The sequence below is a fragment of the Cebidichthys violaceus genome, unplaced genomic scaffold (assembly GCF_023349555.1).
Source record: "Cebidichthys violaceus isolate CVI_PGR_0920_01 unplaced genomic scaffold, fCebVio1.0.p SCAF_21, whole genome shotgun sequence".
NCBI lineage: Eukaryota > Metazoa > Chordata > Actinopteri > Perciformes > Stichaeidae > Cebidichthys > Cebidichthys violaceus.
The window spans coordinates 3,265,449-3,548,915 of NW_027176384.1; the positions used below are offsets into that span (position 1 = coordinate 3,265,449).

At 42.6% G+C, this 283,467-nt stretch overlaps 17 protein-coding genes and 1 long non-coding RNA gene across 31 annotated transcripts; 10 read left to right on the forward strand and 8 right to left on the reverse strand.

The window, feature by feature from the left end:
• Positions 1–36,081: 36,081 nt before the first annotated feature.
• bcat1 (branched chain amino-acid transaminase 1, cytosolic) lies at positions 36,082–43,314 on the reverse strand. Of its 2 annotated transcripts, XM_068716759.1 has the most exons (10): positions 43,285–43,314; positions 41,471–41,665; positions 40,696–40,806; positions 40,470–40,589; positions 40,206–40,366; positions 39,959–40,101; positions 39,591–39,676; positions 39,360–39,500; positions 38,460–38,534; positions 36,082–36,142 (listed from the first exon to the last, which is right to left on the reverse strand). In XM_068716759.1, exons 1-10 carry the CDS (start codon positions 43,312–43,314, stop codon positions 36,104–36,106), a joined length of 1,101 nt encoding a protein of 366 aa, XP_068572860.1. In that variant the 3' UTR covers positions 36,082–36,103. The 2 variants fall into 2 exon arrangements, with proteins under 2 accessions (XP_068572860.1, XP_068572861.1); XM_068716760.1 differs by lacking the exon at positions 43,285–43,314 and having other exon boundaries at positions 40,206–40,406; positions 40,468–40,589; positions 41,471–41,581.
• A 1,197-nt stretch (positions 43,315–44,511) lies between these two features.
• On the forward strand, positions 44,512–74,834 carry lrmp (lymphoid-restricted membrane protein). Of its 5 annotated transcripts, none has more exons than XM_068716925.1 (39): positions 44,512–44,585; positions 45,447–46,171; positions 47,225–47,335; positions 48,227–48,407; positions 49,889–49,947; positions 50,166–50,241; positions 50,734–50,892; positions 50,983–51,100; positions 51,550–51,600; positions 51,782–51,859; positions 52,592–52,648; positions 52,898–52,957; positions 53,553–53,617; positions 53,890–53,983; positions 54,547–54,693; positions 55,047–55,148; positions 55,806–55,957; positions 57,500–57,611; positions 58,556–58,790; positions 60,125–60,177; positions 62,391–62,490; positions 63,050–63,227; positions 63,812–63,899; positions 66,012–66,058; positions 66,272–66,360; positions 66,497–66,690; positions 67,461–67,551; positions 67,696–67,750; positions 67,847–67,874; positions 68,436–68,576; positions 68,940–69,074; positions 69,173–69,320; positions 69,654–69,694; positions 69,777–69,848; positions 70,336–70,394; positions 70,683–70,781; positions 71,843–71,971; positions 73,556–73,704; positions 73,879–74,834. In XM_068716925.1, exons 2-39 carry the CDS (start codon positions 45,502–45,504, stop codon positions 74,019–74,021), a joined length of 4,566 nt encoding a protein of 1,521 aa, XP_068573026.1. In that variant the 5' UTR covers positions 44,512–44,585; positions 45,447–45,501; the 3' UTR covers positions 74,022–74,834. The 5 variants fall into 5 exon arrangements, with proteins under 5 accessions (XP_068573026.1, XP_068573029.1, XP_068573028.1 ...); XM_068716928.1 differs by lacking the exon at positions 71,843–71,971 and adding an exon at positions 72,921–72,947; XM_068716927.1 differs by having other exon boundaries at positions 69,780–69,848.
• On the reverse strand, positions 74,737–80,587 carry dnai7 (dynein axonemal intermediate chain 7). Of its 3 annotated transcripts, none has more exons than XM_068716931.1 (16): positions 80,550–80,587; positions 79,917–79,989; positions 79,414–79,502; positions 79,235–79,339; positions 78,903–79,040; positions 78,131–78,265; positions 77,889–77,992; positions 77,645–77,803; positions 77,373–77,526; positions 77,210–77,300; positions 76,846–77,015; positions 76,597–76,756; positions 76,273–76,487; positions 76,019–76,177; positions 75,304–75,417; positions 74,737–75,220 (listed from the first exon to the last, which is right to left on the reverse strand). In XM_068716931.1, the coding sequence occupies exons 1-16, from the start codon at positions 80,550–80,552 to the stop codon at positions 74,945–74,947; spliced, it is 2,145 nt and encodes a 714-aa protein (XP_068573032.1). In that variant the 5' UTR covers positions 80,553–80,587; the 3' UTR covers positions 74,737–74,944. The 3 variants fall into 3 exon arrangements, with proteins under 3 accessions (XP_068573032.1, XP_068573031.1, XP_068573033.1); XM_068716930.1 differs by having other exon boundaries at positions 76,846–77,036; XM_068716932.1 differs by lacking the exons at positions 79,917–79,989; positions 80,550–80,587 and adding an exon at positions 79,601–79,656 and having other exon boundaries at positions 76,846–77,036.
• Positions 80,588–80,647: 60 nt separating this feature from the next.
• On the forward strand, positions 80,648–81,865 carry lyrm5a (LYR motif containing 5a). The gene is made up of 3 exons (XM_068716936.1): positions 80,648–80,764; positions 81,041–81,113; positions 81,209–81,865. Exons 2-3 carry the CDS (start codon positions 81,069–81,071, stop codon positions 81,419–81,421), a joined length of 258 nt encoding a protein of 85 aa, XP_068573037.1. The 5' UTR covers positions 80,648–80,764; positions 81,041–81,068; the 3' UTR covers positions 81,422–81,865.
• A 1,301-nt stretch (positions 81,866–83,166) lies between these two features.
• On the reverse strand, positions 83,167–89,202 carry slc5a8 (solute carrier family 5 member 8). Of its 2 annotated transcripts, none has more exons than XM_068716935.1 (17): positions 88,824–89,202; positions 88,425–88,544; positions 87,901–87,966; positions 87,739–87,790; positions 87,557–87,624; positions 87,404–87,442; positions 86,958–87,073; positions 86,616–86,756; positions 86,301–86,430; positions 86,019–86,107; positions 85,685–85,779; positions 85,511–85,578; positions 85,335–85,421; positions 84,679–84,896; positions 84,383–84,486; positions 84,207–84,295; positions 83,167–84,113 (listed from the first exon to the last, which is right to left on the reverse strand). In XM_068716935.1, exons 1-17 carry the CDS (start codon positions 89,055–89,057, stop codon positions 83,994–83,996), a joined length of 1,836 nt encoding a protein of 611 aa, XP_068573036.1. In that variant the 5' UTR covers positions 89,058–89,202; the 3' UTR covers positions 83,167–83,993. The 2 variants fall into 2 exon arrangements, with proteins under 2 accessions (XP_068573036.1, XP_068573035.1); XM_068716934.1 differs by having other exon boundaries at positions 85,685–85,794; positions 88,824–89,201.
• Positions 89,203–91,802: 2,600 nt separating this feature from the next.
• Positions 91,803–93,022, reverse strand: LOC137877261 (uncharacterized). Its single transcript, XR_011103518.1, has 4 exons — positions 92,776–93,022; positions 92,441–92,547; positions 92,273–92,321; positions 91,803–92,090 (listed from the first exon to the last, which is right to left on the reverse strand). It is a non-coding gene; the product is annotated as an uncharacterized lncRNA (long non-coding RNA).
• Positions 93,023–102,857: 9,835 nt separating this feature from the next.
• Positions 102,858–123,574, forward strand: utp20 (UTP20 small subunit processome component). Its single transcript, XM_068716937.1, has 61 exons — positions 102,858–103,024; positions 103,315–103,395; positions 103,488–103,554; positions 103,665–103,797; positions 103,891–104,079; positions 104,183–104,264; positions 104,372–104,509; positions 104,646–104,801; positions 104,913–105,065; positions 105,169–105,303; positions 105,387–105,464; positions 105,571–105,749; positions 105,874–106,038; positions 106,283–106,371; positions 106,465–106,570; positions 106,803–106,953; positions 107,041–107,103; positions 107,202–107,369; positions 107,507–107,583; positions 107,761–107,840; positions 108,018–108,273; positions 108,387–108,572; positions 108,802–108,892; positions 109,025–109,110; positions 109,645–109,770; positions 110,579–110,745; positions 112,529–112,737; positions 112,951–113,094; positions 113,178–113,257; positions 113,380–113,615; positions 113,734–113,878; positions 114,005–114,092; positions 114,373–114,516; positions 115,114–115,167; positions 115,255–115,407; positions 115,505–115,660; positions 115,793–115,933; positions 116,035–116,172; positions 116,269–116,408; positions 116,552–116,634; positions 116,747–117,078; positions 117,172–117,311; positions 117,458–117,614; positions 117,711–117,809; positions 117,906–118,073; positions 118,196–118,362; positions 118,574–118,721; positions 118,824–118,940; positions 119,091–119,261; positions 119,500–119,631; positions 119,738–119,848; positions 119,950–120,099; positions 120,242–120,424; positions 120,599–120,730; positions 120,818–120,950; positions 121,217–121,398; positions 121,502–121,573; positions 121,672–121,998; positions 122,594–122,720; positions 122,846–122,991; positions 123,079–123,574. Exons 1-61 carry the CDS (start codon positions 102,974–102,976, stop codon positions 123,223–123,225), a joined length of 8,505 nt encoding a protein of 2,834 aa, XP_068573038.1. The 5' UTR covers positions 102,858–102,973; the 3' UTR covers positions 123,226–123,574.
• A 1,906-nt stretch (positions 123,575–125,480) lies between these two features.
• On the reverse strand, positions 125,481–129,950 carry arl1 (ADP-ribosylation factor-like 1). Its single transcript, XM_068716943.1, has 6 exons — positions 129,847–129,950; positions 128,918–129,055; positions 128,252–128,333; positions 127,918–128,029; positions 127,076–127,254; positions 125,481–126,678 (listed from the first exon to the last, which is right to left on the reverse strand). Exons 1-6 carry the CDS (start codon positions 129,848–129,850, stop codon positions 126,648–126,650), a joined length of 546 nt encoding a protein of 181 aa, XP_068573044.1. The 5' UTR covers positions 129,851–129,950; the 3' UTR covers positions 125,481–126,647.
• A 357-nt stretch (positions 129,951–130,307) lies between these two features.
• On the forward strand, positions 130,308–139,751 carry LOC137877195 (DENN domain-containing protein 11-like). Its single transcript, XM_068716942.1, has 9 exons — positions 130,308–130,951; positions 132,855–132,954; positions 133,208–133,366; positions 135,033–135,189; positions 135,293–135,431; positions 135,734–135,865; positions 136,002–136,152; positions 136,715–136,783; positions 137,204–139,751. Exons 1-9 carry the CDS (start codon positions 130,549–130,551, stop codon positions 137,397–137,399), a joined length of 1,506 nt encoding a protein of 501 aa, XP_068573043.1. The 5' UTR covers positions 130,308–130,548; the 3' UTR covers positions 137,400–139,751.
• A 128-nt stretch (positions 139,752–139,879) lies between these two features.
• Positions 139,880–148,455, reverse strand: LOC137877194 (FYVE, RhoGEF and PH domain-containing protein 4-like). 3 transcript variants are annotated; one of them, XM_068716939.1, is made up of 16 exons: positions 148,244–148,455; positions 147,170–147,298; positions 145,710–146,241; positions 144,962–145,439; positions 144,676–144,821; positions 144,013–144,169; positions 143,786–143,924; positions 143,550–143,608; positions 143,075–143,218; positions 142,680–142,852; positions 142,335–142,365; positions 142,152–142,235; positions 141,840–141,965; positions 141,593–141,736; positions 141,373–141,507; positions 139,880–140,268 (listed from the first exon to the last, which is right to left on the reverse strand). In XM_068716939.1, the coding sequence occupies exons 1-16, from the start codon at positions 148,368–148,370 to the stop codon at positions 139,966–139,968; spliced, it is 2,907 nt and encodes a 968-aa protein (XP_068573040.1). In that variant the 5' UTR covers positions 148,371–148,455; the 3' UTR covers positions 139,880–139,965. The 3 variants fall into 3 exon arrangements, with proteins under 3 accessions (XP_068573040.1, XP_068573042.1, XP_068573041.1); XM_068716941.1 differs by lacking the exon at positions 148,244–148,455 and having other exon boundaries at positions 146,143–146,241; positions 147,170–147,249; XM_068716940.1 differs by lacking the exons at positions 139,880–140,268; positions 141,373–141,507 and having other exon boundaries at positions 141,610–141,736; positions 142,178–142,235.
• A 2,922-nt stretch (positions 148,456–151,377) lies between these two features.
• On the forward strand, positions 151,378–165,168 carry mapk11 (mitogen-activated protein kinase 11). Its single transcript, XM_068716944.1, has 12 exons — positions 151,378–151,622; positions 157,274–157,403; positions 157,500–157,558; positions 157,795–157,906; positions 159,164–159,193; positions 159,994–160,041; positions 160,128–160,242; positions 160,330–160,401; positions 160,804–160,883; positions 161,099–161,177; positions 161,340–161,513; positions 162,696–165,168. The coding sequence occupies exons 1-12, from the start codon at positions 151,510–151,512 to the stop codon at positions 162,767–162,769; spliced, it is 1,086 nt and encodes a 361-aa protein (XP_068573045.1). The 5' UTR covers positions 151,378–151,509; the 3' UTR covers positions 162,770–165,168.
• A 2,273-nt stretch (positions 165,169–167,441) lies between these two features.
• mapk12b (mitogen-activated protein kinase 12b) lies at positions 167,442–171,782 on the forward strand. Of its 2 annotated transcripts, none has more exons than XM_068716716.1 (12): positions 167,442–168,136; positions 168,985–169,114; positions 169,300–169,358; positions 169,442–169,553; positions 169,701–169,730; positions 170,036–170,083; positions 170,185–170,299; positions 170,398–170,469; positions 170,655–170,734; positions 171,031–171,109; positions 171,201–171,374; positions 171,599–171,782. In XM_068716716.1, the coding sequence occupies exons 1-12, from the start codon at positions 168,018–168,020 to the stop codon at positions 171,661–171,663; spliced, it is 1,083 nt and encodes a 360-aa protein (XP_068572817.1). In that variant the 5' UTR covers positions 167,442–168,017; the 3' UTR covers positions 171,664–171,782. The 2 variants fall into 2 exon arrangements, with proteins under 2 accessions (XP_068572817.1, XP_068572818.1); XM_068716717.1 differs by having other exon boundaries at positions 168,040–168,136; positions 168,990–169,114.
• A 549-nt stretch (positions 171,783–172,331) lies between these two features.
• Positions 172,332–175,555, forward strand: LOC137877083 (protogenin A-like). Of its 2 annotated transcripts, none has more exons than XM_068716767.1 (7): positions 172,332–172,704; positions 173,731–173,790; positions 173,927–174,181; positions 174,329–174,586; positions 174,726–174,974; positions 175,054–175,145; positions 175,273–175,555. In XM_068716767.1, the coding sequence occupies exons 1-6, from the start codon at positions 172,626–172,628 to the stop codon at positions 175,140–175,142; spliced, it is 990 nt and encodes a 329-aa protein (XP_068572868.1). In that variant the 5' UTR covers positions 172,332–172,625; the 3' UTR covers positions 175,143–175,145; positions 175,273–175,555. The 2 variants fall into 2 exon arrangements, with proteins under 2 accessions (XP_068572868.1, XP_068572867.1); XM_068716766.1 differs by having other exon boundaries at positions 175,385–175,555.
• Positions 175,556–177,842: 2,287 nt separating this feature from the next.
• LOC137877199 (carcinoembryonic antigen-related cell adhesion molecule 5-like) lies at positions 177,843–183,332 on the forward strand. Its single transcript, XM_068716945.1, has 13 exons — positions 177,843–177,924; positions 178,075–178,125; positions 178,281–178,529; positions 178,616–178,882; positions 179,123–179,419; positions 179,511–179,780; positions 180,124–180,372; positions 180,456–180,725; positions 181,001–181,246; positions 181,471–181,788; positions 182,193–182,468; positions 182,583–182,831; positions 182,920–183,332. Exons 1-13 carry the CDS (start codon positions 177,873–177,875, stop codon positions 182,940–182,942), a joined length of 2,817 nt encoding a protein of 938 aa, XP_068573046.1. The 5' UTR covers positions 177,843–177,872; the 3' UTR covers positions 182,943–183,332.
• A 637-nt stretch (positions 183,333–183,969) lies between these two features.
• Positions 183,970–188,709, reverse strand: rpap3 (RNA polymerase II associated protein 3). The gene is made up of 17 exons (XM_068716947.1): positions 188,583–188,709; positions 188,208–188,368; positions 187,954–188,121; positions 187,754–187,864; positions 187,535–187,662; positions 187,274–187,395; positions 187,123–187,193; positions 186,902–187,036; positions 186,583–186,710; positions 186,353–186,474; positions 186,046–186,116; positions 185,781–185,873; positions 185,208–185,407; positions 184,896–185,085; positions 184,464–184,561; positions 184,257–184,357; positions 183,970–184,158 (listed from the first exon to the last, which is right to left on the reverse strand). Exons 2-17 carry the CDS (start codon positions 188,358–188,360, stop codon positions 184,073–184,075), a joined length of 1,977 nt encoding a protein of 658 aa, XP_068573048.1. The 5' UTR covers positions 188,361–188,368; positions 188,583–188,709; the 3' UTR covers positions 183,970–184,072.
• A 347-nt stretch (positions 188,710–189,056) lies between these two features.
• On the forward strand, positions 189,057–192,047 carry atp23 (ATP23 metallopeptidase and ATP synthase assembly factor homolog). Its single transcript, XM_068716732.1, has 6 exons — positions 189,057–189,426; positions 189,680–189,725; positions 190,159–190,240; positions 190,340–190,477; positions 191,142–191,225; positions 191,317–192,047. The coding sequence occupies exons 1-6, from the start codon at positions 189,261–189,263 to the stop codon at positions 191,518–191,520; spliced, it is 720 nt and encodes a 239-aa protein (XP_068572833.1). The 5' UTR covers positions 189,057–189,260; the 3' UTR covers positions 191,521–192,047.
• Positions 192,048–212,946: 20,899 nt separating this feature from the next.
• Positions 212,947–234,601, reverse strand: lrig3 (leucine-rich repeats and immunoglobulin-like domains 3). Its single transcript, XM_068716948.1, has 19 exons — positions 234,143–234,601; positions 229,854–229,925; positions 229,662–229,736; positions 222,015–222,149; positions 221,723–221,866; positions 221,193–221,336; positions 220,931–221,074; positions 219,907–220,050; positions 217,633–217,713; positions 217,455–217,526; positions 216,791–216,862; positions 216,286–216,449; positions 215,545–215,880; positions 215,182–215,463; positions 214,566–215,042; positions 214,275–214,433; positions 214,039–214,179; positions 213,662–213,916; positions 212,947–213,574 (listed from the first exon to the last, which is right to left on the reverse strand). Exons 1-19 carry the CDS (start codon positions 234,349–234,351, stop codon positions 213,330–213,332), a joined length of 3,351 nt encoding a protein of 1,116 aa, XP_068573049.1. The 5' UTR covers positions 234,352–234,601; the 3' UTR covers positions 212,947–213,329.
• A 23,621-nt stretch (positions 234,602–258,222) lies between these two features.
• On the forward strand, positions 258,223–282,866 carry LOC137877203 (monocarboxylate transporter 2-like). 2 transcript variants are annotated; one of them, XR_011103514.1, is made up of 6 exons: positions 258,223–258,319; positions 268,223–268,468; positions 275,194–275,337; positions 276,456–277,259; positions 277,567–278,067; positions 279,927–282,866. XR_011103514.1 is itself a non-coding variant. In XM_068716951.1 (5 exons), the coding sequence occupies exons 2-5, from the start codon at positions 268,252–268,254 to the stop codon at positions 277,845–277,847; spliced, it is 1,446 nt and encodes a 481-aa protein (XP_068573052.1). In that variant the 5' UTR covers positions 258,223–258,319; positions 268,223–268,251; the 3' UTR covers positions 277,848–282,866. The 2 variants fall into 2 exon arrangements, 1 of the variants encoding a protein (XP_068573052.1); XM_068716951.1 differs by having other exon boundaries at positions 277,567–282,866.
• The last annotated feature ends 601 nt before the right edge of the window (positions 282,867–283,467 follow it).

The following is a 283,467-nucleotide window of genomic DNA, read 5'->3' on the forward strand; positions in this document are numbered from 1 at the left end:
GCGACAGAAAACACACACGTCTTTTGCGTAAACACGAGGTGGCGAGATGTTTGGACGGGCCGACTGCGCCCTCCTCCCTCCTTCCCTCCCTCCGCCCGCACGGAACTCGCAGTGCCGCCTAATCATCGTCATTACAGCTGTTTGAAAAACTGTTTCCAAACAGGCAATCAAAGCCTGTCTCGATAATTAGCGGAGGGGAAGACGTCTTTGTGAGCGAGCGGCTCCTCTCCGTCCTCCCATTGCCACCAATCTGAGGAACACAAAATCAGATCTGTCTCTTACGAGAACACAACAAAAAAAACCTGCACATGTGTTTTTGCATGTGTGATTCTTATTACTCTGTGTGTGTGTGTGTGTGTGTGTGTGTGTGTGTGTGTGTGTGTGTGTGTGTGTGTGTGTGTGTGTGCGCGCACACACCGGTTGCACTTATTGTGCTGCTGAGACAGCTTGACTGAAAACAAACTGACAAAAAACATTTGAAGCAGAAAAAAGAAAAGAAAAAAAAGAAGAAAAAACGCGCACACACACACACAACAACCTGTCAAGAGCGAAATGCCTCTAATTTTTCTGTCATCTGCCAGCCGTTTAACAAGACGAGAGCGCTCTGCCCCCACACTCCTTCTTCAAGCCACGAGAGGCAGAGATGGAGGGAGAAAGAGGGGAGAAGGAGAGGGTGGGAAAGAGACAGACAGAGCATCAGATACGTTGTTTTTTTTGTTTTTTTACCGTCTGATATCAGTCGACTCAGTTAACCTTTTCTTTCTCTCCAGGTTGTGGTCCTTTTTCTCTCTTTCTCCGAAATCGCCCCCTCTCTTCCCTACGTCAGACGGCGGAAGAACAAAGTGTATATTTGTAACTATCAGGGGAGGCAGGGTAATAAGCACTTAGCCATTGGCCCCGTCTCTCCCAGACCAAACCTCCAGCTCTCTACCTAAAGCGCCCTCTCTAAGGGGGGGAATGGTGTTTATAAGGTCCTGTTCACTTTAATATGGCACATTATGCTGATGCTGCTGTCAGCTTAGATGAGGGTGCAGGCGGTGTGTGTGTGTGTGTGTGTGTGTGTGTGTGTGGGTGTGTGTGTGTGTGTGTCTCAGCACGTCTATTTCTGTGTATGCTGGCTTGTACATTCATTTGTGTGCATGCATGTGTTCATTTTGTGTGTGTGTGTGTGTGTGTGTGTGTGTGTGTGTGTGTGTGTGTGTGTGTGTGTGTGTGTGTGTGTGTGTGTGTGTGTGTGTGTGTGTGTGCTGTCAGCTCGCCTCCTCTTGCTCCTCCAGCGGAGCCGAGGATTGGTGGAGACAGGTGGATAGATGAAATATTTAACTGTCGTGTGCGTAAAAGAACAACAGATGCTTTGTTCTGTTAATTAGCACTTTAGCACAGAGAGCAGCTCCAGTACAGGTGTCCCTGCGGATGGGATTGTTATCCGAACTCAGCCGGGGCTTTAAGCAGCCCCGTTTGACGTGCCAAGTCCAATCCTGTTCGCTCTCCACCAAAACCAGGTGTAACGAGCGGGTATCCAGCACCACAAAAAGGTGATGGAGAGACCAGCATGACGTAAACAACCGCGAACATAAAGCAAAGTCCATTTGGAGTCTATAAACAGATGCTGACAGTGGAGATTTTAGGTGGTCGTGATCATTTCTGGCAAGATTGTATTTACATTTTTGATATGGATACTCATTGTTACACTCTGGTAACTTATGAAGAGAGCATTAATGCAATAACTTGACATTCCTGAGTCACCAAAGGTCTGAGGAGAGCCACCAAATCGGTTTTACTCAACCTGAAATGATCACGCAAGAAATAAATGCCTGAAAAAGAGATATATGACCAAGTTAAAGGTGTAGGAAGGATTCTCTCTGGAATGCAGTTTTGCTTGAGGTAAATTGGACGGGCAGTTGTGGAAAGACTGCAATCCATTAGCCCGGCACAGCTCGGCCCAGTCCGGTAGTTTTGTCCTTATATAGGGCAGGCTAGCGGACGGTCGTATAACACCCAAGTCAGACGGAGCCACAGCAAAACATAAATTAAGACGGAGACAGCGGGGGTTAGTCCGAGGAAAAAACGCACGACTAAAACTGTCTGCTCCGATTCTGTCACGCAAAACAAAAAGAGAAAGAGAGCACGCAGGGGCAATGTCATACTGTACACAATGTGGGTCATTATTACAGACACACACTCGTATCCTTTTGTTGGTGCCTTTTTTTTTTTTAGGAGCCCAGACGTCGCACTCTATAACAGTGACAGGAGAGGAGGAGGCTTGTGTGTGTGTGTGTGTGTGTGTGTGTGTGTGTGTGTGTGTGTGTGTGTGTGTGTGTGTGTGTGTGTGTGTGTGTGTGTGTGTGCGTGTGAGAGACAGGTTGTTGTAGTGCCGTGCCCCCTCCTGTCCCCGTTCTGCCCAGAGATGCTCGTCTCCTCTCCTCTCCTCTCATCTGACACTTAATCAATGCACTGGAAGTAGCCTTTCACACACAATCTAATTATATGGAAATGAAGGGAAACCAGGGGGCTCAATGCTAAGTGCGCACACACAAACACATACACACACACACACACACACACACACACACACACACACACACACACACACGCGCGCGCGCGCGCACAACGGCAAGTACTCACTGTGACACGGAGAGACGGAGAGCTGTAGGAAAGTAAAGAGAGGAAAGGTTACAGGCAAATGGGGTCTACGTTAAGTGCTACTCGTATCAACAATACAGCCGTAACTGTAGTAGGTAAAGAGAGAGCACAGCTAGCTCTCACACACACACACACACTGCTATGTCTCTCACATAAGCCTACACATCATCTGTATCGTCTTGTTATTGGTCCCTATTGGGCTTTGTTTCTGTCCATTTATCAGGCTATGACACGTGCGTGGAGTTGCAATCTTGTGCTCGAATGTGTGCCTTGATGAAGGTGATGCTGTGAGGTAGAGTAGGGTCAGGGTTAACTCTTATAATAAATCAGGCTTGTGCAGCCATTAAAGGCGGGCCACTGCTCAGGCGACCGTCCAGGGAATCGTCCATAAACCGTGACTGCTCAGCTCTGACCGCCGACTCACACCGCACCGTCACAACTCCCCTCCTCTCCTCTCGCTGCTGGCTGCGGGAGTGACCGCATGAGGATGCACACAATGATGCTGGAAAGGTATCACGCCGCAGTGCCGGGCAACATTTGGTAGTAACATGAACATCTTGATCGGCAGAAATGGGGCTTTTTCTGGCAAACATGCTTTAAGTTGTTTTCATGCTTGTAGAGACCATTCTTGAATTCAGCATACAGTGGACTGATGCAATTCTAAATTATAGGCACTAGGTGTAGTTTTTATGTCACTTTTTTTTGTTGTTCAAACGTTATTTCTCTGTTTAACGGATGCGGTGCTTGTGGCATACAACGTTGCCATGATTTGCATGCTGTGCATCTACCGTGTCAGTCCGATTGGGAGCTATGTTTGTAACCGGCAGCAAAGTCGGTGTCTCAGTGAACACAGTTCACAGAGAGCAACGGATGACTGATATAATGAACTTTCTACTGAGAGGCATGTTATAATATTAAATTGTAATCCATTATATAATGAGTATGAATGTTTCGCCAAAAGGTCTCCACACAACTGGATGCTGTATCTTGGTCATTTCGGTGTGTGTGTGTGCGTGCGTGCGTGTCAGAATATGTGAAAGAAAGCGAGATGGAGAAGATCATGATTGAGTCAAGCAACCTGACAGCTGTCAGTTGAACCTATTTCAGCTTACACTCACACACACACACACACACACACACACACACACACACACACACACACACACACTCACACACGTCAATTAGGAGCCATGTTGAGCTGAGCAGTAGTGAGCTGATTGGGTCACATGTTTACTCCCTGCAGTCACTGTCAGCAACAGACCAACAAGACAGAGGACATCACCTGACACACAGACAAAGAAACAGGCACACACACAGTGATTTGCACACCACACACACACACACACACACACACACACACACACAAACAGTACGTGCAGCACACAGTCAGGAGTGTCAGAGCATCTGGCAATACAAACAACGCATATATAACTACAGGTGCAAAGCCTACAAACACACACAGACAGACGGATGCAAACACACTTGCACTCAGACATCCACCCCTGTCACCCTACAGCTCCAGCTGTGTGTCAGGCAATTGGGAGTGTCGGCAGCAGGCGGCAAGACAAGCCTGCAAGTTTGAGGCGTGGAGCAAAAAGAGACTTTTGAAAGAACATCGCTTCGATTATTAAAGAGTATTTTGGGTGCTTTTCATATGAAATAGGAGGTGGCATTTCGGAAAAGTATACTTGACATTAATGCATGATCCCTGGGCTGCATTTTAGTACAGGCGATATGAAGTGTTAAACAAACCGATCAGAGATTTGAAAAGTAGTGGAGCCAAAGAGGAAGCCAGAGGACACTGGTTGTAGTCCAGCAGTGAGTCACGCTGGGCCACGTCATTAAAAAAAAAACACAGATCAGAGACAGAGCAGACAAAAGAGAAGAAAGGAGCGACACAGGAAGAATCAAGAGGATGTGGGCAGAAGAAAGGACTGGCCATGCTAACAATACAAAAAAAAGATTTTTAAGAGAGGCCAAGCGATAGACGGAGACAAAGTGGTGAAGTGCGTCATTCATTAGAAAAGTGCTCTGATTGTCTTGGCGTCCTATCAGGTGGCATCAAACCTGCTTGCGATCTGGAGGGGGAACTACAAAGTGGATCCTGGGGCCCGCAGAAAGAAGTCTTTTTGATCGCGCTAATTAAAAGCCATTTTGTTTAAAACAAACAGACACAAGTCTAATTGGCTCTTTTCCATAAGAAAGGGGTGGATGTTGAAAGTGGAAGGAAAACGCGTGGCGGGGAGAGGAAGTGTGTGAGTGTGTGTGTGTGTGTGTGTGTCTGTGTGTGTGTGTGTGTGTGTGTGTGTGTGTGTGTGTGTGTGTGTGTGTCTGTGTGTGGATCAGACGGAAGCTGTGCTCAGCCTGGCACATGCACCGCATCAGACACACACACACACACACACACACACACACACACACACACACACACACACACACACACGGATTGTATTACTGTGTGACCCACTATCAATGGTACCTATTAACAATGTGAGCATAAAGTTAAAAAAAAAGTCAGTGCACATATGTGAGGAGATAACAGGTGGAAAAGACAAACTGGAAAACAAACACACATAAACATTACAAAGATAACTGCTGTTATGTTATGTTGAACATATGGTGGAGTTAAACGGCCCCTGAAGTTATGTCAACTTTCATTCTTCAAGTCTTTTTTCTTATTCTTACAAAACACCCTCTAGAAATAAAAAAAAAGCCAGACACAGCTTACATGAATCTCATTGATAAAACACAAAATAAATCATAACCTTTGTTTAAGTTTTAGTTTTGTTAATCACAGTGCTTCAAATCCACACACACACTGCACGTGTGTCATCTGTACACGCACGCACGCACGCACGCACGCACGCACGCACGCACGCACGCACGCGCACACACACACACACACACACACACACACACCTGGGGCTGAACAGGGAACAGATTGTCTCCCTCCATCTCTGAGTCATCACATGGCGGCCTGCATCTCCTCCGGCTGAGTTCACACTGTTCTGCTAAAACTGACTGAAGTAAACTGAGCCGAGCTGGATCGGAGTGGGGGGACAGGTCTGAACTACACTGGACTGGACTGAGGTTAACTAGCCCAGCAAAGAGATATAAGCCAATCTAACCAAGGCATTTACGTTGTGAGGGCTGTGTATTTCAGTGATGCTATAGTCAACATTAGACTTTCAGAGTGTGTGTGTGTGTGTGTGTGTGTGTGTGTGTGTGTGTGTGTGTGTGTGTGTGTGTGTGTGTGTGTGTAAGTGGGAGCCCGGGAGGAGAGAGGATTTGAGAGTTAAGTGGCTCTCTCTCTCTATCTCTATCTCTCTCTCTCACACACACACACACACACACACACACACACACACACACACACACACACACACTCCAGGAGTGGCACCCAAAGGCTATTTGAGCCATGAGCACTGTAGGGGATTTTTCCTCCTGCCTAATCTCCCTCTATCATTGTCAAAGAAATCCTCCTGTAGATGTGAACCCACTTTGTGCACTGAGCATGCAATGACACACGGTGTGTAAATGTGCCAACTCTTGCGGAAAATGTTGAGCATGTCGTGCGCACCGTGCAACGTAAACCACCACCGAGCGCTTTTGCCTTCGTCTTAACCTTAGCAAATAACATCCGGAATGCAGCACCGCCACCTGTGGCTCATGTAAAGACAAAACCAAGTCACAGAGAAAACGCACAAACGAGCGTCGTCTTTTCTTTCCACACAAGGCCCAAAAAAAGCAACCATAACAGCAGAGCGGGCGTCTTTCAATGCCGGAGGAGACAGGGGGCAATTTTCACGACATACACAACAATGCAGTACATTAGAGCCGCGCTTCCCTGTCTCGCCGCAGCTAAACATTCACTTATCTATATGATAATAGGAGGCCGCGGAACTCAACGTGACAACAAGAGAGAGAGAGAGAGAGAGAGAGAGAGAGAGAGAGAGAGAGAGAGAGAGACGCGAACACAATGCCGAGCGGCGCCCGCAGATCCGAGATGTAATCTGCTCCGGAGAGAACGAGAAGAGACGGGGAAGGAAGAGGGCGATGCGTGTCTTTATGTGCGACGCCATTTGTATGGAAGTTGGGTTGGATTGACAATGAAGCTGTCAACAACAAAACATATCTTCGCAAGGAGATATTGATGCAGAAAAAAGGGCATGATATACGGGGAAACGGCGTGGTACAGGAAGTACTGACAGCCATTACAATCGCAGCTGGTGAGCGTAAGTGGAGTGTGATTATAGACTTGCCGCACTTTGGATGAATTACAGTGTTTCTCGCTAATGTATAATGTATGTTTGAACAAACGCGACCCGCTCTACGTGGAGCGAATGCAGCAAAATGGTGTAAAAGTGGATGTTTGCACCTGCTGTCGTCGGGTTTTCCGTGTCCGTTGTATGAAAGCTTGGATGCGTGTGTATGACGAGCCTGTTGAACTCCAATGTAACAGTTTGGGAAATGTGCTTATTTGCTTTCTTTTTGAGGGTGAGATGGAAAGATCAATATCAAACTTGTGTCTGTGCACGATGAGAGGAGCCGGATTGGAACTATTTTCTGCTGAACAGCAGCCAGGCACAGAGACTGTAGACTGTTGGCGGAGAGACACGGCAGACTAAACACTGGTCTGGACCTTCTTGGGTGATGATCGATAAGGAGTTGCAAGGGATCCACTTTAGAGTTACACCTAACTGCCCCAACAACAAATGTTTACTTATAATCACTTAAGATGCACAGATTGCAGTTTCCCAGGCCTTTCCCCAATTTGTTAAAAGTCCGACCTGCAAAGTTGAATGAAATCATCTCGCTATAAACTGCTCTTGTAGAACATTTCCATCTCTCTGAGTCACAGAAAGCGGAGCGGCGGCATTCGTGGCGGTATTGAAAATCGCACCGTCTGGGATTTCTAAAAAACCCACCCGAGCCTAATTCACGTTCAGCATATTCCCCAAAATATTGACCTGGTCCTTTGACGCTGGCATGCCGCCACAGGACAATGAGACGCAACAATCAGCGAAACAAAGAAGAGAAAGAGCGAGCGAAGTCGAGGAGAAATCACAAAGGAATTGCACTTTCTCTTGGCTCGTATGATCTATTATTAATCCAGTTTTGCACGGACCCTGCACGGATTTCCTCAATGTGATTTCACCCCCCCCAAAAACATTTTGGGGGGGGTGAAATCACATTGAGCAAATTAATGAGGTAAACGTAATGATCTGAGATGATCAAAGGATATCAGTGTTGGGCAAAGTATAGCCACCAATTAGTAAAACAAGCGCAGGAAAGGGACTAAAATATGCACCGCCGCGCCTGATGAAAAGACAGGGTCAGAGAGAATGGACTAATTTCACAAATGAAACGACGTGCACCGAGACAGGCCCACGTGTGTGTGTGTGTGTGTGTGTGTGTGTGTGTGTGTGTGTGTGTGTGTGTGTGTGTGTGTGTGTGTGTGTGTGTGTGTGTGTGTGTGTGTGTGCGCGCGTGTGTTCCAGGAGGGGGGGGGGGGGGTTGTATGCGGGTCATGTTTAGATTCCCCCTGGGCCTATGAGCAGAGAGAGTCAGGGAGGTCCCATAAGAGCAGCAGGAGAGGAGCTGGCTTTACTTTGATAACAATAATAAGGTATTTCTCTCTCTCTCTCTCTCTCTCTCTCTCTCTACTTTTTTTCATCCCGCTTTGGCACAATGAGCACCGCCGCTCTCGTTTGATCCATGAAAGGAGCTTGTTATGTTTTTTTGTTTTTTTTTGAAGAGTTTGATGCACAAAGGAACAGGAGAAAAAAAAAAAAAAGTTTGGAAATAGGCTGCATCTGTCCAACTTGGACTTTGGTTCATTAGGAAGGCCTCAAGGGGCGTACTACTTTCTGTCAGTTCTTGTTTTGTTATTACTTTTTTTCTAGATCTTTTTTGTTTGTTTTAAGGGGAGGGCACTGCTTGACCCGCTGATCAAGAACGACGTCCTAACACGTGTGAAGTTGTGTACACAAAAAAAACGATCTGATTCTGGTCAAATCACTCTCATTTAGACACAAGTATGTGAAAGTAATGAGATCTCTGAGACGATGAGTCAGCAGTTAACCAAAATCTGTGAGACTCTCTGAAGCCCGGGGCTGCGTTTCATTGGTGCGAAAGTCGGTCTGAACACATCAACAGCTCCTCTGGTGTATTTTGGATCGTTACGTCTGTCCGACTTTTGCATTGTACTAAATTCTATGAAACGTCAGAAGCTGCTGGTTTGCTATTTGGACTGGGTGATGGAGTTGAATGCTCAACCCCACAGCCTCTCATACTGCAGACAGGATAAGCCTGTAAATAGTTAACAATTCATTCATTCGACAATGGTTGTATTTATAGGACCGTCACCAACCAATTAGGTTGCTTTCACCAGGCCGGCTAAATGCAAACCATGTTCATGTGAGATCAACTCATGTGAGCACAACTTCAAAAAAATAATCTGAAAGGTTCTTTAAATTTGTTAGGTTTGAACAAAGATTAAATCCAAATCTCTACTTCTGTAATGGTGGGACACCTACACACACACACCTACACACACACCATCACTCCCTTCAGCCCTCAGCATCTCAGCGAGCAAAACCCAAACCAGCGCTGAGCTCATGGAGACCTCAGTGTTATGTCACACTTTACACACCAAGTCTCCAGACTCTTCTCTCCGTCTCTCCTTTTCTCCTTCAACTGTTCATCCCGAAACATGCGCTGCAGCTCATCTGTCACAGTTTTCCCTCTCTCTCTCTCTCCTTCTATCTTTAAGGAGATTTGCCATCTTTTAAAGTCAAATACTGTAACAGCTCACTTACTAAAAGCCTCCTCGGGGAATGAAAGCGTGCAGCACATCTATCAATTTAATAACAATGGATCACTTTGCGTTTACAAAACAGAGAAGACACAGGAAGTGGTGTGGGAGAGGAGAAGAAGAGAGAGAGAGGGGAGGGCGGGAGGGGTTAACGGTTCCTTCTGATGAATTTTAATCCTGACCTCGAAAAAAAAAAAAAAAAAAAAGAAACAACTGAGAGGAGGGGGGTTGGTATTTTGGTTTCATTAAAAAAAAAAAATTTTGTTCTTGCTTTGTGTATTCTCATAAGCCTCTGTGTCACTATGTGCTGAGGGAGAGACAATGTTAGGACAAGCCACTTAAGCCCATTAGTCTAATAATTCATACTTGGCAGCGCACTCCTCAGCCTCGTCCAAAGTCTGCAGAGAGATGCAAGGAAGGAGAAAAAGATAGACAGATCATTAGATAGATAGATAGATGGGGAGGAAGAACAAAACGGGGGATACAGACTACAAAGGAGAGAGAGAGAGACAAGGAGACTCACAAAGTGTGTACTTACATAGAACAGCACAAAAGCTTTTATGTGGTATAATGGTGAGGTGAATCCAGGTACAACGCTGAGTTTATGACTTAACAAATGAGAGGTGAAAGGACTTAAAGACAGACGACTGTCTCTGTTCACAATGTGAAGTGTTTCCATCAAATGGATTGTTATCGAATGTCGAAAAAATGACAGTTAAAAAAGCAAGTGGTCAAAGTCTTTCAAAGCCTGAACGTTTCAAGGAACGGATGGGCGATATGTTCAAAAATGTATCAAATAATGTGTCGTATTTTTGTGTGGGAACTGTAGGCAAAAGAGAATCCCAGACATGTATACACCACAAAAAAAAGTGAAAAAGTAATTGAATTGGGAGCTTTCTGTGTGCAGACTTTATTGTTTGGATTTTGGTTAAAACATTATATGAATTGATCACACTCATGCAACAAATCATTGAATTGCACAGCAGAATTTTGTATAAAATTATACAATTATTACAGTTAATTTCAGAGAGGTCAGTTGTTGGATTAAATATGATTTCACAATTAACAAAATTCTCAATTATTTAAGAGGCTGATTTTATGACCCTGCAATACCATTCAACAAATGTGTTTTTGATTGTTGTTTATTGCATTTCTTAATCAAACTTAAACTTAATCTCAAGTGTACCAACATCTCTGTAGAACTGTGCCAGTTTATCCTCAGCTGTTACATTTCAATCAGGCCATAAGTCACACAAACTGCGATAGATATACTGCGATGAGGACAGAGGAGAAGGATGTGCTCCAGCAAGCCGCCACATTTTGGGGGATTTGTTTACCGCTTCCTGTCGAGATCAACACCCCGTTAAAGCACCAACACTCAATCTCACACACACACACACACACACACACACACACACACACACACACACACACACACACACACACACACACACACACACACACACACAGCTTTCTCACCTGGGCCCTCTTCTAGGGTGTGTGTGTGTGTGTGTGTGTGTGTGTGTGTGTGTGTGTGTGTGTGTGTGTGTGAGACGAGAAAGAGAGAAGGTATCTCATCAGTCGCATTGGGAAAATTCCATTCAGAGACTGACAGCTGTCTGTCTCTGTCTGACTCTAACCTGCATCTAACAATGTGCCTCGCTCTGTGGGCCTCAGGACGTGTGCACACACACACAAACACACACACACACACACACACACACACAAACAAACAAAAGAGTGTATGTGTGTATTTCGGTGTACAGTGCATGTTTTCCATCCGTCTAAAACGGAGCGGAAACCAATCCCTGATGCTACGGCCCGATAACAATACCCACCGCTGCTTGGCAACCGATACTGTACGACTGTAAATCACAGGCACACTTCACATTTAATGCGGTTACAGTGCGACTCGGCAATGGCTACAATTGGCTCTTCAAATGAATTGAGCGGGTCAATTCTAGGAAACTGAATATAGAACGGCACAGAGAAGAATAGGCCTGATGATAAAATCCATAGCCATGAGGGCAATATGTCAGAAATCAAAGCGGAGTCGCTTGATCTTTCCCGTTTGTCATGCGCCGCATAAATCAAAGTTAGATCTCTCTAATGGACAAATCACTTCACCTCATTAATGTTCTGTAGGTCAGCTCAGCCCCGGCTAATGATCTAAGACAACACTGCTCGATAACACAACTGACTCGGTAGTTTGTTTGAGCGGGGGGGAGGGGGAGTAGATCACACAGGAGCAGAGTTTCTGCACCAACAGGACACAGTTTTACGGTGAAGCCTCTTCAGACTAGCAGCTAACAGCTTTGATTTCTTCTTCTGAGATTCCTCAAATTGTTAATGAACAGGGAGAGCAAAGTTTGTCTCCGAACTCCTAATGAACAAGGCACACTGCTCAAGGAACTTCCCTCCGGCCAAAGTCACAGAGTCGCGCACACACACACACACACACACACACACACACACACACACACACACACACACACACACACACAGAACGCTCAAGCCGTAAAGGCAGGCATTAGCTGGCGGGATGCCGAGACATGTAAGGCTTGTTAGGAGGGGAAACGAGGGGAGAGTTTGACCCATACACAAACACTAAAGGGTGTGAGCTGGATGATTGGCTCATTATGAGGTCATGTACTATTTACACAGCGTTTTAGGAGGCCAGCGTGAGGCTAGCACGACAACTACTTGATAGGGCTTCAGTGCCTTTGACTTTTCAATAGAAAAAATTATGTGGACCATTTGCCCACACTGTCTGCACCACCTACAGCAAATCATCATGGCTCGGACTAAATAAGGGCCACAATTGGCACGGCGCAATTCTAAAAACTGGCCTCAAAGCGCATGAACGATCCCACTGCACTTGACGCCAGTCACTCTGTTAGATCCGAGGATTCTGCGTATCCCGTTTTGCCCCAGCTTAACAAAATGTTGATCGGCGTGATGGCGCCATAAAAACCGGATTCAAGGATCGACGAGGAATCCGTTTTGTGCTGGATGCACGATTTAGACCGACGTGACGGGAAAAGACAAACTACTAAATTCATTGATTTTCATGGTGCAAAAGAACGGAAAGCCGTGGTTGGCTAAAAGATGAAAAATCAATCTAAAAGCAATCACTTGGAGTAACGTAAAGTGCACAATCCCGCTTAACTAAAAGACCTGTGTGTGTGTGTGTGTGTGTGTGTGTGTGTGTGTGTGTGTGTGTGTGTGTGTGTGTGTGTGTGTGTTTCATTCTTCACGAACGCAAGCTGCATTTGAATAAATCCTCTTCCAATTTCAGAACTTCATATTAAATTCTAGTCAAGACATCAACGTTTTACAAAGATTATAAATGTGATAAAGTGTTGAGACAGTAAACAGTAACTACTTAACGATCACGAACACCTGCAAAAGACACTATTATAATCCTTTTAAATAAATCCATAAAGTTTCTTATAAACTCGCTAGTGGATACAAAAGAGACAGTTAAATCCACATAGGGAGACTGTAGCAACATTAATGATCTAAGTTCCCACACACCTATTAAAGCAACATTCATGTCATGTCTCACAGAGAACTACCTCTCTATCCATCCCTCTCTCTCTCTCTCTCTCTCTCTCTCCTCTACTCATCCACCAGCTCTCTCTTGCCTTTCGAGAGGCAGGGCGGTGATTGGCCAAAAAAAGCCTCCCTCAATCCAATCCCTAATCCTCAGCAGGCTTTGAAACATATGAATGGAGGAGGACCGGCGGCGGCTCTCTCGCCGTCCCGTTTCGAGCATAATTTTTTTCTTTCCTGCAGCGGCGGCTGTGCCAGAGGCAGCGAAGAGAGGAAAAGAGGAGGAAAAAAAAGGCGCTCAGCCATGACTGTCTGCCCTGCTCTGTGCGCTCTGCGCCTCGGAGAGCCGAGTCCCGCTGCCAAACGTACTCTTGCTGCCATCGCTTCTGCAACTTGTGCACAGTATGGTCCGTCTCTTTTTTTGTTTTTTGCTCGACTTACCGGATGCTGCGTTGCTGAGGAGGAACGTCTTTCCTGTGCCTCCGTCTGTAGCCGTCTCTCTCTCTCTCTCTCTCTCTCTCTCTCTCTCTCTCTCTGGGAAAGGTGGAGAGGTGATGGAGGTCGGGGAGGAGGCTGCTGCTGCTGCTGCTGCTGCTGCTGCTGGTGATGGTGGCTTTGGTGCTCACATTGATTTGTGTCACTTCTCCGTCTCTCTCTCGCCACTCCACCTCTTTCCTGCTCCCTCTCTTCACTTCACTTCACATTACACACACATGCACGCACACGTATAGACACACACATATATACACACACACACACACACACACACACACACACACACACACACACACACACACACACACACACACACACACGCACACCAAGGTTTGGGCAAATTACACAAGGCACCAAGAGGAGGATTTGTTTCCTCTCTAGAACAGGCACACCCAGAGCAGCCACAGACAGTACTGCAGGCCAGAGCAGCCACAGACAGTACTGCAGGCCAGCCAGCATCTCTAAACTCCCCCAAAACAGCTGTCAACTTCCACCACATAATGTGTCAAAGGCTCCACCAACATACATGTTTTCTCTATGATAAACCCTGATGCTGAGAATTCATTAGCATTCCCCAAAAAATGTATGATTACAGTCTTAAGTGGTCCCACAAGCTTCCGTGGCCATTAGAATGCAGTTCTGCATGCAGCCATGTTGGTCGGAGCTAATTTTTGCAAAACAGGATTGAAAGCGTAGTGGGCGAAATGTGCCCCGAAGCGAGATGCGGCAGTAGCCTGTCAAGATGAATAACTTTCTAATGTGTCGGTATCAGGAGCCGCTATGCATGTCAGCTCCACACAAAGCTTCTATTATTGGTTAGAACATAGCTGCTGGAGTAAGCCAAGTTTCTGCTGGCCACAGTGATGGGCTCGATTCAGTGAGTAGCAGCTTAGCAGAAGAGCCAGCTGTGGCACCTGTTAGCTTGTACTTGAGGCACTTATCAATATTCTTGTATTTAAAATAAAGAATGAAATTAGCAATGTGAAAGGGGTCACTTAAATTGACAACCCCACAGAGAAATATCACTTCTGCAGGAGTAAATATTACTCTTACATTTACCTGGAGACAAGAAACTCGACTTCAAGCTAATGCTAATGTTGCTCGTGTCTGCTGGAGTTTTGTAAGAGGTCAGCTTTTACATTCAACTTACATAAAATGTGAAACTATGAATGTGTTTACAGCGTGTTCAACTTCCACTACGTGACCAAAAATACACTCATGTTACTCTAAGTAGACACTATGTAGCAGTATTGCCATCTTGCACATGGCATAGCTAGCATAAATATGTGTGCTAACTTCTCATTTATTTCCATGACAAAGTTGAAACTTCCTCTAGCTATTGGTGGACGATACAATTAGTCAACCTGCTTTGGATGCAACTTGTAACATTAATATTAGTTTGAGTAATATAACTAGTAAATGACTGGTGTAAATGGAAAAAAATTAGCTTGCTAAATGTGCAGCCATGATATGTTGCTCAAGCTTATGCCCACTTATCACATAACGTTAGCAGATATGATGTTTTTAATTGAGGGGGGGGGGGGGGGCGTCAATATGGCGTTTGGTACTAGAATTGTCCTTCTACATCGAGCAGAGTTAATTAAAGCAACTTTGTGGTGGACTAGTTTTCACTCACACCTACCGCCATGTTAAAAAGGTTGATTTTATCTTTACAGTATGAAACACTCACCACGCTGTAGGCATGACTGTGAACACTTTGTAGCGCTGACGTTACTTCTTTCTCCTTCTGTCAAGCTCGCGAAGACTTCTTATTTTTTGCGCACACTACAGTGCCCGCCTCCTGCTCCTCCATTGGTCTGTACCGCTCTCCTCTAGCTCACTCATTGGCTAGCGTTGAGGGTCAAAACATAAACAGCAAAACCCGCCTGCGTAGACATTTGACATGAATTTAACTCCTATCTATTTAATTTATCCTATCTAAGTGGTGATAATTGGGTTTAGGGTTTTGTTTATACAGGAATAATCTTGTTTTTGTCACTTGTGCTTAAAAGTCGTTCTGTAAACTACAGCCCTTCTTATATACAGTCTGGTTGTTTCCTATGCTGTTCCAACAACTCTTATCTTAAACATATACAGATAATTGACTAATTAAAAACCTGAATAAACAAAGGTGTCTCTGCACAAGCCACAATAATTCACTCATGGGCTGAAATCTAATCCTGCAGCTTTTTTAATGAACTAGATCCCATGAATTTGTACCTCAGCTATAAGAACACTGTGAGCACCTACACTCAGTAGAAAAAGAATACTTGAACGGTATAATAAGTCACAGTACTCAGTTGAACGGAAATCCAACTACCACCGTGGCTCAGCTCAAACACTGGCTGGATGCATTTATGAATATGGCCTTAACAATCACCAGATCTCAACCAGACTGAATAGCCATGGGAGATATTCTTTTTGCAAGAATGATGTCCATCCCTTCAGGGGCATAATGAAGCAGGGAACAAGCGCTACTCATTGCCCTTTCTATGAAGTCTCTTGAAGTCTTTAAGAGTACTGCCGGCCAGCAGCAAAGATCCACTCACAAAGTCCTCCTTTCATTTTTGTTAAATCAATAGCAACAGTCCACTGGAAAAAGAAAACAGGGATGTTTTTGGTCTGCCCTCCACAGTGTGTGTTCACACACCCGAGACAAACATTTGTGTCGGCAGACTGTTGCTATTGATTCAATTAAAAGAAAAATCCTCACGCGACTTCTTTGTGAGTTCCAGAGACTTAGAGCACTGAAGCTGTTGCAGATGCCGTGATGGCCAACACCGTACACTTTTATTTATCTGCCATCTCATATTGAGGAATAGACGGTCAACAATATATATATATATATATATATATATACAGTATAAATACATCTTTATTAGTGATTGATTAGTTGTGTACATTGGTGTTTTGCCTCATGATGTTTACCAGCTACAGATCATTGTTTACCAAGCTCATTATTTACTGCCTCGCTCACTGTACCTCACTCTGTCTCTCTCTGTTTACTTGCTTCTTATGTGCGCTTTGCTGCCCACTGTACCTTGTAAATGCCACAGTATGGCTGTGCAGAGGAGAAATAGGGCTCTGGGGCAATCAGCAAAAGCGTGGGGGCAGAGCGGATGCGCTTCAAAGGCTGTCAAAACTATATTATATGGTTGATCCCTGTCCAATTCACTTTCACAGTTCAATAGTTACTGTATGTTAAAGCTGGAGAAAACAAAGGCACGCACTGGCGTCTCCTCACTCTGAAGTTAGCTCACACAAGGCTTTGTAGTTGTGTGTGTGTGTGTGTGTGTGTGTGTGTGTGTGTGTGTGTGTGTGTGTGTGTGAGCGACAGAGGGGAGGTTGGTGGTCGAACAAGGGGACGTCTAAGTAGAGTGACCGCATAGGTCAGGTTTGACACACTTTATTATTCATTCGCTGTCTGTCCTCAGCTGGGCTTAGCTCATCAGCGCACACAGACACACACACACACACACACACACACGCTCAACCTCCCCTAGGTGCGGCTTTTACTGCGCATATGCGCCTGGACGATGCACAAATGTCATGAGCAATAACTGGGATGTCACTCCAAATTCTCTTTCCTCTCTTCAGCGTTTAGCAGCTAGGCAGCTCAGGGAACAGGCTCCGTCCCCCCGTCCCCCCTCTCTCTCTACTGTTGCGTGAGTGTGTCTGTGTATGAGTCCTAAATTCTGAAGCTGTTCTACCCCAAAGTTTATTACTATTCAAGAACCTGGAGTATTATGACCAGAGGTGCTCTGGAAGGAGAAGGCTGGTGAAATGAAGAAAGTGGCCCACTCGTACAATCTGGTTGATTTAGGCCTCAATTATATAATTCTTCCCCTGTAATTGTCATTTTCCTTCTCCCTGCTCTCCATATCTTGTTATTAGGGTGCATTGGGATGTCTCGGGCCTCTGACATTTCAGTCAGAATGTGAATCATTTTATAAATTTTAAAAGTTTATCAGGGAATGCTGAATGCCTATTGACGTATTTTCATCCATCATATGTTTTTTTGTCATGTCTTCCTCACCTTAAGGTATACATGAATCCATGGGACTACATTTTAATAATGATAAACATACATGCATTTTTAATGCCTGAGAATTGATATCCAAGCAAAGTTAAAAAAAATCGCTTACCATTTAGATGAACCAGCTATCAGAAGAAGAGCTGAGTAATCGGTCTCTTCGCAGGTCAACAGCTCCCACTCAAGACACTGAGGTCATGTCCGCTGTATTTTTTCTGGAATTCACATTCTACAGTTAAAAACTTGCACATGGCATTTTGTTTAGGCTGATTCCAGTATTTTTTTGCATTCAAACAGCACTTATATCAAGTTTGGAAATAGAACGTTGAATTAAGCGTTATTTCACGAGTCTGTAATTTCCTAATAAACTCCTACGTAATCTGATGCTAATCACAGGGGAAATAGAGACAGTTATCTTAATTAGAGTTCAGTTAGCTGTGTTGAGTTCGAACAAACTTAACTCCATTAAAAAAACTATATATTTGAACAGCTAGATGAATTAATACAACCTGAGATACTTTGTCACTTTGTTTTTAGGGTCTAGCAGGAGGAGAGGAACTTCAACTCATGGCTCCAGTGTTTCTAAAATCCTGACTACGGCCCTGTCTCTTTGTCTTATTCTAAAAACAAAGACCTACATCTTTTCATGCTAACATGACACACTAATCTGTTTTTTTCACCAAGCAATTTAGTTGTAAGAGGCTCCGTGTTTGGGTTTGTTTGGGAATGTTTCCAAAATCAGTGTTGGTCTTTTTACTTCAAAACTGGGCACCAGAAATGCCCTAATTTGTTTAAAGCTGCTCCAAATCAAGATCATGTAAAGCCCTTTCTCCGTCTCTCCCTTTCCTCTTAAAATTTCATGGATGTTGCGGTGTGTGCGTGTGTGCGTGTGTTTGTGTGTGTGTATGTGGGAGAGTTGGGATGGGAATCAGGAAGCCTCAGCCATAATATGAGCATAACATTTAGTGCTCCATCTGAGAAAAGTCTCATTGTCAATTCCCCCATCTATTCCTCACACAGCACAAAGCTGTCTCTGACCTCTCAGTCATTTTCACGGATTCTATTCTTTAGTGTGTGTTTTTTTTTTTTTTAAGATGCCATACAACTTTTACATTCCGTTCAAAATTCCAATCATGAATGATATGTTTGATCACGTTACAGACAACCTTGAATTGTACTCCCATGATAGAGCAAAATGCGTTGAATTTAGTTGGGCTGTGTCACAATTTTCTTTGGGAAATATAGTATATGGGCTTAGTCTTTTATTTCATTAACTAGAACAAAAGGCAACACAACACAAACACACACACACACACACACACACACACACACACACACACACACACACACAGACACACACATTGAGCATCATTCATTACTTTTTCTTAGCTTGTTGTACAGCTACTTTCCCAGGATTTAGCTGCCTGTGCCAGACCCACAGGCCACGGAGCTTAAAGGCCTGGCCAAACGACACCCTACTGGGCCGACAAGGCAGCCCCCATCCCCAACCCACCTGGAACAGAAGCCCCAATAAACCAGCACTTTTTTCTTTTTCAAGACGGGGGCGCCCATGATCAAACTGACGACACTAGGTGGCACAAATCAGCCTTGTGTGTTGGCTAATAGCTACAGCTGCTGAAGCCAAGCAGTTCCCTGCAAAAGCATGCGTCCCATAATAAATTTCCCTTCAAGATAAAAAATGCTTTTGTCAACGCTGACGTTCCACTTGTGCTGCAAATGTCTGTGTCGGTATATTAAGACGTCGTTAAGCAGCTGCAGAGATTCTGTTCTTTCTCTGGTTTCAGTGATGATGTCAAAACAGAATGTCTATTAATGAACTTATTAGGATATTTATTATTATAGGCTGTGCATCATACTCTCTGCTGTGACAGGAAGGCAGGATTTTAAGAAGGGAAGTGGCACATGTACACACACATGAATACAAATCACATTCATATTGTAGGCTGTTTAATTGATACTGTCTACAGTTTTTGATGATTTAGATAAGCAAACTTTAGTAGTAGTCGAGAGAACTGAAAATGCTGTTAAATGTTTCAATCTAAATAGAATATAGCTTTGGAGAAATAATTTAGTGAAACATGTCAGCAGTCTTACCTCCTGTCATGTCCTGTATCTCCACCGACTCACCACCCTCACATAGCTCAGGCTTAGCCACCCTCTAGTGACCGGAAACTAACATTACAATCACACCACAGCAGTCTCCGGTTATTAGGAAGCAGCTTTGGCTTCAGCTCACGCTGCTATTTCTACACGTATGCGCTCTGCTAGACAAATATATCATGATATATCCATCCGCCGGGGCCGGGCTATTCCAAGCCTGAGAAATGACAGAGAAATGCAGGAAGTCGTTGGAACATAAACAAGGCGCAATGGAGGAAGCGAGGGTCAAGGCGGTGCTTCCTGTTCCAGAAAACCACCTCTGTGTGCCTGAAAGCAGACACTAGGCAGCAGTGACACAGTGGAACTAAACTCCAATTACTATTATTATTACCAAGCTTTTTGTTCTGCATATTTCCTTCATCCTAATTCTACACACCTAATTCACCCAAAAAGTTGCATTTTGTATACTCTCAAATAAAGCTCAATTTCACAGTTGAACTTCTTATATCCTATTATATTATATCCTGTTTTATGTTTTATATAAGATGCACAATGAAGCATTGTTTTGATTACATTTAGTCAATAAAATGGCCTTCCCAGTTTCCCAGTGTGTAATCTTATGTTAAGTGACCAAAATGATAATTAATGATGCTTATGATGATTATTGTAATCTAAAACAAGTGAATATTTGAAGCTGTAACTTCAGTGTTATTCACATCATACTGTATACTGTACTTTACTCTAAAGAGATAAATGATGAACCTCTCGTGGAATACCAGTGAATGTGTGAGATGTGATTATAAAAGCATATTTTAAAAAACAGACTTTTTGGGAGATTTGGGATTTGTGTCCACCTGCAATCATCATGCTGCAGCCAGCTTTGATTTCCTGTTGGGATTTTTTTCAGTGTTTATTTTTGCAAATGAATGCAACCTCTAAACCTGTTCAAAGTCATTTTGGGGGGGTATGAAAACCTCCATTGTCAGATGTCCAGTCTGGATTAGATTCATTTTTCCGGCCAGACAAAACGGCAGCATCTGGCCAACATTATTGCAGCATATCATAATGAATTCATAATCTGGTATTATTGAAGCATTTGGTATTATTCTCAAACTCAATCACAGTAATAGGGGTATAATGATTTCAAAGGGTTTACATTTACAGGATGTAACCTGTCTCATTCCCGTTCTCACACACTGACAGATTACCTCCAAAACTAAAAAACTGTTTCCTTTTGGATTGTATCGTGCCACTCTGAATAACCTCTTTCAAAATGTGCTCACTCAGTTTGTCTCTTTCACTCTGCTTTTCCTTTGCAGGCGGTCCAGCACTGCAGCCCACACGACGCTTTGGACCACAATGCTCGCAAGATTCCACTCAAATGTCTTATCAGCACTTCAGAGAAGACGCAGTGTATCGTGATTTAAGGGAAGACATATGGTATCCATGAGAATTATCTCAACCGACTGAGTGTGTACAGCAAGAGCATCTGTATTTTAATAGTCTATGAGCAGTGGTGAAGGGAGAATGTGAAAGCTCTGAGGGATTTGGGAGAAAGGATACGATTGCATTTATGTCCCATCAAGCAGCTTGCTGGATCCAGGGGAATGCCTAATATATATCTGTATTTGGTCGCCAGCTTACATCTGTCTGCTTATGGATTTATGACTTCAAAACTATTTGGAGAGAGAAAAAAAAAAAGGCGCCTCTCGACAGAGTCAGTGACTAATAACTAAAGCCGACAGGGATGGCAGGCAAACACACACACACACACACACGGACAGACGTAACGACAAGGCTCGGCGACAAGGAACAAAGGAGTCGAAATCTGACACATTCTCTCTGACAGTAGGATAAAACTCACTCACCCCTCGAGCCATGTTCACACACACACACACACACACACACACACACACACACACACACACACACACACACACACACACATGAACAAGATTTACTTTTATTTTTTTGTCACGTAGAGTTTCCCTCACAAACATCATGTTTTCACACGTAAAAAAACAAGTCATGTCCACACGCTAAACCTTTCAAATCTTCACATTAAGTGTGTTTATTCTCGTTTTATTTAATCGCCGTATACGAGGAGGCTCGGATGACAAACATTTGTAGAGCCGCTGTTGGATCCAGAGACTGCGAGGGATATTTAAAAGGGTGAAGACAGTGAGAGCATTTTGGCTGCAGTTACTGAGCCCAGAAAAATATAACACTTGCTATATTTCTGTTGGGTTTGTAAAATAGCTTTTTTTGAAAGAGCTATATAGCTAAATAGCAAATATGTAATGCAGTATATTTAAAAACAACGTCAATGTATTGACATTGTACATTGTACACAAATTTTTAGTTTTAGTTGCCAATTACTTATGTAGCATTTTGTTGTACTCATAGGATTCAAATGATTCTTTGAAAAGCAGATTTGATTCTGGATCCAGATTTGATAAAGTGCTCACTACACGTCTATTCAGACATAATGGGATGAAATTCTCTGAACGATCGTGCAAAACTAAAGTAGACATGGAAGGTTTCAACTTTAAAGCAGCATTGATCTATTTTTGTCCACTTGGGGGCAGCAGAACAAGCTGCTACCACAACATTGACATATCACCGTATCAAGCCAACACCAAGTGGACATGGAGAATTATACAAGCATTCATTTTGGTTCCAACCAACAATGTAAGCCACGATACTCAATCTTTCTAGAGCTGTTTTGCTCTCCACCAGCTCCCGTGGGATGTATCCTGCTCTTTAGCAGCTAAATGCTAGCTAGCCGCTAACTTCATTTGTTTGCCATTTGGTGTGAGGCAGGTAGTGTACACCAAGTTTATCAGAGCCTTCTTAATGCCTGCTGCTGAGTCTGGAAAAAGTGTTGATGAGGGCTGTGAATAACAAACAGCAAAGCTCCATCTTTCACATGACACATCAGTCATTTAACCCGTTGTTGATACAGAAATATGGATTAGTGCAAATTCAGTCAGCATCACAGTCCATATGGTCCACAGTAACCCATGTAGCAGAGTCCAGTTGGACTGACTTGGTCTGCATTCAAACACATACCTTGTGCACACTACACGGCTTGCGGGCGACATGGATTCCGACATTTGGGCGATTGTGGTGGCGCACAACAATTGTGAATTTGCGACTTTGAAAATATGTAAAAAGATGGAGACAGATGAGAGAGCCGTTGCGATGAAATAATGAGAGACAGAGAGAGAATGAGAGGGAGAAATGGAAGGAGGTGGAAAGGTGAAGAAGATGTGGATGGGTGGTGGGGGAGGCAGATTGTGTGTGAGAGAGGCGTTTAATCCCCAGAAGCATCCTGACGGCATCTGCTCTGTACAGATGGGGACGGAGAGATGCTGAAACACACACACACACACATGTCCACACACGCTCACTATGTCACAGTGAAAAAAAAAGCACTGTCGAATGTTGGAACCCTTTTTCTAACACCCTCGAGGATCCTGCTAACCATAAGGTAAGGGAGCTTGGTAGAGTTCCATTATTTCCCACTGCTACGAAGGCCACTGGAGCTCTATCATCAGCTGATTGATGAACACAATGCTCTTTCTTTATCTCTGTCTCTCTCTCATGTAATCGAGATATTAAAAAAAAAAATGTTGCTTTCTATTTCATGCTGCAGCACAGGAGCTCTCCAGTTCTTCATTGAGACATGGGCATGACTCAAAAATTTGACCCCTGACCCCCATTTTTAGGCCAACAATGCCATCCTGACTACTTTTGCTTTTCACGCTTAACATTCTCACCTCCTACTATACAGCTTGGGCTGAAATGTTGACTGAGCAAGGCATCCCAGCTGTGAGAAAATTCACTTTGGCAAAACAGGCTCCATGTGCATGCTGGTGTTCTTGAAGAAACAAACTTTATCCGAGACCTAAGGGGAGAGTAAAGCATCCAAAACACACACATAGGAAGTCTCCCTTTGTGTACTGTACGTGACATTATCCAAGCCAAACCCAGGTTCACCCCAAAATCAAAAACACATGTTTTTCTATTTGCACACCCGCAGTAGAGATGTCTGACTTCTTTCCAGTATATTGGGACTATATGGCACTCGGCTTTTCCAAGCCCCAAATTTGAAAAACTCAACAGCCACGTCTCTTTCCAGAAATCATGACCAAGTTGCTCAAGATGATCCACAGACCTCTTTGTGAGCACTTTCATGTAGGAACTATTTTATGTCAAGTTTGTTTGTTAGATGCTCCACACAGTACAGTCAGAGCCTCGCTGTCACGGCCCATAATCCCATCAACCAGCAATCAGCAGCATCATATCTGTCAGCTAAAAGTCTGCTTAAATAAACTGGTCAATTGCACAGTAGCATGGTGTCTGCAACCAGTGTGAAAGACTGTCTGTGACTTTTCCCTCTTGGAGGCGGCGATGTGGAGCAGCAGGAGAAGATACTTCTGAAGCTCCTGCTAGACTTATTTGAAACATCTCAGCTCAGCGTTTGCAAGCTCCACTGACTCCATTGTCTGTCTGCCTTGTCTGTGCAGGAGTTTGGCGCCGGGCGTTTGCAGCCAAGTTGGAAACAACATGACCAATTGTAACATTTTAGAAAAAACAAAAAACATCACAAAATAGAATGTGAGAAGAATTCATGCAATTCATCCTGTTTGCAGTTTATGCCTCGATCTTACGTATTTCACCATTTTTAACCCCATTAAGCTGTTTTTGTTGCTTTTGGCGCCGTCACCTTGTTAATCTATCGTCGCTTGTTCCGTTTATAGGTGGAGGATTTATTGTCAGCTGAGACGCAGAGGTGAGGTCAATGGCCATTGTTCCTGGGGACCAACGGGAAGTGGCTGCATGGGACTTCCTGCTGCAGATATTGTACCTCTGGAGGGCAGAGAGGTGCGTGTTTGTACGCGGGCTCATGCGTTTGTCATTTGTTTTTTTGGTTGATTTTCACTCTGCCATGTCTCCTTCTGACTCCCTTCTTTGCGAGATGGAGAACCTTCAGGTTTTATTTACAACCATGGTCTGAACAGCATTGCGAAGACTACGTTTCAATGTGAAGGAGGTCAACATGCATGTATGTAAACTTGTCTTCTGACCGAATCACAGGCAAGTGCAACATACATACACAAAAGAAGGGTTATGTGATTGTGATCAGGTCCATGAGTCCCCTTCGCCAGCTAAAGTCACACACAAAAAAACAGCAGAATGGCATCGCTCTACAGTAAAAAAGAAGAAGAAAAAAAGCCACTTAACTGCAACAATATCACAGTGTTTGATATGTGTACCTATTTATTTCCCAGTATCTACCCCCTGTTAAATTATAGGCACGATCAATTTTGATAATGCAAGGGAGCAGCGGCATCTGGCAGAAAAATAACCATCTTGATTATTCCTTCTCATGGAGAATTTTCTTTTTCTTCTATTCTGTACTTTCTTTGCCTTTCCAAGGTAATGGTAACAATTTTCTCTTTTCAGTCTCACTCGAGGCCTCTTTCTCTCACATACCGGTGAAATGTGGCGCCGTTGTTGTTTTGTTTTTTCCCCCCCGTCTTTTGCTGCGACGCTGAAAGCCTTTTGACCTACAAAGTAGGGTTTTGTTGATAGATTGATGCTTTCACACAGTGACATTAGCTGAATCGCCGGTGTTCGGAGGCCCGCGGTGCCACTCTGGAACAAATGCCCTGGAATTTTCCCAAATAATCCCCCTGTGTGCCTGCCTGTGTGTGGTAAAGCGTTGATCTCCGGGGGGAAATGGAAAGCATCCATCTATATATTTGTCTGTTTGTCAGTCGGTCTGCCTACCTTTTTACTAATCGTTGTCTTTCTCAAAGGGGGAGGGATGGAGGTGCAGTAACCTTTGATGTGAAAGGAGATATAGATGAATAAAGGGTTTGGAGAGGGGCCGAGGCAGGAGACGCGGGGATTTTGTGATGACAGCTATGGTATTAACACTTGGTGACACTGGTGCAACATGGCATTATACCTTGACAGCGAGGTGAGGGAGGCAGAGAGAGAGAAAGGATGAAAGAAGAGAGGAGAGAAAGAACACTTCCGTGTGTCTCATGAGAATGAGATGTCATCCATGCAATGTTTAAGCCTGCATTAGTCTAGATTGTGATGTAGAAATATGCCCGTTACTGTAATTGCCACGGTGGTGTCTCAGCGAAGAGGAGGATGACATCTCCAACAAATGAGACAACAGATTTAAGTTGTTTGACAAAGCACAAAGCACCCAGTGAAGAAGAGCTGCACTATTTCTGACACCTGGTGAACAGGCCTGCCAGATTGTCAATATAGTTTGGAGTGAGACAGTAGCATTACTATCATTTTTACATCATCATTTTTTTTTCATGGTCATGGTCAGGGTCATCTTGAAAAGGGATTACATTGACAACTTCTGTGAACCTCTGAAGGAAAATTGGGAGTGAAATCGGTCTTGAAATGGTCACAAATGATCTGTAAACCAAAAATACGCATTTACGCATGTGTACATCGATCCGTGTGTGTTTTTGGATAGTCATGAAGGTGTGTTCCAACCTGCACACAAACACAAAGCAATTTGGACACATGTAAAACTGTTTTACAAGTGAACACATCACAGTTTTGAGATTTTTTCCATGGTCTCCAGCTCCACAAATGCATGCTGGGATAATCTGTGCCTTCGATGAAATCGTGTGCGATTTCAAAGTGGGAAAACTTTTTTTTCTAAATAGACAGAATAGCTCGTCACCCCTTGATTAGAACACATACATTTACCAACTATATACACTATACAGTAGCCTTATATGGTAAAAAAGAAGTTATGGCATGTGAGTCATGTTCTGCCTTTCTTTCAAGTGATTTATCATCATTGTTATTGGCTTCTCAAACCACGGGGAGAAACTCACAGCTGAAATTCAAACAAGTTCTGAACTTTCCTAGTGTGTTCTTTGTTATTTTACAGGGGATTCTGGGAAATTTAGGAAGAAGCAGACTGAGAGAATGCGTGCACAACAGTGGGGTCAACTGGAACGCACCAAAAAACAGTGAATGGAATCAAAACAACACAGACGCACTGAACTTGCAAACGGCAATTAAACGTCATTAAAATGCACGCCGGTGTGAGAATAGAGCTGCGCCTTGCCCGAGTAATCTTGTCTTTGCGTACACATACGAGTCATTGTCAAGCCTCGCAAGCAGTGGGTCACAGCTGAGGGGAGTTCAGAGGGTCCAAGACCAGCACCGCCAACCTCCCCCCCACTCTGCTCGAACACACACACACACACACACACACACACACACACACACACACACACACACACACACACACACACACACAGCCTTGTCAAAGGACCCTTTGTGCGCCGTTGTTTTTTCAGGGGAAATACTCTCTTTATTCCTCTGTGGGGAATATAAAGCAGCGATCACCTAATCACACACACTGAGAAACCCAGTCAGGCCCACCACACACACACACACACACACACACACACACACACACACACACACGCTTTATAAAAACACATGCTCAAACACATGCAGAAACACATACACCCTGCGCACACACGTTTGTATTGACACATGTAAATGACCACAGGTTAACAGGCTAACACACACACACACACACACACGCACACAATCACACACACATACACACACACACACACACACACAATGGGTCATTTATGTCCCTCTCTGCACCTCACATTCATACTTGGCAGGCGGGTGAAGGCTCTGTTGTTTCAGTGACCTGGTGGAGAAGTTATGTGCTCTTAATTTATACATCAGGAAACACCTTTCTCTCTCTCACTCTCTCTCGCTCTCTCTCTCACTCTCTCTCACTCTCTCTCTCTCTCACTCTCTCTCTCTCTCTCTCTCTCTTTCACTCTCTCTCACTCTCCCTCTCTCACTCTCTCTCTGTCTCTCTCTCTCTCTCTCTCTCTCTCTCTCTCTCTCTCTCATATACACACACACATAAACACAGGAATGTTCTAAGTCAGAGCAGTCTTTAATATGCAGCAAAAGTCAACAAACAGGCTTGATATTAAAATAGAAAAAAACCCTGATTTTTGGAAAAACGACTGAGAATAAACCTCCACCCTTATTTGGAGGAGGGAAAGGGAGAAAAGAGAGCGAGGAGTAAAGCAAACCAGAAACCTTCAGCTGCCCTCGGGGCAGAGTGTAATATTGATGATGGTTGCGAGACTCAACTGTGGACACAGATGGACACACACGCAGTGGTGTGGCAGCGGCATATACACGTTCAGGACAAACCCTTACAGAACCAGGACAGAAGACATGCTGCTGAAAATGAAATCCTCTAATATAAGAGTGTGTGTTTATGTGCATGTGTGTGTGTGTGTGTGTGTGGTACCCACTGAGCGCTGTGCTCTCCCATGGGAACGCGAGCCCAGCTGAGAGTAAAAGGCAATTACTGTGTTTAACTACTTTTATCTGCGCTCAGAGGCAACCATACATCGCCGATTCCACAGAACATCATTAAAGGACACTTACACACACACACACACACACACACACACACACACACACACACACACACACACACAGAGAGCCACACAAACACACATACACACACACAGGGCCACGTCTGGTGGGTTATCCATGCCTGTCACATCGTCACTTACTCAATTTGGAGTGATACAAATACCGGCAGACATATTTCAATAATCTGTTGGAGCAAATTATGATATCTGATTAGCAAATGATGGAGAAGGGTGGCACACACATTCAGCAGTCTCTCCAACACACACACACACACACACACACACACACACACACACACACACACACACACATTTGCACAGTTCTTTGTTAATGCAGGACTTGCAGTTGATGTGGATGATTTGTGAGGCCTGTACAGTTAAAGAGGAAGTCAGTACGGGACAAACACACAGTGTTACAGTCAACCTGCAAAGGCTTCGGTTTTAACCAATTTCCTGAAGGACATTTGGACTACATCCAGACATAAGGCCACATAGGTCAACAAAAACCTACAATGCACAGACAAAAGCATTTCATAAAATATGACATTATATAGTAATAGGAGAAAACTAAATAATGGAGAGAGAAAGAGCAACAAGGGGACATTATGAAGTCACTGATGTCAAGAGTAATATGTAAAATGCATTAATGGATTTTGCAGCCAGGTCTCTATGTTCCTATGAATAACCCATATTCAGTGCATTGACAAATCATTCTAATGAAAGCAATACCCCTTTACAATGAGAAGAGGAATAACAGTAATCTACTTCAAGCAATAGGACTCAATAATCAATTAAGAATTCTAAAAGTATTTAGTTTGTGACTGCAGAAGCCACAACGGGATATGTATGTTGTTGTTTTTTGCAATAATGCCTTGATTTAATGCCATTTACATTTTAAAACTTGTACAGTAGAGCAGCTTGGATTTGACTTTCGAGAAGAAACGAATATAAAGAAGGGGGGACCGAATAAACACAGTAGAGAAAGCTACCTTCTCTCCACCTTAATGTGAGTTGGCATTTGACAGGGATGTGTCAGACTTGTGTGAGTAATGAGAGAGAATGACTATGTGTGTGTGTGTGTGTGTGTGTGTGTGTGTGTGTGTGTGTGTGTGTGTGTGTGTGTGTATTAGAGAGAGAGAGAGAAACGGAATCAGAGAGAGAGAACCTCACTCTAGCTGCTGTGGTGGTATGTGCTGTTGCCCTGCAGACAGACAGACAGACAGACAGACAGACAGTTGTTCATTGGCCAGTTGGCCGCCATGGTCGCTGGGCTGGCACACCGAGGTGGTCAGCATGAAACGGGTGGCACTGCTTGTGCGTGTTAGAGTGTGTGTGTGTGTGTGTGTGTGTGTGTGTGTGTGTGTGTGTGTGACTCACTCCCACCTGCAGGGAGACAGAGCATTGCCAGCCGCCAGGCCTGGAGAACATTACTCACCGTCAGGACCGACGTCTCCTTTTGATACACACACATACACACACACACACACACACACACACACACTGGAATATTCAGCACACCACTGAATAATAAGTAGGTGTCCTGCATTCCGAGACAAAATGTGCCCACCTGCGAATAAAGTACATGCTTCACCCACAGGGACTGAATGCGAAAGCACGGAGAGGTTTTAATATTAACCAAGCTTTGTTTATCTAAAAATAAAATCATTTCCATTTCAATTTTCCAACATTGTTAGAATGATCGTGAACAAACAGCGTTGGCAAGAAGATTGGCAGCCTCCGCTCGGCATCTTATGTTGTGAGTCATCTCGTCTAATTTTATTTGAAAAATCTGCTCGGTTACTTTATGGCACAAAAAAAAGAAGGCATTAATCTTGAGCAAGTATGAGACTGTATGAAAACGATCAGGGCGGGGAAGAGGGGTGGAAAATTATGTTACACTTTTTAAAGACCCTTTACATTGGATCCTTGACTAAGAAAAAAATTGCATCACCATTCCCACAAAGGTGCACAAAGTAAAATAGATGCTGTGATTTAATTTAAATCGTAATATGTTAAGTATAATTTTCACATATAGACATAGACATCAGCAATTTCCCCAAATAATGTCAAACAGAACAAAAGGATGCATCATATCTGTATATTTTAGCCATTCTTTATTGTACTTTTCCCTTCAGCAAAAAAATGTAATAAAAAATCTCTCTGTTTCCTACACCCTCTAATAATTTACATACAGTCCCTAAAATGTACCAACTGACCTTCTAGGGTTTTGAAGAGGCAATAGGTTAAGAAAACCAACACTTTTTTGACTATCATCCTTTAATTACAAAGACAAAACCATGATCCAAATATATATAATAAATGCGCATGTCCCATCTTTAACTCCTTTGCTTTACTGCAATCAACCACAAAAACCTGACCATCAGAAAAATGATGTCAAATAAAATCAGATGCAATTAGCACAGGCTGAGGTGAACACCGAAGCAGCAAAATGGCAGATTTTTCTCGCCCTTGGTACAAAATGAGACTTCAAGTGTTGTGTGACAGCGGAGCGTCTCCATTACAACACTAACGAGAAATAAAACAGCTTTTACCACAAAGCAAATCAGGCTTTGGCTCTGAAGCCGTGTGAGTGACACTGATCTCTCTGTGCATGTGTGTACGCCTGATCTTCTTCCGTCCATCTATCCATCCATCCATCCATTTACTCTAAGCTCTTAAGCAGTGCTGCTGTTAAAAAGTCCCCTAAAACTCTAAGCCAAGAGCGATAACATGAGCGGCAGGGGGATAACGTTGATGCAGTGTCAGACACACACAACTGACACCCAGTGTTACTCTTGTGTTAACAAAACCCATCACGATCTGTCTGTCCGTCTGAAGGCTGCGCTAATCTGCTCTTAATCACAAGCTCTTATTTACAAAAAAAAAAAAAAATTTTTATTAATGCAGCTGAGGGGGGGAGAGGATGATGGTGATGGTGGTGATGATTTTGTGATTAAATGATGCCACCGTTGTGTTGGTGGATTAGGACGGGCGTGGAAATAGATTAGTTCTGCAGTGGTTTTTCATCATGATTGGCAGGCCTCCAAAAACTCCCTCTCCCCTTTTTCTCTCTTTGTATCTGTCCCCCCACCCACACACCCTATTCCTAAAGCAGAGCTTTGTTGAGCTCTATGGTTTGTAGGCTGCTAGCACCACCTGCTGATGAAGAAAGACGTGACTTTGATTTCAGTTGAACGGGGGTTGTGCAGTGTAGGAGACGGCTTGACCCCCAAAAAGGTTCCTCTGGCAAAGTAAAGGAACAAGGAAGGAGGGGGAACACATCACATGCGTCCACGCAGCCTGCGAGGGAGTCGATGAATTGTGTGACGAGAATTAAAATGATGCCATCATAACACTAAATGAGGGAAATGTCTTTTGTAAGATTCATCTTGTTGAGTTCCTTGGAGCTGATCAGGCAACCCTGTCTCCTAAACACTACATTAATGTACAACTAATTTGCTCCTCCATTGCTCCAGTTGCTGCCTGGATGTTCACCCACAGTTCTTTGTGGTACCATGCAGAAGTCGATGGGACGTGGTTGGGTTCGATAGGTCGGTGTTCAAACTGCAGGAAAACACTTCAAGTCACTGTTGGCTATTTCAGTTTTTAAGTGCCAAAGTATAATCTTAAAAAAATGTGAATCAAGTTTGCTGCAAGTGGATATTATATTGCAAAAGTGGATATAATATGGCGAACAATTGTGCAATCATGTCAGTGAATGTTTTGCAGAGGATGCTTATTAAAAAGCATATCCGCATTCATTTCGAGGACACAGGGTTGGGTTTTGGAGGCAAGTGGTGACCCAACATCTTACTGTGACACTTTTTCTTTTGATTTGTCACCCTTTGTATGTACATACATGGTACCATGGATCCCTGGGTTTTCCTGGTCTTATGTCTGCATCTTTCTTGTGAGGTTTTTTTCAGACTTGACTTGAGTTTCTGAGTGACAAACTTTCTGGACACGTGTTGATTTCTTGCCCTCAAATGCAGCGTGCGTATGCGTGAGTGTATTCAGTAAACGTGTGAAGTTCTGGAAAGAGAGACTGACCACTCCTCTGCCCTTCAGCATCAGCGGCTATCGCTCCCCTCTCTGCCTCCTCATTAGGGATTCTGATAGAAACAGAACATGTAGACACACGCACACACACACACACACACGTATAAATGCACTACACTCACAGAACACACAAAACACAGTTTGATTCTAATTGGGTGACCCAGAGCCACTGATATCATCTGTTATGGTGTGAGACCACAATCTCACCCAGAGCAGCCTCTGCAGTCACACCGCTTCCGAAGAAGACTTGAAGACCGAGGGAAGGGTAAAGAAAAGACAAATAGAAGACAAACTGGCCTGGGAAGGAAGGAGGAGAGGAGGGAGAGCACAACAACAACGACAAAAACACAAAGTGGCGCCGAGTTCATTAATTAGAATTTCAAATTGGACAAACTCAAGATGACAGCGTTGCGCTTGTCAAATCAGATCATGCCCCGGCGGGGTGAGAGAGAGGGAAGAGAGGGAAGGAGGCACACTGCTCAGAGCCAAACACCACTCTTAGTAGCTGAACGGGTGCCATCTCTCTCTCCCTCTCTCCCTCTCTCTCTCCTCCCCTCTCTCTCTTTCTCTCCATTTCCTCTGATTATGCCGACCGCCTCCCCTCTGTCCCCGCGTGAATGTCAAGGCCGCCTTAACAAGAAGTGACAATTAAAACATCATCGGCGTCCTCCGGCTGAATGGGAGCGGCCTGCCGGGGTCCCTGTGAGGGAGAGAAAAGAATAAAAGAGATGGAGGAGCTGGAAGGAAGAACACCACGAGCTGAGAGAAATTGAAGGGAGAGATATACTTTGGCAATCTATACTGGACTATTAGGCCAATAAAGCTTAATGAATTAAACTGATATACATTTATATATGATTGGATGTGTATGTATGAGAGATGGAACAAAGAAAACATCCATGAGACATACAGTGCACATCATAAAGGCTTTAAATCACCATGTTAAGACAGATTCGGTAACACTGGGCCCATGAGACCATCCATGTGATACAGGACCATCAGGATTAAGGGGGGAAGACAATAAATGTGTTTCTTTTGATACATTGTGTGAATTTACTGTCCCGTAATCAGATGAAAAAGCAATTTTATGTTGGTACAAAGGTTGTCTGTTCTCCATAGCCCTATTAAAATGAGTTACCAGTTTATTAGGTAAATCTGGTGAGTTGAATGTAAGCCAATATCTTGTACTTATGGGGGTGAACAACAGACACATTTTCTGTTAGTAAGGACAGTGACGTAATTTTGTGGGCAGCACGAATCAGGAGGCAGTATAATTCCCTTAGCACGCTAGCTAATGCCGGCTAGAAAGTGTTGGCTTGTTGTTTAACAAAGGCTGAAGAACATACAAGTTTCTCTGAATATGTACAGTTACTCACTCTGCGTGAGTGTTATTTGAGAAAGTACTTTAACCAACTTTAATCAATGTAACCAGATCTGCTGACCCCTACTTTCTGATGCAATGGCCAGACAATTACACACCTGATAGAGAACCCAAGGGTGCACAGTGAGTGTGTTGATGCCCAAAACTATCCTGTGGAAAAAGTTGCTCTTCCAACATTGGCAACAGCTACCGACACCGCAAAGTAACCCCCCTCCAAAAAAAACAGCCCACTACTGGTGATCTGTGTTTGCCTCCAGCCAACATCGTAATGGACAAATCATGATGATGGCAGGAAAAGGGTCTATACCCAAGAATTTAATACAATATGATATCACTACTATATGACAAATGTGCCAAAGATGGATCAGAGTGTAACCTCTGACTGTGTTAAATCAGCTCAATGCCAGTGTTTCCATTACTTCACCCCATCAGAGTTACTTTAACTTTTACATGGTTATGAATTATTGCCTCGGAGCCTCATGAGCAACTTGCCCAATCGACATTTGTCGAAAGTGCATGTCAATGAAATAGCAAGTCAAATTTGCTGTTTAGTGCTCCTGGAATGGTTTTAGTAGAACGTTCAACAAGCCCTTAAACAATCGTGCAACGTGTCCTCGCCTGTCTAGATGTCATTTACATTAGATTAGATGTAATTGTAATGATCCCTGTGGGCGAATGATGGCGCGCAGAGATTGATTTATAGCAGATGATCATTAAACAAACCGTTGTGGGCATTTCATTGCAAGGAAACGCAAACAGAAGAAAGGAAAGGAAAGGAATCCAGACGTTATGATACATGCTGTGGTACTTTTACCAGTGGCCTAGATTAAGCGGGCTAGATGGTGTTTGGCATTTTGAAGTAGGCCTATGTGTTTTGCGCGTGTACTATATGTGTGTGTATGTGTGTGTGTGTGTGTGCGTGCTTTACACCAGCTGTGCCACTGCACACAAGGAAAGAGCTCGTGCCAAAATGAGCTGTCTTCACAAAGAGCCAAAAATCATCCAGCACAAAACCGGGCAACCCCTTGCACACATACACACACACACACACACACACACACACACACACACACACACACACACACACATACAAACACACACACATATGGACATTCACTGAACGCACAGAGGCAGAAACACAGACAGGACCTCAGTTAATGAGGCATGAATTTAGGAGTGGACACAGCATCCTGAGTTTTTATTTTCAAACTAGTACAGTGTATTTTGAATTATGTTGCATGTGTGTGTGCACGTGTGTGTGTGTGTGTGTGTGTGTGGGTGTGTGTGTGTGTGTGTGTGCAGAGCAAAACAGCCAAGGGCTCTCCGGTTTGATGGCTTTCTGTTATGACTCCATTATGCTGATGGCTTTGGTTCTGTTCCAGGTTCTCTAGTGTGTGTGTGTGTGTGTGTGTGTGTGTGTGTGTGTGTGTGTGTGTGTGCGTGTGTGTAGGGTGGCAGGAAAACACTTGCACTCCTCAGCATCATTAAGGATTGTGGAGATGCTCTGCAGAGCCTGGCTCACCCCTAAAGGTCCCTGAACTTTGGAAAGTACGCCTCTTTGAGTGGGGACTTTTATTGCACCTGGAACTATCATACAGGAGCTAAAGGTAGCCCCTGGTTCCTCTGGTCCAAATGCAAGTTTATTTCCTAAAAAAAGTTCTAGGTCCTCTGGGAAAGTTCTTGAGTTGGAAATGCCCTATTTTAGCTAAAATGATTATTCTATTTACAATCTTTGACATAGTTTTTTTGTTATCAATTGTTTTATTTTGTGAAAGCAGTAAGAGACACCGCTGATCTGTGATCCATCACCTGCATTCACACAAACTTTGGGCCATTTCACACACTATTTCTTTTATGAATGACTGATGAATACTATTTGTCCAGTACTATCACTGACTGAATAACAACTTTTGTATGTTACTTACAGTTTTCCGTTACATTTTTCTGATCCTCTTGCCAAAAAGTGATGTTTGCAATGCCCTGGCAGCAGATTCTTTCTAAACTGAAGCTCATTGTAAAACTTTGAGACAGCACAATGTTTTCACTCCATACCCATAAGAAGATTAGTCAATTTAAAGTCCTCTTGTAGATGCTTTGTAACTCTTGCACAAGTGATGTGAAATCCTCTGTAACTATAACATCTCACATATGTTTTCTCTTTTTTGTGTTGAGTCCCAGCCACAGCTGTATCCTGAATGTTGGTTGGAAAGCAGCAGAAAAAAGCTACTGTAAGCTATTGTGCACTATTGCATGAGACATTAGCCTACTTTTGTTAATTATGTTGGACAGTTGTGTGCTTGTCATCAATTTAAGCTTAAAAGGGGGCAAAGTGGTATGACACACTTGCCGCAGAGCCAGCATATTGCAGTATAACTACAAATATTGCACATACATTGTTATATATTGTTTTCTTAGTAATGCGAGTGCACAGTAGCCTTTCGTTGTTGCATAATGGTATGACCTTCTCGTACACATGCTAATCATTGAGAATGTGTGTGTTTCAGGCCTCCTCTTCACCGCTACACCAGGAAAGTCCAGTCGCTGGGCGTGCGTCCATACTGTAAGGGAACAAAGGTGATGAAAAGGTCACAGGAGAGTCCTCCGGGGAGCCCGACAAAAATCTCACGTCGCTGAGCACTAAACTTCTCTCGCCCTGCCCGCCGCTTAATTGCGAGCAAAACACAAATCAAAAAGTGAAATCAAATATCCGTGAGCAAATCTGCAAACTCAGCCACCGACGGAACACAACACAACAGAGCAAAAGGAACTAGAATAAAAAAAAAAAATCAAAACAAAATGTTCCCCAATCCGTGACAGCCGCAGAGGCAAATCCAATTATTTGTGTCTCATGTTGCAAATTTGTTCTAATGGTCGAAGTGAGAAAGTAAATAAGCGCCTGCGAAGGGGAAACAAAAGAATGTGATTTCTAATTAACTTGAAAGAGGAACAGCAGGGCGACTTAGTAAACCCATCTTTCATCTGCTGCCTCAGACCACTCGTTTGTTTGTGGCACAATGTTGTCTTCAAGAGGGGCGGGAGGAGGAGCGCGCGTGCGTTGGGGGGGAGCGGATAACACCGCACTGCTTCACTCCAAATGAAATGTCAACAGATTTACCAGCGCTGCGGAAGGAGCACAGCATTTTCCAGCGTTTTGTCGATTTTATTGTTCATTAAGCTTCACCCCCCCCCCCCCCCCCCCCCCCCGCGCTCCACAACTCTTCCTCCTCCTCCTCCTCCTCTCCCACTTGTTCGAGGCTTCATTTGCAGTATCTTGGCTTTGAAGATCACAAAAGGCTGAGGCAATAATTGGGTTTGTGCAATTACAGCGAGCTTAATGAGAGAATTCAGGAGTTTGTCTTGCCCCTATCTCCAACTCTCCACGCTCCACCATTAGGCCGGCAACCGTCTCTCTCTCTTTGTCTCTCCTCCCTTCTCCCCCTCTCTGAAGCACTGTCGACTTAGGGAAGATGTTATCGGATGTAAAGATGTGGTTAACACATTGAGAACACACATCACGCATGCACACGAGGCCGGGCTGATGGAGAGAGCAGATATGCTAATCGCCTGACCAGAAACACAAAACAACAAAAACACAGATGCAGCACAGAAAGTAAACAGAGCAAGAGAAAGGGAGACAAAAGCAAAAGTCCCGAGTTGAATGAGATAAGACGCGTCAACTGATCAAAGTGTTTAGAGGACATTCAGGAGATTAGGAAGATTCAAAAAATGAAACCCAAAGGGCACTATCTGCTCGTGTCATTTGGACGTGTGAGTCTGCAGCGCCACTAGTGTAAATCCAGTCAAAGTGATTCATAATCAGTTTGTCAATCGAAACAACTAGGCAAGGGTACACTGGCTTTTAATTCTGAAAGATTTATGAAAACGTTGGTAAATCAGAAATTCCAAATCTTTTTGCAGATTCAAATCATATAGTCCAGCTTAGTTTAAAATGCAAAAGTCTAACTAGTTCATTCAGCTTGACTGTGTTCAGTTCAGTCGTTGATTCTAAGCGCTGGCAGAAGAAGCAAGTAAAAGTTCTGCAGTTCTGACCCCTAACTGGAAAGGGGGAACGATTTGGTGTACGCTGTACCGAGACCTCAACCATATGTGGGCCTTTCCAAGTACAAGTGAGAAAATAAGGATCACATTCAAGCTCATCACGCCCCTACTAATAATAGGCTAATTACACAGCACAATAACAGAAAGTCAGCGATACATAACATGCTCATTAACACAAATTGAGCCTTCAGCAAGGAACATTATGAATCTCTTTAAACCTGTAGCGCTGCTAACCACTGTAGAGGTGTCGTGTTTGTCGGCTATGTACAATATTACCAAGTCATTACTCACTACCTAATATGATAATTCACTTATTATGTACTTGCAGGCAGTGGATGTACAATGAGGACCAATGTTTTGACTCAGACAGCAGTCCAGTAATAAAATTATGGAGACGCAAGATAAGTTAATATTTGGAGGAAATATTTGTTTTTGTTGGGTCGTGCCTTTCTTCGACCATATTTTCAATTTAGTGAGTAAACATTTCTATTCATTTGACTTTTTTTTTTATTGGGCAGAGATGTGACAATATAAATGTTCTAGGCATTGTCATATGGCACTAAAACTGCTGTCACTTGCACTTCCATCTCCTACAATCATATCACTGAATACTTAATTCAAGTTACCTATTAATTCATGGAAATAGAGTCCTGAGGGTGACAGGAGTGTAAAGAACACAGATGTTCAACCAGCTGTTTCTGAGAGGGGGAGAAACATCTGTGGGATGTGTATGTGTGTGTGTGTGTGTGTGTGTGTGTGTGTGTGTCTGTATATGTGCATGCAAGCATGCTTCGGTGTGTCTGTGCATCTACCAACCTGTATATCCGTAAGTTCCTTTGCTATCCGTGAAGCCAGCTGTGACTTTTTATCCTGACAGGGGATGTGTAAGTCCTGAGACAAAAAAAAAAAAATGTGATCGTTTAATCGGCTCTGAGAATCGACTTGTTGCAATATAAATCATGAGAACATAGAGAATATAAAGTAAACATATTACAGTATTAAGCAAGAAGCCACAGGGTTCTTACAACTTTCTGAAGATGAAACTGTCCATGTGGTCACAAGAGACCCACAGCCTCAGTCTTCAAAGCACTAAGCTAGTAAAAAGTTTAAAACTATTCACATGCAGTACTTTGTAATACAGCAAAATATCTTTTTAATATGAAAGAAGTCATCCATTAAAGATAGCATAACTTTTTTTAATGGTTTTATGCTTTATTTCGTGGCCAGGAGCAGTCACTTCCTGTAGTCTGGTCGTCACTATGAGATTACTAGAAAACCAGCGGAAATCCTGTAATCCTGTATCCATGTAACAAATGTATTAATTTTACATTTGAACAGTGCTAGGTTAGCTGTTTCCAAGTCTTTTTGCTAAGCTAAGCTAATCAGGCTGTGGTCTGTAGTTTAATATCTATCGGAGAGATACGGCCTACCTCTCTGAGAGTGGTACAAGAAAGCTAATAAAAGCACTTTTGAAAATGTTGAACAATTCCTTCTAAAGCATACATAATAATACACATAAAATATAAACTATATAGAGTACACTCTGCAGTTGATTTCAATTAGTGTCCATAGCTGTGTTCATATTGAGATTAGGCTACATGAAAAAAAAATGAATTGTTTCGGGAAAATGTTTTCCAATTGAATTAAATATGCAATAGTAAACTGGTAGACTGGATTATATACAAGCAATGTGTCTGCTGCTTCTCTCTCTCTTACCTCTCCCTGGTAAACAATGTGTCCAATGGGACAGATCATGCAGGCAGTACCAGAGCCAAATACCTCTTTGACCCGCAGCTGCTTCAGAGCAGAGCACAGCTGGCTCATGGTCAGGTAGCGCTCTGTCACCTTAAACTCCCCCTGGGCACAGAGGGACCAGAGGAAATGTGATGACTATCTTGGAATATTTATCCATGCATGTTGACCTTTATGGTTTTTGGTCTCTCTCACCCATTTCCTGGTCAGTTCCAGGATGCTCTGTCGGGTTACACCTGGGAGTATGATGCCATCCAGAGGTGGAGTTGCAAGTTCCTCCTCTGTAAAATAATAAAGTAATAAATAGAACAAAGTAAAACTACTGCTATTACTGGAGATCCTGTATGCAATTATGTTATAGTGATATTGTTCTGTCAATCTGATCTGTAAAATGTTTTGTATCTGAAGCACATTACTGTTTATAACCTTACATTGACAGTGAATATTATTTGCATCCGTGGTTCACATGGAAGTTGAAACATTAACCCCTTTGACCCCTTTCGCCTACAGCAAAACACAACAGCTTGTGATTGGCCAAGTGCGGTTCTGGTCGTGCAACTGACCTCCATCCTCATTGATCCAGTGCAGGAAGATGTTCATGGTGCCTGCCTCGGTGATCTGGTGGTCCTCCCCGTACAGCCACAGCACCTGCTGGCACCCATGATCCTCTGCTTCATACTGGGCGAACAAAGAACACCCATAGTTTCTGCAGAAAAAACAAAACAAACAGTAGTAATAGCGCAAATAAGTGCAATGATTGATTATCAGTGAATAAAAACTAAAACATGAATGCAGTATGCGCCTACTCACCCTCCCATCTTGTAGTTTCCAGTCCCTCCTTTCCAGGCCCGTGTGTACTTTGGGTCGGCCCACAAGGACAGACTTTCTGCCTCACTGTTGAAGTAAGAGCCCACTCGACACAAGATCACATACAGCAAGGCATTGGCAGCCTTCTTCAGACCCAGAGATTGCTGCCGTGGGCACGTAAACACATGAATATTAAATGTAATTTAATTAAAAAGAACATAACCACCTGCCTCCACATATACTGCAACCCCTCACTATCCTCCTTACCTCAGTGCCAAGAAATGTCGGTCTGATGTACAGACTGGCTGAGTCTGAGTGAGGAACCCAGTCCTGGTCGATCTCTACCAGTCGCCTGATGCACTCCAGAAACTCTGACTGATCAAAGGCCTGGAGGAGGGAGGGAGTTGGAGAGAGAGAGAGAGAGAGAGAGAGAGAGAGATGAGCAGAGAGGAGGTGGAGTGGGAGAACTACTCATTCTTCACATCCATCTTACCGGAAGGCAAGCTCTCTTAGCAGTGTTGGACATGCGGTTCATGTTGAGCATCGGTCTGAAGAGACGCAGTTGGTTGTCGTCCCCACGGAACGCCTTCAACCCTTCAAACAGCTGGCGAGAAGAGAAGAGAAGAGGGTTGAGATCACTGAGGTCATGAGTTCCTCATACATCCACCCCATCCAAGTACATTCCTCCTAAAAGTATTTATAAACTATACTACTTTAGGAAACTAGGAAATGATTAGGAAGTTACGGGCCCATAAAATAAAGCAGGTTTGTTTCCCAAAACCAAGATCTGTTCAAAACCCTCTCCATGCTGCCAGGTATGCAATTCCGATGGAGAAATACAAAATGATTTATTTATTTAGTAAAGGTAGGTTACCAGGTTGCTAAAAAAGTAAAATTCCCAGAAACAATAGGACCTTGTGACCTCAGTGTTCTCAATGCTAGTTACTGCCCTGGTTGAGAATCTAATTGAGTTTGGTTTCTGTGTATTCAAACAACCATTATGCATTTGGTGCAATGTGATACAATGCTTTAAATACATACAATAAATACATATTTTGCCAGTTGTTCCCCTTCATATTTACTTCATGTGTGCTGTAACTAGTTAGATCTTTTTCTGTTTTGAAAATGCTGAAACCGTACTCCTGACTAAACTCCTTATACCGCAGTATGACCAGTCAAGTCAGCCTCCTGACAGAAAGCAGCAGGAGAGGACATATCAAATCCCTTTTAGCTAAAAGGTATAAAAGGCTAGTCTGAATGCTTCCTGCCTGTATGCCATAGTGTAGTGACGAACAGGCCGGGTGGAGTGACAGGTTCCCAAAGGGCTTAATGAGCGGAGCCTGCCAGCCCTCACTCGCACTCCACTCTATGGTCAGCATGTGGTCAGTGAAGACGTTCCCGAAGGCGGCCTCGTCCCGTTTGGTCTTTGGAGTGGAGGACAGCTCTATAACCAGGTCAGCTGCCTGGTCACAGGACAAGAACAGCAGAGAAAATAGTGACATTAAAGGAAAAGGTGGACATGAAACATTGAGGTCCCCGAGTTCTCCATTCTGGACAGACAGACACAGCACCTTTACTTCGGCAGCATCTCCACAGATGGCTATCAATCCAAATAAAAAATCAACCCTTTTTTAATTAATTTAGTGTGCCTGCTATGCAAAAAATAAGGGGGAAAAAATCAACTTGTTGCCCGTTATTCTGATTGTTTTGCAATATGTGTTTGGCCAGCAGGGATCGCTGTCTGACAGGCTACTTCATAGTCTGCTGCCAGCAACATGAGCCACAGTCCACAGTGACCCACCAGACCATCCACACAGTCACATGACTGAGACAAAGACATACAGACAGGAACTGTAAGGAAAAACATAGAGCTACTTTATTTAGATCTGCAGTCAAGCTGTCTTTCTCAACTACCCCTTTTAGAAGTCACAGGTCATGGTTAGATACAGAACAGAATGGCATCGAATTAGCATTGAGGGATTTTACCTTTTACCTTTGAGGCGCTGCAGTAACAGCAGGTCGAGAAATATTATGTGTCATATTTATCAAGAACAAGCGGCGGCCTCTCCTGCTGTTCGGCTCCACAGAATTTTCTGATCCTTCCTCTGAAGAGTTTTCCTGGTCTGCCATTCAGATTCTTTCTCTGTTCCACTTGGTTGGGATTAGACTGGCTCTTTATCCCCTCTCTCCTGGTGCAGATAGTTGTTTGCCCCATAATCCCAGATTACAGTACTGGAAAGTGGCGGGCGACCACAGTACAACACCGTGTGAAAGAGGTCAGAGTAATGCAAAGATGTTTTCCTCTGTAATTTCTTTTGTCGTGTTACATCAAACGCCCACATGCATATTAATATACTTGTTTCATTGTTTAAAGTTCCTTTTTCACAAGTGTGTCTTCTCTGCTAATGCTCGTCTCCAAAATCCAAAATCCTATGCGTCTGAGTGGGTGTGTGTCTGCACATGTCCACCCTAATCTCTACCTGAGCCTGCTGTCTGCTGCATTCAGGGTCAAAAAACAAGCAAAGCTCCAGCTACTTAGCGTGAGCTGGGAAAGTGGATTCTGCTGAGCAGGCTGCACCAGGAGGAACAAGGAGTACAGGAGTGGACGCTGGTTGCATCCTTCCCCTAAAAAATGGCGACAGTACAGACGTTATTCTGTTTAAAAAGAAGTCAAGAGCTAAATGAAATGGTTTAGAAAAGGCTCACACAGATTGACAGCATGTGGACTTTATTTTTTTTTTAAAGCGCTGGAATATCCTTTGGATTAGTTTTTCATGTGTTTACTGTCACAATAAGAACACTGTTGGATGACTGTGCCTCTCGAGGCCTTTCAGTGCTGCTCCTGGCACCATGAGGGTAAGAAGCAGTGCTGGAGTATCTTCTATGTGGAGCGACAGGGAGGTTTTTTAGGTGTCAGGAAGCCAAGGAATCATCAAGATGCTGCAGCTGGAGCAGCTACTGGGGGTATGTGCTCTTAAATCATAACGCCATTCAGACATCAGGCTTCACTAACACCTATTGAAGTTTAGCACACCATGTATTCTACAAACCAAACATCCATTTGAATAACTCATTTCAGTACCTTAAAGCTTGGAACACTGCCGTCAGCCATTGAGATGGTGGAAATGTAGCTGCTTTCCTAAAAAAAAAAAAAAAAATAGACTGTGCACTCTTTTCTTCAATAACAAACTCAAACATGTACTAATCGCTTAATTAATGGCAAGCCTCAAAAAGTTTACATTGCCGAAGGAACGTGTTACCTAAGGGGTATAAAATTGATGAACTGGGCTGTGAGCCAGTTTTTGAGCACTAAACTTCCAATCCTTGCATCACAACAACATATTGCAAACCTATTCCTATTAAAAACACATCTGCTGTAGAGACCCTATGGGCTCTGAGTATTGTACATTTTGGTATTTCTCTAAGGCGACGCAATCAGCAAGTATGAACTGAATGTGGATCTAGGACTTTTTTATTGATAATATTATTACAGCTCTGATTTGTTTTTGCCAAAGTTATTGATTTCGATGATTTTATACTTTGTCAAATATCTTTTTAAATGCAGGTGTCAAGAGAAATAGGTCTTGTGGTGGAATTACTGTATAGCATTGCTCTTCACAAACTACATATGGCATTACATATAGGGTAAGGGGTGACACTGCATGATAATTTATCCACCAACACTCATGCACGCGTAATCTAGGAGTCAATATTTTTGCATAAATTACCTTGGGACTGGGAGAGACGTCTGACACAGAGGTTGCTGGTGAACGTTATACCGTGCACCTTCACGTCTTCCCTGCTAAACCGCTTACAGTTTAGCTCAGGTTGAAACCAGTCCCATTACCGTGTTGTCACGACAACAAACGTGCAAATTACCCCTATTAATATTTCAACACCCCTGGCATGGTGTCACTGAACTGCTACGAAGTACGTCAGCGGCTCAATGGCAGTATCCCTGTCTAATAGGGTGTTTGTTGCTTTATTTTGTCATGTTTTTCATATATTCCACTGCAATATGGAACTTTCTGTGTGTGTGTGTGTGTGTGTGTGTGTGTGTGTGTGTGTGTGTGTGGTAGGAAGTCGGCTAGTTGTAGTTGAGACACTAAAAGGCACAAACGACTTTTAATTGACTGGAGTATGAAAACGTACAGTATGAAGTTCACCCGTAGCCTGTTACATTGGGTGCAGCGTTCCCTTCAAGCCGCAGGGAGGAGGTGTTGGCTTTTATTGTTTAAAGTCGTGAACACCCACCAGGTTTTTTTTTAACTATTTCTGTCTCGAGCGAGTTTCAAACATACCTGTGCGCGTGCTCTCTTGTGTGCGTCTCTACAGTTAGCCAAACATTTCGTCGTGGATATTTGCTCCCACAAGCTTTGCGAGGTAAAACAACCTGCTAAATGCTATTTGTGAAAGTAACACGAAATATGTTTGTTTTAGACTTGGTGTTCAGCTGCATTATGTTTGTACGGGGATACGTTTGCGCTCGAGTTGCTGACCAATTAAATAAAAAAACCTGTATTGTTAAATTAGCTGTCGACACTTTTAGTGTTGGCCTCTAAATCTTTTAATGCTTTCGTTTTGCTTATTTCTTTCTCAATAGGGTAGCTTAACCTGAAAAAATACTGTAATGGAATTAATTGTGATATCGAGTTTACATTTTATTTCTAAAGCTAAAATTAGAAATTTAAATATATTTTCTGAAATACGACTGTTTGAAGTTCTCTTGAAATAATTACCTCGTCTGTGCACCTGGTGCTTTAGGTGACGCTTGAATATTGACCACATTTGCGTAATTTGTTTTACGTTAAGAAAAGGGGATTAAACCCGTTTGCATGAACAGTAACTTCTTTGGACTCCTATCACCATGTTGTGCCTTTATTGAACTGTGTGTGGCTCTGGCAGGTTAAAGTTGGATTCCCCATTCATCCCGCTCATTGTTCATATTGGGCTCCTCCATATTGGTCTCAAATATTCCTAATTATTCTCTGTATGCCTGACATGTATCTTGTTCCACCATTGCAGCTTTACCTGCTGATTTTATTGCCTCTAATCTTGGAGTTAGTCCAAACAGTGAAAGCAGTTTAGTCTGAATGTGCTAGTTATTCACTGCAGGAGAGGTGTTGTTCATCTACCAACAAATAACACTGGGTTTTCTCATTTTATATTTTTATATTTCTATATTCCTTTGTCTCAATTCAACCAGCAGTTAAACAAAACATTTTTTTCTGTTTCTCTCCTCAGACTTCAGCCTCTCCTCCAGCCAGGAAGCCAGCTCTGCAGCCCTGCCGTCAGCAGCATGGACTATTACACGCCCCAGTCCAATCGACGCCACAACCCTGTGGACAGCATCTGTCGCAAACTGCAGACCATTCAGTGGCGCGGTGACCGTGAGCCCAATTCGCCTTTTCAGATTCCAAAGCTCTCGTCCAGCAATTACGACAGCCCGCAGAGTGGCCTCCGGCACAACCTGGAAACCATCCTGAAGAAAGGGGTCCTCCACAGAGACGAGGGGGAGAGGGGGAAGGTGAAGGGGAGAGGGATGGGTACTGCAGCTTCCCAGAGTAGCAGCATGGTTCCCTCTGTCCCTCCGTCCATCCCTTCCACCCCAGCATGCAACCCCTCCACGCCAACTAACGTCACGTACACCATCACTAGCACTCTAGGTGAGAGGAGAAGTGCTGATGGGAGTGATTTAAGCCAAGTCAAGACATGGCAGAGGTATTGCTCGACGCCATCGGGCCTGTCCAAGGACTCCCCTTACTTTACGTTCACACGAGGACCACAGTCGGTGCAACCCGAGAGCGAGAGGCCGAGCAGGAGCCCTCCTCTGAGTCGTACGTTCACCCCAAACCACAGCACCCTCTCCTACAACCTCAACTTCTGCTCAGCAGACACGGGGAACTCGACGGACTGTGAGCTGTCCTACCCAGCTCTGGTCGTGAAAAGACTGTCCATGGGAGATGGAGGTAGGTAGGAGCGGCTGCTGGCCGACTGCGGGCCGGCTGGGATGTGCAGGTTGTTGTAGCCGCGTACTTGCAGCAAACACAAGAAAGATAAAAATGTGAATTCACAAGCTTTTTCCCAGAGTTTACAGCCACATGTAGTGGCCTTCATCAACAGATGGAGATTTTCTGTTTGCTGAGCAAACTCCCTCCACTGATGAGGAAAGTGAGATGAGGTTGAAAAGCTTGTAAGTTAAGTTCAGTCTGCTGTGTATTATTGGCCCCAGCAAGACATGCTTGAAAAGATGATTCCTGGACATACGTTTTAGGTTTGTGTCTTGGGAGGGAAGTAATGTTTTTATTACCCCAAGTTGGATTTTCCAAACAGGGAATCTGGTGATAACTGCTAAATAGTAATAAAAGGCCGAAGAAGTTTGAAAGCAGCTTTATTAAAAGGAAGAATAAACAGGTTTACTAAGAACTAACAATTCAGGACAAAGGCTTACCATGATCATCTCAAAGGCCAGTCGTTTAACCTGGAGAACCAAGTTTGGTGCAGAGGTTTCTCATACAAACAGAAAAGTCATGGACTCCAGTAAGGCTGCATCACCAAGCAGGCAAAGGCAGCAATTTCCAAAGGGCTTCAGGACTCCATCGGCCTCATTAGCGCCATGCATCCTGCTTTGTTTTTTTAGAATTGATGCATTTGGATCTGTCTTTTCTTAAATTCCTTTTTTTTCTGTTAATGGCCAGATCAAAACCTATATTCTTTCAGTTTTGTGCTTACATGTTACATAATCATACATTAAAACATGCGATCAGGTTGTCTCCCAGCTTAAAAAAAACCGAAGTCATTGTGTGTGAAAAAACAAGAGTTAATGATGGCCCAGTGGCTAGTTTCTAGTTGTAGCTCCAAACTAACTTATTTATGTAACTTTGTAACAGAGAGTATCTCTAGTCATCACACTGTTACAGTTGTTAATGTGTCTGTCTGAAAATGCATCATGTGCTTGTCTTGCTACGCAACTCAATGCACTCTTTGTTTGGTTTGTGTTCATGTTGTATATTCATGCTCAGGATCCTCAATGACCTCTGAAAACAGGAAGGAGAATATGGCAGAGATCAGCCTAATCTGTGAGGAGAATCTGCTCGATACCATCTTCCATGCCTGCGACACCCAGCGCCGAGGTACGCGCACACAAACGCACATGGTCATTAATGGTTGGCTCCAGCATTTCAGTCTTCCAGCTAGCTGAATGCTGCAGCCTAATTACTAATTCTAACTTGTCGTTTAGTATGCTATTGTATGTTTTTCTGTGTATAAGGCAGAAGTAATTCCCTCAGCTCCCAACAGTCGCACAGTATCAGCATTGTCTGCGTCTTCCTCTTGTGTCTCCTAGCATTGGCAACACAATCTCTTTTATTTAAGTTTTCTCATTGGTTGAGAGTTCTTTCTATTTGAAAAGCTTGTCTGCAGCAAACCATCTTGTGCAGATAGAACATATGGGATATGTTATAGGACGGGGCATTTTTTTTTTTGTAATATTTTTTATTTAATTTCTTTACCATTTTTGAGATTTGCTGACTCTTCTGAAGATTGTGCTGTTCAGGTGATTTCTTTCTATCTACCGCATTCCTATTTGGGTCTATTTAAGAAATAATAAAATAAAAAATATGGCTTTTTCCATACATGGTATTGAAATTGAAAAATAAAATCAATAGTAGTCAAAAGTCAAAATAGTACCATATGTAAACCTGTGAAAATAATAGAAGATACAGTACATGGAGTATTGCCAGTGAAGGAGTTTTGGTGAGATATTTGATAGATGTGATCATCTAAAGTATTTTTGTCAGAGAAGAGAACACTAGTCCACTGTTAAGACTACTGTTGTGATTACAAAAGAAAAACAATGCTGAAGAGCTTTTTGAAAAATGAAAACGGCATTGAGAAATGTGTGACACAGACTGAAATAAAACAAGTTAATCATAATTTTGACTTTTGGTTATTTCAACTAAACAAAACATTTAGGAGAAGTGTGCTTATACTGTATTTTCTTGAGTGTCTCTGTCATCTTCCAGGTAGAGTGTACGTGTCTCACATTGTGGACTACCTGCGGCACACCACCAGTCGCAGCTCAGAAGACAGCGGACTAGAGGACCTTTGCAACATGCTGGATCCAGAACACAAAGACGTCTCCATTGACCTGGACACGTACCATGCCGTCATGAAGGAGTGGATTGATGACTGCCGCAACAACAGGTACCGAGAAGCCGAAAAATATTGATTCCTTAGGCATATGATCCTTTATTAAGAAACTGGAATTTTCAGAGTGGTTAATTTGGTGAGTGAACATCCTGGAACAAAGTCAAGCTTTTGTTAGTGTACCTATTTTTAAATTGTTGAAGTTGAAGATTTTTTTTTGCAATTATGACCAGATTCCACTTCCAAAAAATAATTTCTTAGGATCTTTTTGTGTTTGCTTATGTTGTAATCAAGATCTGCACTATGACTAAATTAGTCGCTTAATTTTCCCCACACGTTTGTTCTTTTATTCTACACATTTGTAGTTGCAGAGTTGCAAAGATGGCTTGTACCATCTTCATCGGTCCTGTGATTTCTTTTTAGCCTTTCACGAAAGAGCGACTCATATATTCTGTTTGAGTTATGCAAGTAGATTTGTGTAGGCGGATTATGCATCATATGAGCATGTTGTTGAGAATGTGTCAATTATAGTTTCAGCTGTGTGCATCTCCATTTAACCAGGACTCTTTTTTTTCTTTTTTTTTTCTCAGAGGAAATTCTGCGTCACACTCTCTGCGCTCCGTCGGGTATATATGAAAGTGCATTTGACACATCCGAAGTAGTAAGACATGATAGTAAGACGGTGGATTTAAAATTGAAAGTAAAAAAAAAAAATAGAAGTAATGAATGAAATTTATTTATTGTCATATACATTTTTTACACATATACTGTGTGTGTGGGGGTGGATGGGGTGACTGTGGCTAAGTGGAGAGCAGGGCTGTCTTTCAATCAGAGGTTCAATCCTCGGCTCCTGCTCAACTAGGCTCATGTCAATGTATCTTTGAGCAAGACACTTAACCCCAAAAATTGCTCCCGTAGCTGTGCCTATGGTATATAGGTAGATACTGAATTGTAAGTCGCTTTGGATAAAAGCGTCTGCTAAATGACTGTAATGTTATGTGTATATTTATTTATCTCTTATGCAAGTGGTCACTTTTTGACAAACCTGGTGGAGATGATGCTTCTAAGCAGTTCTGGTGTTTAAAATGTGGCCTGATGTGTGGGTTGAACATAAAGCTGGAGACTTCAGTCTTTGAAGGGCTGCAACTGCTGCGATAGACTTCCTCTTGTTACTGACGAGACTAAAGGCTCCCTGTGTCAACTGTGGATGAAGACATGCTTAAAAATAATAGTTGCTGACCACACACTAGTATAACTGTCAAATGAGCAAGGACTGTGCTCCGGCCAGCAAGCTCTTTTTGCAGTACGGCCTGGGTCTGTTTGTACATCACGTAGAGGAAGAGTTTAAGACTGAGCAGAGAGCTCAATGTTTTTTTAGTTCTCAATGTGCCAGGCACCAAAAAAACAGTTCAACAAATCATTTCAAAATGTTTTTAGGAGTCTAAAATAAACAGCATAGTGCATTACTGCCAAATCCTACAAAATATTGTGTAACTAAATACTTGTTGAATTTGATGTTTGATGTCTTTATATCTCAGGGAAGAGTCAACAGATGACATCACTCAGGACTCAGTCAAACTCAGGGACAGCCTGTGTGGTGAGTGTTGTTGATGATTAGAAATATCTTTGATTTTCATTTCCTTGTGTTGCATACGCATCTGATTTTGAAGAGGCCTGGAGTTTGAAGTGTGTGTGTGTGTGTGTGTGTGTGTGTGTGTGTGTGTGTGTGTGTGTGTGTGTGTGTGTGTGTGTGTGTGTGTGTGTGTGTGTGTGTGTGTGTGTGTGTGTGTGTGTGTGTGTGTGTGTGTGTGTTAGCCAAGAGGTCCATCCTGCTCAATATGACCTCAGGAAGCTTGGAGGCCCTTGGAGGGGAGGCATCCAGAGTGGATTTGTAAGTGATGTGTGTGAATGTGTCCATGTAGTCCAACCTCATTGGACAAGGGAGCCCTTGTCCAATGAGGTTGGGGATTGGGTTTGGGTGGGTTTTTTGTCTGTCAATACAGGTGTGAGCCTCCCTTTTGTGTACAGCAAGCAAGAAAATAGTTTTGGCTGCAGTGGGGGAAAAAAAATGCTATGTGGACCCACAACCCAAGTTATTAGTAATAAATTGAATGTGTGAATTTTCCCTGTGGAGATACTGATAGGCTCAATAGCGTAATACACAGTATTGTTTTGGTTTTTATTGTTACAAATTACTTCATCGATCTTGCTTCTGTATGATTCCCAGCTATTTAACAAAGTCATGTAAAAAGTAGTCTTTGTTTAGTTAGAGGAAGACGGTGTCTGAAAGTTTGCTTCAAGCCAAACGTATGAGAGTGTGTGTGTGTGTGTGTGTGTGTGTGTGTGTGTGTGTGTGTGTGTGTGTGTGTGTGTCCGTCCTCAGTGAGACCTCAGAGCTGGTGTATTGTGTCGCTGACCTTCAGATGAGCAACGAAAAGCTCCAGGAGGAGGTTAGGAAGCTGAAGCAGGTGGTGGAGGGCATGGAAGACTGCAACCAGAAGCTGGCGGAGGAGAATGAGGAGCTACGCAATCAGGCCAGGGTGTAAGAAGTACTTGCATGCAAATACACAGCACCGATTCAGTGCAGCACTCTGTGGTTTGCTGACTTCCATCTGTTTGACCTCTCGCTCAGTAACCAGCAGCTGGCCCAGAAGGAGAAGATGCTGAAGGAGGAGGTGGAGGACATGAAGGCCACTCTGAGCTACACGGAGGAAGGCAGAGCTCGTGCCTCGGCACACGGCAAACATGTGGTCAGTCGAACTCAGGCGGCACAAAGAGGATCTATGAAATGCATTCTTCTTACATGCTTCAGTGCATACAGAAAGCTTGAGTCTGTTGTTACAAGGGTTTCTTCCCTCTTTAGATGGTTGCAGCTGAAATGTATTGTACAGCATTGCAAACCAAAAGTAAAAGCAGCAACTGTTTTTGACCCTGTTTGGATGAAAATGAACATTCTTTTCCTTCAACTTAGCCTTTCAAAGCAGGGAAATAGAACCATGTCAGCAATACAGAATGTTTAATATACGTCATACACATACCATTCAATTTAGAAAATGTTTGGCATCATGAGAAAATGATGCACGCTTTGAACAAGGCCTGGTGTCGTAGGCACAATAAGCTGTCGGAATGTAATGGAGCATAACATGTATGACTGAGCATGCATTTCCATAGTTGCTATTGATTTTTTTTTTTCTTGCAGGAGAGAGAGAACCAGAGTCTGATTGCCAAGATCGCTTCTCTTCAGGAAGAGGTACTCCACTGTCCAAAGAGAACTTATGACAGAGGAGTTAACAGTAAAATCAATGAACTGACTTCACAGGGAATCAGTAGTGCTCGTCCATTCATAGATGGATTACAGAGAGTCTATTGTTACAAGTTTGTACATAAAGGAGGTGTCCAGCTGCCCTAACTCCCCTCTGATGGCTCCCCAGAACTTCAAGGTCACCATGGAGACAGACGAGCTTCAGAGGAGGATAACAGAGCTGTGTGACATGAACACTGACCTTCAGGTACCTTTACTAACCCTCCATTATAGTTTGTATGCCCCTGTGCCAGCTATAGCAGAACAAGGCCGACAAAGTCAAATCAGTTATTCTTATATTAAAAATTCAGCTTTACAATCTGTACAGCAAACAAGATCTTTTATCCTCAGACCCTCGACTAAGATGAGGAACAACTCCCAGGCTTTGATCACATCTTTTATCCAATCTGCCACAGCTCTTTGTAGAGAGGGTTATCAAAGATGCCTTTTGATTTTGTCCCTCACCTCCTCTCATATAGTGCCTCCACACTGTCCATTTCTAACAGTATCACCTAACTGGCTTTCCTGAGCAGCTGGTTGAGACTGCAGACCTGAAGACGGCATGTTTCTCACTGGAATCAATGTCAATATAGTGATAACGTTGCCAAAAATATCTTATCAAATTCTGTGAAAGTCTTCACTACATATATTATAGTAGTGTCTGGACAGACATGAATGTAAACTACAACTTGACTGGTTGGCGGAGACATACAACCGCGAGGCAATAATTGTAGTTAGAATTTAATTTGTATTATTACATCTCTACTCTGCCTCTTCATTCTCCTATCGCAGTGTCATTCTCTTATTCTTTCTCGCCCTCTGGCATTTTTGAGTAAATATCTGGTTCCTTCCTCACATTGAGCTGTCTCAGGTACATTAGAATCACTGTGTTGACCATGCTACGGTTGTACAGTGCTTTCTGTAACTTCCCTGTCCTCAGGTGCAAATTCACTCTTTTGATGCTGTCATTGGTGAAAAGGAAGCTGTGATACAAGAGGTCGGTGCCTTATGTTTTAAGTATCCATTTTACTGTTGCTGTAAAACTACTTGTGGCCGTTTCACTATGCATACAATTCCTTGAGTCTGTTCAGCAAAACACTGGCTCAGTGCAAAACCCTGTAAAATCTTATTCGCTTCAGTAGAGGTATGCTGCTGTTAGGTTTTTAAAAAAATTTAATTTCTGGATGATGGGAACTGTTTTCTGTTTCTCTCCAAAACTCAAACTGGTGTTTACTTTCTTTTACAGAAGAGCAGACAGATAAATGAGCTGAAGTCAACAGTGGAGGAATACTCCTCCATCACTGAGGTCAGTGGGTTGAACTTCACATCATATCATTATTTCAGTTTCTACGCATCAACAAACCCCGCTAGTTTCTCTTAGATGCTCTCTTACTGCTTTTCTTTCTGATCTCTTTTTGCCTCATTCCAATGCAGCCATTTTATGTGCTGCTTGTGAACCATGTGGTCAACTTCCAGCACTCATCAGCTGAAATGAGTTTGCAGAAAATCAGGCAGTGATTCTCTGATTTGCTTTGTTCAGCAATGATTAATCCTCATGTTAAATATGATTTTTAAAAAATATAATAGATATTTTAACTTAATTAGAAGAAAAAAAAGCTTAAATAGGATTAGAAATTTTGGGGAAAATATCTGAAAGGTTTAAAGCTAAATGTGATATTTAAATTCAAAACAGGTAAAATGTCAATTTTACCCTTTGACCAAACAGACAATTCTCTCCTGCGTCCAGTGTGTGTGTACCAGTGGTACAATTATCAGCATGTGCGTCATTGGCGTTTTGGTTGTGGAGACCAAGTGTTGTTTTGGAGAAAGGGTAGTGAACTGGGATAACTTCTAAATAACTAATGGGATGGATTTAGTCATGTTGGTTTCTCTGTTTCCAGCTTCTGAGAGCAGACAAGAGCAAGCTGGAGAACCAGATGCAGATGATGCACCCGGACCTGCCTGGGTGAGTGAACCAATAATTACCTTGGAGTGAAGGGGTCGGCAATATTAAAGGCAGGGGGGAGTAGAGATTAGTCACCTTCAATTTTTCAAACTTTGAATTTATGGAAAAAGAGAAACCCTTTATCCTCAAACTGTATCTCTATAAAAAAAACTCTTTGTATGTTTTGGTCGGTAACTTTGGGAAACAATGGTGCATTACCACATTTTCTAATTGTCTTTGTTTATAACATGTTCCCCCCTAACCTCTGCTCCCCGTCCTCCTGTCTCTCACAGGGCTAGTCTGTCCCTGTCGGTGGCTTACAGGTTGAACCAGAGCAGCTCAGGATCCCTACAGACAGAATTGGCTCTGGCACAGTCACCACTGGAGGTCAGCAGCACTCCCTTAATCTGGCTTCACTTGCTCAACTTTTCTTTTATAATCCCTAATTTAATTCTTTCTCCATCTTGCTCTCATTCTCATATCTCTTATAAAACGGATCCATCTTCTTTCATTTTGTCTTAATTCTGACATTAATTATCTTTTCTCTGCATTCTCATTCCTGACATACTTCATGGCTGCTGCATCTCTTTGTCAACTTCCTAGTAGCAGCCAAACTGATGCATTTAAACTCCAATGCACCCTACATGGATACATCATCCACACTGTCCATCCGCTTTAACAGACACGGCTAGTTTTGCAATGTTATGTAATCTCAGTATATATTACCACCTCAGTTCTGAGAAGTTCTATGCCTACAGGCAAGATTTTTCTTCCACTAACTGTGGGGCTTCTTACATATTCCACACAATACAAAGCACTGTCTAAACATTAGTTGCAGTTCTGCACACACTGTGTCCTTTGCACAGTCCAGCCTCTCTGTAATAATTGGGTTGGCATGTGTTTTTAATTCCCTTTTTTTGTTTGTTCGTTCGTGTAAATATCTCTTGCAGGCTTCTCATGTAGTTGACCATTTGTCCACCACTATGAGCTTTGTCTCCCCGTTGGACGAGACGCTGGACAGGGAAGTGTTGCTGATGCTGCAGGGACCCAACCCTGAACACGTGGCTCTGGAGTTCAAGACCCTCATAAATTCACTGGTATGTGTGATTTAAGTTTGGCCTCTATTGGTTCTGTAGTGTAAAATTGTCTTGTACCATAGTGTGGAACTTTTAAGACTTGACTTAACTTAAGAATTGGATTTGGAATGCTATCAAGTGAGAATTAAAAGGTGACTGTCATCTTGAAGTTTTAGCCAAATTTAAATTTCTACCATCTTAAGATTGCCTAGGCTCTCATATGAGTTTAGAACAATTAGAATACTATGATGCCACAGGTTTATGAATGCATGTGAACCTGTTGCTAATGTTGCGCATGAGACATTTCGGATTCTTGACTTTCCATCTTGGAAGTATTTCTTTTACACAACATTCTTCCTCTTTATGTCTCTTAGAAGAAGGATTTCACAGACGAAACCAACTCTGTCTTGTCTACAGCCAAAGGCTTGCTGGAAGACCACGCACAGCCAGCAGGCAACACGGTCACCAGTCTCCAGGTCAGATCCACTTTCACAGACCTACCTGACACTTGATGTAAGCTTAAGAAAAGTTGCAGCTTCAGAGTGCTACAGTTAGGGCCTGTGAGCAATATATTATGTTTGCATACACATATGGGTGAATTTCAGGCTGAAAAGGGCAGTTTGAGCACCATTTTTAAAATGTATGAATCATGAAGTCTTCCCCTACCTTTTGGATTATTTTTCTTTATATCTATCTATCACTGCTCATTCTCTCCTTCCCACTCACCATCCCTTTTCTCTAGAGATAACTCACTTATATAACTCTCCAACAGGCCCTTTCCAAGCAGTGTTGTTTAGTCAGTGTGTTGTACCATGAACACAACCCACTCCCCTCCTCCCTCACTGCAACTTTCTGTATTTCTCGCTCTCTCTCTCGCTCGCTCGCTCTCCTGCATTGTTGCCACTCTGCATTCATTAGCCACGTACAGCCACAGTACGTGCAGAAAACATAGCAAATGAGACTGAAACCATTAGTGGAGCAGAGCTGTACCAGTCGTTCTTCTGTTGTTTCTTTGGTGTGCTGGCTGACATGGAAACATTTTGTTACAGTTAGGTGTCAGAACTTTTCCGAGGTGTGAAACACACCTAGCTATTCAGGCCGTGCGGCTGACCCCCGGCCTTGTCCTCCCACAGACGGTGCACGCCGAGCTGGACGCGAGAAGGGCCGACTGGGCCCTCAGCCTAGACCAGCTGGCCCAGTACACAGACTCCCTGGAGAAGGAGCTGATCAAAATGGCCAGTAACATGAGGAGGTCCCGCACCGAGATCCTGCACCTTTCAGTCAGGTGAGAAAGGCTTTGTCATCTGCACTCTCTGTGGAAGTTAAAATCAGTGGACATTCAGAAATGTGTGAGCTGCTGAAGCGAGTGATGTTTGAAGATTTGGTATGTGAGCAGAGGAAGGTGCAAGAGAGCCGATCGGCAGTGACTTTTCTGGTTAATTAAAGACAACTTGACTATAAGGTAGGAAACTCTTTGTTTGAGGAGGAGTTGCTCTTGTGCAGTAGTGATCTCATTGGTTGAATTAAACCCCAGTGGGCAGAGCTAAAGACTTCATTTTCTGGCTAAGTAAGGTAATACTGACACCACAAAAGAGGACTTCAGAATAAGTAAGAAAGCTAGAAGCTGATTAAATCTAGCAGTGTAATTATGAACTGAATAAAAATGCAGTCTAGGCGTAATGAGCAATCAAGTTTAGCTGATTTAGTCTAGCTGACCTTCCTTGTTCAAACAAGCCAATAGCTGTTTCTGTAAGCTTGTAGGAGTAATTGTGGAGCTTCCAGGATCAGGATTAAAAATAATTTACTTGGCAGAACTAGAAACCATTTTATGCAGCCGATTACGTTTTGTTTTTTTCCTGCTATTAGAGTAGATCTGCCAATCAGAAGTCCATATTCCTAAAATGTACTAAAACTCCACATAAATACCACCACACGCTAATTAATATCAGACCATTGCAAGTGGAGGTGTCTCTGCTCTCCAGTGCTCTGTCTCAGTTGGCCAGTCAGTTGTGCTGAGTGGGGAAAAGACCTGTCAATCATCCTGACCTCAATGACCCCAAAGGGCCCGCCTCACTAGGTCGGAGTCTCTGCCAACTCTGGACGTGTGTGTGTGTGTGTGTGTGTGTGTGTGTGTGTGTGTGTGTGTGTGTGTGTGTGTGTGTGTGTGTGTGTGTGTGTGTGTGTGTGTGTGTGTGTGTGTGTGTGTGTGTGTGTGTGTGTGTGTGTGTGTGTGGACGGCCATCCCCTTCAGATATATAACAGAGCTGGAGTGGTACAGTACATGACCAGAGAAGGAGAACTGGTCAGGCTGTCCATGTTGGATTTACAGGTGTTTAGTTACCAGGGTGAACTCATGAACGTTCATATTGTTTGGTGAAAAGAAAACTGAAGAGTGCTAATTGTAGGTAGAGTTCTACCTCCTGCTTTGGAGTATTGAGGCTAATGTGGACCGTTCAGAGTAAGACTGGACTACAAGACGGTGCTAGGATCAGGGTTTTGTTGTAGGACACATTTGAAATCCGGTGTAGTCTGAGATAAGAGGGTCGGGTTGGGACTGGATCTACAAAACTGTGAAGTGAAGAAACTGTTACTTGGCCAGTCGGAGAACTGGCGCTGGTCACCCTGGGCAACAGAATGGGACACTGCATGGGCCTGCGGATTGGGTACAGTATGTCCACTGTACTGTCTTCTCTAGGATCTCTGTGAATGTGTTTTTCTAGCTCTCTAGAACATTAAGAGGGCTTTGATTTTCCTCTATTTTCTCTTGAAAAATGAACAATCCCTCAGCTGTTTTTAGTTAACAGGATCTTTGTATTGGTGCATGCAGGGTGCAGGAGCAGGAGAACCAGAAGCGGCAGCTGTGTGAGGAGCTGGAGCAGCTGAAAACACCTCAGGACAGCAGAGAGGCCTCATGCCAGACACCTGCACCAGAGGAAGAGGTCAGAGAGGAGGGGTGGGCTTGATCACAGGGCTTCTATCAACCTATATTTAATACACAGCAGCAGCCCCTTGCTTTCACTATTCTCAGAAGTAATGTTTTAATCTTAACCTGAAGTCACTATACATTGTACATACATAGGTAAGCAAGTTTTACCTACACTGTTTGAATATTCACTGGCATGAGGGGTCATAATGGGTTTGGAATTTATTCACATCTAATCATTTACATGTGTTTTTGTATTTATTAACATTGGATATTGGAGTGTATGCTTGGAGAGCAGTGACGCTCATACTGCATTCAGACAGATGGAGTATCTGCTAGAGGAGAGTCGAGTCGGAGTTGGCGGCTGAAGAGGACATGTGTACCCACACACACGCACAATTTAGATGTGACCACACACCTACGCACTGCTCTTCGCACAAAATGCACTGACACGCTTGAACATTTCCATTACAGCACCGGTGTTTTTACTGCAAAACACAATGAGTTTGCTGCTGAGGTAGAGGGATTTCCATACAGTAACCAAGTTGTGCTTTGAAAAATACAATAATACAGCTCTTACTTCGAAGTCATTTACACAGTACAGCCCTGATTCAGGGAAGAACAGATGGAATTCAATTTTCCCTGGATTTGTTAATCAACAAAAACAGTTTTAAGAAGAGAAGATAATACATGAGCTCTGTTTTTTGTTTAATTGTTATTTTCCTAAAATGAAAACACTTAGTGTGGCCAGTACTTTTTCTCAGGGGTGTCTGTTAAATTTAGAATTTTTCTTTTGCAGTAGTTCTCTTTTCAACTGTGACTGCTGACCTTCAGCCTCATCACCTCCAGTTGGATTTCGCCACAGTGGAATTTGTTACAATCAGTTCTTGTGCACCTCACCATTGCACTGTTTTTATTGAGACCTCATCTTTCCCTTTCTTTTCTTTTTTTTTTTTTTAGCCTGGAGATGACTTGGACTGGGATGAGGAGTTTGCCCTTCAAGACTTCCTGAAGAACGAGTTAGCAGAGAGGAATGGCAAAGAACAGGGCGGGCGACCGGAAAGAGGTGAAGACGAGGATGTGGAGGAGAAGTGGACGGTGGTGGACACAGCTGGAGTGGGAGAAGTTAGGGGTACGTCCACTCCTCTGTCTGTCCTCTCTGGGGAGGCCCATAGTGCAACAGGAGGGGGTCAAGGTGAGTGGGAACACGAAGGTGGACATAATGACCACCAGCCAACATCTCAACAGCTTTAAATAAGTGACTATTCTAACTATTATTGAATAATATGAATTGTTCTTTCAACATAAAATCTTCAAAAGCTGTCTCAGGAAAAGTTGGGAACTGAGCAGTCTTCCTTAAGTCTTTTTTTTAAATCCGGTATACACCAGAATTATCCCCTGGAACTTCATAAAGCCCAAGCCAAATGGGCTAAATATAGTTTAATATTTTTGTAACTCCATTCTGACCCTTACTCACCCTGTTCCTACTTCTGGATCCAACTCAGTAGAAATAAGCTAGCCTAATGCAACAAGAATGTGAACTAATACATCCTGCTTCTTCTTAGTGTGACAATATTGAGACCATACTTCTGTGTGAGTAATACAATTTTATCTACATTTATATAGCTCTAGATTAGGTATGTATCAACTCAAACCACAGCGAATGTTGGCCATAAATATACACATTATTGGTATTGATTACTGTAAGCAGCAATATTTTAGTAATTGAAGTCTTTCTTACTCTCTTAGATCCCTATTGTGAAGCCAAACGGCACCGTTTTTAGACCAACTAGTTAAACATTAAGCTGTGACTTGAAGTTTAGCTGGTGCACCAATTTTTGGGTTTCACTGTGACTTACAAAGTACTTCACAGGATAAACTCTATAGGTGCAAACGGTTTACAGACTCAGTTATTGTCTTTGTGTGTGGATTATCCCCCTGTAATCCATGGGAGTCACAAGGCACTCAGCCACCCTTGAAGCACCAGTACAGTACACACACTCATTTACTGTAAGGATACACACACTCTGAGGCCCTTGGCAGCAGACCCCTGCCTTCTATGGTTGTTGTGGCCCTGGTTTTATAAAGGTTGTGGGTGCGTGTGTCTACACAGTATGTGAAAGCCTCTCTTCCTCAAGGCCCTTGTATGGCCAGGTGTACGACCGGTCTGAGGCCACGAAGTGAGCTCAGTAATTCCCCATTCCTCTGCCTGCATGAGCAGCTGGCAGGCAGAGAGAAAGACAAGGAGAATGTGAATGTGGTCATTAATGCCACCTTAGCCATGCATGATGTTTTAACCTCTCTGCCCCTCCCTGAACTCAATGCCTTGCATAATGGACCGTCTGACCGTTTATGGTAAAAGGTGGGGTTGCTTTTGGATGGCTATTAACCCCTTTAGATAATGTGGACAAGCGTTTGGGTTTTTAATGAACAGCTTGTTTGTGTAGTTCTTTTTTTCCAGCTCCTCTGTCCTCCTTTCATTTCCCCTAAATTATATTTAATTTTTCTCTTTCTCTCTATCTGTTACAGAGGCTGCAGCCTGCACAGAGTCGGAGCTAGAGTTGAACTGTCGATCTTTGCAGGTAAATTGAATTGTGACATTTTTCTGTCACTGGGATTATATGTATATATGTGTTATGCAAGATGCTATCCATGTTTGAGATTATGCCTGGATGTGATCTTTTTGTTTATTATCCTAATAACCTTAATATTTTACTAAATATTTTCTTAAAATGGCTGATAAATTTGCTGACAATTGTCTTCATGTAGTTGAGCAATTAATTACTGAAATCTTTTACGTGCATGTTATTTAGTGGAATATTCTACATCCCTTAAAACATTAACTAGAAAACTTCCGAAAACCTAATTTCTTTCAATTGCTGCAAGTGTTATTTCAGAATAAATACAAATTTCATCTTGAACATCAAAGGCCTCATTTCCAGTGGGATGTTGCTAACTGTAGTTGTATACCTTTAAATGTTTCAGTGAAATTATTACTCGTCTTTAGCCTGGTATCAAGATTTTAATAATATAGCTACACTGAATGTAACTTCCAAACATCTTTCAATCTCTGTAAACCACATGCCCAAATTAATTTGTGATGGCTCACATGTGATCATGTACGTGCTCTTGAGCAAGACATTGAATCTCTGCATACTCGGTGGCCAACAATAGATTGCTGCTCTTGTAATTGGCAGCTGCCAGGTGTGTGACAGGTATGTAACTGCGTGTCAGCAGGAAGCATGACCGTACCAAGGCTCAGCTTACATTGGCCTAATAGTTAAAAATTAAAAACAATCGTTGCTGTTTCTGGGAATATAGTGTAAATATACACTTCCTCAATAGTGATTTTGACATAAGTAGGAAGTTATGATTAACAGCGTCAAGGGGGATTAGAGCAATTTTTTTATTCATTTCATTGCTGTATCAAAACTATCTTGAAACTTGCCGGGGGTGGGTCTAGTCTGCCTTGTGTTTTTGTCACACTTATCACATTTTTTGCCACGTATATGGTAATGCATTCAGGGCATTCTGTCAGAAATCAATTCCTTTTTGACCTCGCCTCTTTGGATTTTACATTTTTTTTTATTATGTAATCTAATTGATATTTGAGGCAACATTAAGGTTTCATGTGTTAGACTGACTTTCCAACCATATACTCAGAACCGATAGCGGCCACAACTTCAGAAGTGTCGACTCTATAACATATTAAGACAACAAAAATTTTAAGGACAAAAAAATTCATCATTTGGAATTGTGATAACAGTGTTTGTTAGCTTTCAGATAAGTGTCTTTAGGTGGTGTGGGGGTCCAATATGGGGTCAACTCTGAGGGCCCCTGTCACCTGAGTGGTTGGTTCTGATTCTGGTGAATCAAACAACGTTCTAACGCACTCTCATATAGTTGAACATGTAGGGGGAAAAAGTTCCAGAAAGTGAATGATAGGTATGGAAATGTCTTTGAACGCTCCATCAAAAAGGAGGATTTTAAATGGTCCCCGTCACTGTCATGTGTTAGAAACTAACAAGTATTAAGTTTCTATATGTTTATCACAGTATACAGGTGTTGTTTTCTGTTCCTGTCTCTTATTCCATGATCTAATCTTCTGCACTCTCTATCTCTTTCTTCTCCTCTTTCTGCCATTTGCCTACCAAATGGCTCTTCACATATCATCCTTTACAGCCTCTGCTCACAGGCAGCAGTCTTCTTGCTTTTGCTGAAGCCCTCCCCTTCCTTATATAGAATGACAGTGATGAAACGTTCAGGTCACACTGGGGTAAAAGGGAAATTACTTGCTGTTATTGGCAAAAGAGATTATGCGTCAGCATTTGAAGAAAACTTTATTCCAAATATATTCTGCACCAAATAAGACGTGTTATACACTAAACTACACATTACGAAGCTATGATCTCGATGTCTTTTCACACTTCATGATTTTTGATGTTGTTCATTCTACTCACTTGCAATCCGCAATTAATTTTATCCCTGCAAGGTTTTTAAAACTAATTTCAACACCACCATGCTGCAGTCAGTACAAAAGTGATGGCTTTTGAATTCTTCTGAAGATGACGTTAATTGGGGGTCTTTCCAACAGTCCATCACTGGAGCAGATGCTTTGTGCTGTCTGTCAGCTGTTTAGATTTGTTGGCTCCTTATGCAATGTCTTCTCATCTGACAAAGATTTGTTTCTATTGACTGATTGTTTGCCGGCTGTTTGGTACATGGTTAATGTTTGTTGCTTATTTGATCTTTGCACCCCTTTCCTTTTCTGAATATTTATCGTGTGTGTGTTTAGCGGGAGGCAGCAATGCCATTGAGCACCCACTCACAAGCTGTCAGCATTAGACACCCAGAGGCGGATGCCCTCCCTGATCTGCTCCACTCAGAGAACAACGGTAAGATCTCTCTCTCGCTTTGGCTCTCTCTCTGGCTCACACACTATCTTTCTGTTTTTAACTTTGTCCTCCCCCAACTGTCAGCTAGTCGCTCTACTGCGTGCATTTACAACTTAACCAAAGAGTGAGTCATTTCCTGACTCACTTGGTACGTTTGCTGTTTGTTTAGAGGAAAGAATACTTCACTAATTCTTGCAAGATAAAGGTCAAACTCTAATATGTAAAACAGTATGAGCATCAATTTTATTTGTTTAGTCTTTTTGGTAAAACACCTTGACTGTTGTAAAATCATGTACTTAGTGACTGCATTACTGCAACACACATTTTATGAACTCAATGTCAGTTATTATTGATCCTTTGTGTTTACTTGTTACTGATTATTTTACTTTCCATATGAACTACATAAAGAAAAATGTTCCCAGATGTAAAAAAAAAAAAAAAAGGTTGTAAACTAATTTGAAAAATGAAAATGTGCATGCAGGTCACACTGAGCTGTAATACTGGAGTGCTTTGACCACCGTATTAATACTTTACACTGATTATTCTCTTGTCTCCACAGATGCAGAAGCTCTAGAGACTGCAGAGTCTCCCTCCTGTGGTCAAGCCCAAAATCTGAGTAACTCATCTGAACGGGACCAAACAGTCTCACTTAGTAACACCCCTCCCACAGCAGCCCAGATGGTTCCTCCCAGCAGCACATCACCTGGACGAGATGACACTATTACCCAGACTGAGAGGTGAATGATTGTGTATCAAACACAGTATTTATTTCTTCTTGCCTTTCTTAATATAAAAATTCCAAATTACCATCTCTTCATCATACCTAAACAGAAACTTTATCTACAGACACACCTGTTCAGTTGGTGCTTTTAGGATTGGCTAATCCCGCCTAAGAGGCGCAAAACAGAAGTTTCCATAGTTAGGAAACTAACATTACCACAGAATCTCAACCCACATCCTGACTTACTTTCAAAGTAGTTTAAACTATCCCTCCCTGCTAGATTTGAAGTTTATAGGTGTTAGCCACAATACTTGCAGTTGACTTCACCATTTTCAAGTTTCGTCATTTCCATATGACTTGGTCCACATTTGTTAGTCAAATGGGTGTTTTCTCGCTGTGGGAGGAGTGTGCAGGCTAATTAGTATTTCTGCAGCGATGCTTTGCATAGGCACTCCATCTACAAAGAGACGAAAGCTGTTCCTCAATCTCTCTCACCGTTTCTTACCAGTTGTGTCATCGCAAAGTGCATCTAATTTACAAATCCAGAATGAGAAAAGATAGTGCTTGACAGTTGACCTTTGACCTTTCACCTGTGGTCAGCACCCAACTGACCAGTGAGGACCACTGGGGAGAAGAAGAGAGGGAGCGCAAGGTGGACTCGAGCACAGGAGCCATGAGTCGTACTAAGGTTAGTAGCAGAGCGGAAGTGTTTTGATGCATAAGGGAATACAACTTCCTCTATTATCTTCAGCACTAGCTCCCCCTTCCTCTTTTTCACCCTCTCTCTTTCTTTTTCTCTGTGCCACTTTATATGTGTCTTAGCTGAGTGACAGTAGGTGTGTTTTGAAGTAAGGGGAATTTCAGTAGGCAGGGTGAGGGCTGGTTGAGAGGGAGTCCTCGCCCTGGGAAAGGAAAAGATATGAAATTATGGGAAAATGTAAGGAGAATCAAGTGGCCATCAATCACTGCTCAAGCCTATGACTCAAGGAGGATGGGCTGTCTGGAAACAGAGGAAGCAGGGAAGCAAAGTATGCAAGTACTAAATGCTTAATGTTGAAGTGCTTTGATGAATAATTTTTAGAGTTTATTTTTTAATCAAGTTTTGTTGATTTTAAATCACTTTCAAAAATTGAAAGATGCCATCTGAATTTACCAGCGTGAAAATTTGAAGTTGACATTTGAGAAGCTGAAACAACAAATGTTTGGTGTTTTTGCTCCATAAATGACTTCAATCATTCATTTATTATCAAAATTGCTGGCAGGTAGTTTTTGTTTCCATCGACGGACCAAATGTGATTACAACTAGTTGTATAAAAGCAGAAGAATTCGTCAAAAGATGAGTGATGTTCCAAAGCTCATTTGCAAAGCCTGGACACAGCAGATCATCACTGGATCTTTTGTATGTCTGGACCAATTAGTGTTCACAATGGGTTGCTTTGATGTCTGGGCTATACAATAAGATTTCTTCATGGTAATTATGCCAAACCTAAGATGGGCTTGCAGTGTTTTCATGTTGGAGCCAAGGCTCGCTTGTGTTGTGATGCTGTTTCACCACAGTCTGATTTGTATCCTGCTGAGAGATTGATCAGCTCGGTTTATTCAGTCTCCTATCTGCTGGTGGCATGCTGGACTGCCTCCCTGCTGAGCGAGAGTCTGCAGCCAAGAAAGGCAGGCTTGGACTCTGTGGGGGTGTTCAGTACGTCAATAAAATGCAGTTTCACCCTCAGAGGCATGGTCAAGAAATGTTTTCTGCCAAATCGAGCTGTTGTCTTTATTTAAGAATCTGGTTTTAGTCGACCAAGAGATGGAGTTGAGTTTCTTATTAATGCAATCATTTGGATATATTCAAATATCCATTACCCAATTTCACTTGTAAATGGCAGCTATTTTCATAGGACGTCTCCCCATAGTTATGTTGGTGGTAGGAAGTATAAACATAGTATTATGTTGGATGAAAATGATTCAAAATAAGATAGCATAAGTGAATGGAATTCAATAATTTGTTATGTTGTGCTAATACTCAACAAATCTGACAAATGTACTATTTCTAGAGACAATAAATGATATCAGTAAATCATGACTGATGCCACCTTACATGTTGTCCTAGGACAACAATGTGCAACAATGAAAATACAATTTGTTATGGATTATCACTGTATTATCTAGCAAAGAAAAACGACATTTTGGGGGATTGGATGAGTTCAACTTTTGGAATATAGCTTAGGAAGGACATTAGGCAGTTATGATGCTGCAAAGAGGTAACAGAGTCGGTGTTATTTTTGCTTCAGTTTCTGTGGATGTAAAAGGACATTAAAGTTTCCTTAGATTTTGCAGTGAAATGGTAAGGCAGCTCTCTCCTATTTTGAGCTGTGTCAAGCGGATATTGTGCATACTCATTACACAATATTCCATTGCATTGCTCTCAGTGCTCACCTTGCTCCATTGTGCGTGTGTGTTCACACATGATTGTGTATGCACGCAGTCCGCCTCCACTACTTAGCACTGTGCCAGTGTTAGCGTGCTCTGTGAGCACCCCTCTCAGCCACACACTCGCAGAGCTGCAGGGCTCTCCATGAAGCAACACATTATATAAGGAATCAGTCCAATCCTTCACTTCGACACACTGTAGAGCTTAGATAGCATTTCACTGCCATGGGACAGGTACACTACATGAATGTACGCAAGTCTTTTAATCATTGACCATTTCTTGTAATGTGGGGCAGAAAAAAATGCACTGCAAGGCCACCTGTCTTTTTCTCACCCCCTCCCTCCCTCCTTCTCCTCCTTTTGTCCATCTCAGAGCCTGAGCCGGGACCAGTCGGCAGACAGATCAGCAGCGGAGGACAGGTGAGTGATTCACTCTCAACTGTTGGCTCAGGAAGCCTTTGGAACTCACAGGGTTTTCACACTGCGTCACTATCCAACAGCGGCAATTACTCTTTAGATTTTGTTGATTTCTGCTAAGGGAGAGCTTTGGAGAACTGTTATTTTTACAGTTTAGATTAGTTTTTTTGCAAGTGCTATAGTATTGCGTAAAGGTGCTTTGCATGCGTGTTCCAGCACGTGTCTGCTACCTGTGTTGGTTGAAGAGGAGGAGAGTGTGCAGGACAGTACAGCCGAGGTGCCAACAGTAGCCGCTAGCATGGAAGGTAGGAAGAAAAACTCAAATCTGTGTATATGGAGGAGATGAGGAGAGCACTTGATATTTCTAAGCCGCCTGTGTGTTTACGCCTTCTTACATCTACATGTAACTTTGACCACCCACACACCAACTTTTCCTTCCAGGGACAGACCGGCTCATCAGCAGCGGAGCGACCACCTTCTCTGACAGCAGCCCTATTCAGTCAGGATCGTCCGTCACGCATGCCAGCCAATCGGGGAGCGGCTTGGCTAGCGTGACCTCTGACCCCAGCCAATCAGAGGATAGTGCAGCCAAAAAGCACTCCCTCCCCTTATGTGGCAAAAATAAGAGGGAACTGGTAAGACCTGCTCTTCTCCTACTTTCTTCTCAACTGACTTTTTGCAACATAATACGTTTTTTTATTTCTATATCAGGCAGCAGTTAAATTCTACAGCAAATTTAGCTTTTAGTTTTTATCACTAATCATTCTATCTACTATCGGACCCTAAATGCAGTTCAGAGCAGAGTTTGGAGCAGGTGGTATATAATGCATGCAATAACTTGTAAAAGTAAAGAGTGCCATCCTTTTGCATTAAAAGATGTACACATTAGTTTTGGTTCAGTTTTATATATTTACCTCCATAATGCAACATTACTATTTTTTTGTATATATTCTATATTTTTAGTTTGTAAGTGCTTTTTTCTTATATTCCTATTCTAAGTTTAGCTCAAGACACGCTCAGAGTAGATTGAATGGAGCTGGTATTATTGAGATTCTGTTTCCTTGTCAGTGATGAGGTTGGCAAATGGTGTCTTCATTCAGCGTGACATTTCGACCTGAAGAGAAATGCTGTCTTTCCAGCTATGTGAGTGAGTAAGTGTGTATAAAAGAGAGAGGAAGGGAGAATACATAGTTTCATTTTGGCTCCACTCAGGATCAGATGACTCACAATCAATATCCAACTACGCTGGAATCTTCACATTTCACCTTTATGTAAAACTGTTGAGGGAAAGTAGCGAGGGAGAGAGTAAGTGAGTGAAGGGAGCAGTATGGATGTTGAGGGCAATGTTAGCATGGAGGGATCAGAGTTAAAGAGAGAGGCAGTAAAGTCTGTCTCGACCCTGCAGGAGCTGGCACGCAGCATGGAGGGCATCGAGGAGCCCAAGGTCCAGGAGGACCAAAGTGAGACCAGCATGGCTACAGAGAAGGAATGCAGATGTAATATATTTGTTTTACACTGTTATATGATATATATTATATATATAATATTTACTACCTGTCTTTTGCTACCTAAATGGTGATTGCACCATTTGATCAGGTATTTGTTGTCCCATACGCCTGCTTATCGTTTCCCTTTTGTAGCTGAGACGTCCATGATCTCGGACACCGGCGGCACCTCCAAAGAGGACAAGAAGAGGTAAGAGAGCAAATAATCATAATAACACAACTTAACACTTGAATCCATGTGTTTATGTAATAACACTTGTTTTCATTGTCATCTCTTTATCTGCAGCCTGTCACCTAATGACAAGGAGATTGAGGTATGTATACCATTGGATCATGGAGCTGTATTCTATAATAATGCAAGCAAATGCTGTGTAAAGGACAATTCTTTTTTTATCCTTTTGTACTATAAACGGGGCACTTTTTTGGGAAGTATGTGTTTGAGAGTAGATTTTAGAAACCACATTTAAATCTGTATCAGCTGGTTCTCTGTATTCAAAATGAGAATTCATACATTCAGACAGGAAACAAGTTAAAAAGTTTGGTATTTCTTTTCTTGTGCATCCATCAGAAACATATTGATACACAAAGTTAGTTCATATTTTAGCAATTTTGCACTTCTCTTTGAAACCCATACAATAAAAATACACATAGAAAGTTAATATATCACTTTGTTAATGCGCTGATGGGTTTCTCTTGAAACGTGGGGTTTTCTAGAGAGAAGTGCAGGAGCTTCATGCTTTATCTGGTGTAACTTTTCCGCCAGAACAATGATGCTCTCATTGATAGGGTAAACCTCTTATCGCAATCAAACAAGGAAATGTGTACAGTATGTCCAGCAGTGAGTGCCAAAATTGAACAACAAAAAACTATTTCAGGCGGAGTTCCAGCGTCTGGCATTGGGCTTCAAGTGCGACATGTTCACGTTGGAGAAGAGACTCCGGCTGGAGGAGAGGTCACGTGACCTGGCTGAGGAAAATGTCCGCAGGGAGGTGTCCAGCTGTCAGGGTTTACTGCAGGTCAGTCTGCATATGCACCTAACCATCCTGCTTTCTGTGAACGGAGCACTTGCTTAAGTCTTGCTTCATCACCCGTCAAAATAATTTTATTTACATTCTGTCTTTTTAGTGATTTTATTCTGCAGTAATTTTTGGCTGTTGAATCTTGTAATCTTCATAGTAGAGGGAATGGATGTAATATCTTATTCTGCACCTTTCCTGCTGTATTGATACAAAATGTGGACAATTTCCCTACATCAATAAGAGTAAATGAAAATCCTCTGTAAAGTTATTTCTCCTGATGTTAGTCATGATTTTTTTTCTGTTGGTTCTTCATTTGTGTCTCTCGTCAACTCTCTCTCCTTGTCCTTTCTCTCCTCCCAGGCTCTGACTCCTCTGTGTGAGGACGACAACCAGTCCATGGAGATCATCCAGAGGCTCCAGAAGAACCTGGAAATCCTCATCCAGTCCATGACTAGGGTGTCCAGTCGCTCTGAGATGCTAGGAGCAATTCACCAGGTGTGTTTGTGTTGTCAACAATTTGTTTCCACTGATGTTCTGTCTGGTGATGTTGATTCTGATGGTTTTAATGGAGCCTTTGTGTATGTGAATGTCAGGAGAGTCGTATTGGTAAGGCTGTGGAGGTGATGATCCAGCATGTGGAGAACCTGAGGAGGATGTACACCAAGGAGCACGCTGAGCTGCTGGAGCTGAGAGAGGCACTCATGCAGAACGAGAGGTCGTTTGGATCACAAACTGAAAGAGGTGGAAATGGTTACATAATGGTTCATTACTATCAAGGTGCAATACATTATGCATGTTTTTAAAAAGTTTTGTTTAACCTCCATACAACGCTGGCTCAATATAGTGACATACCCATATCCTCTAACTTTTGTGTGTGTGTGTGTGTGTGTGTGTGTGTGTGTGTGTGTGTGTGTGTGTGTGTGTGTGTGTGTGTGTGTGTGTGTGTGTGTGTGTGTGTGTGTGTGTGTGTGTGTGTGTGTGTACACAATTGAGGCACATGTTAATATGGATGCTCAGGGATGGCCCACACAAACCACATTTATATCTGACAACGAAACCGTTTCTTCTTTCCAGATGACTTCCGTGGCAAGAAGCAGACCACACAGTACTACAAGGTCAGCTGCAGTTAGGTTACATATGATCGCAACAGTAATGTGTTTATGAAGCAATTTGTCTTTTTCCTTTCCTCACCTCCAGCAGTCATCAACCCGCCGGGTCAGCATAGCGGCAATCCCCCGCTCCGGTGGAGCCAACATGCACTTCGACATGGTGAGGACGATGCTGCCATCGCTTTAGTCCAACGGCAGAGTTCAGATCATGTAGCATGCCCTTTAATTTTGCCAGCAAGTGTGCTTTTTGCACTCATAATGCAATAAAGTTTATCCAAAGCATGCTTCACTACGAAGGAAGCATCCTGCTCGCAGGAGTACCGATTGCTCCATAGGTTGATGGAGAGTTTTTAAAAAAAAGATCCCAAAAGCGTCCAAAGAATATTTTTATAAACTCATTGATTGCACCCTTCATAATTAAGTTCTTTCAGTATTTAAGATACAGTTCCCATTTTCTTAAAATAGCTTTCAATGCCCACCTACATGTGGTGCTGGTCAAAGCATGAACATATTCAGATTACAAGAATGTTGTCATACCACAAAAAAAATGGAACCAGGTTTAAATGTTTGTTATACTTCAGACTGTGCGAAGGAGCATTTGTATCTACATAAATCATGACTCGTATTGTTTGATCTACCCACCACAGTCCAAAACACAAGACTGCTCAGAGGCTGAAGCGGAGAGGCTGACCAGGCGATCCCCATGGTAGGTATTTGAATACGTGTTCATGTGTGGATTAAATATGCCGGGATTGTCATATGTGGAACAACGTTAAAAAAATGTAGTCTGTATGTGAAGGGGAGCGTGCACTTGAATTAAAAGGAATAGGACTATTTAAATTACGCTACCTTTTTTAAAAACACACCCTTATTGTTGATGTGCAGGAAGCTACTGGCTGTGGCTCTTTGTCAGGCTCACCGAAGCTCGTTGTACCATGACGTGAGGGTTGTTGTTGTTGTTGTTGTGCCCTTATGTGATAACGATGGTTTCCAGGAATGTAGCGGGGAAGAGCACTGCGCGCCCCCCACTAAAGCGCTTTGTTAGCTCTGCGGCCTGGCTTGACACTGAAGAGCCCTCTCTCATGATGAAGGGGTAAGACATGCCAAGAAGAAGGATACCATGCTGGCTGTGTCGCACACATTTTTCAAAGTGGCCCCAGATGCATAAAGATGGCGGCTTTCTAGTGCGACCATTGCAGCCAGACCGACAGTAAAGAATACTTTAAGGATATTTCAGTCCATTTACTTTTGTTGTGGTCAAGTTTACATTTTTCCAAATCCCTTTGCAGTGGAAAATCATTTTTAAAATGCAAACTTCAGAGGGTCAAACAGGTTGTGATCAACTCATGTCCTTCCTAACAATCAAGAAAAAAGGCATGCAACACTGAAAGCAGTGTAACATAATGCAGCACTAAAACAAAAGAAATTCAAGGCAATTGTATAACAAACCTTAAAATCTGTTAAAGAAAATATTTTAATTGCAAATATGTATTTACAGTGATGGACTTGAGCAGTAATAGTGTTAAGGAAAGGGTGAAGCTTAGACTGCTGGAACAAACATGTTATCTTTTGAGACGAAGAAAATCAGTGATTCTATCAAATCACACGGCAGCCATCTTTCATGCATCTGGTCCCTCCTCGCATGGTGAAGTGTTTCTCAGAAGCAAACAACCTTTTTTGACATTTTCTGAATTAAGCTCATTTTTCCTTTTTTTATGTAAAATGTTAAGTAAGAAACGGTGGACTTTATTTATTTTTTTATTTATTGGCATCATGTAGCTTTCAAATGTTTGGACGAGGAGAGAGGATTTTATTTGATTAGCTAAGCCAAAATTGAAGCTTAGGAGATGCAAAGCACTTTTAAAGCTCTCCAAATATCTGAAAGGTTGTGAAATTGCTTTGTGGGTTTATGATATAATATTGGAGCATGGAAGTTGAATTGCTGGGCATGAGTTCTTTTATTGCAGGGATCTCAAAAATATCTATGTACAGCAGGAGAGTGTTAATCAGTGAATATTTGTTGGCTGCATATGCATGAAATGTGCATGTGTGCATGTGCACATACAGAATCGATGTGGTCGTGCAGCCATGCTTGTATTTGAATGTGCAACTGAACAGTGTGTTTGTGAATGCCTGACCCACGCGTGCCCACAGGACGGCCTACGACAACACCGACTGCCAGTCGGAGGAGGAGCAGAAGGAGGAGCCGGTGGCAGAGAGGAGGAGGTCCAGTCTCAGTGAGCTGGGCAGCAAACTCACCTCCCTCATATTGCCCCTCAAGACGTTAGTCCAACCAAATACCCACCACTAGCCTACTGCAGCACTACTTTCTGCCAGAAAAACTAAGAGGCTAGCTGCATAGTGGAAGAGTTCATCACGGCGCTGTATCGAGGTTCCAGTAGCTGCAAAGTGAATCTGATATCCAAGATCATCTGTGACGTATTAGATATTACTATGATACGTCTAGCTGCGTTGTTAAAAATGATTTCTGTGGTGGGTTTTCCCCTCAGAGATCACACAGCCATCAGCGTGCCCAGTATTATGACATCTTGTAATCAGTGACAGATTCAAAATTTCTGTCAAAGTTGGTCTCTGGTGCCATTGTGGCTATCACCACTCAGTCCCTGTAATAGTTTTTTTTTTAACAAAGTCCCTGTTACATCTGCTGGGGACCTCACCTTAATGGTCCAGAGCATTTTGAAACACCAACATATCAAACAAATATTTTTCTGTAATCGCATGCAGCAAATATTGCATTAGTTAATATGAAATTATTACGTATTTGTTACAAAAACAAAATCAGAAAGTGCGTATATGGAACCTCCTAAGTGATGAGTCTCTTTCATTCTATGGGTCTGTGCTGGACTAGCTTCTTTTCTCTCGAGGCTCAGCGGCGGAATGAATGATTTCCTGCGGTCTTGAGATTGGTGTATGTCAGTGAGACACAGGATTTTAGAAGCTTCATCATTTGTGTTTCGTGCATGGATCTCAAGTTCTGATTTGCAGTGTGCGGCTAACAAGGCATCTAACCGACAATTAATTCCTTTACCCTGCTTCTTCTTCTGTCATTTACTAACATGATCAGCCACCTTAACACTTTTATGTGCAAACTCCTACACTTGGACTGTTATCTCTTTTATTTATTTTTTGTTGGGGCAACCGAGTGTTTTGTGCAAATGGATCATGTGTTCTGAACTGTCCTTTCCTCTTTTCCTCCCTCCACATTGCTCAGGAGTCAGGATGAGCTGTTTGTAATGCTGTAAGTGTGTAGAGAGGAGAGTCCGAAGTGGAAGTGCTTGTGGATTCTGTCTCTGTCTAAAAATCCAATAAATGCACGCAAAAAGGCCTCCATTTGTCAAATATGAGTGCCAATCAAAGGCCACTTACAGCCTTGCAGTGACTCTCTTAATGGCTGTAAAGTGACTTGAAGCAGCACTCTTACTGTTGACGGACCACAGGCCAAACTTGCCAGCTGCCTTTACCATTTGATGCTCAAATCCACCTCCATGCCAACTGCTCTTAATTGCGCTGCTGATGGCTTTCTCATTATGCAGATGATGTGAAGGGTTTTGCATCTTTGACACAGTTTTGAGACTGGTGGTAAAATGCATTTCATTGCAGCCAACTTGCACCAAGCTGCAGCTTATTCACCGCCTGCCATCCATTGGTTACCACAAATGATCCACAGTTTTTTGCTAAAGGGTCTGTGGTGACTTATTCCCTACCTTTGAGTCATTTTTGGTAACTTATTCTGTCTTTTGCTTTATCTTGGACCATTTTTCTTTTCTTTTTTTTTTAATTCTCCCTTGCCTCATTTTCTATCCATCACGTGGTAACATTTTATTCTCTCTCATTGCCCACTTCCAGTCCGAGCCCCTCCTCCAGCCCTACGTACACAGACCCAGGCATGACCCAGTCTCTGTCCCACAGCCTGACCTCTTCCCGGGCGGCTGCAGCAGTAGCCAGAGGTGGCAGGGGTCTCTGGATTTGGTTGGCGATGGTGGTGGTGCTAGCAGGTACACCATTTAAACAATTTAGTCTACGTTCTACATGTTCCAAACATAATGACACAGCTGGTGTTACTCCGTTTTAATGCAGGAGCAGCGGTCTATAGACGTTTTCCCAATACAGCATGAGGGATAGTTGGGTCTCATTCTGTGTCCTGGTAAATATTCATGGTTCACCTGCAGGTCTCCTGGCACTGCTGGCCAGCCTGGTGATGCAGCCAGCGGTCGATGCAGCCCCTGTTGGGACCGGGGACTCCTGGATGACCATCCAGCAGCTTCTGTGGCCCTACACGGGGCTCCGGCATAACGGACAGCCCCCCGTCTAGTCCCCCCAGACCCGGGGTGGATGGTGTTACCGCCCATCAGCCCTCTGCAGAAATGATCCGAGCACTGGGGTGGTGGTGATGAAAGTACGGAGTGCCACTTCTGAGCGGAGGCTGTTGGGATGTTTACTGGTGCCTGAAGATTCCTAAAACAAGACTTGCATTGATGGCACAGGCCAGGCCTCAGGGAATAGTTAACCCTTTGAAGGATTTTATGCATCACATCACGTTTGCTAAATTAGTCTTTATATGCATGTGTATGCGTTTTGTCTGTGTTTTAAGAGAAGAAGCAGTTACGGGTGGTGGAAACCAATATCCTTTTAAAAGCTGCTCAATGCCCTCAACACATTATGATGCAGGCTTGATCAGTCATCAGAACTAGTACAACATTGACCAATCGTGTCACAATGTCATCAGAAGGAAGGCCATCATGGACCCTGGCTCCAATTGTGCCACATGACTTTTTAAATACATTTCATGCACTTGAGGAAATGGGAGGGGACTGCCAGCCTTTTTAATGGAATTTTGCAGAGAATATTTTATAACTTAAGTCTATGAACACTGGTAATACAAATTTCATTCTAAGTGTTTTAAAAATGTTGAAATCTATATTTATGGGGTTGTTAGATTTGAGTGGGGATTTGTGAAATCTTTTTATTTTTGTTAAGACTAACAATGTAGAATTATAACTTAACACCAAAGGTTCTTTTTTCCCCACTTAAGTTCTTGCTGTGGTTGTCACAGTGTTCAACTTAATACTCTTTTTGTATGTTCCAAAGAAGATGCGTGGAACTTTGCACAAATAAAGTAGCCTATTCTACCATAGAAGATGTGTGTTCTTATGTGCATCACAATGTACATTTCAAATTCAGGTGTTTAATGTATCTTTAATTTGTTGATTTAACCCCAAGTTAACTTCACACAGGTTATGAATACATCAGGGGTCTGGTGGCACACAGCAGGCTCTGTACTGTATCCACAAACAGATAATCGGATACTCTGGTCCTGGCTTTGCCTTCGGTGCTCATGTTGTCCTGGAGCATGTGGATGAAGGTGGAATGAAACTCACTTCCCGGATAATGCTCTGGGGAGAAAGCCTCACTCTTCTCTGTGATTTTCAGCTTCTGACTCCTCTGAGCACCGAGCAGGTAGAGACTCCACGAGCCTTTAGGCACCAGGGCAGGACTGTGATGCTCACACACCTGGCAGAGGAGAGGGAAGGAATACAATCAGGCCGTGCCACATAATGGGGCATAAAGTTGTATCTTTATGTGAGCGAGAATACCTGCATGACTAGATGCCCCGCTTCACATTTGGCATTCCACTTGCTCCATGAGAAAGCACAGGCAGAGGCAAAGAGGGCCATCTGTTCGTAGGCAGCATGTTCTGTAAGTGGGTCCTGAGAGAAACCACACGGCCTATTTATAGCACTGTGGAAAATGTCGGACTGTAACCTCATGATATGCAAATGCATATCAGTAAAGATAAATTAAAGTCAGTTACTCATTCGGTAGAATGGTCCCTCTCAGTTTTACATAATTTGTGAAGAGTAGGGTGTTTACAATTACATTATGTGGTTGGCCCAGGCGGACTCATGTTCATCTACTTCATAGTGTTGAGTAGCTTAAGCTTCTCTATTTTTTTTGTTATCTAACCTTAAATGTGTGTAACAGACATGTTACCACCCACATCTGCTAAATATCTTCACAAAAATCTGATTTGTTAAATTATTTTTGAGAGCCACGCTTTCAGCATTTAGACACTTATCATTTGTCCAATAATCGACCTCAGTCTATCAAATGTTAGTATGCTAACAAACTAAAATAAGCTGGTGAACATTACACCCTTTAGCACCGATAACTTGTCATCTCCCACTTCCTATCACTTTGACACTGACTGACTGACTGATGTGGATACATGCCAGATACTGTGCTGCAACCTGGCTCAAATCCAGCATCTTGTTCTTCCATTCTGAAAACAAATGAGTAAAATATGCAGACCTTGCCGCAGGTGCTGGCGTACTTGTCCGTGTACTCATTCACAAAGATGTTGATCCCTGCGTTGAGCATGGCCCTCTGCAGGACGGGGCCGCTCATCCACTTCCCTATGAGGTGAGAGAGACCCCTCTCTCGCTCTGACTGCAGCATACACTGATTACCCTGTTAGTCAAATAAGGCACAAATATACAACAGTCAAATCAGATCTCTTGATTTATTCCCCTGGTATGTACTTGCAGTACTTTCCAGTCTCTTACCTGGATCGTGATGCTGAGGTCGATGAGGGCCCCGTTGATGGTGAAAAGAGCCGAGTCTTGGCCCAGTGGCCTGAGCTCCCAGCTCTGGAAGGGAAAGTTTGCATAAGTATCCTGCATCAGCACAAAGGCGTGGAAGGAGTCCATACTGAGGGAGATCGTGGCCTCTGCCTCCTCATAAGACACGTCTGTGATACCGTCCATCCTCCACTGCTTCCCTGGAAACACCAAGAAAAACCAAGTTACATTACTGGTTTGTTTTAGTTTTGTTACACCTTTCTGTGCTGGAGAGAGCATCAGAAGCATCAGAGCATCAGCATGTCCTACCTGCAGCATCCCAGCGAGCCACTTGGGGAGTTTCCAAGAAGACGACAGAGTCGGGCAGCGTCACAGACACACCGACGGGAGGGCAGGTGAGAGCTTCGTTTTTATCTAAGTTGGACTTCTCCATGGGGTAGGGGAACACCTGTAGCCCTTTGTCCAACAGCTAGAAAATCATGGGTACGGAGAGTGTTGTGTGAGGTTCCCATTGGCTGATCGGGCCTGGTGTAAGCAGCAAACACTGAAAACTTTTACCTGTCTAATTTCCCAGCCATTGACCTGGTGGGCTTGTGGCGGGAGGTGAAACGCATCATAGTAGAAGACCCCACCCAGAGGTGTGTACTGCATTAAGTCCACCACCAGGACACGCTCACTGCGGTCCATCATTGTCAGCTGCACTCGGGGAGAAGCCAATACCCCCTCAGCTGACAGAGTGGAAAAAGGACCTATTTTTACAACAATTATTGATGTAGACACATCTTAATCCTCATTAGAAAACATGAATAACTTGGTTGTTATATGGTGTTAGTCCATGTATCAAAAGACCTGTCAATCATTTTGACTGACGGCTGTTTTTTTACATTTGGAGTGTTATGAAGTGTCAGGCCGGGCGTCTTACCGTCGAGTGCCTCCATCTGTGTCTGTATCTGGCTCCCTCGGCCTTCCGCAGACTGCAGGCTGCTTCTCCTTGACTGTAGACTGGCTGCACTCTGTGAGAAACAAACAAAACTAGAACACAAACATCACATTAAATTGAAAAACCCAGGCCAGGAACTTCTTACCTTATTCCCATCAAACCCTTGGATGGACTGCACCTCCGCGTCCAGGCTCTGCTGCTGGGTCTCGCTGTCTTCCTTCACCTCCCCCTCACCTTCTGTCTCCTGCTGCTCGGGTACATTTATGTCTGCTGGATCCTCCTCGCCGCCTGCAAGAGACCTGGGACCAAAAGGATGAGGAAAGAAAAGAACACAGAGCATGGTTAGTATTACCAGCGTTATTATTCCTAGTAGTATTAGTTGTATTAGCAGTGGGAAGAGCACTACCAGATAAGTACCTGTGGCTGGGTGTGTGTAATGTCAGGTGATCCATCCTGGCCAGCAGGGACAGGTGGTCATAATGCGTGTGGAGGATCCGCACAGCAACGTTGCTCACAGCCAGCTGTTTGGGAAGCTTAAAGCCCAGGCCCACCTCTTCAAAGTTTAAACCTTTAAACCTGAATGAACCCATTAAAAAGAAAGAGATATTGTTGAAATATAGTCACATTTAACACAGATAATCCATTTGTTCCCTCCACAAACCTTGGATTCTTCTTGAGGTTGGCCCAGAGACAGAGTGAAATGTTGACATCTTTGACCGCAGTCTGCATGTTGCCCGTCTCCATGTCGATGTCCGCACCGGCCCCCTGTGACCAGGGAGGCACACGACACAAAAAAACAGGGATGGGTCCAAAAAGCCATCTCACAAAGTGTTTGCAGATCACGCCTTGGCCCTCGCAAAATACTAAAAAGCAATTTCACATGTGAATCTATGATCCGCGTACCTTGAGGATCTCCTCGGTGGTGAGGAGGTGTTTAGAGTGGATTAGCTCCATTAAATGTAGGAGACCCTCCTGGTACTTCTGGCCCTCTTGTGGATCTGTAACATCTCTGAGCAGACCCTCCAGCTCCTCGATCAGCTATAAGGAACAACATTAACTTACGTTAGCTGGTTGTAGGCATGAGGCACAATGGTGGTGGTGTTAATTGCATTGGTCCTGGATACTGTAGCTCAGATCATATCACTAATATTTTTGACGTTTTATAGGCCATTTGTCTTATATAAAAACATAATGTAAGAGTACATCACTTTGGATAAAAATGGTGAGTTGAATAATTTCCAAGGAAGCTGATTATGATTTATTAGTAGAATAAATTTAGCAATGTAGAGAAACATTACAGTGTTAATTAAATTAAAATAGAAGACTTGCATCTTATCTACTACTTGACACTTTGAGGGAAATACACAAAAATCTTATATTTCTCTATTTTGTATTGTGCTAGTAAGGCTTTCATAAGATTCAGATTACAAAATATGTTATTTCCTGCCTTTAATTTGTCTCCCTGTAGTAATAATAATAATAATGTAATATTATTATTATAACTATTATTATAATAAATCTAAATTAAATTGAAGTAAGCTCATTTTGCTTGGGAAGCTGTAAGCAGCAAATATTTAGTGTTTATATTTGATAAATAACTGATTATTAAAACTGGAGTCGATTAACTCTTCTCTGACTAATCAACTAAGTGACATTTACACACCTACATACAGACCTGTAGAGCGAGGTTACATTGCTTGAGCACGGGTGAGATGTTGACCTCTGGGTCATCTCTCCATAAGCTGATATACGTGTTAATATCCTGCTGTACTGCTGGGTCCGGGATCCCGCCACAATGCGTGTATCTCTCCCACTGGATGCAAACAACATAATGTGTATTAATATCAGCCAGAAATGATTTTTCTGAGAAATCAACATTGTGTATTGATCACAAATTGTTACATTGTCTGCTCAAGAAAAACTACGGAAACCCTGAGAGGAAAGATTTGCCACATGAGAACTTTCATGTGGCAAATGTTCTCTCTTCTCACAGACAGGATCACAAACCTGGGCTCTCTCCACAGCATCGGTTTTCCATTTGATTACTGCAGTATGATTGTTCTCCAGTAGATGGCGAAGTTCGTTCAGCTCGTCTTCTCTGCGCTCTAGGTCCTGTCAGCAAAATACACCCATGACAGCAAAGCATTATGCCCTACTGTACTATATATCCCACAGGGACATCTTACCTTTAACTCAAGCCTTTCTAGCTCCTTCTCCTTTCCCTCCCTCTCCAATCTTTCCTGCTCTTCTTTCTCAGCTTGCAGCCGTGCTTCCTCTATAATGCAGAAGCACATATAAAGCGTATGTATACATGTCAACACATCCTTAAACAGGTGCTCACGGAAGTTCAAAACAGGTTCTCAGACAGATTACTTTGCATCAGTGTCCTGCAGAGTTAACCACCTGTACTGCAGAGATGCCGTCACCTCATTTTTGTAATGTAATGGTACTACTTTATCGACATGCAGAGCGGAGTTATCAGGTGTGTGTGTGATGTCAGACGAGGGCGTGTACAGTCTGCAGTCCGCACTTGGAGTTGTACGAATCCAGTCAGTCAACAGTCTCGGTGTTATGCTAATCTTCAGCTAATAAAGTTAGCCAACGATACAACGGTCTCCTAAACTTATTTTACACATAACACCACACTTTTGTCCCAGTTTAGATGGAAATAAACAAATATCTGGATTACCTTCCTCTCGCAGCCTCCTCTCATCCTCCTCCTGCTGACGCTTCGCCTTCTGAGCCTTGGTCAGTTTACGACTCTTTGATGAATTGAAATCAGCAAAACAAACAATTATAAATTTGTGTTTAACGAGAATGTCTCACTACTACGTGTTGGAAAAAGGCAATTTACTGAGGAGAAGGGTATAAACACAGTGACCAAACAAGTGTGCTGGTGGCACTTACTGTAGGATAAGGTGTACTCTATGCCTGGCTGCATACATCTACACTACCTACCTTTGGTAATCAGAATAATCTAAATCTAGAATCCTAAATGTGCTGACTGACATTTGCTCATACCTTTTTTTTGTTGGGCGGCTATCACTCACAGGAGAACACATAGAGAGAAATTAAAGAAGGGTTTTAAACGTGAAGTCAAGACACAGGGGGACACATTGGTGAGAAAATGAAGAGAAAAAAGAGCATCAACATGAAGGGTTCTTCCTGCTAACGCTAACTTCAAAAGTTAATAGGTTGTCTTCAGTCTTACGTTCGAGTTTTTTTTTAACAACACAATATTATTGTTAAACCCTTCGGTTCAAACCATTAGAATATGAGAAGGTTTAATACCATTTATTCGAAAAACATAGTGAAAACTCACCATCCTGATTGCTGAAAATAAAAAGCTCTACAGCGTCCTGGTAACCATAGAAACGACTACGCATGCGTCGTTATCTGTTTCTATTTGCGACAAAACGAAACGACTTACGACTGTATAGCTGAGCTGTCCACTATAGTCACAGGAAGGACAAAGAAAGGAAGACGTCTCTTTACTAACGTACGGGTTGAGTAAATCCACCCAACAGAACAACACAGGTACATATGAATGCACTCTTTAATATGGTTATTCGTATATTAGTGTTTGATTAATGTTGCATGTGTTAAATGCTAACTAACAAGTTAGCTGCACGTTAGTTAGCTAGTTCCAGGGTGGCATGTTTAGGTGTCGCAAATGTAATCTTTAGGATTCAGGGAGATTCTGGTTAATTATATTGTCTGACTTCTGTCTTCTTTCAGCCCAAATGTTTCTGTATCTGCTGTCATTGTCGCGTCAGTTAACGAACAGTTTGTCCTTCATATTCTCGTTTTCAGAGGTGAGGAGGGCCATCTCCTTTCTGGCATGGCCAACAATTTAAGGGGTCAGGTTATGAGGCTGTACAAAACGGTAAGTGAATTAGTCAATGAAACACGTACACACACAGGGTGCGGCTGTACTGTCCCGTTCTATGCGTTTAATGCGCTTCTCTTCCTCCAAAATAGCTGCTGTATCTTGGCCGCGAGTACCCGCAGGGAGCCGCTTACTTCAGAGAGCGCCTGAAGTCCGCGTTCATGAAGAACAAAGACGTGACGGACCCCGAGAAGATCCAGAAGCTGGTGGCCCGTGGCGACTTCGTCATCAAGGAACTGGAGGCTCTATATTTCCTCAGGAAGTATCGAGCCATGAAGAAGCGGTATTACGAACCAGAGAAGTAATAACACGCAGGAAAGTACAGTCAGCAGTTGTTATAACTCAGAAATGAAGGCAGGAACAGTTTCCCTTTATAGAATAAACTAAGCTTGCCTCACAAGGAAAAAGGGACGATCCATCCTCGGAAGTGACAGAAAGTGATGCTAATGAAGCTGTTACAGAATGTGCTTTGTATTTTTTATACCAAACTTGTAACTTAAAGGCCAGTGGTTTAAATCATGAATACTGTATATATGTTAATATATCAGATACCCCTCCAAAACATTTCCAGATGTTGGAAGCCTACGTATCAGACTGACTGAACCATATATGTATTTTCAGTGTATATATTTGTAATTACACGTTCAAACGTCTTGAGTGAATGTACATGACTATGTATCAATGGATAGAAGCTGGGCAGTATTTTAAAACAGTGATGCCATGTGTCAGAAATAAATATTTTAAAGAATGACAGCCGTTTTTCTTCAACAATTTAACTCCTTTACTGTCATGGCTTTTGAGGTTGTGAGGTGCTGAGTCTCTAATCAGGCTCGATGTGGCCCATCAGCTGAGGAGCAACAACCTGAGAGACAGAAAGAGACAGCAGACAGGACACACTCCTAGTGGAAGAGAGGGGCCATCACAAGATCAAGAGGATGGAAAATAACTAGTCACAAAAATTGCTTTTGAACTGTTTTCAAAGGGTAAAGGGAGGTCTGAACATATTATGCGAAATAGGTGAGATTCTATCACAGATGAATTTCATTCATTCGTTTTAATATGTAAGACATTGATATGAAAATGTTAGAAACCTCCCACAATTCCATTCTAATTGTAAGGTTAGAAACCCTGACATATTAGAAAAATGGGGAAAGGAAAATAAGATTCAACTCAGAAAGTTGTTTCAATAGTGTTAGAATAAAAATATCTGAAAATGAGAATTTGTTAACATGCAAACCCCAAATTTCCCATATTGTCATTTAAACTTTTGTCTAAACTGATTTCTTATTTATGGCAAATGTCAAAAAGCAACAACAACCATGACATATCTGATAATAATATAACTAAATTACTGACTGCTTGGAATATTATTTTTACAGTTGAGATGAGGTACCTGTTTAACTGTGATGAAAGACATTTGAAGTGTAATATTAAACCCTGGATGGAAATGGTCACAATGCTGACGTGATGTCACAATAATCTGCTGTTTTGCATCTTAATTTGTATCCTTCCAGGTAGACGAGTTGATCATTCATCACAGACAGTAGTGCCCTTACTTGCTATCACATCTCTGTTCTGGGGCTGTGGTTCGGTTGAGGCTTGCTATAGCGGTTAAGTTATGTGGTCATTTAGATTTGGCTAGAACATTTGCCATACTTTTGTTCCCCAAGGAGCATGGCTCCATCCCCTACTTTTTTCTGGAAGGTAAAACAGTTTAGACACTGTATACTGTATATTTATTGTCATACATCCACCATTGCTCATGTCTCTGAGTTGTCTGATAACGTCTGTTGCTGGGTCACCTATAGATCACGCTAACTTGCTGCCAAATAACAACAATGCATTGCATAAATTGAAAAACTAGTGTTAAACAGAATTAATATTCAGCCAAATCACACTTAATCAGAATAAAAAATAAAACTACTATTCATGATCTGCCTCCTAATTTGGTCAGGGAAACTAAATTTAAGAAAACATACAGGTTTGTTGAGGTTTTCAGACTATGGCTTTGTGAATAATACAGAACAAATAGTCATACTGGAAAAACATCCTAGAATCACACACACTTTAATAACACACACATATCTGAGAACAAAACCAAAATGTTTAACTCTACTTAGTGACAGAAAGCATTCAGCTTCCATTTAGACGCAGCCGAACAGCCAGGCCTGGTGAAAACCCATTTCAGCGCAGGTAAAAAAAAACACCTCACCCCATTGATAAAGATTCTTGTTTTAGGAGGCTCGTCATTCAGCAGACTGGATCAGAAACGAAATCACCTGTCAGGAGGAGATCGTTTTTGCATTGTGCTCCTGCATGAATCCTGTCTGCTTGTAGCTTTAGCTCGGTTTGGGTTGGCCAGCGCTACAGTGTGCTGATAAGTAGCTGGCGGTCAGGGACAGGGGGGACGGGTAGAGCCGTCAACACTGTGGCCCCGTTAGGAAGTCCCCAGAGCTTCCTAGGCCCCTGCCCACCCAGGCATAGTAGACCCCAATGCCAGCAGTCACACCAAAACTTGAAACAAAATGAGTCCTTCCACATCATTCTCTAGTCAGCAATGAAGAGCAATAAAACAGCCTCGACACCTTTCGTTTGGAGTTTGTATGTGTGTGTGTGTGTGTGTCCTTGTTTGACTGCCACACACACACATACAGTAAAATATACTGTATTTCAGCATTAAGAAACACAGGTTGTGATGTGATTATTTATATTTGACATGTGCAGGTGGACAGCTTATAACAGGGCTAGCACACATAGACTCAGACAGACATAGACTCACACTCTAACACACTAACTTCACACACTTTTTTTCTGTATTTCAGCTCCTTCATTTACATTTCTTGTATTATTATTTCCAGTAATCACGTAACAAACATTTCATGTGCGAATGCTGCCTTTTGTTAAGTCCAGCTCAACGTTGCAGAAAGCAGGATTAGTGCTGCCGGTTTTCTCCTCTCTGTCCCTTGTCAGGTCGAGCTTTCCTGTTCGTCTCGTGACCTCAAAAAAGGGAAGAAGCGCAAGGCAGAGTCAGCAGCTAGTTCTGTTATGAGTCGATAGCATTTGATATTGGTTCGCTGCCACAGCGCTTACTCTGTCTTTAAAATACTTGAACAGGTGATAAACAGTTGTGTCTTCCTTCATTAATGTAAGCCTTGATTCCACCTTCAGCTTCCAGCCTCCTGAAACGTACATTGAGAAAACATAAGAGCACATCAGTAATTTATTCATAAGAATGTAAATCACGCAACAAAATATATTTTGTGTACCTGTAAACAAGCTGACTAACAGTCCCACACTGACAGCTGTGATGGTTCCAATAGGACTGAAGTAAAGGTAGGACAGAGAGTACCAGCTATCTGCCAGCAGAGGCCTGGAGGTGGGAGAAAATAGTACATGATCAGATAATCTAATTCCTTAAACTCAATAACACACAACATCTCACTAACTTGATATCGCAATGTTCTTTTGCTCCCACTTTGTATCCTTATAGGCAGGCATTGCCCGTACACTAAAATGGCTGCTTACATCCAACTAATAATCAATCACAGCCGTGCACACTTACCTGCCGTCTATGTGGTGTACTGGTGCTGTGGTGATGGAGGCCGGCTGTGCTGGCAGAGCAGTGGCGGTCCAGTTGAGACTATCCGTGGCGGTGAAGTTACAGCCCTCGGTGGTCAGTGACAGAGGTCGGCTCATCTCAGGAGGGGGAGGGTAAACCTGGGCCCCGATGCCCACCCACAGGGACACCACCAACCCCGACACAAGACCCGACAAAGCCCCCTAGAAGACAATTTAATCACTGAAAATGGTAAAACATCCTTTTTGGAGAAGCAGCTTTAAATGATATACAGAAGTTTCAAAGAGGTGCAGTGAGAAAGTGCCTTGATATATAATTTGTGGAGCTGTGCTGCTCATCTTTACAAATTAAATAAAGGTATTTCAGAGGAAAATAATGTTATAGATTTTTTTTACATTTTTAAAATAATTTTACCCTAATTTACAGGGTATATTAATACCCCAGGATTTTTTTTAAAAGTAGAGTAAAAAAAAATCTGCCATCCTGTAGCAAAAAAAAGGTTAGATTTTATTTTTTAAATACATTTTACAAACAAATGTAACAAACATACATACCCATCATAATGCCCTTTTAAATATTAGCATGGGTTACTGGAATCACAAAGACAACCAAAAACTACAGTTAGATAACAACAGGCTTACTTTGGAGTTGGCAATTGGACAGAGGATACCCAATGTAAACACGCCAAGTAAAGGACCTCCAATGATCCCAAATATACTGGTGACTGCCTGTATAAAGAAGCACATATTCAGTTAATTCCTATAATAAATCATAAACCTCAGCTCCTGCTAAAGCATACAAAACAGATCTACTCTACCTGCAAGATCCCTCCCATGAGCGAAGCCAGTCCGGCCATTCCGATGCACAAAACCCCATATATGAGACCTGCAACACGGACGACATTAGGGAATTATTTGAGGTTTTCAATCCTCAATTACCGCCAAACAGACAACTCGTTCAGCTCAAATACACGTGAGAACCATCCACTCACTCAGTCCTTTTGAGATCCAGAACAGGTGTCTCTCAGACATGTTAGTGTACGGTTTGATCAGGTCCTCTACCGTCACTGCAGCCAGTGCATTGATGCTGGAAGACACCGTGCTGGGGTTGATATGACACCAAAATCACACAATGTAGTCAAAGCAGAACCGTCATACAAATACATCGCATATACGTATGCGAAAAAATACAACTTTTTTCCAGGGCCACTTTGTAGTGTTGAGTATGAGCTGATATGCTGATCAAAGACATTACATATTATAATTTGAAACAGACAAATTCTCAATGTTGGTTGCAATAACTTAAAAGTTAAGTACTGCATTAACCTGAGAGATCCGCTAAATGCAGCTGCAACAAACAGTCCAGGGAGGCCGGGATAGTCTCCCAAGATGTCCATCACCAAATATGGCATCAACTACAGAGGACGGGGGACATGTGCATAATGCATTCATAGACACATATCAACTATACATACATATATTAACCTGGCTGAGGTGTTAAAAATCAATCATCATCATTTCATCTCAGTTGTAACTTCTTGGAATCTCACACACAAGCACACAGTCAAAATAAATCCCTCAATGTTTATGTGTTACTCTCCGTCGTACCTGATCAGGAGCAGAGACCAGTCTGGCGGTCCATGGGTCACACTTCTTATAGACCGAGAAGAGGCACATTCCTGCAAACACTGAGCACAGCAAGATGGACCACAGGCCTACCAGGTTGATGTAGACAGATCTGGAAAAAGGAAGAATCACACATAGAGAACCAGCGCACATGGACAAAAACATGCAAAACCTCCTCCTGCAGCGCACTAATCCCTGTATGACAACAACAGACAATCAAATGAGCCAATATTGCCGAGACTTATACCCCATCATGTGTCTCGGTAAGTGTCTCCCTCCCGGTAAATCAGGACTCACAGTCTGGCATGAGTGATGCTCTTGCAGGAGATGTATCTCTGAACCTGGGCCTGGTTGATCCCATAGATACTGACCCAGACGAATGTCCCTCCGACGGTAATGGTCCAAAATGTGTGTCTCCTCAGAGGGTTTGTGTCAAAGCTGGTGAAACGGAAACAGAAGGTAGTTTGGACTCAAACTTTCAGCACCACGGAGAGAGACAGAAAGGACAAAGGCTTTGAATGTTTCAGCACCATGAAGGCAGCATGTTGTTTCTAATAGTACAATACTTCTGTGGAGTGTTTAATCGCTTCCCGCCATTGAAAAGAGCCATTCAAAGTTAATATTCGGATGCATACTCACTCCTCAAAGTTGAGTCTCCCTCCTTGTTGTGAATCTGAAATGATGGGGAGGACTCCGCCTTGTACGATCACAGACCTGATGATGACAGACAGGAAGCCTGCAAGCATCACACCAAGCTGTAGGGGGAGATTTTGATCATTTAGGTTGCTTCTTCCCTGTTTTTCTGTCCCAGTAGTGGTCCTAATTTCACCGGTTTGTTGCACTTAAAACATTGTAGCATATTAAGTATAATGCATTAATCCAAAACATGGGTCACAGTGTTTGTTTTGGAGGAAATCAGGTTGATTTGTAATGACGTTTCCATTTTTTTGTATAAGAGGAGATCAGTTGTTTGCTGTCGTGGCCTACGTGAAACAGGTATGACGCATGCACTATAATGACAGATTAGTACCAGCGGTACCAAACCAAATACTTGTTATGTGTTTTTTTCTCAACCAGGGACCAACCTGCAACACATCTGTCCACACCACCGCCCTCAGACCACCCTGTAACAATGCAGACCACAAACAGGTGTCAAACACATCAACAAATCCAGGAATTTAAAGAATAAAAAAACCTCAGTAATGTCAGCACTCAGGTGAGCAGATTTAGTCACTTACCATTGTGCAGTAAAAGGTACAGACCACGCCTGTGGAAACAACTGCCCCCCACAGATTCATCCCAGTTACTGCAGAGAGAGGGAGGTTTTCAGACTAACTCAACTGAGCAAAACCAAGCAGCTTTAAGTGCCCTCATGCAGGAATGTTAAACCAAGCTGAGCGTGGAATGAAACCCAACATACCTTGATTCAAAGCAAGAGCTGGGGCATAAATAACTATTCCAGTGTAGAGGATCTGTGAGAGAAATGATACAGACACAAAATTACCCTCAGGTGTCAGATTGGCTGTTTTGCCCTCCATGGTCAAAGCCCTGTTTGTTACGTGTTGACTGGCTTCTTACTCACCGTCTGAACGATGAAGAGCGTGGTTCCCAGCAGACGGGTTGCTCTGTTGAAACGCAGCTCCAGATACTTGGCAGAGACATGACGCAGACAGAAGAGAGCAGGCTTTATAGAAGGTCAGTATCGGGAAAGAGAAGCTATAAGACCTTTCTTATCACACACTGACCACTGACTCATTTGACTCCCCCTCACTTTGGATCAGTGACATTGGATCTGTTCATGTCTACACCTGGGCCTCTTCTAAATTCACTTTAACTTGTTGCACAGAAAATTCCCAAAATGTGTTTAAGAAATAATAAAAAAATCAACTTCCCTTTACTTGGCTCCATTTCACATACTTTATGGAACAGAGCCATATCAACCTCAGACTATAATAAGGACGTGATCTTTAGCATATGAAAATATTTGGGTCAGTTTCTATAGTATTTTATAGGTAAACCAAACATTTGACATATTTCATGACTTTGTTAAGAGAAGAGAAGAGAAAAGCCACCCAAACCTCAATCTAAAAACCAAAGCACACTCACCTCATACGTGCTGGTGATGGCCAGCCTGTAAAAGACTGGGAGGAAGATCTCAGATGTGACCACCATCGTCATCATGTAGGAGAGACCATAATATCCAATATTGGCTCCGTAGCGGTATACCTAAGAACAACATGCAGCAATATGTATGTTTTTTCTGTGATTATCTAAGAAAACTGAAAGTTTATGTCCCATTCATGTCGCCCTGTCTCTGCATTATGTCTCTTATTCACTTGAAACATCAGGGAAACTGCACTAGGGAAAAAGAGCTGCATCTCATCCCACTTTAAAAACTTTACTTGCATTAAAAGTAATACATCCCGTAGACTGAACCAGACACAAAATATTTCCTCAGAGATGGTTTTTGGATTTGCCTCTTGGGAATCGGCTCTTTAACTTTACCTCGGCTGGGTTGGACAGCACTGTGATGGCTGACATGAAGCTGGCGGTCAGGGACAGGGACACGGGCAGGGCCGTCAGGCTTCGGCCCCCCATCAGGAAGTCCCCCAAGTTTCCCTGTCCCCTGTTCGCCCAGGCGTAGTAGACCCCGACGGCAGCGGACACCAGGAGCATGAGAGCAAACACGACGTAGTCTGCTACCACAAAGGAGCCAGCGACCAGAGAGTCCCCTGACATTTTGGTGGAAGTCAGACCAAAACTAGAAGGAAAAAACCTTTTAAGACTGTTGTTCCAATTGTTCAATGTGTTTTGCAGCTCCTCATACGGATGAATGGAAGTCCTGAGGCATCACCTTCTCACTCAACACTGAGCCGAGAGCAGGACCACGGACCGAAGCCTTTTGTATGTGTGTGTGTGTGTGTGTGTGTGTGTGTGTGTGAGAGAGAGAGCGAGAGAGAGGAAGAGAGAGCATTCCAGGCAGGTACATGTGGAGTCAACAGACGAAGAGAATAATTTGTTCACGTGACTTTGAGTCCAAACTCCAGACCTGCAGAGACTAAATACTACCCTCTGTAAATACTGACCCTTTCAACACATTTACTCATTACTAATGAAGTTTGCATATTATTCAAGAAGAACTTTGCAACATGTCTATGTTGTGTATCTCCTTTATTATTTAATTAAAATGTTAAGTTTTAATGTTAAGTTTTAATGTTACTTTTTTAAAAGTTTTTTCGCCTATGGCCTACAAGCACTCCTGTGTCAGTTTCCTCCATATTTGTGACCAGCTCAGATTCCAGACGCTATAAGTAAAGATAGCAGTATTGAAAAAATGAAAATAAAAGTAGAAACAAGCAAAATTCTCAATTGCCTGCACATGTTTCTGCTAACTGACAATCGTTTTGTTTATTTGCTGTAACTCTTTCTGTGCAGGCTGATTGTCTGTACACTCTGTGCTTTTTTTTTATACTCTCCTGTACTAGGTGATATTCACTGCTCCATAATAGTTTTTGTTGGGTCAAACTGACCTGGGACATGCAGTAATCAGCATTTTCTGTAATCCGACAGGAACTAACTAATGTGAACATAGCCTACCTTTTCAGTCAGTGAACATAATAAGTGACACAGTTTTTAATATCTAATTTTATTTTTCTGACATGTAGACAATCACTAAAATGTATAATTTTTTTTTTTAAATAATTAAATGATGGTCCGTGTACGTTTTGATAGTCTGTTTTAAAAAAACAAATCCGGAAATACCATGGTATTCTCGTTTTTCGTTTCAAACCAAAAACGGGAAAACGGAAATGGGCCGTCGTATTTCTCCCCTATGAAGGTTTCTGTCTGGCTTTTATTGAACAGAATGTTCCTCTAACAATTACTATAGTTGCAGTTTCTGAACTTACAACCTGTTTCCTATACTGACTCTGACAATTATCAGAGTAGGTTAAACCCAAAATGAATTAATTTACTTATCTTTTCCATTCAGTCAAAATAGAAGCACATATGATTGGGATTTCAGAGAGAGAGAGGGAGACACAGAGAGGCTCAGCAACAGCAGTAATAGCACAACAGCTTTAATAAAATATATATTGGACTAATAACAAACAATAATAGTAGTGGCGGTGAATATAATATAATGATAATACAAATAATAACAGTAATAGCAGAGATAATAATAGAGATAAGTCTGCTACTGCTACTAATAACAGCATCACTGGATACAATAGAATGATAATAACAGTAATAGCAGTAATGATAATAATGATAGCAGTGGGTGTCAAGCAGGGCCACGACAGCAGGCACAATCACGATCTAGGTGTAACCACGATCCATGGAAACCTGCAAGACCTGAAAGCACAGAGACTCCAGGGGAGAAGCCAAGTTACTAATGTCCATTAATGGGACATTAATGTATACAGAAGGAGAGTGAGAGGAGGAAAGGGGAGCTCAGTATATCACAGGAAGTCCTCCAGCAGCCTAGGCCTATAGCAGCTTATGGGCTGGTCCAAGGCAAACCTGAGCCAGCCCTAACTATAAACCTGAGCCAGCCCTCACTATAAACCTGAACCAGCCCTAACTATAAACATGAGCCAGCCCTAACTATAAACATGAGCCAGCCCTAACTATAAACCTGAGCCAGCCCTCACTATAAACCTGAGCCAGCCCTCACTATAAACCTGAGCCAGCCCTCACTATAAACCTGAACCAGCCCTAACTATAAACATGAGCCAGCCCTAACTATAAACATGAGCCAGCCCTCACTATAAACCTGAGCCAGCCCTCACTATAAACCTGAACCAGCCCTAACTATAAACATGAGCCAGCCCTAACTATAAACATGAGCCAGCCCTAACTATAAACCTGAACCAGCCCTAACTATAAACCTGAGCCAGCCCTAACTATAAACCTGAACCAGCCCTAACTATAAACCTGAGCCAGCCCTAACTATAAACATGAGCCAGCCCTAACTATAAACATGAGCCAGCCCTAACTATAAACCTGAACCGGCCCTAACTATAAACCTGAGCCAGCCCTAACTATAAACCTGAACCAGCCCTAACTATAAACCTGAGCCAGCCCTCACTATAAACCTGAACCAGCCCTAACTATAAACCTGAACCAGCCCTAATATAAAGTTGAACCAGCCCTAATTATAAACCTGAGCCAGCCCTCAATATAAACCTGAGCCAGTCGTAACTATAAACCTGAGCCAGCCCTCAATATAAACCTGAACCGGCCCTCACTATAAACCTGAGCCAGCCCTAATTACAAGAGTTATCAAAAAAAAAAAAAAAAAAAAAAAATCTCAGCTGGACTCTCACGTAATATTGGCTAACATGTTAACAATTTAAAAACAATGTAGATTATAGATCAATTACAAAAGGATAGAATTAGGAGGATGTTTTTATTTTTTTTCACAAATGTACACAATGTGTGTGTTGCGTTAAGCAGACTCTCAGCATGTGAACACATCTGTATGATCCTCCTTTAAGATGTCCATGATAGAAAAGGAATGAGGCTCTGACTCAAGGGGAAGAGGTTCCATCAGCCCCGCTACCAGGGCTTCTAGTTCATTGGCCAAATCCATGTGTTCTGAATCCGCTGGTGCAGCGGGGGACTCCATCCATGGAATCACTGGTATAGATTCCAGCCTGAAGGAGTCTTTGTTATCCAGCAGGTGAGTGAAGCTGGTGTGTGTGGCAGGAGCCTCCACCACGCCTGTGTACACTGAGGTCACCTGCTGGGTGATCTCTCCACATGTAGATGCTGCAGTACAAACAAACAAAGCACTGATCAATCCTCTCAGACTTGGTAACACACGGTAAAAGCTTCTTCTTCTATGTATTTTGACTATCTATGATCTATCATAGTCCAATATGATCCTATCATGGAGTTTTCATCCCATTTCATATGAAAACAAGCTGTGATCCTCAGAAATATTGTCTTACCTGCAGCAATGTTGGTGGCCTGCCTCCTGACCCTCTTTCTCTTTACTCCCTACACAAAAACAAACACGTTAGACTTTCCATCTGACATGAGCTGATAAAATCAAGAGTCTTTCAGTGACTTTGTTTCTTAAGCGCTAGCATTCTGGTGTTAACATGAGTTGTACATACGTAATTGTTGCTGCTTGACCATTCAGGGTGGCGCTGAGCATGTACACGTCTTTCTATGTCTGCCTGTTGGTAGTATTCTCCTGCTCTTTGTTGGACAGAGACTTCCACTGTGGAAAGAGGACAACATTAATTAGTTATTACTATATAGTTATTATAATATGAGACAATAACTGAAAATCATCAAAGGTTGCTGTCCAGATGTGAAGATTTAGAGTTAGAGGAAAGACTTCTCTTGGACACTGCTCAATAAAGAATAAGCACATCTGAAGAATCTTTTACCAAACTGTCATGAAGGTTGTGTAACATAGAGTGTCTCACAGAGCAAACACACTTACCTTCTGTCCCAGGATGGTGTTGACAGCTGCCATCCCGCCGGTGTTCATTTCAGCCACAAAGTTTGGCCTCTGCTCCTTCATGAACAGCATGAAGGCGTTTGGCGGCTTCTTGACGTATGGCTCATCACGCTTTCTCTTTCTGTGGGAGTACAGAACAAAAACAGAAGCATTTCAGGAAGGATCTCTAAAGTGAGCAGAACAATACAAGACATGGGTGAAATGCTGATTATTATAATATTCATGCAGGAATTTTGGTAGACAAATAACAAGACACTTCAATCAAACAACAGCTGCAAAAAGGTGAATGTGGTTTGTTTATGAGTTGGTGTCCACTGCCAAAGATCATTAGCCAGTCAAGACCAAAGCAGCAGAGCTTACTTTGTGTTCACGGTGTCCGGAGGAGGAGCAGCTGGGTGCAAAGCAGAGAAACAATTTTCAGGAAGCTCATACAGAACTTGTCCGTTCCTACACAGATAAAGAGAGACAGAGATACTTTAGTTCATAGAAAGATTGTGTTTGAAGATAGAAACAGAAGCTCACTATCTATGTACACTTGTGTGTGTTTGTTTGCATTCATGTGTGTGTTACTTACAGGACTCCAAATATTGGCAGGCTCTGAATCAGCTCTTGCAACACAGGAACATTGTTATACTGGAGACACAAACACACACAGAGCAGTTGGTTAGAGAAGCAATGGTGTCACCTGTCTATCAGGCGACATCATTACAAGAACATCTGGACAACCTTACTGGTTTACTGATCAAATTAAGCTAACAAGGCGCACTCTTGGGTTAATACTTCTGAATTATGACTAATAGGCAGTTATTGAGCTTATTGATGAGCTGTTGTACAACTCATTACATTCAACTTCATGTGAGATAACAAAGTGTCCTTCTGTTGTCCTAATGCATCCATCATTGATATCAGGGCTGCTACTAATCATTACTTCCATTATTGATTCATTGACTTTTTATCTCTTTATCTATTTATATTGTTTGGGCTTTAAATTTCACTAAATAGTCCAAAAAATGTCCATCACAATATCTTAAACAATCTAAGTCCCCAAAATATTCACAAAGCTAATATTCACATTTGAAAAGCTGCAACCATTTATATATCGTTATTGTTGTTTAAAAAATGAAATTAATTGATTATCAAAATATTTTTTCCCTGCTACTTTCTACTTCTACTGTACTACAGTTCAAAGAGAAATACTTTACATTTGACTTCTGTTGGAGAAAAATAACTTTTAGAATGACCAGTTCTTATTGTTTAACATACAAGGCTCCGTGAAGTCTGTGACTACTGTGTGAAATCTCTTCACACTTGTTATCCTCAGATGTTCCTCATTTAGCAGTCACTGTGACCTTCTGTAAGGGACGATTGTATATCTTACTAAACGTCAAGATGACGTTTGCTTGTGCGGAAGGGGCGAGTTCAAGACATGCCACGTAGCTTTATGCAAATGATTCTGTGCAAACGCACTTGTGTTGTTATCCGAAGTATAAATATCAGAGACTCAGAGACAGACCTCTGAGTAGCCTTGATACATGACTTGTATGTGTTTCAACTCTGTCTCCTTCTTGCAAGAATAAATGTCCTGTGATTATTACTTTTACATCGGCTTCGAGTGAATTTCTCTAACAACTTTGCTACAATATTTGACAGCTACAGTTCCTACTTATTTTGGAGATACAAAATTTACACAACCTATTTTCCATGATACTTTCATAAGATATGACGCATTTTTAAAGAGTGAACAATATATAAAGTGTATAATTGGGTTCACCTGCTCAGCATGCTACATTTAACAATTTACAGCTTAAATGTTGATGAATCAGTATTAATAATCCAATAATATAGAATATGATATAAAACTTTGAAATGAGCCAATCTGCATGATAAGCTCATATTTTGAGTTAGTGATACGCCAGTAATATCGATTCAAACTAAATGTAAATGTTGAAATGTAATTCTACAGCTTTGACGGCAAATGATAAGTGAGATGAGCAGAAATATACAATTTAACACTTTTATGGATCACTTTTATGTTGGTTGAAGCAGTTATTGCATATTGTTAAATATGAAACCACTTTGCTTTTGGGGGATATTTAGATTACCCAATTGCTGCATGGTTTTTCAGAAAAGTTGAATGAAACTGTATGTACACCCCCCCGAGTAAAGTCACACAACCCAAGTAGCCAACACAGAAACTCACAATGGTTCTGTCACAGTTCAGCTCCACACCCTCTTCATTCTACTTGTCAGTCACTCCCTCCTCGTCAGTCTAACTCCCTTCACCTGTTCACTCACCTGCCTCTGTTCATTAATCAAGCCCCCATATAGACTCCTGCCTCCCAGACACACACTGCCAGATTGTTCTTGGGTTTTCATTGCCAGCCTCTCCAGCACTCTCTTACGGACTGATCTCCTGTTACCGACCCTGCCTCCCCCTGTTCTACCCGCCTTGCCTGACTCCCGGTAAACCCACCAGCCTTCTGATCCTGACTCTGATTACTCTGCCTGCTGTACCTAGAAGTTTGTAATAAAAGCCAAAGATCCCTGGAATCTTGTGTGTTGCATTTGGGTCCATATACAACCGGTTACAGGTTCAGGACGTTGAACCTTCTCCTGTGAGGTCACACTGCTGACTAAGGTGACCCTGAGAGCTCAACACTCGAACTCTCTATTGTATTCTTTGGTTTCCCAAACAACCCTCCCCCTCCAATAGCTTTGCCTGCAAAAGATGAATTATTAAGTCATAAGTCCATTCAAAAGATTTAGAACAGTCTTCCTAGCCACACTGGATTAAATCACTGCTTTGGGCTCCAAACATTTGAATGCTGGTGTACATGACACTAGCAGCTCTACGTCTGAACTCTGGAGTGGAGGGCTTGGAGATGTCTTTGCCCACAAGGAGAAGAACCTGTGGACGGTGCTATTCTTCTTTGGTGGTGTCATCAGGTCTTTGAAAGAGGCGATCGAGTCAACTTCTAGTTTTATTGAAAGCAGCGCGGCCTCTACACAGCCCCACTTCTTGCACAGGTCCTTGAAAATGATCTTGTCGAGGCTTTTAAATGTTTTTGGGGTGATTTCATAATCTGCTTCCTTAACTCTAGCCCATATGTTTTAAAACAGGTGCTCAAGGATGGCCTCTAATGTTTCCAGGATCCACGTTGGCCTTTGCTTTGTTGAAGATCCGCGAAAGCAGCCGCTCCACAAGTATCCTGACGGACATTTAGCTTCATGTTTAAAAAGACACATTGTTGAGACAAATGACTTGTGCAAATGATTGAAAAGATGATACAAACATTTATTCGAATATGGATGAGACAAAAATGTGAACAAAACTAAATTACAAATCAGGACACAAATATAATTTAAAATCATCATCTTCATCATCCAGCTCCTCGTCCCAGCCCACACACACGGTGTGATTTCATGTGTTACTGCTGTCACACCGGACCCACCACACCAATCCCTCCAAACGCTCTGGAGGTTCAGGTTCCCCTGAACTGTCCGATCCACCTCTTCAGGAGTGAGACCTATTAACAGAAAAAAACTTTTAATTCAAAAAAAGTGTCAGATTTTCATGGCTTGGCATACAAAGACTGTTCACACAGGTACACCACCAGTGGATGTCATGGGTCCAGCAGAGGAGGATCTGGATGATGAAGGTCTGGTCTCTGCAGGTTGAAAGGCTGTGTAAATAAGAGAAAAGGCATAACCATGTTTTCTTTACTCTTCATGGCTAATGTCACCAACATGTGATATTGTTACTTGTCTTTTTTCAGATTATATGAAGCATTTACAGCGGGAGGGAAAGGAAGGAGTTTGGAACCCATGGAGGCCACATCCTGCTGCCAATGTTAATAATCATATTTTATTATTACAACACTAAAAGACATATGTATAAGATCTGCGTTTGTAATATTACTACTTTTTGGCCTTCATAAGTTCAGAGAAGAGGTTTATAGTATGTTATATTCATTATAATGCATTGGACTAGTCTATGCATTGTGGAGATGAAATGAAAATAAAAATATCTTGACTAATCCTTAAATATTCTGGTGTACAGATGATTGCTGTTTAATTTTAAATTTGCCGACAGGAGGAAAGATTGACTATTCATGGTTTCTCCAGTAACAACTTTTGTCAGACAATGATTTATGGATTTTGTTGTAGACAATGAAGGTCTATTTTTTTTTACTTTTTTATTGTTTATAAGTGTATACACAGCGCTGTGCTTCTGATTAATATGAATTTATGGTGTATTGTCAGGCCACGCAGGCTTGGCATCAGTGACGTGCGGTGAGGTTCGTGGCTGGTGACCTTGGCTAAGTGGAGAGCAGGGCCGCCTTTCAATCACAGGGTCGGCGGTTCAATCCCCTCTACTAGTCTCATGTCAATGTGTCCTTGAGCAAGACGTAGCTGCGTCTACGGTGTGTAGATAGACACTGAATTGTAAGTCGCTTTGGATAAAAGCGTCTGCTAAATGACCGTAATGTAATGTAATGGTGAGGCACTGACGCTACATAAATCAGATTTCCAAATATATGAACCCAATAGAGTAGCTTAAGTCACCATTCAATTGGCAGCTTGCACGTTGACTACTGGTTGTTTTTTATTCATTCATTCATCTTCATCCGCTTATCCGGGATTGGGTCGCGAGGGCAACAGCTCCAGCTGGGGACCCCAAACTTCCCTTTCCCGGGCCACATCAGCCAGCTCTGACTGGGGGATCCCGAGGCGCTCCCAGGCCAGTTTGGAGATATAGTCCCTCCACCTGGTCCTGGGCCTCCCTCGGGGTCTCCTCCCAGCTGGTCGTGCCTGGAACACCTCCCTAGGGAGGCGCCCAGGTGGCATCCTCACCAGATGCCCGAACCACCTCAACTGGCTCCGTTCCACGCAAAGAAGCAGCGGCTCTACTCCGAGTCCCTCACGGATGACCGAACTTCTCACCCTATCTCTAAGGGAGATGCCAGCCACCCTCCTGAGGAAACCCATTTCGGCCGCTTGTACCCGCGATCTAATTCTTTCGGTCATGACCCAGTCCACATGACCATAGGTGAGGGTAGGAACGAAGATTGCCCGGTAGATAGAGAGCTTTGCCTTGCGGCTCAGCTCTCTTTTCGTCACAACGGTGCGGTAAAGCGACTGCAATACCGCCCAGCTGCTCCGATTCTCCGGCCAATCTCATGTTCCATTGTTCCCTCACTCGCGAACAAGACCTCGAGGTACTTGAACTCCTTCACTTGGGGTAAGGACTCATTCCCAACCCGGAGTGGGTAATCCATCGGTTTCCTGCTGAGAACCATGGCCTCAGAGTTAGAGGTGCTGATCCTCATCCCAACCGCTTCACACTCGGCTGCGAACCGATCCAGTGAGTGCTGGAGGTCACAGCCCGATGAAGACATCAGGACCACATCATCTGCAAAAAGCAGCGATGCAATCCTCAGCCCACCGAACTGTAAACACTCCTCCCCACGACTCCGCCTCGATATCCTGTCCATGAATACCACAAACAGGATTGGTGACAAAGCGCAGCCCTGGCGGAGGCCAACCCTCACCGGAAATGAGTCCGACTTACTGCCGAGAACCCGGACACAGCTCTCGCTTTGGGCATACAGGGATTGGATGGCCCCCAGAAGTGGCCCCCTCACCCCATACTCCCGCAGCACCTCCCACAGTATCTCCCGGGGGACCCGGTCATACGCCTTCTCCAGGTCCACAAAACACATGTAGACCAGATGGGCGTATTCCCAAGCCCCCTCCAGGACCACCGTCCCAGACCTCCACACAATGTTGAAGAGACGTGTCATCCAAGACAGTCCCTCCACACCCAGTGCCTTCAGCATTTCTGGACGGATCTCATCAATCCCTGGGGCTTTGCACTGTGGAGTTGTTTGACTACCTCAGTGACTTCCACCAGGGAAATTGATGATGCTCCGCCATCAGCCTCCAGCTCTGCCTCTACAATAGAGGGTGTATTAGTCGGATTCAGGAGTTCCTCAAAGTGCTCCTTCCACCGCCCGATTACCCCCTCAGTTGAAGTCAACAGAGTCCCATCCTTACTGTATACAGCTTGGATGTTTCCCCGTTTTCCCCTCCTGAGGTTCCAGATGGTTTTCCAGAAACACCTTGGTGCCGACCGAAAGTCCTTCTCCATGGCCACTCCGAACTCCTCCCACACCCGCTGCTTTGCCTCCTTCACGGCAGCGGCTGTAGCCCTTCGGGTCTGTCGGTACTTTGCAACTGCCTCAGGAGTCCTCCGGGATAACATATCCCGGAAGGCCTCTTTCTTCAGTCGGACGGCTTCCCTGACCACCGGTGTCCACCACGGTGTTCGAGGGTTACCGCCCCTTGAGGCACCTAAGACCTTGAGACCACAACTCACCGCCGTAGCTTTGGCAATAGAAGCTTTGAACATCGTCCATTCCTGTTCGATGCCCCCAACCTCCACAGGGATGCTAGAAAAGCTCCGCCGGAGGTGTGAGTTGAAGATCTCCCGGACAGGGGCCTCCTCCAGACATTCCCAGTTTGCCCGCACTACTCGTTTGGGCTTACCAGGTCTGTCCAGAGTTTTCCCCCACCCTCTGACCCAACTCACAACCAGATGGTGATCAGTTGACAGCTCCGCCCCTCTCTTCACCTGAGTGTCCAAAACATACGGCCTCAGATCCGATGATACGATAACAAAATCGATCATCGACCTTCGGCCTAGGGTGCTCTGGTACCACGTACACTTATGAACATCCTTATGCTCGAACATGGTGTTCGTTATGGACAATCCATGACTAGCACAGAAGTCCAACAACAAACGACCGCTCGGATTTAGATCAGGGAGGCCGTTCCTCCCAATCACGCCTCTCCAGGTATCCCCATCGTTGCCCACGTGCGCGTTGAAATCCCCCAGCAGAACTATGGAGTCCCCCACTGGAGCCCCATACAGGACTCCAGTCAGGGTCTCTAAGAAGGCCGAATACTTTGAACTGTTGTTCGGTGCATATGCACAGACAACAGTCAGAGTTTTCCCCCCCATAACCCGCAGGCGTAGGGAGGCGACCCTCTCGTCCACCGGGGTAAACTCCGACGCAGCAGCACTCAGCTGGGGATTTGTGAGTATCCCCACACCCGCCTGGCGCCTCACACCCTGGGCAACTCCAGAGAAGAAAAGAGTCCAACCCCTATCCAGGAGTACGGTTCCAGAACTGATGCAGTGCGTAGAGGTAAGCCCCACCAGATCTAACTGGTAGCGCTCCACCTCCCGCACCACCCGCGAGCATCGTGAGATTCCGCAATAATCTGCGTAACAACCACGGATGTACAGTTGTGGTCAAAAGTTTACATACACTTGTAAAGAACATAATGTCATGGCTCTCTTGAGTTTCCAGTTATTTCTACAACTCTGATTTTTCTCTGATAGAGTGATTGGAACAGATACTTCTTTGTCACAAAAAACATTCATGAAGTTTGGTTCTTTCATGACTTTATTATGGGTTAACAGAAAAAGTGACAAAATCTGCTGGGTCAAAAATATACATACAGCAGTGCTAATATTTGGTTACATGTCCCTTGGCCATTTTTACTTCAATTAGGCACTTTTGGTAGCCATCCACAAGCTTCTGGCAAGCTTCTCGTTGAATCTTTGACCACTCCTCTTGACAGAATTGGTGCAGTTCAGTTAAATTTGATGGCTTTCTGACATTTCTCAATGGGATTTTAAGTCAGGACTTTGGGAAGGCCATTCTAAAACCCTAATTCTAGCCTGATTTAGCCATTCCATTACCACTTTTGATGTGTGTTTGGGGTCATTGTCCTGTTGGAACACCCAACTGCGCCCAAGACCCAACCTTCGGGCTGATGATTTTAGGTTATCTTGAAGAATTTGAAGGTAATCCTCCTTCTTCATTATCCCATTTACTCTCTGTAAAGCACCAGTTCCATTGGCAGCAAAACAGCCCCACAGCATAATACTACCACCACCGTGCTTGACGGTAGGCATGGTGTTCTTGGGGTTAAAGGCCTCACCTTTTCTCCTCCAAACATATTGCTGGGCATTGTGGCCAAACAGCTCAATTTTTGTTTCATCTGACCACAGAACTTTCCTCCAGAAGGTCTTATCTTTGTCCATGTGATCAGCAGCAAACTTCAGTCGAGCCTTAAGGTGCTGCTTTTGGAGCAAGGGCTTCCTTCTTGCACGGCAGCCTCTCAGTCCATGGAGATGCAAAACACGCTTGACTGTGGACACTGACACCTGTGTTCCAGCAGCTTCTAATTCTTGGCAGATCTGCTTTTTGGTGGTTCTCGGTTGACTTGATAGCTTGCGTTTTCTTCCTGATCGTGGCAGTGACAAAACAGTGTCATGCACTTCATACTTTCAAACAATTGTTTGCACTGTTGCTCTTGGGACCTGCAGCTGCTTTGAAATGGCTCCAAGTGACTTTCCTGACTTGTTCAAGTCAATGATTCGCTTTTTCAGATCCATGCTGAGCTCCTTTGACTTTCCCATTGTAGCATTTGTGGGCGTTTGTATCCAATGAGCCCTATTTAAATGGCCTCAGAGAAGTCACCAGCTGTAGTCACTCATAATCACTCACAAGAAGTTAAGAGGCCATGCTATGAAGCTCATTTCATTGACACAACTTTCTAAGTCACCAAAATTGCTAATTCATGTTGCTGTATGTATATTTTTGACCCAGCAGATTTTGTCACTTTTTCTGTTAACCCATAATAAAGTCATGAAAGAACCAAACTTCATGAATGTTTTTTGTGACAAAGAAGTATCTGTTCCAATCACTCTATCAGAGAAAAATCAGAGTTGTAGAAATAACTGGAAACTCAAGAGAGCCATGACATTATGTTCTTTACAAGTGTATGTAAACTTTTGACCACAACTGTATAAAGAGAACAACAAACACATAAAATGTAACTTTACCTGTCCGACGTTGAATTGCTGTTGATTTGTTCATATTTTCTTGTTTTTTGAGACTTTTTAAAGCTTGGATATATAATCTTACATTTTTTGTGGTCAAGGCAAAATATAAGAAGAAGAGAAGCGTAGAAGAAGAGCAACGACAGAACAAGCATAAACCCGACCCGTGGGCTCTCGCACGCCCTCTTCATTGAGGCAGAGTACTGTTTGCCTCTCTGTGCTTTTTCACTGCGGTTTAGATCAGCAACACTAAATATGTTCTACACATACGTGAAATGTAAAGCACTATGTATTGCCTTGTTGTTGAAAGGAGCTGTGCAAATACTATTTCCATGCCTTTCCCTTGATATTTTAGACTGTATGGTGTGCATTCAACTTCGTGGCAAGGGTTTTTGAAAGGGCCCTCTTCTGTTTCAACATGACAATGTCCCCAAGCAAAAAGCAAGGTGCATTTATAAATAGTTTTCTGAGAACTTTGCTGGCTTGTTCGGTCCGTGTACATTTTAAATTAAGTTTTGGCCACAGACGCCCTGCTTCATGTCAGACACCACCAAATAAGTGTAAGTGTAAGCTTGTGTGTGTGTGTGTGTGTGTGTGTGTGTGTGTGTTACTTACAGCCTGCTAATCAACATCCAACATTCATTTCAGTGCAGGTGAAAAGGTGATGTGTTCATGGTTTTAACTTCTTATATGATGGATGTATGATAGACATCCCTCACTCAAAGATGATACAAAACAGATCCCTGCAATATAATGACTCAAAAACGATTCATTATTGTACATTAGTGTATGTGAGCTGCCAAAGGTTAATAGGTGATATACCGTGGCTGCTTAATGCCAACAGAATATTGTTGTTTTAGCTTGAGTTTATCAAATTAAATTAAGGGCAACTGAATGACATAGGTGTACAGGAGCTAACTTGAAATGGGACAAAACTTCACTGGTGGTCATAACTGTTATTCCATGATCAGTGGTTCTATTTATCAAATGTAAACGTAGCCGTGTGTAGGTAGGCGCGAAGCCTCAAACGAAGGCGGAAGTGAAGGCAGGATTTCTCTCTTGTCTCTCCGATTTTCTTCAGCCACCACGCGGAGTAAAAATGTACCCACAATGCACTGTTCGTCATGGCGGCGCCCTGGTGTCGGCGTGTGTGTAAACAGTTGTAGCCAAGAGAAGAAACAAGCTGTAGTTTTCATGAATTGTTTAAATCTCACGACGACCTTTTGAATACAAAACAATCACGTATCAAGCGACAAGGCAACGATGAAGATTAAATCCAAGTCTTCGTATCACAAATCTGAGAACACCTACAGGGTGAGAGTCCAGAAACTTCACGTAGCATGATGCTAATAGAGGCGCAGGGGTACAGTGGAGATAAAAACACAACTGTTCCTTTAACAGTTTATTTAACTGATATGTTATATGCAATTTATGACCAAGCACGTAGGGGGATTCGTAGTTGATTTCACTCGGATAGCAGCACCTAATACGTTATGGAAAAGATTGCATTTCACCTGAAACCCCCTAATATAGTCCCATTATTAAAGAATGGTTGTCTCCCTGCTCTAGCAGACATTTAACCCTTCTAATGTGTTTTCTTTCAGTTTCTCACTTTTGCTGAAAGACTTGCCAATGTCAACATTGATGTCATCCATCGTATTGACAGGACTGGATCTTATGTAGAGGTTGGTACCGTCATAATGGTTCCTCTCACTTATAGAGTGAGCTTCTCTGTGTTTATATACTGTTGCTAATGACTTGTTTGCTCCTTACGCAGGAAGTAGAAACATACTTCTCTGAAGGACTGACAAAATGGAGAGACCTCAACTTGACGGAGCATTTCAGTATGTATACAATATAATACATACCACCGGACTTGCTTTATTCGTCACGTGTAGGAACAAAGATGCTTTGTGTTTGTAGCTAATGTAAAATTAATGCTTTTCCTCCACAGCTACATTTTTGAAAGAGGTTTCCAACCAGAGCCAGTCATTCAACATGCTGGTTTTCCATCAGAAGTCGATAGTGGCGAGTCTGAAAACGCACCTGGCTGTCAAGAACAGTTTGGCCTACCAGCCGCTGTTGGAGTAAGTTGTCGTGTGTTCACCAGAGGAAGGGAGTTGTTGTTATATTACAAGCTGATTGTACTAGCTGTGTCTCTCTTTTCTTTCCTCCTCCAGCCTGGTGGTGCAGCTGGCCAGAGACCTGCAGACTGACTTCTACCCCCACTTCCCCGACTTCTTCCTTCTGATCACCTCACTGCTGGACACCAAGGACACAGAGGTCCTGGAGTGGGCTTTCACCTGTCTCTCCTACCTCTACAAGTACCTGTGGAGGCTCATGGTGAAGGACATGACCAACATCTACAGGTGGGGAAATAAGATTGTGTCAGCCTCTGTGGATGCTCCGCAGGTGAATCTTTTTTCCCCCTTTTGTAGCACTCACTTATTATTACTTTATTTCACCCCACAGTTTATACAGCACGTTGTTGGAGCACAAGAAAGAGCACATCCGCAAGTTCGCAGCAGAGAGCTTCTCTTTTTTGATGAGAAAGGTGAGTTATTTGCGTGTGAGCTGATGTCAAACATGAACTTGTATCTTCCTTTCTTGTGCCCTAAAGTGACATTTTTGTTTTTAATGATGTCTCGGTGTGTCACACAGGTTCCAGATCTCGATGCCCTGCTGAGTCATGTGTTCTCAGACCTGCAGCAGCACCCCGACAAGGCGGAGGGAGCAGGTCAGCTGCTGTTCGAAATGTGCAAAGGAGTCCGAAAAATGTTCCACTCCTGCGCTGCAAATGTGAGTTTCATTTTCAAGGAGTGGGAGACATCGGGGGACATTTAAAAGTTGTTTGCTGCTAAGAAATTTGAAACATTGTCATGTATTAATAAACAGTAATCCTGAATGTTGTTTTTCTCTCTACCTATCTCGCCAGGCTCTCCCTGTAGCTTTGCGCAAGCTCGGACCCTCAACCAACACAGGAGTATCTCTGCCGTGGGACACCGTTAAGGAGGTTCTGGATCACATGGCCCAGGCTGCGGCTGATCACGTTGAAAGAGAACACTTCCTGGTTTTGTGGGAGTCCTTACAGGTGGGCGAGATGTCCGATCATCCGCTGTAATCGGTTCTTTCTCCACCCTCCAAGGATTTCTTTGTTGCGCTCCCTGCCTTGTGTCTGATGTTGGTATGTCTCCATGTACAGGTCAGTGTGGTGGAGGTCTTGGGTGTTGTGGAGGCGAAAGGGGAAGAGGCAGAACAGGCAACAGAGCAGCTGGAGAGGCTGCTGTTCATTCTCCACACCCTGGTGTCCTACAAGGACGGAGCCAAGATCACCAAGCCGGAGGCTGTCTGCCAGGTAACAGGAGAACACGAAGTTGTGAGCTTTTTGTTTTAAACACAAACTCCTCAACAAGAACTGTCCCCTTAAAGTCAATCATTTTTCATCATCTTTCCCACAGACGGTGTTGAGGCTGATTCAGAGCTCGTCTCTGTCGGCTTCTTGTTCCCGTCTGCTCCTCCAGATCACCTCCTCCCTGCTCCTCGGGGAGAACATCACGCTGCCAAAAGCACTCAGCCAGGAGACGGTTCAAAAGGTGTGTGTTTGTGCTAAACAGGAAAAAAGACAGCATCTGTACATTGGGCGTGTACTTCTCTGACTCTCTGTCTTCTTCACAAGGTGTTTGGCAGCACAATGGGGCAAGATCTGATACTTGAGTTCACCAAGGAGATGTTCACGATGAAACAATTTGAACAGGTGAGTCGTCACCAGAGTGATGTATCCTCTATTTTCCTCCGTATTTGGTTCTTTTTCTCTCTGTGACTCCCCGACTCTTACTTTTCGCTCCCTCCCCCTCCTCCAGCTCTTCCTCCCAGCCCTGTTGCGTTTCGCAGCAGGGTTGTTTGGCTGCGGCGATCCCCGGTCTCGCCACTGTGGCCTGGACGCGCTGGTCAGTCTGATCCTCGCCAAAGCCCCGCCCCCCACGGAGGGCTCCATGGCATTTGAAACCTACCCTCTGCTGTTCACCGGACAGACCACAGGGTGAGATTATACACAATACATCAAACATTTTATTTTTATCACGTTGATTCAAGTCTTGGTGAATCCTCTTGTGTGTTTGAATTTTGTATTATTTTCCCATAATTGTGTTTTTGTTGTCCAGCAGAGTGTTCAGCACTAAGGAGGACGGTCAGGCCAGCGGTTCAACATCAGTGCAGCCAGCGGTGCCAGAGCTGGTGCTGTCACTGATCCAATTTCCTGAGGAGCAGAACCAGTCCATCACCGACCTGTCACTGCCTTGGGCTGCCCTGGTGCTTCTGCCACACCTCAGGTAACACACACACACACACACACACACACACACACACACACACGTATACACTAAGATTTTGACATGGAAAGTCAGAGCATAATTAACGAATATTTCAGCACGAGCCTTGACCATTACTATGAAAAGGTTACACCTGCTTCCTCACTTCCATCCTCTGTTGCATGCATGCATTCCAGAAAGGTCTGACTGATGTATTCTATTTATTGTTCTGATGTTGTATTCACATTTCTTTTTAATTTTTCAGGTCCATTGCTCCAGCTAGTGTTGTTCCAGCTGTGACTGCTTTCTTAAACCACCTCCTGTGTGAGATTGAGGCAGAGAAACTTGGAAAAGGTTTGTGATTTCTCCTTTTCTTTTGTATGAAAAGTGTCAGAAACGTGAATAGCACAATGTTCATATCAACTACACCACTTCTCCACCCTCCAGCTGGTCTGTTAGTAGCCAGACAGGCCCTGACCTGCCTCCTCACTCTGGATGGCTCTGCCCAGCTTCTCTCACTGGTCACTGTGGACAAGATCAACTCAATCCTACAGTAAGTACGGCGTGTGTGTGTGTGTGTGTGTGTGTGTGTGTGTTAGTAATTCATGTGTCAGAAAAAAGAAAAGCTACAAGTTACTGATATAAAAACATATGGCTCACTTCTAAGGGTAAAAATGTGTTATTGTTGCTGAATGTAAGGAAGGGTCTCCATTTATCACATCAGATAGGAAACTTCTTCCTCACTTCCACGAAAGGGTTTTAACTCTTAACCATTGCGGTTACAGAAAGTTTCCCACAGACCTGTCTGCCCTGCTGCTAGCAGACCTGTACTACACTCGCCTGTCACTCAGCGGCGTTTCAGAGCACCTATCCCACAGTGCACTGCTGGAGCTCCACCAGATGCTGCACGCCAACCTCTCCTCCAACATCTCCAAGGTATGTCTGCAGTCACAGCAACGGGGACTTGTGGTGATGTTGATATATTTACCACAAAGTTCACGACTGAGTTCTTCTCTCTCTCAGATTCGCCTGCTGACTCTGAGGATTCTCTCTCAGTTTGAGGCGGAGCTCCCTCCACAGACCGAGGTACGACCGTCAGTCTGGATTCTCATGAAACTTCACTCAAATATAGGAAGCAAGAAGCTCGTGTCCTTACTTGTCTGAGTGTCTGCCCCTCTGTCCAGGGTGAGGAGTATGTGGAGGTGCAGCCGGTGTTCGCGGTGTGCCTGCAGGCCGAGCTGGTGCCGGCCTCGGTGCAGGACTACAGAGACAAGCTGCTCCACCTCCGGAAGCTGAGACACGACCTGGTGCAGCGCAGTCTGCCTCAGGGGCCACCCGGCACCTTCCAGCAGGTACAGAGGACCCACTCCTGTTGTTTCTTCTTCTTTTTATTAGTTGGGAAAGAGCAACACCGTGTTATTGATCACTTATTCCTATGGCTTCCTGGGAATTCTTTATGCAAATGTAAGAGATGCTCGTTTTTCTTCAGGTGCCTCTGCGTTACCTCATCGCAATGCTGTTCGTCAACTTCAGGCCACTGTGGGACACAGTCATTGAACTTCTTGTGTGAGTATAATGGAATCTGAAACAACACACTTGTGGTGTTTTTGGTACAGTGCCATGGATTATTAGCACTTTACTGCCCCTTTGAACACATTGATTTTTAACTGAGGAATGTTAACTATTCTAACAGGCCTTACTGGTAAAAACGCCTGCTTAAATAAGCCTCATTCCTCCTCACAGGAGCCATGCCAAAGGGATGGACAACAAGGACTTCTGGAGGGTCTACCATGAACATCTGGAAATGGTGGCAGGGATAGCTGGTAAGGCTGCCCGCTGTGACTTCTTCATACGGTCATGAGTTTAATCTTTGTTCAACGTCAGCTTTTACATGCTGGGACCCCACAGCGTTGGTGTATTGAACTGCAAGGGGAAACATGCAAAGGAAATGAGACAAAAAAAAAAAAAAAAAAGTAAATCTTCCCCTCTGCATGTCGCAGAAAAAGAATTGCAGGAGAACGACGAGGACAATGAAGAGGAGGAGTCGGGCCTTGAGGGCGAGCTGGGCTGTGATGTCATTGAAAGCGGGGATGTGGGGGTGCTGTTCCTGGAGCAGCTGAAGTTGACCTCCAACCCCGACGACAGGACGGACTTCCCCAACTTCCGCAGCCTGCTGTGGCGCTGCATGACCCAGTTTCCCGACAGAGTGGAACCGCGCAGCCGGGAACTGAGCCCTCTGCTGCTCCGGTTCATCAGGTTAGTGTTTAATGTATATTTAGGAAATCATTTTCCAATATTCTGCAACAGGTAGATCTGTGTCATCAGTGAGTCCAAGCATCTAGCCCTGATGTTTTTTTTGTTGTTGTCAGGAATGAGTTTTACCATGCCGACCTGCTGGTGGCCCCCACTCAGGATTTGAGGAAGGTGAATGACGCTGCCCTAGAGGAGTCTGGGATGGCCATGGAGGAAGACGAGGAGAGAGTAGACGATGAGCAGGAGGCAGAGGAGGGAGGCAGACAACAGAGGAAGGCTCCTCCTAAGAGAGCTGCTGCCAAGTAAGACATCACGATCACGCTGAACGTTGTGCCTTGTGAAATTAAACAACAACCATGATGCCAGGTTTCCCATTTTCATTAAGGTTATATTATTATTATAAGTATGTCAACAAAAGGTGAACATCATTAGAGCTTCTTTTGTGGTTTCTATATGACCAGTAAACCTGTACTGGTGTTATAGAGTTGGTAAGTTTAACTGAGCCTTGTGTGGTTCTCTTTGTTTTTCCAGACAGCTGATTGTCCATCTGAAGGTATTCGCCAAATTCACCAACCCTCGCTCTCTCTACCTGGAGAGCAGCCTCAGTGACCTGTATAACCAGGTAACCCTGACGCTTCACACATCTTAAAGCTAACCCAACATTACAGCTGCTTGATACTGGGACCTAAATATCACAATTTTGCTATGAATATGATGTTTGGGACATGCATGATATGTTTCTCTCTGTGTTCAGTTGCTGTGCCATCAGGACCAGCAGATCCAGCGAGTGGCACTGGAATGTGTTTTCACATACAAAGACTCCAACATAGTACCATACAAGTAAGAAAACTACCGTAACCGCCTGCAGAGATGGACGGGAGAGCAAATATACAGTAATACGTCTCTTGAAGCAACAATCTCCCTTTCTTTCTTTCCCTCAATGAGGTCATTGTGAGCGTGTTCGATAGGAATCAGAGCTCTCGTCCTCCACCCTCTATGGTTACAGGCGGAGGAATGTTCATTGCTGACTCAGCCTAACACCATGCCCGCTATTGTCTGTTATCAAGCTCTCCGTTTACTGAACCTCCAGGCAGCCCACCTGCAGACAGATGTGTATTTCTGAGGAAGTTTAGCGTTACAGATGATTGTGTGTGACTCGATATTCAGGATGACAGCAGTGAAAAGACCCTGTGATTCCGCTTGTTCGTAATCCATAACTTATTAAGTGGTTATTAAATACACATAGTATTATTATGAGGCTACATTTTGGGCAAGTTCTTTTTTATCCCAAGATCTGAGTGTCTATCTTGCAAATAAGTCGTGTGTGTGTGTGTGTGTGTGTGTGTGTGTGTGTGTGTGTGTGTGTGTGTACAGGGAGAATCTTGACAAGCTACTCGATGACAAACACTTCAAAGAGGAGATTGTCCATTTCAACATTTCTGAGGAGACGGGAGTGATTGATGCTTCACACAGAGCCAGACTCATCCCGTTGCTCATGAGGTGTGTGTGTGTGGGGGGGGGGGGGGGGGGCAAAGTACGCTTTTCTAATTGTTAGCTTCCATAGGAATAATTTGACGTTTTGGGAAGAGGAGAGGATTGATAACACTCTCATGTTTGTACAGCTTAGCATAAAGACTGGAAACAACAAGTCTGGTCCAATGGTAACAGTCCGTTATCCAGCAACTCTAATTGATGAAGACATTATAACTTTAGTTAAATTTGTATAAAAACTGAGGAGATGAGGACCGTTGATTAGCTTAGTGTAGTTTGAAGGATTTTTTTTAACCTTGACAGCCAGGCTATCTGTTTCCAGTCTTTATGCTAAGCTAAGCTAACGTCTCCTGGTTGTAGTCATTTTTAACGGACAGACAGGAGAGTGGTTCTAATTTAGCTTGCAGCAAGAAAGTGAATGAGTTTCTCAAAATGTCAAACCATTCCTTGAACTTAATAAGAACCATTTACTGCTCAAAATATGAGTATTTGTATTGAACTATAAAACCACACTGATGGGTTACATATTCGTTAATAAGATGGGTCATAGTCAAGCTGCTTTTTATCAGCCAGAATGCAGAGAGAGCAGCTTGATGCCAACATTTTCTAGTAATATAACAAGCTGCTGTTTGATCAGTAGACATGTTCATTCATAAATGACTGAAACAATGAATTTCCTCTGGTTTTTAATTACTTAACCCACAAAAACTGTATGAGGCCTTGTTCATTAGTTTTGTATTTTTCACAGTTAATAATGTACCATAGCTTTGATTTGATGTCTCAATAACTAGCCTTCTGTTTGCTGTTTATCACACAGGATCCTGTTTGGCCGTCTGCGCAGCAAAGCAGGCAGTAAGTTTCAGGGGAAGGCGAGCGCCGCCACCCGGTCTTCCATTATCCTGCGTTTCCTGGCAGGTTGCCAACCCGAGGAGCTGGGAATATTCATCGACCTGCTGCTGGAGCCCGTCTGCCATCACAGTGAAGGTAAGACTCGTCTGTGATGGAAAATGAAAGAGTTTCTCAGTCCAAAAACTTAGTTTTTTTTAACCTGATAAATCATCCAGTCTGCATCTAAAAGTTCTGCTGTTTAGATATGCTGAACATGATTCCAGGTTCAGCATATTTAAATAAACTGTTTTCAGTTGTAGATGTTGCAGATGTGCAGGCTCTATATTTTCCCTGATATGACAATATGACAAAGCGCAGCTCTGGCAGAGGCCAACCCTCACCGGAAACGAGTCCGACTTACTGCCGAGAACCCGGACACAGCTCTCGTTTTGGGCATACAGGGATTAGATGGCCCCAAGAAGTGGCCCCCTCATCCCATACTCCCGCAGCACCTCCCACAGTATCTCCCGGGGGACCCGGTCATACGCCTTCTCCAGGTCCACAAAACACATGTAGACCAGATGGGCGTATTCCCAAGCCCCCTCCAGGATCCTTGCGAGAGTGAAGAGCTGGTCTGTTGTTCCGCGGCCAGGACGGAATCCGCATTGTTCCTCTTCAATCTGAGGTTCGACTATCGGCCGAACCCTTCTTTCCAGCACCTTGGGCCAGGGCTGCGCTTTGTCACCAATCCTGTTTGTGGTATTCATGGACAGGATATCGAGGCGTAGTCGTGGGGAGGAGTGTTTACTGTTCGGTGGGCTGAGGATTGCATCGCTGCTGTTTGCAGATGATGTGGTCCTGATGTCTTCATTGGGCTATGACCTCCAGCACTCACTGGATCGGTTCGCAGCCGAGTGTGAAGCGGTTGGGATGAGGATCAGCACCTCTAACTCTGAGGCCATGGTTCTCAGCAGGAAACCGATGGATTACCCACTCCGGGTCGGGAATGAGTCCTTACCCCAAGTGAAGGAGTTCAAGTACCTCGAGGTCTTGTTCGCGAGTGAGGGAACAATGGAACGTGAGAATCTTTGTTCCTACCCTCACCTATGGTCATGTGGACTGGGTCATGACCGAAAGAATTAGATCGCGGGTACAAGCGGCCAAAATGGGTTTCCTCAGGAGGGTGGCTGGCATCTCCCTTAGAGATAGGGTGAGAAGTTCGGTCATCCGTGAGGGAGTAGAGCCGCTGCTTCTTTGCGTGGAAAGAATATCGCCTCGGGATAAAAATTTAAAATTTAAAAAAAAAAGCGTCTGCTAAAAAAAAATGACTGTAATGTAATTTAATGGGATCCCCCAGTCAGAGCTGTCTGATGTGGCCCGGGAAAGGGAAGTTTGGGGTCCCCTGCTGAAGCTGTTGCCCCCGCGACCCAATCCCAGATAAGCGGTTGAAGATGAGATGAGAGATGAGATGACAATATGTCTAAAGTAAAACATTCAGGGGAAACTTCTAAATTTGTTCAGTCCTATTGCTTTGATTGCAGTTTTTGATAACTTTTGTGGCGTGTTTACAATCAATATCAATTTATTAAACGGATTGATGGTCTGAATACTTTCTAAATCTACATGGCAGACTACTTTTTTTTTGAGTTTCAACCTTAATCAACATACATTTTTATTTTGTTTTTTTATGTGGGTTTCTCATTAAGATTAAAAATCCTCCGTGCATAACTAAAATTATATTTGAGAAGCATATTTCCAACTTCTAGTAGAAAACTAGTAGAAATACTCAGCCTGAGCGCTTAAATGTGTAGATGATCCACATAAAAAGATAATTAGCAACAATGTTTTCCATATTACATTTTTTTGCTTGATTTTTACATCATCATTTATTCAATATTTAGCGTTTTATGAATTCCAGAGTCACTCTTTCTGTCCTCAGGTTCCTGCCTGGCAGCAGTGGAGAAAGCAGTAGCTGAGACAAATGTGGGTGCCGTCCTGCCGCTGGGCCGGCAGCACAGCCTGCTGAACATCATCAATGTGGTGATCCAGAAACTGGGCCACCTCATCCACATCTACCTGCCCAAGGTGCTGCAGATCCTACTGTGTGTCACCGGCTCCGTGTCCATCGTCCTGGACAACAGGGACCAGGTAATCTGGATAGGGACTGATGACATCATTTGTTAATAGATTCCTGATATTTCTTTGCAAAGTATGAATTACTAAGACAACTTGGGAGCATCTCAAAAGTAGCAAATTGAATAGGTTGAAGATTACGATATGTAATCCCCTGGATTTAGAGATACAAGGCTTAAAAAAATGTCAGTGTCCTGGTTTCTCAGCATCTTCCTCTATTATCTGCAGCTGCGTGCAGGTTGCATCAGTCCTCTGAAGAACCTGAGGCGACTCGGCATCCTGAGGATCCAAGACTTTTTTGACGGCTTCGACTCCTACAGCTTCAGTGCAGACGAGCTGGATGCTGTCTTTCAGGCTGTGGTCTGGCCTCAGGTACGTGTTGCTAACAAGTTTAGTATTTTTATATTTGTTTTTTTTCGTCCATACATGTCTGGTTTACATTTCTGTTTGCGCAGGTGTGTCGTCTCCCTACAGAGAGCGCTTACTCCCCCACCCCTCTGCTGAAACTCATCCATGTGTGGTGCAAAAATGCCAGGTTCGAATTTTTTTCTCTTCTGTCTCATCTATCCACCAGAACATCTTCATCACTTAATACCAGTTGTCATCCAGAGTGAATTTAAGGAAGTACAAAGATTTTTTTTTTTTTGTCCGTCTCAGGTACTTCCCCCTCTTGGCCAAGTGGAGGCCAAACCAGCCGGAGTGTGATGTCCTCCTTAACGTCTTCGCCCTCCTCTCAGCCAAGAACGCTTCCTCAGTGTCCATCGGAGTGGTGATGGACATTGCTGAGTCTCTAGCAACCACTGAAGACTTTGTTGCCTCAGAGGCTGAGACAGAGCTGAGCGTCAACGGCTGTGTGTTCCCGCAGCCTAAAGAGGGCTCTCTTATCACTGCAGGTTAGCAGAGTTTGCCCCTAATATATATCCTGTATACATATGTCTTCTAATTGCAATGTCTGGCTAGTTGTCACTGCTGGACAAAGTTAACTGTGCTGTGTTTTTGTATGTCCTCCAGACTCCTTGAGTCAGGGCTCCAGAGTGCTGCTGCCTCACGTATCCACCCTGCTGCAGTACCTCAGCGGAGTTGTACGCAACACAGACCGACTCAAGAAGAAGAGGTTCAGGGCACAGGTGGCCAAAGAGCTCAACATCCTCTCCAAGTACGTGTTTTATTTGGATGTGAAACACAAAGTATATTTTTTTTCTGTTTTACTTTATGTAAGATTTATCTCTTAAAAATATACTATATGCAGTCACCTCATCAAACTTGTTTTTTTCTCCATCAGGGTCAGTCGATTTGTGAGCGACAAGGAGCAGAGCTCGGTGCTCATCAGCTTGTTGCTGCCCTACCTCCAGAAAGGCCACAATCCTCAAGTAAGACTTACTACTTGTTTTTGTCTGTTTTATTTTTAAAAGAACTGTTATGGTGCAGAAAGCTTAAAAGAGATTGATTTCATTGTAATCAAATTTCTTATGAAAAATCAATAGATTTCTGCCTCCAAGGCTGTGTACCACCTCCAACTATCGCTACCTATTAACTGATTTAAGTGATGGAGGTGGTCAACTCAAAACAAATAAATGTTTGGAGTTCTTTGTAAAAGATTCTACGTCTTCATGTTGCACATGGATGACCCTGCTTGCGTGTTTGTTTCAGGAGACAGAAATTGACATCCTGACCACGATGCAGAACCTGCTGCGACAGTGTGTGCAGCCCTCCGCCTTCCTGCGGCCGCTCAGCAAACTCTTCTCCGTCATTCACAACAAGCTGCCCAGGCAGGCCCTCACCAATGTCTTCCAGGTAAAGAAAATGTTGTGATTAAAGCTATACAGTGTTTGTAACTTACAACTTAGACCAATAATTTATTAACCTCGACAAGGTGCATAGTATTCAAGACAAAAGAAGCATGGACTGAGCCAATTTAAGGATGCTGTAAAAGACATTTACATATGGTCATTAAAACCATTAAGAGGAGATGACTGAAATGTTGCCGATATAGACTAGAGGTTGACTGATGTTTAAAGATATAATGACGATGGTTGGAGCAGGAAAAAAGCAGATTAATCTGCCTTTACCTATCAAGTGTCATAGTGTTGCGAGAGATAATAAGTTGGGGGAAATAAACTGAAAACAGGTCAGATATTACTTGTCAGTTTATTTTTGCCCACATTTTTCTAACCCCATCGCCAGAATAATGCATTAAATGTTTTTTTCATGAAGTGGAGAATTGCTTTCTGAAAAAAAGGATCTCAACCTATCTAAATAATAAATCCCTAAAACGTTATTTGAAATCTCTATGCATGGATAGATGCACTTCCATGGACGCCGCTATTGTGAATTCACGCCTCTCTATTAATCTTCCTCCCTCTTAATCTGCCTTTGCTGCTCTGCTTTCAGACTCTGTCAGATCTGGATCCCTCACTCTCATACATCACTGATTTAGCAACAAAGGTAAGATTCATTACATTCACACATTGCAACCAGTGAGAAAACCAACCAGGGAGAAAACACTCACTGTTTCCTGCTCGCCGTCTTCAGCTCAACGCATTCGACAGTCGACACTTGGATGAGATCTACTTTGACGTGCGTCTGGCGGCTTTCCAAGACGCCTCCAGGCGGGTCAAAGACATGACGACTCTGGACCTGGACTACATCTACACCGTCATGCACAACTGCTTCCACACCTTTGAGGTAAGCAGATGTACATACACATATACTCATCTAAATGAACACTACTTCACTACTTCAATAGCGTTGATTGTTTTCTCCCCTCCCTTTCACCCTCCAGCTTGGTGACATGTCGCTGGGAGACAATGCCACCTTGTGTCTGTCTGCAGTGATCACCCAGCTGGCGGCGGTCGGTGCTGGAGAGCAGCTCTTCAAGGACATCGTACACCACACCATCCTGGACGCTTTACACAAGGGGCTGCGCAGCAAGACAGACGTAGGACCCCCCCCCCCCCATTTCTGCTGTGATACCAGCTGTATCAAGAGTTAAACTGCTTAACTCACTCAGTATGAACTAAGTTTAAAAATGTGGTCTATTCTCTCTCCTTCACCCCCTTCACTCTACCAGAGTGTGCAGCATGAATACACCACAGTGCTGGCCTGCCTGGTGAAGACCTTTCCCTCCAAGAAAGAGTTCAGAGACCTGGTACAGCTCACCAACTACAATGACCCTGAGTCTGACTTCTTTGAGCACATGAAGCACATCCAGGTAAGAGAGGGAAGCCATGAATACTCATTCCTCTTATCTCCTTGCTTCCTTTTGTATCTGACTGTTAGACACAAACTATGCATTTCATTCTTCCTGTTTAGATCCACCGTCGTGGTCGTGCCCTGAGGAAGCTGGCCAAGCAGCTGACCGAGGGCCAGGTGGTGATGACGCCTCGCTCTCTCCAGAATTACATCATGCCGTACGCCATGACCGCCCTGCTAGATGAGAAGATGCAGAAGGTGACTCGGACATATATTTTAAAACGTTGAAAGAAAAATGCACTCGTTTTGTTTATTAGTTAGTGTGTCTGACTCTCCTCTCCTCACACACTGCAGCATGAGAACATGATATCAGCGTCGGTGGAGATTGTGGGCGCTGTGTGCCGCAGGCTGACCTGGTCTAAGTACCTCTACTACCTCAAACACTTCGTCCACATCCTGCAGACGGGGCAGACCGAGCAGAAACTGGCTGTTAGGTAGATTTGTCTCGTTTGTTTTTCAAACCATTGCATTGCTTTTAAATTACCTTTTGCATTTAACACAAAGTGTTTTGTTCACTCTGTACTAAGATGCTCCCTCCTCTTCTTTTCTCCCTTGTGTTGTACCACTATAACTCCAGTTTGCTGGTCACCGTCCTGGAGGCTTTCCATTTTGACCATCAGACCCTCAGCAGAGAAATGGAAGCAGCCAAGGCCAGAGAGGGTGAGTTCTCAACTCAGACTGCTTTAAAACAAATACGAAGTTGTATAAATGTGATGTCATAATGCGTCTTATTGATTAAACAACCTAAATCAAACGACATATCTTTATCAAGCTGAGAGTGTTGCAGTCGACGCTGAGGATGAGGAGCAAGCTGCGGCCGGCGAATCGGACGCAAGCGATGATGATGAGGAGGCAATGGAGGTAGACGGTAAGACCGCTCCAACCGATGTCCCCATGGAGACGGACACCACCAGCAGAGAAAAGCCTGTCGCTTCTAAAGAAGGAGCCGCCTCTGAAGCCAAGAAGCTGCCGGCTCCTAAACCCTTCGCAGTAGCCAGCGGGCTGCCGCAGAGCACGGAGGAGCTGGTGTCGCTGATCCGCGCCATCCAGCAGACCGTTAGCAACAGCGTGCTGCCTCGCCTGCACAAGTGTCTCACTGCAAAGGTGTGACGCGCACACACACAAATACAATCTTAATCCGTTCTCACAGCTCTAAACAGCAGTACAATAGTGGAAGTGTGTTTGTGTTTCGTTCAGATAAAGCGTGACGATGAGCACAAGACAGTGAAGTCGAAGGATGTGAAGGAAGAGGAGGTGGCGAGGATACCGATAGCCTTCGCCATGGTCAAACTGATGCAGACTCTGCCTCCAAACATCATGGAGGCCAACCTGCCTGGGTATGATGCTGTGTTGAAACTTTTTTGTGATCATATATATGGGACTACTTAATATTGTTGTGGACAGTAGTTTGTTTGAAATGTCAACATTTTAGTGATGCGTGTATTTTGTCTTTTTGTTGGTTAAATATTTGTGTGTTGTCCAGGATCCTGATGAAGGTGTGTGTGGTGCTGAGGAACCGTTTCCAGGAGGTCCGTGACGTGGCGAGGGGAACTCTGGTGAAGATCATCGAGACTTTAGGCTACAGGTACCTGCAGTATCTGCTCAAAGAGATGCAGGGGGTGCTGGCTAAGGGCTACCAGGTAGGAGCGCACACATGGACACAACCATTAAAGCATAGTCAGAAGTGTCTTTGAAAGTGCTAATAAATCTATCTGTATGTGCTCCCCTCTACCCAGGTCCACGTGCTAACATTCACAGTACACCAGCTGCTGTCAGTCCTCAGTCCAACCCTGAAGAGTGGTGACCTGGACCCATGCATGAACATGCTAATCGATGTAAGAACGCTTCACACCTCAAACCCACATAGACTCCATTATGTCAAATGATAAAGATGGCTCAGCTGTATATTTACATTCTTCCCTGTTGGTCAGATCTTTAACAACGAGCTGTTCGGGCCCGTGGCTGAGGAGAAGGAGGTGAAGGGGATCGTCTCCAAGCTGATGGAGGCTCGGCACAGCAAGAGCATGGACTCCTACGAGCTGCTGGCCCACTTTTGCAGCAAGGAGAGCGTCACCAAGTTCCTATTGCCACTGAAGGAGGTGAAGATATAAAAAAAAAGACATGCTTAACTATATAAGAATTACTATGTGTTTAAACTTGCATGATAGTCTTTCTTAAAAGCAAAAGCAACTTGAATTAAAGCATTTAATTTGACTTTCAGCTCCTGGAGAACTCATCCAGTCTGAAGGTGTGTAACCGGGTGGGTGCTGTGCTGAGGCGACTGGTCCTGGGTCTGCTCGTCAATGAGGGCATGACTTCTCAAGATATCCTACTGCTGTGCCACGGCCTGGTCAGCCAAAGCCTGCCACTGCTTACCAAGAGAGACCGGTACACACACACACACACACACACGCACACGCACGCACGCACGCACGCACGCACGCACGCACGCACACACAAGCTCACATCAATGTACAGTAAATCACTTTAATGCTTATATCCACCTGCCATGTATGACACTGTATATATGTGTGTGTGTGTGCGTGTGTGTGCGCGTGTGTGTGTGTGTGTGTGTGTGTGTGTGTGTGTGTGTGTGTAGAGACAAAGCCTCAGCCAAGCCTCCTCCAGACCCCAGACTGCCCCCTCCCAGCTGCCTGCTCCTGCCTCCGACTCCGAAGAGAGGAGGTCAGAAAGCTCCGGTCAGCAGCCGAACCAACATGCACATCCTGGTGGACGCTGGCCTCAAGGTGCACATTGGAAAAACTCCCCAAGCTACGATTCTATCATGCATTAGATTTGTTTTGTTTTTCTGAAGTGTTTGCCATCATGTGTGTCCGCCTGTTTCTCAGCTGCTCCACCTGAGTCTAAAGAAGTCCAAAGTGACGTCGTCCGACGCCTCGGCTCTGGAGATGCTGGATCCTTTCGTACCGCTGCTGCTCGACTGCCTCGACTCCATGCACGTCAAGGTACTAGCGTTTTATGGTTACATGGGTGCTTTTATCAGCCCTAACTTTAAGCATCAGCGGTCAATCGAAACCCATTCCCATATCTGAGATTGTAACTTGTACTATCTCCACTATCCTCCACCCTCTTCCTCTGTCTCTCCTCCCTCCCAGGTGATCACAGAGGCTCTGGTGGCGTTCACTTGGCTGTTGAAGTTCCCTCTGCCAGCAGTGGATCAGAATGCCGACCAGCTGACCAAGCAGCTCTTTGTCCTGCTGAAGGATTACTCCAAGGCCGGAGCCGCCCGCGGGGAGAACTTCCTCCTCGTCCAGAACTGCTTCAAGGTACCACAAATAATAAACACACATGCATGCACACACCTGAAGATAGACAGGTGAGGCCATCTGTCAGTTTGAGGAACATTCCCTTTAGTTTTGTAGCTAAAACATAACAAAGTAGCTGAGGGCATGAAGTATTTAGGTTACATTTTTAGGTTGTGGAACTGTTCCAACTGAATTATGAAAAGTGAAATAAAAAGAAGATAAAACTGCTTCATGTTGATTCTGTCCGTTTGTCTCTCAGGCCATCACCATACTGGTGAAGAATGTCAAAAACAACCAGATTTCAGAGACGCAACTACAAGTGCTGCTGGGATATGCTGAGGAAGACATCTACGACCAGTCTCGCCAGGCCACGGCCTTCGGCCTGCTGAAGGTAGCCGGTCAGATGTTGACCTGAGGGCAAAAAGCTTCAGGCCAAATTTTTCCAGGATGTACGGCCCCCTGAGCTATGTATTTTTATGTGTATCTGTCTCCTTCAGGCAATTCTGTCCAGGAAGCTCATTGTTCCAGAGATGGAGCAGGTGATGAAAAAAGTGGCCAGGCTTTCCGTGACCGGCAGCAATGCTATGATCAGAATCCACTGTCGACAGGTACTCGCACATAAAAGAACATTTCTTCTCGTTGCTTTATACCGAATGACAAAACGGTGCTCAGGAAAATCTTTTGTTCAGCCAGTGTCCATGTTTTGCAGATCTATCTAAAATACCTGCTGGACTACCCCCTGGGGAAGAAGCTGAGAGGGCACCTGGACTTTGTGGTGGCCCAGCTGCACTACGAGCACGACACAGGCAGGGAGTCTGTGCTGGAGATGCTGGCCTACATCTTCCAGACATTCCCTCAGGTGCGCATATTAGGTCTCAAGTCTGCATGTGGTCAAGAAAAACAGAAAGTTTGGTTAACACTGCATTTGTATTTATAATCAATAAATAATCACAATGTTATTAACCCAGAGCACTTTGCGTACTTCATCATTTTCCGCTCAGGAACTGCTGTTGAAGTACAGCGGCTTGTTCTTTGCCCCGCTGGCCCTGGTCGTGGTCAACGATGACTCAGCACGCTGTAAGAAAATGGCCGCCATGGCCATCAAGGCCCTGCTGGCCAAGCTGGATGTGAACCACCAGAACAACCTGTTCTCCCTCGTCAACACCTGGCTGAATGCAGAAAAGGTACTCACACTTGTAGGGCAACAATTTTACACAGAGTGAATTCAAATCAGCTGGGTTTTTTTTGTAATTTCAACTTAAACGTTTTTTGTATTTTGTAATATTAGTTTCTTGGTCTTAAATTATTTTGAATAAGATCTAATTCAAACCTCTAATCGCCCCGTCCTGCCCTCCCAGGCCAGCCTGCGGCGTCTCGGGGCTCAGGTATGTGGTCTGTACGTGGAGCTAGAGGAGGAGAAGTTCGGCCGTCGCATGGTCGACCTGCTGCCTCTGCTGGAGAAAGAGATAAACCCTGACAAATACGAAGATGTGAGGCGACGCATTCACACTGTCTTTTACACCACAAGTTTGAAGCCTGAGGAAAAGGAAGCATCTTAACCCTCTTGTGTCTTTCAGATCGAGGAGGAGCAGGATGAGAGAGGAGCAGACAGGCTGTTGTTCAGTTTTCTGACTCTCATCACCAAACTGAGCAAACACTGCGGCCTGCTGGAGCTCAGCAAGCCTCACGACACACTCTGTAGTATCTGGGGTAAAGGGCCGACACACACACACACACACACACACACACACACAAAACCTCTCCGTCACTTACACATACACATTCCACACACACACTCGCTCAATTTTTGTTATGCCTCCGTGGCGGCAATAGCTGTGTCCGGAGGCAGAACTTCCAATTAGTACTTAGTAATTATGAAGTGATGACATTCTGGACAGACATGTATGCAAACTGCAACTTGACTGTTTGGCGGAGGCATGCGACCACGAGTCGGTAACTGTAGTTTTCTCCCGCAGGTCACATTGAAGCCCACCTGCGCTACCCTCACTGCTGGGTGTGGCTGACCGCCTCGCAGCTTTTTGGTCAGCTGTTCGCAGCCCATCAGGCAGAGCAGCTGGTCGCTGCATGGAGAGGAGAGGGAGATGCTTCACCTCAGTCTCCAGCCACAGCCTTTATCACCAGCGGCCTGGACAAGAAGGTGAGCGCTCGTTTTTTTTTTTCAGCTGTGATCTGATTTCTGCATTTTATTCTCATTATTTGAACTCTCTTTTTTCTGCCTTCTTCATGACATTTGACAACAGATGAGAGAGTTGGCGTTATCGTTCTGCCATCAGCTACAGTCCAAGTTCCTAGACATAGCGTCAGGAGAGCAGGTGCCCAAACTCCACCAAAACACACCTGAAATTTTTGTCAAATATAAATTTGAATCGAATGAGAGTTGATTGACGGTCATTTTATGCTCGGCCCACAGGTGATCAAGAACCTGCTGTTTGTCGGCAAGGTGATCTACCTCCTCTCTCCCGAGTCTCACGTCACTCCCCCTCAGGAAGAAGTGGAAAAGGAGGAGCAGAGCAAGGAGAAAGAAGCAGAGGGGGAAGAAGAAGATGAAGATGACAAGGAGAGAGAAGCAGAGGGGGAAGAAGAAGATGAAGATGACAAGGAGAGAGAAGCGGAAGAGGAGGAGGAAGAGGAAGAAGATGACAAGGATGATCGACCTCCTTCCCTGCTGTGGTTGATAAAGAAACTGTCGCTGATGGCCAAGAGAGAGGCAGCATACACTCCCAAAGTTCCCCTGAAGGTATGCATCGGGTGCTGTTCATTATGCTAACGTGTCTCTTTGCTTCCCTCACTCCTTAACTCCTCCCAGCGAGGATGTGAGAGATGGCTGCCAGGAAGAGACACGACAGGGGAGCCAAAAATGCTGAATGAGAAACCCTTATAGTCATTGCGTCAGTCTTAGATAACTTTATACATCACACCGCTTGATAAAGCCCTTCTGCTTAGGATACACCTGTGTTACTCTCACTCACTAAGCTCCTCCAGAACCCTCCTCTCTCCTTGCTCCTTTTCTCCTGGAGGTGCATATAAGGGATTGGGAGATATGATGGTAGAGGAACACGGGAGGAGAGAGGACATGCTATAAACCAAAGAGTCAAATCCAATCTCATTGCAGGGTACCAAAATGTATTTATCACATTGAAATAATTACACGGGTACATTTTCAGTAGATGTAATAATTAGGATTTTTCAAGTCCACAATTACCATCTGTGACAACATAAACCAGAATTGTCAATTTAATTTATTTAAATTATAACTTTGAAATCAATCTTTCCATTGTCTCGGTTGTAAAGTATTCACATTTTTTTTCCCTCCACTCTCTGCACTGCCGCAGAGGACGTGTGTGTTCAAGTTCCTGGGAGCGATAGCCATGGACCTGGGGAAGGAACGCCTCGGCCCCTATCTGACCACTCTCATCACTCCGCTCTACAGGGAGCTGGACAGCACCTATGCAGACCAAGGTAGGTACCTGCTCCTAACCTGTCTTTAAAACAAAAGTCTAAAAATGTCTTGGACCAGGGGGGGTTCATGAAAAAGGCAGAACAGTGAAATAAACCGTCCTACAAAAATCGCTCTCTATGTCCAGATCCTACCCTGAAGAACCTGGCACAGGAGCTGATAGAGCTGCTGAAGAGACATGTGGGGCTGGAGAGATTCTCTCTGGCCTTCTCTGCTGTCCAGAAGGAGTTTTCACAGAGGCGAGCTGCGCGCAAACGACACAGAGCCATGCAGGTATGATGACCACAAACACATCCACTAACACACAAAGTGCCAACTTCATTCCTACCAATCAATTTATTTGTCTTCTTTTTTTCCCAGGCGGTGGCGAACCCAGAAATCGCAGCCAAGAAGAAACTCAAGAAGCACAGGAACAAAATAGAAGCCAAGAAGAGGAAGATCGAGTTCCTCCGGCCCGGATATAAAGCCAAGAGGCAACGGCTCAAAGACCTGGCCATGGTTCAGTGAGCCAAGTTGAGTTTATCAAGGACTCTAGGTGGGATCGAAAGCTGGGCCAGTTAATCCAGGAAAGTGACTCCTGTGCTTCAGCTGGACACATCCATGCTCTTGTGGGTTAACTGGCTGCAGATTCAGAGACAAGTCTCACTTCGTGATCTTACATAAGATTTTAAAAATGAGATATCATGTAACTGCTGTTTAATGGCAGGATGTTTCTGTATTGCTTTCGATATCAGTTCATATGAACTAAACGTTTTATTTTCCGGCGGTGAACAAAAAGTAGACTTGTCCTCAGATTTATATCCTGTGCAGTTAAGTGTACTTTTTGTAATTAAAAGGATGAGACATTTTTACTGATCATCCGTGTTCTGGTATCACAGTTTTTCTATCACTTCTCTATATATTAAGTATGGTAAAACCTACCATTCCGAGATTTGCCCGCTGGCAGCTAAAATATTTAATAGAAGCAAAATTCAGCAACGAAATACTTTGTGAAAGTTAACCACTCTTAAATATAGTATGTATAGCGATGAAATATTTTACTTTGAAAAGCATCTTTCTGAACTCATTTGGTTTGAATTTTGAGATATTTTACTGTTATCAAGTCAGTGGGATTTCAATTTCAACATTAAGTTACATTAGTGGTTCAATTCCAGTGTCTCATGGGAGTAAAATCATTTTATTTGCTCAGTTTGAGCTGAAATTACAATCCACACCGTCATTTTACGGTGACTTTTCACAATGTCTTGTCAAGAATGGATAATGTGACCTTTTGGTGGCAGTAGAGACAAAGTGTATTTTATAAATAACTGGCAGAGATGCTCTGTGGATGTTAGTGACATGGAAATCTATTACTATGGCATTTGATGTCTGAAACTGTTTGTTTTTTTCTACATACTGTCCGATTTTTTTTATTTTTAAATACTACACTGACATTTTCATGGTATGCTATACTATGACTTTTTTAAAAACTTTTGACAAACTATACAAATTTTTTTTTTTACTACTTTTTTCGACACTATAATTTGACTTTTCTTTTTCAACATACAAGTTTGACCGTTTGGTCATACTTGTATGACTTTTTTGACTTACTATACTATACTTTTGCCAACTATATGATTTTTTTCAACATGCTATATTATGACTTTTTTGACATACTATGAGTTTATCATTTCTTTTTAACAGACTATACTATAACTTTTTTTGTTTTTTGGACATACTATCACTTTTTTACGACATACATCACTTTTTCTTAAAATAAATTCTGCATGTCACTTTTTTGACATACTATCACTATTTAAAAAAAAATACTATTCTATGATTTTTTAGTTTATTAATGTACTATACCATGACTTTTCAACATACTAATAACTTTTTTAGTTTTTTTTGATAAACTATACCATAACTTTTAGAACCCTTTTTTCGAGATATACTACAACCTTTTTTGACATACTATACTATTAAATGTTCTTATCTTTTGGACATATTATACTATGACTATAACATAGTATACTCCGTCTTCCTATGACGATTTTAGACATACTATACAATGACTTTTTTGACATTTTGAATCACAAATTTTTGTGACATTTTTGAAATACTATACTGTGGTATTTTGTATGACAGTATACTATGGTTTGCTATGTCTATTTTTCTTTAAGTACTATACTGACTTTTTTTATGACAAAATGCAACGTTTTTTGTGACATACTATAACAATACGTTTTAGTATGTACAATGACTGTCATTTTTTTTCATGGTAATTATGACCATTTCACACAAATGTCTAATAGGGTAAATGATGTTGGACAGACATGGATGTAAACTACACGACTGTTTGGTGGAGGCATACATCCTGCAGGTCACATTGAAGCTTAAGGACCAACGACTACAGTTTTTCAAATGGCCGCTTCAGGCTAGCTCCAAAAGCAAGTCAGTCCCCATAGAGCCCACAGAGAGGTGGGTGACGTCTCTGGCCGCTAGCTTTCTGCTGTGTCACTCGGGCCCTGACGGACGTACGTACGTGCTTGTAAAAATAATTGGAAATCAGATATCTTGTAATGGATGTTACGCGGCAGGATGTCTCTGTATCGCTAATCACGTCATATAAACTTACATTTTATTTTCCTTCTGTAAACAAAATGTAGAATTATCCTCAGATTTATATCACATGCAGTTGAATGTACAACTTTTTAGCAAAAAGATGTCATTTCATCCCAATTCCGTTACCCGTTTTGAAAATCAAACCGTCTAACACACAATGGTACAATCACTGATAGCAATCTTTACTGAGAATCATTTTCACTGTACAAGCAGATATAAATATGCAACCATAAAACTTTGAGCATACAGTTAGTGTTCAGTAACTAAATGACTAATATACCAAAGATGCATTCAAGAATTTCAATGAGAAAAGGCTCCACCTACTAAATCATTTTTTAAAAAGAGAACACAAATGAACAGAAGAATAGAAATCCATGTATCTGCCTGACTATATAGTACAAAAACAGCCCAGGCTGCAGTAACACTTGGCCAGAGGACATGTAGTGGATGCGTAGTACTTTTTTTTTTTTTTTTTTTCACTGATGGGAGGCCAAATTTTCAAAAATAAATCAGAACATTTTCCACAAGCTGGCCAATTGTACACAGAGGTATGGCAAGTCCAGCATAAGATCACAAATTGTCTAATGAGTTGGCAATCAAGCAGTTGCTTCTCCGTGATGACGTGTCTTCATCTCCGGTTGCTCAGTTCAGGAGCAGGACTGAAATTTGTACTCTGATGTCTGTGCCTTAACGGCCTCCCCGTGGATCGTCATTGCACCTCGCTCGCGTGGGTGCCCATCATCTTCTGACTGCACCTCATGAGAACTATTGAACCTCTCTGGGAGAAGAGGAAGCTAACTGATGCATTGTCCAGCAAAGACACCCAATTTCACGATCGCTACAGAGGATGAGAGTGGACGGGCTGTTCAAGGAGCCGTATTTATAGACTCCTCGTAATCCGTGGTAACGTATTTCAGTGTTGACACTACGTAAAATTAGCAAACATTTAACTCGTCTTTTTTCACAGGTGTTGAGGATTTTCTTTGCATTTCCAAAACACACAAAAATGTAGATACTAACTTGTCCATCACTTGAGTCGTACAGCTCTTTTAAACCCTCACTCATGCCACCAGCATTGGGAGTGTGTGCCCAGTCCAGACGTTACTGCAGCCTTCACTTGTAAGTCCCAGACTTGAAAGGCGTTGGCGTTAGGAATAGGAAGGGCTTGGCCAAGGCTTCAGGCGGGTTGGAGGTGGGGAGGAGTGCAATCGGGGGGGGGGGGGGGGGGGGGGTGTCCAGAGGAAAGTGGGATTAAGGGAAAGGTCAGTCACAAGGCTTCAAACCGAAGGGTCAGAGGTCAGGAGTATGTACAGAAAGGGTGGGAGCCTTTACTGCCGACTCTTCAGGGAATTCACCAGCCTACGAGGACAGAAAGCAAATATAATTCAGCCTAAACACAAAGATAACGTGCAATATCAACCAATACTGAAGAGCATGCGTAGTGTAATAAACTTCTTGACGAGCTCTCCACATTGTCTTTCGCTTTAAAATGGCTGCAATGCAGTAGTCAAGACCAATTCCAAAAGGCAGTTGAGATGTTAGTCAAGTCCCGTTTAAGACCATATGAAACAGTGTCTTTCCTATGCTAATATAGTGATTAAAGGGATAGTTCAGGTGATTTGAGGCGGGGTAGTAGGCGGTAATTATCCATATTCAGTGTGTTATTACCTACGGATGACGGTCGGGTTACCGCACGGGACCAAAGCAAGTCAGTATAATGAATTAAGCAAATTTAAAAGAAAATGGTAAAACCTACCATTCCATTCCCTCATCAAGACCTGTGCCCTTTGTGGCCGAGGTCTTGAAGATCTGCCATTTTCTGTCTTTGAGGGCGGGAAGGCCCAACGAGTTGGCCACCTCAGTGGGCGTCATTGCCTGGTCCATATCCTGTTTGTTTGCAAATACCAACAGGATCGCTTTCTTCAGCTCTTCCTCCTGGGTAAAACACAAGGTCACAAAATGATGTAGAGAGAGACAGACAGAGATTTGTAACTACCACTCATTTTATGTGGTTTTAGTTTTGCTCTGAAATTTCCAGAAAAACTTTAAGAAAACGAAGTGTACCAGATGTTCAAAATTGAAATTGTTCATTTTTAATATTGGCATTTGGATTCGACCAATGCAAAAAAAAAAAAAAAGGAATTATATTTTTTACTATTGTAAAATTGGATTTTGTTAACCTACAAAAAAGGTATGTGAAATATTTTAATGTTCTAAATTCTGTGGTAATCAATTTCCACATTAAGTACTCAGTATATTTCCAGTTTCTTATAAGAGTAAAACTATTTCATTTGCTGAAATTACAATACACCAATTTGTATGGACAATTAACAAATACTTTAACAATATCCTGATATTTTGGACAAATGGATAATGTGACCTTATGGTGGCAGCAGAGGAGAAGTGAGGGTATTCTCACAAGGACGAGAATTGATCCTTTGCAGACATTTGATTTATCTAATAATTCCCATCTGGACAAAGTGTTACACATCCCTACAGCTCTGCCGTTAGCATGATGGTTGGAGCTTGTAGTGAAATATCCTCACATCTGCCATGGTTCAATGTGTTTACGTTCTAATTGAGAATAAGCCCACTCACCTCCAACATGGCCACCAACTCAGACTTTGAGATGCCCATCCTGTCACGGTCGCTGCTGTCAACGACGTAGATGACTGCATCTGTGTTTGAGTAATAACATCGCCAGTAAGGCCTGTGAAGGGGAGAGAAGAGACAGAGAAGTAGACGAGAAGGTCCATCAAAGAGTGAATGAAGGTAGAAGGCAAAATTCAGAAAGTGAGGTAAATAGGTTAAAATATATATATTTTGACGATAAGATGCTGAGAGCTATGTCCGTGGTCGACATACATAGACGTCCACACAATCACTCCCGGGAGCTCCACAGAAGAACCAACACCTGCCACTTACAACCTACCTGATACTCGTCTGTCCGCCCAGATCCCAAACCTGGAACTTCAGATTTTTGTATGTGACTGTCTCAACATTGAAGCCGATTGCTGTGCGGAGAGAAATCCAAATGGATACAGTCAGAGCAGAAAATACAAGCCTGAGTAATACCACCATCTTGTCTGGAGTACTGTGATTAGGATATGAACTAGTAACACAGTAATGTGAGGAGGAGAAAATATGCTGTTTTAGTAGAGACTAAACTTAAAGAAACAATTGGAACGTATGGTGAATAAATGTATTTGTTACGTCTTTAACTCATGATTTTGATCAGGCAAAATAAACTTGCTTTACAGTAGAATAAATATGTCTGTATACAACAAACTGATGGGTACATTGATGGCCTTTTAATCAAACTATTTGTTTATCTCCCGGTATCCCAAATGTCCTCCCTAACAGTGCTGCACATACTCTATCAGATATAATCAATTCAATTCAATCCTGTGAAGCTCGATTTTTTTTTTGTATTAACTTCTCTCCAGTCAAAACTTGTGTGTCAAAGAGAAGAATGTTGACCAGACTGGTTGCCTGTGTTTACAAACAGACTGTTAAGCTGATATGAATCTAAGGATGTTGTGTGAGGAGAACACACAGTAAGTATGGAAATAAAGAAATAGAACAAACCAGTACATACTGGGGATTGTGGTGACCACTTCTCCAACCTGCAGCCGGTACAGAATGGTCGTTTTTCCTGCTCCGTCCAAACCCAGGATCAGGATCCTCATCTCCCTGGTGCCAAACAGGCCAGAGAAGAGATTGGAGAAGAAAATACCTACATAATTGTCAAACGGAAGAAGAAATTAGTGCGGAGAAAAGTAGCTCTCGATTAGCGGATGGTTACAAAATGTACAAATAAAAACAGCAAACTTTGCTTGCTTCACATTCATCACGAATTAAATACTTTGGATTTGTTTGGTGTAATGCATTACTTTGGGCTTTATTTACCAATGGTGGGCATTATTCAACATTTTTGACTTTGCAATAACGTAATAATAACTCAAATAATAAACATAATAGTTAACCGATGGTAAATCACCTGCTAACATAATGGTTACTGTATGTTCTACGAGGATTACAGAAACAGAGAAATGTGAGTCACAAAGGATATGAGGGTGAATTCAACGTAAATGAATTAGATTGTTTGTATCCTGTTTCACGATTTGCATGACAGGGGCCTGATCACTGTCAGTGTTACTCAGGTGGTTAAGCAGGTTAGCTATAGTTAGCTTAGCTACTGACGTTATGGCATGACTGAATTCACTGAAGACTGCAAGTTGACCTGCTTTTCTCTTATGTCTTTGTAGAGATTATAAAACAGTTAGCCTGAATAGCTTGGAGACAAAACGTTAAGGAGCTGTCCACACCAAAACACCATAAAAACACCAGTAAATAGCTATCTAATGTTAGCTAGCTAGCTAGCAGGCGACAGTCGCACTGCGCGTTAAACGAAGCAGGCAGATACAAAACGGCGATAAGCCGGTGTCTAGTTATTCATACGCATGTAGGTCATAGGTACTGAAAGGTTAAATACATACTTTGTTGACTAATAGCTAAAATACTGACCCATTTCGATAAGACTACGGTTCTTCAATCAGCACTTCTGTGGCAGGTTGGAGAGGCACCTTCTTCCGTGTGGTTGACGTGTCGCTGAACTATGTCGCCAACTCTCGCCTCCACTTTGTTTTGTTTCGCAACATTCGACACGTTTAAAAGAGGATGGTTAACTATAAAATGGACAGTTAGCAACTAATAAGATACGTTTTAAAAATAATAATAATATAGTTAACACATTAACAGTCTTTTAGATTCAAACACTTGAATGTGCTTAATAAAAACATAAATATTTGCATCGAAAGTGCTGCTCGTGAAAGAAAGATTAATCTCGACGCTGTGGTACAGGGCACGTTCAAGAACCCAAAACGGTGTCCTGTTTCCAAATGTTCAATAGCTATTCTCTGTTAAAGGGAAGGTGGCAGTAACGGGTGAATTGTTTTGAATGCAACTCACATTAGACGAAGGAGTTGCCCTCTCCCAACAGCATCAAATTTATGATCACCTCAGACAAGAAAGATTATAAAGACAGATGTGAACGCTGCTACGCGCAACATTAATTTGATGCAAAATGCAACCGTTCTGAGCAGTAAAGAATAACTTTACAATGCGGGAATTGCTTTAAGCTATAATTATCAGCGTATGGACCTGGTGCCCGTCGGCTGAGACATCATTTACAATCTGTGAGACTGACGAGGCGGGACCGCCAACAGGATGGTGGAGCGGTCGGATCGAGCCCCTCTGCTGGACTGGGAGGAGGTTCCGTCCACGGAGAAGCTTGGCGGAGCAGCACCGGCGGCGGTACACGCCAAGGACCGACTGGCGAGCCCCTCCAACAGCCGTGCCCCATCAGGATGCTCCGCGCCGGGGCTTGGGTGGAGCAGCGGTCCAGGGGGTCCCACTTCCAGCAGGTCTGTATCCAACGCAGACGGCTGCAGCGCCCCACCCGCGACCTCCAGCGACCCGACGGGCGAAGATGAAGCCCTGCAGTCAGACAACGAGGATCATTTCTCGGATTCAGGATCGATGGAGGTATCGCTGGAAGACAGGATGGTGAAATGGGAGGAAAAGGACCAGATTGTGTCGGTCTTTGTGGTTGCGTTCAATACCAGATCAGGTGGGACATCAACTACACCAGCATGGAATTATCATTGCTATATTAAACTGCCGACAAAATGAAGGGAAGGGATCATGTTCATAGCCAGGATGAGATAAAAAAAAACAAACAGATGAAGCCTGACTCGTCTAATGCAAGCAATATTGTGTCTGACGCCCAAAATGAAGAGCGCGTGGTTTACCAAGTCTGCAGAACCTTCTCCTACAGGTGTGGCCTTTTTTCTGACCCGGCAACACGTTTAGAGACATTATTAACATGATTAAAAGCCATCTCTAGCCTAACAAGACAAGTCAAGATGTTCAGGATGAGTTCTGTGATGGAAATCAATCATCCTGCTGTTTCTGCAGAGCAACTCTATACATTTTTAATGAGGGGTACGTTAAAGACAGGCTGAGCCCCTGTGAAAAAAAGCAGCCAATCAGGTTACTTCCGTAGAGGGCTAATCAATTTAAGAATCCTAAAATGAAATGGTTCAACAGGACAAGGGAAACGTGACTTGATTGCGACAGAGGAGATTCCCTGCAGGGTGGAGCTGCAGGTGCTTTATGATTATGCAGCATGTCAGATTGACATGAGACCAGGAGAAAATGACAGATTATGACAATACTTTTTAAATGTTTGCTTAGTGGAAGGGTCACATACAGCAGTACTCCACCAGACACAGTCTAATTGGGGCTTTGACAAATAGGAAAAATACTGTATATATTTAGAGAATATACAGTAGGAAGATCTGTAATATAACATATATTGATATATTAGGAGAGTTGGCTGTGGTGCATCATTATATGTGTACCTGTAGAGAAAAACATTAAATTCTACAAGATGAAACAAATTGCACAGAGCCATGGCAATTTCAGTGCTCACACCAAAATATCTAGTTTGTGCACTCAAAAAGGCCACTCTTATGTTAATGTTATGTTCATATACCTCTGCTGTAGCATCATAACAATATGTGAACCAACAGTTGTGTCAGAGTCTTGGCAAGATAAAAAAAAAAAACTCTTGAAAAGGTGCAATCCACCCAAAAACACTTCAGGTGTGGTTTATGTGCCTACTTACCTGGTGCAAGTTGTTAATTAAGGGTGTTATTATGGCATATTTAAATTTTTGAATTTTAGCTTAGGTAGTGCAGCAGAGAAGTGACAGGAAATGGGGGAAGAAAAGAGGGTTAAACATGCAACAGTGTCATTAAGACACCCCGGCGGTTCCTTTTTTTAAGTGAACAAATGAAACCTAAAAATGTCCTAGACTGTTTCTGAGTCTACACTGAACCAGAGCAAGTAGAGGATTAGGATTAGGATTAATTTGAATACTTCACCTATAATAATGTGGCATAAGGCTGACAGAGTGAATAATGATTTGAGGAGGATTTCTTACAGAATTTCATCAAGCAACAAGAGCCACATGATACATCATAAAGCAAAGCATTGTCATTTTGTGCTTCAAATGGGATTTAAAATATATCATGAAAGAATAATGTGATGTCTCTCGAGGCCTTTTAATACTGGTCGGTCCGTACAGGAAATAACTCCGATAGGCACTTTGCACTGCAAGATACTTAAAGCTAAATACTTTAAGTCAATAACCGCTGTCAAAGTGGTACTAGAGCATCTTTTTGTGTTCAGCTGCAGGTGGATGATACAGACCTGTAGGCCCAATCTGATGAATGGAACTCACGTTTTTGGCAAAAGACTCTACTGACTGTTAAGTGTAGCTAATGATTACATTGAAAACCACCTCCCATCAGACCGTATTTGCTCAGCTGCCTCTCGAGCGTCAGGAATCCAGTCGGTTCGTGTCACATGAGCATGAAATGAAATGGTGATAGTATATTTACTGTCTGGTGCTTCGTCTTTTCGCCTCTGTGTTTTCATCTTATCCCTCTGTTGTGTGGGTGTGATAGGAAACATGCTGGAGTGGTGTCTGCCCAAAGACATGGACCTGGAAGGAGTGGAGTTCAAGGCCATTGCCAGCGGCTCCCACCGGGTTACCACAGACTTCATGTAAGCGCGATCAGTCTGAGCATTTGCACAGTAGAGGAAGTTGTTCACCTTCTTATTACATCCTGTAGGACATTACCAAGGGGAGGAAGCTAATTTGCAGTATTAGGATGCATCCCCATGTCTTTTTCCTGGCAGGACAGAGCGACACAAAGTGTTGCCTGGCAAAAAAGAAGTCCAGCCATCTGGCAGAGCCTTTGCTTTTCATGACTCATGGCTTCGCCTGTCTCCCTCTCTCCCCTCCATCCATCCACAGCTACTTCCGGAAGGGCTGCTACTTTGGCCTCGCTTGCTTTGCCAACATGGCGGTGGAGAGCGCGGTGGAGAGGGGGGCGAGGATGAAGTCGGTGGGGATCCTGTCTCCTTCCTACACCCTGCTCTACCGCTACATGAGCTTTCTGGAGCACCAGGTTAGGTAAGAGGAGCTGGCTTGTACAACAGAGCGATCTGCTTGTGCACAAGGCAGAAGCTGTTACCTTCACTGAAGTAAAGACTTCAGAAAAACTTCAGTGTCACAAAATAGTGAAAAATGCACACAATCATAAAGTGACAACTTCAAATAGCTTGGTTCATCGAGTCTCTTACACGTTATACATTTTTTCCCTCCAAGAGTTTGTCCCAAGACACTACTACCACTACTATTACTATGATTACTAGCAAACGGTTTAAAGCATGGCAATATGAGTCCACAGGTAAGTTTGCATATGGCCACTGGGGGCCGCTCGTGGGCCTTTTTGACCCTCCTCAGTTCCTCTTCTTCTCTCTTTTCCCTCATCTCAAATAGAACACTCTCACACTTTCCGTGACTCCCGTTTTCTCTCCCTCAACAGCGCAACACTACCATTAAAAGAAAATGTTGCTGCCATGTACAGGGCCGTGAACTTCGGTTTTTCCTCTCTCTCTCTCTCGTTCCCACACTCCCAGCCTCGCCTAGCCTCCAGTCATGCTGAGGTCACGCTCCTTACTCATCATTACCCACGTAGCAGTTATATAAACGGCACGCTGTTGGTCATGAGGTGGTTAAGATATTTAACAATTTGTGGATACTCTTCCCCATTATTTTTTTTTCCCCTCTCTCCTTCACTCTATTTCTGATCCGTTACGTGTCCTCTCTGGGCACTTTCAGCTAACAGAACTCATTAGCTTTGCAGGGACATGCTAATGATGCCAACAAGGATAGGAATGATAAGAGGCGAGATGTGTCTTGGCATAGAATAATTGCAGCCTTAAATGTGTATATAACCATTTGTATGGTTGCTGACACATTAAAAAAAAACAGCTTACATGCAGACCGAAAGCTTGTTTACATTACTTTTGATGAGCAATTAATTTATCAAGCAAACATTTGCTGGTTCTAGTTTCTCAAATGTGAGGATTTGCTGCTTTTCTCGGTTTTATATTATTGTCAATGGAAAATCTTTTTCAGACAAAACAAGCAATCTTAAAAAATGTAAGATTAAAACGTCATGTGTGAAATTAAACAATGAAATGAATAGAATAATTTGATCATGTATTGTGTCATAACAGACTGCTGCAGGAATTGTCTTTTCTAATCTTTATCTTACCGCTATTTCCTTCTTTTTGTGTATTGTATATCACTTTCTTCCTTTTTTTAGGTGAGGACATAGATGGGAATGGGTATCAGGATGCAGGCTTTTGTTTTTATGATTTTCTTGGTTTGTGATATGATGGGAAAACTATAAATAGAATATTATTAACAAGTGATTTTTGCAATTGTGATGGGATTTAGGATAAACAACTAATTCATTACATAATAATGACGTATTAATTCCAGATGAATATAATAGTAAATGTCAGTCACGATCAGATAACATTCTACTTTAAGAGAAGTCGAGTCTAAAAGCATGTGGACCCGGTTCAGGTACCAAGAAACCCACATACTCAGTATTGACTATTTTGGATGAGTCTAAATAATCAAACTGCTGAACAGGGAAAAGACGTACATATCTGAAACTGTATTGTGATTATAAGTTTTCTGCACCTTGTTACGAGCGGTTGTTTCCTAAAAAAGTAAACAAACATTAACAAAAAATAATTTGAGTATTTGTCCCCCGCCACAGGCTCCAGCTTCAGTCCCCGGGCCACTACTCTCCCCTGGAGGCCTTCTATGAGGACAAGAGAGCACTTCTGCCCCCCAGTGGCGATGGTGTTGTCACAGCATGTCCAGCCAATGCCTGGGGAGCAGCTATCAACCACTGCATGCACCCTGAGATGAAGGTAGGAAGGACATTTCACATCTACAGCTGCGTCAGCTGGTGTTTTTCACACCGTATGACTCAGTACCCTTGTGCGCCTCTGTGTTTGAATACCCGTGGACCAGATCACCCACCCTGCAGGCTGCATGTCCCAGTTCATCCGCTTCTTTGGGGAGCAGATCATGGTGCTGTGGAAACTGGCTCTCCTCCGCAGACGCATCCTCATCTTCTCCCCTCCACCCGTGGGCGTGGTCTGCTACAGGGGTGAGAATGTATTCATTTGAATAGAAGTGTAAATTAGTATTTCGACATTTTGGAGTCCTTGCCTGGAGTCAGATGAGAAGAGTGATACCACTTTTTGAAAAGCTCACACACACTGAGGAAACCGTCGTATTATTTTATTGTATCGAGTCTGGGCATTTTACATCAGCGCACATGCAGTTTCTCTCCAGCTGTATCAGTGTTGGACAGCCCACATGTCATGCACTCATTCACATCCTATGTCGCTCTCCATCTCTCCCACACTCATGCATTCATTGTGCTAATCTCACCCTCCACCCTCTCAGTGTACTGCTGCTGTTGCCTGGCAAACATCTCCATCCCCGGGATCGGCGAGGCTGTGCCCGAGTTCCGGCCCTTCTTCTATGTCAACGTGGCCGACATCAGCGCCCTGGAGAACGAGCTCTCCTACGTGGCGTGTAAGTGGATGCTCGAAGCATGTTCACTTTTGTGAAAAGCCCCGCTGAAAAAGGACTAGTTGGTCTAACATACGTCTATTGCAGGTACGAATGGTATCTCAACTCTTAGAGGTCCTGTGTGTGTTTGTATGCTTAGGTACAACTGAGAAGATCTTTGAGGAGAAGAAGGATCTGTATGATGTGTATGTAGACAATCAGAATGTAAAGACCTACAGGGAAGGCCTGAAGCCTCTGCTCCGCCTCAGCACCGCCGACAGGGAGAAATATCGCAAACTCACTGAACAGAGGTAGGGGACACTACCAAAACCAGGACTACCGCTTTTACTTCATTACCAGGGTGGGAATTAAAGGCTAAGGCTGGTGTTGCATCTACACCTTTTTATTGTCAACAAATCCTATAAAAAGCCAGAACTATTGATTAATTTAATCTACTAAAAACACATCAGTGAGCCACACTGTAGCACCTGATGACTTGTTCCCTCATTACGATGAACATGGCCACTGTAATTTATTTTGAGTCAATCACACTATACTGCTGTAAATGCATCACAATGTGGCTGAAAATAGTCCCCAACTAATGCACAGCATTTCATCCTGTTGAGTAACATTTGATAAAAACTACAGTGCACAGCTGTTTTAGTAAATTATTTAAGACTTTTTTTTTTTGAATGTATACATTTGTGAGCTGCTTGCACAACGTGTACCACAAGCAGGCTGTTGGTATACATCACAGATTGTGTACAGTCTTTTGCAGGTTTTTAAAGGAACAGCTATAAATAAAGTGTGTGTGTGTGTGTGTGTGTGTGTGTGTGTGTGTGTGTGTGTGTGTGTGTGTGTGTGTGTGTGTAGGCAGATGTTGCTGTACTCCCAGGAGGAGAATGGTGACTGTGTGTCCAGTGAAGAGGATCTCTTTATCCTGTAAGTACATTATTCATTTAACCAGCCAGTGGAGTGAAAACTGTGATTAACCACAGTAAGCAGAGCAGATTTATTTTCATGAGACTGGTCAGCACAGTGGCAGCTTAGAAAAACTGAATCAAAGAGGTAATGAGGCTGACAGAATCTCCCGCCTTTTCTCCTCCTCTCACAGTAACTGCAGGTAACAACAAATCTCACAAAATCTCATCACCGCTACTGTTCAGTATAGAAACATGAAATGAAGACTACAGGGACGTGGGAGGAAAGCATACAGGACAAGGGGGACGAAACAGAAAAGGGAAAAAGTCAGCTTTATAGATGTTTTCTAAACTGCAGAAATCAAGTATATTGTATTTGTGGAGCTGGGTGAAGAGCCTTGTAAAACTACTCACCCTTCTTTCTAAATGATGATTGATCCAGGTTTTTCCTGGAGCAGAACAACAGGATTTTCCAGACCCTCGGCGAGGTGGCAGGGAGCCCCGATCCCACGCTGACCCAGGAGAGCGTGAGGGCCATGGGTCTGGATCCTCATGGAGACAGGCTCTTCCTGCTCCACCTGCTGGAGATCTATGGCTACGACACCCTGCTGGTGTCGGAGCAGCTGTGCTGCAGTTGAGAGATCATGGACAGCTGGCTTTCCGCCTTTGATCAGTGCTGGTTTTAAAAAGGGGGTTGATGCGCCTCAAGCTAATGTCAAGTGCTGCACTACTGGCTTCTTGGAGTCTTCAGGACTGCTTGGAATTTCTCTGGTATAACTTTTGCTGTTGTGTATATACCCCTGTGTTTCTTTTGTTCACTGTGGTTGTGCTCCCTCACAACCTGCTGGAAGGAAAGAGCAACAATCATCTTCGTGTATTATCACCAAGAGTAAAGTTGTCAATTCTACTTGATACATTCTCATGGAGGCTTAGGATGGATTACTTGCCCTCGGCTGATTAAAAGTGATTCTCTGGATCGGATACAGCTGCAGTATTTCAGCACTGAGCCGTGTTTGAATGCCACGGATGGCAGGTCCATGACGATGAATACATACTAAAGTGGCCTGAACTGTACTCGGACATCAAGTTCAATTTGAGAGCAAGAGACTTTTTCCCCAAGATGAAGCCAGTGATTTGTGGATTTTCAGCGAACAACTGATGTATGAAAGTGAAAGAGAAAGGTAGCCGTTCTGTAAATAATCCTTTTTGTCCCCTTTATGTATAGTGTGTTTAGCGTATATGTGTGATATGGGGTCCGCCTCTCTGCCAGTGTTGCTTTCCTTGTATCATGCGCTGGATTCAAACATCTCATTTTTAAGCCTCTATGTCCGAATCAGGGCCTCCTTACTTGAAATCTAACTCACTACGAGCAGGTCAAACCACCCTCGTCTTCAAGAGCCATGTCTGTAAGCACTGCTGTTTAACTGGCACGTGGTGCGACAAATTGAGGAGTTTGTCATTTAATGTTAAGACAAATTACTTTAAGACCAAATCAGATTTTCTAATGATGTCGAACAGGAAAAGGGGGATGTCCACGTGGACATAGAGGCTACTTGAAATGGCTTATTTGCACCGGCACTGCCTGCAGTTCGGAGGAAGGCACCGTTACACAAAGAGCCAGTTTAGTCTTGAATGCTTTTCTCAGATGTCCAGTTGTGTTTGCAGCTCTAGCATCAACACAAAGACAGGTCTTCAGGGGGCCAGTTCACAACTTCAGATGATTCTCTCAATTCAGAGACGCTGAGTTGGTTATTTAACAGCTCCCATCTGCAGCATAGAGCATAGAGAATCTGTTAAGACACAACACTATAACTATTTAAGCACAGCAGCATATGCTTTCGGCTTCGTCAGTAGAGAAGTAACATCATGTAGTGCATAAGTGACAAAAGAAACAAGGTTCTTGGTTATTCAGAAAGGAAGTGAGAACATCAAAGCTGCATTAATCACATTTTGGATTGGTACAATTTGAATGGCTAGTGAATTAGCAAAGAATGGCCCCTCATTGAAAAAGACACATTAGCATTAACATGGAGTCATGTTTTTTGTCTGTCTTTTAACTCTTCTTTGGACTTCACCACCTGCTGGAAAAAAAAAAAGCTGCTCGACTTTCTTCACCAGCTAGCGGCTAACGTTGTAAGTCTCCTGTTTAGTGCTAAATAGGTAGCAATCGAAATGTTTTGCCAAAAAAAAAAAAAAATCAGTTGATGCTGGAAACATGATTGGTGAGAGTAGTGAGATTGAACCATACAGTTAAATGTTCTATAAAACCATAACTAGCTAAGAGGCTTAAAAAGATCCCTGGAGATTAGTGCTAATTCTCTGCAAGTTTGTCAGCAACCTTTTTCACATTCCATGATTCCCGATAAATACAAGTTATTTTTCCCTTTGATGGGATATTTATGATTTTTAACTTGCATCCCTCCATAGATCAGATATAATTTAACAATGTGTAGAACAGCAAGGTCAGTGTTTTGTTCAGTGTTTGGACAAACCATCATTACACACTGCAATGTGAAGATACATGCGCTGAAAAACAAATTCTATTGAAATAACAAAGTCAATCTGATCTTCCCCATTGAAACACATCACAGAAACTAACCCGCTGTGGTTACTGCACACATACAAGATACAATACAATGTTATTGGGTCATTTTATGTTTTACACTGATCATTCATTCTTTTAAATGTGTTATGGTTATTTAGAGTTTCTTTAGCCGTTTATTGTTTTGAGTGTAAATATTCAATTGCTGTATCTGTGAAGAAATGGGATCAGTTGAATGTGTTTTATAAGACAAATATGGTCCCACAGAACCTCTGTGCATCACTGAACCCCTCATGTGTACGCTGTGAGAAAACAACCTCAAGCTTTTTTCTTTTTCACGCCACATCGCATGGCACCTTAGACTATGTTGTACAAAGCTGAAGCAAGCATCTTTGAAGGTGAAGGGATAGTCCGACTCATGTTAAAACACCTTCTCTTTATTTACTTTACCGTAAAACCATTTCAGAAATAAAGTGCATCGCCACCGTTAAGGGAGACAGTTTTCAGTCTGAATATTGTCAACAACCTTTACATTCCTGAATTGCACTTTTTGAATTTACTCATTTTATTAAATGTTTATTTCAATGCTACCGTCTTTAACATCAATGGAACTTGGTCTGTTGTGTGTTCATGTACTTTCCATAGTGCCTGATCTCAAACATTCAGGAGGAGTTCTTTTCATTGTTGCCAATGATGATACATTCCTCACCAGTACTCACGCTTCCATCACTGAAACTACCAGTAATGCGCCATCTGGAGCCATTAGTGTTGATGTCATACTGCCTGCCCGTCACAGCAACTTTCAGGACAGTCAGCCAGCTTTGTTTAAGGACCGAGCCATCGCAGGAGAAAGTGTGGGTGGTTTTGGATTGTCTTAAATAGAAACAAGGCTGACCCTGGAGCTCCTGCGGGGAATCCTCCACACTGCAGCCCAGTAGCTGTATTCTGGATAGGGGCTTCACATCCTGGAGATAAGGAGTGGATGAAGGACAGGGACAGAAAAGCAGGTGGTGGATACAAAGGCTTAAGCTGTTGCGCGGGGCAAGAATTTGTATGAAACAACATTATGTTTTTGTCAACAATAATGCCATGGTGGAGTTGCAACAGAATAGTGGGCTCTCACATATGATGGTAAACAAGCCAGTCAATGGTTTGACGCTTACCCTTGTGCCTCACCTTAAAGAAGTTGCTCTGATGTCCTTAGTGGACCAAAATGTACAGAATTTAACCCTTCATATGTCAGTTAGTTTACACAATTGAATTAGTTTCTGTGCACTAACTGCTTGGGGGATTTTTTTCACATTCTGGGATATGTAGATGATTAGCACAAACATTGATTTTGATGCATTGTTTTCTGCAAGAAACCAGGAACACAGCATGTACTTGCCCCATAGAGCGCACATGAGAATATGGCTCAACCTGGTAAAAATATTTAAAAACTACAATTTTAAATTCAGGCCTCTAGATTGAATATAATATAATAGAACGCATGTCTCATGATTTAATGGTTGTGGGATAAAAAATTGTGGGACATTTTTGTGTATTTTCACTATACAGTTTATTATAGGAACTGATGTTAAACTTCCAAAAATCTTCAACTGTGGCCAAAATGTATGCCATATGCATTAACATTAATTTGTCAGCTACAGTATCTGTGTATGTAGCCGGACACTTAGGAAAGTAATTAAGTAAGTAACACTAAACAAACAGTAAAATGTTTGAGTTTTATTAGGTTTCATTCATAAAAGAAGCAGGAGTGGCATTACTCTAACCTTTTTAAAAATCAGAATCCGTTTCTGCAGTTGATTGCACAACAGCTCTTTGCAATTTTAGCAGTATTTCCCTTTTCCCCCCATGTGAGTGCATGATTGCAGATGGTTACTGTTGTGTTGTGTGTTTGAGGGGGCGTGACCATGGTGATAACACCAAATGCATTTCGAATAGAGACGGTCTCTTCCAAAAAACAGTGACATACAAACAGATACGAGTATGTGGCTTAATAACTCCAAAGTTTGGAAATAAAATGCAATAGTCACATTAACATTATTCTCCATCACAGAGATCCCTACCTGTGGAGCTGTGTACAGCTGGAGGACCACAGGTTCAGACCGGGTGACAACAGACCACATCTGTTGCCAGGTCTTTGGGTTGTCACCATACAGCAGGAAGCCACACATCACGTAGTCACTGTAGACTGGAGGTGCCTCCGACACACATGCGAGAAAACACAATGCTTATAAAGACTTAGATTCATGTTATGTTGTATTTGATGCTCCTAGAAAGATTCACCTCCAGTATCCTTCTCTTCTTTCCCTCCACCTTCTCCACTCTCTGACCCGACAGGATGGAGTAGCAGGCTTTGCACACTTTGTTCAGCTTGTTGCCGTCATACTCTAAAGCCACTTTGTTGTCTGAACACTTCCCGCACACCACCTAGGGGAGCAGAGAAGACTTCACTGCTATCGTGTCCTAAAAAAAAAAGAGCTTTCGCCTGTATTGTGTGATCAGTACGAAGCTGCCACATCACATCACTCACGCAGCCGCAGGCTCTGCAGTGATGTCTTCTCCTGGTGAGTGCGTTGAAAGGTTCCTGGCATTTCATACACAAGGTCACCTCGTTGTCCCTGATCCAGCGAGGGGCCCGTCGGCCGAGTTCCTCTGTCTGTAACACACACACACACACACACACACACACACACACACACACACACACACACACACACACACACACACACACACACACACACACACACACACACACACACACACACACACACACACACACACACACACACAAAATTAGTTTCTGAATATATTATTAATATTTCTGAAATATGATCAAACTTACTGATTCTTCTACAGTTAGCTCCTTACAAGCCAATTTGAAGGTTTGATGATTCTTCAGGAAAATGTCAATGGCTTCCTGAATTACCTGGAAATAAAACTTGCGTTACATTTCTTTTTAATATTTTTCCTAATTCATGGCATGTTTAATGTGTTGCACCAAACATACATGAAAATACCCCAGTACCTTTATCCACTCATCTCGGTCTTGTTCAGAGCTTGAATAAACAACAAAAAACAATTACACATTTTATGCACTTTCTGTAATAAACATTTTAAATCACAAAAGATTATGTTCACAGACTACAAATGTACAGGGCAGGCGAGTCTACCGTCAACAAAAAACAACAGAAAACCAAAAAGCAGCTCAACGGTACGAAACAGCCCACTTTATACACACACACACACACACACACACACACACACACACACACACACACACACACACACACACACACACACACACACACACACACACACACACACACACACACACACACACACACACACACACACACACACACACACACACCTGGCCTGCAGTTCAAGGGTCCTCTCCTTTCCAGAGACCTGGAAGGTGTGTGAGTGGTCTTCATTGGTGGTCTGCTGCACCTGCATGCCATCCACTCCGATCCTGCAGCGGACAGTAAAACGCTGCCCAACTAGGCTGAATTTAGGAGTGCAGCACAGCAGAAAGTTGTTGAACTGTGGAGGAAAGTTATAAACCGTGATCTACAAGGTTCCTTTTATGAACTGCGATCCAAATTAGAATCACATTTTATGGCATTCATCTCTTAAGTTTGAAAATAAAACCCTATGATAGAAAAGGTAAAACAGATGTTCGAGGGGTAGATATGAACAGTCAAAAGGTTCTTGGCAGATTATGGATCGTTGTCGGTCCAAAAATGCGGTTTGTCAGTTTCTAACCAGGAATAAGTGCCTCTCCATGGCAGATGTGTTCCTGGCAGCAAGCTTGAGCAGACGTCCTTCCCTGAGGAACTCGTTGGTTGGGTTGACCACCTCCTCCTCTCCAACCATCTCAAAGATCTCCAGCAGCCGCTTCCGGCTCTCCTACAGGGAAAGAAAGAGTAACGCTAAAACGCATCTGTCTGGACACAAGCAGCAATTTTGTCTGGCATATTGATACAACTTGATTTCATTTATTTATGTCAAAATGTCATTTCAAGAACATGCAGTAAAAGCATACAATTTTGATGTCAAAATCATCCAGTAAATACAAATCCTAGCTATACAGCTGTGGCATTTCAAATTATATAATCCATAGATTAAAAAACAATAATAGATGGATCAAAATCACATTATCAGGATCCCTTTTGACAATATAATGTGTTGTCTGACCGTGATGATATTGTACATGATGTGGTGTGATATTGTAACGTACAGCTTTGTGGATGGCGCTGTTTGAGTGGGTGGCCGCCATGGAAATGGTCTGCAAGGATTCTGCGGGAGGAGACAAAAGGAATTCTGCTCATTACAGACACAACTACCCATCAGAGACAGACTGGACCTTTATGAGGGAAAAGAGGTACCATAAAGATATCTAACACAAGCACTCTCACAGCAAGGATATTGGTAGAATGAACAATTAAACTAGTAATAATGGTACAGCATACGTACTGTGAGCAAGATCATAATCTGGGTTATCCCTGGGCAGTTTCTTCAGGTAATCACTGAGCAGCATCTCATAACGTGGAACCCGCTGGACTGGTTCCAACATGTGGTGCTGCAGGGTCAGGCTGCCGCACACCTCCTGACCCTAAACACAGGACCACACATGCACAACATCCCGTTCAGAGAACCATACCTTCAGATGCATAGGAATAAACTTACCGAGTAGGCTTTACCTGTATGTCCTGGATGATATTTCTGAAGACAGAGGAGCGTTCACTCCAGGTCCTCACCAGCTCCATGGCCTGGTCAAAGTTCCTGATGTAGTCGGCATACATCCTCAGGAAGGGTGCGTGTTGAAGCAGAACACTACCTAGGCCTGGGCTCTCACACCTAGATTTGGTGGAACACATTTTACTTTTTAATAAGAAATGACTTAGGAGGGTAAAGTGTTGAGTTTGTATATAGAGTTTCCCAATTTAAGGGGACACAAAATAATTTGAGAAATGTAAGCCTTCATGTGTGTTTTGGTAGCAAGTCCTGATGTCTACTATGAGCCTCTGCCACAGCTGTACTCTGGACTTGCTTGTTTGTTGCCTTCAGTATGTTCAGTTGGGGTCAGGTGATTGATTCAACTGGCCAAGAACAGTCTACTATCTAGCCTTAAAAAATAGATTCATCCTGCTACCACTGACAGCTGTGGCATTATCAGAAAACTCCCAGCCACCAAATTTAAACAATGACAGAGTGTACCTTGGAGGAGTTGTTGACATTTATATTAGTAGACCAAATAATTTCAGTTGTCACATAGCAAATTGACCTTTAAATAGCAACTTTTACACTATAGTAATGGGCATGACGGGACTTAATCTGGCAGTGTCTATGAAGTGAACACCCACCAGTGGCTGATGCAGTTTTCCAGGTCAGGTAGCAGGAACTGGCTGTGGAAGGAGTAGATAGAGGAAATGTTGGAGAAGATATTTCTTATCACGTCGGGAGGAAACGAGCCACCACCTGCCTCCTCCGTTAGGCGTGAGCAGAACACCTGTGGAGGGAGTTAGAGAGTCATGACGGACTCAAATTAATTTTACACTTCACCCTAAAAGGAATGTATATGAATGAATAAAGACAAGTTTGTTGAGAACGTGGAGATAAAGAAATTTACAAATAGATTACCACACTGACCTGGTCGAGCAGGTGGAGACGAGCCACGTAGGCTCTCTCTGTCTGCAGGAGTTCATTGGCTATCTTGTACAATTTTTGCTCTTGGTTCTCTTCATCTTTTGGCTCGCTTCCTCCTCTCTCCTTTCTCATCTCATCAGCATTTTGTTCACCGTTAGACTTCTGAATCCTGCCATCTTCTGTCGTTCCAGTAGCCTCGTTCCACTGGCGGGAAGACTTGGAGCCATATCCTGCAGGTATCTTGTCTTCTTCCATGTTATCATTTATTCCCAGTCCATTCACTGCGGTGCAAACTCTCCCCTGCACTATGCCATTTATTTGTCCTGGAAAACGCTCTTTGCTGTTGCTTGATAGATGGGCTTCACTTTTGGCATGACTGAGTCTATGGTGAACTGGTGCTATGAGGGTGACGGCTGACCCGGTGCAGTTGGGGGATTGCAGCGGTGTCAGTGGAAAGCGTTCAACGTTGTCAGTGGGAATCCTGCAAAAATAAAAGTCATATTCATAAGTGATTATTTATATTTATATATATATATATATATATATATATATATATATATATATACACACACACACACACACACACACACACACACACACACACACACACACACACACACACACACACACACACACACACACACACACACACACACACACACACACACACACACACACACACAGCAATCAATGCTACAGTAAGTTATTTAAGTAATCATGGTGCAGAAACCAACCAAATTAAAAATCAAACCTGCTCTCATCCAAGTAAACAATCAAGTCAGACACGCTCAAAGATTTTCCCGCTCTCTTCTCTTTTCCCTCCATCTTGCTGCTTGGGATTCTGTGCAGTCCAAGCCAGGATTTAGAGTTCTTGGAGAAGCTGTGGCTCTTGACTCTCCCCTGCAAAGGGCTGGGGGTCTTCAGTAATCCACCGAGAGGGCTGCGGTTCCTTGGGGACAATGTAGCAGGACTGTGCCCTCCTACTCCAAATAGGCTACAGCTCTGAATGCCTATTTTGCCTGGACTTGGAGATCCTAAAAGTGGACTGCTTGTCATATGTGGAATCCCCTGTGTATGTGCAGCAGGGACTCCATTCAACAAATACTTCCAGCCTCCACTGATTGGACTAGCAGAGCCTAAACAATTCTGTGCTGGGCTGACACAGCAAACAGAAACTCCGTCACCTGTTTTCAGACTCTGGTATTGCTCTGTGCTGTTCACTTGTTGATTGTGGGCTTGAGCGCATCCTGCCTTGCTCTGGAGGTGAGCTGGTTTAGACAGCACTGCAAAGAGATACACAGCACAGTTGGCTAATTTATGATTGGAGATGCAGGTCCAGTATAATCCACGAAACATTCAGTTAAGACATGACGTGATCTCAAAGAATAACGAGGGATTTAATAAATAACGCGACTTAAAGTAACAGACTTGCATTTGTTTTTCAGGTTATGTATGTAGGATACAGGACTTGTGAAGAATTTAAGTTTAGAAAGCATTCCTAGTATGTTTAATAACACCCCTAGTGGTGGATATCTTTTGTCGATGTTTATTTATAAGTTTTAAGTCAACGGTATTATTATATAAAATGTCATAACATGTTTAATTGTAGAAGTGTTAAACCATAAAAGCATAACCATTGAATATATTAAACTAAAGGTATAGTGTTGAGCCGCGAGGGAGAGACAGGGACCTTTTGAGATAGGCTTTTCAGATTCGTAAGCGACCATATGGAGATAAGTTTGAAGAGGCCGACTTCAGGAATGTGAAAAGGTGTGAGCCAGTGGGGGAAGGGTACCTGCTGGCCAAAGGAAGATGACCACAGGACAATGGGCCATAGGCCAAGCGTATTGGATTTCAGCCAATCACAAAGTTGATATTGGACTTTTAACTTTCAGGCGGGGACTTTAAAGTATAAGACATTGTTACCGAGGATGGCTCTTCAGTTCTCGTCGCTGGCCATCTTGCAGAAAATCAGGCAGCTGGCCTGTTTGATGGGGGCGCGTTAACTCTGATCCACGGAACATATTCTATCGATAGTGTACTTCAGTTTGTAATTGTATTGTTATTAAATATCTTTTGATTTGATTTTAACTTGGACCAGCTGATTTTTGGCCCTGCTCTGCTGACAAAAGATGCAGCAGTAGGAGACATGCGGCCTTCCTTTGTCTAAGAGAGAGAGTTGAGACCCTTTTTTAACAGACTTCAGCCTACCATGTGGCCCTTTCGCTGGGCTTCTTTTGTTGTCTTCCTCTGCACCAGGTTTAGAGTTTGGTTCGGAGCCACAGACTCTGTCACAAGCGCTGCCACAGCTATACGAACCGCACACCCCACTGCTCACCTCTAAAAGAAAAACAGTGTTACTATTTTAACCATGCATATTATCCCCACACTGCATGACAATGGTTTCCATATACAGTACTTATTTCACACTTTAGTGAGGCTTCTACAGGGTGAAATATTTAAAATACAAAAAAGGTCAATTAATTCAGTGCCAAGATTTGAAGTGGAAAAATCTAAATGTACAATTTAAAAATAAATAAATAAAAAAATTCTAGTTTTGAACTTTAAAGACGTGTTTTGCTGAGTCCTTGGAAACGGCATACACCATTTCTTAAACTTAAGCCATTTTGAGTGTATGATTCAGAGGTCTTGTTCCTCCCGAGCCTTCAACTACTAACAAATATCATACATGCACATGGAAAAAGGACCTCACACTCGCCTTGCTGTTGCTAATCTCTTGGTTGTATTGCTCAAGTGTTTCTTCGGCATGCATACAGACATTCTCTTGCATTTTGTACTTCTTTAAGCACTACGGGTTGTTGCTGTATAGTATTACGCCCTGCGTATTCCTGTATTGTTCTGCCTGTATGGTATGAAATCATGTACAACTGGTATTAAATCTGTTGTTTTTACTATGCATGTTTTATTTATAACAATTATCATCTTCAAGACTGAAGACTACATTTAGTTTAAATTATGAATTAGTCCAAAAGAACACAATGTTCCAGGTAAGGATTACTTTTTGTCCAGAATCAAACATAAAATGGATTACACTGGTTTTGTATTTGATCCAACACGTCCAAGAAGAAGAAAAAACAAGTAGTATGCATGTTGTTTCAGTACTCTTTAAAATCAGTTTGACTGGCATCCTTACTTCACAACAACTTTCACATTGTGTATCTCTTTGTTTTCTTACCTGCTGTGTATGTCCAAACTCATGCAAGATTATCCATAACTTCTATAACAAAGTAAAGCTTTTCTTAATTAAATAAAAAGGTACTTCACCTGTGTGTGAAGCGAGGCAGTCCACCGCAGCACCTTTGACCTTCCGCCTGACAGCCGCTTTTCTGAACTCCTCCGTCTCGGCGCTACATTTCAGAGTCAAACTATTCCTCTTCTTCAGGTCAAACATTGTTAGAAGGACGCTTCAGTTCCACCTTAAGACCGCTGTTTGTTCAGAAGACGGCAAATTGTAACCGGAAAGAGAGAGGGGGAGCGACGCGCCGCTGTGTTCAATATTTCACGTGCTTAATCATCGCATATCTCTACAGCTGTTTGACAAGCCCCGCCTCTCAATTAAATCCCCACGCGCCCTCTGACAAGCCCACCAGGAGGCTCTGACCAATCCGCTGGCGCACAGTCAGTTTTCACATCTATGAAATCAATGAGCCTCTGACGAGACCACAGCAGTTTATTATCACTTTAACCTGATTGAGAACAAATACTGTAATATTTACACATGCTCAATGGCAGTTTATGTTAATATAACTGTTTATTGTATATATACTCTTTTAGGCTACATTACCATCATTACCATTACAAAATGGAACCAAATCCAGAAGTCTCATGAGAACAATGCTGAGAACTAATATCATATTCTGCCGCACAAAATAAGAGCAGCAGATACCTTACATATGGTTAAAACAAATGTTTTAATGAGGGCGCCATTTAGTGTTGATATGGCGACATCTGCTGGCCGTTTTTAATATTACACCAGTTGTGGACTAATGTTAGGTGTGCTGGACAGGTGAGCACAAAGCACCCCATAGAACTTGGCTAGCTAATGATGCGTTCACAGACAAGATGAGGTAACTAAAGTAATTTGTTTCAAAAGACTTCCCTACTAACAATGAGGGAATATAGCTCATGATAATTAATGTAAATATTTTTGCAAGAGCTTATATTATGTTTGGATGACTGAAAAGGATTTGAGTACCAATAAATACATTACATTTACATTACATTACGGTCATTTAGCAGACGCTTTTATCCAAAGCGACTTACAATTCAGTATCTATCTACCCACCGTAGACGCAGCAACGGGAGCAATTTTGGGGTTAAGTGTCTTGCTCAAGGACACATTGACATGAGACTAGTGGAGCAGGAGCCGGGTCACCCCCTGTCACCCCCTGTATATAAATACATACATAAATGTGTAAATACAGGAATAAATAAATGCAAAAATAAATAAATGAAAGAATAAATGAATGGTGAAATAAATTCAAAAATAAATAAAGGTATTAATGAATACAATTATAAATAAATGCTGAAATAAATAAAGTTGAAAGTTGATAATTAATACATGTCCATTCATTTACATATTTCTGTAACATGATGAGGTAGGGAATATTGACACTTATATAGACATGTGTTTACATCAACATTTCTGTATTTATACTTTATTCATACCTCTCTAATTTTTCTTAGTAGCGATTGTTGCCATCATTATATATAGTATAGTCGCAGATTCATTATTCAGCTGTGAAAATGTAAACATGTCAGAAGTGGGATTCGAACCCCTCAGCCATCCTGACTTAACAATGCTTCAGATATTCATTCATCAGAATCTCACTCAGATATATTGTTGTTGAGAGAACCTATATAGAGAAATATTGTTGTGATAGTCCTTGTACAGTTAAATGCACAAACATCACTATACATTAGATTGAATAAGTACCTGTACCTCATCTGTGTCTCGTACATACGTCATGAACCAGGACAGACTTCAACACAAACAGGATATTTCATGTCTATGATACAGTGATCATGGAGGCTACAGTAACTTCTGGACTCTGGTAAGATTGGTGAGCTCTCACACTGCCTGTCGACCAATAAAAGAAATAGAAACCTTTTCAAACATAAGCAAGCACCTGACCACACAGGTCAGATATTAGAGCGACACTTACTTCTGACTTCAACAGTTCAAGAACACATAATGAGAAAGGCCCATTTTGTTACCTTTCCTCTTCTGGGAAACTGGACAAGGAAGCGTGAATACATTGGACAGACAACCCCTCTAGTGTAGATTATCACCTGATAATCAATATTTTAGTAATCAAGTAATCAATAAAATAATAAATTAATATTTGTGTACAAGCATACCCGAGACAGTGCATTTATAATATGTAGCCTTGCTGGTCTTTCAGAAGGACTGGATGAGCACAAAACACGCCAAAGAATATGGCAAGATGATGTAGCTAAAGTCTTCTGTTTCAAAAGAATTCCCTACTAACAATGAGGGAATATAGCTAATGACAATTAACGTAAATATTTTGAATGGAGACCATTTTGCAACAGCATATATCGTGTTAGAATGACTGAAAAGGATTTGAGTACCAATAAATAAATGTGTAAATACAGGAATAAATATAACAAAAATAAATAAATGAAAGAATAAATGAATACATGTCATTTGCATATTTCTGTAAGATAATGAGGTAGGAAATATTGACATGTGATTATATCAAGCTTCCTGTATTTATACTTTATTCCTCCCTTTGTCATTTTTATTGGTAGGTTACCATGGCTCGATAATATAGTCACAGAATCATCATTCAACTGTGAAAATGTATGACCATCAGAAGTGGGATTCGAACCCACGCCTCCAGGGGAGAGTGCGACCTGAACGCAGCGCCTTAGACCGCTCGGCCATCCTGTCTTGTCTAAACGCTTTAACAGTCATTGATCAAAATGTCACTCAGATAGACAGCGCAGCATCTGAAGAGAGTGTGTGACAGTTCAAGTTTTCGTTGGAAAGTTAATTATAATACATTGGCGCTGCTCTTGACGCCTCTTGCACTAGCAGATGTTCACCACTAGATGACAGTCATGTATTTACATCATGATCATCATTTGTTATACATGTTATACAGCATAGCAATGCGTGTTTTGCATTCATTTTTTGCTCAACAGTTCCTCACATAAGAAAGCCTCTCATTAATCATGAACTCATTAATGTTGCCCTATAATTTAGCCTTCAGCTTTAATATAATATGATATAATAAACTTACTTCAGCAACAGGGAGGAAAGGGAGAGAGAGAGAGAGAGAGAGAGAGAGAGAGAGAGAGAGAGAGAGAGAGAGAGAGAGAGAGAGAGAGAGAGAGAGAGCGCTAGGCTGTGTGAGATAAAGCAGCTCGGCTCAGGCAGCAGACGGCGGCCCGAGCCTCCGATCCCATCTACCGTTATCTCCCCCCCTCCCAACCCCCTTCATTTCCATTCTTCCTCTTCCTGTTCGGCTCACTCCTCTCCTTTCCGTAGCTGGCTCGGAGAAATGTCCGCCAGACCAGGATTCTACCGGCAGGAGCTGAACAAGACTGTGTGGGAGGTTCCGGAGCGGTACCAGAACCTGACGCCGGTGGGCTCCGGAGCCTATGGCTCGGTGTGGTGAGTGAGTGTGTGTGTGTATGTGCAGGGCGGGCGGAGGGGCGAGGCTGCTCAGCCACAACATTGGCCGTACCTCGGTCATGATGCATCAGCATAGCGATGCGTATGTGTCGGAGAGATGAAGCAGCTTGTGGAAACTGATTGTTTGTAGTTTCATTGTTGAACCAATTTTATTACCAGGGTATTATTATTATTATTATTATTGTTAGTGTTATTATTATCCCATTTCCTTTGCCGCTTCGGTATCAACGTTCTAGAAAAACATAAAATAATAGTATTATTTCTGTGTTTCAATATGCAAATTAATATGATTTATTTATGTGTAGCATACTGCTGTCAGACATATGACACACACACACACACACACACACACACACACACACACACACACACACACACACACACACACACACACACACACACACACACCTCTAAATAAGAGGGGCAACCCTGCAGAGGCTGCTGTCCTGGGACTCTAAAGATGCATGCCACATCTGGAAAGGGAAAACCTGGGCCCAGCTGCTCTCAGTGCATAAACGCGATACAGTCTGACACCTTGAAGCCTTACAGCAGGTGCATCATGCATGCATGCATGCATCCTCATTTCGCATATCAAACACATGTCTCCTCTCTGCATGACACTGTGTGTGTGTGTGGATGCAGATATTTCCACTCTTGCAACATGCAGCGGCTTCGATTTTGAAGCCAATTTCGTGTCAGCTGGTGGGTTTCTCGTTGCCATGGCGATGTGTCATGATGATAACCTCCTCCTGACAGTCAATATTAATTAAGCCGTAACAGCAGCAGACGGACGGTTACCTATAAGGAAATGTGGAGCCAACAGTTTGGGTGGCTGATCCGAGTGGGATCATCACATTTTCAGAACATGAATAAGATGTTTGGATGTTGGCAGCTCCCTGACGGCAGCGAGATGTAACTGAAGCGGTCTGAAAGTCTTTGAAGGAGAACCGATTGAGACACAACCAAACAATTTATGAGACGCTTTGTAGATGACGAAGAATCCTTCTGGAATTAAATGCTCTACCCCAATGTGGAAACTGGTTAAAAGCGTTGTCCTGTCACCTGTGCAGTAAATTCAGTCTTTCAATATGCCCAATTGAGCCTTTTTCAGATTATGAGAAAAAGAAAAAAAATGTGGGCCAGCTTTGCCACGCTGTATGAAGTCCAAATCCTGTGATGCTTTGTATCAGGAGGATGAGAGAAAAGATTTAATGTTGGCGAGTCCAAATTTCTCCAGATGGAGCACTCTGTACTGTTTAGGAGACACTCTGATATAGGTTGTAAAGTTTAGATTAGATTTTTTTTGGCCTTCCTCTGTGTATAGTAAAGAAGCATCGCTAACTGACACTGAACATTTTGAGATGAATAAACTGCATCTTATTCTCACTTTGGCAGGACAGGATTGCTCTACTTCCTCCTTCCTGGGATCATTTATTTTAGGATTTAGTGATAGTCAGATCACAAACACTACAGCAGGGGCAAGACCTGAAGCTTACATGCTGGCCTGTTCAGTCCGAACCTCTCATTGCCTTCGGCTGCATCCTCAGAAAAGAGCTTATATCCTCACAGCTGACTTCCTGTCAAGTCAGATGTTAATTAAGACACTTTCTGAATGTGCTTGTCCGCTGGGGCCCCACTTTACGATTCAGGCCCTCGCAGGAGTATTTTGTGCGTAAACATCTTGCCGATATTGCAGCTTCAAAGCTCAGAATAGCACAGAACTAAAAAAATAGAAAAGTAGAGAGCCGGGTGACGAATTTGGTTTCAGCTGTTTCATTCGCCCTCAGGAAGATTATTTGCACGTGGGCATTTTTTGGAGAAATTAACTGCCAAGGTTGAGGTTTGATTCCCATTTAGGACTCCCGTGCTACGAAGGTGTGTGCAGCGTTATCAAAGCATCCATTCGATGGAACATGAAGCTGTGTCTTTGGTGACGAAATAGAATAAGCAATGTGACATTTGCTATTCGGGAACTTTTCTGATTTCATAATCATGAATTAGACTGCTCTAAAGCTTTGGTGTCTGGAAGCTGTGTCCTGCAACACAGGAAGTGATGCGTTCTCTATGTGTCTGGTGTCTTTGGAATCATCATCAAATGGTAGACGCAGATGAGAAGGTGATTTTCTCCTCCTGTTTTAAGCCATCACACAGACAGCATGTGTATGATGATCACTGGTGAAATGCCTCCATCTTACTGAAACTCTTTCTCAAATTATATGCACGCACACAAAGGGCATTCCTCCACACACACACCACCCGGCTGCATTGCCCTGCATTGTTAATGTCGATCTCCAGCCTTTGTCAGGAACTTTTCTTAAGCCCGAGGGTCGGCTGGGGGATGGGGGGGGGTTCAGAACACGACATATGTATGCATGTGTCGTTATGGGGGGGGGTTAGGATCATCCCACAGTCTACCTCTTGATATGCACAGTGAAAACGACCCTCATCATTTATCTCCCGGTGAACCCTCTTGAGGCCGCGGGCCTGAGGTCAAGGATCCGACAAGCTCATACAATCCATTATAGCTAAAGATGAAGAATTTACTCCCTAGTTGCCCGTGGGAGACGGGGAACCGAAAGACGTCGTAGAGTTTAGAAAGAGGACAGCACAGCAGGTGTAAGGGAGTATATTAGCTAGTAAGGTTTTAGAGCTGCAAAGCGCAGACACTAGAGAGAGGAGTCAGAAATGCAAAGCCTGTTTAATAATTTAACGCGCAGTGCCTCTTGATTTTTTTTTTTTTAGTCATGAGACAAAAAGTTTGGAGGACTGAACACTGTGATCTCCCCAGCCTAATCCAGACTCATTGTCTTCTCAGTTTTCCACCGTCAAACCCTAATCCCATCCCAAATATTCTCTTTTCTGCTTCTGGAGACTAAAAAGTGGGCCAATTTTGGACCGATCGAGAACAAGGCTGCTTTTATCTCATGTCGCCAAATGTAACATCTGTTCAGTAAACCAGAACTTTGGCACGCAGCCTCTCATATGGATACCTGTGAATAAAACACGACTGCTTCATTTTGTCCTGACAAAACTACCATGCCTGTGCTTGTCAGATTGTCGCAGAAAACTAGATTGAGTTTGTGATTTGTTGCTGATCTTGTTTTGGTCGATGGTCCTCTCTATAGACACAGATTCATGCTGGGTATAATGATAGAGTATATGCATGTGATAGAGGGGGTAAGTGTGTGTGTGTGTGTGTGTGTGTGTGTGTGTGTGTGTGTGTGTGTGTGTGTGTATACTTGGCGGCATAGGGCTTCAAGAAATTATTTCACATTTTGGGAAATACGATAAATAGCTTTCTTGCAGATAGTTCATTGAAATGATTGACACCACTCTCATGTCTGTCCATTCAGGATAAAGTAGACAGTTAGCATGATTTAGGACAATGACAGAACATGGGGGGGAAACAGGTCGCCAAGTTCCGTAACAAAATATCAGGAAGTCACATCGCATCTGGCCAAGAAATAGTCTCCCACGTAAACCCACAAATTGTAATTTTTAAATATATTTTGTATATGAATTAAACACACAAGATATAATTAGTGAGCTTTAGAGGTGCTGATTGGACAGAGCAATAGCTGCTCCCTTATTTTACAGTTATGCTAAACTAAGCTAACAAGCTGCTGGCCCGTAGCTTAATATTCAGCATACAGATATATAAGATGTATCTTGTCTTGGCTCCTGGAAAAATGGTAATGCATCAAATTGGATGTAAGAAAACCAACCCTGTGGACAATAATCTATAGAATAAATTATAATTTCTTCTTTACGTGCAAGAGTCAATACCCTCCCCCCATTTAAATAGATGCAACCATGTAAACTGTTGCATGAAAACTGTTTTTCCTCTAAGGATGAAACATGTACTTGAATAATCTCACATTGGATATTAGCTACCCCTTCCCCCTCTTCCTTTCTGAAACTGTCAGTGCGTTAAGAGCTTGGATACAACCCGCCAACAAAAAAACAAAAGCAGAGACAAAAGAAGATGAGAGAAATCGATGCCTTGGCTGGGCCGTGTGCGCTGACAGCATTGCAGGCAGACCCATGTATGGAAGGTGGCAGGGAGGAAGGTATGTGTGAGGCAGAGAGGCCTGGTTCATGTCAGAGATGGAGGAGACCGGCTGCCTTCCTGGCTTTAGCCCGGCGGGGACATCCGGACCGGCAGCAGGGGATCGTAAGACACATGGATGCACACAACCGTGCAAGAGTTACTCATGCATGTAAGCATTATAGGTCACCATGAAACGATACTGTAATATTTACAGGGAGTTTCATACTGGGGAAGAAAGAAAAAAAAACAGGAGACATGCATCATTAGGTGGGCACTGTCTAACGAAGACCACATCCTGTTCCTGCTGTGAACTGAATGTTTTTGCAGGTTTTCAGGAATAAAAGAAATTGAAGGTTAGGTTGTTGGCTTCTTTCTAGCAGCACTGTCACTGAGCAGCACTTAAAGAGTAATCCACTGCTGAAGAGTCAGTAATCACACTCACAATAGAATAAAAGTGCTGTGCAGCAAGACAAGGTGGGTTGTGACTGAGCAGTTGTGGCTTACAGGTTATATTGCATTTTAATATACAGTGTCACTGTCTCCACAGCCCGCCCTAAACTAAAAATGACAGCTGAATACTACAAGTATTTTGCTGCAGGTTTTTCTGCAAAAAGCTGTCAAACGAGGTAATCAAGGGATGATCTGGTGGGTTTGGTCTTTTAAAAAGTACACCTCATTACTGAGGAATTCCTGAAGTGGCCCTCACATGTTCAGATGAACTTCAAGTGAAAGAAGTAGAGGATTTTCCCTTTAAGTGATCCAAAAATCAGTCAGATAAACTATTGGTATAGTCCAAATAATAGAGTTTATACCCGTGCATTGAGTCAGTTCTACATATAAATGTACAGTATGAATCTTCTTTTCAATGTGTTCTCTCACTCCATCCACTTTTTCCAGTCAGTGTTTCACTTCTTGTTCTGTTTCTTCATAGCTGCGCAGCATTTCACAATTCTCCCCCATGTTTCCTTCCTGTTTGGCTGTTTGTCTGTTGGCTGTATTATTATACTACTGAGAGTGTTGAAAAGCCGGCAGGAGTGAAAAGACATTGGCACCACAAAGGCAGCGGCATCAGAAGCAGCAGGGCTCAGCGTTCGATGTGTGGAAAGACATTTACATTTCAAAAGAGGCAGATGAAATAAAACCACCGCACTTTTACAATATCTGACATCCGCATCTCTCTTGTTCCACCACATCCTCTTTCACCATCTCCCTCTCTTTCTGCATTAGTCAGTCTGTCTGTCTCTTTCCCCTCAATCATTTATCACTAATATATACTCTCAGGATCATCAGCTGACACCAGGTTTGAAGAATAGTTTGGCATTTTGGGGAATGATAGGGAATAAAGACTGGGGGAAACAACTGGCCTAAAGCTCTAAAGCTCACAAATTAACACATTATATTTAATTTGTTTAGTTTCTGCAGAAAATTAACGACGTTAACAATGACGTTGTTGGTTTTTTATCTGTTTTTTTTAACTGTCCCCTGGCTGTAGCTTTACAATTACCATACAGACTTGTGTATGCGTGGTGTCAATCTTATGATCTAACTCTTTATTTCTCCCCGTTTTCTCTCTCTCCAGCTCGGCGTATGATGTCGTCTCGCGGCAGAAGGTTGCGGTGAAGAAGCTGTCCAGGCCTTTTCAGTCCCTGATCCACAGCCGCCGCTCGTACCGGGAACTCAGGCTGCTCAAGCACATGAAACACGAGAACGTTAGTGCTCCTCGTGAAAATACCCAGAGGCGGGCAGATGTGGCGCTCTGCATGTTTCCACTCTGTTATTGATCAGCTCTGTCTCTGTCTCCGCAGGTAATAGGACTGCTGGACGTCTTCACACCTGCTGCAGCGTTAGAGGACTTCAACGAACTGTAAGTCTTTTGTCCCTTCATGTTTACTGCGAGCCATGCAGCTGTCCACCTTTCACCAAAAATGCAACGTTATTAGAGGGCAGGGTGGGGCGGTGGTGGAGGCGATCCTTGGGGATTATTGGCTTGTAGCGATGTCTTACGGTTACCATGGCAGCATCACTGTGTTCTCCTCTACTGACACCTCCCCCCCCCCCCCCCCCCCCCCCCTTCACTCTCTCAACTCTCCCCGTTTCCAGCTACCTGGTGACTAACCTGATGGGCGCAGACCTCAACAACATCGTTAAATTCCAGAGGTTGTCAGACGAGCATGTGCAGTTCTTAATTTACCAGCTTCTACGCGGCCTCAAGGTAATTCGCAGCATCGTGATACACCCGCTGTATGCCATGCATGCATGATATATGAGTTAGCATGCAAATAGTGCACCAGTGATTCTCAACCGCTTTTGTCTGATGTACCACACAGCCTTGACAGAAGAGGTACCCCTCCATGGACTCTCCCTGTCATGTTTCAATAAATTGCTTTTAAACTGTATGTTGTGGATATTATTACAATATATATTTTCTTTATTGAATTGTCAATGTGTAGGTAATCTCTAGATATAGATATCTGCATAGGAATGCAGAATCTGTAGGTAACAGGACGAGAGTTTTGGCATTGGAGGCGCTCTGATTTCTGATTGTAGTCCGAGTAGTATTGATCAATCACATCTGAGCATGCTTTAGCCGTATTCAGGCAAACAGTCCATCTGGAGAGCAAAAGAGGCAGAACGCATTGGCCGAAATTTTATTGGTTCAAAATTAGCTGTAAATTCGCTACTTATGAATCAATCTGGTCTCTCAACTCCAACTCTATTCTCACATCCCAAGTTGAGATGCAAGACAAGGAATTCTTGTTCTGGATATTTTTTAACACAAAATCTGCTGGCTACGCCGGAACCGCAGAAATATTATCTGTTGCCCCCAGAGGCTAAATCATTGTCAGACCGATAGCAGATGGATTGCGAGATTGATGTTTACGTTGCTATAAGTTTGCCATCTGTCTCCTAATTTGCAAAACATGTATCCATTACTTTAAGCTAACTGTCTAGACTTCTCTGCTCTCTTGCTTACTAGTTTTCAGACGCTGTCAATCGCAGCAATGTTTATGTGTTACAGCAGACTCTATATCAAATCGTAATTTCTATTTTTTTAAATATTTGTTGAGCTACAATTTTTCCATGTACAGTATCCCTTAGCAAGTGCTGGTTGAGAATCACTGTGGTATACAATGCTTACAGTGAGTGCCGCCTGTCAGCAGCCTTTCTGTCAAAATTTGGACACCCCAGTCTACGTTGCACCAACACTTGCTATATTTATAGTGAGTTTGACATTCTGTTATTCTTTGTGGATTCTGTCTAAAGCTTGCATGTTCACACTGAATCACTCCAGCAGCCGGCAGGGCCGCCTGTTCGGCCTTCACGGTTACCATGGGACAGACAAAAGCAGTCTCCCTTTAGGCCGGGGCTAATGTGGTGAACTGCACTGTTGACCCCTGTCTCCCTTTATGTCCCCTCTCTCCTCTCTCCTCCCCCATCCTCCTGCTACACCCCTCCGCCTGTCGAACAGTACATCCATTCAGCGGGATTGATTCACAGAGTGAGTGCCTTCTCTTTGCCCTTCTTGTCGTGTTTGACCATAAAGTTTAAAAAAAAAAAAAAACATAACAGCACTCGCTTGGTTTCAAATAAAAAGAAACATACAGCTTTCCCCTTGTATCCCCCTAACGTAGCTATGAGGTTGGAAAAATCTTGTTCCAGCTCTTACTTGAGTTTACACTGAACTGTTTTAGACAGCTGAAACATGTATTGAACTGGAAATATTCTTGAGGCCTTATGGGTATTTTAAGTTACGCAGGTTTGGCAATTTTAGCAACAATGTTTGGCAGTACAGCATGCTTGTGAATGGGTTGAACCATGCATTTAAGTCCATAAAGAATATTGTAGCCTTTATTAAGATAGTAATGATAAACAACTGTGTTTGAATTGTAAATGCAAAAGTAAGGTTGTAGAAGAGCATTTGACGTTGAAACTTTTACCCTGATTGTTAAAGTTTGGTGGAATCCAGTTGCCTGGACAGAGGGAGTGAATATTTGCTATTTGGACACAAGTAGAAAGGTCAATCACATACACGACTCAAAATACATTGTGCAGCGACATCAAAAAAAGTACAGCAATTTCATAAATTAATCACTGTATTTTTGTTTGGTGTTTTGTTAAGATGAATCTGTATGAGTGTTCTCTGTGTAAATGTAGTTAAAATTGCCAAAAATAGATTCCAAACAGAAGCTGAAGGGTTTAAGCTGTTTTTATATTAACATCCAACCCTCTCTCTGCAGACACATCCTCCTTTGAATCATGTTTCTGTCCTTCTTTTGTCTGCTCTACTATCTTTCCCAGGACCTCAAGCCAAGTAATGTGGCAGTAAATGAGGACTGCGAGCTGAGGGTAAGACTGATCTTCAGTTTAAACCTGCGAATCCTTCACCCCAATCTATGAACTCCATAAGCTAAAAAACTCTTCCTGTCCTGCAGATCCTTGACTTCGGATTGGCCAGACAGACAGACGACGAGATGACAGGGTATGTGGCGACTCGCTGGTATCGAGCGCCGGAGATCATGCTAAACTGGATGCACTACAATCAGAATGGTAAAATGCCACCAGACATTTAATGAGCTTTTTTTTTTCAAACGCAAATTCAGTTAAAAAATGAAACCTCTGCTGTTTCTGTTCCAGTTGATATTTGGTCCGTGGGATGTATTATGGGAGAGCTGCTGAAGGGAAAAGTCCTTTTTCCTGGCACTGACTGTATCCTTTATCAGCATTTCGAAAGGCCCACTGCAATTTGCAGCTTGTTTTCCCCTCTTAGCATCAACCTTCCATTACCTCTTTAATGTGCCCTGTGGACGCAGACCTCTTGTGGATTTGCATTACAATCCCGGGCCTTTTGGAAGGGGAGGTGTGTCGACTGAGAGAAATGGGGAATGAATGGGAGCGACCACAAAAGGCTGAATTATCTAAGTTGTTGTATTCGGTGTCTTAAGAGCAGAGCTAAAACAAGTTTGATTTACTGATCTTTGTGGGTTGTGGGACGCTGACTAGAAAAGAACACTCAGTAAAGCTCAGCAAGTAGAGTTTCTGCATTTTTCTAAGAGACAAGATAATATGAAGGGTCAAGTCCTCACTGCCCTTAACCCCTACTGCACTAAGATATTGACCAGCTGAAGAGAATCATGGAGGTGGTTGGGACTCCGACGCCCGACCTGTTAAAGAAGATCTGCTCTGAACATGTGAGAGATGGAAGAATGAATTGAGGGGCGGTTGGGAAAAATAAATAATGTTGTAATATTGCTTCCACCGACGCAGGCAACCTGCTCTGATTGATTAATCACTCCATTGACAAGGCTGTTGATTGAGTAGTCAATATGTGTGAGTGTTGGGGTGATTGATCACTAACAAATCATCCACATTGTCACAAGAGTTGAACGCTGGTCTCTATTTGCAGGCACAGAAGTACATCCAATCTTTGCCCTTCATGCCCCAGCAGGACCTGGAGAAGATCTTTAGAGGAGCAAATCCACTGGGTGAGCGATGCACCACGGATTGTATTATCAACTTCTTAAATTCAATTGAAAGGCTTCGAGAGGCTCAAGTTGTTCTCTGCATATCGCAAATGAGTAATTCAGTTATACGGGTTTGGCCCTTTGGGTCTCTAACCTCTCCTGTCTGTTTCTGTCTCTTGTTAGCTGTCGATCTACTGAAGCGAATGCTGGTTTTGGACTGTGATGGGAGGATCTCGGCCAGCGAGGCTCTGTCCCACCCTTACTTCTCACAGTACCACGATCCAGACGACGAGCCAGAGGCCCCGCCTTACGACCAAACGCTGGAGAGTAAAGACCGAACTCTAGAAGAATGGAAAGGTGATATATGATTTAAAACAGTGTATAGAGCAATGAAACGCTTATTTCCACAGTTGTCCTTGATCAATCCGGTCTCACTCCCAACTCAGACCGACGCTTGGTCAGTGCCCCTCAACGTCCGACGCACCAGGCTTTCAACTAACTCTAATGGAAACCCTTTGTTATTAGACAGTCAGAGAAACTTCCGTAGTTTAAAGAGTGAGGTAGTCCACACAGGGTGGGTGATGGGGGAAGCGGATGGGTCGAACAAACACGGGACCTTTTGTCCAGGAGACCGCCGTCCGTGTCCTGCGCGAAACTAAAAGTAAACGCTGACATGTTGTCACGAGAGTCGTTATAGTCACATGAATCGTTAGTCACTCGATAATCATGAGATTGAGTTGAGTTAACCACATTCTTTTTCTAAACCTAAGTGGTTAATTTGAAAAGACACTATGCATGTAATGAGTGGAAACTGACACGCTGTCCCTGCCATGTCCAAAACTGACAATAGAGGGGTACCTACATCATCATAGTTTGAAGCTTAGGGGTAATGACCAAGCGTCTGTATTTGCGGTTAGGAGTAAGAATGTGTTGCCTTGTTTCCAGCTTACAAATGGCAATTTAAAATGTACACATATGGTCTACTTTTCAATTTCTTTCAAACAAATGCACTCACTTTGCTTTATTAGCAATTTTAGAAGGGCAGTTTTTGATTTGCAGAGGAGGAAGTTGCACAAATTGACGCCACAGATCCATAGTGAGCTTCGAGCGGCAGAGCTTTTGCTGATTATAAGCTTGCATGGCTGTTGCAAGAATGCGTACTACACCACCAAAGTAATATTTGAGATATTTAAAGATGCCATTTCTAACATCATGAATATGATTACGTTTTGTTTCTGCAGGGAGTTTTACGGTTTGTGAAATGGCTCAGAGCTGATGTGATTCATGGTGGATATTTTCTGCATGCCTTGCATTCTTTTTTTGAGTTTCTTTGATAGACCAGTGTACCAAGCTGAACAAGCACGATTATAAAGGCACCGAATCAAAGCTTGCACCAGAGGACTCTTGGTTTACATATGAAAGTATCCTGTGTTATGACAATGAAACTTGAAGGAAGTGTTATATGCCTTTAAACAAATCGTAAACAGAACTCCTAACATGATTTCTTTCGCTTTATTTCTCTTTCATGTGTGTGCTTAGAGTTGGTATTTGAAGAGGTGAACTGCGTCAAAGCATCCGGCAGCAAGACCGATAGCCTTCAGGTGGAGCAATAAGCCTCTTTCAGCTCTGCCTCAACCCTTACCCTGTATAAGGACCAAGTACTCAATGATTGGAAGAAGGAAGAAAACTCTGCATTCCCTCTGCTCAACGTGACTGTGTTTGATTGCCTGTCACGGGTTTCTTTGAGCAGCGGGGCAGGACGGTTTCCACGGGATCAGATGCACACATTGCAACTTACAGGGAGCATTTTAGAATCTGATAGAAGGAGCTTCCCAGTCCAGAAAGTTGCTTCCTCTTATGTTTCCGCTCAGTGAGGGTAAAATGAGGAACCATTCAACGCCAGGGATCGCAGAGGGCGTGATGATTCATATGGGGAAGCAACTTCACGGAACTGAACTGTGTTTACAGACCGGTAGAAAGATATCGAAGGAAGAAAAAAAAAAAAAAAAACGCACACTAGGATTTCCAAAGCAACAACAACATCTGGTCCCTCGTCATGACAAATGCCATAAGCAGTCAGTGCTGTCATATATGGAATTCATGTTTAAAGGCTTGCGGCGATGCCACGTCATGTCACAAGAGCAGCTTAGCATTTAGCCTGCTTACTACTGCATGATTTTTGTGCATTTTATTACTACAAAATGTTACTGGTATTGTATTATATAACTATTAAGACTGCTTATTGCATATGCCACACTGCTATAAATGCAGCCCGAGGGTCAGAGAGAGGCATTACCAGGAAATGTGACCAACTTTCAATCTGTTATATCTTTATATTAAAAGTGCTGTAAAAAGCAAAAGCAAAGAAAAAACGAAGGTTCTTCCTCAGATGAGAGTCATCCTCTACTGCTTACAGAGTAGTAAATACCAACTGTGCTATTAATTACCAAAATAATTAATACATGCCAAAGCTGGAGCAGCATGACTGTGTTGCAGGTCTGTGTTTACAGTGCGACCTTGCTTGTCATATACAGTTTCAGCGGATTGCTGATATCTGGTCACCTGTTGGCTTTGGCATCGCCCCATCAGGTTTCCATAGTTCTCTATTGTGTCTTTTACAGCCCCGGTTTGTGTTTACGATAATAAAGGTTTACAGGCATTTTGTAAGCTCTTGAAATCATGGTGGATATTAATGCATCACCCAGCTCCATGCAAGTAATGACTGGTCAAACACTCCCATAAAGCCTCCCATGTTTCCTCATCTTCTTTTTTGTTTTCATGATGCTTGAGTGTTAATAATGAAACGATGCAGGATGTGCACATTCATTAGTGACCGTAGTATAAAAGCACTGGGGATGTTCTTTACCTCACTTGTGGGTATTTCAGTAACAGTAAACTTTGTAGCTTATTGCAACATTTGGACACCCTCACAATGTAACATTTGTATAAGCAGCATGAGCTCAATGCATATTCAGATTATCGCAACGAATGACTGGCTTCCTCACTGACATTGTGTCACTCATCTTGCAGAAGACTGGAGTTTCAATTCGAACACACGTTTTTAGGAATAATCTGCTTGTGTTAACCCACAGTGTGCAGAGCCAACAGGTTCTTAACGCTGAAGGTCAGGGAAAATGTCAAGTGGAAAATGAGGACAACGCTGATGTTATGAAATATAGAACGGAATAAAAATATATGAAAAAATACAGTGTTAGTTAGTTAGTTAGCTAAAGAGCTACAAGCTAGCTTTGATTGTAACCTATGCTAGCTAAAATACTAGCATACTAGTATAACTACTGTATGGTGGCAATCAAGCCCATCTGAGGTTTTATTTCGCTGCAGTTATGAGATGAACAACGGAATAAGAAGAAACCCTGGCTAACTAGCCTAGCTAGCATGGTTAGCCAAGCTAGGTTAAGATCAATTGTATTTTATAAGTTTTGTGTGTTCCTTCATGCAAGTTAAAATGTGGTTGGCTTGTCCCACTCAAGTCTAACCAAACCAATGAGATTATTTCTGCCTAAAAGAAACATTAGTACAACTAAAATATACATTTTGTAGAACACAAGAAAGGAAACCCACTCTTAGCTATTTTTTCCCTGTAATGGTTGTCACTGGGGAGCTACAAGTAGCCTTATGTGCCAGTCGTCCATTAACCTGGATGCAAAATATTGAATTTACAGTTCAAGTGAATCAAACCAGTCAATCTCAGTCACGTCAGCGTGTTAGAGCTCTGAATGTTAAAGTGTTATGTGCTTATGTGGATGTTGTACATGGGGTGGATTTGAATAGCAAACTGCATATCGAATGTATACGTATATGTATGTTACAAATTAGGTGTGTCTTTTGAATACATGGTGGCATGTGATTTAACGGTAGCCATGAGTTTCAAATCATTAAACTGAATGTCAACTGTCAATTTTAAATCATTCAGATTATTTTCTCATTCATCATCAACAGGTAACATGACTTGGCAAGTCTTCAACAGAATAAACAACATCTGTTCTGGTAACTCTGTTTGTCAGTACGTTTCTTGTCTCATACATTCTCTGCAACATTAAGTTGTTTTGATGTACAACATGGACTAAAGTTGTGACACCTCCGTCCACATAGGCCTACTTTTGGGATGGAAATTGTTTTTTAGCATTGACTTCCTTGTTCCAATTAAGGAAATTATGTCAAGTGTGAATTGCGTGTTTCCACCTTTATGGCAACAGTTTGGGAGAGTCCCTTTCCTGTTGCCTGAAGCAAGTTTCATTAACAGTTATTCCAGTCTGTTGAGGATGAACATGACTGCCCTTCTCAGAGCCCTGACCTCAACCCCAACCAACACCTATGGGATGAATTGGAACGGCAACTGCGAACCAGGCCAACGGTCAGCCAGGCTCCAAAAACTTGTAGATAAGCCTTCTTAGAAAAGTGGAGGCTGTTGTAGCAGCATATTGTTATCCATGGCTTTGGGGTGACATATGGGGTGACATATGGACACATACAGTCAGTTGTCTCAAATATAGAATAGAATAGAATAGTATAGTATAGTACAGTTAACTCTAGTTAACTCTAGTTAACTCTAGTTAATAGTATAGTATAGTAAATAGTACATAAAAGACTAGAATACTATAGTCTAGAACAGTATGGTATAGTATAATACGGTATATAGTAAAGAACAGCATAGTATAGAATAATATAGTATAGTAGTACAGAAAAGAATGGAAAAATATAGTCTATACCAGGGGTCACTAATAAGCGGACCCCGGTCCGGATCCGGACCCAGACGCCGTTGTATCCGGACCCTGGACCTAAAACCGGTAGATAATTGAGAATTATTACATTTTGACGGAGCCCCTATATTTTAACCGGCGCAGCTTTTCTAGCCTTTGCGGCTCTCGGTCAGTGGTCCAGGAAACAAACCGACCAATTCATGCGTTGTAAATCACATCACGTGATGCAGCTCAGTCAATCAAATATGGGTATTCTGACACGTTTCCCGACTCGAGTGAGATGTACACACACGGGGCTGAGAGAGGAAAGAGAACGAAGGGCAGGTGAATAATTACGTGAGTCAGAGAAGTTGTTTCTCATGACGTTCTCCGAAAAGAGAAAAGTGGTCAGAGAGACCAGAGTCTTTAACCAAGAAAGAACAGACTCTTATAGGTTAATTCTTCCCACGGACAGTTTAAAACCAGTGTGTCTCATATGTTCAGAGATTGTTCAGCGATTTTGAAGGGCTTTCATTTTGAAATGTTACATCAGAATGTCCTGGTTCTCTCTGAGTGAAACCTTGAGGTGGTCTGCTATCAACCTGAGGTGAAATGATTTCGTAACTATGCACCATTTCCTCTTAAGATGCTTTTACATGTTTTGAAAGTTTTCAGTTATGTCAGTTATTCTTTAATCCAGCCTTTATTTTACTTGTAATGAGAAGAACATTTATTCATGTATTTCTATGTATTATTTATAATCCATCCAGTTCAATTTGAAAACTGAGAATAATAATTGTTGAAATATAATTGATGTGTACTTTCTTTATTTGATTTAACAGTTGTTGACTACACAGAGACGTTACTACTACTAGACTTCTTGAATATATATATATATATATATATATATATATATATATATATATATATATACATATACATATATATATATATATACGTATATACATGTATTTATATATATACATATATATATATATATACATATATATATATATATATATATATATATATATATACGTATATATAGCGCAAGTTAGATATTATTGTAATTTTCCGGACCTTTGCGCAAGGAGATTTTCTCAATCTGGACCTTTTGGAATTTTAATTGAATACCCCTGGTCTATACCATAGTCCAGTCAGTATGGGAAAGCATAATACAGTAATAGAGTACAGCATTGGATAATCTATAATACAATAGTATACTATAGTATATCACAGCATAGCATATAGTCTAGAATAGTATAGTAAAGTTCAGTATAGAATAGCATAGCATAGCAGCGAATGAGATTAGTATAGCACAGAATAATGTAGTAAAGATTAGTATGGAATATAGTTGTGTAATGTAGAATAGCATAGTATATATATATATATATATATATATATATATATATATATATATATATATATATATATATATATAGTATAGAATATAATCATATATTATAGTATAGCATGGCAAAATATAATATATAGTATAGTATAGTGCCGTCAAGTAGTAATATTGCCACGACACCACAGGAAATAAAAACAACGTGATTATAATCAATCTAATCAATACATTTTAACAGATTATTAAGCAATCTGGACGCATTTTTAATGGCATTCTATGATGATCAGTAATGCAAAGTTACAGACTAGTTTGCCATCTCTGCCTGCATGTCATTCTAGGGATATTACAGGAGTATTATACGGTAGCCCTATAACGTGAACCTTAGGGTGAGCAGATGTTTTGTGGCTTTCCTCCCCACATTGTAGACACACCCATATACTGCCCTGGCGACCAGGAGCCATGACTAACAATGTGTGTGTGTGTGTGTGTGTGTGTGAGTGTGAGTGTGAGTGTGAGTGTGTGTGTGTGTGTGTGTGTGTGTGTGTGTGTGTGTGTGTGTGTGTGTGTGTGAGTGTGAGTGTGAGTGTGTGTGTGTGTGTGTGTGTGTGTGTGTGTGTGTGTGTGTGTTAGGGGGTGGCTACCACGCAAAGCGCTCAAGGGGTCCGCTGGAGGAATTTGCGCCGCACTAAAGTCTTCTCTGCGGGACGGACAGCGAGTCTTGGTGGTTTGGACATAAATAAAATAAAAACCTCAGTTTGTTTACATGAGCGGACCCACATCCTGACCTCAGCCTCGTCTAGTCGCTGCGGTATGTCTGTGCTGGCCAGGACGGGATACTACCGACAGGAGGTAAACAGAACCGCGTGGGAGGTTCCCGAGAGGTACCGGGACCTGAAGCAGGTCGGAACAGGAGCCTATGGGACGGTGTGGTAAGTGAGACATCTGTTTTACCGATCAGAGTCTTGGTTGAATTTTGATGTCAGCTGATTGAGCGTAGGGTTTATGCCATGTCGGACTATTCAATGAATTTACCAAATGCACTCTCATTCAAAAACACCTCATTTTGTATTTTCTGTTTTTTTGTATTCAGCATATACATTAGCGGCTCTGTCTAAGTATTTATTATAGTAGTATTTTAAGTATTATATGTAAAGAAATCAACAGGAACTGACCCTCTTCCCATTGCACGAGAAACAAACAACACATCTACATTAAAAAAGTACCATGTCAGACCATTTGATGAGCCACTCTTACCTCGTTTTATTTACATAAGTAGATTTTTACTTCAATACTTTTACTTTCACTTGAGTAATCTAGTACTATTCCTGCAGCAACAGTGCTGCTGGTGTGGGATATTTTGGTCAGCAGTATCACCACCCAGCTGGCTCTGCAGGGCCTCTCTGGGCATTGTGTTGTATATGGATGAGGGTCAACAAAGAGAACCACCCCCCAGTCTCATTGTTTGGAAGAAGTCAAAGAGCCCGAGTTAAGTGTATATAGAATGCACCACTGCATTGTCTTTAGTCACAAACAGACAGCAGACATTGTCTCTTGTCCTAGCAAGAAAAGGCACAGGTGTAATTAACATCCTTAATGGGGCACTGTTCCATTTAGATGCTATTAATTACACTTAGTGGATTTCCTTATAGACATGTTCAAATGTCTGCCGGGAAAAACGTCGTAAGTGATGGAATTTGGACACAACAATTTAGTTTTTGTTGGTGAAATTGAACCAGTGCAAGCTTTAGTTTTTTTAATTACATCGTGTCTGTTTCAGTTCAGCATGGGACCGCCGGATGGGGACGCAGGTGGCCATCAAGAAACTCCATCGGCCCTTCCAGTCTAAACTTTTTGCCAAAAGGGCCTACAGGGAGCTGCGACTCCTCAAACACATGAAGCATGAAAACGTAAGAATGCTCTCCGAAAGACAAAAGAGGGAGAAGTATTTTAAAGTTGCACAATGCATCTTCTGTGTTGTTGTTGTTTTTTTAAAACAAGGGGAATAGGACGGCAGCATAAAGCAGATAAGACAGGTTGAAGGGGAAAAGACAGCTATTTTTATCTTATTTTTGCTTTAATTTCTCCTGATCAGGTCATTGGGCTGCTGGACGTTTTCACTGCTGAGATCGCATTGGACCGCTTGCGTGACTTGTAAGTTTCCGAGCGCTGCCGACTATAAAACAGGTTGTTTTTTCCTCTGGTGTGATCCGACTCCTCCGCTCTCATCCCTGCAGTTACCTGGTGATGCCGTTCATGGGCACTGACCTTGGCAAGCTGATGAAGCTGGAGAGATTGTCAGAGGACAGGGTGCAGTTCCTCATCTATCAGATGCTGAGAGGACTCAAGGTGAAAACCGCTGCAGATGCGGATACATACTCATTAATTACACATTCAAGTGTGGTTACCACGTCGCCTCCAAGTGAGGGTCGTACACTTGTTTTTCACGAGTTGAGCTCAAGTTGCTGATGCTGTCTGTGTCTCCTCTCTCCTCAGTATATCCACTCTGCAGGGATCATCCACAGGGTGCGTGACCTTTGACCTTTCAGACTATGAGCTTTGGGGGTGGGGCTCTTGCTCTTTTCCACACTCAATCCCATTCATCCTGATTCCCACACAGGGAGCTCTGTGCAGTTACTTCCATGCCTTTCTAAACAGATTTATACGCTGTCTGTTTCACTTTATATTGATGATTTCATTATAAAATATTGATGTATTAATTTCCTCCTTTGTTACCTGAAAGTCTCCAGGTGTTAACATATAACTGATTTTTGCCCCAAAGCATTCTGATGACTTCTATGTATAACTATTCTTTTGATCTTCTTCTCCAGGATCTTAAACCTGGAAATTTAGCCATCAACCCGGACTGTGAGCTAAAGGTACTCTAACTTAACATGAAGTTGTTTTAATGGGAACATCCCACACACCTAAACATTTCAATGCAACAGCTCTGCTTTTCTTCCCCCCCCTCCTGCTTTAGATTCTTGATTTTGGCCTGGCGAGGCAGGCCGACGCGGAAATGACTGGCTACGTTGTGACGCGCTGGTACCGAGCGCCCGAGGTTATCCTCAACTGGATGCACTACACACAAACTGGTAAACCCTCGTCACATTTTGTGTCAATGGGAATGGAGGAAAAAAAGGCGAAGAGGGTTTCACGACGAGAGAGCTGACGTTTTTCTCTCTTGTTGCAGTGGATATTTGGTCGGCAGGTTGTATCATGGCAGAGATGCTGCTGGGGAAGCCGCTGTTCAAAGGAAGTGATCGTATCCTTGACTGTCATCTACACCGGCCTGGTTTTGTCTTAATCATTAAATCATTTAATTACCTATTTTCCTGTTTTCACTGTCTGTACATGTTTACACTAAAGCATTATACATGGAAAAGAAAGCTCATACTTGAAAGGTAAAAATCCACGCAACGGATGATTCTTGACCACAGCTACTGCCAGACCTGGACCAGCTCAGAGAAATCATGAAGATTACAGGAACCCCAGCGGCTGACTTTGTTGTGAAGCTACAGAGCCAAGACGTAAGTCGTACCCTGGGGTTGGACTGACACGCTTAAGATACACTGGATGCACTCACTGGCTGTAAAGTTAAAAGCTGGTAGTTCAAAGTTTACTCACTCAAACCTCAGAGAGGTAGTTGTTAGAATGCTTTCTAATACTGAGTGTTTGGTTTAAACCTTTTGCTATGAAATGGTCAATAGAAAGACAATAAGTATCACATCACTTGTCAATACCCGTCTTCTTTCTGACTTATAAAAAAGTCCCTTAGCACACCAACCTTTGTCATCCTCTTTCTCTCCACCTCCTCTCTCGACAGGCCAAAAACTACATCAGAAGTCTGCCAAAAGTGCCAAAAAAAGACTTGCACTCCCTTTTCTCCAAAGCTAGCTCAAATGGTACGTACAGATCTCTGCTCCCCAGTTTAGCCGGGTGTCGGTGGCGCCAAACCCAGTTGTGCTGACCTTGACATGTATGTGTGCCACGCAGCGGTGAGCGTCCTGGAAAAGATGCTGCTCCTGGACCCGGAGCGGAGGGTGAGCGCCTCGGAGGCGCTCGATCTGCCTTTCTTCAGCGAGTACAGAGAGGCTGAGGAGGAGACTGAGGCGCTGCCTTATGATCAGACCATGGACAACACGGACCTACCGCTGGACCAGTGGAAACGTAAGAAACATTAGTTTTGTTCATTCGCAGGTCATACTCATTAGTTACAGTACCTGCTGTTTGCCAGAGGAGGTCACTGCAGATCTTTGATGGTACTTGACGCTTCTTTTAATGTGTAGCGATACAGAGAACGAGCCATTTACTAGATATGCAAAAGGTAAAAATAACAGGGGAAAAAAGCAGTTTAGAATGGCTGATGTGTAATCCTCTTTCTGTTTGTGCAGGTCACACTTTCACAGAGATACTGACCTTCAGGCCGCCCAGGGACTCCAGAGAGACGTCACTTTAGGAGCACACACGTACACACATTGTGCACACATACACACTTGTACCAAAAAAAATATCTTGTTGACTTTTACTGTGTTTGCGTAGGAGTAATAATATGATTAGCTTGTTCAAATTTCAATAAATGTGATATGCTCAGTTGTTAAGAGGCTCAGCTGTGTGTTTGTGTGTCAGATTATTTATCCATCAACCATAGACAACATGTTCAAATTCATAAAGCTACTGCTCCCTGAGGTCAGTGTATCCATTACGTGGCAGGTTTTTTTTATTTGTCTGTTTGCATTTTGATAATTTAGTCTGATAATGGATGTATTTCGGGAATAAAGGGCGAGGCCACCTATCGTACAATACCAACATAAATGCTGGGAATGCAGAAGTGGATAATGTCACACACATCATATTAACCATTGCAGGTAGCATAAACATGTTAGGACTACATAAAGGACTAATTCCCAAATTACAATTTACTCTGTAGCTGAGTTAAGATGATGCCATGTTACATTTTGTTGTACGTACAGTATGTGTTTTCCAATATGAAATCCCTATTTGTCTGGGACAAGTTCCCTTTTACAGTGATCAGACCTGTAACATTTCCATATTTGGGTCAGTCTCCTCACCCTTAAACCATCCTACAATCTCCAAAACACTCCCTTAAACTGACTCTGAGCCAGAGGCCCGAAGACGGGAGAAGTGTAGCTCTGTAACCATCTATCTCATCTGGAAAACTGACCCAAGATTCACCGGTAAATAGTTCTAAATAGGTTATTTGTTGCTGAGGAAAATCTGCAAAATGTCACCCTCTACGGGGTTTGATCTGCCATCAATTAAGACAGCAATAGATTTGTCATTAGAGTGACTAAGTAGGCAGATATGTTTCTTCTCGGCTCTCTCTGATAAGAGCTGTTTGCCGGCTGATGTTGACTGACTGACTGCAGTGCTGGCTGTCTATTTCCTGGTGGCTGTACAATGGATAATACCGCCATATCTAAAAAATACGGAGGACGCTCAAATCTCAGAAGACTTCTGTTGCTGCTGTTTCTGGCAGGTAATACAAGGATTTTCCTTCTGACAAAAATACCAGTGGGAGAGTTGATTTTTAGTTGTGATAATATGGTCATTGGCTCAGTGTATAAGTGCTGATTTTAATGGCTGTTGGGAAAACTTTTTTTTACTGTTTTTATTGGGAAAACTCTTTACTTTGTGTATAATACCCTTTATAAATGTAATGGATCATGAACTACAGTAAACTTTTCAGGTACTTTACTTAAGTTTTCCATTTTCAAGCTAGTTGAAACTTTGGGTCCTCTACATGTCAGAAGTAAATATTAGACTTTCTACTCCATTTCATTTATTTGAAAGCTATAGTTACTTGAAAGATGAAGATTGTAAAAAATATCAGCTTTTAAAACATGAGGTATTGCTGTAAATTAAACTAGACAACACTATTTAAAGTAGTCACAATTAGCTCCACCTCAACCAGCTACAACAGTAAAATGCTACTTCTAATCCAATAATTCAATACACACACATTTTTTCGGTATATTAGGGGCTATTAGTTTAAATACTTCAAGAATAATTTGCTAAAAATATTTTTGTACTTTTCGTCATACTCTTTCTTACATGTAAAATGGCACTTTAACACTGGTGTAATGCAAGCCCATGTTTTAATTACAGAAGAATTATGTCAGTAAAGTAGGCAAACGTTAGCTATCATTAGACAAACTACTGTATGCTACTGGTCAGACCATGTAAAGGTGCAGCAGCAAAATGCTTGAGCGTATTGAACTGAGAGAGGGTGCATTTTATTGCTTGTAAAATAGAAGTTATTTCTTCTTCGAAAAGTTACACAGACGTGCTTAATTAATTGGTGTGATATTTCTTCCACCACAGCTTTTTTGTTCAATTCGCCAAGATATTTGACAAAAATAACTCAAAGGTCCACTTATTAGCTTTTGCCTGAGCTTTCAACCATATCACACCATCTGCTGATGAAGAATGTGTAAAATGGCCGCTGTTATTGGTATGAATACTAATGTTTTAGATAATGAATACGTTTTCATTGACCGTGTAGGCCTTCAGCCAGTACTGTCTACAGATGGAGAGAAACCTGAACTAGATGACGACAATGAGAGTGAGTGATTTTACATTTAAATAAACAATAAAACCTTCAGATACTAACAAAAATCACTATAATATATGATTACTGTACAGGAAAGTGAATCCTGTCTCTAGATCATAGTGGTAATTTTGACTGGTGTCATTTTCAGATGGAGAGAAAATCAACTGTACAATTGTCGGTCCGGACTACGTGACTGTGGGTGTGCCGAGCAGCGTTGAATGTGACACTGACTGCCGAGCATGTACGTTTTCTATGTCTTTGGATGGACAGAGTGCCCAGGGTCAGGGAAACGTGTTAGCCTTCACTGTTAACAGCTGGGTGGAGGCCCTAACAGTGACATGTGCAGTTACAAGTGACGGTACAGGACTGACTGCCACCACAACAAAGCGACTGCAAGTGTTGGGTAAGTGACAGCTGATTTCTTTATATTTGAATGAGATGTTGTTAAGAGTTGGTGTCTGTGTAATTGACCTACAGCTTATTCACAACTTCTGCGCTTTGAGAACGCCTTTGCTTTCTAATGATCATACATTTGTCTTCCTCACCTTAGCCGGACCTGCCAATGTTTCCATCACAGGCCCCGATCTGATGCATCCATCGGTGAGCCACACCTACAGTTGCCACTCCTACTGTCGGCCATCTTGCACCTACGCCTGGAAGACAGACAAAGGCCCGTGGATAAGCGGTCAGGGGAATGTTATTTCTATCACTCCTCAGGAGATGGACAGCTCTAAACTTCTCATGTGCAAAGCCACCAACAGCGTGTCCGGGCTGTTTGTCGTCGCTACTCGCTACATAGCTGTGATATGTAAGTGAACGAGTTTCACTACTGGTGGGGGGAATAAGAGAACACCTTTACAGTAAAAGTATTTTATTAATAAGTACATTTGCAGTTTTTCAACCAGGTATTAGCTTTTTCTGATCTCTCCTCACCATCTTTCTTTCAGCTGGTCCATCCAAGGTTCAGATCATAGGCCCCGACGGGATAGAAATTGCAGAAAAGTACAAGTTCGTGTGCACCGCTGAATGCCTGCCCTCTTGTCGCTACGTGTCGTCTATGAACGGTCAGACTGTGAGGGGCAACGTGATCGAGACGATGGTGGACCATCCGCTGAAATCAGTCACTCTCAAGTGTGAGGCTCAGAACACTGCTTCAAAGAGGACCGCCACAGCCTCAAAGACAGTACAAATAGCACGTAGGTTAAACGTGCACCATCGTACATCCTCTCAATGCCGTACACGGTTACTTCAACCGTTTTCTTTTCTCGTTCCCAGGGTCAGACCGGAACCTGTCCGCTCGTCCTGAAGAGGCCTCGGCTGTGCTGCTGCTGGCCTTCATCATTTCTGCTGCCTGGCCACTGTGACAGGTGAGGCTTACTAATGTAGCAGGGGGAATTATTACATTAGCTGTAATGACATTTACAGACGTATTGTCCCTACCATCATACAAATAATTCCTCTCTTTCTTTCTCCGTCTTTGTCTCTGTCCGTCAGATCTTTCTTGCTGTGAATGAATTTGTGATGAACAATTGTATTTGAGCTGTGCAGAGTTATTGACTCATGGACCAGTAGTTTCACGCTGCATTCTTCTCCATTGGTGTGGCAGGTTAACAGGAGGCCGAACCCTGTTTGAACTTTCCAGTGAGAGGCGTGGAAAAGCACTTCAATATCCAAGTGTGGATATGTCATGAATATGTTGACTTTGTAAGATTCTTCCACATCAATACATTTGAAATGTTGACATCTATAAATTAATAAAATGCACTGATGACTTGAACCACAAGTATAAGACCTTTTCTTGTATCTCAGTAATCTCCCACATATCAGGGTCAATACTGTACATTTATTTAGAGATTTTCACGTCAATTATTTGTGCTGTTACTTATTCACTCAGAATAGTGGCAGCAGTGCAGAACACTGCTGCCACTATTCTTGAAAAAGAGCTTAATCTTGTCTGCTTCACCCAAAAGTTTTAAGTGGCATAAATTCACGTAAAAAGACAGTATCCATAATGCAAATTAATTTAGAAATCATAGATAATAAAGACAGATCACACTCACACAGAGAGCATCATCACCCCTTGAATGGTCTGAAAATGTCATATGAATGGGGAAGAAGAGCCTCATGCCTTAAATGATTAAGTGATTAATTCAATTATTACTGATTCATTTTCTGGATCGACATATCTAATCATCTAATATCTAATCTAATCATATTGTGCATATAAGTCACGACTAGTGAGCCGGAGAGCTAAACAACCGGATAGAGGGATGGCTACTAACTATAGCTGGTACTATCTAACTATTTTGCGAAGATAACTGTGCCTACATCTTTCAAATAAAATTAAGTGTTTCTAACAAATTGCATTTCATTTTCACACGTTTATGCTGTGCTAACCCACTTCAGCAACACACATTCAAGCCAACTTGTCCTCTTCCTAGGGGGCTCACTCCAGATGTGTAACGGCAGGGAAGAAACCAATACCATAGGGAGAGGTCTATGACACAAAAAGAAGTCTCATACACATATTATTAAAGAAAAACAATCATAATATATATATATATATATATATATATATATATATATATATATATATATATATATATTTATATTAAATATACTAAGAACATAAAAATTCCAGAAATCAAACATCTGGTGGGGTCCCCAGCATGAATATGTGTGTGACGCTTTCTTTCAACATCTCTTACTTGCATCAAAATGTCATTGTAGTGGTTTCCATACAGGACCAGACTCTGATGTTTTCAGATGTTTTCAGGCTTTTGCTCAGGTTGGTGGGTGGAGCTTGGCTGGAAATGACCTAAAGCCACTAAGTCTAAATGATTAATAACAAGGTATAAAGCTGTCATTAGTTTCAATCTAATAACAGGAGGGTGAGGGAGATATGAGTCATAGTTTCCAGAGAAGAAGTCTAATCACCCAATAAGTGAAAAGTGTAGGTGTGTGTAGAGGCTTTAAACTGGAACTCTTGTGAGGATGTCAAAAGGATCAGATGGTCTTGATTCAGCCGTGGCTCCACCTGCAGGTTGGATGGTGATGGAATATCACTGAGATCTGTGGTGAGAAGTGATGTAATCACACTCAACGGGTAAGCTTATTTCTAACCGGATGAGGCACATTGACATTATGGGGAAATTTGTGTGTGTCGAAATGTAATCTAAATGGAAGGTCAGTTCAATACCTCCCCACACTTCAGGTCCATGTTTTGCAGTAATCTCATGTCGGCAAACAGCAGTGACAGTTTAAAGACACACCCAGGGTTTATATCAATCCACTGACAAACACTTTCTAAAGTGCCGCACTGTGGTGTGTACTCCTTAGTGCTTTGATAAAACAAAGATGTAAATCATCTGAGATTTCATTTCTGAGGTTTGAGTTACACCTTTTGATGAGGTCATGGTAGTAGAGAAGGTAAAGGGACTCTGGCAGTAATTGAAATATAAAAATAATCAACCTTTTTTTTTACTAGGGAAAGTTTTCTCTAATATCTGAGAGACGGTTTGGGAGGCACAATACATTTTGCCTCTCACAGATTCGAAAATTGTAGTTAATGCAACTATTACTATCATGTATATGTTAGGGTGCAACTCGTCATCTCCTGAGTTAAACAATTTCAGTTCAAATTATAAAAATTAAGTAATGATAGTAACATTAACAGAACCCCGAAGAAAACACCAAAATCAGATCTGGCAGGCAACTGGAGATGTAGTCTATCAAGCCGCTGGGATTAATCAAGTTTAGAGTCTTTACATTTGCAACCGCAGGCAGATATGAAAAAGCGACGGCGCCATATGGCCTGGCCTGAATCAAGCCTGCAGGTACAAAAGAAACCGCAATCCACGAAAGACAAAACCACACAACACGTCGGCCGCTTGCATGCACGCCCTCTGCAGAGAATAGAGCCAGCTGATAAAACTACATGCTGCCCTCCTTTGCCAGTAACATTGAGGTCATTTGTTGTCTGTGTTTCGTAATTAGTGGGTGATAACAGTGGGCAAGGCCTTTTTCCCCCATGCGTTATAAGAGTGTGGGTGGTTATAAGATTGTGGATAGTTGTTCAGATTGTCTGCAGCAGCATGGATCATCACACAGCCGGTCTGTTGCTGCTGTTGCTCACCTGTTCAACAGGTAAGAGAGGCCGCCCTGCTCGAATCAATCAGCATCTCGGCAGGATTATATGCTCATTAATTCAGACATTCTTTACTGAAAATTCTTCTGTGTTGTATGAGCAACCAGAAAACGATTGATGTTAATGCATTCTCTTCTCTCACAACCAAGGTTTTTCTACAAGTGAAACTGGGGAGGGTGCAACCATAGGGGAAAGCTCATGTAAGATCCTTTTAATTGTGATTCTCTCGCATCAGCAAATGTTTACTTTCTTTGCTCTTTTCTGACTCAGGGTAGTAGTCTTAACACACAGGCTTAATTTCCCTTGAATATTTTTGAATCGGAAGAAATGTGCATTCTCGTGTGTGCTATTGCAGACGGGCCGTCCTCAATGGAGATCGATGGGGTCAGTGTGGTGACAGTGGGAATCCCATATTTTTTCCAGTGCAAGGCCTCGTGCTTCCCGGCCTGCAAGTACAGCTGGACCAGGGGTAATGTGACCACTCAGGGGCCCGTACTGAGCCTGCAGCTCCTGCACCCGAAGCCAACAGAGACCCTGACCTGCACAGCGGACAACCCGGCAACAGGGAAGTCAGCATCTGTTCAAAAGACGATGCAAGTGACGGGTATGAGTGATGACCAAAGTGAAGTCAAATTCATGGGTTCCCCAAGCGGCACTTCCTTCAACCAAATCTATTTCCAAACTTTGCAGCTGGGCCATCGAACATACAGATCAGCGGTCCAACCTTTCTGACTTCAGGAGTTAAATCCAACTTCAGCTGCTCGGCCAGCTGCTACCCATCCTGCAGCTACAGGTGGACTACTTCCTGGTATGGGGAGAAACTCCAAACTTTCGAAGGCGACACCGTGTCTTTCAGTCCATTTACCAGCACCCTCATCTCTGAAAGTCTGACGTGTGAGGCTGAGGACACCATCTCACATCTCTACATCTCTACGACTCTGACGCTGCAGGTGGCAAGTATGTGAAAGAGCTGAATGGAAATCAACCCCACCGGTTATATTGCATGGTGAAAGAATGTGTGCACTTACTGTTTAAGGAGTTTGGTTAAAAATGACGGAAGTCAGTCTAATTGTTTGATTCTATTTATATAACAAAATCTTTCTCTTATAATGAAAAAGTTCAGCCTCTCACTTTTTTTTGTTGTTGTTGTGAAATGAGCACAATACATTCAAACTCCTTGTTCTGAAACTCCTTTAGGTATATCTGGCATTAGCATAGAAGGTGACGACACAGTGACGATGGGACAAAAGTACATATTCGCATGCTTCGCATCGTGCGTCCCAACCTGCAGCTTTACGTGGAAGTACATGGGGAAGACTTTCCAGGGAGACCGAACAGAGATACCCATCTATCATGAGGGGGACAAGAAAAAGTTTGCCAGTCACTTTGAGATCACTTTAAGCGACTACTCTAAAATTGAGCCTCTGACCTGTGTGGCAACAAACTCTATATCTTACGCCAGTCTCAACTCCACGATGAACCTAACTGTCATTGGTGAGTCTGTGGCACTTTGATTTTTTTTTAATGAAAAAATAAAATTAAAATGGTTTTAGGTAATCACATCATGTTCATTCTCCCTGCGCAGACCCCATCTTGGTGCATCCCACCTCCAAGGACCTACCAGTGTCGGGCAAGTCTTTCTCCCTGCAGTGTGTTGGCTCTCAGAACCCAGCCTCCATCACATGGCTGAAGAACAAACAGCCGATGTCAGCCTCTGACCGAGTGCATTTCACCCCTGACAACGTCACGATGACCTTCAGTCCTCTCCTGCAGGCCGATGACGGTTTATACCAATGTGTGGTGGCAGAGGGGGGGCCCCTCATCCAGTCTGTTGGCTACACGATGCAAGTCAACTGTGAGTACACAAGGGCCGTCGCAGCTGAGCAGTGTCCAACAGGTTAGAGAAGTGTAGCTGTAGATCTGGTGATCCGATGATGATCGCTGCTCTTTGAATTACGGTGTTCTGGTACCGAGTACACGTCTACTCTATGCTTCGACATCATTGTTATGGATGGTTCATGTGCCAAGTCCAACTACTGACCTCCCACACTAGCTCGAGCTCCTAGTAACTAATACAAAAATGCCTATCCCACAATTAAATTAAATAAATGCATGCAATAAATAAAATGTCTGAAAATAATTATGAAACCTTGCAAGCCCCATACAAGTCTGTCTGTCTATCCAATCTCCGACCGCAGATGGCCCGTCCTCAGTGGTGATCAGCGGGGTCGACATAATGACTTTGGGAATGCCGTATGAGTTCCAGTGCTCAGCCAGCTGCTACCCGACATGCCAGTTCACCTGGACCTGGGGTAAGGAGACCTCTCAGGGCCCGAAGCTGAGCTTGCAGCTGGTGGATCCGGCGCCAACGCCGAACCTGACCTGCACGGCAGTCAATCCCGCTACGAAAATATCAGTCACCGTCCAAAAGACGCCGCAAGTGATTGGTAATTTAAAAAAGAAATGTATTCAAACTCACTAGATTTTTTTGTTTAAGAGGAATGCCTTAAACTAATTTCCAACTTTTCAGACGGACCAACAAATATAGATGTCAGCGGTCCAGCCTTCCTGACTGCAGGAGTTACATCCAACTTGACCTGCTTGGCTGACTGCCACCCCTCCTGCAACTTCTCGTGGATCGTGACCTGGATGGGGGAGACGCTCATTACTGCACAAGGCAGCACAATTTCTGTCACTCCGCCTGCTAACAGTTTCCTCGCAGATGTAATTGTGACGTGTAAGGCTCAGGAAACCGTCTCACATCTCTACATCGAGAAGTCCCTGCAGCTGCAATTGGCGAGTATGTGAAAGAACTTACCTCGAATGACAACAATAAATAAGCAACAACCATGAGTAACATTGAGGATTTAAATCCGTTAAAAGGTCAAATTGAAACTAAAGAACGGGGAAGTTTAGAAGCCATTATGAGACACTGCTTTTACTCCTTAATTGCATTTTGACTATGTGGTAGAATGTATCTGTAAATGCTGTACCACAAATCCACCTAGTGGGTCATTTGAATGAGACGATTGCGCACAATACATTCAAATGTCTTCCTGTCATCTCCATCTGTAGGTTTATCCAACATCACCATCACCGGAGACAGCGCAGTGGCAATAGGAAAACAGTACACATACGAGTGCATCGCCGACTGCACTCCGTCCTGCGATTTCACTTGGACGTTCATGGGGAAGCCTTTCGAGAACGATCGGCTGGATATCACTATTAGTGACTACTCTAAAATTGAGCCTCTGACCTGTGAGGCGACGAACATTTTATCTAACGCCACCATCACCGCCACTATGAACCTCACTGTCACTGGTGAGTCCGCGATATTGCTCCCACAGATTTCTTTTCATTGGTTTGAGCAATGTGTTGGACTCTGGCTTCCCCCGTGGTAGATAAAACATGATAAATGGTCCCCTGGCATGCTGCAGGAGCCCCTTAGACAGTCCACCACTGTGATATACTGTAGGAGCCTTGTGGCCATAGATGTGTTCATCGTTTTTTCCGTCACTTGATTTTTTAATATTCTCTCTGCACAGACCCATTCTCAGTGCGGCCCACCTCCCAGGCCCTGCCGGTTGCAGGCAAGCCTTTCTCTCTGCAGTGCCTTGGCCCTCAGCAACCCGCCGCCATTAGATGGCTCAAGAACCGAGGGCAAATGCTAGCGTCTGAGAGGGTGCACTTCTCCCCTGACAACACCACGGTCACATTCAGTTTTCTCTTGCGAGAGGATGATGGGTTATACCAATGTCTGGTAGTGGAGGGTGAGAACCGCACCATCAACAACAACGCCCTGGTGGTAATAGTTGTGGGTGGAACCCCCACCCTGTCTGTTGGCTACCTGATGCAAGTAAACTGTGAGTATACCAGGGTCGGGGATCTCAATGTGCTTGTGGCGTCATTCATTGCCGTTTCTTGACCCGGAAGCAGTCGCCTGCCTGCTCCAGGCCAACAATTAGTCCAGCACATAACGCTAGGCAATCTCAGATTGCAGGCGTGTTGTTTTAACGTGTGAGTTTTGGAGATGCTGGTAGGCAGATCTTTGCCTCCGAGCCAGGCTAACAGTTTCCCCTCTGCTTCAAGTCTTTAAGCGAAGCTAAGCTCTTATTTTATATAAGGCTGCGGGTCATAGCTTCATATACAGTGTACAAACATGAGAGTGGTATGTCAAACGTCAAAATATTCCTTTAAGATACTGTCAATGGAATGTTGACAACCCAATCAGTGCTGAGTATTCAATAAGTTGTCTTATATCACCCAGACGGGCCAAATGAGGTGCTCATTGAGAAACCCAACGAAGGGCCGGTGGGCGAGGTGATGTTGGTTCAGCCTGGATCCACAACAGAGCTGCGATGTGCAACCGACTGCTTCCCCATCTGCCCCATCACCTGGTTTTACGAAGGCGCGGTACTGTCTACAAATGCCTCCATATCCTTCACACCTGTAATACCTCCGTACGCGGCCGCCCTCTCCTGCATGGCATCCAACCCGGTGACGGGGCAAAACACATCCGCTGTGACCAAAGTGGAGGTGCCTGGTAAGCAAATATCAGGGGTTGAAGTAAGAAATGATTCCCCTTCAAAAGATCGATGGACTTCTTCTGCATCTCGACACCCGTTTGAGTCGTTCTTTTGTGTCTCTTCTCTTACAGACGGACCGACGTATGTGGTCATCACAGGTCCGAGGGTTCTTGAAATCGGGGTCATGGCGAGCTTCAATTGTTCGGCCAGCTGCTCTCCTTCCTGCAGCTTCAAGTGGACCCTGTACGGGCAGACGATGACGGGTAGCGTGATTGACATCACCGTGAACCGCCACGTCTCTGAAGAGTCCATCAGCTGCCAGGCTGAGAACACATTCACTGGGGAGACAGCGACGGTCAATGTGACAGTCAGTGTCTCAGGTATAGGCTGTCGCTGGAGGATTTGAGAGGATTTAGACAAAGTTTAAAGCCATTATCCGACTCTTGATTTATGCTCTTTTCCCTGTAGATCCTCACTGGTGCGGATGTTGAAACACTGGAAGAACACTGCACTCATTCTTCAACTATACATTCTTCTGATCTGCTAAATGCTCGGCACACAGCGGAGCGCAAAGTTGTAGTTTGGTAATCTTGTTATTAATGACACTTACTGTACCTGTATGGCTGTATTTGCTCAAGCATTGTGTACTCTGACTGTGATGGACTGGCGACCTGAATAGGGCGTTTCCCCAACAGGTTCCAACCTCTTTGTGACCCCGAAACAAGATTAGACAGCTATAAAGAAATGATGTTGTGTGCTTGAGTAATAACTTTTTGGGGTTTAATTACACAATGCTAATCTTATTTTCTTTCACGATACATTTCCATTTGTCTTGCCAAACACTATGCACTATTATGCTTAATAAACAATGAACCTCTGTACGTTTTCTGATAACCCAGTGCCAATTCATCACCCGTGTGACACATCTGAGATAATGCAACACTGATTTCAAAATTATTTTTAACTGCAGTGGTGATTATCAACAACAGCCCAACACACATTACATAATACACCTTTAATTGTTGTTCAGCTTCTGAAAAGAGATTTAAAATGTGTACTTGCAGAATAGAGTTCTTGACAGTCAAACTGAGCCGGTTTAGAATGGGAGGAACGTTCAAACAGGGCTCACAGAGACCAATCAATACTTGGGCTGCATTCAAAAAGTATAGAGAAGTTGGAAACTCCCACTTCCTGTTAATGGAACGTCCCTTCTGGTTGGGGTATGATCGCCTAGTTTTTTCAGGTTTGCATGCGGACACATTTATGGAAAACAGTTTTGAAGTAAATGGTTAACACAGTAACGTTGCAGATTTTTTTCAAGTAACATGACCAATGACATTAGCTTTTGCATAAAGAACAGGATTCTACACTCTGTCTGACCTTTGTCTTTATCAACTTTAACTCTAAAATGCACAAAGGTCAGAATTACAATCAATAATTTGTGAATTTCTGACTTTAGAAAGTAGATAACATTGTATTTCCCAAGGGCCATAACACAGCAGTCCAACTGAATCAAAGTGAATTGAATGTAAGTTTATTAAGTGGTAGAATATAACGACATTGTTCCTTTGGCTTTGAAAATAATGTAGTACTGGGTTTAAAGTCTATAGAGCCCGCGGTGTCACACACCGTACTTCTTCTGTAAGGCTGCGACATATGATCCCTCCAGCTCCGCTTGGTGAAGGAAGTCAAACAGTTCTTTAAGCACTGGGGGGGGGAAGAGAAAAGTAATACAGCACATCATCAATATGACTGAATGTGTGGGTGAAAAGTATGAGTCAACCGCACGTCAAGGAGACTCCAACCTTTCTTCTCCGGTGACGACAGGAACATGACAGCCATGTTGAAGCGCCTTACAATCGCTAGGCTGCTGAGGATCTCCAGTGTGACGGCCGCTGCTTCGTTCCTGCGTGAGACGTTAAGCCGTTAATGCACAGTAACAACACCACAGACGTAGCGCGGAGGGGCTGGACAGAAAGCCAGATCTTCTAGAAGCATCTTTTACAACTCACTTGATATAGAAACCATGGAGTGTCCTCAGGAGCTGATTGAGAATGTCGGGTTCGAGGGAGTTGCGGAAAATGCTTGTGAACGCCTCGGGTTTGATTTGCTGCGAGACGAGAACAAAAACAAGGGCGACTTTTAACTTCAGTGAAAAGTAAATAGTGCAGGATGATCCTAACATTCAGGCTGCGTCGAGCACCAAGTCTGATGTGTTTGTGAAATTCATCACAGATATTGTATCTAGTAGTATTGAATCATGAAAATCATAAAAGAATTATCAATAAACATCCATTCCACTGCACTCAGAGCTCTTAGACAGGAAACATAATCTGCATATGTCAATACCAACGCTGTGCTGACAGCATATACTGTCTGAACATGCAAAAATGACTTTATCACCAGTAAATGATTTATTTATATTCTACAAACACACAGCTCACCCTCAGATATCTGTAGATCACATCGGGCTGGTTTCCGATCTTGCGGAGGTCGGCCTCCAGCTGGAAGCTGCTAGTGGGTGGAGGAGGCGGGTCTGCTACTGTCGAGGTGGGGGGGCTGGCTGACGACGGTTCAGGAGGTGGAGCGGTTTCCCTCTGCGCCGGCTGTTTGTTCTGCCTGCTCACAGGGACTCTGGGGAACAGAGGCAAAACATCTGTTTACAGGCCGAGAATAACCGATACACATTACTACCACATTCAGTGCTTTACAGACAGAAATAAAATGTAACACGGGAGAGAGGCGGCGCCACTGACTGGTCAGACGTGTGCGAGGGGACTTCTGCTATCTCCTCAATCTTGATCATCTTCGCGATGGGTGATGTCGACAGCGGAGACGATTCATCCTCAGCATCCTTCGGCGCCTCCTGGACGAAGAACTTGGACCCACCCGACTCCACCGTAGACACCGGCGCCTCGCCACTCACTTCCTCGATATCGATCCTCCTCAGAGGTTTCTGAAGAGCAGCGGATGTTCAGAATCAGTCAAATACCAAACGATCCAGATCAAGATACCACGAAATGAACATTACAGAATCCAGATGTCCACTCTACATGCCACCTGCTGGGCAAATAATGCTAAAGCATGTGGTATACGTGAGGAATAAACTACTACTGACAATTACCTTAATAAATGTGTCTTCTTTTCACAAGTACAAACTGTATAAAGACAAAACTCTGTCACGTTATTTTCAATAGCAATTAAATAAAAAGGGGAATGACAACTTTTTAGCACCAGATGTCCACTGATCTCTGCCTTTACTACCTTTGGTGTAGCACAGAATGTATTTGCATTTAAAAAGACTGCTGCACTGAAGGGAAAAAACTCACAGTTGACCGCAGATGTGTTGGTTTGTCTATTGGCTGAACGGTTCTCCTCTGTGTGCCGTCTGGTGTCTGGAGAAGGCCGCTGGAGGCCACGTCCTGACACAACAGAAGGACATCAAGAAAACAGAAGTGAAGCCTGTGGAAGATCAAACCTAATGAAGTCAGACTGAATTCAAGCATCTCTGCTGACGCCTGTTCTCATGACGAGAGGGGCTTAAAAAACAGAAGGGGAATGAACTTCAGTCTTGAAGAGGATCTTAAAACATACAATCTGGAGTTTCTGGAGCTCATTCAGGGCCTGCTTGTTCCCTGGTTCCAGCTTCAACACCTCTTGAAAATCTGTAACACACACACACACACACACACACATACACATACACATACACATACACACACACACACACACAATATGTTTATATATGCAACTTAACAGTCAATAACAATGATCCTTGTTCATAACATTTCAGTGCTATTTCCTGGCAAATCCCATTTTGGTCTTGCAGACGTTAAAGAAAACAGACAAAATGTAGTTGCTGCTGTTGGCCTTTGAAGGACAGTGTTGTTCTATTCAGCACCTTGTTTGGCCTCCTCCAGTTTGCCTAAAGCCACTCTGGCGGTGGCACGCCGGGCAAAAGCCTTGGAGTAAGTGCTGTCCAGAGAAATGGCTTTGATGCAGTCCTCCTCTGCATCCTTATACCTGCAGCAAACAGAGAAAACAAACAACGGTAGGTTTGGTCTTCTTTTTCCAGATGCCTTTTCACTCTAATAAACAAAAATGTGTTGGAGAAATAAATTCGGGGCTTACTTCTCCAGCTTGAGGAAGGCCATGGCTCTGTTGGCGGACAGCAGGACGTTCATGCCGTCCGCCTCCATGCCTCTGCTGTAGCACTCAACAGCCGCTTCATACTTCCCCTCTTTGAAATAGGCGTTCCCCTGAAAGGCACATTTGGAAAACTTAAGAAAACTATTTCCAAATAAACACAGCTTGAGTTGAGAACACCTCACTCTTTTGCATGTTCTCAAATGTTGCCCTTTTAGGCCACCATTGCAGGCTTCTTAACCACAGCTAGAAAAGCTAGAAAAGCTAAAAAAGCGGCGAATAAAATGGCTAAACCACAGCTTACTCTGTCTTTCTGTACAGCCGCATCCTGTCGTCTCTGCTGCTCCTCCATCAGTCTCTGCTGCTCAGGGTTGGCTGTGGGAGCCTCTTGTGGCTGTGGGGCTCCACTCGGGGCGGCTGGTGCCTGATGACTGAGAGTCTGAAAGCAGCCAAGGAAAGAGAGATAATAAAAGAGGAGAAAACTTGGTAAAATAGGCTAAACCCCCCTAAACCTTTCCCACTCACCTCTTTGATTGTTTTCACTTCATTCTCTGCTTCAACGTTCCCGGGGTCAAGCTTGAGAACCGTCTCATAGTCTGTTCAGAAACAGATTTGTGTTGTTATCTCAGTGCACTCAAGTTAAACAGATGCTCTAACCCGTTGAACAGTTTGTCACCTTCTAATGCAGATTCATATTTCTTCAGTGCAAAGCGTGCTGCTCCTCTCCGTGCATACGCTTTGAAGTAGTTGCTGTCCAGAGCTATCGCCAAGTTGCAGTCAGACTCTGCCACAGCATACCTGCAAGGAAAATAGTTGTCGATAATTTACAGGGGAACAAAACCATCTAAAACACACATCTTCCTTAATGTTATTACATGTATTGAACAAATACTTAAACCATCGTTTATAGTGCAATACAGCAGCCTTTTAACCTTACTTTTTGAGTCTGAAGAAGGAGGTGGCTCGGTTTGTGGGAAGCACAGGGTTGTGAGGATCTGCAGCCATCCCTCTGGTGTAACACTCGACCGCATCGTCATACTTCCCATCTTTGAAAAACGCGTTACCCTAAACATAAAAGTATAATCTGCTTCAGGAAACGGTAACTTTTTCTTCTCTTCAGTTTGTTTTATTGCAGTACTTCTCATACAGTGTTTACCTTTTCTCTCTCAGACAGAGCTTTCTCTTGATCAGCTGTTGCTTCCTCACAGCCAGACTCATTTGACTCTGCAGGACTTTCCTCCTTATCCATCTCGGACAGAGCTTTGTCCTGCGATCAGAGAAGCATTCATCTTTAGTCAACTACAGCATGACTTCACCGATCATGTTAAGTGTATTTTTTAAGAATGCATTAGCTACCACGTCAAACTTGTCCCACGATCTATAGTCGTATGCCTTTATCCTCGAGTCGTCCGTGGGCTCCTCTGCCTTTGCGTCGCCGCTGTCCGTTGGCTCCTTCTTCTTTTTCTTCTTCCTTTCCCTCATCTTTGTTTTGTAGTCTTTGTTGCGCACAGGAGGGAGCGGCTTCTACAACAAAGAGACAACACGCTACTGACACCTGAAGATAGTCCAGAACATTGCCTACTCCCGAGATGTGTACAAGAGCGACAAACCTGGGCCTCCTGAAGTCCTCCCGTCCTCAGCTCCTCGTCCTTCTTCTTTATGTCCGTCTCCCAGCTCTCCAGCTCCGCCATGAAGCTATGCAGATCCTCCGCATTTTGCCGCATCTGAAGCTGTAACTCAATGGCTTTGTTTCCCCCGGACATGTTTTTCCCTGTGAAACAGACATTTGTTTTGGAGAAACTCGTAACACGTGTTGCTTTACTTATAGTATAGAAGTCGGTGTTGCAGCCGAGAGGAAAACACGAGCATCAGGCTGACATGCTTTTGCGCGGCTAGCAGCTAGCTAGCTAGCATAAATACCAAACAATTAGAACAAATTAAGAAAATGTAAGCGATAATGTAGGTATTTGAAGATTATAAAATACCTGGCACTTGTTTTTCCGGCTGATAAGTACAGTTAAAATGTAGCTGCAGTTAATTTGCCCAAATTATACAACAAAATGTGTCGTTATTCTTAGCTTTCTGTTTACGTTCGCAGCCATGACACCCAAGTACCAGCAGCCTTTGCGCTGCTGAGACTGGGCCAAAGATCGTCTATGTAACAACCACACAACCAATCATTTATTACAAGAACATTTTACTCAGGTGTCAGTTTGTAAAAGTCCGAAAAGAAAGATGCACATGACACAGGTGTCGGTTTAATTCGTGGACAAAGGACGTTGGCATGTTTGTGGTTTTATCATATTATTAACTGGTGTACCCCTCGGTTTGGATTATGTACTCTTTCTGACTGTCTACTGTTTGGTGGCTCGCTTTTGGCTTTGGTCCACGCATTACGATAGGAGTTAACGACCTGCCTCCACGTTCTGAATAGATGATCTATACTTCTCTATATCTCTAACTAAACTGCGTTGGGGGAACAAAAATAATTTAAATGTATTTTTATATTACATTGAAGTAAATTTTATTTCCTGACTTTTTGTATTAGAGCAATCTGATTACAAATACACATTACTATTAATTTACCTTTGACCTCTTGGGACCATGTGATCTACCAATCAGCGATGACCTCTCCTGCTAGCTAGCTAGTGGTAGCTAAACGGATGCTAACATTTCTCACAATGGAGCAGCCTAAACAAGAGGAGGAATATGGATACGATTTATTCCCGGAGAGAAACTCGGCAAACTACAAGGGCAGGTCGCTCACAGAGAGCCTGTTCACGTTCAACCACAAGTGTCAGGTCATGCTGCAGTTCGCGACGGAAACTAGTGAGTGTTGTAGCGAGCTTGTTAGCCCTTAAGAGGGAATGTCATGTCAGCAGGGAACAGCGGATATCACGTCTGACTAAGAGGTTGCTGACAAATGTGTTAGTGATTTCAGATACCCGTGCAATGTTGACGTTATAACCACGCTGTCAGAATAGTAGCATCATGTAGTATTAGCTAGTCTAGCTAGCACTGGTTTCTGTCAGTGAATGCCTCATACATTCAGCTCTAACTGTTCTCTCTGTGCTTCTCTGAGGTCCGTATGCCAAACTCCTCCTCAGTGCCATGAAAAGTTCAGGATGGTATGTATAATAAAAAAATGAAATGAGTGTGTTTTTCATTTGTTTATTACCTTTCACTGTAAAGCTCATAGCCCTGCAAAAAGGCTGGGACTTATAGTTTATGAGATTATAGTTTTGCAAATGCTGCTATTACTATCAACTTAATAATAATAATAATAATAATAATCATATTAAAACATGTAGTTTTAAGTAATAATATCATGACAATAATTAATTGATAATTAAAAGGATAACATTTCTAAAATGAAATAGAATGTGTCCTTTAATAGTTTGTGTTTTGAGCACTACTTGCATGCACAAAAATTTAAATATGTTTCATGTTTAATTGAAATACCTAGTTAATATTGGGTAATTCAGGGTACTTTAAAGCTGTAACTGTTGAAACTCAAAAGAAAACAAACTAAGATGACTTTACTTTCTCCTCTCAACGCAGCAAAGTGTTGAAAGACCGTCATTTCTCCTGTGAGGATTGTGACGGGTCAGTCAGCGGTGGCTTTGACGCGGCTTCCTCTCAAGTAAGAAACAGGTCTTGTCATTGATGGAGATAAAAGCCAGTTTTGAGCATTAAGAGAGTGCGACTGCTCACCAATAATGAGCTTTGCGTTTGTTCGCAGATCGTTTTGTGTCAGAACAACATCCACCAGCAGTCCCACATGAACCGAGTGGTCACGCATGAGCTCATCCACGCCTTCGACCACTGTCGGGCCCACGTGGACTGGTTCGACAACTTAAGACACCTGGCTTGTTCTGAGGTGAGCGACAATATGTTGTATGTACTGTATGTGCAGTGTAAACTGGTTACTGTGTCATTCAGTTTCATCTGTGTCTCACAATCTTTGGCATTGTGTTACTGTTGTCACGAATGAACTAGTCAAAATGTGTACTGTTGCCAATCTTTGACATCAAAATGTACTCAAAGCGCAGGGAGGACTCAAAAGCAGACACAGTTTCATGTTAAAGTAAGCAATTTAATGTGGCAATGAGAGGTATGTATGTAATATACATTTTTATAAGCAGGTCTCAAAAAAACAGCTGGGCATTGTAGTTTTTACAAAAGAGGAGTAAATACTACATTCGTTAGGGACTATTTTCAGCAGCGGATTAATACACATTTGGTGCTCTAGTGTGTCTTTACAGCATCACCAGACAAACATAAAGATCCTTTAAAATCACTTGGAGATTGCAGTTTTCTTTCAGTCTTTGATATATTCCCTCATAAACACAGTTCATCCACATTTGACTCAGACCTGGGAAAAAAGGAGGTCGTGATGAATCTCATTCATCCACATCTCATTTTCTCCTCCAACTGCATTGTTACACTGTTTTCTTGTGAGTTAGAAAATAATGTACCCATGTTTTCATTAAAAATTTCAGTACAATCATTTTCCAAAGACTTTTTTTGTGTCATTATTTCAGATTCGGGCAGCTAACCTCAGTGAAGACTGCTCCTTTAGCAATGAAGTCTCCAGATTCAACTTTGGCTTGAAGCAGCATCATCAGGTATCCGCGCTGGGATAAATGTGTCTTTTACTGGCAGGTATCAGGGCTGTGTCTGTAATATAACCCTTCATCGTGGCTTTTCCTCGGACAGGCGTGCGTCAGAGGCCGGGCCCTTCGCTCCATCCTGGCTGTGAGGAAAATCAGCCGACAGGAGGCGGAGAAAATAGTAGACGAGGTCTTCGACACGTGTTTCAACGACCACGCGCCGTTCGGACGAATCCCGCACGGCAAGAAGGACGCTGGGTTTGCCTACAGAGATTACGAGAACAGAGATCGATATTATGCAAACCTTTAGTGTCGACATGTTCTCGTTTAACTCCCAAGGGTGCTGTGACTGGTGGTGACGCTGACAAATGCTCGGCGGCGTCGGGGCCCTGGTCAGTATAGAAGCCTCAACAGAATGACTGTCAAAAACGTTCTAATCCCCTCAGTAGGGATATTTAGATAATGATTTGTCCTTGGAGAAGGAAAGGAAGGAGGAAGAGTACATTTCATCTTCTACCTTAATTTGTTTTTATACTAATTCTGTATAAAGGGATTGTAAGGTGTGTTTTGCAGTGGAAGTGGATTATTAGATGAGGTCCCAGTGACTTATTTGCCATTTGTTTTTATTTGACCAATGGGTGCTTTTAAAGAAATACAGGATTTGATTTTTGTCCGTCGGTGTTTGCTGTGAAAGTCCTTTGCTGACAAATAAGGAAGTATTTCTGTTTGTTCTACATCTTGTTGCCACATTGACCTCCACTCATTTCTTGTAAATAGAGCTGATTGTGCTTAAATTAAACCAAATCAACTTGTGTTTGAATTAAAGTTTGATTCCTCCGGAAAGAGTCATTTGTGAGGACGAGGGGGGGGGGGGGGGGTGTGTTATGTTCGACGTTGGTGCAAAATGTTTGACTTTGTGACTTGCCAAAGAAGCATAAGTATGCGCATTGCTGATTATGACACCTTTATCTCTAATCCCAAGAGAGAATTCTTCAAATTAACATGTGAGGCAAGTAATATAAGTAAAGATAGAAAAGTTCTTCCACAACAACACAGTCAACTTTGTTCCCATCTGCGCAGCAACTGTAAAATGTCACTGCTGACATCTTTATTAGGCATTAGCATTTAAAGAATCTCGTATCCCTCCACAGAGATTAATGAGGGGGAAAGTTATAAGGGAATTAGCCTCATAATCCCCCTCCATTCCTCCTCCTCTCCCTATCTCAAAGACAACACCCTCTGCATCGTAGTCACAAAGACACTTGCTGTGTCTGCTTTTGGAGTGTTATATGCCACTTATCTCAACTTTCTCCTCTTAGAAAACACTACAAAACGCGAGATGAGCATGGGCTTGAAGGACAAGGCGAGTGGGTGGGATGACGAGCAAAGAAGATTAGGTTAATTTTAGAAGCTTAACAGAGAAAATGATAAAACGGCTTCGAGGCAGTGGGATTAATGTGAGACAAACAAGAAAACAAAAAAGAGGGAATGATATTTGGATTTGTGCAATCATACACTCAAGTAGGCTAAATAAAGAAATCATACGAAACAAAAGAATGACTGCTGGAATTGTTCACATATCAAATGCCAACTACTAAACACATTTGATACAATTAGACATGTGGAACAAGATTGTGGGTTTGTAAATTGGCTTATTTCATGCTCTTGTACCGAGTTCAGGTCAGGATTTAAGTAATACCATAGACCGGAGTCCAAGACCTTGCAACAAACTCACATTTAAATCTCACAAATATATTCAGCATTAAAATACTGTAATCAAAGCAGTTACAGGTAACATCTAGCGATGAGTTTGTTGATTGCAACCAAGTGAAACTCCTCCCGTATGCCAAGCGAGTAGGGAAACTATGGTAGCCGACAAGAAACCGCAAGTTTCCCTATCTAGAACCAGCGTTTGGTTCGACCCTTCTGGGCTACTGTAGAAACATGGCGGCTGGGCCATATGTAGACATAAACAGCACATGCTAAGATAACGTAAACATAACTATTCTTATTTTCAGGTGATTATACATGCAAGAAAACATACTTATTGTATTCTATTTCTGCCTCGACACTGTCCCTTTAAAATAACCACAGTGTAAATGTTATCCCTTCCCCAAATTGCTTAATTGCTGTAAAAACTACAGAGGATGCAACCTCAGTGATAGCTATATTGACAGCTTAATTCTGCTACTCTCTTTGCTTAACAATTTAGTAAAGTAGGCCTATATTTGGAAGACAAATTTAAGTGCAACAAAGCTTAAACACACATTAACTTATAAAGGTCTTACGGAGAACATGTTAGCAAACAGTTGCTTATTAGCAGACACCTACATGAGTCGTGTTTCAGGCCATATAACGAATGCAAGTCTGATATTAGTCTTTCCTTTTGGCTCTATTTTGGTCTCTACCAACTGCTGAGGGAACATCTCTGTCTTTAGCTGCTAGATACTTCACTATGTTTACCAGCTGGTGGCTAACTTCGATTAGCTACCAGCTAACTTTGATAATTATCTGTGGGTCTCACGTTACAGTCATTTCATCCATAAATACAAACATACCAATTATCCAGATTTAAAGTGAAATAAAATGTTTGTATACAGCAGTATACAGAGACTGCTGCCAAAAAAAACAGCATGTTGAAGCAAAGACATATAGTAAGAATGTAGTTAAAGCACTATTCCTCCGCTACCATCCATTTGACATGAGCAAATTTCCATCTGGTGTATTGCCATAGTGTTGAGGGGTAGTTTCATTTTCCTCATTCATGTCTGCAGTACCATCTCAGTCCTTTGGATGGCAGTTGGTGCCACTGATCCTCATCATCAGGACATCCAATCCAAACAAGAAAGAGCTGGTAGTGCTTTATTGATACATATAATTGAATCCATTTCCAGGTGAATGTTGGGCCTTTTATGAGCAGCGCTAGAGCGCAGTAATGAAGTTGCCGCTGCGAAGAGTGACGACTTTCATTATTCCATCTATTCAAGCAGGCTGCACCCACTGTGATCTAATTAGGATGCTCCAGCAACACTGAATTCCCTTCACTAATCTGCTGTAGGACAACATATTAACCCCGAGAGCACTAATGAACTCGTCTCATTAATTAGAATAATGCCAGATTTAGTTGTAGCACGGAGAGGCGATGGAGTGCGAGGACACCCACATGCCTTTGTGAAGTTTTAAGGTGTCTGCTCTTCACGGGGGTGGAGTTGATAATGAGAAACTGCTGAATTATTTAGCTGTACAGAGAGATACGTATTTCTGGCCCTTCTGCACAATACATATTTTCAGAATAAAATGAAAAGTAAGTGATGAGCTTTGGGGAAAATATGTTTGACACACACACACACATTTACTTCTCAATGTCTTGAATGACTTTGGAATGAACGTGAGCCGACCTGGGGAAATGCTGGTCGACATGGCATCCTTTGACCAAGGTGGTCATTTTTCTGTCCCATCTCAAGCACTCTGGGGAAAGACTTGAACAAAGAAAATATATTGAGTTCTTCTTCGCCTGTTCTTTAGCCCGAGGAGAACAATCTTATTCAGCTGATTGAGGACAAGAGTGCGTCTCTAAAGATGGCCACTGTGAACCTTGTTTTATCAGCCGACAGCACATCTGAACACAAGTATGAGGATACATATCCAGAATGAGGAGAGGAACAACATGAAAAAGGACAAAATGAAGAAGATAATACTTGTAATAGCTATACAATGTATATAAATATCTATCCAACTTTATGTACTGGATGTATGTTTCCTTGCATATTGGGTACACGGTAGAGGGTATTTTATTATGTTTATCATGGGCAGTGTGTGGGCACCAGGGAGGTTATTTCTTAGTAACGGTAATAGTAAAACTTTATTTGCACAAAAATATCAAATTATCAGCAGAGTATAGGATTATGAAATATGAAACAATATCCTTGTTTGCAACATAAAAGAATGAATATTCCTAGTTATACTTTTTTTTACCATAGATGACCAAGGAGTCTATCCATAACTGCCAACATATCGCATCTATTGTGCATAATACAGTGCATGTGATACTTTGGGATGCAATATATAATTCATTATGTGGTTAACAGGCGACACTGACTGTGGAAGAAAAAGTTGAAATCATTATAATTCACAGCACAAATCCTCTGGAGGCGAACCTTCCAACCTGACAATTAACTTCCCCAGCAGGGAAGCACTGTTTGAGACAGCAGCGGGGGGGGGGGGGGGGGGGGGGGGGGTGTATTAATTAATTATGTGTGCAAGTTGAGGATTAATTAAGGAGCTGTTTAAAGTTGGCAGAGATCATCTTTGTATTTGTAGAATTTTGTGTTCTTTAAACGCAACTTTTTGGCACGGCTCTCTCAAAGCAAGGACATCTATAACCTGAATATTTGGTTGGTTGACCACAAATCACAAAAGATAGAAAGAAAGACTAATTAATTAATTCATCTCATTGTACTACGGTGGGGAAAAGTAACTATTTTGTAACCTACCAGTAAGCCTCAAGTCTTGGAAATGAAGTCCTGATAAATCACAAATATTACTGTAAGGACTTAAGACAAAGGGCAGAGGAGAAGTGAAGCTGGAAGCATGAGGGACTAATGAGGGAATGAGATGCAGGCAGGGAGGTGGGGGGAGAGGCTCAGGTGAGGCGAATGGTGGGAACAGGGTTGGTGCAGAGCAGGAGGGAGTGGTGGAATCTGAAACTACAGGAGAGTTAGTGATATGGCATTAGTATAGTATGATATAAACATGACTATGTGCTGGCTGGAGTTGAAACCAAAATAAGTTGAGTCCAAAATAAGGCAAAAAGCAGCAACATTCCCAAGATTTAACTCTTTTAACTTAAATGTATTTCTTAATAACAGAACAGCAATTCTAATGATATATTCATTCATTCATGTTTGACAAGATTTATAATACTGTCTTTGCCACTCATTGGAAATTCTTAATTTTGTGTATTTCATACATCTCAGGTTCAAGGTTAATTTATCGTCATTCTACAACACGGGGTCATCGTGTTTTCAGTCATTTAGAGTCAAACAGAAAAAGGAAGGAGGTGGTGAGTTCGTTGTGTGCCCTTTTCTCACGTCGTCTCAATAACAGCAGTAAGTCGAGGGATTTGTGGGTGGCACACTGAATGACGTTTATTAGGAATGAAAGGACTGGAGATTATATCAGGGAATCCCCCTGACACACACACACACACACACACACACACACACACACACACACACACACACAGTGGATCATCTTGATACTGCTAGACATCCTGTGTAATGGTTGATAGGTTGACCTGACTGACCATAAGGTTTTGCATGGTCAGTCAGGTAATGTCAATGTGAATGTTGTTAAATACGATGAAGTCATGAGATTACATTACGAAGCTGCCATATTTGCTGTAGTATATTTGTTTCCTCCTCTATTTCTGGAAACTTCTACATGTCATTTTCTAATTTTTCAGCACAGATGAGAAGGGTTCAAGTAAATTAGCACTGGCAGACGGCTACCTTTCACTGCAGATATGTAGATGACTTCTACAACAGTAATTAAAGCATGCTGGCATTTGAATCCCCATTTTGCTAATGATATGCATGGTATTAATTAGGCCTAAGTGATTAACATAACAACCGCTGGACAATGTCCTGGGGTAAGAGCAGAGCTGATTTTCTTTTTTATTAGCTCTCCCTAAAGGTGCAGCCTCATTAATAAATTCTAACAGCCAGCTCTGCTAACCTTGACAAGTAATTTAGAAGTACAATTTAATAAAACTCTGTAGACTGAATTGAAAGCTGAGGGATATGTCGAGACAGTACAACAGAAGAACTATCACAAACACAAGTAAACTGTGAAGCAAGGAGAAGAGATAGAATAGAACCAAACAGAGGGGAAGAGAGAAGGTAAAAAATATAACAAGATGACAGAAAAGAAAAGAATAAAGTGCAGCGAGCATCACCAATCCAGTATTAACCTATGTTTCGGAGTGAATTTGTGGCTAATAAACCTTGACTAACTTTGATTTCTCCCACAAGTGATGAGCGGTTTGTGCTGGCAAGATGAAAACTACTTATATATACAAATTAGCCCTAGTTGAAGTAACAGATCTGGATCGCTTAAACCTGCATTAACTGATCTCTAAGCAGCACAACAAATGTAAACACGGCATTGATGGCACACGCGTTAGCTGACAATTGCCTGTTTACTCATCCAGCAGACATTTAGCAACATTAGGATTAATGTTTACACTTGTATTTTTGCTCCTTTTAGCTTTGTTTTGGGCTCCACCAACTCCTGAAGGAAACATTTGTCTTTTAAGCTGCTACCCGTTCACCGGCTAGTTGCTAACTTTCTCAGTCTGCTGTTTGGTGCAGACAGCGGGTTTATCAGAGGTTTCTTTTTCTGAAAACAGCTTCCTGCTGCGGCAGGAAATAAGGCTGATGAGAACTGTGAGACTGAACCGAAACAGTAAAGTTGTGGTTTGTGACATCAAAACACTGAGCTGAAAGATGCTAAAACGTTCCGAAAAGTTGAGGGGAATCTGCAGAGTTTGGGGAGGATTTTCTGTGGGTCTGTTGCTGCCAAAATATTGATTAGTGCAGCTTTAAGAAAAGGGTTTTAACATGGATCAAGATGGATCTGATCCAAAACTGTAACCTTTGTCGTAAGAATCATAAAACATGGAAGAGGGAAGAAACCACACTACCAAGAATGAATCTGTTTTTAATAGACCAAGAGGTCAGAGAGGTGGTCTGGAGATTTGGCTCGAGTCCTGCAGCCCTGTGAAGTCAGCTAAGACCGAAATCTCTTCTGCCTTTTAATTCTTTATCATTCGAAACTCCAAGGACATCGGAGGATCACCTCATCCTCCTCTCCGCCCATTTGCGAGAGGCGTCCGGCCTTTCTCCAAGCTGAGGGACTTCCAATTCATTGAAGGGAGGAGCGGGAGATTGCCTGAAGGGTCGACTCCCCTATCTGGTGAGCCAATTTGCTTCGACCTCTCGTCCCGTCTCCTGCGCGGCGAGTCCAGATAACTGTCCTCCAATCTGGTGGCTTTGTCACGGTTGAGTTCTGTCAGCGGCGTAGCAGCTGAACCTGAACGCCCACAACCGCAGGGATTACCGCATCTCCACTGAGGACCTGTGTGAGGGGAGGATTGATGCCATATTCTGCTGACATTTGTCTGTCTCTGACACAGTAGAAAGGATTTGGAACAGCAGAGTGGGAAATAGCCCACTAGAGTAGAAATAGCCCAACTGTCCTGCAACTGTAAGGTCAAGGGTTTGATCCCTTAAACTGCCAGGGTGTCCTTGAGCAACACAGATGTGAACACTTTCCTACAATTACACCTCTGTTCGATTTTTTTTTTGCCAAAATCAGTCCAGTGACATTTAGTTGATTGCATTTTTGGTACTGTTCAGTAACAAGCAGATCTCGTTATAAACAAAGGTCACATGACGCACAGGCACATGGATATTGGACAGGTTAGCGGTGTTGATCAAGCCATATTTGATTCAGGGTACCAAGCAAGTGTTTGGGTCCTGAGAGAAGCAAAAACGTTAACAAACTAATGTCCTAGTGTTGCCATTGATCATTCGAGCACAACTTTAAATCTAAATGAGAATGCATCTTCAACTCTCGCAGCAATCTGTCTAATTATCTTTTCCCCCCCGAGTTCACCTGCGTCGGCTCTACCTCAGCATGGGGTTCATTATTCAGGACGGCTTGACCCCGCATCTTCGCTGCACATCACACTCATTAGATGGCGGCGGGGCCAGGCAGGTTCAGTTGCTAACCAGCTTTTAACATCGCGCCCGGCACTATTGATCAGCCACTGGCTCGGAGACTTTTCGTAGCCTGAGCCAGCGGGTAATTAAAGAGTAAACTTAAAGAAAACACACAGAGAGTATAACCTGAACACACTCTAGTTATCTCACATAGTCAAGCAGGAGAAACACATTGATCCTCTGGTGAACTTTGGTGACTTGAATAAAGAGAGTTGTTTGCTATTACAAAAGCAGTCGGCTTGCAAAGATGGCCCAGTCAGACTCCTTTCAGATCTTCAAATTCAGCAATGCAAAACATGTGCAAGCATGTATGAAAATCAGTCTGGTGCAGACCAACAAAAACTGTTTCTGTTGTGCTTTTTCAGGTCATTGCAACCACACAAAAATGTAACTGAATATGACTAAATGCACATTGGCATGTCTGTCACAGCATATTTTTCCATTTGCGAATTGGTCCTGGGTTTAAATGCCACGCTTGGGTGCTTCACTTTGGTGAAACTATCAGCTATCAATTGGATGTGTGTATGGAACCACTAGAGGTCGCTCTGATGCTGCTTCCTGTTTCACACAAAAAACTGTACATTACGCAATGTAAACAGAAATTAAACTTAAACTTGTGCTTATGTGATAGAGTGAATACACACACGGCATATTGGAGGTGTGGCAGTACAGTAGAATTAATGATGTGTTTTCTTTTTAAAGCCCCCATTAAGTTTACAAACTGAACACATACAAGACAAAACATTTCTCACTAAAAGTATTTATTCTAAATGTGAGTTTAAGTGGCTCATCCCACAGTTCATTAGTTAAGAAAACACTCTGATTGGGTTTGCCCCACAGGCCATGGCAACCTTTTTTAAGTTGCCTCCACACGCAGTAAATCTTCTGTCTGCATGATTCAAGACTTTGTTGCTAATAAACGTGTGCATGGACCGTACCGCTGAGTGCGAGGCACATCTCACTTTTATCTCCAACCCTGCCTCCCAATCCCCCAGATCTTGTAACCCCCCCCCCTCAGGAAGACAGGGGTAGAAGAAAAAAAACACCTCTCCAGAAACCACTTCTGATGGAAAACGCAGCTGTTTGCAAGTTTGCTCGCTGAGAGAGCATGGAAACGGCTTGTAAGGCATGCTCCGACAGTACTTTAGGCCTCCTGGCAGACTAACAGAAGGGCACAGAGCTGTGGTTTCACGTGGTTCAACATGCTGCATGAGTCACTGACCAGAAACATGTCCCATGCAGCATGGTGAGGCTCAGTGGTGGGTGCAGGCCCAAAGACAATAAGCCGGGAGCCTGCATGATAACATATGTACATGATGCCCGGCATGCCAAATCCATGTGGATGCCAGGAGGAGCGCTTTAACAATGTCATAAGGGATGAACACTCAGATAGAGAAAGTTTAAGTGACAGCAAGGAGCTGATCCGGATCGTTACCAAGCCCAGAAACAGAGATGGATTGGGAAAAAAGAGCTTTTCTCTTATATAATTATTACAGACAAAAAATATCAGACCAAAATGACTACGTATTATCACAAATTGAGCCGTTAGATCCAATAAAAAAATGAAAGCTGCTCTACTCTATATTTCTATTGTCACAATGGATGAAAAGACCATCTATAATGTTAAAGGGGTCCCTTGTTGGGACAAACTCACAGAGAATTAACGTGTGACTCTCCAGTTCCCTCTGGCTTTTTTGAACACTGGTCTCAGTATCATTTCTATAGGCGCAGTTATTTTCATTGACAATGCTCTAAAAATCAACTGTACACTATCTCTGCCCGGCACCAAACAGCAAACAGGCCAAGTTAGCGACTTGAGTATAGTTGAGCGTTTAGCAGCTAAAGAGACAAATATTGAGTTGGTGGAGACCAAAAACAGTTTTAAAAGAGATTGAATAGTGGATTTACATTCATAAAGTGGCCAGAGACAAGACTTAAACAGGTATTTTCTAGTAATTGCAATGCAGAAACACCACAATTTATCTGGTTGAAAACCATTTTATTGTGGTCAAGTCTGAGAATGCAGAATTCCCCCAAAGCTAAATTACATTTTTGTGTTTATATTTGTGGTGCTGAAGAAAGGCGTGTTTTCATGTGATGTTGGCTCCCATTATTCAGACTCGCTGCAGGGAAGAGAGTTATAACATTGCACTCACGAAAGGGTGTTTTGTCATTTCATTAAAAACAAAGAGAGCCAGTCGCCGTCAAGCCTTTTTCTTTCAAAATGAAGAGTTTTTAATATCCCACGCTTCCCCTTTTAGGCAGTTTTGTGGGTGTCAAGACAGTCACTGCAGCTATGGCGAGGCCATTAAAATCAGGTGTTGCTGTATGATTGATGCAGTGTGCGCCACATATGTGCTGCTTTCACGCTGGTAATTACAACACTTTCAAAAGATGTTGGAATTCGCCTTTTGATGTACGTTCGCCTGCGAGGACTTTTAAGAACTCAACGGAGGACCATCTGGGACTGTAAAGAAAGTCGCTGGTGGGAAGAAAAAAAAACAGTCACATTAATCTGAAAATGGCATGAAGCAAGTTCTTTGAAGACCTTGGATGCGACTGCATTACACCATTACCAGTTTGCACAGACTGAAGCAATCATTGAAGATCAATTTGTACAACAACAGTAGCGTAAAATAGACCAAAATGCAATGCGAGCACAAGACCGGTGGAGTTCTGAGTGAGGAGGCGTGACAATAACTTTACTGGTTACTTCAAAATCTTGCTCTACTGATGTGTGTAGTGCGGCTGTCATCATTTTCTCCTCCCACTTCTAAAAATGCTGAGAGCAATAGGCCCAGACATGTCCTCTGGGGGGGTAGTTGAAAGTCATTCTGGGAAATGTAGGAACTGTCTAACCAAAGTGGAAGTAGACAATTCATGTTGAGGACAATAAAATTACACTTTATTAGAAACATGATGGAGATTTTCTTTGCAACTGTTTCTAGGCTTCTTATACAATGACCAGTTCTTTCTTTCCAACACTTCACTAATGAGACCAGTTTAATGAAACATAATTTGTGCATTGATTAAATAAAGAAACATAGTCCTACCTCACAACCTCACATCAGCAAACTAATTTGCTTCAATCCTGCGAGTCCTTGTCCTGAAACTGCAGAGGAATCTCAGACGCAAAGCAACATCTGGCTGGTTTTAAGAGTCATGGACAGTTTGCCGCAGGTGGTGGTGGGCGGGGGTTCATATGGGTTATATGGGCCGTGGAAGTTTAAAAGGGTCAATACATTCAGATACAACACAACTGTGGCTCATGTGGAGAGCTGGAGAGCGGGGAGGATGGCAGAATTTCAGTAAAAGTCTGATTTCTTTTCATATTAACAAAGATCTTTAATGATTCTGTAACAGATTTTACACAAGTACCGCAAGTACTACAAATACTATATTATCAGACTTTTACCTGCAGAAGAGAGGAGGTTTGAGGAATATACAAGTATTTTCACAGGAGCACAAAATCTATCAGACCTCTTTGTTTTTGTGCTTAAAAATGTGACTTTGTTGATCATAGTTTAGAGAGTGAAATAGCCATGAATGCCAAACAGTTCGAGGGAAAAGTCCTGTTTGAGGCCGGCATGGTTGAAATGATTATGTTCCCCTTCGCTATGATGGAAAGTAATGCTTGGGAGGCAATTTGTCCACCTGCACCTCTGAACAGCGGGCTTGGTAACAATTACTGGTCCAGGAAAGAAAACATTACAGAGTCATTACAATAATGATAGTAATTCAGGCCAGGATAGACGTAGCCTCTCCAGGCCTTCTCTCCTCCTTCTCTCCTCCTTCTCTTTCTGTCCCTCTTTTCCTTTCCCACCGGTACCTTGACTTGTAATGTCTTTTTATACAGATTTCTCATTTTGCACTCCTTTGAATTCATTATTCATTTGACTTTCAAGTGTCTCTTTTATACTTTGCAACCGTATCGGATGACCCTTTTCATTGATGCTTGGCTGTGATTCGAGTTTATAGCCCCACAAATCACAAATATTACCCTGGAGACACACTTTAGCGTAGGAATATTATAAAGGCTCCAAAGCGTACACACTGGCAGAGTGTAAAAAAGTCTTATTTATTTTTCATAAACTGAACTGATGGTGCCAAGACATTATCCACGACGCTGATGCAGTCGCCTCACAGTGGCTGCTGCCATCCAGTCTGGAAAACATTTGAAAATCTTTGTTATGAAGAGAGTGTAAAGATGCCTGTCCTGGTGCTGGGGGGGGGGGGATGGCTCCCCGTTTTCCATCTGGAGCTCGCTGAGTCAGTGTGGGAGGACGCGTGTAAGTTTTCAGCACAACAGAGCCGATGATAAAATATCTTATGAAAAAAGAAAAAATGGCTGCAGTCACTCTTCTGGGTGGGCCTGCGAGGGATTATTTTTGTATTTCTCAGCACTTTTTTTTTAGCAGAGTTAGACTGATATATAGGGCCGTTAAATATCAGTCATGATGTTCTGCTTTGATATGAAGTTTTAATATTTGATGCAGTTATTTAAACCGGTTTCAATCAAGCGAACTTAAAACAGTGTAACAAATCCCAGATTTCAACAGCTGCAAAATTGTCTGTTTAGCCTACGTGTTACTATTATTCTGTTGTTGTGTTTAGTTTTTAGAACGCTCGGCTTACAGTTGTATTCTTAATGCTGTTTTGTGGGTACAAAAGCAAAGCTTTTAGCTCAAGTTGAAATATTTTCAACTCGCGTGGATGCGCGCCATTCCTTTGACTCTGTATACAATTGCGCTGCCTATAACATTTACCTTGTGTTCTCCGTCACAGTCACACACAGTGAATCCTGAACCAGTCTCTGATTGGGTGACACCAGCAGCCGGTCACACCAGAGAGTCTCACAGCTAACAGCTAGCTAACCGCTAAAAGGCTAGTCAGCTGGGTAGACGCAAGCTCTCCGTCAGTCATAGTAGTTCTCCGAGCAAACTAGTAAAGCAACGTCGCTAACTGTACGCTACGCGCACAAAGTTTATTCAACAGAGGTATTTGAACCATCGACTCCTGTCTAATTGTTGACAAACCATGTGTCTTTAGTGGAGCAGTTTATAGTCTATCATACATTGACAATTAAAAACGAATTGACCTCCTACAAGATGAGCCTTTTAATGATGATATTTCATCAGTGTGATTTCAGAGGCTTTACCACTCTGACAAGAATAAAACTCTGGCAATAAAACTCTTGTAATGCACCAAATATCATCTATCAGCGACTTCAAACCAAAAATATCAGTACAGCTTTCAAAAGCAAATATTCTTTTTTTTTTTATGGCTGCTTTGATTTTCAGAGCGAATCATCCAAAGACAAACTATCCATCCAAACTGGAGTCTTTCAGTGCGTGGATCAGGCTCAGACGGCGCTGGTCTGAGGGGAAAAGTGAGAAATCCCCCCTCACCGAGCTGCTCCTATGCCACCTACTGATGTCGTAATTTCCCACTGAAACCTTAACCAAACAATAAATATTCGACAGCTCAGTTGTTCTTAAAAGCAGCGCTTGTTTGCACAACACTGCCTGCCAGAACACGCTCACAGGGTTCACTGTCACACACCAGGTTGGAAAGGCAGAAGCATATGGACCTATTTTTACTCACAGAGATGCAAAATCTGGCTTTTCTTGTGGCTATTAAACACACAAAAAAGCCTTTTTGTTTGTACATGGCTATTTTAATCTTTGTCTGTATGCGTTGTTTGAGTTTAAATGCCCCAAATGCTGGATCCACATGACGAAAAAAAAAGCCAAGATTGAATTCATCTCCTGTGGAGGGGCCGGCCATGGTGTACTCATTAATGACTGGCACACATGAAAAAAGTATGAGTTAATTGCTATGACATTCCAACCAACATATAAACTGTGGCGGTCCAAACATTCATTCCCTGAGAAGCTATTGAAAAATCCATCTGAGATGTAGGCAAATAATCAGTCCAAGGTGAAACTTTAGTTTGGAAGCGTTACTTCCCTTAGTGAGATTCAGCACAGCAGGTTTCACAAACACCATTTGGCGGCTCTGGGTCTCAACAAATAGTGGCTAGGTAACTTATGAAAACACTCACACCCTGTTATCTGATTAGGTCTACAAAGAGTTCTCAGCATCAACAAAAGATGGGAGATATTTCTTCTTTTTAAAGAAAGAGGCTCGATTAGCGTTGTGTCATGTTAGTCTTTCTCCTCGCTGTTCCCCCCCACCCCCCCATCCATCCTCATTCCTTCCTTTGCTTTCATTTGTTCGAGCTGTCGACAGCAGGCTTGGCCTGAAATTAAAAACCTTTAGTGTTTGTTTGCTCGTTGTCAGCGCGAGGCTTTTCCCATTATTCCACTGCATCGCTCACGCCTTTTGAAAACTGAGTTTGGTGGGGCGGGTGGTAGGCTCCGAAAATTAAAAAAACAAAAAACACCACAATCCCATCCCAAACTACATTTTCACATTCAGTGTTCAAATAATACGTCAGGCCTTTTAATAATAAAAATAACAGTAAATGCACTTTAATTATCCAACCAAGACATCTGACTTTGCATCTGTTTTCAGCTGAACTCCTGTTATGTTTAAAAAATGTTTTAAAGGTTTAATTTCTACCCAATTTGACATTTAAAAAGTGTAAAATTTAAATTTAAAGGCTAAAGGTTAAACTAAATATTTGCTAATTGGGATTTCTAACTTATCAATATTGGTGTTTAAAAAGAGATGATTGGTTAAACAGAGAGGTTTCGGTGTACTTGTGTGTGGAGGGGGTCTCTTGGCTCATAGTCTGGGGTCAAGCACACACTCAGTGCCAGTGTGTTTGACCCAGGAGCGTCTGAAGTGTTGATTCTCCAGGAGGTCAAAGGTCAGGTGGAAAGTGATGACTGATAGACTGATGACTAATAGAAACTCATCAGTTGTGAAAGGCACATTTTTTAAATTCGTATGTGCATCATAATGTACTCATTTTCATACTTTTTATTCATTTGCATCTTCCTGATATATTCTACAGTTGGACATGTTGTCAGTGACATTTTTAGGCCACTCAGTCTTTATATTTGCTATCACTGTTTGCTCTGCAGTTTTCCTCCACATGGATCAATACAGTTTTGTGCAATTATTTATATCCAGCTTTCACCAGCTGCTGCCAGAAGTGTGTAATGTCTACTGATACAGAGACAGAGCTCCACGCGTACTCTGACCACCCGAGACGCCACGGTATGCAACCAAGGGCTGAAACACGAACAAAATGTCTGTAAAAATGTCAGATTTCAGCACCCTTTGTCTACCAGGGGTGCAGTTCATAACTAAACGGTCAATAGAACAAGTTAGCAAGCTAATGTTAGTAAGCTACTAATTAGCCAGGGCACTTGCAAATATAATACTGCATAGCTTTCTGATGTATCCATATTCCACTGTAACAAAAGTTGCATACTGTAAAATGCTGTAGCTTAACATACATATAGTTAGCTTAAAACTGACATTTAGACAAAAAGCTTGCTGCACACGTAATGTTATAGTTATATGCATAGTGAGTGTCAGGATCCCACAGGTTTGCCATTGTTACTGCTCAGTTTGGTCTCTCAAAGGCACTTTTTTTTGGTTCAGCAGCTTATAAAAAAACATAGTTTTGGGTTCTTTACTGTGTTTGTAGTGCATCCCAAAACACAGTAGCTTTTAGGCATTTTTCTGTTGTTTGCTAGCAGACTAAAGTGACAATCAGGCACCTCCACGCAATACAAAGTCAATGGAGTGCCATGAATTATGCGCTCCAACTTTATTACAAGAATTGTCTTTGAGACATGAGAGGAAAGAGACTTACAGTGAGACGATGTAACTTTTGAAGGAGGAAATAACACATTATTCATCTAAAAAATAAAAAGTTTAGTTCACAATCAACAAAACACACCCATACTTGGTTCAGTATACACAGACGTTTTGCTACCATACTTGGTCTGGTATGACCAGTTGTATTCTGGCTAATATTCACTAAAGTTAGCAGCATTTATACAGATATTTTTGGTGTGGGAGCATAAAGTTGCTCTCTGGAAAACCCACCAATCACATGGAAGTTTCCTGTAGCCAGTAAGAAAAAGATGAGAGACCATGATAACCAACAGCATGAACAGCATCTTAATGGATAGAGCAAGAGTCCACATGCTAATAGCATGATGTAGATTTGAGTCACAGTGCAAGTTTTGGACATGCTGCAACACAATACTGTGCATTTATAAAAATGTGGTGCTCACAAATATTTAATCACAAAGGAAGCCTTTCTTTTTATTAAATTGTTTTTACTTCACAAAACTTTAGGATATTCTCATCTGTGGACCTTCATTCGTCTGTTTTCATGTAATATATCTTCACTTGTGCTGCTATCTGTGCATGTCTCTATTCGTATCCATTCTGACAGAGATTTCCAGACACTGTGAAATGGGCTCGAGCAAATTGAAAAGATAATTGCAGGCTGCCAGCAACACCAGCCACCATGTCACAGCCTCTCTTTGCATGCAGTGAAGGAATGCAACGAGGCATGAGCGACAGATAGTGTTGACAGGAAGACCGGAAACCACCTGGAGTTTAAACCAAACTGGCAAGGTCACCTTTCCTCATTTTTTGACCTCCTGTGGCTCGTAAAAGAATCCCTGAGGGGGTCAACCCTCCACCAGCCTGGACACATCCAGAGTGTTCGACTAAAGACAGACAACAATTCTTTTTCTCCTTATTGGCAATTTGTTTGGGATTACTTCTGAGGTGTTTGACACTGGAACCATAGGCGGGTTTGCTAAATGTAGGTTATGTGCTGCTAGCAGTTCTGAGTTAGTGTGCATTCCTGAAAATACATATTTGAGAGATAATAAGTAAAGCTGTAAATGTAAAAAAAAAAAAGAAAAGAATGGCTAAGAGTCCCAGGTGCAGGGAAACAGCTTAGCTTCTGGTGGTTTTGTTGTCTCATAAATCTCTAACTCTCATCACCTCAAGGCCTCACACCTAACACCTACCCATCAAAATATACATTACCAAATACCCCAAATCTCAAAAGCTGCTTGGAAATGCAGTATGAACCCGACTTTGTCAGACATAATGTAGCCTATGTACACCCAGGGAAAAGTCCAGTTGCCTAGACAGCAACAAAGACTATTAAAGCTGCAGCAATATTTATTTTTATACTAATAATGGATCAAACGAGTGTCGCTTAGAGTGTTGAACCCACAGAGAATTATCACCCAAATGTGCAGTTCCTTTCCGCTCTACGGAGCATTTTATCGTCTTTCAGCTCATTCTTTTGGTTTTGAAACCCGCAAATTGACTGTTTTGGTTCTGTCTCCCAGCTTCTCTGCTACTTCTGCTGGTTCTTTCATTGTTTTTGATGGGAAAAAACCCTAATAAACCCACTCACTAACTGTCCAGAAGCAAACAACAGAGAGACTAAATTAGCTACTATAGCTTGTTAACAGTTAACATAGCTTCATACTTTACAACGGAATGGTTTAATCTTCTTATCTTTCAAAAGAAACAAAACGTCACATCCTTTTAAAAGTGCCTGGACTTTACTTTTCATGTATGTTGGCCTTCATCGAGGCCAAACTGACAGAGCCTTTTCTATAGATTTGGAATGTCATCGTAGCCTCCATCTCTCAAATCAGTCTCTACAGGCTGATATAACCTCCAGAAAAGGGAAAATTGGACTTAAACTGTCCGGTTCAACTATTCTTAATTGGTTTTCCTCTCAGTATCAGTGTAAAACCTTTGAAAGTACAAGGCTGAAGATTTGAGATTTGGAAAGTGCGTACAGACAGCATCTTTCTCCAATGCCTCACAGACTGTGATTCACAGCCCGGTCTCGGTCTCAGCCATTATGGTTGTGTCTTTTACAGGCTTGGGGGTGTCGGTTATTGCCGACCACAGACACACAAGCAGCCTGACTGATTTAGCTCTTTAGATTTGTGTGGAATTAGTCACAGTGGAGGGCTAGCCGGTACAGCGGGGAGTTCAAGACATTGTTGGGAAAGAGAAAGCCTGGAGTGGGAGGGCCTTTTTTTCTTTCTGGTTTTATGACCCCTCAGGTTTCCACCTGTGCTGACATGGCTGAGACTTTACAATAGTCCTGAGAGAGTTACAAGCAGCCGGGTAGAAATTCCAGGCTTTTTTTCCCTTTCTCTTTCACCCCTTTTCCTTTTTTTCCTCTTTTTCACTGGAATGGTGGGGTGGGGGCCCCAGTTATTGTGGAACATTTGTCAGGCAGCCAGTTGCAGAGGCAGGGCCAACCGGTGATTTATGGCAACATCTGCAAGATGCAAAGCCATTGTATATGCTTTTAATCATACAAAGAGCCCTGGCTGGATTGGAGATTGAAAAGAGATGGTCTGATGGGGCCTGATGGGGTTTTATGGAGTCCGTGCTGGGATTCACACTGATGGCAACTCGTGTGAACGTATTATATGACCGTGGGATTTCTGCAGCTTGGCATTTCCGACCTGAGGTCGGCTTCAGCTGGTGTTTGCGCCAGGCGAATGCTGATGCTGTGATTCGATATGGTCAAAAGATTCTCACCGAAATTGAAGATAATCTGCAAATGATCGAAATGTTTTGTCACATAAGAGGGAAACCTAAAATGATCCTCCAGGAGAGAGGGAAAAACCACCCGCGAAAGCAACAGAACACAAATCTTGTTGGATTTGTCTTGTCAACAGTTTGAAAGTCGGACCCAAAGTGAGTGTGACCTCACATACCAAAAGCTGGGGTCCCCTCATTTTTTAAATGTGTATATTTTAGCACTGACAAAGCATATCTAATGTAGAAACGAGCCAAGTGGTCGTAAAAGTCAGACACCCATACTCCAGCTGATTCCCTGAGCTTCGTCACAGAGGAATAATCATTTCTGCCAGCCGCCTTTAGCTATTTAATATAATAAACATCTGCTTGCATGTCACCACATCTGGCAATATTGAAGGCAAATTAGCTACAAAATTCAGAGTGTCTGGCAGTGAGATAAGACCGTGGCGTGCTAAATTAATTTTCTTGGCTCAGTCCCTGTGGAGAGCAGAGAAGGCCTGGGGAGCTGACCCTGGATCAGTGTCTGACTGCTGACATGAACACTCCGGGGTCAGACGATGTAAATTAGACGCTGATCTGAGACCAGGGGGTAGCAGACTCCCTTAGCCGTCTGCCAGTCATTGGTGGTCTGGAGGAATTGTCAACTTCCTGTCTCATTTCTTCTGGACGTGGAATCAAAGAGGGGAAATTATTCTGCAATCTGGCCGGTGTTTTCTTTTTCCCCCCCGACTGGAAATGTGTAGTTTGTCGCTTGTTGCAGACTCGGCAGGAGACTGCAGGCTCCACAGCGCCTTTTAAAAAGTGGAAACGCCTCAGTCGCTTGCTAGGCCACAAATTGTTTTTTGGTTGCAGCAATTTCAGAGACTTTCCTTAAGGAGTAAATAAACCATTCTGAGGGGAATTACATCCACCCGCTTAATTGAAACATGCAGAATTTAGTTAAGTGTCAAACCTTGCCTACAAAAAAGGGAATCATGTATTGTTGAGAGGAGCGTTTGAATCCACCATTCCAGCTGCTAAAGTCTGAAGGAGGAAGAAACTCTCTACACACAGTTGCAATTAAGTGACCTTGAGCAATGCAGTTCAAGGAAAAATCCCCCCAGATACTCTTACATGGTTAAAAATGACCAACAAAACACAATCCAGGAGGTTTCAGGAGTCATCCAGGAATACAGGAGTAATTTTGTAATAAAACAGAGCACTCTATCTGTTTTCCCTCAACCTGCCAGGCCTACTTCTTCTTGAGCCAGAGAGTTCCTTGATGATGTCTATTGGCAACTCCTGTAAAACATGTGTGAGTTTAGTTGATGAAGAGCAAGAGTATGCCTCCACTAAAAACCTCTCTGGTCCATATTATTTCTCTGCCAAGTGTCCAAGAAATCAACTATAATATTTTAATATTCTGTCCTCCATGTTTAGCTAATTATCGGCAGTAATAAGAACTGCATTGTGGATTGCTAACAATGTGTTCCATAGCGATGTAGTGTTTTGTATGTTGACTTTTTTCTCAAAAACTATGACTATTGAAAGAAGCTCTTTCTCTTCTGGTCTGACATCTATCACCACACTGAGTTTATCATGCATCACTCCCCAGCCTCACTTATCAGCCCTGGAAGATCTGGTTTGTTAGAAATGGTTTCTGCTCTAACCAGACACGACTTCACACTGAGATAACATTATTAGGCAGACATGGACTGGTCCTCGAATGTTGCCTCAGCATTAGCAGCAGCAGCAGCAGCAGCTGTTTTCCAGGTGTTTGGATATGTGTGTGTGGCTCCACCATCTTGTCTTAATCGCAGTCTCCTCAAAGAACTGGCAAGACTTCCAACAAACCTCCTCATTCCTTTACAGTGGGGTAAAGGCATAGAAACCGGCGCAGCGTAGCCAACAACCAGGTGTACTTAAACATTAGTCAGCCAGAAGGATGGGAGCGAAATAACACGTCCTATGAAAAGCAACATCAGCATTTCCAAACACAAACTGACACAGACCTTTAGGTTGCATATGATTATAATAAAAAATCAATTTTACTACTTTTTCACTCCAGTTCTCTTCACGCTGCCAGATAAAACGCAAGACTGAAACAACTGCCCTTGGATAGGCGATCTGGATAAATCCCCATCCAAACTGCTGGCACCACCATTGTGCATCTGCCATTTCGTAAATAAACTCCACTGTGGCCGGCAGGACGCTTTCCAAGTGCAAGTTTCAACAGCTAGCCCCGGCGCACAAGCACACCTTTTTCCCCCTGTGTTGGAGAGGAGAGGCCTGAATCAACAAACCGCCAGGCGAGAAGGCCTGGGGGGAGGGAGGAGGGGGGAGAGAGGGAGGAAGCGGGGATGAGTCATTCGGCAAACAGAGAGAGAGTTAAGTTTGAGCTATGAGCTACATTTTTCTAACAACCAGCAATTTGTGGGTTAAATATGAATAACATATAATCATTTAAGTTGCATTTAATTATGAGCATCATCATTAATAGAGTCATTATTTATGATAGTGATTGCAGTCTTATTCACAATGGTGGTGAATCATAGCTGGAGTAATATGGGCATGTGAGCGTGGTATTATTACTTAGACAGGCTTGAAAATTCTGAGCACATATTAAAATATAAAATATTGCCACTGCACCTACTATTGCAATCAATCCTACTATAATTACTAGTACGCTTAATACTGATCTTTCAGCTACTACGACTACAACTACTTTGAGGTAGAAGAAGCAGCTGTAGTCCTCGTATCAACTACTGCAATGGAGACCAATTGGGAATGCAAGTAATATTAATAATGATAATGGTGGTAGAACAAGTAGTAATATTAACATGTATTGTGTGTAAGCAGTATTGATATGTTGTGTTTTATTTGTGTTTTAGTGCACAACTGCTTGCTTTCCTCAATAATAGGAAATGCAATCGGTAGAAGTAGATGTAATTGTTGTTGCAATAGTAGTAACAGACAAATTAGTAGTACCAGTATTAGTAACAGCGGTACCAGTTGGGGGGGCATATGGCTGACACCATTGTCAGGATATCATCAAGAATATTTTCCAGTATTTATTTAAGTTACAACATGTATGCAAAATCACCTCAGATCAAAGCCTTCAGCTTGCTCCGAATCACTAGTTCAGTAAATCAACGGTAAATCTGCACCACATGACAAACTATCATTTGTATTTTTTCCCCCAGCCCTACATGGAACCAGATTGTGATACCAAACATTTAAACATCCTCTCTGCCTCCGTCTCGCACTCTTGGTGGGGGGGCCTGACTGATGACAGACCTGAGGCGTCCTTGGCGGTCTGTGTGGTTCTGCTCTAGAAGGCCAGCGTTCAACACCCACCACCAGCAGCACAGCGTCCTCGAAATCTCAAAACACACATCCTGCACGATAAAGACAGTTAACATCATTGAAGACTCGGAGCTCTTAAGTGTTTTTTTTTTTTATTGTTTACATATGTGCAAAACATTTGCTTAATTCAAAGCTGGAATAACTGAATAGGCAGGGCTGCAAAATACTCATACACAAAAAGGTAAGCAAAATAATGGAATCTGTTTATATACAATTTACAAAATATAATAAACTTTATATAAAAAAAAATGTATAAATTCATCTATATTATTTAGCTGAAGCTGCGTCCTTGACGAACAGCTGCTAATATGCTCCTTTTTACTTTTCTCTGGGAACATCATATTGTCCGTTACATTCACTTGTTGCACATTTCAGGAGTCCTTTATTGCAAAAGTGTCCATTCAGTGAGGTAGAAGTTTTCTTGTTTTGGTCATCCTCTTCATGAAAAACAAGAGTCACTCAGCTAAGTGCTCGTTCTGCGCTGCGGGAAGGGATCCGTCCTGCTGCTGTCAAATGGCTGCTCATAAACACTGTCGCTCCACTCGGAGGCCGAGTCCTTGGTGAGACTGTTCTCCTCCGGGTCGGAATCGGCGTCCGGAGCGGCGTAGGGGTTTTCGTGCAGAGTTATCCCATTATGCGTCACCAACGGCGGGGGGAAGCCTGGGTAAATGTCCTTATTGGGCCGCCAAGGAGCCTTCCCAAATGTTCCTGAGAGAGAATGGGGCAAAGACAAGTCAGACCAACGTACAGAGAACATCCGGAAGAGTTCGGAAAAACGATCGACTTAAGACCTACCCATGAAGGTGTTGGAGGGGGAAAGACACTCATGAGGCTTCCCGTAGTCGTTGGCTTCTACCTCCTCCGCAGATGGCCGGTGGTCACTCTGCTGGGGAGGGGGCCCGTGGTGGAGACTGGCGTTGGGGAGCTGCATCAGGACCGAGGAGGAGCAGAGGTCAAAATGCTCAGACAGAAAGTAGTCCCTCATTTTAGAGTTGGTCAGGCTGCCGCTGTAGGACTCGATGCAGACGGGCTTTTGGTCGATGGAACAGCCTAAATGTAAAAAAAAAAAAAAGATAATGATGACTGTACATCAAATATTATGTTGTATAATGTTCTACATCAATAACAGTCAAAGAGTAACATTTTCTATTTAATGGAAGTATTATACAGACCTGTGAAGACTTCTGACGGGTCAGCGGAGTACATGTTCTCTCGGCGAAGCAGTGAGCCGATGGGACCTTGATAATGGCAGAGCAGAGGATCGATGGCTGCCTCCATGTCTGTTTCACTTCCTGTATCAAGCTGACAGAAACCTGTACGGGTTGAAGGAACCGTATCGTGTAAGAAAAACGTGAATCTGCAAAGGGATTCAATTTAAGAACAAAGAAGAAAAGGGTAGGTGTTTTACCGTTCATGTCTTTCTGCTGCAGGTAGAAGCCGCTAAGTGACGAAGTCATATACTGATGGCTGCTGCCACTCTCTGATGGGATGTAGCCGTCCTGTCGGTCGGCGAGCGTTCCCTGAGAGGACAGGTAGCTGGGGATGTCGGCGGGCAGGTTGGTCTCATCTGGGAGCGCAAGGACATCAAGTTATGTCATACACTTTCATTTTCTATGAACAAATTCGGTGATACTTCTTCAGAGAACCCTTTGTTGACCCTGATAAAATGAAGGCTAAACAACAACCATCATCCACCGACCTGTGTTGGTGACGCTGCAGTCCTCATTGCGTCGCCGGGTGTGGTAGATGATGACCACCCACACCAGCGACGTGCCCACCACGCAGCACACCACAGCTATGATGACGATTCCCACTGTGGTCCACCCGTCGCCGTCCGATCCGGCCCCGCTCACCATGCCGACTCCCACGCCGCCCTGCACTCCGGAGTCGCAGTTGGGATTCGGTATGACCGCCAGCCGAACGTTGCCCCTCTCCGTGCCCAGCGCGTTGGACATCTCGCAAGTGTACTTCCCGGCGTCCGCCTCCGCCGCGTCAACGACAATGAGGAGCTGGTTGGCGGCTGCGAAGAAGTGGCGCTCGGTCAGTACCAGGGGACTGTCATCTTTGGTCCAGTTTAGCCTCGGGGGAGGGCTGCCACCAGCTATGCACTGGAGGACGGCGGTTTCGCCCTTGGCCACAGTGCGATCCATGAGGGGCCGCAAGAAGGAAGGTGTTTCTGAAAGGAGGACCACAGCAGCAGAATAGAATAGAAGTTAGTGTGACAAGGAACCAAAAATATCAGAATGATGAGCGTACAGTCTACTTTTCAACTTAAAATGGAACAAAGAGTTCCTTTCTGCTCCGAGAGTGCTCACCTAGCACAGTTAGCGTAGCGTTTGCAGAAATGGCTCCAGCTGTGTTCTGAGCCGTGCAGCTATAAACGCCGATGTCCTCGGCCTTGACGTCCACTATGAAAAACACGTCGTCCTCCGGCATGACGTGCATACGCCGCTCGCGGGCGGCAGGGAAGTCGGTGCCTCCGTCTTTCTGCCAGGCAATCTGAGGGGAAGGGTGACCAACGGCGGCACATTCCAGCCTGGCTGTTGCTCCAGCACGGATACTCAGGTCCATTGGCATCTTGGTGAAGGAAGGGAGCACTGGAAATGAGATAAGGACATTACATTAGAATCTTTTAAGAATTTGAACCAACCAATTGGCTTCTCCCATCCCAAACTTACTGTTGACAGTGAGTCTGGCCTTAGTGGAATAGGATGATCCAAAGTGGTTGGAGATGACACACTGGTACTTCCCCTCGCTGGAGAACTCCACATTACGTAGCTCCAGGGTGGTCGTATACTCCGTCACCTCCGTCTCGCCCCCCGTGTCTCCCTGCACACGCAAGTGGGCCTGGTTGTGGATCTCTGCGTCGTTCAGGACCTCGTTGTCTTTCTTCCAGGCGAAGGTCATGGGCGAGTCGCTGGAGCTGGCCGCCGAGCAGACGAACGTCACGTTTGTACCCTTGAGCGCCGACTGGGTCTCCGGCTGTACGGTGATTTGAGGCTTTGGGAAGTCGTCTAGGAAAATAACAAAAGGGACACTTTTAAATGCCTGTATAAAACGTATGTGTTCAGGTCTGGAAATGGCTATTTAGCCATGTCTGGTGCATTTTTGGGGGGTTTTGATGGCAGATCTAAGAGGGGAAAAACTGAACTGAAATATTTCCTCAGTAGATCTCTATGATGGTAACGAGGAAAGCTGAAAACTTCACCTAGTACATTTCCATAGCGTTCTCTTCACGAGGCTCATTAGCTTGACCAGGAGCCGGGGAGGAAAATACTGAACAATCTGGGTCAGCTCGTAAATGGAAAACCTGTGTGAGTGTCTGTGTGTGTGTGTGTGTGTGTGTGTGTGTGTGTGTGTGTGTGTGTGTGTGTGTGTGTGTGTGTAAAGGTGTTCCACCAAGTGAATGCATCACTTACCACACACAAACTCCTCCTGGCCGACGGCGAACACGCTCCTGCCCTTCAGCATCTGCGGGTGGGCGCAGCTGGCGTTGACGCAGGGCAAGAAGGTTTGTTCTGCCACCCAGACGGGAAGCCACTTCAGCTGGCAGTCGCACAAGAGGCTGGAGGTGTTCAGACGCCTGCCAGGAGAGAAGATACCACAAAAAAAAAAAACGTAATTCACATAGAAATATCACTTTTAAATGGTTGGTTTTCAGTGATTTTCGTCTTGAGTGGAATCTACAGAGGAAGGTGTGATCAGTGCGTTAAGTCACAATAATTTTGGGAAAATTAAAAAATTCCATTGCGTAGCTTTATACCAGGCACTATCCTTTAGTTTGAAGGAGACAAAGGAACCCGTGAAGCCGTTAATAGCACTGAAGCAAGTGCTGTTTGGTGCTGGCTTTCCCCAGCAGACCATAATGAGTTTCACCTGGTGCTCTGTCCCACAAAAGCTGCCCTTAAACATGCTCATACTCACAGCTCCTGCAGGTTCTTCATCTGAGAGAAGGCGTTCGCCTGGATGGACATGACTGCGTTGTTGCTCAAATCTCTGAGGGAAGAGAAAAGAAATTAGGACTGGTAAGATGGCAGCTTTTTTCTGCGTACATCAGCCGTATAGAGTGAAGGCTACAAAAACTTCAATCGAGAGGGGGGAAAAAAGGTCTGGGCTCCAGAACAATAAAACTCTGGGCAGCAGTTTGCTGTGTTAATCAAGAGAGGCCCAACTCTGGGCTGCTTTGAGCTCTGGCAGCGGCTGGGAAAAAACTCTAATTAGAATCAAATGCAGCTGTTGTGTGCGCGCACACACACACACACACACACACACACACACACACACACACACACACACACACACACACACACACACACACACACACACACACACACACACACACACACACACACACACACACACACAGAGTTCCTTCCACTTGCCTTGGTGATCGATATAGTCTGGCACACATGTAAAGATACTAATGGGGGAGTTTTTTTCTCGATTCCACATCAAAGCAGTGGAATGGGAGAAGACAGTTTTGGTGTATGGCTCTAACAAACAGTCTGTGTGTCTCCGTGTGATTCACCCTGCTTAGTTTACAGCTCGGACTTATGGAAACAATCAGTGAAACACGAGGCAGACTCACAGGTGCTGCAGCGCGTCTAGGCCTGAGAAAGACTTCTTGGTCACCGAGCGGATCTGGTTACCCTGGAGAAATCTGGGAAAAAGACAAGATTCTAATCAATTTCAAACTTTTGCTTCATGTTCCATAAAGTCACCCAGTCCAGGGTGAAACATCATGTTAACGTCGATAATGAACTCACAGTTTTTTCAGCTTGTCCAGAGCAGAGAAAGGGCCATTCATGTCTTCAATGGTCCAGGAGATTTCATTATTTTGGAGATCCCTTTCCGAAGAAAACAAAGACAGACCACCTTGTAAAAAATCCACACCCAGAAAACAACTGCGCTTGCGATGGTAATAAAACTTTATGCGGCTTTACATTTCGTGTGAGGGGGGAGATGTTCAAGACTTTAAAATTATATTCAAAGCGGCTCCATGCCTTACAGGAAGTTCCTGCCTGGCCTTTGCGGCGCTTTTAAAAGTCTGCAATGGCTTTTCTGTGTTGTGTAGAACAAGTTTACAAGGAAATGCTGCATATAACATGTGTGCTGCATTTTAAACTTCAGTTGAGGGGATAAATATACTCTGCATGCAATTCAAATATGTATGAGTTACCCTCAAAAGAAGTGTAGCCACAGATCCTCCAACTAACATCTGTGATTTTATATTAGATTTCTGTTGTTAACCCCCTGCTTTTTGTGAACTCTAATTAAATTACCTCAACAGTGACAGCTATTTTCAAAGTTATGAAAACCTGCAGAGCATTGCTCCTTAATATTTACCAAGTTATAACTTAAGTGTTAACTAACTGGAGATTTACACGTCACTAAAATGAAACTGGTTTCACCACACAAACTTATTTTTACTAGTTCATTCTAAATATTAACACCCAGGAAGTGCAAGGTTCCTAAATATAAATAATAATAATATAAATATAATAAATATTTAGTAAAAATGTATAAAGATAAAGATAAATAGGTTTTTATTGTCATTGTAGTGATACAAAATTCCGTTTAGTAGCCCTCAGCCAGCCAGCAGCAGCAAAGAACAACAATAATGTCTCTTTGTAAGAACCAGTTTGTGTGTGTTGCAAACTGTTTCAATTTAGTGTTACATAAATAGATAGATATAATGTAACTTTTTACTAAGTTTAATTAAATTTGCTGGTGCAACCAGCAAACTGAAATGAGTCTCTCTGCCTTTACTTTATTGGATTTTCTTAGCGGCTCAACAAGAAAAAGCTCTTGCTATTTGATTTTTGAGGGAATGAACCTGACAATTATAGTTCATGTTGCCCGAAACATCTTCCGCTATCAAACTCATAATTGTGACGGATGAAAAAATATGGACACGTAACTGCTATAAAAATACACCAAAGAACTTCATACACAGCATTTGAATGCTAAATCTCTAAAAGCCAAGATTTTCCCAGAGAAATTGCCTCCTTTGATCCCTCAGCTGCTATAATGCTTTCAAACTGCTATTTTCCTCCTCGACATGCCTGGTTATGGCTGATTGAGATTGAGGAAGGTGTGTGTGTGTGTGTGTGTGTGTGTGTGTGTGTGTGTGTGTGTGTGTGTGTGTGTGTGTGTGTGTGTGTGTGTGTGTGTGTGTGTGTGTGTGTGTGTGTGTGTGTGTGTGTGTGTGTATATAGGAGGGGGTGGTGGATTTGAAGCCCTGAAGCTATCCATGTACAGCTAGCTGCACACCTGCCCTATGGTGACCTCAGCAGTGAAGCTTACATTTGGTTCCAGTTTAAAAAAAAAATCCCAACCAGAGGAAATGTTACGGAGCCTCTCTGTGGGAAAGGGGGGATGGGTGTATGTGGGTGTGGGAGAGGGGGGTCGGGCGGAGGAAGGGGAGATGTGGGGGGGGGTTGTTGAGGTCGGGGTTATGCCTCTCGGAGGTTGTTTTTTTTTTTCATGTGTGTGGAGAGACCTCAACACAGTAATCTATTTCACATCCCCAAAACAAATCAGGCAGGACATTTCCACGCTTTAAAGTGGGTGGGGGGGGGGGGGCGATAGCACTTATTTTTTTTAGGGACTTGTACTTACATTAAATGTTATAGATAGTTGAAACACTGAATCACACAAAGTATCTACTTAAAGCAATAGTTTGACATTTTAAGACTTGGACTGATTCCCTTTTTCGGAGCTAGACTTGAGACAGGATTAGCTGAGTTTAGCACAAAAACTAGCGAACAGACTGCCAGTCTTAATCTGTTTAAAGCAAAAAATGATATGCCCTCTGTTTGTAAGAAAATGAAAAAACACTTTCCAGAGTTGAGATAACATTTTTGGTTCTGTATCCATTCCCTAGATGTTTAGGCGCGAGTTTAAAACTGACAACATTCAGTCTATTTGATTTCACATTGAAAAGACAAGTCACATCAGAGTCAAACACGCCAAGTACAAAAACATTGGGAAAACCTTTTGCATAGTATTTTTGTATGAAACTTTTGAATTTAACTCACAGCATCTGCAAGTTGGAGAGGCCGCGAAAAGCCCCGTCTGCAATGAAGCTCACGCGGTTGTTTCCGATGTGGAGCTCGTCCAGCACGCTGAGGCCTACGAAGCTGGATTCCTCCAGTCTGGACAGATGGTTGATGGAGAGGTCGCTGTAGGACAGACAACAAAAACATGTAAAATTGTGATTTCAACTGATTTTGTACGAGTTTGAGGAGATCAACTTATGCAACAAAACAGAACTTGGGAAGCAAATGCGTTTTTTTGAGTAAACTTAGATAGCTTAGAGAACAAATCAGATAGCTGAGCATGTCCCAGACAACAGGCGGCTTGTTTACTCTCAGCTTTGTGTGATAAGAGCGAGAGAAACACAGGTTGGGTCGGGGGGGGGGGGGGGACAACAACCTATCTGTGAAAATCACTCCAGACACTGCAAACACTGAACTGACCGCTGCTGTAAACAAGAGCCACAACAAAGGAAATTCAATCTGCTTCCAGGAATGTGTGTTGATGAGGGGGTAAATCGCAGACGTTTGTGGGTAACGTAGTATTTGACTCAGGGAGAGACTGCGATTAATAATAGAATTTCCAATAGGAAGAAGAAGAAGAAGAAGAGGGATTTTCGGATGTCGGTGTGTTGGCTCAAGTGACGGCAGAAAAGAGAAGAGGCAAAGGGGTGTGTAACATGTTGGCAGTGCTTTAATGTTGGCACTCACTGGCAGAGCATAAGAGACGCTGCTTTGTCTGTGTGTGTCTGTGTATGCGTGTGTGTGTGTGTGTGTGTGTGTGTGTGTGTGTGTGTGTGTGTGTGTGTGTGTGTGTGTGTGTGTGTGTGTGTGTGTGTGTGTGTGTGTGTGTGTGTGTGTGTGTGTGTGGTGGTGGGGTCGGCGACAAGAGGAACTGGAGTGTGACGAAGGGCAGGCAGGAGTGCCAGAGGGGAGGATAGGGCGACACAGAGAAGTGTTGGGAGTTCAGAGTGTGAATGGAAAGTGAGGAGGGAATAACGAGGGGGGGGGGGGAAGGTGGACTCACAGCTCGCTGAGTTTCTGGCAGAACTCCCAGGCGTCGGGTCGGATCCTGCTGATGGCGTTGTGGCCGAGGTGGAGCTGCTGCAGAGTCAGCAGGCCGTACAGCCAGCCTTTACTCACCTCCGTCAGGTTGTTGTAGTCCAGCTGCCTGCAGGCCCAGGCCACACACACACACACACACACACACACACACACACACAAAATGAGACCTTATGCCACATTTGGAGGTACAGAACTTGATGCACATCGCATGCGACTTTGCTTACAGGACTTCCATGTTGCCGAGGCCCCAGAAGGCCCCGTCCATCAGGCGGCTGAGGCCGTTTCTCTGCATCTTCAGGGAGCGAAGAGCGTGCAGGCCGTGGAACGTCAGGCCCTCCACCCTGCGGACACGGTTCCTGCTCAGCTCCCTGAAACACAGACGAGTAAGTGCACAAGCACAAGCAAGGAAAACGTACAGATATTTTACAATGTATTGTATAATGTAACAGTACCCTAAAACATATAGCATAAAAGGCCATGTTGGAACTCTCAAAATAACAACAACTGGCCGATAGCCATTTTTCCAAAAAGACAGTAAGCCATGGAAGAGAGATAGTGAGGAAATTAAGCAATGTTTGTAAACTGTTCAATATAAATCACTTTATGGACCTTAATATTACCCTGCCAAAAAAAATGATTTTATGTCCTCAACTTTGCAAGTGACAAGCCTCCAAACTGTTGTGGAGTCAGGTCAAAGGTCACGAACCGACATGAGATATTTCCCAAATAGAACAAAAAAAACAGTAAAGCTTACAGGTGCTGGAGGTTGGGCAGCTGGAAGAGCTTTGCCGGGATGGTGGAGATGCGGTTGCGGTTGAGCCGAAGAACCTGCAGGCTGCTAGAGAGGTTGGTGAAGCAGCCTGTCTCCAGTGATGAGATGCGGTTGTTGTTGAGGAACCTGAGAGAGAAAGATTAAATTATGAGACACAATAAAAGCCGTATTGCAACCACAGAAACATGCATACACTTTGGGCTATTCCCACCATTCAGACCCACTAGTGCATTTTGAATGTTCATCAGGCACAAACTGAACTGGAGACACTCACAGGTTCTTGAGAGGCAGAGCGGGGAAGGAGCTGGCCTTTACTTCCACGATGTTGTTGTTGCTGAGGTCGAGTGTTTCCAGGGCGAGGAAGGGCCTGAGCTGCTCCACAGAGATCCTGGTGATCCTGTTGTTTGCTCTGAAAATACAGACACCGTCGCTCCAATAAAAGACAAAAATACTGTGTGCTTAACTAGCGCCGCACACCGGTGTCATGTTTCCAAATATGCAAACAGTCAAGTCCCTCAATTAGCGTATGGTATAAAAAAAAAGAAGGAAAACTCTCACGCGTTTGTAAAGCTGCAACTTACCACCCAGCGTGAAACGCTGTCGTCCTTTTCTTTTCTTTTTTTTTGCTAATGTTGCATGCATATTTCCAGGTATGCCTACAAATTGCTCGGTATGATCAATGTTGCAAGCTCTTCAAACCAAGTCCAAACAACCTTTCGGTTTAGCGATGTGTGATTTTGTTTATAAGGTAATTACCAACAAGGTATTTAAAAAAGTAACTTGCCAATTACTTGGCTGATGAATACCATTCCCTCAGTGAAAGCATGCCTCGGCAGAGGCCAGCAATTTCCTGAGCTGCACGCCCCCTAAATTGCAGTGCAGGGACTGCTTAGTTATAAACAGAGCCCGTACAGTGCCCTCTTTGTGCATGAGACTCGGCAGTAGAGAGAGAGAGTGAGGGGTGGGGGGGGCAGGAATTCCCTCCAATGCACCAGACTACAGGCCTCGTTTTCAGTATTCATTGCGATGGTTACAGTCCCCCCCCCCCCTCCAGCTACACCTTACTGACCAGAGAGCTGTTAGTTTTTCTGATTCACTTTTCCAGCAGCCCCTCGAAAAAAACCCATCAAGGCCAGTTTCCTAATGTAGCTTTAATTTGGGATGTGGCGTCGTTAATATTTAATTATTGAGAGCCGTCAATCAACCACTGTACGCGCTGCTTCTCGAGAGTGGCAGCTGTCATGAAATGTTTCGATGATTTATCAATTGACTACCGGTTTCCTATTTCTATAATTGATGAAAACACAGATTATTCCCAAATTCAGGTATATATATATATATATATATATATACACACACACACACACACAGTTGTGGTCAAAAGTTTACATACACTTGTAAAGAACATAATGTCATGGCTCTCTTGAGTTTCCCCGTTATTTCTACAACTCTGATTTTTCTCTGATAGAGTGATTGGAACAGATACTTCTTTGTCACAAAAAACATTCATGAAGTTTGGTTCTTTCATGACTTTATTATGGGTTAACAGAAAAAGTGATCAAATCTGCTGGGTCAAAAATATACATACAGCAGTGCTAATATTTGGTTACATGTCCCTTGGCCATTTTCACTTCAATTAGGCGCTTTTGGTAGCCATCCACAACCTTCTGGCAAGCTTCTCGTTGAATCTTTGACCACTCCTCTTGACAGAATTGGTGCAGTTCAGTTAAATTTGATGGCTTTCTGACATGGACTTGTTTCTTCAGCATTGTCCACATGTTCTCAATGGGATTTAAGTCAGGACTTTGGGAAGGCCATTCTAAAACCCTAATTCTAGCCTGATTTAGCCATTCCATTACCACTTTTGATGTGTGTTTGGGGTCATTGTCCTGTTGGAACACCCAACTGCGCCCAAGACCCAACCTTCGGGCTGATGATTTTAGGTTATCCTGAAGAATTTGAAGGTAATCCTCCTTCTTCATTATCCCATTTACTCTCTGTAAAGCACCAGTTCCATTGGCAGCAAAACAGCCCCACAGCATAATACTACCACCACCGTGCTTGACGGTAGGCATGGTGTTCTTGGGGTTAAAAGCCTCACCTTTTCTCCTCCAAACATATTGCTGGGCATTGTGGCCAAACAGCTCGATTTTTGTTTCGTCTGACCACAGAACTTTCCTCCAGAAGGTCTTATCTTTGTCCATGTGATCAGCAGCAAACTTCAGTCGAGCATTAAGGTGCCGCTTTTGGAGCAAGGGCTTCCTTCTTGCACGGCAGCCTCTCAGTCCATGGAGATGCAAAACACGCTTGACTGTGGACACTGACACCTGTGTTCCAGCAGCTTCTAATTCTTGGCAGATCTGCTTTTTGGTGGTTCTCGGTTGACTCTTCACCCTCCTGACCAATTTTCTCTCAGCAGCAGGTGATAGCTTGCGTTTTCTTCCTGATCGTGGCAGTGACAAAACAGTGCCATGCACTTTATACTTACAAACAATTGTTTGCACTGTTGCTCTTGGGACCTGCAGCTGCTTTGAAATGGCTCCAAGTGACTTTCCTGACTTGTTCAAGTCAATGATTCGCTTTTTCAGATCCATGCTGAGCTCCTTTGACTTTCCCATTGTAGCGTTTGTGGGCGTTTGTATCCAATGAGCCCTATTTAAATGGCCTCAGAGAAGTCACCAGCTGTAGTCACTCATAATCACTCACAAGAAGTTAAGAGGCCATGCTATGAAGCTCATTTCATTGACACAACTTTCTAAGTCACCAAAATTGCTAATTCATGTTGCTGTATGTATATTTTTGACCCAGCAGATTTTGTCACTTTTTCTGTTAACCCATAATAAAGTCATGAAAGAACCAAACTTCATGAATGTTTTTTGTGACAAAGAAGTATCTGTTCCAATCACTCTATCAGAGAAAAATCAGAGTTGTAGAAATAACTGGAAACTCAAGAGAGCCATGACATTATGTTCTTTACAAGTGTATGTAAACTTTTGACCACAACTGTATATGGAAAACCAGGGGTTATTACCCATCTATTCACACACACACCTCTCAGGTTTTATACTCATTTCATCCACCTCAGGCAGAGAGACAGCGCGGCACCACGCTGCTGTGAAATGGAGATGTCTCACCTACTTCACTGTGAGGTAACACCGAGAGAACTCGGTGACCTGTTTTCCCCACTCGCATTGAATGCACTCAGGGCACGTATCTCGTAAACGGGGTTCCCCATCTGGAAAGTGCAACACCTTTTGGCAATCTTCTGAATCCAACGCACAGAGGGGAGGATTCACGAGACGACTAAGACACAAGACGGACGGCAGTTTGGGCAACGCCGGAATAAAAACCCATCAGAGCGTTAGTCTGAGCTTAAATGCTCGAGTCAACCTCGGTGCTGTCAGCTAGTGGGCTGGCAGGGTGGGCAGACTGGCCGAAATTACACAAATAAAACTCTTTCTAATGCACTGAAACTGCTGGAAAAAATAAAATCATTGCTAGATTAAATTGTTATATTGTTACACAGAGTTTGGTGTGTGTTCAGGACCAGCCAGCATGCTCTCTTTTGTTTGGACATTTGCAGAGAGCCTTCCACACACCACGGCCCCCAGGTCCCAGACAAAAGCGCAGCACACCACCTGTATCTCGGTTTTCATGTTCCCCCGACTGGTCGCTGAGAGAGGGGAGGCCGCCTGGTGGGAAAGAACCAGTCTTTCCAGTTTCTCTCGGGGGGGGGGGGTAAAGCCAGGGAGAGAAAGGGGCTTGCTGCACACTTCCTGTCTGTGAGGACGAGGAGACGGACCCTGGAGTTCGAGTTGGTATCAGAAATCTGGCCAAGTTATTATTCCATAATCCTATGAGCTCTCTCCGATTCGTTACGGCTATTCTGCAGCAATCTTCTGTAGTCAGCCATGAACTCTGTGTGACTGCACGGCCAGACAATTGCAAACTCATTTCCTTTTCCCCTCTCGTCCCCACAACAGCTCAATGAGTGCTATTCCGCCTCCTCCGCGCACAAACAGGCCCGACATTGTACACTTCAATGAGACACACACTTCAAATGTGTGCATCCACTACGCTATTGGATAACGTGATTATAGCGCCATTACAACTGTGGTTGCAGGGCTTTGCTGCAGTTAGTGGAAGTCAATAGAGGGCGGGCCATGTGTCAATAACAGCCCGAGGCTTTACAAGTATTGATAGAATGCGTACTCAATAAACTGAGGCGAGAAAAATCAATGCTGTTGTGCTGCTCTGATTACAACCACACAAAACGCTTCCTATGCATGACATAAAGTCAGTGTAACACTCTTTTTTTTGGATAACTAACTAAAAATGAGACCAGACCTCATTAGAACTTGAATTACTAAAATGTGAGAGGGTAAAGCCTTTTTTTTTTTATTACCAGCTTACTGCGCCAACACAATGTGGCTTTCACACGAGCGCATACCTGCCAGCGCTCCTGACGAAACTCGTGTTTCTGGCCGTCAAACCGACCACTTTCACAAGCTGAGAGGTGATGCTGTTATGTAAGATTCAACGATCCATGATGGAGAAGTTTTCTGTTGTTGTTGATTTGTGTTTCCAGCGAAGCTCCGTCCACAGTGCAAAAACTATTGCTTTTAATCGGGGAAGTTCTTTAAATGGAAAGTCGCTTTTTCTAAAACCGTCTCGCTCGTAGTGTGCATTTGTGTGTGTGTGTGTGTGTGTGCATATGTGTGGTGGTGCGTTCGTGTGTGTGGTATTTCCTATTGGAAAAAGAACAGAGTTTTGAGAAGCCATCTGATGACTCCCTCTCTCTGCAGTGGCGCCTGTAATCAAAACCAGGGCTGCGATCGCTGTTGAGACGCCATATTAAAACTCTGCACACTGTGTTTCACTGTGTACTGTATATCTCACTCAGATCGCTGATCATCTGAACGTGTCGGCTCCCAGTCGGAGCGGAGAGAGAGAAGCAGGGATCGAATTAACACAAAACTTTGCACAAAATGACAGGGGAGCTGTAAAATTCTTGATGTATCAATGTGTTTCTATAGTGCGCAACTTCAAATTATGAATGCTGTGTAAGTTCATACATACTTTGAGCCCGCTATACTGTTGTGTGTCTGCTCTGTAGAATAAATTAAACTTTCAGTTGCTGGCATCATCTTGGATTAGTGAATTTGCAAAATGCATTTTTCAAAACACTATAAAATAAATCAAAAATCAAAGACCAAAAATAACCAACAGATTTATGAAAATCTTAATTGGTTGCAGCCCTTGCTGAATCCCCATCACACATATATCTATAATGATAACGTCACGGATTATTACTATAATCGCTGCTGTTTTGGTTTGTAACTCTCTTCAACAAGGCTCTCATTTCCGTAGACATACCAAGAGGTTCACCTAATCAGACCTGGAATCTCCAGGTCATTTGTTGAACCCCCCTGAACACAGGCAGAGGGATTTAGTGGCAGCGGGGTTTACTCCCTCCATAAATTCCTGGGAAATTGTTCAATTAATTAAGATGATCACGACTCAATTACTACCAGCTGCAGGGTTATTGCCGTTTGTTTTTACTCAGAGCTGCGAGGTCAAAGGAGTCGGCGAGAGCTGCCGCGATGTCTGACTGGCTGTTTGAATAAGTGGTATTCGATACCCCGAGGTCTTTTTTTCTCTCCTCTTTACTACCCTCCCAGTACGGAGAAACTGAAGGAGGGAGAGAAATTATCGAGAAAAAAAAAAAATCACACTGCGCAAACCTAATCTGAAAGGAGGAGGGCGGCCGCCACACTCGGTGTGAGCGAGAGAGCAAGTGTGAATTTGAATTTTTTCTTTGTGTGTGCTCCATTTCTTCATATTGCTCTGACTAATTTGAAATAAATTATGCTCCTGACTTGAGGGATACTGATGTTTAAAATCAAAGCAGCTAATAACCATAGTTCTGTATATTTAAATGTGCCCCTTTAACACGAAAGGGCAGTGTAAGCATAACTTACAATTTATAATTATGAATGTCAGTCACATCTTTTTTATCAAATGAGACCATGGAAATAGCTAATTCTTTGGAGGGACAACATGATAAACTGTTGCTTACTAGCTTGTAGCTATTAGCTAGATTGCCTATTTAAAACTCAGGAAGGTAAATAAATTAGCATTACAATGATGATGCAAACAATTAGTATTCCTAATTTTATCTACTTCTTGTATTTTTGGTAAAAACACACCATTATTTAATTCAATACACCCACATGGTTTTCTGCTACTGCCTCACTTGGTCTGGTATGACCAGAAGCGAATGGTGGCTAATGTAAGCTAATGTTTAGGTGGATATTTCTGTTTATCTGACATGACTGAGCCACTTAAGTGACTACTTGTGCTTCTGATACACTACATTTTAATGTTTACTATATTAAATTAGATACTAGATTATGGTTCAACCAAATGGTACAAATGTAGTTTATTAGCAACAACTCATTTTACTGATAAATGTGTTTGTAAAACGTCAAGTCCCGAGGGAGAGTATACAATAAGACATCTTACTTTAAGATAGGAAAATCTGTCTGTGTTGGATTTTATTCTGTAACTCCAAGTTCTCCGTTTACAAAAACAATCGGTGCAGTATTTATCTGGAGCATGTTCAGGCAGAGTCAACATGACTGACACGACTTTGGGTGAACCAAACTGAACAACAAATCAAATAAAGACATTATGGTTTGGAGAAAGTCTGGATTTTTTTTAGACGTGAATCTGTGCAATTTAATCCAGAGTTGCTCAAGGGAACATGGACATCATAACAAAGCAGCAGTGGCAGATGAACCGCTGACCTCTATCTAACCATTATTAAGGTAACAATGCGGCCATTCACAACAGGTGATATTTGTATGTGAAACAAATAATGAAATAATTATTGTTTTTCTTGGGCCAGTGGAACAAATCCATTTTTAAATCGAATAAAATCCGAGTAACCGCACGCAGTAGGAAAACTTACACAAAACAACCCTCAAATAAAGCAGTCAAATATGATATCTAAGGTGCAAAGAGCTTGCCTTAAGTAAAACAAACCACCCCGCTCATTGTCCTGAGCTGAAACTTACAGAAGTGACACTCTGGCGCTAAACGTGCAAACAAATTGTCTGACGGCAGCGTGCTCTGTGGCTGCCGCAGAGAGTCGTGTTGAGGCTTGATGAGGAATATGTTTCATCGCGCCGGGAGACGGATACATTCTTCCACAATAACTTCACGTCAGCCCGTTGTTTTTGGAGAGACACGCCACAGAAAGCAAATCAAATTGTTGAGGTTTCACAGACTAATATCTGGGGTTCTTGCGAAAGCACGTATTGCACAACAAAATACCAAGGCATCTTCTGGTTAGAGTCTGAGCATGACCAAATCTGACATGTCAAAGGGTTTTTTCACCATGAATAATCTCACAGTATCAGACACTGTTGGTTCATGTTTCTGCTGCACATTAACACAAAAACTGGGATTAATTGGCTTCTTTAAAGTGATCACATGATCGTTACATTTTCAGGAAACTCGTGGATGCTTGTTTACAAAAGGCGACACAGAAACCTGCAATCCAGCCACATAAAAAAAAAAATCACCAAATTTGGATTTTCCCATGATGTTACGTCACTGCCCCCAGGTTTAAAAATACACCAGCAGCAGCAGCCACCAAACAAAACATTTTCATTTCAGTTGATGGCATTTGTCTTCGCCCACGTGACCTGTCTGGGGCAGGCTGCCATGTCTCAGACTGCCCTGTCTGGGAACCGGATCAGCCAAAAGGGTTTGCTCTCCAAAGGGAAAGAAGGGGGGGGACCACTTCCCAGCTCACTACTTTAACCAGCAATGACAACTCTGGCAGAGGATTATCCTCCAGGCCAGGCTAAAGTGAGAGGCGTTCATTGAAATTTCAAGAAAAGGTTTTACTTACAGAATGAGTGTTGTGATGTTCGAAGCATACGGGCCCAAATCAGGTATCGCATCCAGGTCATTGTGGTTCAGCTTTCTGTGCACATTGAAGAAAAAGAGACCGTTTTTTTCCACATGCAGGACACATGATGGAGGCCGTTTGGAAAATCCTGTGTTGACTCTAGAGAGTACCGAGAACACAAGGCATACTCACATTTCACTTAGATGTTGTAGTTTGGAAAACAAAGTGCCGTCAAGCACCTGCAATTTGTTATGGCTCAGGTCCCTGTGAACGAAAAAAGAAAAAGAGGCAAAAATTAAGGGTAAAGTATACACCATTGACTGTGTTTCTCATTTGCTGCAGTCCTCCATTTGCGCCTACATAGCAAACATAATTACATACAAATTCATACTGTGCTATTGTGCCTCGACACTGTGAACAGAGGGCATGCATCACAGAAAAGTCACTGTAATTAAACCTGATGGAGATTAAATACAACAGAATGGTCAGAAAAAGTAAGCAAGAATAAGATTTGTTGCTGCCATACTGTCACAAGCAGGAGATTTTGTGAAGAAAAGAAAAAAACAATAGTTTCAGATATCAACTAAGGTCACCATGAAGTCACTGAGAAACTGTCCGCCATCTTATCTTTGTTTTCACAAATTTCAAACTACGTAGTTCAACTGGTTCTAAATTTACTTTATTAATCTGTTTCTGAGACTGGGCGTCACTGAATTCAAACTAGAAACATGTCACTTCAGGATAAACTACTGAACTGGCACCAGACTGATTAAAGTAATTTTCTTGCAAATGAAAAAGTCCAAAACAAACTTTTCATCCCTTCCTTTTAACACAGAAGAGAACGTCATGGATGCCAATACAGCTCGCTTCATATCCAGGCCTCCGCTGAGAAGCAGAGCCAAAGACAGACAAGCTGATAAGTTATTGCGCGGCGAGATTCTCATTGTGCTGAAAGGAGGCCGAAACCTGGCGAGGGAAGTCGATAAAAAAAATGCTGGAGTCGAGGTTTCAGCACTGGCCGATGTTTGGACCAGATCTCTTCTCTGGTGTCTGGACTTCCAACCAAATCTAAAAGATTTTAAACATGTGTTTTTCATTGATAGCGGGTTTAGTTTCTGTCCATTTCACACATTTTAGAGCATTTTCTCTGAAGAAGTGTTCAAGACCTCAAACCTCCAACAATGTGTGCTTAGTCAGGGTTTATATCCTCTACAATATTGGACATTTGTTTAAATGTCTTAATCAGTATCTGAGCTCTGGTCTATGTCTGGAGTCTGGATCAAACTCGATGGAGCCTGGCCTTGGACTGAAGCAGTCTTGGCCGCAGCTCACTGGGGGGGGATGGGGGACTCTTGTTTTTGGTTTTGCTGTCTGTTTTGAAAAGCAGCCTAAAAACCAGCTCAAGGAGTCTGGCAAGCGAAGCCTCGTGCGCCATAAAGTGGTGGAGTTATTGACGCTGCCGCGCACGATCAACGCTGCGGTGCCAGACACTTTTTTTTTTACACCCCCTCACCCACTACCCTTCGTCCTCCTTACCTCCCTCATCTGGAATCCATCAAGGAGCTCTGGGAGGAGGGGAAGAACCCATCAACTGGTAATGTATTCACAATGCCGGGAAAAAAAGCGAGAGGGACGCCTTTCATGCGTCTCAAACACCCCTGTCGAATATTCAGGAGCCTGTTTTTGTCCTTTGGTGGAAAGTTTCATAAACCACTCAACCAGAGTTTTACTCCCCCCCCTCCCCCCTCCTGCTTTTCTTTCCAAGCATGGAGCTGTGTGTTGTTGTTTTTGTTGCTGTAGTTCCAGCGCTGGGGGCCATATGGGAAAGGTGTCCTATCATACTCCCTAGATAAACCCTAAGTAGCACTGACACTTCCACTTCCCTCACAAAGCGGGCTCTGAGCGGAGCAAGATAACACGCAGTGCTGCGTACAGGCTCCGGTCTGTATCTGCTGGCCGGGTGAAAATGTGCCTCACCGCTTTCTTATCAAAGACTGAAAAGTGAATAAATGAGCCACTTCTTTATGTCGCTAGAGCTGTCAGTAACGTTTTAGATTCTGATAATGGGACGTAAATGTCTCTCTTTGTGGGTGAAGGCAAAGACGTGACTTAACGTTAGCCAAAAGTTTGAATGCAAAAGAGCAAACGTTTGCAGAAATACGAATAAAGGTAGTGGTTCTCATGTTGTTCCCATTAGAGACCATTACATTTGTGATTTACGAAGGCCAGTGTGACAAACTTTAGCTTGCTAGCTTTTAGTTATTAGCTACAATAGCTAGTTAAAAAAGAGCAGGTAAATGACTACCAAAAATATGCGTTAGCAAAGTACTTATTCTTCATGTCTTTTCTCCTGGTCATTAGTGTTACCTGGTCAAATAAAATATTTTGTTAAGTCCAAAAATCATCAAATTCCTCAGAAAATATCTGGAACATATAAATGTTAAGGGAGTTCTTAGGCTACAGCCTACACCTCCAGAAGTGTGATGTTTTTTCTTCAAAAGTAAGAAGTGTCCTCGATTCGTGTCATTCTATGAATCGAAGAGCTTTCTAATTATTACAAAATGAAATGGTGTACCGGTTTTCCCTTAGTACACATATTGTTTATGACACAGGTTTGCTTGGTAGCTCCAACCCGGGTATATTAGCTAACATGGCGCTAAATCTACTTCCTAACTTACTTCCTGTCTTTATTACTGAGCGCTAGTGATACCTGGCCAAATGTTATTTAGCTGTAAAAAAATATATATCATTCCTCTGATGAATGCTCGCTAAATTTGTGTTAAAAGTCTCATGGGAGTCTGTGTTTACAGAAGGTACCCCTCCAGAGAGAAATGAGTGTTTCATTTGACTTCACCATGCATTTAGATTAATGCACATGTTTTAAAGTTAAAACTACAGTCGTGCCTCATTCTCAAACTGTAAAAAGTGAGGCGACATCACCCCCCCCCAACCCCCCCCAACAACCTCCCAGATACTCATGACTTGATCCCACTTCTTCTATCTCTTCTCCTTCCCCCTTTCTTTCGGCGAGTTTGTTTCAAACTAATCCTACACGCTCCTCCTTAATCAGTACCATCGCTGGCTCTGGAGTTGCTAATTCAGCAGAAATAATGGGGTGCTGGAAAACAAAGGGTCGGGCGCTTTAAGGGGTTTAAGATGTGCTGGAGAGCCACTCGTAAATTAGCATGCCAGAGTGAAAAGAATTTTTCCCCCATGTGGAACTTTTTTTTTTTTTTCATTTTCTTTGGAAGGCCGGCCTTGGTTATGAGGCTCAGGCTGGGTCTGTTTTCTCTGGCAATGTCAAGTTTCCAGAGCAGCACATTTGAGAAAGAGAGAAAAACTAAAATTCAGCGGCTTCGACAAGGCACTGAATCAAGAGCTGCAACAGCCTAACACAGGACGATAAATATCAAATACTGCAGCTTAACGCAGGGCAATAAAAAATCCAGTATGCATAATTATCTGTAAAGGAGAACACACCGAGGAACATGCCATTAAAAGTTGTGTTTGGTGTTTTTCTGCTTCAACAGGCCAAGCTCAGCCTCATCTCATCTCATGGAGCCAGAAGGCAAACAGGAGAGTAATGGAGACATTACTCTAGGAAGCAGTCCAAGGCTGCACACAGACTGCATCTGATTGATGGCTTTTGAAGGCCTCGAGGTGTGCGAAGCTGGAACCTGAAGACTGAACCGACACCAATTCTTGGGGAATGCAAACGTGGACGTAAACCACACTGTCAGACCATTATAAACATTATGGGAGTCTATTAGTTGCAATTGTGTATGCGCTACGAGGGAGACAGCTGACAACTTCTAGCCGAATAGTGTTGTAATTACTACAAAAACACTGCTAGTAGTAGCACCATTACTACTACCTGTACCCTACAGTGATACACGAGACCACCTGACTTTCAAAGCCCCTACCTGCAGGCACTGGGGAGATTTATTCAGAAATATTTACATTTTAATGGGGAGGTTTGCAGGGACTGACAATAGCACTTTGATGTGTAAAAAACTCACACACTGAAAGGCTGCTTGGGCTTCCCTGTTGGCCTCGAGGACCCTGCCATGCTGCTGCAAAGACCAATGTGATAAATAAAACTCATTGAAACACACAAGCTCATAGATTCATGACATGGTGTTAGCCCCACATACTCTTGAGCAGATTCTTCTTTCTGTACCTACAGGTGAGGGAGGAAAAGCTGTGCAGAAAGTGAACTGACTGAATCAGATCTACAGTCAAATAAGTTGCCAATTTCAGTTTCTCCTGCAACACTATATTCTGTTTACAAGCCATTCCGTTTTCACCACTACAGGAATGTGGCTCGTCCCATCGGTGCTGAAGGAAAACAGATAAGCAATGTGTCGCAGAGGTGTGAGAATATCTTCCAAGCAATTAACCAATGAATTGAAGAAAAAAAAAATAAAACGCGTTATACATCACGGTGTTATTGCACGCAAAGGCCCTTTAACTGGACTCACAGTTGAACTGTCCATTCTGGGATCTTGTCTGGAATTTGGCCCCTTTTCAGCCGACTGCAGTCCAAAAGCTCCCCGATGCACACGCAGGGAGGGGGACACGTCCTTGTGTGAGCAGCAGATCCGCACTGTAGCCTCAGAAGCAGTAGGAAAACCACGGAGAACCTCGCAAAACTGCGAGCCTGCGTTGAGGAACACATTTCCCCTCCCATGGCCACACACACAAGAGAACACCCCTCTTGAGTTTTCTCTTCAGATGAAGCGCAACCAATCCCCCAAAAAAACACAAAGAGTGAGAAATCACCAAAAAAAACCTAATCCCAAAATCTGGTGAGGGTGATCAACAGTTATATCCAATCCCTTGTTGTTCTGAGGGTCGTAGATGTGGAATTTAAAAGAAAAGGGGTCTTCTGAAACTTGCCCATTCCGGTGGAGAAACTTTTTTTTGTGCGGTGCGCCTCGCTGCTGCTGCTGTTGGGGCAACTTGTGCTGTGCAGGATCCCCACACAGCGCATCGTGAGCACACACCAGAGGTATGCGGGGGGAGGGACCACAGGAGTGCATGGGACATGTAGTCCCTCCATGCTGCCGCCTCTGAATCCTGCAGGTTTGCACCAGGTAGGACAATGTGTAAGTAAAAAAAAAGGTTTATTCCAAATATTTCAGAGGAAAATTACTATTTTCTTTCCAGATTTAGAGTTCTACATTAAACACGCCATGTGCTCATCCACATTGCTGTTGATAGGGGAAATGCAAAATGCTAAGATGTTAAAAAAAATCCTGTTTTAGTTTCTAACTGATTTAAAGTCCTCTTTAAAATTGCTATGTGTAAGAATTTACTGTATAGCAGAAACAGTAGGTGTATGGCTTACTACAAGTTCCCCAACACAATGTGCATTCACAATCAGCTCCACTTTAACCCGCTACAACATTACTGCTTACATTTTAATATGCCAAAAACTCAACACATTTTGATTTAAATTTATAATGTTCTTACATTTTAATTGCAACCCCTATAATACTAATAGTTATGTAGCATGTGGAATGTAGGACTTTACTTGCAATTAGGGCTGCAACTAACAATTTTTTAAATAAATGGTTTGGTCCATGAAGTGTCTGATAGTAGTAAAAATTATCATTATAATTTCCCATTGCTGAAACTGACACATTTCAATTGCATGTTTTGTTTGTAAAACTCCCAAATATTCAGTGTATTATTAAAGAGGCTGAAGAATACGAAAACACTTAGGAAGTGGAACCACAGCATAAAAAAAGCAACGATTAAAAGATTAAACCCAAATAGCTGCCGGTGAATTTTGTGCCGACAGATCGTTTTGACTCTACTTGCAAAAGAGTATTTTCCGTCGAAGTCTTAGTTAGTTAGTTTTGCACAAGTAAAGGATCTGAGTACCTCTTCCATCACTGCTCTTGATTGTTCTTGAAATCCACTGCCTACAGTAACATTGGTTTGTATATTTAACATACATCGTTTTTTATCAACATTTTATAATAGGGCAATAGTTTTTAAACAATCTTTTCCTCACACCAGGAATCAGTGTGCACATAATTCATGAGTAGTGTTAATTGGACAGAATGTCACCTTGCTGTAGAACACAAAACAACCTCATTCACCTTAAAACCAGATACACCCGAGGGTCCCCCATTTGGACGCAGAGTACATCAAAACTTAGAGAGTTTTGTGTTAAAAGTAACTGGCAGAGAACCCACGAAGAACGAATATAGTGATGTTATAGTTCTGCAGAAACCTCAGCGTCCTGGGAACAACATGAACTAGGTCACTTCTACATGAGACAAACACATCTCCCATCAGCCAAGCAAACAAATAACAAAATATCATAAATCATACTCGATATGACTGGGACAGACCGGAGAAAAAGGCTGCTACACTCCGTTAGCAACGTGCTACCTACAAACATGCAGCATGAAAAAGCACGAGCGCCTGACGGAGATTACGGACATAGTTTCCATTTCTCTCCCCGGTAAACCATCGCAGAGATATTCAGCTTCGAACACAAAAAGTCACACAGCTTTCATCGAATATTGTACTTACTTTTGGTCGAATCTCAGCGAAAAAATGGAATATCTCCGTACTTCCAACGCATGTTTGTCCAGCTGCTGGTGCTCCGTGTGAATCCGTTCGATTCGTGTCTCTCCGACACTCCTCGGATTCTTGGGAGGGTTGGAAGCTCAGCAAATCAGATTTCAGAGCTGGACCTTTTTGAGCTTTATTGGCTAATAGTGCTGTCAATCATCTAGCTTTCAATTCCAGGCAATTCTATTGGCTCCTACGGTTCGAAGGATGTCTCAATGGTGAAAATCGGAGAAGGGGGGGCTGAGATACAGCCCTGAACAGAGAGTCGAAGCAGGATTTGACCTTAAACTAAATAACTAAAAAGGGCATAGAAAGAGCTTAAAACACTCAAAAAAGGTCCAATCTTCGGTCTATTGATTCAATGAACATCATGAGTGATACATAGAAGTGATATAGAGTGTTTTTGAATTTTAAAAATACTTTTTTATTCAAATCTTGGAGTATTTGATCAGTTTTCTAATTTGAAATGCTCTATATTTCATAAATGTTTCACTGTATCTATGTATAGCTGTGTATATAGAGCTTATATCAGTTGTTCTAAGAGCCCAGCATATTAAAAGTCTTGGATACCCATACTTTCCAAAAAACAATACCCTAAAAGTGCTGTTTTTCAAGATCGAGCTTTTGAGTTTTCCAAGTTCTGCTGTGTTCCATCCTTATCTTATGTGAACCAGTAACATGTATTCTGATAGTTCCATGATTTTTCTCATCTCAAAAATATATAAAAAAAGTTTTTTTTGTTTTGTTTTTTTTTATTTATTTATTTTTTTTTATACAATTAATTAGGTATTTCTTATCTTTATTCGAGCTGAGGCCTGCAAATAGGCCTCGTTTTTAATTAAAGGCAAAGTCACTAACAGAGGCTTTAATTGATATTCCACACTTGAAAGCCAATTGATATTTTCTCATTTGCAATGTAAAACATGTGTGTTCTTTTTTAATTTCCACATTAAAAGCCCATTCATGGGATATTCATGGCCAGGCAGATGTGCCAGGTCCCTCCCCCCTCCTCCCCCCCAGGCAAAGTGTTCAACAATTTCCTGTTGACCTAGGTCAGACTTTCACTGTCCGCTGGCACTTCCTCTTCACAGTGAAGACACAAGCTCATTAATCTGTTGACACACAGATGAAAGTCAGACTGAACTTGATGCTAACTGAATAAGAGATATATGTCAAAGAGTCACTTTGTATATGTATATTCACAAAACACTTTAAGGACGTGGAGAGAAAAAGTTGCTTATCTTATATATTCGCTGACAGACGTTATATAAACCACCTCAAGGTTTCACTCAGAGAGAACCAGGACATTCTGATGTAGCATTTCAAAATTAAAGCCCTTCAAAATCACATGCATGATCTAACTTCAAATCACATTCATGAGAAAATTTGTCTAATTTCAGATGGGATTTTAGAGGAAATGGTGCATAGTTACAGAATAATTTCACCTCAGGTTGATAGCAGAATTTTGAAATGTTACATCAGAATGTCCTGGGTCTCTCTAAGTGACACCTTGAGGTGGTCTGCTATTAGGTGAAGTGATTTCGTAACTATGCACCATTTCCTCTTAATAATTGTCAGGGTCTCTGAACATATGAGACACACTGGTTTTAAACTGTCCGTGGGAAGAATTAACCTATAAGAGTCTGTTCATTGTTGGTTAAAGACTCTGGTCTCTCTGACCACTTTTCTCTCTTTGGAGAACGTCATGTGAAACAACTTCTCTGACTCACGTAATTATTCACCTGCCCTTCGTTCTCTTTCCTCTCTCAGCCCCGTGTGTGTACATCCCACTCGTGTCAGGAAACGTGTCAGAATACCCATATTTGATTGACTGAGCTGCATCACGTGATGTAATTTACAACGCATATAATTGGTCGGTTTGTTTCCTGGACCGCTGACCGAGTGCCATAAAGGCTAAAAAAGCTACGCCGGTTAAAATATAGGCGCTCCGTCAAACTGTAATAATTCTCAATTATCTATTGGTTTTAGGTCCAGGGTCCGGATACAACGGCGTCTGGGTCCGGATCCGGACCGCGGTCCGCCTACTAGTGACCCATGATTTAGGCTAACGTAATTAGCATGTTTTGTAATTTGAGGTATATTTTAGTTTTTTGTAAAACTTCCCCGTGTACATCCTTATTTAACAACAAGTGTAATGTCAGATGTGTGTTCCAATTCCCTTTCTATTAACTATCCTAGTACGCTAACATAAGTTTTGTTTGTTAGTTCGGCGAGCTATATATATCACATAATGGCAGATACTGGGTGTAAACATTTAGTAACAATTTATCTCTGAGTCAGAACTACTTTCTGTGTGGCAACTCTTTTTGATTTACTCATATGTACCTAAATCATAACTTCTTATGAAACTAGACTGAGTTTGAATTTACGTAACTTACATATTTTTAGTTTATACTCTTTTTTTCCTTTACTCCACTACATCTGACAACTTTTGTAAATATTAATAAATATTATTAAATATTTTGTAAATATTTTGCATGGTATTTATAAAATTATGGTTGTTTGTTGGGTTGACAATAAACATCTATTTAATGCACTATCCATCAGTACCAGACATCACTTTGAGTAAATACATGCCAGTAGACTGAATTGATTTGGTGTGAGGCTTCTTTGCTCTTACAATGCAGCGGTTTGGTGATAAGCTATTCTTTTGTTGTTTTTTAACATTGTCTTGTTAATGGTTTATTGCCTCTGTAACAGCTGCTCAAAGGTTCTGGACTCATCCTCTGGTCAGATAGGTCACTCATTTGTGTATTAAAAAAAAGGGCAAATGGGGCAACTACAAAAGGAAAGATCTCCCTGCCCCCTTACTGCTTAGACATAAAATGCTAATTATTCTTGGTAAAAGATTTTCTAACATTAAATATAACAATTGTTTTATTTAACATTGTTCATGCATGTTCCAGCAGCTATTAAGCAGTTTTTAATGGCAAAACACAGCATGCCACATTTTCTTGTTGCTCCATTTGCTTCTATCCTCATTTTTTAATTAAAAGTTGTCAATAAATTGGATTGTGCCAGAAAGGAACTGAGCTGTTGAACAGAGTATCGATTCTATACTTAAGAGACAGAACGTGTACGTCAAGATGATTTAACGTTATCCTCCTGAAAAATAATGAAAACTTTATTTCCACTTACTGCCGTTATGGTCTGTTACATCATTAATATAAACGTATTAGTGCGAGGAGCCGTTTCATTTAATTTGAACAAATGATTCAATTTAACATAAGAGCCACATGGCGTGATTCCAATTGGCTCATCTATAACAAACTGGCAGAAACATAATGAAATCAAATGAATAACTGACCGCAGAGAAAATGTCCCACTCGACTCAGCTGATCAACACAACCGATGCAAGCATACTTTTCCTTGAGGAGTATGGTGGGTTTTTTTCAGTGCCCACAGTGTGCTGACTTCTCAGCAGGGGAAAAGCAAACAAAAACACAAACTTAGCAGGAATCTGGGGCAGGAATGGCATGCCGTAGTGATTGATTAGATCCCTGCAGACTCCTGCAGGACTTTGGGGGAGCAGAGGAGGGGGGGGGTTGCACCGTCCCAACAGGCCCACTCATCGATGGACTGATTGCTTCCTCATGGTCTCCTCTGCCGAGGCCTCAAGCTTGGAAACCAACTCCAGACAGCAACGACGCTTCCCTCTAGCTTGACAAGTTGTTTAATCTAGAGACCAAGGAGAAAATACCACTTCTTCTTGAAGTAAGTGGCAAGAAATCAGACAGTTTGAGTTAGTTTTGCTGTCTCGAATCAACTTGTTTATTACTTTTATTTTCATCCTTTAAAGTTCTGAATAACCTGAAAAGTCTGCCAAGCACCTAGAGGGCCTTTTGCATCAGCTCCCGCCAGCTGTGGGCCCCTAGAATCGTCCCCACAACCGACGGCACTGATCCCGCCATGCCCTCTCTCTGCACAGCGTATACAGTGTGCAGCCGCCGTGCCTCAGCTCTCACATTCCTCTCTCGGTGAAATCATATTTTCTAGCCGCCGCTGATTTGTTTGGTCACAGCGGCGCCTGCATGATAGATGTTTTTCTGGCTGTGAAGCACCTCCCGTGCCCCTCACTGTCCCCCCTCCACCTCCACCCCCACCCTCAGACAGTTTGGAGGATGGTTTAGAGGTATGTGGAGCTGTGAGTTGTTCCGTCAGACGAGTAGCAGCGCCAGAACCTCTGCAGCCAGGGTGAAGCACGTACAGATGTTGGCAGTGAGCTCGCCGGGGGCGCTAATGCTGCGCGTGGCTGGCCGCCAGACACTATACTCAGAATATTAACGCTGCTGAAAAACCCATCATGCCTTGCTCCAGGTACCGCTCTCTGCCAGAAACAACATACAGTCGAAGAGAGTGGCATGGAAGGTATGTCTGTGTGTGCATATGTGTTTTCTATGGATATTGCTTATATAAAAAGGCGGAATAGAGGTGAATAGAAACCATTTCATGCATCACATTAAAACTATGATTGATTTTCAACTTTGAGACAATTATTCATTCATGAAAGGTAAATGTGACATTAAATTGTGACCTCTGCTAGATTTTTTGTTGATTTAGCTTTGGCTTCTGTAGGTGGCTCTTTTCTTTGTTGGTTGAGCCAAAGCTACTCATGTCAAAGCTGCTCTAATCAATATTTTCATATTCACAATAGATGAAATGAATATGTAAAATATGAAAGGGGCCAAACACGCAAAATATGATCACCCGACTCTGCAGTTCCTCTCAGCTTTATGGAGCGTTTTAACATCTTTAAGCTCATTGTTTTGGTTTTTACGGCCCACAACTTTACTGTTTTGGTTGAATCTCACAGATCTCATCGACCACCTTTTACAGCTCCCTGCCCAGCTCCAAACAATGGAGAGACAAAGTTAGCAACTAGCTAGTGAACATAGTGGAAGATGTTGCAGCCAGAAAGCCAGATGCTTCCCAAAACAGAGGCGAAAGTTATGAGATTGGACTTGCATGATCAGAAACACGACTCAACTTATCAACTTTAGAAGATGAATCTGACAGTATTGTGCTGTGTTTAGTGGCCAAGAAAATCTGTTCATGCAGGTAACAGCCCTTTATTTCACACCAATCTCATGTATACTGTCTGCTGCCATGTCAACTTCTCATAGGAGGTCTAGAGAAAATATTGTTGAGTAATTTGGTTAATGAGACCTTTGGGATTTCTGAGGTGGCCATTTCTTTTGTCAGCAAGTTTGAGAGCAGCAACACTGGTTGCTCCTTTGGTTCATTGAAAAAGAACTGTTGCTTCATTTTCTATTATTGTAACAATCTGCTGTGTCTCTGCTTTTTTTTCTTACTGACTGTTGAACTTGATCTTCTCCCAAGCTCCGTGAGTTTAATGCAATGGAGGTCTGGCTATTAATTCAAAACAAACCAGAAACATAAAACAATTGGGGTTATTACTTTAAGTACATGTGCATCAGGTGGGGAGAGGATCTTTATGCCGTGCTGCGTTGAGGATCATTCCAGGTGTCGAGCCACATTCATGTCCTCGCTGCCCAACACAGGGGCATTTAAACGTCAGAACAGTGTATGTGTTGTCGAGGCTGAGCCCGTGTGAGGTTGATGTTGACGGGTGGCTGAGAGGCTCCAAAGTGGCTCGTGTTAAGGTCTGCGTTGTGTGGCCGCCACCAATTACAAGTCCCGGAGCCCGAAACAAAATGTCTGCTGTGTGAACCGGTCAGTGGGGATAAATGAGGCAGTGTGTGGCGCTCGGTTAGGACGCCTGCCTCTCGTAATTAATGGGACGAATGACTTTGGCATGGAGTGTGGTGGCCCAGACTGATGGCCATACGATTTGTCAACATGTGTCCTTTCACCCCATAATCCCCCCCCCCCCAAAAAAACAAAACAAAACACACACACACACTGCCTGGAAACCAAGCAAGAGAGACCCGAGTGATTTGGGTCTCTTGAGTGTAAAGGGCCATTTCACTTCTGATATGGAAATCATTGCTGACATCAATATCAGTTATCTAAATGTGGAAAAACAACAGCAAACCCAGCATATATGCATTCACCTTGGATTCAAGGTTAGCGTAAATAGGACATAGGACAATTTGCCTGATGTTGGTATTGATTGTAATTATCTTCCCCCCTGAGGTGAAATTGCACCTCATTTGTAACACAGTTTTCCTGTATTTGTTAGACTGGCGTGCTTTTTTATCCAATAACAACCCGTCTGACCGAGATGCAGACAAGTCAGTTCAATATCCAATTTAACTTCCCTATCAGCCTTTTGCACCCCCCCTTTGACACACATGGAGAGAGATACTAATCAGGGCCCTTACGGTGCAGTTGACGAAAAGAACATAGTGCAAACTTATTTTTACTGGTCAAAAAAGGTTAGAAAAGACCAGCAAATTCTTCTGGCCTGAATCCTTCACTGGTCCACTTCAGCAGATCTTCTAGATGAACAGGATTCGCCTTTGTATCCTTGTAACCTCGCTAGGATACGATCTCTTAGAGAGACTTTTTAATCAGACTCTTCTCTCCTGACTCCGTCGGTGTTCTGCCAAACAAGACAGCAGTCACACCAGACCTCCTTCCTGCTGAGAGCCTCCAACCCCCCTCCTCCCAGACCCCCCAGCTACACTTAACTCACCTCCCATGCCCCTACCGCCAGGAAGAATCAGTGGTGGGTCCACAGCAGTGATAAAGAAAGCCCAGCTGTTCAAACAGTGGGGGTGGTTGGAAGGATGCATCAGCATATTTAGCTTTTTTTCTGTGTGTAGAAATCAAACTTCAACAACAGACCACCGAATAAGATATCTCAAGGCCTTTATTAATGTAATAATAATATATTTTTATAAATATTGATATGATCTTTAATTATACAAAATTAGGTTTTGTTTCATAGGTATTGCACAAGAGAGATGCTGCAGTGTCCCTTATTCTGCTTTGGGCTAAAACAAAATACCTACCTTTGAAAGAAAAAATGTAATTCATCATGAGCGAACACAAAGTGCAATAAATCAAATATGAATGCAGGTTTGTCTGGAAGGAATCTCCATCAAATGAGTTATTCAAGGATAGGCCAATGTATGGTCGACATGGTGGGTACACAAGTAAAACTGAGGCTCACACATTTCATCCTGATAACTTGTTCATCAACAACCTCAGGGCAAAACAGTGAAATGAATCCGTCTGATCCTCCTCACCTGCTGGCCGGAGCAGTAAAGGGAACAGAAGCCCGCCTCGGTACGACAGCACTATGATGCTCGTGCATGCGAGGGGGTCGTTACATTAGCATTTCAAAGAACGCATGTCAGATTAAACCACATAGCCGTCAGGTCAGTGATGGGTTAAAAGGGGTCATTGCTCAAAACAATGTGTGGTTAATAGGTGACTCATTTTGAATGGACTAGAGGAAGTGAACATTTCTGATGGGAGATAACGGGGGAGAAAGCCCGTGGGGGCAAATGTGTTTTCAGTTAGAGCGGGACAGTTTGGGCCGAGCGTCACCAGACTGCTGGTTGTTTTAATCCAGGGAGGTCACTTTTACACACATTTCTGAAAGTCTTATGTAACACCTACATCAAATCACTTATATTCACTTGAAAATGTCTTGTGAATAGATATGTTGGACTCTGAGCGGCCCTGAATGGATCGATAATTCAACTTTGAAACTTTACACAAACAACAAGTGGTTGACATTATTAGTTGTGATTGGGTAACACCCCTCCAACTGCCAGGGCAGACTCAATCAGCCTGATTATTAGTGGTGTGTGTGCTCAGCATTCAGGTAATCAGGAGTGGGAGAGGGAGCATCTCTGCAGCACCCCAGGGACTCTGATGACTCTACCTAGCCAGCCCCTCACCTAACTTTTCTCCCCCACAAACCTCCCGCTGCTTGTCTCCTGAAGGCTCCCCCTCCTCCCCTCCCCTGTTTCTCCATCCTGACCTATTGTTCGGCGACCGATGTAGCGCGGCACTCAGGCCCCGGCTTGAGCTTTTTGTTTCCAGTGCGGCAGGAGATACCTGCTCGACCACCTGAAAGAAAAGTGCTGTGTAGGGGAGGGTATATGTCTTTCATTGACATTCTGTTATATTCCTTGTAATGCTAAAAAATATGGAAGCAGTGTGAAGACAACAAGAGAATATTTTTCTATAATTATTAAACAAAACCGTCTTTTAATTTTTTTTCTAATTTAATATGTCCTCCCGTGACGTGTTAGCAACAAAAAAACAAAGCAATATTCGAACGACAATCAAGAGGCAGTTTTATTTTTTAGTGCTATTGGAGTTTAGTAGATTCCGCTGTTAAAAAGTGTTTCAAGCAATACATCAATGAACAATAAACTGTTATCACTAAAAGTATCCCATCATTGTAATATCAATGCAACACATTCTCACTCCCACCTCCCAATACCGATGCTCAATCGGTGGCCGTAAGCTTCAGAGTATGATGCTCTAAGTAGATATAGGCCAACAAAACCCGTCACATGATACTTTAGGCATCATGGCATTTCTGTTTTGTTTAAATGTTGTAGTAATTTTAAGCCAAACCATGATGTTTTTTTATTAACCCAACAAAGTAGTTTTGTTGCCTAAACCTGACAAAATTGTATTGCAGCATTTGTTTTGTGTCTATTAACAAAGTTAACCATGTGTTTCAAACTGTCCAAAACTGCGACCATAATTTGTGAGAAAATCTGTTTCCCTCGCTATTTAATTAAAAATGCAGTTCAGTTGTATAGGAACGTAATTTTGTGGGAGACAGACAGGGTTAGATACTTAAGACCAATCACTGACAGTCTTTGCATATTGCTGCATGAAGCCTATACATCACTTCAAAATGACTGCATGTTTTTTTCCAAAGTACATGCCAACATTAGTTTCTGCAGCAAGTACGTATAGGAACACTTGGAAATCTGGCAGAACACACCAAACAAAATCAAATTTCTGCTTGTTTACAAGACAAAAGGACGCGGAATGCTACCAAAATGAAAGCTATTCACCAGACATGTTGACATTTTCACACGGTCTCAATTGAACCCCTCCCAGTTCACCGTTGCTTGTTAACCACTTCATATGTCAGTAAATGGTTGAGTCCCCCTTTGTCTTCCGTACCACAGCCCCATGTGTTTTGGGAAATGTGTTCATTTGTCTTGCCAAGAGTTATAAAGATCGATATCGACTAATAAAGGATTATCTTATCTTATCTTATATCTGTAAGGTAAATATGAAACTACAGCCACCTACTGGTTAGCATAGCTTAGCATAGCATACAGATAGGAAATAAAGGGGAAACAGCTAGCTAGGCTTTGTCCATCAGACTTTGGGCGAGATTGTCTCGTCAGCAACTGTTTCCAATGCCAAGAAGGAACTGCGAGTCTCAACTCTTTTGTCTTGCTTGGAGTAGTTGACACCTTTATGAAAAGTGGACTAAATACAACAGAGGTTTGTGGCGGCACATGGATGTGAAAAGCAGCATGAGACAGATGGAGGGTGTCTGTGGATACAGCTGTTGGATGTCTCCTCACCGCCTCACCCCCACACCAGAGGAAGGTGTTGAGGTGAGAATGTGGCCCTCCTCCGGGCTACAGACCCTCTGACCCAAACAGCCGGGGTCTTCGCCGGCTCGGTGGAAACAAGCTGTCAGGAGAGGTAAACACTGAGGTGCGGAGAGAGCCTCTTCCTTCGATGGTCTCATCAGTGTAATGGTAATTTTTTACGTAGAATATATTTCTACTCAGTATATTGTATTCATGCATTAGTAATTTTGCTGGACTTTGTTGAACTTCACCGTGTCTCTGTTGTGCAGAAGAAGGATTCTCCCTTGCCTGTTCACATAGATAACTAACTGTGTTGTATGAGAATGTTCCATGCCAAGGCCTATGGGCTGCTTGTTTTGGTTGCTGGCCGTTTGTCTTTGAATGTTGTTCCCATCAGTCTGAGACCAAAAGTCTGAGACCGAGATGTCTGTAACGTTGGCCATCGGCCCCCACCTTTGCTCAGTCTGTATAAAGAAAGCTTGTTCACTTTTTTCTTGGTGCTTCCTCACTGAGACTGTTACGCATTCTGTTGTGACGATTGAACCTTCTCTGCGCAGAGAATAAATACTTAAAAGACAACCTGGTTTTTGGTATTATGTATTTCAGCATTAGAAGACTCACACAAAGCGAGTATAGGAATATTTTCCACCACATCAGTCACACAGGTTTAAATACGGCCTTAAATCAGGAACGCAAGCTGTAAACTTAAACACCAGCCGACACAGAGGTTACAACGTGAGAGGTGATGTGATGATTTCGGAACAGGGCCCTGCTCTTCCCACCATTGTGTGAGGGTGATTTCTGGTGCATAGTGACCTCTAGAGGTAGAGAAAGTGGAGAGAAATTCGTTTCCCTGTCTGCTTTCACTCAGAGCTCCAGAACCCCTCTTTGCTTTATCTAAATCTCCTCGATTTACCTGTATTCCTGTCATCATGGAGAGAGGGAGTGTCCCTGAAAAAGTGTTCAGTGTAGGTCTTTGACAGGAGTCAGTGGTTTTCATGATGACTTAGACTTACACTCTACAGATGTTTCTGAACGGAATACAAATAAATAATATTCCCATTCATCCCACATTCTTATAGAAATGAAAAGGAGACAAATATTAATAAAATAGATTGAAATTTTTTATATTTTTCTCACTTTTACCCCCCCACCTTTGTTTTTGTTGTTTTTTCAGTTTTTCTTTCTTTTTATTCTCTTCCTTTTTAATTTTTTTTTAAATCTTTTATTTAGGATAATTTCGCTAGTGTGCAGGTGCACTTGTTGATTTCACGATTTGTCCTTGCTGAAGGCTTCACATCAAAGTGCATCAGCAGCTTTTGCAAATCAATAAACTGTAAATAGAAATCATAAAGATTAACCAACTGTGTCCAACTGAAATGCATTGCACCTGTTTTCTCTAATGAAAATGTTGTAGCTCTATAACTTCATAAATATAAAGACAACTATACTATAATTCAAAATGTATCAAATGTTTATCAAATGCAAAAAAAAATCCAAAATATTCAATGCATCTTTCCATCCACTCATTCTTATAGTTTAGTATCACATATCTTCCGTCCTTGAACAAGCTCATCCACACAACAGGAATGTGTAAAAATAGATCTGCCTAGGGTTCCGCAGGGTGCACTTACAGTAAATGTCCTGCATGAATATTAATGGCAGGCGGCTGTGGTGTTTCAATGGACTCAAACAAAGCGGTGCCGGCTGATGAACATTTATATTTAGTAGTGTAACGTTCCCTGTCCAGTCTCTACTGTGGGTCTTACACTGTCACCTCGCATTAAATGATTTGTTTCAGACGCTTTGAGTCTCTTTTGCACATTTCACCTGATGAAACCAGCAGATATTTAACATTTTCCTCAATCGCCTCTTTGATTTACCGGAAAACCGTGGAACTTTACTCGAGTTCCAGATAGCCAGAAAGCTGGTACAGCAGAAAACACAACACTGCTTTACCAGTTACTGAGGAGATGAGACAGGTATTTAGAAATAGCTTTAATCTTTGATACATGCATGCAGGATGGGAAAGGTGTTCTTCTGTCAGAATAAGATCCAGTCTCAATGTCCCCCCTAAGGCCTTAAACCCTGAACCCTCAAGGACTTACCTGGTAAATGGTTGTGTGTGAGAGACTGTAAGGGCTTGAAATGGTTTAAATACCAATGGGACAGCAATTTGCTGCAACATATCAATGTCAAAAATTATGATCTACAATTGTGGGTATTTATTTTATACTTTTTACTCCCTGATTTTAACATCTTCTAGGCTCTTTCCTCACAAGATGAGATGTAATTTCAAGTAATATATTTAATAGTTTTTCAATGACGAAATTAAATATTTGATGAATAAATAAATAAATATCCTCTGATTTTTGTTCTTTTTGTTCCATCTTTAATCCTTTATTTCTTAGTTTCTGTGTACATTTAATATGACAGGCTGAACAAACTTGTGCTGTCCTCTTTGTTTAGCCTTTTTTTTTACGTCTCCATGTTTCCACTGGTTAGCCCGTGTTTAATGTCCCATTGCAATTAATTGTGGGTAATTTCCTTGGGCAAAGCCTGCAACTAATGCTGATTTATGGAAAGGGTTCATAAAGAGCTCAAAATGTCTGTGAGAGAGTCCTCAAACACCCGACGATTTGACAGTGGGACAGAACAAAACCTTCACAGACTTTGGGGGAGCGCGCCTCAAACTCTGTCCGTGAGAGTGGAGATTGGGATTGGGCCTAAGTGAAAAAGTCTTCTGCCCTCTGAAAGGAAGGAATTGAAGGACAACCTCATTTGTGACCCTTTGGATTCATTTCCCACACCACCCCCTGCTGGTGGGACATATCATGTCCACAAGTGACTCCCGATCCATGTGCTGTCCTTGTCTCAAAATCCCAAGACAAACTTGATTTTCACTGGACTTTGAGATGTAGTGAAGATTGACAACTTCACATGTATGAACAATATATCGGAGGACTATTTCATGTCCTTTGGAATGTGCTGAGACTTGCACCCACTCTGCCTCTGACAGGTGTTCCCATTTAACGAGCACACTTGCTCGTTACAGTAAGTCACAACACCTGTGTGACAACTGCATCTGCATTTAAGTTGACGGTAATTTGTCTTTACAGTTCACGTTTATTTAAGTCAAACCCATGAATATTATTCTTAGTTATATCAACAATACATACTGAGGAGGCTGAGGTGGCAGAGGGAGCCGATCAGACAAGTAAACACTGATGGTTGGTGGGTTATAGCCTCATGTCAGCAAGCTGCTGTCGAGTTGTTTGGATATTTAAAACTTAGAGAAATATTTTAAGAGCTAAGTATTAACACAATAGATGTCCCATCAAAATCAGAGGAGACATTTTTAAATTGTGAAGCAGTTTCAATGGTTTTTTTTGGAATATTTTATTTTTCCAAGTTTTTTAACCAAGCAAGAGAACGTGCAGAGCTTACAGAACACAGTACATTAAACATTACAAAAAATTACATAACACGCTAAGAAAGAAAAAAACAAAAAAACACAAATACATGAAATAAAATTAAGTAAATAAATAAATAATTCCCCCCACCCGAACAAACCAAAAAACAAAAAAGGTTGGTGCATAAAGTGACACAGCACAAAGCATATTGTAACTTCAAAGAATTAGTCCTATTGTACTGTTAGTGTTGTACCCATGTACTCCAAATAAGGCTGCCAGATTTTCAAAAATAAATGATATCTTTTTCTGAGACTATATGTAATCTTTTCAAGAGGAATACAACTGTTCATTTCCACAGACCATTTGTCGATGAGAGTGGGGGAATCAGATTTCCATGTCATTGCAATGCATTTCCTGGCCACACATAAAGCAATTACTGCAAGTTTAATTTGGGGCTTTGTTAAAGACCTGTTGAGAGTTGTGAAGTTTCCCAGTAAACATAGCTCAGGATCTAATGGAAAGGTAACACCTGTGATCTTAGTTATTGTATTACAAAAGTCATACCAAAAGGACCTCACCTTTGTGCAAAGCCAGGTACAGTGTAGGAAGGAGCCGACCTCTATACCACATCTGAAACACATTTCTGACAATTCAGGTTTGGATTTATGTAGCTTCTGTGGGGTGAGGTACAGCTGATGAAGAAAATTATAATGAACAAGTCTGTACCGGGCATTAACCGTTGCTGACAAACTGTTCTGGCACAAATCTGACCAGAGTTGTTCATCAATTGTTATATTCAAGTCTGATTCCCATCTCATCCTGGATCTGTGTAATCCTGGTTTTGGGCCCTCATTCAGCAACATGGAGTACATTTTAGAAATAAATTTGTACACATTTCCCTGGTGAAGCAATTTTTCCACATTAGTTAACACAGGTAGAGTCATTCCAGGGCCCAGGTTGGTTCTCAAAAAAGATCTTATTAACTGGAGGTAACAAAAGAAAGTTCTACTGGACAAGTCATACTTTCTCTTCAGTTCTTCAAAAGACATGAGAAGTCCTTGATCAAAGCAATCTTCGAGATGCTGGATTCCTCTGTCATGCCAAGTCTCCAGAATCTTGTTATTTAGAGTCATGGGTAGAAGTTCATTTTGTCTTAGAGGTGTTTTTGGTGATAGTCTCATATTTAGTCCAAGAGTTTTGTGAACTTCATACCATATTTTAATAAAATGTTTCAAAATAGGATTGTCTGTCCTGCTGGATATGGTTTTGGAGTTCCATTTATAAATAAAATCACTGGAGGTTTCTTCTTTCAAAAGGATGAAGTGCAATTTGTATCCAAGAGGGGGCAGCACCACCGTCAAAAAATGACAGAATATATCGCATCTGGGCTGCTAAATAATATTTCTTTCAATTGGGTAGTCGAAAACCTCCTAGACTATAATCCCATGTTAATTTTTCCATTGACACCCTTGGCATTTTACAGTTCCATAAAAACTGCCTAATGTGTTTGTTGAGGGTTTTAAAAAAGGTTTGAGGTAATGGAATGGGTAAGGACTGGAAAAGATACTGCAACCTTGGGAGAATATTCATTTTCACACAGTTTATTCGACCAATTAGAGTAATGGGTAGATTCATCCATCGACGTAGGTCGTTCTCAATTTTACTCAGCAATGGGACGTAATTCAATTTGTACAAGTTTTTAAGATCATTATCTGTAATTATTCCTAGATATTTAATATTCGGTAGCCACTTAAATGGGGTTGTTTGTTGGTATTCAGTGTGATCGAAGTTTGTGAGTGGAATAATTTCACTTTTTTCCAAATTGACCTTGTATCCTGAAATAGCACTATAGGTGTTTAGTAGCGTCTGTAGTTTAGTGAGAGAGTTAACCGGGTCTGTTAGATACAGAATTACATCATCTGCCAGGAGATTAATTTTATGATTTATTTGGTCCACTCTGAACCCCTTTATATCTGGATCCCGTCTAATTGCTTCAGCAAGTGGTTCAATAGCCAGGACAAAGAGTCCTGGAGACAGAGGGCAACCCTGTCGACTCGATCTACTCAAGGGAAATGCTGTCGAAGTCTGTCCATTTGTGGTAATTTTGGCTCTGGGTTTATGGTAAAGGGTTTTCACCCAATTGATAAACAAATGGCCAAATCCAAACTTGCCCAAAACTTTGAATAAGTACGGCCACTCTAGCCTATCAAAGGCCTTTTCAGCGTCCAATGCTACAGCTACACTAGGTTCAGTTTTAGATTTTGTTAGATGGATAATATTAAAGAGTCTGCACAAGTTATTGGCTGATGAGCGTTTCAAAATAAAGCCGCTCTGGTCTGGGTTTATCAATTTTGGCAAATATTGGCCAAGCCTGTTAGCCAGGGCTTTGGAAATCAATTTGTAATCTGAATTCAACAAGGAAATAGGTCGAAAAGAGGAACACTTTAATGGATCTCTATTTTTTTTGTGAATCACAGTGATTATGGCAGTGGAGAATGATTCTGGAAGAGTTTGAGTTTTGGATGCTAAATTAATCACATCCATTATAAGGGGGGTAAGTAAGTCCTTAAATTCTCTGTAGAATTCAGGAGGGAAGCCATCCTCTCCTGGTGATTTATTGGATTGTAGTGAGCAGAAAGCCTTTTCAATTTCTTTCTGGGTGAAGGGCAAATCAAGATTCTTTTGGTCTTCGTGGCCAAGTTTCGGCAATTCAATAGTGGACAGAAATTCATCAATCTTAGATAGATCCTCTGGTGATTCTGATGTATATAGATTTGTATAAAACTGTTTGAATGCATCGTTAATTTCTGTTGGGTTGTGTGAGGTTGCACCCGTTTCAGTTTGAATTGCGTTAATTGTCCTTGAGCTTTCCTCTGTTCTCAATTGCCAGGACAGAATTTTGTGAGCTTTCTCTCCCAATTCATAATATTTTTGTTTGGTTCGTAAAATGTTTTTTTCAACTTTATAGGTATGTAATGTATTGTATTTCAGTTTTTTGTTAACCAGCCGTTTGTAAAGTTCTTTAGACCCAGATTGTTGAAACTCCTTTTCCAATTTCAAAATATCTGCTTCTAGCTCATTTATCTCTGCCATATATTTATTTTTGATACCCTTTGTATAAGATATTATTTGTCCTCTTAGATAAGCTTTTAGCGTGTCCCATAATATGAAACTATTAGGGGAGGAGGCGCAGTTTGTCTCACAAAAAAAAGTTATCTGGTCCCTAATAAACTGGCAAAAGTCTGGTCTATGAAGGAGAGTAGGGTTCAGACGCCATCTATATTGGTTTGCTGGTTTTTCTGGCATCAAAATAGATAGGGTCAAAGGTGAATGATCAGACAGCATCCTAGATAAATATTCAGATTCTAGTGTTCTATGAATTAGCTGTGTTGACAATAAGAATAGGTCAATCCCGGTGTGAGAGTTGTGTGGGCAGGAGTAAAAGGAGTAGTCTCTAGTTTGAGGGTGCATCTGTCTCCACACATCAGTCAGGTTTAGATCTTTCATAAATGATAAGGTAGTTTTAGCTGCTTTTGTTCTGGATGTTGTTGTGGCTGACTTATCTAATATAGGGTCTAAGCAAAAATTAAAGTCACCTCCTACAAGTATGTTTTGTTGTCCCCCTGATACCTTCATGAAAATATCTTGAATAAAGGATTCATCATCATAGTTAGGTGCGTATAAGTTTAACAGTGTCCAGGGTTCAGAGTAAATTTGGCAATTAACTAAGACATAGCGGCCTGATGGATCAATTATAGTTTCTCCAATTGTCACTGGAATGTTTTTATTTATTAAAATAGCAACCCCCCTTGCTTTTGAGTTAAATGATGATGATAGTACGTGTCCTACCCATTCTCTTCTCAGCTTTTTATGCTCCTGTGTGGTAAGATGGGTCTCTTGTAAAAAAGCGATATCTGTTTGCAGTTTTTTAAGGTGTGTCAAAACTCTCTTCCTTTTAACAGGTCCATTTAGCCCATTCACATTAAAGCTAACAAACTTCACTACCCTACTCATTAATGCTAAGTGTGGATATCAGAGTGTCATCGCCTCTTTGTAAATTCGCTGTGCAAGAGCCAGTGTATCTCCTGTGATCAAATAAAAAAAGATAAACCAAAGCACCAACATTAACGAAGAAAACAAACCCCTTCACCCACCCCTCTTCCCCCCAAGTGCCTAATCCTGAACATTTGACACTATCTTCCCTATCAAACTGGGTTGTGCACTTTGCACTTGTCAAGTATGACATGTCTGGCTGGTTCAGAAACATACAAACCAGCCCAAGGTTTTGTCTGAGAAAGATTTTAACAATATGTATAGTATCCAATTTTAAGTGTAACAAGAAATTATAACAAATGCTGAAAACACCCTTTTCCGAAATTATTAGAACGCAAGCAGGGTGGGTTAATATGAAACCAATCTATCAGAAAAAACTTAAACTTGAATTGCTGCCATCACTTACTTTATCCCAACATCTTTAACCTAACAAGAGTGACGGCAGTGCTAACGAGAGACAGCTCCTGAGAGCTGCTGCTGCGTGTCTGGGTTTCATCCACCTGTTGGTTCCGTCCGCCTGGTCCGTTATGTTTGTCCCGGGGAGTCCCGCAGGAATGCTGCCGCTTCTTTTGGTGTTTTGAAGAATTTTCTTCTTCCATCGGGAAGCGTGATCCTCAGTGTTACAGGATGAAGCAGGGCAAACGGGATGTCCTTGGATCGAAGCTCCCTCTTAACTTGGTCGAACTCCTTTCTGCGTTTCATCAAGCTGGCGCTCAGGTCCGGAAAAAACAACACAGGCTTATCTTCGTACATGACGTGGCCGTTGTTCTCTTTGGACCTCTGTGTGGCGATGCGCAGGATTTTGTCCCGGTCTTGGTGTATCAATACATGTCTCGGTCTCTGGTCTGCAGGTGGACGGTGTGTAAGGGTTCGGTGTGCTCGCTCTATGATCAGCGGCTCAGTGAAATGCTCTCGTCCGAGAGTGGCTGGGATCCACTTGGTAAAAAAGTTCACAGGGTCGTTTCCCTCGCAGCTCTCCTTCAGGTTAACAACGCGTATATTGTTGCGTCGGCTGTAGTTTTCCAGCTGGTCGACTTTCTCCAGTAAAAAGTCATTTTCTTTACTTAGTTTTTGGACGCGAGAATCTAGGCCCACCAGCTGGTCCTCCGCTGTGCTAATGCGGTCTTCCGCTTCGGTTATGCGGGTGCTCAGTGTATCCAGCATCGTTTTCAGTCCAGAGATAGATTGGTTAATTTCTGCGGTTTTAGAGTCGAGTTTACTGGAGAGAGCTTGATTACCGTTTCGTATCTCTTGAAGAATAAGGGAGTCTTTCACACCGCCTATGTGCTCTTGTGCCGCCGCCGCCATGACATGAACTTCTTCGTCGCTATTCTCGAGAGTTGTTTTATCAATAGATGTCAGAGTTTGCTCACCAGCTGAGTTTAGTTGTTTGTTTCTGGTTCTTCGGACCATAATAAAGCTGTCCGACCAGGTTGGGACTGACTTTGGGTGTTTTAAAAGGTTTTAAAATGGATTTGTTTGAAGAGCCTCTGGGCCAGCGTCTACCTAGCTTCGCTGCATCACGTGACCCCCCAGCAGTTTCAATGTTAACACAAATGTTCATAAAACAACAGCAGTGTTTGGATTCAGATTATTTTTTGTACATTTATCTCACGGATCATGTTCACCCTAAATCCCTTCGACTCTCATCTATACTCTGTCGTGAGACTAAAAACATATTTCTCTTGTGAGCCGCACCTCTACCTCAACGGTGCTGGCTTGTCTGGAGTTTCTGTTGGGACTTTGGGAGCGCCATGCTTCCATAATCTGAGCTCCACTGTTTGTGTTTTTATCCACGACCTGAGAGCTTTTTGTTGACACTTTCAAACTGTGAGGGATCATGTGAATTCTCACCAGCAGCAGTACAATGAAAGTGCTGTGTAGCCCTCATGGCTTTGTGTGGTACTGCAGAGATTGTACATATGTATTGAAAGAAGTCAATATTAAACAGATGTTTAATCTGAAAGTGATTAATCTGGATTTACAAAATGTACAGTCAAGAGACAGAGTGTGTCAATCTAAAATAAAACGGATCAGGAACTGATACCTTGCTACTCTCTGCCTTAATTCTCACTTATTTACTTTTCTACAAAGCCCTATTATGTCATAAAAAAACAATATATACGGAGCCTTAAAACTGACTAAATGTGGTGGCCTATCACACAAGTCAAAAATGCAACTGAATGCATCAATATTTTAAGTTATACAATCAAACAATGGTGGCTAAACACACCCACCACTATAGCATTTTCAGCTAGCTACCTAGCTGAAGCTAACTTCATAAAGCTACACCGGCTAGTGCATGTGGCCTAATGTTAATCATCCATATACTGTGCTGCTACTGCCATAGCAGTACATTCAGCAAACCCATTTTTAGCCAGAAAGCTAACACTAACAAAGTTAGCGCGAAGTTCACAGACACCAGGCTTGTGTTTCCTGTGACGAATTCTAAATGTGTGCCATATGTTCTCTCTTTTCCTAATAATGTCAAACAACCTATAGTTTTATCTTCCATTTTAATCATTATTTATTGACGTATTCAGTTATATATTTTTGACTTGTCTGATGACCTTTTACTACATTCTGTCTGTTTCATACGGCTACCAAGGAAAGTTAAACATTAAATATTTAAGAATACAAACATACAATGATGATGACATTACCAGAGTTAAAGCTATCCGTTTAATGTACTGTAAGTAAGAGATATTTGGCATGTTCATTAACATTAATGACACCAGTCAGTCTGGACATACCCATGCAAGTGTCTTTCCTTTACTCCATCAGTCAGCAAGTGAGCCACTTACGGTACAGTCATGTAAACTCCTCAGAGAGTTATTCACAGAGTTATTCACACTCTCTGAAACCAGCCTGACAAGAGTATTGTTGTGTAAAGAGCTGTTTTAGGACAGAGGAGTGTACAATGCATAATCATTGCGTTTACATGGGGGAAAAAGGTAAGAAAAAAACATTGAGACAGAAAATGTACAAAGAAATTCAAATTTCACCGCAGGCTTTCCAGCCTGTTTGGTCGCTCCATAATCAGAGATGAACACCTGAACTCTTGTTTGTTATATTTGTTTGTTGATATTTAGTAAAACCCCATCTGGAAGGAAAACTTCAGGATTGGGCAGATTGCAGGTAAAATGCTGCTGCAGCAACTGACAGCCTTGGCAGTCCAAGCATGTTTGGCAAGATGTTGAATTACTAATTACCATGGTGTTCTTATAGTCAAGATGAAATTGAAAGAAAAATCCCTTTTAGAGCCTATCCCTGGTCATAATGTGCACAAGTATGACATTTCTTGACACATAACTGGACACGTAACACCTTTGATTGGAGCAGGATATATTTCCTGGTGCAGGTAATCCATTGTGTCATTTGGCCGCATGCCATGATTCCCTGTGCATACAGTACTGCGTGTACACAGGTCAGGGAGGCTGCATCTGAACGTAAGGGCAAATATTCCTGACAGGATGGAAGAAGAAGGAGAGAGCGTCTCACTAAAGTTATTTTCAGCAACTTTGATGCATTTTTAGGAATGAAAATTTAATGATCAACCTCTGGGGCAAGCTAATGGCCAGCATCGTCTGAGCTAAAAAAAACACAACTACAGAGTCCTCTTTAAGTTTGGTTCATCTGTGAAAAAGGATGCAGCGCACAAGGCATTATGGATAAAAAAGAGATACATGCAGTCGAACAGAATGAAATTGGGTTTACATTGGTTGAGTGAGTCACTCCCAAAACCAGAAAACGAGTTGGATTGCTTCTGTATCTCTCTACACCCTCATAACAAGCCAAGTAACAGCTCTTGCCTTCAGTTTATCAGATTTATTTCCTTATTGGTGACTTCATATGACACCCGTTGTTTTTTGTGTGCAGTTCTTCTTCAATGTCTTCTTCACATTCGGCAAGTCACTCTCACCATATGCACAGGCTTCATTGTGACCCCCTTCACATTAATCCAACGGGATTGAGCTCAAATGACCCAGATTGAGTTTTTCCGCTGGGGATGCCAGCGGCTTTACGCACGCAAAGAACATCTGATAATGAAAGAGTGGAAGTCAATGTACAGAAAATCAATCTGCTACCTTTCTGAGCGACATTTCAGCTGCTTTGGGTGCCTGAAATTCAACTGGACATTGGACTTGTTTTCAGGACATTCACCTCAACTGACACTGACTTAAGTCAACACTTAATCCATAGCATTTAACTGATAATTCAACTTTCAGCTCTACCATTTAAACTGCCACTTTTGACTGATTTTTTTTTGTTATTATTATTAGTAGTAGTAGAAGTAGGCCCTTGTAATCAGACAAATAAAATTGCGACCCTTTAATTTAATTTTAGACCCTTGATACTCTTTATTACTGCTTTCACATATACAACGATTTACGTTTTGTATATTTTTGCATATTTTAATACATTTATATAATAGTGTTTTTAAACAAATTTTAATCTTTAACTGATACTTCAAATCTCTCACTCTTTAAATGACATTTCAGCTACTTTCAGTGGTTACTAAATAAGCTCCTTCTGCTTATTATTATTACTATTAAGTATTCAGAATAAAAGAAAAATACCGAAATAACAAAGATAACAAAAAACTCAAACATTGCGTTGTTCCAGCTCCTCAATTGTAATAATGTTATGCTTTACCTAAATGATAGCAATGCAAATATGCTTCAGGGAGTGTTCTCTCTATTTTCTGACAGTGTATATGGCCAAATAATCACTGTGTTACTTCATCTCCTATCAGGTGAGCAGAGGGAAACAGTGCAGTCGGCCTGCACAGGAGGAGGGTCGAGGAACCGCGCATGTAACGAGTAACGATTACTGAATGACTGAGTGAGTCCTTAGGAGCCGCTCTGGTCTAAAATAGACGCAGGAGGCAGGCAGCGCCGCCCTCCACAGCCCGCGGAAGCGTCACGTCACACAGCGGCTCACTCAGGAAATTCAAACACAAGAGCCTTCCACAACAGACACGCATCTCTCTGATCCAAGGTCACACCGAGCCGGCAGCTTGCACAGGACACGCACACACGCGCGCACCTTCATCCCACCTCAAAAGGTAAAGTATCATTTAATGTCTGTTTATCGCTGATGTCGCTGAAAGATGCCGGTGGTCGGAAGGATTAAACCGGGGCTTTCGGCGTTGTCGGGACGCCGCGCGGTATGCAGAGATGAGCATGTGCTGCCATGAATGAGAAATATATAATTAATAGACATATATAGCAAAGCGGCTTAGCGTTAGACTGCGCGAGTGGATGCGATTACATTATGTGATGCGTTCAGGAGCATTTTGGAGAGAGAGAGAGAGAGGTGTAAATCCATCTCCACGATGCCATGCCGTGAATTCCTGGAGGAAATTATGTCGTTTTCTTTTCTTTTTTTTTAAAGCTAACGTAACTTTGAGTGTGAGCGCCCGGTTTAGTCCATGTAGGCCTTGGGCATTTAAACTGGCTTCATCCGGTCCCTGTCCTTGCATCAGCAGCATCATATGATTGGGCTGCAGTGCTGAGGAGTCACTCTGCTGTTGCGTCCAGGCCTTGCCGCCTAGTCTCCCTGATGGGAGTCCAACTTTTAGGTTTCCTCCAAATATCAGCAAATAGGGAGTTTCATTTTTTTTTTAAAAAAAGAGTTTTTTTCATGAGTCAATTTGGCACAAAACAGCTCACCAGGTCAGCTGGTGAGCAGTAAAAATAACTTCATGTCATTGTTTTCCACTGGAAAATGTATCAATGCTCTCTATTTATTTAGACTGAACAGGAAGGTGAGTCAGATATTGAAATAAACCATCAGCTTTTATTCACCTCTCTTGCTCCTAGTTGGCTGTGGAAGAGCGTCTAAGTCATCTTTAAGGGAGTTCAGCTAATGTCATTTCTACTGAACAGCAGCCACTGTGGCCAAAAGTAACAATTACAGGAAGTGACTTTGAGTTAAGTGCTAAAACAACATGTTGGAAAAAAAGAGTCATTAAGTCAGAGAACCGACTCATGTCAGCAAAACTGTATCATTGACCTAAATTTAGCTAATATTTGCTAACATCAGCCTCCACAAGCTAATGAAAAGAATACCGCTCTCATGTCTGTGCCCAAAATATGAGGCTGCAGCTGGTTAGCCTAGCTTAGCATGGGTAGTGTTACAAACGGCTAGCTGGGGCCCGACCAAAGCTAACATTATCCACCTGCCAGCACCTGACCTCACAAATGAACATGTCATGTCTCCTTTGTTTAACATGTACACAAACTGAACTGTAAAAAACGACACAGTGTGGTTTTATATATGTGCAGGGTTATTTCCTGGCCAGGTGCAGTCACTTCCTGGAGCTAAGCTAACCTGCTTGGTGGCAGCTTCATAACTACTGTACACACGTGGGAGCGATATCAATCTTCTCATCTAAATCTCGCCAAGAAAGTAATTTAAAAAGAACACTGTAGCTATAGGAGGATCAATACACAATTTGCATCCGCTTTCACAAAGTTTTCTTGTTGTTAAGACATTTTGGAAGATTTATTTAATTTTTACACGATGCCGGTAGTATTGGCAAAGGCTCCTTTAGACCTGTTTGGTGGCTGCTTGAATATATTCAGAGATGGGGGGTTGCTCCTGCTGACCTCCAGGTCTTCTAGTACCTGGCCGAAAGGTGAGATGATTTGCATTTTTATCCTGCTTTGTTTCCGCTTTTTTTTCTTGTTTAGCACTGTTTTGCATGTAGTTTCAGTCTGCAGGTAACCTGCACCTTCTTTTGTTGTGTTTGTCCACACTGTATGTTTCCTTCAAAAGCAGTGGCCTCTCTTAGGGGCACACTTTTTTTTTTTAACGTGTTTCATTACTCGGGTGTTAAAGGTCCAAATTGTTGCCATATTTTGTTGTTGAGGTTGTACTTGCATAGTATATAATGAATGACACTGACAGGGTTGTGCTTCTGTGTACCTTGCGGATATGAATACATTTCTGTGGGTGTTTTTTTTTTTTTTTAAAGTTTGTATCAGGTTTCAAGTCCAGGACCTTGAATACTTCCATGGTCTCTGGGGGAAGTTTGTTGTGGACACAAACGTGCTGATGTGTGCTAACAACACCTGATACAGAACAAGGCATTGTACTCCACTTTAAGATAACCCTTTAGTACACCCATAAAGGTTGTACAACATTCTCACTAATTCACTTTTTTAGCTTTGTTTGCTCTGGAAGAACAGCGCCGTCTTCCTGTTGTGTAACATTCAACAGATTTCCTTATAAATTTGACACCATGTCTAACACTGATAATAGATTAAACAAAATAAGTCAGTACAAAGACTGATAGAGGCAGACAGACTTGCGTTCAATTAGCATTCTTGTTTTAATATTAATTATGCTGACATCTCAAAATCAACAGGATGATTATTTATTGTTGCATCTGTAAATCTGTCATCATCAAGGATTTCAGTCAAGGAAATGAGAACATAAAGGCCTGAAGTTTGTCCTGTTTTTTTCTGTATGATTTCTATATTTCTTTATTTTTTGCCTTTATTCAGAGGTCTGACATGACGAAGTTCATCTTTAACTTTAGTTTGGATATTTTGAAGCTTAGATGATATTAAAGAAAAAGAGCTACCGATAAATCGCCCAGGTAGATATATGAGATATAAGAGTGTTTGCTTATTGGCAATATAACAATAAGTAAAAATAATTTGCAGTACAGAAATGCCTAACTAGGTTTTTTTATATAACCTTTTTTTTGTGGCATTCAGCACTTTCCGTTTAATCTCCATTATCTGAAGATGCTCTGTTAAATGCTAGATGTGTGACATTTGATTTCCCGCATAAGCACTCATGCTCTAAGTGCTGAAACACAAATGTAACGGAGACCGGTGCCTCTGACCTCCATGACGTGCAGAGGCGTGGAGACAAGCGGGGGCTTTGGATTGGATGTTGAAGGTGTTGACAGGCCCACATGGGAAGAGTGAATCCCAGCATGCTGTTGTGTCCACAGAAGTGTAGTTGTGTGTAGTAGGTGATGCAAGGGTCCTTTTTCTTTCTTTTTTAAACAACCAAGGAGCACTCCGCTGCATAAAGGTGCTTTTTATGTCTGTAAATCACAGGTTGGGAGAATTATTGTGTTTTTGCAGAGGCTTGCCACCCAGTTTTAATGGTCAGAGGTGTGTTTATGGAAATCTAAAGGACCACTTGAAAGTTTGTTTTTTTTAATCAAGGTTTAGGGCCTAACCAATAAGTTGAAACGGTATTAACGTCTTAGTATATTTTATTGGAAGACCGTGCGTGTGCGTGTGTGCGTGCGTGTGTGTGTGTGCGTGCGTGTGTGTGTGTGTGTGTGTGTGTGTGTGTGTGTGTGTGTGTGTGTGTGTGTGTGTGTGTGTGTGTGTGTGGCCCTTTCTCGTCTCAGAGGGAGCCATTGTTTCGGTGGCAGTTTGTTGGTGCTCGAGATCAAGGGCGAGTGTGTTTACAGGGGTTCAAAGTAGTGAGATTAGACTCTGATAAGAGGGACGAAAGCACGTGGTTCTGTCAACACCCACAGGTTTCCCAGTTGGGTTAATGATGAACCGTTTGTACAACAAAGTGAGTACTGTTACTCCAAGGTTACCTTAGAGCTAATTCTGCGTTGCCATAACTTGAAGTCTCATGAGAGTCTGGTGGAGGGGGGGGTGTCGCTGACTGTAGAGGTTATGCTTCCTTTTGTAGAGTCGACAGGGCTTACAGCACCTGTTTTATCTGACTGGTATTTAACTGAAACCGTTGAATCCTTCTGCTGTTCAAGGTCTCAACAAATATTACGAGGCATGAGCCCGTAATTTCCAAGATGCACATCGTAAAACGTACACAGGTTGAGTGGGAACGTCCTCTTGCTCCCGAACTCTCATTAAGTCACATTCTCACCTCTGCACCTGTCAGTCGGCTAACCTTCTGTCGTCCTTCATTACAGTACAAGTCCTGCAGAGCTTCACAAAAGCCCACATCAAGACACCATTACTGAGTAATCGCTGGCCGACTATCAGTGAAAGTAGGAAAAAGTGAGTCCACTTAGCAGCTAAGAAGTCAAAAGAAAGCTTTAATCAGTGTGGGAAATGGAGGGGAGGAGTTATTCTTCCTCTGAATGGTACCGTTGCAGTTCTTTTCTTCCCGTTTTAATTGCTGGCTCCAAAAAGTCTTAACTGTATTGAAAACTGTCCAAATTTCTCTCAAAATACAAAGTTAGTTAATATTTAAGAACTTTTATCCCAACCGTTTAGCCCATTTGTTACCTACTAATTTATTTTTTTGTTTTATTCTCATGTATTTAAACCCCTTGGCATAAGAAGCTTTTAAGTAAATGCATGTCTGTGAAGCCAAAGGCAAATATCCACCCGAGTGGATATTTAAAGATGTCTAATCTCATCTAATCTAAGAGTACATCCACATTACTCCGTTTTCGTTTGGAAACGCATATGTTTTGCTACGGTTACACTGAGCGTCCACACTACGCCGGGGTTTTTGAGCACCGTAAACGAAGGAGTTTAGAAACGATCCCGAAGCCGGATAACTTTGAAAACTCCAGGTAGCGTATTCGTGTGGACGGACGGAAACCATAAGTTTGGAAACGATGACGTAGACACCCGCGATCGACTACCAGGTTAATTTAACGCGGACAACTGATTACAGGCGTTGCTGACCTTGTTGTCTTTACTAGCAGCTGTTGTCCAGTTTGCATGAGGAAACAGCTGTTATTGTAGCGATTAGTGAGCAGAGAGAGAGAGAGAGAGAGAGAGAGAGAGAGAGAGAGAGAGAGAGCCGCAGCGCTGTAACTAACGTTAAGTCTGAATAATAAAATGTATTAAACTTTCCACCAACTGTATCTGTTTGAGTTTGTAGAGGAAGATTTGAGAGAAGATTTTAAGTATCAAACACTTACTTACGATCATTAAAGACTTTATTACTCTGGTTGCTTAGTTACAAAATATGACAATCTACTTCCTGTTTACATCGGCGCATGCCCAGTGTACGTGAAGAGTCACGTGATATTCGTTTCCAGGCGTGGATTGTGGACGGAGATCATTTCGGAAATGATGGCTGAAACGCTGTGTGGACGGAGATCGTTTTCGTTTGGAAACGGAGTTTTCAAACGAAAACGGTGTAGTATGGATGTAGTCTAAAGCTCAGGTAAACCCGAATATACGCAACAGAAACAGAAAAACTTAGGGACTACCTTTCGAAAACATAGCGTAGCATTTAGCATCTGTGCAGTGTTGGCGCGCGTCTTTGGGGGCTTACAAGGAATCTATAGGCATGATGTGTTTTAACACATTTCATTTTAGCTGATTGGTGTTTAAAGGTTGACTAGTCCCGCCTCAGCTCCACCCATGCTTCCCAATTTGACCAAATTCAGATTTGTGGCTTCAGAAAGGGCCACGGTAACAAGCATGAAACCTAAATGCAAGTTTCAGAAACCAATCGGTGACTTAACATCTCTTTGTGCATGTGCTGTGGTTGCTTCCGGCCTCTCACCTTGAGGGCCACACCCGTGAACGCCTCCTTCACTTAAACTCATCTGAAATACAACACTGAGGTCCCAGCTTAGCCCCCGTTGTGAATTAAACTGGAGACCCTGTGTCTGTCCATGCTACAAAGAATGTACCTTTCTGCCAAGGTACTAAGTGATGTCCTTGGAGGTAGACAGACGCACACATGAGATGCACTCCTATAGTGTATTGATGTGTAGCGCAGCCTGATTAGCTTTTGCCAGTTTGGGATGATTTGATTATAGAACCACTATTTTTGGCCCTGAACTCCCGCCTTCTCCGTGCTGCTCACTCAGCTCTGTTGTTTGAGGAGGCTCAACAATTTGAAGTCCAGCAGTCATTTGAAGTACATGCAGGGGACACTGGACCAAAAAACAACGTGTGCTTGACCCAGCAACACACAAGGATAAGCCTTTAATGGAACAATGTGTAACAGAAAAATAATATTCATAACTATGTTTAAAGCAGTGTATAATCACCTGAGACTCGTAGTGTTTTCCTTAGCTTAGAAAAAGGCATTTGTATCTACTTGGGGAGTGGGTCCTCTTCCACGGAGTCCGGCATGTTGCACCACAATGTTTCTACAGCAGCCCAGAACAGACAAACTTAAAAAACGTAACTCTAGTTTGAGCCTTTCGTGTTTTTTTCATCATCTGAAGGTAGAGATGCGTACCAAAACTCTGGATTAAACGGGCCCCGGTGCTAAATTATTAAAGACCAGAGACATCACTGGTGCTTTTTATTAGTCCTTGTTAATGTTTTCCTGTAATGTATTATCACGCTGCAGCGCACATCTCTGCTCACACACACACACACACACACACACACACACACACACACACACACACACACACACACACACACACACACACACACATAGACGCACGCACACACACACACGGCTGCGTTGGAGACAGTGAAGTGAACCAGGTGAAGTGAAGGATACTTGAGCTGATGACAACTACGCTCGTTATGGTTAGTGCAATAAAACATTCACGAGTAAGAAGCCAATACTTTATCAATACATCTGTTCAACAAGCATGAACATGTAAACGAAAGTGAAACCTAATTCAATCAGCTTTGTCCGCAGGTTCTCATTTATTTATTTATTTATTTATTTTTTTTACAAACAAGCTTATAGAGAAGCTCTCTCTCTGTAGTCTGTTGATCTTAGTTTGTTCTTGTAAATGATGGAACAGATCCACTTCTATTTTAATCAATAAAGCTGTCTGCACAGGACGTGTACCGCATCACGCTTCACAAGGCGTAGCCTCAAGTCTATTGTCTTGAGGCTTATGTTTTATAATGCACAGGTACAATGATTGCGTGTTGGGCTTGTCGAAATGCCATGGACCTAGACTCAGTACTGTGCCTGAAGGCATCCTGCGTAGACACTTTGGAGGACTGAAGTTGCCGCTCTATTAACGCACGGCTTTCGCATACACAGGCTGATGCTATGTAAAGATGGAAAAGTAGAACCACGGCTTTATATCTTTAATCCCAATTGCTTCTAATAATTTTGGCAGGAACTGACACACTAAATATTCACCGGGCCTGCCGGTTGATGAGAGGTGAAATAAGCGAGTACTGGCATACTGGTATGTCGCTGCTGAACCTATGACGTTTTTATGTGGAGGGAAATGAAAATAATTTCCCAGCGGGGATTGCTAAAGTTTAATTATCATCAGACATCTCGACTAACAAGTGCTGCTGGTTTCAGATTTAGAACCTAATAGTTGGCGTGGACAGAGGGGTGGCTCCCAACAAACTAGACCGCAGATATTTTGAGGCACCTTGGCGTCACTGGTTCAGTTAGTGTTTTAATACACCTGTGCTGGGATCGCAGCCCGTCAGTCACTACTCTGTCTGCTGCCCTCTCAGTCAGTGGTGTCAGGTGAAGGACACAGAGGCACACAATGAGGATCTGGCCTTCTAAAGCGAAGAGGAAGTGTTGACATTGTGGAAACTGAAGGGCGACTTTGCTCCGTTTGACTTCTTAGGTACTTAATGTGGTTGATCATAAACCGAATTCGTCAAGCTTGTCTGAAAGTGCGCCTTGTCCCCCATCCTTAGCTGCTATTTTATGGTCAATCGGTTTTGAGCTTCATATTCGAGCCCATCAACTTAAGCTGCTTATGAGTTCTGAGGTTTGTCCGTGCATTGTCGTCACGTTCAATCAATCAAAACCAGTATCTACGCTGAGTGCTGCTGCTGTGGACAGCCTGTAATCTGATTAGCGTGGATTAGACTGCATGGAAAGGCATAATCTCCAACTTTGATTAAAGAGGCACTACAACGCATATACACAGAGGATTATATTTCCATGCACCAGGCCAGTTTTAGTTTAGTTTTGTTGGTCTTTAGTCATCCACCCAGTTAAAACCAGGTATAATAGCTAATACCAACGTTCCAACACAGCATTTCCTATAATGTGTAGGCAACCAACTAATAAATATTTGTATATTTACAATGGATCAAATGTGAAAGGTGTCGCTTGTAGTGATGACAAGGCTATGTTAAGATTATTTTAGAAATGTAAGATAATGATTCAAACCCATGAGGAAGTTTAAGATTATTTTGGTGGCACTTTCCAGCCTCCATACAGGCCAGCAACTTCACCTTATTTCCTGTATTTCTTCAGTCCGTGCAAAGAACTTCTATTTTTTTGAAATACTTGCCAAATGTGTGAGTCATCCCGCTGATGGCTTCCTGTTGACACGTAGTAGATCTCAGTATATTGTGAGTCACCACAACATCACAACCTGATCAGGCGGGAGCGGCATCATTTATTGATGTTGGTGGCTGGTGTTCATGGGTCATTTACAGACACTCTGAAGACTGAAGTGTCCATTTCCCTTGTCTTGTTTCCCGGCTTTGATGTTCTTGAATGAAGCTTGCTGCTGTAAGATGTCGACTTCCACCAACATTATTATATCGTGTTAGTACCCAGCAGCAGGAGCACCAAAGCAGCTTAGTTTCACATTCAGATTCAACCTGCTCTTATGGCTGCCACAGAGATTCTCCCAGGTGAATTCATAACGCAAATTGCAATGCAAATTTTACACCAGATGTCGTTCCACAGGGAATACAATGGCTATAGTTAAAAAAAAAACCTTTTTCTAAAAATATTTTTCGTCATCCACACTGCAGCTCTACACTGACATTGTATCCACTGTGAGTGGGAGCCCAAAATAGAAGAAAATATGCATTTTCAAATTTAGCTGCATTAGCATGGATAAGGAAGTCTGATCTATATTGTTGCAAATTAAAAAAATAAACTATTTAAAGGGATACTCCAGTGATTTGGTATTTTTCAAACAGCACTTTTATAAAGAAGAGGAATTGTCCAAATTGAAGCAACAGAGGCCGAGAGACCCTACTATTGGCTAAGATTAAAAAAGGAGAGGTCTTTAAATTCCCATAATGCAACCCTCATGACATCAGGCTGCAACCCCGATTACACAATGAGGGGTTTGTTTTCAACTTCCTCCAGAGCAACAGAACACAATATACTATACTTCATATATTATAAATCAAGTAGTATAACCATAACAAGTAAACTGAGCTTGATGTGTAAAACCAGTGCATGGCCCCTTTAACGTTGCAATCAATGGTGGCAATTATTAGCAACCACATCTAGCTCCGGCAATCTCAAATAATTGCTCCTTTGTGATGCTGCAATGCAAACGCGAGGAGACCTGTTGATTCTTCCACTGGCTGTTGATTTATGTGAAACCCTAACTAGCTGTCGTCATCTCAGGCCGTGGTTTCACTTGTCTTTTCAATGTTTATCCGCCGTTTTACAGACGCCCCTTTGACCACGAAATATGTCCCATGGTGCATCAGATCACAAATCTGCCATTAAAAAGACAAGTGTAACCACTGCCTCAGTATGCACCCTGAGCTAATTATACAGCTGTAAGTTATTCCTGGCTGATTAGAAAGGTGACGCTAATGAGGTTAGAAAGAGCTAAAACAACAGCTCCACATTTTATACTATGATGTGTGTGTGTTTCTCCTTGACGGTTTGTAAAAAAAGAAAAGTATGAAGTGTAGCTGCGGAAATTAATTTTTTTTTCTACGTGTAAATAGGGAGTGTTTGCATTGTACACAGCAGCACCTGGTCTGAAAGGCCTCTATCAAACGCCTCTGCTTTGTTTTCATTACTCCAAGGTGAATACTGGGTGGGGCTGCTCAGGTGAAGTGAGTGCACGCCCACTGAAACTGATAATTAGTGCTCTGCAGGAAACAGATCTCTGGTATGTCCTTGTCCCTCTCGTGTCATGTTACCACTGGCAGTTCATCTAAATACAGGCACATATTTATTTACCGCCTTTATAATCCCACAGCCGTCTTGTGTACTGTCAATATGAGCCACACCTGGTGATGTATCGTCAGTAATGATCTTTGACACGAGACACAGAATGCTGGTGGTGATGCTTCATTTTCCTCTTTCCCTTTCCTGTCTGTCGTTGCAGTGAATAGTCAGCGTTGAGGTGGGCCAGTGATGCCGCCCCCGTCCACAGGTCCCCCCGTCGTGCCCCCACCAGACGGCGGTTGGGGGTGGGCCGTGGTGTTGGCATCTTTCATCTCCATAGGCTTCTCGTACGCTTTCCCCAAGGCCATCACCGTCTACTTCAAAGACATCCAGATCATCTTCGATGCCTCCTACAGCCAGATCGCGTGGATCTCCTCCATCATGCTTGCGGTCATGTATGCTGCAGGTAAGTTGATTTCAACTTTATGGTATTTTAATGTTGCTGACATTTTCATTTTCTAATCAAAAATCACACTGCAGTTATTTGTTGACGTCTGTAAGTCCCGCCCCCCGCTGCTACTGATTTCTGAGCAAAGATTAACCTTCCTTTCAGGTCTACTTTTTAAAAAGGAACTCCAAAAGAAATTGGCTCATGCATCTTTATTTATTATAATAATAATAAACTATTATGGTGCTGTTCACCACGGACTAGCTTGAATCAAGATTCCTCATTTTAACTATGATCCTTCAAATCACAATGTTAATCTTTTTTTTTTTTAGGGGAGTCTCTTTGAGATTTAATTTCGTTACATGCGGCGTTGGGGATTATTTTTGTTGCACAGAGGTGGTGCGTTGTTTCCTGAGCAGACGCTGTCGTGATTTACTCAACAGTGTTTTGGTCTTGTTGAGCTCTTGCTGGACTCGTACACTTTGTTTGTTGTTAAAGTGATAGATATGGAAGTCGGTTGTGTCATCAGATTGTGACCTGGATTTTGAAAGCTCCGCATCACAAGATGCAGACGCGGCGTCACATGCTGAGCCACAAAACCACCATGTTCTGCCAAGCTGAAGCAACAAATGAGAATTTATATCGGTATCAGAAACAGACGTAAAATGTACCTGTTGATAGGTTGTGGATAAAATGGAAAATTGGCATTTGTTATAAAAGCATGCAAAAAAATTATGCTTTTTATAAATTCAAAAGGGATTTTAAATGTTATCGCAAATTGCAACGCCTCAGCTGGCGTTGTTGAATAAGAATCCTTTGAAGGCTCAGAATGTGTTTTCCGTAGGTCATCTCCTCCACCTTATTGCGCTGATCACCTGCTCTATTTCCCACTTTGGCTTCAGCCCCGCAGCCTTCTGTTTGGCAGTGCCACGGCTGCCATCTGTCCACGCTGTAATCCTCCTGTCACTCGATCCACTGCTGTTGTCCCCATCTGTACCGGTCCATCAGCAGTACTGGAAAGCTCATTTCCTATGTTTTATAGCGCAACTTTCACCAAAAGCAGCAATTAAGTAACTGCTTAACTCAGACTGTCTTCCTATAACTCTGAGTAGCACATGGACTAAACACTCTAAAGTATGTTTTGTATTGTGGACACTATCTGTGAAAAATAACAAGCAGCAAATGCTGGTAAATGAGGTTAATCAGTTACTGCCATGCTGACTAGTCCCTCTCTGAAAGCTCATTAAATCAAGTGTTGTGGGACAAGAGTTGAAAATTAGCAACAGCTATAAACTCTCTTGCAGCACATCGCTTTGGTGCTCTGGATTGGAACTATGTAAAATGACATCATCGCTATCAAATGAAATAAATTCTAAATTCACACTCCCTGGCAAATACTGGCTTGTTTAAGATATATCAACACCAGCATATGTGGCATAAAGGTCAGTAGATGAATGACAAGGATACGGTAGGTTTGAGTGTCATTTACAGACATTTGGACCTTAATGCAAGAACCACTTATATGAACAGATTTGTTCTTAAGTGGCACATGTGAGAGATTGTCTTAAATCACTCACACGTGCCAATTGTTCGCATTCATGCATGCAGGTATGCAGGTCGGCATACTCAGCTTCAGCAAGATGTCTTCTTGGCATGTAACTTCAATCAAACCATTCGTTGTTTATTTCCGACAGCTCTGCAATGACACAGCGTTGACAGCTATAGTAATATTTGGGTCCCTGCTGTCGCTGTTATATATATTTGCAGAACTGGTAGCCTTGTATAGCAATTAGGGGTGGCCATTATGCTCATGTTGAGATCTCTCAAACTTGAAAAAATAATAATATTGGAACAAAATATTCTGTTTTTGGAGACAGTAAAAAGCATCGTGTCTGGCCTCCCTGAGAGATCGACCCTTGAAGTGTGTGTCGGCCACGTCACGGTTCTGCACTTCGCCAAGTGCTGCTTTAGCTTTGCAACGACTGTATGTCATTATCACGTGGCGACGGCGTCAATATGTGCAGTTACAAAGCGAGCGGCTCTTGTTACTCATTCATTCATATTGATTGCACTCATCAGCTATTCATTAAAACATCTGCTCTCTTGTTCTGCCTCTTACGCTGATGAAGCAATCATTGTTTGACTGTTTAACACCTCTCTGATTCCCCACGTGTGTGTGTGTGTGTGTGTGTGTGTGTGTGTGTGTGTGTGTGTGTGTGTGTGTGTGTGTGTGTGTGTGTGTGTGTGTGTGTGTGTGTGTGTGTGTGTGTGTGTGTGCGTGCACACACAGCTCAGTCATAACTGTGAACCTGCCTGATAATGACCGACAGCCTCAGACACCCAGTAATATTTATCCAATCAATCACTCGATATTTCAGAAAGGACCTTTTATTTCTCACTACTGTCCAGTGCAAACCTTATGTCTACAACCTCTCACAAACTCTAAATATAAATCAGGCTTGTTTTTAGATTGACAGACAGAGATAAGCCAAAGAAGTCAAATCCATGAAGGGGTATGTAATCCTTTCATTTCAATATTTAGATGACATAGAAATCGAGAATCAATTAACATGCTGTTTTTATCAGTCAACAATAAGTTGATTATTTTCTATCAGTCAACTAAATAATCAAGTTCCAGATTAAACTAAAGAGGTGCACTCCGCCACATGTGTCTGCAGCGACCACTGCTGTGATGTGTGATTATAACACGCTTCATTCAAACTCAAAAACAATGTATCTTCTGTACGGTTGGTTCAGTTTCGTGACCAAGATTCAGATTTCACAGGTTTAAGAGCCATCACAACTGCTTAGTTGTGTAGTTTTTAGCTTTTGTGTGACTCGCCTGCCTCTACAGGACTATAGAAAGCAATGCAATCTAGTCTTTGTCAACTAACAATGTAAACAAATCCCCCAGACTCTGAACGGTTGCTCAAGCTTCATACCGTAACTCAAAGACATCACTCAGGCCCATGTTAATGCAGTATCTTTGCCTGAACTTCGAGTGTAATACAGTGTTACCTGCAAACCTGAGCATGTCGCTAACAAGATATCTTGGCAGCATAACAAACTTACCCTCTAATGATTTGCATAGTCAGTTGCCTGAGTGACCATGCAAATTAATTGGCAACCAGTTTTTTTAACAAAGATATCTTTTTTTCAAGGATAGAGAGAAGATCAATAATCCATAATAGTTATATGTCTTAATTATATATTATAATGCGGTGCTACTATCGTGAAAGAATGGGAAAACAAGGGACCTTTGTTCTAAGTTGGGTATAAGCTTATCAGTGAAGCACTAATTTATTATCTCTGTTCTTTTGAAAAGCAGGGTCGGGCGTTCTTTCAGCTCGACCCTTCACAGCGTCACGTCAGACCGCTGTGAAGCAAGCGGTCGTCCTTAGGCAGCGTGGCAAACGTCGCTCTGTGATGACGTCTTTTAAGCTGCAGGCTGCGTGTCCGAGTTGGATCAGTGTCGCTAATCCAGAGGGAGGGAGGGAGAGAGAGAGAGAGAGAGAGAGAGAGAGAGAGAGAGAGAGAGAGAGAGAGAGAGAGAGAGAGAGAGAGAGAGAGAGAGAGAGAGAGAGAGAGAGAGAGAGAGAGAGAGAGAGAGAGAGAGAGAGAGAGAGAGAGAGAGAGAGAGAGAGAGACTTGACCTTGGGCGAGGCGGCATAAAAACAATGCACGCCTGCATTCCATTCACCGCCAGTCATAAACACAGGTAGATGTCAGGGTGCATTTTATTTGTCATGCTTGTCTTTAGAGAATACCAGGTGCCATTAATTAGTTTTTATTTCCAACTTGATGAAGACCCAGCCATTATTCTCAACTACACAAAGGCTTTTAACATTATTGTTCTCTTTGCTCTTGCTTCTTGAACGTGAATTTACTCTTAACTGGTTGAGCAGTTAGCCTCCGCATTCTTTTACCGGGCTTGTTACTATAGATTACATAATCCATAAAGCATGCTGTTAACCGGTGTCATCGGCACAAAAGTCATCCAAATGTCAGGGAGTTCTGTAAATTCTCCAAAGTTCCGGAGAAATATTTGAAACTGCTATAATCAATATTTTTATGTTGGCATATGATTAACTGATTACATGTAATGTGAAGGCCGTCTCTTGTAGTGACAAACCCACAGAGAATCATCACACATGAGTTCCCCTCATTTATACAAGGCATTGTAGCGTCTTTTGGTTAAGCGTTAAAATAATGTTTTGATTTACTTTATTTGCGTCTTATCTGGTGGTAAAACTTCCCATTCTAGATTTAACAATCTGGGATATGGAGCCAGCAGCCCACTTCTGTAACCTTTAGGCCACCATGTTAACATCATCCAGTGTGATTCTGCCCGTTGTTGCATAGCTCTAAACTTCACCTCAAAGCCTCGTGTCAACTCAAAACTGTGTATAAACTTTTATCACAATGCCTGCAAATATCTGTGTAATGGGCTGGCTGGACACGGTGTCCGTGTCCCCCACGCTGCAGAGTGGCTTTCAAAAGCAGTTTGCTTCCATTTCTATCGACTTTATCCTCTTTGAAGTGTGATGGATGGCCAGCATCCTCGCGTCATCACGAGCTGCACCGGCCTCGTCGCTGCAGCTCACATTAAAGGGTCGTGGATTAAAAAAAAAACGGTTCGACACATTTCTATATGTGTCATTCCCTTTTGGGATCTAGGTGGTTATATTTAGTTTGAGCTTTTGTCCACTGTGAAATGAAGTCCACGCCGCGTCTGGCAAGGAGATGATAAGCCTTTTTCAAGGGAGGTAATGTGCAGGCTCAGGGGCTTCCTCATCTCGGCCGATTCGGGTCCCGCCGAGCCCCCGAGAATACTGATCGCTGCGCTGGATGCAAATGAAGGGAACTTTTCCTCAAGGTCGAAAAAAGATTCATGCGGAGCAAATTAAGTCAGATGACTCCTCGCCCGTTGTGGCTTTTTAAATTGCACTGGGCCTGGCAGAAATGTGATACATCTTCTGGCTGGTAATGAGAGTATTATTTCAGAAAAATACATCTTTCATTACTTTTCTCCCTCCCTATTCGATTTACACCTCCTGTGCTTAAGATTCGGCATAGGGCGAGGGGATGGTGTCAATTATAAGATGCAGATAAGTGCTTCGAGCAGCCACAGTATTCATAGAATGTAATGTGCCAAGATGTATGAAACTGATCAAATGCTCTTATACACCGCAAATGGAGAAATTCAAACAACGGAACACAAAGTAACACAGCACAAATATTATTTATGATATAGTCTTACTCTTCTCTCGAAAATTCAGTGAACCGAGTCGCAAAAATTCAACATATCCCAGGAATAAAAACAACCTTCCTCAACCCAGAAAGGTATTGGCTTTTCTGAAGTTATACTCATGATTCACCTCATTATCGACTGAACAACATTTACAGTGATGACTGAGAATACAGATGCTGAGTCATTGCAATTTGAATGGGTTTGGTCTTTCCGTCCATCATGTATTCTGTGGCTGTAGTTCTCATCCCTACCGGTCATGCCAACATTTTACAGCTGCACTTGTTGTAAGCTCATTGTTTAGTTTTTTTCCAGCCCACAATTTAAGTGCTCTAGTTCAGTTCAGCAGGCTGGAACAAAACACCTCTGATAAACTAACTGTACGTGACAGCCCACTGACAAAGTTAGCAACTAGCTGGTGTACCATTTAGCTGCTCAAGAGACACAATTTGTGATCAGTTGAGGAACTATTTTCTTTCAACCATAGTTCCTCCATGAACCTGCACACAACAAGGTATGTGGATTATCTTGAGTAACCGGGTCTAGAAACTACAAAGAGACGCTGCTGTTAAGTTTTTCAGATGTTCTTTTTTTGGCGCTTTAAGCACCTTAAGCGAGTGCCATCTCATCCCATTATATTGGAGAGGAGGTAAACATCACTCTGCCGATATCTTGAAAACTAGGCAACTCGCACCATAACAATCTAGATTGATAAATAGCATTATAGGTCAGAAGAAAAATATAAATTTGAGATCTTGGGATGAAATGCCCTTTTTTTAAATACTCATTCAGAAATTTGATAATCAAATTGGTTGTTAACAAACCCTGACTTCTGGTACCGTAAGTACAATCTGTCAAAGTTGAACCAGGGGGCTGTGCAAGACACAATGGACATTTCATTTGGGCAGTTTGACTAATAATATTACAGTTGAGCTTTTTTTCTAAAGTCATTTAGATAATATAGTTAAAGTGGGGATTCGGTCATAATCTAATTAACCTCATTTAAGACTTTTTCTGCCGGCTCTCTGTGACACAAAGATCTGCCTCAATATAAACATAACATACTACAGAAGTAAGAAAGTGCTTTGTCATATGCTCTTTTTCTGGCTTGTATGTGAAATATATGAGATGCGGGTTGCACCTTTTTTATGCATTCCTGCAGCTCAAAACACAGACTGGAGAATACAATGTTGCTTGATGCACCTAAAGGTTTTTTCCAATATAGACACTGCATGTTATAAAACCTATAGAATAGAAACTGACAGTCTTGTACGAAAGTCTGTCAGTCACTTCGCTTAAATTAATTTGGCACAAGGCGATGGGAGTGCTGTGCTTAAAAATTGAAACCGCTTAGTAGCTTCTATAAATAGAAGCGGGGCTCCCGCTGGCGTGCAGCACTAACCAGATTAAATCATTATGCACTCACTTTCAGTTATCCTGCCTACTGTAAACATCCGACATGCGTGGGTCATCTTATCTTTTCCCTTTGCCCCAGGTCCCATCAGCAGCATACTGGTCAACACATACGGCTGCAGGCCCATCGTCATGATGGGGGGCTGTCTCTGTGCCACTGGCATGATCCTAGCTTCCTTCTGTACCAGCGTGGTGCAGCTTTACCTCTGCATAGGAGTTATCGGTGGTAAGTCCACTTAAGTCCATTTTAAGCACATTTGATGAGCCGCTACTTCTAAGTAGCAGGTTCAAAATAAAAGTGTTGTTGCAGAAGCAACGTTTCCCTGTTTTATTCAATATATTTTGGTTCTTTCCTTAATTGTATTATACTGTGTTTTAACATGATTATAAATGCTACTTCAAACTTTAGTCTTAGTCGGGGTTGACAAATAGCAGGTTACAAAGCTGAAATCTTTTCTTCCATAATTGGGCTTCACCAAATCTTTTAGGCATATTTGAGATACTTACTGTAGATACAGCACAACTATTATTCCACAGCCCATTTAAATCCAAATTAAATGACTTTGATGATGAAACTGTTAACTGTGCCATGTTCTGCACCAAGGCTCTTAAATAGGGCAATTAATTCAATAATAATAATATAAAAAAATATATGACTTAAAGAAGCCTTTATACACATTCCCTTTGAAAGAGGGTATGTGTGGAAAAAGGCAAAGCCTTTGGCTGACGCCGATTATATCATTGGGAATTTTATAACATAAATAGAAAAAAATACTTTTTCAGATTTACTCCAAATTATTGTTGGAACAACTCTTTGCATTTCAAATTCTAAATCTTATCCAGCCACCTTTTGTATAAGTGAGATTGTCTCTCTGGTTTAACATCCTGTGAGGCTGCATTGAGGAATAGTGGTGCTTTGAGCTAAATGCTAACACTAGCATGGCAGCATGCTCACAATGACCATGCTAGCATGCAGATGTTTAGCAGGTATTATGTTTACCTTTTTCAGCGTCGTAATTTAGTGTGTAACGATTTCTAATTAGCGTTAAACTCAAAATACAACTGAGGCTGATGGGAACCTTGTTAGATTTGCAGGTACTTGATCATAAATCGCAGTGTTGGACAATCCTTAGAGCCGTGGTGCTAGCATGGCTAATCACCCATTGTTGCTAGCTAGTTCTTAAAGCAAGTACGTCAGAGGTACTCAGTTACTTGGTTTGTTTTATAGGTGAATAGGAAGTAAAATAGTTCATTTATAGTGTTCTTTAGCATTGGTACATTAACAGTTGCCGCATAATTGTTACTTAATTAAGTCTAATGCACGTCTGTCATCTCTGCTCATAGGACTTGGACTAGCCTTCAACCTGCAGCCAGCACTGACTATGATAGGCAGATACTTCTGTAAGAAGCGTCCCATCGCTAACGGGCTGGCGATGGCCGGCAGTCCGGTGTTCCTCAGCACCCTGGCTCCTCTCAACCAGTACCTCTTCAACCAGTTTGGCTGGAGAGGCAGCTTCCTCATCCTGGGTGGCCTGCTATTGAACTGCTGTGTGGCCGGGTCCCTCATGAGGCCCCTGGGGCCATTGCTCGGCAAGCTCAAGAAGGACGAAGAGGTAGCCGCCATTACCATCACGACAAAGGAGAAGCACACTGCCTGGCAAACATTCAACAAGTACCTGGACTTGTCCCTCTTCAAGCATCGCGGCTTCCTCATTTACCTGTCGGGCAACGTCATCATGTTCCTGGGCTTCTTTGCACCGATTGTCTTCCTTGCGGCCTTTGCTAAGGACATGGGCGTGGATGAGTACTCGGCGGCCTTCCTGCTCTCAATTCTGGCTTTTGTTGACATGTTTGCCAGGCCCTCCATGGGGCTACTGGCCAACTCGCGCTGGGTCCGGCCCAAGATCCAGTACTTCTTCAGCTTCGCTGTGCTGTACAATGGAGTGTGTCACATCCTTTGCCCACTGGTGGAAAGCTACACCGGTCTGGTGGTGTATGCGATGTTCTTCGGCTTTGCTTTTGGCATGGTCAGCTCAGTGCTGTTCGAAACGCTGATGGACCTTGTTGGGCCTCAGAAGTTCTCCAGTGCTGTGGGACTCACCACCATTGTGGAGTGCTGCCCGGTCCTCATTGGTCCACCTCTAGCAGGTACGATCAGTCCGTCTGAGAGCATATTTCATTCCATTACATGCACGGTTTTTACTGCCTGTACTGTCAAGTGTTCTTAGCTCTTCTGGTTATTAGAGATGGTTCACAATATTAATAAGGCCCAGTCACACCAGAAAGGTACAGTGTTTTAAGAAGCTTAGTTGTGACTATTCGCAGTAGCTAGTTGGCAAACTACCATGTGAGCTAGCTGCTAATATACGCATGCTTGTCAGTCACAAAAGCTCACTAAGATAGCTTGGTTGCTAATGGGACAATATGTATCTTAAAACCTTGTGTTGTCTTGCAGGGAAACTGGTTGATCTCACAAAAAACTACAAGGCCATGTATTTCTGCTGTGGAGCTGTCGTGATTTTGGCCAGTATTTGGCTCTTCATCGGGAACTTCATTAACTACAGACTCTTGGAGCGCGAGCGCAAGTGTGCAGAGATGTACAAGCGGACTGAGACGGAAGATCCAGACAAAGTTCTGGATCAGAAGGAGGCTGACGGGGAAGCCCAGGCATCGGATGAGCTGGTCGGCAAAAGTGAAAAGGACGGTGAACTTATGCAGCGGGAGACCAACATCTAGATCCCTCTGCTCTGCCAAGAGCTCACCCTCCCCTCCCTCCACTACGATCAAACTGAGCTCCAAGCCAAGAGGTGCCTCTCGGTGGTCCACCATGCTCTATTTGGGGTCCTCTGCACTTCCATGAAACTAACTGCCAAAGCAACAACTGGAGGAGGTTTAATATTTGTTTGTCAAAGAGCATCAGCGACTATAACAGAAATGTTTAACCACAGAGAAAAGTGTAAGATACTGCATGCATATGAGACAAAAAGTCAGAAAACTGAGTGGAAAACAGTGTAGTACTAACTGTATAATGTTTTTTGCCACATTCACCTCATATCGGATTTACTGTAAATACAAGACTGCAACAGGGGGGGAAGTACATTCACATCAGATGCCTAGTTGCAGTAACATGTGGATGTGGGATTTTAGTTTCTGTAGGAACTCCAAAACTGATGGTTAACATGGCAGCGAATCCTTGGATGTTGCAGATGCAGATAATTAGAAAATGAGTTCAATTCAGTCAGACAATCCACTCTGCTAAAAAGAAAAAAAAAGTATCTGTTGCAGTTTGTTTATGGCTGATTTTAGTTGCCATATGTCCCCAACAAGTTCAATATTCCAATCCGTAGCAACAAGAGTCATTCCTCTCTTCCTGCTGCGTCTTCCGATATGACGTGAATGCATCATCAGCGTGTCGCCACTGTTTCAACAGCACCAGCAAACTGAATTCATGCTCAAACTGCAGTCTGAATAGTCTCTATCCTTCTCAACACACTGAATTCTTAGTAATCGAGGAAAGGTTAAAAGTGAAAAGTCAACGGTTTGTGCATTCCTAACGCTGCATTCACACCATGAGCAACTTGATTTATGAGCATTTTTTTTACATTGTGGACAGTTGGTGGTTCTGAATGTCCAGCATCACATCAAAGTTGGTGCTTTGAAAGATGGGAAACAAATGTTCCGATTTCAGGCTAATCTCCATTAAATCATATCAAAATGGAACAAAATAGGAGCGAAAATCTGCCTTGATGGTGTCAGCTGTCGAGCCTAAAAAGTTTAGCTGATTGTCCTCGGTCGGTCAGCTCTGTGAAAAACTCCTGATGACTTGTTGATTGTGTTGCCCGCGGTGTGAATGCAGCGTTAAGCAATCCCAGTGCACCTGGAAATGGTCGATCCATCTGGTGATATGTGTCAAGCAAGAGCTCAAAATCCTAATTGCACTGTGTTTTTAAAATGGCATTCGGGTGCCATAAAATTCCCACTTCTAAAAATAATGAACAGATGTGTTCACAGCTGGCGATGCTGGTTGCCCACGCATTATGCTGCCCGCCCTCTCACTGTTTCGTGGTGTCGTAAAAAACTGCGCAAATGTCCCACTTTAATAATTTCGATCAAGTCATAAAATGCTTCCTGTACGTCGTCGAGTGTTCCGTATTGCACTCGTATAAAGTATGCTGAAAGAGAAATGGCCCCAAACAGCATTTCAGACAAATGCTGCAATTAAACAAGTTTAATTATGGTTGAATGTAATTTCCTCTGTGGGCCTTAACAAGGTATTAATGACCAAAAACCATCTGCATAATAGTGGCATTTCTACACACAGAGCCCATGAGCAATATCATTTCTCATATTTTAATGCAGGTATCCAGGGAAATGTGTTTGTTGTGGACAGCGCGACACTCCATTCTACGATACATTGCTTTAAATGTAATCTAAGGAGTGCTGGGGAGTTGTACGGTGAATTGTATTATACGAAGCTGATCAACCACCGTGTTAAATGTGACCCACTTTTTCTGCGGTGACTGACTTTAATACTCACTAGAAACCAGTGTTGTGTGCTCCGTTTGTCTCCTAACACGTCTGTGTAAATGTTAAAGCTATGAGATTCCTTAATGTTGTTCTGTAACTAATTCCCTAACATCCACACCAGTATGTTAATACGTTTGAAGGAAGACTACTGATGCTACTAATCACTGAATGCTAATGAGGTATACCAGTATTTTGAATCGTATTGTGTGCAAACGAGTGAAAATATCCACGAAACAATTGAACTGTTGCTGTGATTGTTGATATTGTCCAATATTCTGTCCATTCCAGATGTTTCCTAAATGTCACCCTGCCGTGCCATTGATGGGTTTTCAGCAAAAAAAACCTGCGGCTTTGGTCTCAAACGATGATCTCATGGTGTCCTGTCTCCGTTGTCCCATAACAAAGCCAACACATTTTAATAACAAATGTAATTTTTACACAACAAAACAATTCAATTGTCCCATTTTTCCCCTCCCCCTGCACTGTGAATATATGAATGTGTATTATGAATAATGCAAATGGATGTCCAGCTGTGTAGCAGTGGCTCTCCACCGCGTGTCCTCACCTGGTTCATTACAACCAAACGCTTTGTTACTGTGAAACCCCCTCTGGTTAATGCTGGTGTTTTGGCTGGATGGATTCTGAGGGCGGGACATTGTTGAGAATATCTGCCATGACATTTATTGTAAATAAGATAATTTCTGAAGGATTTGCACACCTGTTCTCATGTTTCCGTTTGGAGATGATTTCCAGCTACATGCGGATAAACCCAGCTCGTCCGTTAGGTCAGCTACTCAGATTTATTTTCCCATAATGCACCAGTATCTCATGCCGATATTAGACAGTATTTTTATATTGCCATGTCTGTACCTTTCCTTATAGCTTTAGTAAATTACTAACATTGAAACCTTATGAATGTTAACTTATCCTGCTTGCACTTCATTAGTGGAAAGAGATGCTACTGAAATCAGATGTCACTATGCTCATTGTTCATGATGCCTCTCAGTGAGGGAGATGGACTGCTGTACAATCACTTTCTACCTAATAACACTGCCCCCTGCTGGTTTCAAGCCACCTAGACCAAACGGCACAGAAAGCCAAGCGTCCCTTTCAACAGAACACACTCCTGTTTATAAATCACTTTTAATGATGATCAAACAAGGTTTCAGTTTTATGGGGGATGTAAGTGCATCAGTATCTTTTACTGTTTTTTTTTTGTTGTTTTTTTTGTGGAGGGGGGTATCTGTATGAATACACTTTTTGGTATTTATTTGCTCAGTATACAAAAGGAACAAAACCTTGCAATGGTTTAATGAAACTAAGGAGAATACCATCGATTTTCATCATTGTATTTTTCCCCATCCATGTAGACTTTATGAATTATACTTATATACTTGCATTATAATCAGTAATGCAAATGGAAACATCTGCACAGCAGCGGTTCCCACGAAGGTAACGCGATGGGAAGGAATTCAAAACATGATCAGCGACACAAAATTCCGTTTATTTTTCTACAATTGCTGTTTTCTTGTGAACTACTTGACTGTTAAATGCCTCCATACTACACTAAATCTGTGAGAAGGGCTCACATGTTGCCTCAATGTTTCATTTTAAGCTAAAAAGGTTGGGAGCTGCTGCTTCACAGGTCCCCGACATTGTTCTCTGCTAATAGGGAGGCTGGTCACCACATATAGCAAACAACACAAACTGGAAATGTTATGGTATTCTCCTTACTATACTTGATATATGTTCCAACTTGAGAAATTATTTTCTGTGTGTTTTGGTTCATAACATTTATTCTAAGGACAAAAGGAAAATTGTAATAATTTAATCCAAATGAAGGTAATTGATTTGTTTGACATGCACCGAGAGCCTTATGAATTATATTGCATAGCATCTCGTATAATTTCGTATAATTGTTTCATGTATGTTTAGAAACAGAGGTTTATTTTTAGGTTAAATTGAAATGAATAGGAAATACTTTCACCCCTCTTGGATATTGTTTGAAGGAAATGTTTTAAGTGTTCTCTTTAGGAAAAGCTCTGGCTGAAAACCGTTATTCTTATTATTAATAACTGCTATAGTTTCATTTTCTCCTGATGTGTGGAAGCAATACGCATCATGTAAAAGATTTAATGGCTGGAAGAGACTGGAAGAGACGTCCCTTAGTTTCCTGTTGGATTCCATGCAGTTGTCAGCTATCAGAGTATCAAACATTCATATGTAGGCAGAAATGCTGTCATTACAGGGCAGAGTCGAGGAAGCATGTGGAGCAAAGCACTCTGGAATAAGTGTGACGGCTTGCCACGAGGGAATTTATTTTAATTATGTGTTCTGAATTTCTTTTTTCTTTTTTTACTCTGCATTATGTGATGAAACTGAATGATTTTTATTGAGATCACAGTTTCATTTCTGACTATAAAATCAGGAATTTTCCAATTCATAAGTCAAAGTACATTTGGAAAAAGTTGATTTTTCAATAAGCTAATCTCTGCCCCCCTGAGCCAATGGGATCATTTCTGCCTCCATTAAGTCTTTTATTGCCGAACAAAATTCCAATCTGCAGGAGGAAATCTTGCAAAGATCAGCAGGTGTTATTGGTGTTGATTGTATACATGGCGGTTTGCTACTGGGAGGCTGAAGGACTGTTGATAACATCTCTGTGCCTTATTGTGCTACACTGGCCATTATAAACAGCTTTTTTGTGAACACGCTAAAAAATGGTCTTGTGTCGCTCAAACTTTGACATTTAGGTTCAAGTCTGTCCTTTCTTCTTACTGATTGTATGTTTACAGTCTTTCACTTTATGTAAATAAACTCATGTAGCTACTCATCCAAAATTCACACATTGAAGCACACGTGAACACCAGATATCGTCTAAATATGTCTAAATTATTTTATTCGATATATATATATATAGTGGTTTATAGGATGCAAATATTTCTGAAGACATGTGAGGACAGCTGTGTTCACGTGTTTGGACCTCAGTGCGGTAGTTTGTCTCAGCAGTGAAGTCAGTCGATCAACGTCCTTCCAGTAGCAGACGCGCTGTGTGCTCTCCCATCAGGGTGACCACACTAAGGCATTGCACCGTCTTTCCCACTACCTCCGTGTCAGAGTGAGGAAAAGTATCACACGGGTATAGAAAACAGATTTAGTTCATTAGAATTGTAATTCTAAGAATGCTGTCACCTATCACTGTAGCTAAATAAAATAAAGTATATATCCAAATAAGCCTTTGCTGTGATACTTTGAATTTCTCTCAGGTGCCTCCCATTTCTCTTGATCATCTTTGAGATGTTCCTTCAGCTTGACTGGAGCAGACCTGTGGTCAAGCCGATTGATTGGACACGATTGGAAATGACACACGCCCGTCTGTAGAGCCTGTATACGGTCTCAGCTGGCAGTGCAGCATCAGAGCACAAACCAGGTGGAAGTGTGTCCGACCTTACACATTATTTCAGACAGAGCGATAAGCTGATAAACCACATGGTCGAGGTGTAATAAGCCCTTTAGCATGTCAGCACAATGAATAACAATATCTGTGCGTGTATCTCCATTAGCAGTCAGCACACGAGATCACCTGGAGGGGACCAACGGCTCTCATTACACTCAAAGTGGATCTCCTCCCGCCCTCTTCCTGCTTCAGACCTGCTGATGATGAATTCTGCCTGGTAACCAATCCCCCCCCCCCCCCCCCCGTCTCATTAGCATGCGATGCTTCGAAAAGGCTGCGCGTGCCGATGATGGCTGGAGACCCTCAGGCAGAGTTTCAGGCTAGATTTTAATGGGGCGGTAAGGGTCAACAGGAGATGAGAGAACAATAAGC

Excerpts from the sequence above, each read along its gene's own strand:
- bcat1 (XM_068716759.1), bottom strand. The coding sequence starts at position 43,314 with ATGGCTGACGGCAGTGTTCCAAGCTTTAAG. Across the intron at positions 40,590-40,695 it reads CTAAGAGAGCTTGCCTTCCG|GCCTTTGATCAGTCAGAGTT; the intron begins GTAAGATGGATG and ends TCCCTCCTCCAG. Across the intron at positions 39,677-39,958 it reads CTGGATCAATGAGGATGGAG|AGGAGGAACTTGCAACTCCA; the intron begins GTCAGTTGCACG and ends ATTATTTTACAG.
- lrmp (XM_068716925.1), top strand. The coding sequence starts at position 45,502 with ATGGACTATTACACGCCCCAGTCCAATCGACGCCACAACCCTGTGGAC. Across the intron at positions 51,601-51,781 it reads TCGCTTCTCTTCAGGAAGAG|AACTTCAAGGTCACCATGGA; the intron begins GTACTCCACTGT and ends ATGGCTCCCCAG. Across the intron at positions 67,875-68,435 it reads CTAATGACAAGGAGATTGAG|GCGGAGTTCCAGCGTCTGGC; the intron begins GTATGTATACCA and ends AAACTATTTCAG.
- dnai7 (XM_068716930.1), bottom strand. Across the intron at positions 77,993-78,130 it reads CCACCGAGGAGATCCTCAAG|GGGGCCGGTGCGGACATCGA; the intron begins GTACGCGGATCA and ends CCCTGGTCACAG. Across the intron at positions 77,301-77,372 it reads AAGGGTTTGATGGGAATAAG|AGTGCAGCCAGTCTACAGTC; the intron begins GTAAGAAGTTCC and ends TGTTTCTCACAG.
- lyrm5a (XM_068716936.1), top strand. The coding sequence starts at position 81,069 with ATGGCCAACAATTTAAGGGGTCAGGTTATGAGGCTGTACAAAACG. Across the intron at positions 81,114-81,208 it reads TTATGAGGCTGTACAAAACG|CTGCTGTATCTTGGCCGCGA; the intron begins GTAAGTGAATTA and ends CCTCCAAAATAG.
- slc5a8 (XM_068716934.1), bottom strand. The coding sequence starts at position 89,057 with ATGTCAGGGGACTCTCTGGTCGCTGGCTCCTTTGTGGTAGCAGACTAC. Across the intron at positions 86,108-86,300 it reads TGGTCTCTGCTCCTGATCAG|TTGATGCCATATTTGGTGAT; the intron begins GTACGACGGAGA and ends CGTCCTCTGTAG. Across the intron at positions 84,487-84,678 it reads GTACACCACATAGACGGCAG|GCCTCTGCTGGCAGATAGCT; the intron begins GTAAGTGTGCAC and ends TCCCACCTCCAG.
- utp20 (XM_068716937.1), top strand. The coding sequence starts at position 102,974 with ATGAAGATTAAATCCAAGTCTTCGTATCACAAATCTGAGAACACCTAC. Across the intron at positions 105,465-105,570 it reads CGATGAAACAATTTGAACAG|CTCTTCCTCCCAGCCCTGTT; the intron begins GTGAGTCGTCAC and ends CCCCTCCTCCAG. Across the intron at positions 115,661-115,792 it reads GGCTGCGCAGCAAGACAGAC|AGTGTGCAGCATGAATACAC; the intron begins GTAGGACCCCCC and ends TCACTCTACCAG.
- arl1 (XM_068716943.1), bottom strand. Across the intron at positions 127,255-127,917 it reads AGTTGGTGGCCATGTTGGAG|GAGGAAGAGCTGAAGAAAGC; the intron begins GTGAGTGGGCTT and ends TGTTTTACCCAG. Across the intron at positions 126,679-127,075 it reads CTTGATGAGGGAATGGAATG|GCTGGTGAATTCCCTGAAGA; the intron begins GTAGGTTTTACC and ends CTGTCCTCGTAG.
- LOC137877195 (XM_068716942.1), top strand. The coding sequence starts at position 130,549 with ATGGTGGAGCGGTCGGATCGAGCCCCTCTGCTGGACTGGGAGGAGGTT. Across the intron at positions 132,955-133,207 it reads CGGGTTACCACAGACTTCAT|CTACTTCCGGAAGGGCTGCT; the intron begins GTAAGCGCGATC and ends ATCCATCCACAG. Across the intron at positions 135,432-135,733 it reads GGGCGTGGTCTGCTACAGGG|TGTACTGCTGCTGTTGCCTG; the intron begins GTGAGAATGTAT and ends CCACCCTCTCAG.
- LOC137877194 (XM_068716939.1), bottom strand. The coding sequence starts at position 148,370 with ATGTTTGACCTGAAGAAGAGGAATAGTTTGACTCTGAAATGTAGCGCC. Across the intron at positions 146,242-147,169 it reads CCCAGCGAAAGGGCCACATG|TGCTGTCTAAACCAGCTCAC; the intron begins GTAGGCTGAAGT and ends ATCTCTTTGCAG. Across the intron at positions 142,853-143,074 it reads TGGAGAGGCACTTATTCCTG|TTCAACAACTTTCTGCTGTG; the intron begins GTTAGAAACTGA and ends TTTCCTCCACAG.
- mapk11 (XM_068716944.1), top strand. The coding sequence starts at position 151,510 with ATGTCCGCCAGACCAGGATTCTACCGGCAGGAGCTGAACAAGACTGTG. Across the intron at positions 157,907-159,163 it reads AGCTTCTACGCGGCCTCAAG|TACATCCATTCAGCGGGATT; the intron begins GTAATTCGCAGC and ends CCTGTCGAACAG. Across the intron at positions 160,884-161,098 it reads AGAAGATCTGCTCTGAACAT|GCACAGAAGTACATCCAATC; the intron begins GTGAGAGATGGA and ends CTCTATTTGCAG.
- mapk12b (XM_068716716.1), top strand. The coding sequence starts at position 168,018 with ATGTCTGTGCTGGCCAGGACGGGATACTACCGACAGGAGGTAAACAGA. Across the intron at positions 170,470-170,654 it reads GCTGTTCAAAGGAAGTGATC|ACCTGGACCAGCTCAGAGAA; the intron begins GTATCCTTGACT and ends AGCTACTGCCAG. Across the intron at positions 171,110-171,200 it reads CTCCAAAGCTAGCTCAAATG|CGGTGAGCGTCCTGGAAAAG; the intron begins GTACGTACAGAT and ends TGTGCCACGCAG.
- LOC137877083 (XM_068716767.1), top strand. The coding sequence starts at position 172,626 with ATGGATAATACCGCCATATCTAAAAAATACGGAGGACGCTCAAATCTC. Across the intron at positions 172,705-173,730 it reads GTTGCTGCTGTTTCTGGCAG|GCCTTCAGCCAGTACTGTCT; the intron begins GTAATACAAGGA and ends TTGACCGTGTAG. Across the intron at positions 174,975-175,053 it reads AAAGACAGTACAAATAGCAC|GGTCAGACCGGAACCTGTCC; the intron begins GTAGGTTAAACG and ends TCTCGTTCCCAG.
- LOC137877199 (XM_068716945.1), top strand. The coding sequence starts at position 177,873 with ATGGATCATCACACAGCCGGTCTGTTGCTGCTGTTGCTCACCTGTTCA. Across the intron at positions 181,789-182,192 it reads CTACCTGATGCAAGTAAACT|ACGGGCCAAATGAGGTGCTC; the intron begins GTGAGTATACCA and ends TATATCACCCAG. Across the intron at positions 182,832-182,919 it reads TGTGACAGTCAGTGTCTCAG|ATCCTCACTGGTGCGGATGT; the intron begins GTATAGGCTGTC and ends TTTTCCCTGTAG.
- rpap3 (XM_068716947.1), bottom strand. The coding sequence starts at position 188,360 with ATGTCCGGGGGAAACAAAGCCATTGAGTTACAGCTTCAGATGCGGCAA. Across the intron at positions 187,396-187,534 it reads TCCTTCTTCAGACTCAAAAA|GTATGCTGTGGCAGAGTCTG; the intron begins GTAAGGTTAAAA and ends TTTTCCTTGCAG. Across the intron at positions 187,037-187,122 it reads AAGTGAAAACAATCAAAGAG|ACTCTCAGTCATCAGGCACC; the intron begins GTGAGTGGGAAA and ends GGCTGCTTTCAG.
- atp23 (XM_068716732.1), top strand. The coding sequence starts at position 189,261 with ATGCTAACATTTCTCACAATGGAGCAGCCTAAACAAGAGGAGGAATAT. Across the intron at positions 189,726-190,158 it reads GCCATGAAAAGTTCAGGATG|CAAAGTGTTGAAAGACCGTC; the intron begins GTATGTATAATA and ends CTCTCAACGCAG. Across the intron at positions 190,241-190,339 it reads TTGACGCGGCTTCCTCTCAA|ATCGTTTTGTGTCAGAACAA; the intron begins GTAAGAAACAGG and ends GTTTGTTCGCAG.
- lrig3 (XM_068716948.1), bottom strand. The coding sequence starts at position 234,351 with ATGGGAGGGGAAATGTGTTCCTCAACGCAGGCTCGCAGTTTTGCGAGG. Across the intron at positions 221,337-221,722 it reads CTGCCCAACCTCCAGCACCT|GGAGCTGAGCAGGAACCGTG; the intron begins GTAAGCTTTACT and ends TCTGTGTTTCAG. Across the intron at positions 213,575-213,661 it reads CCCCTCCAACACCTTCATGG|GAACATTTGGGAAGGCTCCT; the intron begins GTAGGTCTTAAG and ends ATTCTCTCTCAG.
- LOC137877203 (XM_068716951.1), top strand. The coding sequence starts at position 268,252 with ATGCCGCCCCCGTCCACAGGTCCCCCCGTCGTGCCCCCACCAGACGGC. Across the intron at positions 268,469-275,193 it reads TGCGGTCATGTATGCTGCAG|GTCCCATCAGCAGCATACTG; the intron begins GTAAGTTGATTT and ends CCTTTGCCCCAG. Across the intron at positions 277,260-277,566 it reads CATTGGTCCACCTCTAGCAG|GGAAACTGGTTGATCTCACA; the intron begins GTACGATCAGTC and ends GTTGTCTTGCAG.